The sequence below is a fragment of the Acartia tonsa genome, chromosome 1 (genome assembly GCF_053477335.1).
Source record: "Acartia tonsa isolate MP-2025a chromosome 1, ASM5347733v1, whole genome shotgun sequence".
NCBI classification, from domain to species: domain Eukaryota; kingdom Metazoa; phylum Arthropoda; class Copepoda; order Calanoida; family Acartiidae; genus Acartia; species Acartia tonsa.
Window position 1 is genome coordinate 31,987,703 of NC_137260.1, and position 229,403 is coordinate 32,217,105.

Genomic DNA, 229,403 nt, shown 5'->3' on the forward strand with positions numbered 1-229,403 from the left:
CAAGGATATTAGGTTAAGTAACAACCATCAAACAACCAACCCTTTGATTGCACGACCTTTGTCTGAGAAGTCCTAACTGTGCATGGTAGTGAATTGCGCCTGTTTATGGGCCAAGGCATTCCCCTTACTCTTACTATTAATGTCGCGCACCTGACACAGCTGCAGTAGGAAACATTTTTAACGTCTTTAATTATGACGTGGTGTCGGCCCGAGATTTGAACCTATTACCTCCCCGGCGACGAGTGGATGTGCTAAGTGTTGAGCCACGATCGCGGGTTGGCCTTATGGCGTAAGTGGTACTAAAATAAGAAAAATGTAATAAAATATTGTAAAAATTTGAAGAACATGAAAAATCCTTTTTCCAGGGGCTTGGGCGTTTTGAAAGAGGCAAAAAAGTAATTTAATGTGGCCTAAAAGTGACATAAAACTGAAACCAACTGTTGAGCCTTTATAACAACTCTTGTGTTTAATTGATTTAATACAAATTCTATTCTAAGAAAGAATAAAAATATTAAGTAGAAACTCAAGAAAGTAATAAAACAAATTCTTAATTTTTCCTATGGATGCAACGGTTCTTGTTTGATTTATAAGACATATTAGAATGCACAGAATCGAATAGTAAAAAGGGATGATAATATATCACTTCTTAAATTTGGGTCTTTTTTGCTCATAATAAATATTGCTTGGTGCATATTACAGTTTTTATTTAGGTGGGCAAATTAGGACATAAATCTGAGGTGAATTCTTAAAAAACTTTTGCCACACTTTAAGAGGCTCGCTAAATATTTAGAGGGGATAATTTTGCCTCACTATTTTAGTGGGGCAGTGAGCCAAAAAAGTTTTTTTTTAAAGTATTCACCTCTGTTTAAAGATTTGATTAAAACCCCTATAGTTTTACGTCAACAAATAGAGTTAGGTTATTATAAACTATGGGTATTTTATAAAACCGTCATCTTTGTTACTAGATAATTACTTATGTAAGCAATTGTTGTTCTCTCGTTTCCAGTGTAAAGTTGACATGTTTAAAATCTGTGTATTTTCTTAGAATGTCTTCCTTCTCTAAAAACCTTGGTGCATAATTTTGCTATATTTAGTCGGACATGAAGATTTCTAGTGGCAAAAAGTCTCAATAGAGTAACAATCCAATTTTAAGTCACAGTAGATAGAAATTCTGATATAATTTTACAATATCAAAAACTTTAGGAAAAGCCTCTTATCCTAAACCGTTCCCCTTGCTTCTATCATATATACATGAATAAAATCTCAGTCCTAAAGGGACACTACCTTAACTCTTTTAAGTCCAATTTATTTAGATAGTTGTATGACGTATTGTGCGTTCACCAAGATCTCGGAAAAAATACATACTTTTTTAAACTTGAATAAAATTTCTGCTCTAAAGGAAGAATGCTTCTGTATCTTAACTTTTTTTGTTTAACTTCAGATTGTCCCTTGCAACTCAAAATTTTTTTACTAATACTTGCTTTTAAAGAAAGAATGGTGCGTGAAACTTAAAATGAAGCAAAATTTATGGTTTAATGCTTTTATTTAAGCCAGTTGGCTACAGTCTATCATAGATTCAAACTTAAGAGTGTCCTTTTAAAGCACAGGAGCATAAATCAAGAGAAATGGTCTCTTTTCCCATTTCTAATGCAAATATAAAACTGATACTATATGTATGTACTACTTGGTTTAATTTAGAGGGTGTGTTTCTCTGTGTCTCTGTGTGTGTTTGCATGTGTGAGTATGTAAGTCAAGTACTTAAATTTAAATTTTGAGTAAAAAGAAATTCTTTCTTCACGAATAAAGACACTACCCTAAATCACAAATTCTATAATTGTAGCTTTTAATGATTATGGTTTCATATCAAATCTATTAAAATTTCAAGCAAACTAACCTAAACTAACTTAATTAGACAAAAACTTCACAGCTGTCTATCTAGAACAGCAAAAGAGAAAATCATATTTCTCCATTAAGATTTTGAGATCTAGACAATTAAACTTGTAGAGTAGCTTCACAACTAATATTAATAAGGTGCTTTGTACCTTTTGCGTGTGAAAAAAATATACGAAAAACTTCCGCCTGCCGCTTCCTTGTTTTCAGTTTCCAAAATAAGTAGGGAGTGGCAGGTGCTCAACAATACACTTTGAGGGGAAAACGCCAATAATTCTGTATCTGTCTAATATAACTATGAGTGGGCTTATTGTAAAATTCATCTAAAATAATTAAGTCTGCAGATATTGCATGTAGGTAATCATTACAATCTTACACACATCCTTACACACTCACACAGTACACACAACCCATAATACACACACTCTCACACACAAGTACACCATAAACTGTAAAACTTTTGGCCGCATTAATCACTTATATACCATGTATCTAGATTGTATATGTAATGCCTAGGAAAAAAGGTAAAATGAGATAAGGTATACAGGGGCGTCCAAGCTTTTTATTTTGGGGGGGTAAAATTTTTTTAAGGGGGGGGTAATTTGGTTTTGGGGGGGGGGGTAAAATGGCGCGCGAAGCGCGCCGCAAATTTTTTTTACCCCCCCAAAATTTTTACCCCGGGGGTAAAATTTGCTTGGGGGGGGGTAATTACCCCCCCTGAAATCTGTTGGCAGGGGTAAAATTTGTTTACCCCCCCAAAAATTTACCCCCGGGGTAAAATTTTTTGGGGGGGTAATTTAAATTTTATAAAAAATTTAGTATTAAAAATGCGCGCGAAGCGCGCAAAAATTTTTTTTGTTAGAGATTTTCTATTTTGGGGGGAGTATTTACCCCCCCAAAATGGTTTGGAGGGGTAAATACCCCCCCCAAAATCGTTGGGGGTAATTTTTTTTTGGGGGGGGGTATTGTTCACAAAATTTTGGGGGTGCCAAATGGCCCATTACCCCCCCCCCCCCCCCCCCTTGGACGCCTATGAAGGTATAACAAGGACATTAGTTAATATTTTTGACATTATTAACAGCCTGTAATGGTAAGAAAGTAGAGTCAAGATAAAAAGAAGGGGTATTATAATAAAGAAAAAGCAGAACCAAGAATTGATAAAAATTTTGGAAAAGATATAAAAGTATCCTATTATGTAAGGTTTTTAATTAATCTATTAAGATCTTATTAATAATTTAACAATTTATTTTTCCGTTTTAGGAAATAGGTTCTGGAGTGATTTGAGGATTTAATCTATTTATTTTTAATAAAGTTCTTGGAAAGTTTTGGCTATTTTTCTGAACCTAGTAATAGTGTCTAACATTTTATCTTTGTGACGTAACAAAAATCCATCTCTTTTTTAGGGGTTTCCTTTCCCACCTCCCCTCTCATCCTTCGATTTTTGTTACGCCACAAAGATGAAAAGTTAGACACTATTACTAGGTTCTATTTTTCTGCCCCTTCTCTTAAGGTAGAAAGTCCAGCACACGACTAATGGCAAGTACTGTAGTGTGAAAACAACAACTTGCAAGTAAATTGAATATATTAAGCAAATACATACAATAATTATATTCTAACTCCAACCCAGGGCTGTAGGAAAAGGTTAATACTTAGGCCCATAATAAATACTTATTTATTGCATCGTAATATTGACAGTTTTCCATGTATAGTATTTTTAAATTATATGATATATATTATTAAAAGCCTGCTGGAAAACTTTAAAAATTTCATCTACGTAAACTGTCATTTTAAAATCCCTACAATTGTTTTGTTATTGAAGCTGAAGACTAAAAATTTGGGGTATTGAGTCTACTTGTAGTAGTCTTTCATCAGTTAGAGCGGTGAATTTCTTGCAGGCTTCCTTCAAGATAAAAACGGACTGTTTTGCAAAACTGGAAAACGTTGTTTTTTTAGGAATCTGGTATGTGCATAGATGATGAAAATACTTTTTAAGACAGGTTTTCTATTCTTTTATCTAGATGTCCTGGCATTTTTTTCATGCGTTTTTTGTGCTGTACTTGTTAAAGTTGACTTTAAAAAGTCTTTCGTATTCTAACTGTGTTTTTTTACTTTGTTAAAACAAACTCCCTCCATCCGTGCAGATTTATATCTTTGTTAACTGAGATGGATCACTACGGATATTTTATGATATGTTCTTGTACAACAACTAAATAGTAAAACTTTCTTTCTTTTTTTATTTTGAAGAGGGTCATTTCTTTATATTATCTTATAGTGCTGGGACTCAATCTGTTGTGAACTGGGAAGAAAATCATATTCTCTATTCAATACTTTTTCTTATTAACATTATTTGAGCATGAATTGGATCATTTTTCTATAACTTTAGGAACAAAACTGTAGGTGTTATTTTGAAAAATGTGAAGTGATTTATTTAAAAAGTACATTTTTATAAAACATAAAAAGACATGACTCTTTAAATAAAAAACAGTATGTCAGCAACAATTATTATTTTATTATTGTCAAAAATAGACTCTTGTGTTATAATTTTTTGTTTTGTTATTGCTGATAACAATTCAAGTATTGTCTAAAAGATATCATTTTTAATTCATAAAAGTAAATATGCATTTGTTTCCTTGGTAAATTTTGCTCCATGGCTAGAAAACCATATTTTATGGCTTGAGAGAATAAGTATTGGATAGAATCTTTTCCGGATAAAAGAATCTTCAAATTGACTCAAAATACAATCTTATAGGAATGTGAATAAACAATTGATAAAGTGTAAGTTAACTAGTATTGGTATAACGATGATATAATATTTTTAGATAACATTATAATTTACAATTTGTAGCTTTCATTAATAGTTCTTTTTTTGTCATATGCAGGCTTTCATGTGTTTTTTTTTTAAATTAATTTGTGTTAAAACTAATTTGTTTATCACTGAGTCCTATTTTTCTTTATACTAAAGCAAAAGTGCTTGAAAATAAATCTTTCTAAAGTAAAGTAATTTGGTTTATTTCAGTTTAAGTGGTTGATAAGGTTAAGAAATAGAAAGGCATCTTTTATGTTTTATTTGGGTTTAAAGTAGTTTGTTTCAAAGAGCTTTTTTACACGTAAAACCTTGCATTTTAAAATATTCTATTAATTTGACTTTTAAAATGGTGAATACAAAACCAATTTACCACAATATTTTAAGCTATTTCTAAAATTGTTTGTTTAAAAATTATTTACTTTTCAATCTGATTCTTCTGTTATATTTTGTCAACTTTTAACACATAGTTTAGGAAAATTTGCTTTATATAATGAATAAAATTTGACAATTTGAAGCCTTTGTAAGAATAAGAATTGAACATCAACAAACCTCATAAAAAGAATATCACAATGAAATAAAAATTATGTTCATCACGTCAGAAACGTAACAGATAAACCAATGACAAAAATGTTCATAGAGCAGGAAAGGGTTGTAATTTTACCCATGCTTTAAGTGTGATAACCAATAAACCAAGGGATTTAAAGCAACCTCATTTTTTTTTTTTGGGGGGGGGGGGGGTAAATCTCCATTACTCCCCCCGCCCCCGCTCTTGGATGTCCCTGATACTTTAATATTTTTTTTTATTTTGCTCTTTGAAGTTATGATATCTTTTTTGATCATTGGATCATCTAATAATATGTAAAACAAAATCTCATACGGAAGTAGTTGAACACCATGAAATATTTCAATTCTGGGCCCCGGATATTCAATTTAAGTTGATTTCCGCTATTTTCAGCCCGCCACGTCTGGTAGGATGGAGTGTTAAATAGTGGCGCTATCACCAGACTAGCCTCTTGAGCACTAAGAACCCCACCCCCTTCTTATTTCAAAAATAAGAGGGGGATGAGATTTGTTTTTTAGCCTCGGAGGGTTAAACCAACGCAGGTTTAGGTAGTCATGCAGTACTACAACAACTACTACTCCATTGCCTTATTTTCAATTAAATAAAATATATCATGGGGTCTTCAGTGCTCAACGGATAATATGCGAGGAAGCACCAAAATAGTTTAGGTATTAATAAGTACTTTATAATGAAGTATTGATTTATTTAGACTTTTTACTATCATTCTGCATTCTAAAATCTAGGATAATAAAGCATACAAGAGTTTAAGTAAAATATCAAAATAAAAATAAATAAAAATTCTGAAATATATTGTTATTTTAAATATCAGAGAAATTAAAATGTATTTGCAACATTCATCCAAAGGTCTACATTTTTTCTAAAAATTAAATATTTTGACAGAAGTATTAATTAGTGCATGTTAGACTTCATAATAGCATTTGAAGATTTATTTAGCTAAATGCTAAATAGAATTTATATTTTCTTTTTAAAACTAAAAATCCTGTAACCCAAGAACGTCCAATGTGGTAGGTGGGATGAAGGAGTAAAATTCCCCAGCTTGGGGTTATTTTAACCCCCTCAAAAATTTCGACGCGGCATTTTACGGTGGGGGGGGGGGGGGGTAAATAACACTTCCCCCCTAAATCTTGATGAAACCTCAACTAGTAATTGCTTTTTATGTATGTTTATATATATAGTTAATTTGAGTAAAACCTAACTTGTTTATAAACAACATCTTACATGATTAATAATGCATGGAAAAGTAGGGTTAGAGACCTTCTTACACTTAATCTTAGAGATTTAAAGAAAAGTATGTTAATTTATGAATGTATTTTTGTGTATATATGATGTTAAATTCTAAATAAACAAGATATATTATCCCTATATCCCTGGTATAAATATAAATAATATGATGTATGTATATGTGAGTATCTATCATGTTATATCATAAATATATTATCTCTATATCCCTGGTATAAATATAAATAATATGATGTATGTATATGTGAGTATCTATCATGTTATATCATAAATATATTATCTCTATATCCCTGGTATAAATATAAATAATATGATGTATGTATATGTGAGTATCTATCATGTTATATCATAAATATATTATCTCTATATCCCTGGTATAAATATAAATAATATGATGTATGTATATGTGTGTATCTATCATGTTATATTATAAATATATTATCTCTATATCCCTGGTATAAATATAAGTAATATGATGTATGTATTGTGTGTATATATCATGTTATATTATAAATATATTATCTCTATATCCCTGGTATAAATATGAATAATATGATGTATGTATATGTGTGTATCTATCATGTTATATTATAAATATATTATCTCTATATCCCTGGTATAAATATAAGTAATATAATGTATGTATATGTGTGTATCTATCATGTTATATTATAAATATATTATCTCTATATCCCTGGTATAAATATAATATAATGTATGTATATGTGTGTATCTATCATGTTATATTATAAATATTATATCTCTATTTCCCTGGTATAAATATGAATAATATGATGTATGTATATGTGTGTATCTATCATGTTATATTATAAATATATATACTCTATATCCCTGGTATAAATATAATATGATGTATGTATATGTGTGTATCTATCATGTTATATTATAAATATATTATCTCTATATCCCTGGTATAAATATAAGTAATATGATGTATGTATATGTGTGTATCTATCATGTTATATTATAAATATATTATCTCTATATCCCTGGTATAAATATAAGTAATATAATGTATGTATATGTGTGTATCTATCATGTTATATTATAAATATATTATCTCTATATCCCTGGTATAAATATAAGTAATATAATGTATGTATATGTGTGTATCTATCATGTTATATTATAAATATATTATCTCTATATCCCTGGTATAAATATAAATAATATGATGTATGTATATGTGTGTATCTATCATGTTATATTATAAATATATTATCTCTATATCCCTGGTATAAATATAAGTAATATAATGTATGTATATGTGTGTATCTATCATGTTATATTATAAATATATTATCTCTATATCCCTGGTATAAATATAAATAATATGATGTATGTATATGTGTGTATCTATCATGTTATATTATAAATATATTATCTCTATATCCCTGGTATAAATATAAGCAATATGATGTATGTATATGTGTGTATACAGCATGACCCTCAAAAAAGTATTTTTAAGCATCTGCAGCCCTTATTTCTCAATGAATTATTAAAAAATGCATATGTCCTTGTTCTCTATAGTATTCCACGTAAGTAGATATAAAAATATTTTTTTTACCTCCATTAACACCGGAGATTTTTAGTGCTAAAGTTTTGAAAAAGTGACTGAGGAAAAAGTAACTTTTAACATGATACGACTTTTTTAGCAAAATTAAGCTAGAAATCCTTTTATTTTTGTTACTAGCAGAAACTTTATACAAAAATGAAATAAAAAATTTAGTTTTTGAGTAAAAAGCATTTTTTTACACATATTTTTTGAGTCTTTTTAGTTTAATGATATTTTGAAAAACTTACTTATTAGGCAAAATTGTTTAAGATTAAAAAACCAAATAAATCTCTATGAATATAGCAGGAAAATTGTTTTTGTTTCACAATCCTAACTTTAATAACAAACAAGTTATAAAGAAAATAAAAATAAAACATAATGATTTTTTAGTCTAAAAAGCTTAATTTACCCCTTATTAAATAATTGAGATGTCAGAAAAGTAGGCGGAGCAACTGTCATAATTAATCCTTTTCTATAAATAAGGGTTAATAAATAACCTAAAATTTGCAAATAATCAATTCATTCAGTAGTATTTTTTGCCATTAAAAATTTATATTTTTGGTGGAATAAAAAAGAAATATTTAGTTAACTTGTTTTTCTTTGTGTCTCATTATTTAATTGCCAGAAAAAAATAATATAACCATCCAAAAAATAAGAGAAACAAAAAAAAATTCTTTTTCTCAGTCACTTTTTCAAAACTTTAGCTCTAAAAATCTCCGGTGTTAATGGAGGTAAAAAAAATATTTTTATATCTACTTACGTGGAATACTATGGAGAACAAGGACATATGCATTTTTTAATAATTCATTGAGAAATAAGGGCTGCAGATGCTTAAAAATACTTTTTTGAGGGTCATGCTGTATATATCATGTTATATTATAAATATATTATCTCTATATCCCTGGTATATATATAAATAATATGATGTATGTATATGTGTGTATCTATCATGTAAAATTACAAATGAACAAGACATGTTGTAACCCTTGCCAAAAAAGTGAGGTATGAACATTGTAGTATATTAGATTAGGTGCTTGCTTTCATGGAGTAAGGATTGTTGACATGGTTTTATATTAAACTTGGATAAATTCATGGATTAAGTAGTGTTAAACGTACTGCATCATCTTGTAATTATTGACGTTAAAAGTTACAACTACTGCTGCTATGTCAGAAGTGTGACATTCAAAGCAAGAGTATACAAAATGCCTAAAAATGCCTAAAATGCCTTATTACCTTGTACAGTTAGTACTTCCATACAAATTTCGTGCAATCAAAGGGTTGGTTGTATGATGTAGTAAGGATTTGCATTAAATACAGCTTATAATGTCTCAAAAAAAGTGGACAAATGTTTCAATGTTTTTTCCAAAATATGGATGCTGTGAGTATTGGTGCAAAAAATGGGGACAAATTTTAAATTGATTTGACGGGGCTGATTATTTACGTCACAAGTGAGGGGAAAGAAAAGGGAAGGAGGAAAGAAACCCCCTAGAAAAGAGATGGGGGTATGACGTCACACGCCAAAACAATTTGAAATTTGTTCCCATTTTTTGCACCAATACTCACAGCATCTTTAAAGTATACTCCTGTGGTAAAGAAAAATTGGGATGGGGGAGGGGTGCAATTCTGAAAAGTTTGAATGGTAACCATATACTAAAACTTTATCTACCAATTAACAAGCTTTCCTAATTAATGCATCACATACATTTTTTGTATGAAATAGAAAGCATCCGATCCATACATTTTATCATTTTATGTTCAATAAGTTAATTTCAGATTTTTTAAAATGTAAGGGATTTAAAAGTAGAATAGCTACTGTATAACAAGGGTACGTCCGTTTGTTTGCCCGTCAAAGTAAGTAAGCTGCAATATTCTTGCTTATTGACGAATATAAACATTTTAATAGAATTACTTAAAACCATCAAAGGAACAGTAGATACATTTTCGGAAAAGCAAAACTTTATCAGTTTATCTTCAAGGGAGATCTGTTAAGATAAGCGGTCGAATATCGGTCCTCTTTGTGTCATAGATGTTTAGAGTGGTCCCAAAAATACCGTGCAATATTTTCTGTCCTTTTAAATAATCTTTTTACACACACCCCTCATACTTTTATTGATGTAAAAAATTCTTTTAGTCCGAAAAATTATAAGCACACGTTGTTTATTTTTTGACCTAATTAAATTTGTGCTAAAAATAAATGTAAACCTAAGAAATATATCTGTATAAAATAAAAATAAGCTAGCCCTGCGGTGTTAATTTAGGAATATGCTTTTTATATCTTTAATAACTTTCTTAATAAGTTTTGACCATTTCTTTGGGAAAAAAAGATAATTCTTTCTTTTCTTTACATTTATTATACATAGGTTATATTAACAAGTACGGTCTTATTTGAAAGTAGCAGAGCTATGGCAAAACAAAGACATATATGAATGGATGCTATACCTAAAAACTATTTGCCATTTTGTGCCTGTTTAAGCTTAAGTGTATGTTTGTACCAGTCTGTACGGAATGCGTGTGAGAACAATATAGTAAATGAGTGTTGAATAATGAATTTTCTGGATATTTCAGGCCTATCTAAGCACATGAGTCTAGTGTTTAGTATTATACCTGTCTGGGCGGGCCTGAGCATGTATATCTCATGTTAAAGCCAAAAAAATTTACATGGAGGTCGGACAGAAAAACACACACAGCTTATTGAGTAGCTGCACTAATATATACCTCCAATACATAATTTTTCTAAATAAACACGAGACAAAGTAAGTTGAAGAGTATCTTTGCTGGAACTAATAAGAAAAAGTAGAATTGGCGGACCAATATTAACTAATTAAGAAGGTAGATGATTCAGGGAGGAAAGGGTTATTGGACTGTAAATAAATTAGTACCCAGAGTTTTATAAGAACGCTAATTCGTTTATTTTGAGTACTTGGTTGGTTACCGCTCGCATTGTCCAGACTTTTCAACTAAATAGTTTTAATTTACAAAAGGGGTAATTTTGTCGATCATCATTGGGGGGGGGGGGGATGTATCAAGTTATCGACCATAGTGTGATCCCTTAAGATCCGTGTAGAAGACTAATGATATTTTCTTTTCCTTCTCTCATCTTTACCTTTTGGTAATTTGTCACAGATTTTGGAGAAATCAAATGATAGGTATACAGATGGTTGCAGAGACAGGATCTCGCGGTCATACGCGGTTGAACGCAATACGAAATGGGTAACGCAATTATTTTCTTAATTTCGCGATTTATAAGAGGAAGGAGGGACTACATTTTAGGGCTTGGGACCCTTTGCTGAATTTCATATGGGGGTTGGAAAATATATAACTAAAAATTGCATCACCCTTGTCGTATTGCGTATGACCGCGAGAGACTGGATTTTCTCTGCAACCATCAAGTATACATGAAACATAGGGGCGCATAATTGTTGTGTATAAGTAGAAGAAACTTGATTCATGTTTTTTTTTTAGGGTGGGGGGGACTGGCTCTTTCCCTAAGAATATATTAAGAAATTTGAGGTAGCGCTTTTCCAATTTCAGATTTGTTAGATCTAAGAACTGGGGAATGTTATAAAAATTCATCTCGAAAGTTATAGGCATTGATAGAAGAATAAAATATACTTTTGACTTATTTAGACTTATGTTTTGTCATAAAATATTGAAAGATTTTTGTTGGCTATAAGTTTTTGTGTTGTTTTGAAAAACTTGTCCCTGAGCTTCGCGACTTCTGAAGATACAAGTAAAATAAAATATAAAATATTTTTAAAATGTCTGAATGCTTATTACGTTGCTATTTCCTGTAAATTGATGTACAAGGAAATATGTTTAAATAAAATGTAAATAAAATTTCCTTTTGAAATATTACATATCCAAGTACCGAAGATAAGAGAGTGTTTTTCGTAAACTATAAAAATATCTTAGAAAAATAAGCGATGCTCACTATATCGTGTCTTCCTACGTAATGGATAGCTTTCATTTTGTTTTCCGCAACTTTACATCAGATTTACAAAAAATGAACTGTTCTGACATCTTACTGTTTAAAGATTTAAAACCAATCAAAAAATAATTTCGACCATAATATTTAGATTTAAAAGAGTTAACTTATTAGAATAACTATTCCTGTTACTGGTACCGGTGAGCCAAAGTTAACTTATTAGAATAACTATTCCTGTTACTGGTACCGGTGGGCCAAAGTTAACTTATTAGAATAATTATTCCTGTTACTGGTACCGGTGAGCCAAAGTTAACTTATTAGAATAATTATTCCTGTTACTGGTACCGGTGAGCCAAAGTTAACTTATTAGAATAATTATTCCTGTTACTGGTACCGGTGAGCCAAAGTTAACTTATTAGAATAACTATTCCTGTTACTAGTACTGGTGAGCCAAAGTTAACTTATTAGAATAACTATTCCTGTTACTGGTACCGGTGAGCCAAGGAATGAAATGTTGATGATTGAATAAAAGAGCTGATTTTAAATTTTCTTGTGTCGTGTATTATAAAATAAGATTTGTTGAAGTCTTGTTCACTGGATTTATAAATTTGTTTGCAATATTTGTAGGAAAAATTTGGATAAGTTCACGGTAAAATGTTGATGGAATAAATTATTTCCAAAATGCATGAATTTCAAATACTGTAAGAGGCCAAAACGACTGAACTGAAAATATATCTACACATATTAGTGAGAATCACGAACGAAGATAAGTGTTCCTAATGGTATTTTCTTATGTCAGGCTTATGTAAGCTTTTAGTTAAGTATCCCTATGAAGTTTCTAAGTTTTTGTTAAGTATTCCTAAATGTAGTAATGTTAAGTAAGACTTAGGGAAGCTTTAAGGTACCTTATGAAGTTTACTAGGGGTTCCTATTTTGTTCTTAGTTACATTAAGTTAGGTCAAGAAAAATCAGGTTTGATACACGAGTACCTTTTTGGTTATGTCTTAAAACAGCCAATTGTTTTTCTAACTAAAGATTTTTAAAAAATATTTCTATCTTTTTTAAGTTTTTGAGCACGGTTCCTTGTAAATTCTGCCACATACATCCTATCTGTGTTATACATAATAGCAATTAACCATCTAAGGCCTCTTTAAAGATATTTTTTTATTTTCATAATTATAAAGAATGGTTACTTAAAAATATTTTTTATAGGGTGATTTTTTTAGTAGAAAATATGGTAAATTAACCTCCCCAATATATATAAAAAACACAAATCATATTCAAATATTGGAAATGGGCAGACGTGCTAAACATTTGCAAATTATTTTTTTTTCGTTAAAATGAATGAACAACAAAATAGATGTAATTATTTGATTCTACATTTAAAGAGCTATAATTCATATTTCATTACAATGAGTACACTTTTAGTTATTTATAATGTTTCTTTTTTTCTATTTATGTAGACGAAAAAAACTTTACTCTAATTAAGACTTATCTTTCATATTTTTTAATTTTATTTTTTAATTATTTAATTAGCGTTACATAAAATTACTTAGGTATACTTAACATATAAAAGGTATCTTATCTAGTTAAGTCAGGTAGAAAGCAAGTACAAATTCTCATTCAATCCAGGGAGGGAGGGGTCATTGGGCTTTCTAAAATATTACATTAGTCCCCAAATTTGTATTATAACGTTTTCTTATTCAATAGCTTAATAACTTTTGGGACTTTTTTTCGAAATTTAATTGGTATGTTCATTAATCTTAATATCCAGCCATTTCAACCACTAATTGTACAGGACAAGGACGTCCATGCTTTTTTATATGGGGGGGGGGGGGGGAGATCAAAATTCAAAAATTTTGCCTAGGCATCCCAAAATTCAATTTGGGCGGGGTATCAATTTATCTACTATTGTCTTATCCCTTTAGATCCCTTATTTCATCTAATTAATCTTATTAATATGTAGATTCTCATGGTTTCTGGGAAGGTTTATGACTATTTTGGGAGAGGGTACAACCAACCTTCCAAGAGAAATGACAAAAAATCGAAATATTTAAAATATATGGGAGACTTCATTGTAACATAAAGAGAATTATCGTAAAATAAAGAAGTAATGTAGAGACTTTAACAAATAAAAACATCTGAAGTGCCACTAGAGGCCTCTAGGGGCGTAGCCGCTATTTTAGAAATAAAGTAAAAGTGAAGGTAAATACAATGGTCATAAAAAAAGAGATATAATCAAGGATGTTCAAAATATCTTGCTAGCTTCTGGAAAGAATAGGTTTCTTTTCATGGAAGCTTCTTACATGCCATTAGTTATATTTTAAAAAAAGGAAACTTATTATTGCTTTAAAAAACTTTTAAAGATACTAAAAACTGTTTTCATGCGTAGTTCTTAGTCCAGTCCTACACACACAGACAGACATACACCATATCTTTTGGCTACCACTCTAAAGATATTAGATTTATATGAATTGCTTCAAAATGTTTTGTACAGGATGATTTTTAAAAGCGAGGCTTTTCTATAATTAGGGTCGGTCCGTCCAAGATAGATAGCTTTTATTCGTTAATTTAGGCATGTTAGAATTGTCCTATTGATTTCAAACTTTGCATGATGATTCCTGTAGTAGTTAGGTACGATTTAGAAAGCATAGCAACTCTATAATCATCACCAGAATGTCCGTACGTCCATTTTAAACATGTTGATTTTTCTACTTTTTTAACAACAATTTTTTATGTGATCTAATTATCCCTTTGATCTGCTTTTTGGTATATTGATTCCTGGGACAACAAAGAACAATATTATAAGCAAAGCAACTCTATCAAGTCCTTAAAATGTAAGTATGTCTATAAACATTATTCTGTATCAAGCAGTTTTTCAACAAATTTACTTACAATTTTGCTTCGACTCGTATACATTTATATTCTGATTATTCAGTTCTGACACTATACAAGTGTTAATGTTTGTGATTTTTTAAAATTAATTTCGTTATTGGTATAAGCTGGTAATAAATAGCCCATTGTCCCCTCTTTCTCTATTAAAATAAAACATGTGATGTTTTATTAGCAATTTTCTTAGCACAGTAAAAAATGTTTTCAGTGTTCTCTTTTCCCTAAATCAACACTTCATAATAGATAGGCGAAGCATTGCCGTAAAAAAATGTAATCAAAAATAAGTCATTTAAAGCTGTCATTCAAGATTTGAAGAAATAAAGGAACACCAATAAAGAAATTAGATAACCTCCGAATGAGTTGCCGAATGTGTACGCAGTTTCCTGTGTGTTTCCTCATCCTAGCTCAATATTTACTACTAGCTAAAAATTTTCAAACTTCCCTCAAAAAATCTAAATTTGAATGTATAAACGATTTATACATTATAAATTTGGATTTTTCAAATTTTGATATTTTTTTTAAAGTTTGAAGCTTTTTTAGCTAGTAGTAAATATTGAGCTAGGATGGGGAAACACTCAGGAAACTGCGTACACATTCGGCAACTAATTCGGAGGTCATCAGAAATTAGATGAACTGAATTTAGTTTCCGAAAGTGTGCGTAGCTTCCGCGTCCTATCTCAATATTTGCTACTAGCTAAAAAAGCTTCAAACTTCAAAAAAAATCTAAATTTGAAAAATTAAAATTTTTGAATGTATAATGTATAAATCGTTTATACATTAAATCGCTTTTCCATTTGACCGGAGTCGCTGAAAATAGGGTCTGCAATAATTGGGTTATCTGCTGTACACTTTAGGAAACTAGGGCTCGAATAGGAAATTTATTTCAGCTGACCAGAAATTATCAAGTAAGAATTATTAAAAGGTATAATCTAGATACATACTCCCAAATTCAGCCAATAGGAATACAGGGGAGGATCAATCTACCATATATTGGTTAGAAAGTAAACAAAATTTGGTTAGAAAGAGCAATTATCCTTTGATATCATTCGCAAAATAAATCATCTATAAATAGTCTTTCATAGGATAAGCCTTTGCTTTGGTTAATCATATGGTTAAAAAATTTCTTCCCTCGCATGATTTAAAGCATATGACATACCATATATATAAGAAGTCATCTTTAAATAGTTAACTTTCTTGGGATAAAGTTACCTCTTTGGATATTCCTTATTAAGTTTCACAACTTATTGGGCCCAATTTACCATCTAGATCTACTATATATATTGGTTCATTATACTATACTTTTGTACTTTCTTGGTAGAATATTTTTTTAAAGGTTATTATTTAAAATAGCTAACTGTTCTTTTAGCTTAAAAATCATAAAAATTATATAGCTTTCATTAGTTTTTAAGTAGTTTCTATTCAAGTCCTGTCTTTGTTATACTTAATAGCTAAAACCCCTCTAAGCTTTAAAGTTGTTAGATTTATAAAGAAAGGTTAAAAACACGTTTTGTAGAGAGTGATTTCTTAGCTTGGTAAAGGCACCATGTAATATATAGGTAAAACACATGACATATAATCAAATATTAGAAATAGGGAAGTGTTGAACCTAAGATACTTTTTTGTTAAAATGTATGAACATCTATATAGATGTTAAAATTAAAATCTACAAAGAGTCACATGTTAACAAATTTTATATGTTTATTACAAAGAGTAGCTTTTAGTTCTATATGATCTATCCTTATAGTTTGTTTTTCTATTATAGTAAAATTAAAAATAATCCACTCAAAGTTTTGTTGAAAAAACATCAAATTGTCATCATAAGAAAGAATTTTATTTCTTATTATTTTTAAAATTAGTTAAGGTACCTTTTTTTGATAAGATAGCCTAGGATTTTTGATAAGATACCCTTGGAGAAGTGGATCAAAAGGTATGATTCATAAGGTAGGGGCATCGAAAATAGGGAGGGGATTAAGCTACCTTTACATAAATAGTTAGGGATTCCTAAACCTTTCTTTGCAAAGAAAGCAGGTAGAAATTAATAGGGAAGGGTGGTGGGGGGGGGGGGGGGGGGTTGATAAAGGTTACTTTCAAATTTATGTAAGCTTTTTTAGTACAACTTTAAGGTAGGCTTACATTAAAGTTAGCGATGCCTAAGGGTTCTTAATTCAAAAGAAAGCTGGTAGAGGTGGGAAGAGCTTTGACATCCAATGAATAGATATATAAGATCTAGATGGTCTATCTGGCACCAAATTCTGTCATACATATAGAGGTGTAAGACAAACCCTTATGTTTATTTGTAACTGTATAAGTTTCATTTTGATAATTTCAGCAACAAAATGTTTAGATGATATAAATTTCTGAAATGCTTTTGATTATTTAGACGTATTTGTTTAAATTCAATAATTTGGGTAACAAAATTTTTAGATGATATATTTTTTCCTGATTCTTTAGCTTTAAATACTCTAGGAAGTAGTCCTATAGCCAAAAACCTGCTAAAAAGCACTCCTATTACCATGGATGTTTCCCTTAGAGCAATAAGAAATTAACCCTTACAGATTAGGGGGGGGGGGCTAAATTAGCCCCCCCCCCCCTCTAGTTTTTTCAATGTCACTTGCCTTCATTACATCATGACTTTTTAAGTTTAGTAATTATACATCGGATAGAGTTGATTTTTTATAAGGCTATCTGGTCTGTGTCAGTCGTGGTGTCCGGTCAAAGTTGGATAGGTGGCATCAAAATTAGATAAAATTCTAAATAAATCTTTATTTCTACATTATGACTTTTGTGTATAAGGTAGAGACCTAAATTTTTTTTGGTGAATACTTAGATATCAATGAACATCTGAGAAAAGTGGTGTAATGACCGTTTTACCATTTTATCGCTCCGTGATGGATTTTATGACTGATTTTTTTTTCTGGCTTACTATGGACATGTATCATGAATATCAATCCTTGAGCAATAATAAACTTCCTTGAATACTAAGGTCATGATAGTTTGACCACTTCTTGGCCGATTTTTGACCAATTTTCTATTTCCTACCTGTAATTTTGTCTTTTATTGTGATAAGAAACAGATAAACATATTTATTGGCACCGCCAACTCTCATTTTACCGCTGTAACTGCCAAAAATTGCGGTTTCCATTATTTGCTGTTTTTTCATGTCATAAAAAGTATTTTTTTTTATATAAAAAAAAATTTCCACCTAAAATTTGGTGATCCTAGCTTAAAAATTGGCAGCCTTACAGCTGTTTTAATATTTAGCAGCTGGCTGCTTAAAAGTGGCTAAGAAGCGGTCTGGCGGCTATGACTAGAAAAAGTTTTCTCTAAAAATGCACATGAACCACCAGAAGAAATTTTTAAGTCTTTATCTGTAATAGGAGCCGAGATAGAGGGGAGGGCTATATTAGCCCCCTAATCTATTAAGTTGGGAATTAGGGCCTGATCTGTAAGGGTTAAATTTTGATATAATTATATACAAAAAATTTTAAAATCGGACCAAAAATACCAAAGATATGGGGGAAAATGTGAAAAATTTTAAAACCTGCTAAAAAGCAGTCCAACTGCATTGGATGTTTAACCCTTACAGATTGGGCCTTAATAGATTGGGGGGGGGGGGGTCATATTGACCCCCCCCCTTTCTATCTCGGCTCCTGTTACAGTTAGAGACATAAAATTTTTTTCTGGTGGTTCATGTGTATTTTTAGAGAAAATTACTTTTTCTAGTCATAGCAGTCAGACCGCTTTTTAGCAGCCAGCCACTAATTATTAAAACAGCTGTAGAGCGGCCGATTTTGCAGCTAGGATGACCAAATTTTAGGACGAACTTTTATTTTTCATAACCAAAAAATTACTTTTTCCTATAATTGCCGAAAAACAGCAAATAACAGAAACCGCCATTTTCGGCGGTAAAACAGCAGTTGGCATCGTCAATTTATGTTTTTATCTGTTTATTGTTGCTCAAGGATTTACCAAAAAAATTATAGGTCTCTAGCTGTAATAGAAGCCACGATATTCATGATATATGTCTGTAGTAAAAGCTGGACAAAAATTGGTCATAAAGTTGGTCAGGGAGCGGTCAAACGGTCATAACACCACTTTTCTCAGAAGGTCATTGATATCTAAGTATTCGCCAAAAAAATTTTAGGTTTCTACCATCTACACAAAAGTCATAATGTAGAAATTAAGATTAATTTAGAATTTTTTCTAAAGGTGTATTAACTTTTATTTTTATAGCTAGCCGGTGCATTTAGTAAGTAGTAATTGTAGAATTTTTCATAGAATTCAGATATGCAATTTTTAAAATAATTAAGTTTTTTTTTTTAAATTAAGTCGATCTTAAGGTACCAAAACGCAACCAAAAAAAGGAAGAAAATGGGCATTATGAACAAAAATAGTAAGATCTTTAATTTGACACCTTACTTTTTGAATTTTGTCAGGTAATTATTGAAAAAATAGATTTTTTTAAACCCACGAGAATAAAAACTTTGAACTTAATTTTATCATTACACAGGTATAAAAAATATGGGTTCATATATACCTTTAGAATCAGAAAAATATTACGAATCCATTATAAGCAAAATTGAAGAAAAGTAAAATAATAAAAAATAAAAAATGGTTTAATATATTATTTTGTACAAGCAACACTTTCTTCATCCCCTCTTTACCCCCTCTTTATCCCCTTCCCATTTTTATTCTCAAAATAAGAAATAAGATGGTTGCCTGTATAATATAATATAATATAATATTTTCATATAATTTCTTTTATTGTAGTTTATATACTATAGTGTAAACTTTTTATTTCAATTTTGCTTAGAATGGATTTGTAATATTTTTCTCATTCTAACAGTATATATAACGCCTATTTCTTATGCCTGGGTAATGATAAAATTAAGTTCAAAGTTTTTATTCTTGTGGGTTTAAAAAAATCGATTTTTTCAATAATTATCTGACAGAATTTAAAAAGTAAGGTGTCAAATTAAAGATTTTACCATTTTTGTTCATAATGGCCATTTTCTTTCTTTTTTTGTTGCATTTTAGTACCTTAAAATCGACTTAATTTAAAAAAAAAAAAACTTACATTACTTTAAAAATAAGAGGTCTACAAAAAAACTGATTGCATATCTGAATTCTATGAAAAAAATTTACATCGGCACCGGCTAGCTATAAAAATAAAAGTAAATACATCTTCTTTGGTGCCACCTAACCAACTTTGACCGGACGCCATGACCGACACAGACTAGATATCCTTATAAGATCAACTCTTGCCGACATTTAATTACTAAACATAAAAAGTCATGAAGTCACAACTCTCTATCTTACCTACAAAAAAATTACATTGAAAAAAATAGAGGGGGGGGGGGTCAATATGACCCCCCCCCTGATCTGTAAGGGTTAATAGATAATTATACTTCTTAATATGAGAGTGTTGACAAAAAGTTACTGCTGTATATCTTGAATAGGAGATGAGATAATCATATTCTCTACATTTTTGTCTTTGAAGGACAAACTGACCAATAGACAAACATTTGGATCTAAAGAGTAGCTTCACTACTAAAAATTATTTACCTTTTCATCAAATGTTGGTAAAGATTTTATTGTGAGGGTAATAAAAAAAAAAATTTTTTCAAAGCATTTTTAGGAAGATAAACAACCATCCCTCCCCCCCCCCCCCTTCCCCACATATTTTGACGTCCTCACTTTTGTACAAAAATCTGCACGATTTTTAACCAATAATATGGCCGAATTATTGCTACATTGTTTTCCTATTGGCTGCATTAGAAAATGTGTATCTAATGTCCTATATCTATTCAATTAAGGCAGGTTCCTAAAACCTAAAATTCTAAAAATAACAATACTAATAAAATTGGGAACATAAATGTAATTACATAACAAATTTAATTGAGAGAATGCAACTTTGTACTCCTCTTTTTAAAAGCGAAGCTTTTCTATAATAAGGGTAAGTCCGTCCATCTGTATCTGATAGCTCATATTATTAATTTAGGCATATAAGAATTATCCTATCAATTTCAAATAATTATTCCTGTAATTGTTAGATACAATTTAGCAACTCTATAATCGTTATCCAACTGCCCACATGTTCATTTTAAACATACTGATTTTTAAAACTTTTTTTATAAAAACTTTAATTATTTAGTTATACTATTCATCTTGATCTTATATTTGAAATAATGATTCCTAAAAAATGTGTGTATGTCATTATCCTGCATTTAATCAATTTTACATTATAATTGTTTACAAATTTAGAGCTTCGCTTTTATTGATGTTGTCATTCTTGTTTAGCAACTCTCTAATAAGAAAGGAAAAATGCAAAGAGTACATCCAATAGACAAATTCATGCAAATAGATGGTTAATTTTTTTTCTGTTGTAGTAAAGTTAAATTTAATCTACAATATGTTTTGTTAAAAAATTGTATCATATTGTCTAGCTAAGAAAGAATTTCATTCATTATTATTTAAATAAAATAAGGAAAGCCTTATTTTTTCTTAGGGTATCCTATCTTTTACAGAAAAGATAGGAAGAGTTTTTATAAATCAGCTAAACAAATGTTATCTTTAAAGTATTAAAAACAAGATTAAGGGAGAAAAGAAATAAAATGCTATCTTTAAAGTAGCAAAAACTAGATTAAGATTAATGGGAAAAAAGGAAAAAAACGTAAGATACAAATGTACAGCCTCATTCATGATAACTTTTAAACCCAAAATGAAGAACACTAAGGGGGGGGAGGATTGGCCTAGTGAGTGTTAACACAAAATTAAGGTACACTTATTGGGGGGAATCGGTTGAAAAGGGTAGATGTAAACAATTGGGGGGGAAAGAGAAGCAGTAAGTAAAGTAAAAGAGAGAGGGGAAAAATACATTGGTGGTGCAGCCTTATAATGTCACGAGGAAAACTAATAAGAGTTAAGACAACATCTTTTCCAATATCATTTTTAGGCATATTTTCATTTAATGTTGAAATTAAAATGAAGATAAAAGATAAAATAAATTGTTTTCAAATCAATCAGAACCTTTTCTATTAAAAGCAATTGAACCAAAATGGCTTTCTCAAATATTAAATTTCCCCTAAATGTTTCAGATGGACAGACATAAATTCATATTATATAGTAACTTTGCTAATAAAAATCTTTTAAATCCACGGTATTAGTAGAAAAAAGTTTAAAATATTTTTTTAACAATTTAATATCAAAATTTTATAACAAAAGTTAATTAATCTTCTTTAAATTCTTTTAGTTTGGAAAGAGGTGCAACAACAATATGATTTAGCACAGCAAAAATGGCCAGGCCTACTGATTTTGTCCATTCTTAAATTCCCTTGATTCCCCTCTTTTACTTTTTTCTCTTTGCCTTTATGAACTTTTAATCATACAAAGAGTTCATTTTTACAATTCCATTCTTACAAATAATGCAAAGAGAACTGTAATTTATTTATGAAATACTTTTTTTTAAATCCACGTTATTTTACATAAACAAATACATAAAGGATAAGTTAAGAAAGATTTTAAAATATTCCTATTTTTTATTGCAAGTTGATGTAATAAGGAAGGTTTAGTACAGGCTTATGTACACTTGTTTATGAGAGGTTTATGTAAGGCTAAAGTATGCCTATCAAAATCTTTACTTAAGCTTGACATTACTAAATTTAAGGGTAGCCTATCTCCCCCAAACTAAAGTAAAGCTTAAGATAACCTTATTTTTAAAGGGTCCCTAATAAACCGTTTGTGATTAGCTCTAATATGATTAAAAATTTCCTACTGAAGAAAATCAGACCTACAAACAATCTGGAATAGTTATTACCCAATAAGGCACAGTTGTAACAACAACAAAAAGACTTTAAAGTTCTTGGAATTTTGGAGATAATCAATCTCTGGAACATTATATCATAAAATGCTCCAAATCGAAATTTATATTTTTAGTAGCGAAGCTACTCTATAATTCACTTTGTTAGTAGTGAAGCTACTCTATAATTCAATTTGTCCGTCCATCAGTCCGTCCGTCCGTCCGTCAGTCAGTCCATAATGCTATGGGGGAAATGGGATTTACTCAGCTCCTATAAAAGATAGAATGCTGAACTTTTTGACAACATTCCCATCAATAAGGAGCACAATTAAGTATAAAACATCGATGGCGGTAGGACCGCTTTTTAGCAGGTTTTAGGCTATTTTTGTATTTTTCACATTTTTCTCAATATCTTCTGTGTTTATGGTGCGATTTTCAAATTTTTTTCAGTTATAGATATCTAAATCAAATTTTCAGTCCTTTAAAGAAACCAACTTTGACGGTCAGACTGCCTTTAAGCAGGTTTTAGGCTATTTTTGTATTTTTCACATTTTTCTCCATATCTTTGGTGTTTATGGTCCGATTTCTAAAATTTTTTTAGTTATAGATATCAAAATTAAATTTCCTGTCCTTTTAAGAAAACAACTATGGCGGTCAGACTGTCTTTCAGCAGGTTTTAGGCTATTTTTTTTATTTTTCTCCTTATCTTTGGTGTTTATGATACGATTTCCAAATTTTTTTCAGTTATACATATCAAAATTAAATTTCCTGTTGTTTAAAGGAAACAACCATGACGGTCGGGCTTCCTTTTTGCAGGTTTTTGGCTATTTTTAAATTTTTCCATATCTTTGATGTATATAGTCCAATATTCCAAATTTATTTAAGTTAAGGATTTAAAAATTAAATTTCCTGTAGTTTTAAGAAAAAAAGCATGGTGGTCAGACTGCTTTTTAGCAGGTTTTTGCTATTTACATATTTCCTCGTATCTTTGGTGTTTTTGGTCCAATTTTAAAACTTTTTTGGGATATCAGTATCAAAATAATTTTTCCCATTGTTATAAGCATCTTTTATGTTATTTACTTTGATTGTCATCATTATACATCATCTATGATTTTATTTTTTGTGCTTCGCTACTTATGGATGTTGTCATCCTTGTTTACTCCACCAAATATAAAAATAACTCTTTTTGGCATTTTTTTATGAAGTCTAAAAAATCGACTTTAACTGTTGAAATTGTATAAAAACACATAATGTAAATAATTTTAAATTGTTTTTAATTGTGCACTTTTTAGTTGCACAAATATTCAAGATTAAATTTGAAGGTCTTTTAGTTAAACAGATGGCTACGAGAGACAGAAAGAGAGAGAGAGGGAGAGTGCGTAGGTAGGGGGAAGAATAGAATAGAATAATATATTAGAGTAAATAGAGTAAGAATTGAAGTTACATTGTTTTTATTTTAAAAAGTAATTGGTAATTAAACTAACAATGTCCAAAATCCTTAACCAATAATTCTAATCTGTAATTTTGCCTCTCACCAATTTATTGTCTTAATTTTTATTAGTACCTAAGTCTCTATGGAATATCAATATGAATACATTATTTGTTAGTGGCACAAAATGTCAAAACTCAAGAGAAAATACCAAATAAACGCCAATATCACCTTATAAACTACGCTTTCTAAGCCCGTCTTTCAGTTTTGTTTGTGGATGTAACCAATATCAAACAAAAAATAGATCTTCTTATCAACAAAGTACTGAAATATTATTATTTTAAGGAAAATCTGTTTTTGATTACTCTATTACCTCTATAAGAATAGAATATATCTAGAAAGGGAATTGTTGAATTTCACATTATGTAAAAGGAGATGGCATAAATGGACGTAATGGTTCAACTCTGCCCCAATTTTTTCTTACCCATCAAAAGCACTTACAAATTTTTAAAAGCGAAGCTTTTCTATAATTAGGGTCGGTCCGAGACGGATAGCTTTTTTCGTTAATTTGGGCATGTTAGAATTGTCCTATGGATTTCAAACTCTGCATGGTGATTCCTGTAGTAGTTAGGTAAGATTTATAAAACGTAGCATCTCTATAAACATTACCAGAATGTCCGTACGTCTATTTTAAAAAAGTTTATTTTTCTACTTTTTTTATTTGATCTAATTGATCTGATTTTTGGTATATTGATTCCTCAGACAGCAAAGTATAATATTATAAGCGAAGCAACTCTGTAATAAAGTCCTAAAAATGTAAGTATGTCCATTAGGATATATAAGTTGGAAGGAATTTTAATCCTAGGGGGAGATTTGAAATCTGCATAAAATTTTAAGGATCTTTTATAAAATTCGTTTTTTGTATAATTCTTTATCTAAAAGCGGAAATACAATTTAAGTTAATTAATTTTGACCAATAGGATAGGTGGAATAAAAACTACCTGCACTCTAATTGGGTGAATGATGTACGACACTTAAGCTTCTCCAATCAGAGCGCAGATAATTTTCAATCCACCAATCACAGATGTCAAAATTAATTAACTTAAATTGTATTTCCGCTTTTAGATAAAGAATTATACAAAAAACGAATTTTATAAAAAATCCTTAAAATTTGATGCAGTTTTCAATCTCCCCTTAACATTAAAATTCCTTCCAACTTATATATCCTAATGTCCATAAACGTACACATTATTCTGTATCAAGAGGTTTAAAAAAATGCTTACAATTTTACTTCGACTCTCATACATTTATATTCTAATTATTCGTTCTGACACTATACAAGTGTTAATGTCCGTTTGTCCTACCGTTTCAGTGCTTCGCTTTTATGGATGTTGTCATTCTTGTTTTCTATATAAAACTTTGCTTAAAGATATCAAAGGTGAAAAAGAATAAATCTTTTATGAACATGCTTTACGTTTTTAAGTAGATATTATATGCCTAGTTCAATTAACAAATAATTATGCTTTTAAAAAACTATATAATTCAACTTTAAATCCAGTTTATTACAAGTTACATAGGACACAAAGCCTGGTTAGGTTTGGTTAGACGTAATCTAATTGAAATATAATGAAATAAAACAAATTTAATTAAAAGTTATTCATTAATTTAATAATACACAAAAACAAAAGTTTGAGATACTTGATAAAAGAAATATAATAAATATCAAAAATCTTTAACATTTTTCCGATTATTATTACATTCTTTCCCATTTATTGGAATTATATGAAGAAAATAATTACTAAAATACAAATTCAAAGTACATTAAAATCCCTAATATTAACAAGTAAGATTAAGGATAAACATAGATGATAACACTCATCAAAGCGAAGTTGCTCAATTAATAACGCAGCCGTAACAAAATATAAGTGCCCACCCTACTTAATTTGAAGGGGGATGTAAAACAAATGTGCGTGCTTCACATGTTAAAATACCAATGTAAGGACGCATGTTGGACTATTGTATAAGTTGATTATGAAGCGGGGTTGTAACTATTACTCCACCTCCCTTAATTTGGGTTAAGGGGGATGTCTAAAATCCTTCAGGAGTTTTCAAAAATTTTGGGTGCGCTTTATCAATTTAGAAATCTAGAAGCTGACATTAAATCTAAAATATGCTCAAATTTTAACTATATGTTTTAGACCCTGAATGAACTTTTAAAGAAACAAGGATGACAACATCCATAAGTAGCGAAGCACAAAAATTAAGTATAAGAATTTAAAGATTAGTTGTTAAAAACATGAATATTGGGGGAAAATCACGAAACCTTTTCAACATTTGTTTTTAATTTTTTTAAATACTTGTATATTAGTACTATGACTAACAGACTGACAGTCAAAGTAAATTACATACTGGATGCTCATCAAAACAACGGAAAATTTAATTTTTGATATTTCTAACTAAAAAACTTTGAAATCGGACCATAACACCAAAGATATAAGGAAAAATGTGAAAAATATAAAAATAGCCAAAAACCTGCAAAAAGGCAGTCTGACCGCCATTAATGTTTTCTTGAAAAGACAGGAAATTTAATTTTGATATATATTACGTAAAAATTTTGGAAATCGAACCAATAAACACCAAGGGTATGGATAAAAATGTAAAAAATACAAAAATAGCCTAAAACCTGCTTAAAGGCAGTTTGACTGTCATAGTTGATTTCTTGAAATGACAGGAAATTTTATTTTGATATCTAAAACTGAAAAATTTTGGAAATTGGACCATAAACACTAAAGATATGGAGAAAAATATGAAAAAAAAAACAAAAATAGCCTAAAACCTGCTAAAAAGCAGTCCGATCGCCATTGATGTTTTATAGTTAATTGGGCTCCTTAATAATGGGAATGTTGTCAAAAAATTTCAGCCTTTTATCTTTTATAGGAGCCGAGAAAATCACGTTTCCCCCAAACTAAGACATACGGACAGACGGACATTTCAAATTATAGAGTAGCTTCGCTACTAAAAAATTATAATGATGCTAAAGTTTATAACAACCAGGCATGATTAGTACCCCGTTGAAATATTGGCTGGGGAAGGTTAGAGTCCCTCTCCTCCCCCATAAGCTAGAATTATGTGTTTATTGTTCTCAAAAATAGAAATACAAGCGAAATTCAGTGGTTCAAAAAGAGGTTTATGATAAAGTACCCAGAATAAGATATGAAGTGTTGAATACAAAGTCATAGTAGGCAGAAATACAATTCTAGAACTAGGATTAATGTATTGACAGATACATATTTATCTAAAGATTCTGTAACAAATGTATGTTTGTATTTTTATGAATATTTAATAACCATTTGATAGCATAACAACAGCAAGATTCAGTAACATAGACAAAATATTGGAGATAAGTATAATTAGAGTAAGTATCTAAGATAGCAACTTTATATCTTTATTCTGGATTGTGAAAGTCAATAGCAAGATTTTGTTCCATGGAGTAAACATTTAAGGTATTTCAGAATTATTATTGTTCTACTCTTATACTATCTACTCTAAGCCAGGCCAATAAAATTGGCCATATTTGAGTAGTGCTAAAGGAACTATTCTACTCTTTTACTACCTACTCTAAGCCAGGCCAATATATCTGACCATATTTGCGTAGTGCAAGGGAAACTATTCTACTCTTATACTACCTACTCTAAGCCAGGCCAATATATCTGACCATATTTGAGTAGTGCTAAGAGAACTATTCTACTCTTATACTACCTACTCTAGGCCATGCCAATATATCTGACCATATTTGAGTAGTGCTAAGGGAACTATTCTACTCTTATACTACCTACTCTAAGCCATGCCAATATATCTGACCATATTTGAGTAGTGCTAAGGGAACTGTGGTTCTTTGCCCTAGAGAATTTACACCTACACGAACACACACACACACACACACACAAACACAAACAATCACACACAATCACACCACTCACAAAAAACTATCGTACCAGCAAACAAAAATACTCAAAATCAAAAACATAATATTTTTTGAAAATCTGTCTATTATGAATACAAAAGTCTTCAAGGAAAAATGCTAATTTTTGTGCTTTTTAGTATTGTTCATATTTTTTTAAAATAAAAAATCAAATAACATTAAAAGCTTGGACGTCCTTGAATATAAAAAAAAACTTAACAAAAAAAAGACATGGAACTGTTAAAACAAAAGATCAAGTTAATAGCAAGAATCTTAAGGAATAAGACTCCAAAAGTTATGGTAAATAAAATAATATACCTACTACCATAACTAGTATCATACTTCTTCAGATAATGATTAGTGGTGAAAAAGTTTGGACGTTGCTAGTTTGAATTTTATTAAGGCCTCCAAAGTTTTAAGCCAGGTAATGAGAAAATATGTTTATAAAATATTAAGGGACCTGTAGTATACAAATTTTATAATAATGTCTCATTTCTCTCTGAAGAAGAGAGATTGAGAAATAGAAGAAAGAGCAAAATAGATAAAAGAGAGAAAGAAGGAGAGAGAGAGAGAGTTAGAGAGCAATTGAGTTTGTTCCTAGCCAGGGAAACAGGAATAGGATAATTAAATTTTATTGATTTTCCTACTCTTATTTCTAATCTATTCAAATTGCTTTTAAATTTGTATATGGATAGATAATCTTTCATTGGCCTATCTCTGTTTTCCCTGATTTGTTCATAGTGCACTTCAACTCTGATTAAACTTTGTACAAAATATTGATGTTGACATAAATATCAGGAATAAAGATACAATCAATATAAAAATATACATAAGCATCCAATAGTATAGTATTAATGGAATCAAGATAAAAAATCTTTCCAGTATGACTCTGAAACCGATTGATATCTGCTGGATTAGAACCGGTCTAAGTCATACAATTAAAATCATGTATAGCATGGAATTACAGACAATTTTCTACGAATATTAAATAAAAAATCTTAGATTTTGTTAGCGGAATGCTGCCTATAATACGATGCGATATATAACTATTAACAAATTTATTTACCCTTTTTCCCTGCCGATGTTGTGAAAATTTGTCGTGGAGATTTGCCGAATTATTTGTTGAAAATTAAGATAACAAATAGAAACAAGATTGAACAACTCCTCTTGTGTACCTGAAATTTCTGGTAACCTGGAGTGACCTGCACCTGAGCTGGATCTTTAAATCATTTAGTTATGCCACTGACGATGCTACTGCCAGTGATGCCAATAAAAGATGAATCTTTTAAAGATTTTATTACCGAGCTATGCCGGCTCGCTCACGTAGAAATTTACAACACTGCTACCAGACTATTACTTCACTATAACTATAGAAATATGTTGGGTTACTAAAATATTCATATTCCAATCTTGTCAATGATATTACAGTAATCCCAAAACAATATATCTTAAGTATATTCATAGTTTTATCATTTCAATTCCCTTAAAATTGTCCCCTTTATGTTACGCTAGCAACGTCCAAGGCAGCGGTAGGGTATATTATTCAACACGTGACAGTTGACATAACAAACATTGTACAAACTTAGATGTGAGCTGGTGAGTGTTTCCAAAGTGTTTCCTGGCTTGCCACTGCCATTTTGATTTAAAGATTGATATTAGGTAAGTTACTTTCAAAATTGGCACACTAGAGGCATCAGCATTGGCATCTCTGTGATTTAAAGATCCAGCTCCTGAGTGACATGGACCTGGAGTGACCTGGAGCTGGAGTGACCTGTACCTGGAGAACCTGGACCTGGACCTGGAGTGATCGAGACGTGGAGTGACTTTGGCCTGGTTTTTATAATTTCTTTTTCATTATCTAAGAAAACTTGACTTTAATATGATGCTATACATGATTTTCAGTATAGCTTAGAACCGGTTCTAATCCAGCGGATATCAATCGGTTTCTAGCAAATACTTTTAAAAAGAAATAGAAGTAAAAATGTATTGTTTTGTAAGTTTTTCTGCCAGTGTGTTTGTGTATGTGGAAAGTGTTAACAAAAGTTTAAACAGAGATGTTATTTTTCTGTTTTTCCTTCATGAAATGCACTAAAAATGTTGCAACATGTTAAACTATTGAAAATTTCTAATGTATTTAGTTTTGCCTTAAAAAATACCATCTTGCTTAGAAATTGGAAAGTTGTGTCGTTATTGGTATGTAGTTATTTGATTGTCGATATCATTTCAGACAAAACAATTTTTTTAAAGAAATACAGACGTCGTAAACATTGTATAAAAATATGTTATCCATGACAACTTTTTATTACAGATATATGATGATGGCAGGAGACGAAGTGATGCTTTGGGTTGCAAGTCCTCTCCACGTCACCTTTGAACATACTCAGCATTTTGAATTGCAATCGAATCAACACCCATCAGACAATCAACCCTTTGATTGCTGTACCTTTGTCTGAGAAGTCCTAATTTTGCATGATAATGAATTACGAATTTTTAAGCCAAGGAATTATACTCGACATGAATTGAAATAGCTCATGTGAAATTGGATTTTGACATAAATCTAGCAATAAACTAAAGTGATAAAAGCTTTGTAACGATATTTTAATGACAATATTATTATATAACTAAATAATAATAACTAAAAAAATGAAATGACTTTCAGTTTGAGGGGAAATGCAGATAGTTTTATTGTTAGAATGATAGAAATTTGTGAACAAAAGAATAAACTGATAAAAATATTGTAGTGCCATTTTCCGCTATTTGATACCAGTCAAACTTAAACAAAAAGGAAAAATTTTTTTTTGGATCAACTGCAGTTCACGGTAAAATATTCCTGGTGCAGATATGTGATATGCCCGCACACTGTTTTAAGCGGCATAAGAAGGCCTACAAATAATCTGAATAGCAATAAATCAATAATGTATAAAAATCTCACAGTGCAGAGAAATGCACGGAAAAGACCTATTTTATGCGTTTTTTCTTCAGTGAAGCTTTCCCTGTGCATCATTGGATCTTGGCTATTCCAGATAATTTGTAGGCTTTCTTATGCTGCTTAATATGGTGTGCGGGTATGATCTGTACGCTCAGTCGTTTGGCAGCTAGCAGCCTTTAAATTTCATAGATTTTTGGAAATATTCGTTACCAGGAATATTTTACCGTGAACCAAATTTTTTTTGAAACAAGCTTAGAATTTTTGTTCGTTTATTTATTGATTTAGTAAAAAATGAGGACATGGTCTCGTTTTGTCTGACCTTCGTTGAAAATATTTCTATAGAGGAAATACGATTTAATCAGCTTTGGGAAGTTAGACTACTGTACAGTAGATCATTTCATGAAAATACCTTTTCTCGAATTTCATTCTTCTGCTAACCTAAAAAGTTACTTTAGGGGCCTAGATATACATGTACAAAATTTCAGCTCTTTATCTCTACTGGCGACCTAGCGCCAGGCATGTAAAATATCAACAGATAACGGTAGCACGGCGGTTTTAACAATATCTCAGTAATGTGCAGGTTTTAAGCTCTTCTGCATATTTCAATTTAAACACACAAGGCCAAAGATATTATATCCAAAAAATCTTTTGTCAAAGTCTACTCTACACCTAGCGCCAGTCAGTTTTCTAAAATCATGTATTTTATACCTGTGAAAAATGAAATCGCCAGTGCTAGGTGTAGAGTAGACTTTGACAAAAGATTTTTGGGATACCATATCTTAGGCCTTATGTGTTTAAGTTGAAATATGCAGAACACCTAAATTCACCTTCCAAGCCATTCTCTAAGCATATTAAATTTTTTTATAAAATAACGGGATTTCAAAACTGCCTTTTGAAAAGGCCTAAAAATATCTTTTTTTGTCCCTTTTTTCACTGTTTATAGTTACAACTTATTAAGATATTATTCTCAGTTAAAAAAAATTGGCGCTTCCAGCACCAAAACCGGCAAAAACAGGCAGTTAAACTTCTGTACCCCTACTTAACCCCCTAACAGACCCCCCCCCCTCTATCTCAGCTCCTGTTACAGATAGAGACGTAAAACTTTTTTCTGGTTGTTCATGTGTATTTTTAGAGAAAATTACTTTTTCTCGTTATAGCGGTCAGACCGCTCCTTATCCGCGTTTAAGCGGCCAGCTACTAAATATTAAAACTGCTGTAGAGCAGCCAATTTTAAAGCTAAAAAAACCAAATTTTACAACGAACTATTATTTTTTATAACAAAAAAATGCCTTTTCTGACCATTGCCGAAAAACGACAAATAACGGAAACTGCCAATTTTGGCAGTAAAACGGCGGTTGGCAGCGCTAATTAATATTTTTATCTGTTTATGATCACAATAAAAGACTTCATACAAAAATTGGCTGATTAAGGTCATAAACAGATAAAACTAGCGCCGCCAACCGTTTTACCACCGAAATTGGCTGTTTCCGTTATTTGTTGTTTTTTGGCGATGGTCAGAAAAAGTAATTTTTTTTTGTTATGAAAAATAATAGCTCGTCATAAAATTTGGTTTTCCTAGCTTTAAAATTGGCTGCATTACAGCTTTTTTAATATTTAGCGGCTGGCTGCTAAAAAGAGTATAAGGAGCAGTCTGACCAGTTATGACTAGAAAAAGTAATTTTCTCTAAAAATACACATGAACCAGCAGAAAAAAGTTTTACGTCTCTATCTGTAACATGAGCCAAGATAGAGGAGGTCTGTTAGGGGGTTAAGTAGGGGTACAAAAGTTTAACTGCCTGGTTTTGCCGGTTTTGGTGCTGGAGGCATAAATTTTTTTTTAACTGAGAATAATATCTTAAAAAGTTGTAACTATAAACAGATAAAAATCGCGTTTTACCACCAATTTTGGCGGTTTCCATTATTTGTCCTTTTTCGGCAATGGTTAGAAAAGGTATTTTTTTGATATAAAAATAATAGATCGTCATAAAATTTGGTTTTCTTAGCTTTAAAATTGGCTGCTCTACAGCTTTTTTAATATTTAGCGGCTGGCCGCTTAAACGCGGATAAGGAGCGGTCTGACCGCTATAACTAGAAAAAGTAATTTTCTCTAAAAATACACATGAACAACCAGAAAAAAGTTTTACGTCTCTATCTGTAACAGGAGCTGAGATAGAGAGGCCGCTAAAAAGCAGATAAGGAGTGGTCTGACTGCTATGACTAGAAAAAGTAATTTTCTCTTAAAATTTGGTTTTCTTAGCTTTAAAATTGGCTGCTCTACAGCAGTTTTAATATTTAGCGGCTGGCCGCTAAAAAGCGGATAAGGAGCGGTCTGACCGCTATGACTAGAAAAAGTTTTTTCTCTAAAAATACACATGTACCACCAGAAAAAAGTTTTACGTCTCTATATGTAACAGGAGCCGAGATAGAGGGGGGGGTCTGTTAGGGGGTTAAGTAGGGGTACAGAAGTTTAACTGCCTGTTTTTGCCGGTTTTGGTGCTGGAAGCGCCAATTTTTTTTTAACTGAGAATAATATCTTAATAAGTTGTAACTATAAACAGTGAAAAAAGGGACAAAAAAAGATATTTTTTAGGCCTTTTCAAAAGGCAGTTTTGAAATCCCGTTATTTCATATAAAAATTTAATATGCTTAGAGAATGGCTTGGAAGGTGAATTTAGGTGTTCTGCATATTTCAACTTAAACACATAAGGCCTAAGATATGGTATCCCAAAAATCTTTTGTCAAAGTCTACTCTACACCTAGCGCTGGCGATTTCATTTTTCACAGGTATAAAATGCATGATTTTAGAAAACTGACTGGCGCTAGGTGTAGAGTAGACTTTGACAAAAGACATTTTGGATATAATATCTTTGGCCTTGTGTGTTTAAATTGAAATATGCAGAAGAGCTTAAAACCTGCACATTACTGAGATATTGTTAAAACCGCCGTTCTACCGTTATCTGTTGATATTTTAAATGCCTGGCGCTAGGTCACCAGTAGAGATAAAGAGCTGAAATTTTGTACATGTATTTCTAGGCCCCTAAAGTAACTTTTTAGGTTAGCAGAAGAATGAAATTCGAGAAAGGGTATTTTCATGAAAAGATCTACTGTACAGTTTTGTCACGTTCCTATCACTGTTTCGTATTTACTCTATAACCTTATAAAGGATGTATCCTATCATATAAAGTAATAGGTCCCACATAGGTCTCGTGATGGTTTTAGGCTATTTCATTTTCCGATTTAACACATGAGATGATTTTAAGCTATTTTTCAAGAACCTAGATGCCAGAGACGCAACGACTAGTTTAAATAGCATCAAATCAAAGTCTTAATTTGTTGGGCTTTGAAAAAAAAATATTTTATATTTGACATAGACGTTCGTGGGTGGATTTCAAATTAAAATTTCAAATTTACAATAATTTAAAAATTTAGCTTCTTTATTTATTTTTACTTATTAAAAATAACTTTATTATTAAGTTACCTTAAGTACATTGTCGCATTAAAAGTAAAAAAAGAATATTATCTTATCATATTATTAAATAAGAATTTAGCTGTGTAGATTAAGTCTGAGATGACAAAGGGGGCGGAGTTCATACAAATCCCATGAGATAGCTGGGGGCGGGGTAATAGGATCCCCCGGGGGGGAATATACATACAATTGACAGTGAGGGGGGAGTGGGGGAAATTATCTTACAGATCGATATATTATCAATCTATTTATATATTTGTTCTATATGAATTGAGAGCGACAAAAATTATAAAAAAAAAGTTCTAAAGATGTATTTAAAATTCTTAATAAATTGCAGATTAGAATGAAATTGATAAAATTGATTGTTTTTCTTATAAAATCGTAACAGAATGTCTATATATTTGTATAACTGTTTGTTTGCACCAAAGGATCTCGTTACCCACTAAACAAACCGATATGAATCTCCTATACAGCAAAGGTCAAGGAAGGGTTTATGAATATTTTGGGGAAGGGTACCTCCAGCCTCCTTTGTATACCTATGATTAGGTTTCGTCCTTACGTCACTCCGTGCGTTTTATTGTTTTAGCAGCATTCTTTCATTAATTCCACTTATATTCGATTATTGTTAGTCTATCTCTAAAACTTGGTTTTTGCTGTTCTACGTAAAGACAAAAATGTCCTTGTTTAATCCTTTTTATCGTTCTATATCGGGTCTTGACATATTAATAACCATCTCTATCCTTGAGTATACGATATACATATATTAAATAATATTATGTAACTAAGTGATACCTATCTTGGTAAATATCATAGACAAGTTAAGAACATTAGCATCAATGAGTTTTTACATTTAGAAAATATGTTTATACATTTGTGTTAATTTAGGCATACCGATCTTTACATAGGTGTACCCTTAGATATGGTACAAAGTTTTTTGCTTTTTAAATGGCTTTAGAGATTTTTACAAATATTATTATTGTATTTTTGTATAGAAGGTGGAAGGAGGTTTATTGAGGTGATTTCTCTTACGGATAGGAAGGTTATGGATGCCTTCCTTCCTAATTTTCATGACCTAAAAGGAGCTTTAATGTAAAGTTCCAGCAATTAGCGACATATTTCGGTATAACTAGATAGACATACAATTCCTGCTCCATTTATACCCTAGGAAACATTTTATTTATCTTTAATAAATACCATTAAGACTTTATTTAATTAAAGTCCTGACAGGATTGACCTAAAACAGACAGAGTAAAATAAAGTACCTGTCCGTTCTTCTATATTATCTTAAGAAAATGTATATTATTTTTTTCATTTATTATTGATATAATCATGCAATAATATGTGCAGTAATAGATATACATTATCTTTTTCATCTTACAAAAAAAGTTGCTTTCTTATACATTTATTGGTTTAATATTAGATACAAAATTTAATTCCTTATTAAAAAAATATATATTAATACTCAATATTTTTACTTACTTAAAAGAGATAGAGAACATTAAAAAAAGTTGATGCTAATCAAAACTTAGTTAACATAAAAAAATTTAAGCGAACCTTTAATCTCAGCTCTCTTCATTTGAAAACCATTTTTGATTTATTTGACCTAAAGTTTGGCATTATCAAATGTCCTTACCATCTTTAACGGTAAATGAATAGAAATTCTTTATTATGAATTTTGAGCATTTTTACCATTTTTGGTTGATATATCTTTTAGTTTCTGAGAAAGCGTTGTGGATATAGAATACGTCGTCAATTTAGGTTGCTAATATGGACCTTATTTATTAGGCAGCTTGTTCATTTGGTGGGAGGGGAAGGGATGGTGTAAAGGGGTTGGATAGGGTGTATCGTTATTGTGGCCAGATGCAAGTGCATGAAAATCTGGTGCTACATCCATTAACAATATATCGATTTGGTTAACATAATAGGGGACAGAAACACTGTCTTATTATGTACCTTATAGCTTGTGGGTATAAAATGTCCTCTGTTGTACATTATTTAAATATGTTATATATCTGCTGCATATCTGTATTCCCTTGTGGATCTTACAAAAAAAAGAATTTCTACAATTGGAGTCGGACGTCATATTCTGGTAAGCCGAGCGTTCTCGGCCCACGGGGTAACGAGTTCGGATTCAACGAGCCCTAGCCTTTAAGTATTCTACCAAACAAACAAGCAGGATTCAATCATACAGAAATTATATATTTAAACTGAATAATATTTACAAGTTATGTTTACTATATATATACAACAAAATATAACAATGGTTAGGTTTGAAGGGGGTGTGGGGCGCTAGGGCTTAGCGCCCGACGGTAGACAGGCTGTGGGGGCAACGGTGGTAAAAGGGGAGGCAGTGCCTCCCGATTATATAAGCGCATGAAGGACTCGTGATAGTTGCATGTTCAAGTCCCCTCCCCACATTTAGGCAGGCTAGTTTGACCGCTGGGTGCGGGGTTAACAGCGGTCATGAGATGGATAGTGATATAATAGGATTAGTGCGGGGGGTTTGTTATCATAAGTCACAGCGAAGCAACTCTGTAAACGGCCTGTCCGTCTGGGTGTCGTATTACCACAACCTCCCCTTCAAGGGTTGCGTGGCTCCTGAGTCACCAGGCCTTGAACCTGGGGATACGACAGCCGGCTCATGCGCCGGACAGGCAGTTCTTGGGGCACAGCTCGATGGAGGACAGCTCGGGCTACACAGGCTCCCTGGGACACTCGTTGCTCGGTCTGACTGTGGTTGGTGATCAGCATTGTCAGCTCCTGGTTGGCTTCTAGGCGTGGGTTGGCAACGGCCAGGCCTCGCCGCTGGAAATTTTGCCTCGTCTGCAGGATCAGTTCTGTCGCGGCTGGTAGCTGGACACGGAGGCCTAGGCAGACTCTGGTGGTTCCTAAGGGTGGAATGGTGATGGCAAAGGGCGCATAGAATTCCATGGGGGCGCCTGCTTGATTCAGGTTGCTTGGCCTCCTAGCTCCTACCCGGATGGGGATGGCTGTCATCAGCAGGGGGCACATGGCTTCTTCTTCTTCTTCTGGGGCGGCCTCTTCCATCGCAGTGGCTGGCTCTTCTCCTACAGGCTCGCTGCTGGCTGGCAGGTTCTCCATGTCTGCGTCAGGGTTCCAGATGGCATCTCTGAGTGGCTCTGGAGCGGGCGGCGGCGGCGGTGGTTCGTTGGGCTGCTCCTGCAGGTTTTCCTCCACTGGGTCACGATCTTGGCCGCTAGGCTGTGGGGCGGCTGCGGCTGGCTGGTGCACTGGGAACTCTCCTGGGTTGCTAGCTGCGGGCGCCGCCGCTCCAACTGGCAGCTCGGTGGCATCCTCGTCGCCGTCCACGTCAACTTGGATGTCTTCTGGGATCTGGTGGGCAGTCACATCTCCAGTGTATTTGCGCAGTCGGCCTACATGCGCGGTAACTTCTGAGATCCTGGCTACTGGAGAGGCAGGTTTAATGACATAATGGACTTCTGTAGCTTTCCTCACTACTTTCCAGGGGCCAGTCCATCTCTTGGTAATCTTGGCTGCCTTCCCTGGCACCAGGCGGGGGGCCAGGTACCAGACCAAGTCTCCAACCTCATACTTGGCCGTGCCTTCGTAAGCTGCCGCGCTCCTCCTGATGGCTCCCTCCTCCTTCTGCTGGATGGCATCATAAACTGCATAGTAGCGCTGCAACAGAGCTTGGACGTTGGCTGGAACTGAAGCATATTCGGTCTCTGGCAGCCGTAGCACCATGTCCACCGGAAGTTTGGCCTCTCTCCCAAAGAAGGCCAGGAACGGGGTCACACCAGTGGATCTGCAGGCCTTGGTGTTGTAGGCAAAGGCGATGGCAGGCAGGTGTGGCTCCCAGTTGTTATCGTCTCTGTCTAGGAACAGGCGCATGCCTGTGTTGAGCGTCCTATGAAACCTCTCCACTCGGTTGGACTGCGGGTTGTAGGGTGGTGGATGTGTCAGGCCAATCTCGAGCCGGGAGGCCAGTTCCTGGAATACCTGGCCGGTAAATTCCATTCCATTGTCGGAATGGATCTTCAGGGGGCATCCGAACGTGGCCAGGTGGCGGTGCAACAGGGCTTCAGCCACCGTGAGGGTGCGCTTGTTGGGGATGGCGTAGAGGCTGACAAACCGGCTGAATCCATCTTGGCAGGTGAGGATGTAGCGGTTCCCAGCTGGGGTCTCTGGCAGTGGCCCCACCAGGTCGATGAATAGGACTTGCTGTGGGTACCCCTGGCGGGAGGGCACGTGGATCCCCTGCTTCAGCCTCTCCTTGGTAACTTTCTGGACACACTCAGGGCAGGTTTGTACCATCAGGCGGACGTCACGGGCCAGGTTGGGCCACCAGAAGTGCATGGCAACGCGGGCGATAGTTGCGTCCATCCCAAAGTGCCCAGCCATGGGGGTCCCATGGGCTAGAAAGAACGCGTCCTGCTGGAGGGCCGAAGGCAGCAGGTATCTTGTCCTCTCTCCTGTCAGAGTCTGGTCAGTGGTGGTGAGGCAGCCGTGCTCGTCAAGCCCCAGGGCTGGGAAGCGGCTGGCGTACTGCTGCTCGTCTCGTTCCTTGCCACGCAGCTCAGCCTTGGTTGGGGCCTTGCCATCAGCCACCCATTGGCGGACACGGAGCAGGAGGGGGTCCTGTGTCTGGGCTTCCAATACTCTAGCTGAATCCAGTCGGGCGGCAGGAGGCCGGCTAGCTGCGGCCTCCCCTAGCTGGCCAAGGTTGTGGATATACTCAGCCTGCTCTGCTAATTCTTCGGCGCTAGCCGTTGGCATGTTGGCATCTTCCCGGCGGCTGAGGGTGTCGGCGTTGGTATTCTGGGTGCCAGGCCTGTGGCAGACGGTAAAGTCTAAGGCCGCTAGCTCCTCCTGCCAGCGGGCCACCATCCCTGTGGATGTGTTCAGTGATTTCATCTGTAGCAGGGCAGAGGAATCAGTGTTGATCTGGAAGCTGCGGTAGGACAAGATGCCGTGGAATTTTCGGATCCAATAGATAATGGCGGCCATCTCTCCCTTCCAGGACGGGTAGCGCGTCTCAGGGTCGGTTGTCTTGCGCCCCACGGCGGCAATCAGCCTCTCCTTGCCCTCCTGGCATTGACTCAGTATGGCAGAGATGGCGCGGCTGCTGAAATCTGTGGTGAGCTGGAACACTGCTGGTAAATCAAACCTGGGCGGCGCTCGGATGGGGGCCTGGCGGAACTTGTCCTTGAGTTGCAGCAGCTGGGCTTCCATCTCAGGCGTCCAGGTTAGGGCCTTGGCCGTCTTCTGCCGATTCATCTCGTAGGTGAGGTCTGCATACTCTGGGATGAACAGGCGGTAGTATCCAAAGAAGCCCAGCAACGCCAGCAAATCCTTGGGGGTGCTAGGGGCTGGCCAGTCCAAGATGCGGTCAATATAGTCCTCTTGCATGGCTATCCCCTCACGGCTGAGGGTGTGTCCCAGATAATCCACCTTGGATCGGAACAACTTGGTCTTGGCTGGCTTGAGGCGGATCCCTCCCCTACGGTGGGCTTCCAAGACCTCTCGGAGCCGGGCCAGGTGGGCCCAGGTATCCTGATGGAAGGTCAGGACGTCGTCAAGGTATGACTGGAGGTTGGCTGTGCCTAGTGGATTTAGGACCCCTGCAATAAACCTGGAATAGACAGACGGTGCCGTCGCCAGGCCAAAGGGCATCCTTTTCCATTGATACAGGCCCCTGGGGGTGGTGAAGGCGGTGCAGGGCCGGCTATCCTCAGACACACGGATGGTGTAGTATGCGGCCACCGCGTCTAAAGCACTGTAGACACGGTGCCCGCCCGCTCGTTCCACCAACTGCTGGATCCTAGGCAGGGGGTAGCTGTCCAGCTCCAGACACTTGTTGAGGGCTCTGTAGTCGACGGCCCAGCGGGTGCTCCCGTCCTTCTTCTTGATGGGCACCAGGGGGCTGCTCCAGGCGGAGTCCGACGGTTCTATAACTCCTTCCTGTAGCCAGGTGTCCAGTTGTTTCTCCAGTTCAGCCTCTTGCCGCGGGTTCAGATCCCTAAATCTCTGGCGGATCGGCTGGGTCCCTGGCTTGAGGCGCAGCTGCAACTCAACCACATCTGTGCAGCCGGGGGTAGAATTGGAGAAGACGTCCCTGTACTCTGACAACGTAGTCCAGACCTCCTTCTTGAGCAAGGGGTCCTTGCGTAGGAACTCATTGTCTTCCATCTCCAGGGCCTCCCACAACTCCTGCATGTCTATAGGCTCAGCAGGTTCTTGGAACGAGTGGAGACGTGGGGGAGGCGTATCAGAGACCTCTAAAATGTCAGGTTTGACCAGCTCCCCTGCCACTGGGAGGCCAGCATCCAGCAAGAGGGGCACCTCCCCCTCATTGACCACCAATACTCTAAACACAGTGGCAGAGCCAGGCCTGTGGGCATACAGGCCCTCTGGAATAACAAGGTCCTCCCCAAACCTCTGTTCTGGGGCAGCTAGTTGAATGGCATCCTTGGTGCGATGGCCTACTAGCTCAACAGGGACCGCCATAACCCCGCGGCCAGGCAGGACCACCCGCTTGGCTGTGCGGAGCTGGGGTGGTTGACCGTCAGTTGGAGTGACAGCGCTTAGCCTATACGTGGCTGGTGCGGGGTCAGCCTTGGCTCCGGGACCCACCGGCCGCGACTTGACGGGCTCGGCTTCTGGAGGGGCTGACGTGTCGGAGCCAGGCGTGGCTCCGGGGGCGTCCGGCCACGATTTGACGGGCTCGGCGCTGGGAGAGGCAAAAGTGCTGGGTCCAGCTTTGGCTCCGTGGGCGTCCGGCCGCGACTTGACGGGCACGGCGCCGGGAGAGGCTGGGGCCTGAGAGTTGAGTGTGGCTCCGGGTACATCAGACCGCGACTTGACGGGTCTGGACTCGGGCTTGGCTGGTGGACTGGCTGGAGGTCCCAGGTAGAGGGGGCCAGGTGGACACGGCTGGCCGTTGATAAAAATGTCGGCGGAGAAGATTGGTTCTGGAGGGCTGGCAATCTCAGGAAACGTTGTTGGCAGGCTCTCCCTTGGCACCTTGGGCACTGGGGGCAACCCCATGGCTAGCAGGTTAGCTCCCTTGTGTGCGTTGAGCTCAGCGTCCACCCAGTGTGTGCCTTTCTCAACCACACGCGGCTGCTCAGGCAGGGGGCCTGGCAGAGGCCCCTCATAGCTTAGCTCTCTCTCGGCTGTCTCCCGGTCAATGGGGACGCCACGGAGTGGGATAAACTCCCCACGCACCCACAAGCAAGGTGGTTGCATGTCGAAACAGAGCCTAGTTCCGAACTCCTTGAGAAAATACCCTCCTAGGTTCAGAGGGTGTGAGAGATTCCGGACCACAGTCACGTGGTATAGATGGAGTATAAGAGTGTGTGAAACTGCCATATATAACTCTTTTAATTTTCCGATTACCTGGAGGGGCTGGCCTTCCTCATTAGCAGTCAGGATCTGGGTGTTGTCCGGAATCAACATGCGTTGCACGCCCATCGCGTGCATGAGATGCTCAGAAATTACAGCAGACCCTGGTACACGGTTGCCAGAATCAATCATGGCATCAACCTGTACATGCTGGGCAGGGTCAGGAGTAGGAAACCTCACCCTGACATGGCAGGGGAAGTGGAGGTCCTGCCCTTGAGACAAGGGGGCCTCTCGTTCGGCTGGGGTTGGCAGAAACTTTGGTGGTGGCCGCACCGCAGCTATGGTGGTATCGCTTACCATGGTGGCTTAGACTGTAGCTTCGAATCACTAGAGCTTATTAATTATCACTTGGTCAACAATTTTATATTTATTTTTATCACTTGGTTGACATTTATACACACTGATGTGTTGTTATCACTAGGGGCTCTAGGTGTGATTCTGGAAGCACTGGCAGCAGGGAATGTCCGTCCTGCAAGGTTCAGAGGGGTGACGGCGGTAGGGAATGACCCGTCCTACAGCGCCGCTGGTTCGAATCCCGACAAATGGCGGCAGGGAATGGCCCGTCCTGCAGCGCCTCGGGTTCGAATCCTGGGAGGCAGCAGCAGGGAATGTCCCGTCCTGCCGTGCCTGTGGCTCAAAATCTGCTATCCGTCGCAGTGGTAGGGCTTACTTGTGTGCTGAAGCTTCGCAGCTACACATTGCCTTCTTAGGGAGACCAGCACACAGCTGTCTGTCTCGTAGGTTTGGCCTGGGTGTCCTGGGGCTTGTCCCAGCTACACTTGCCAATTTAGACTCAGTTCTGTAGCCGTCTGAGCTAAATTATCCGATTGCTGTGGCTGCGCACCTAGTGCTACTCCTACACGACACGGAAAAAGCGTCTTAACTGGCGCTTTTAGCAGGCTAAATCTGCTTGCTGTAGGCCAGAGGCCCACATATTGCGTTCAAAATGATGGAAATTCGACCTAAAAAGGCCGTCTCACGGGTCAGTTGGCGGCTGATTGTCCCCTTACTTGCCAAAGGGTCCAATCAGAGGTAGAATAGGCTAGTTTCTGTAAGGCTCGATTGAAACACGCTGACACCAAGTTCTGGTAAGCCGAGCGTTCTCGGCCCACGGGGTAACGAGTTCGGATTCAACGAGCCCTAGCCTTTAAGTATTCTACCAAACAAACAAGCAGGATTCAATCATACAGAAATTATATATTTAAACTGAATAATATTTACAAGTTATGTTTACTATATATATACAACAAAATATAACAATGGTTAGGTTTGAAGGGGGTGTGGGGCGCTAGGGCTTAGCGCCCGACGGTAGACAGGCTGTGGGGGCAACGGTGGTAAAAGGGGAGGCAGTGCCTCCCGATTATATAAGCGCATGAAGGACTCGTGATAGTTGCATGTTCAAGTCCCCTCCCCACATTTAGGCAGGCTAGTTTGACCGCTGGGTGCGGGGTTAACAGCGGTCATGAGATGGATAGTGATATAATAGGATTAGTGCGGGGGGTTTGTTATCATAAGTCACAGCGAAGCAACTCTGTAAACGGCCTGTCCGTCTGGGTGTCGTATTACCACAATATCATTTGTTAATCAGTTCTCAGCCATAAAGATGAATCATGCATAGCAAGGTTTCCAGACAATTTCCCATAAATATCAAAGCTGTCTATAATACGATGCGATAATAGTTATATCGTTTTTTAAGCCCCAAGATGCCGAAAGCACTGGCTAAAAAACTGGTTTTAATGATTGCATATTGTAGAAAACTGGATATACTACGATGCTATACGTAAATTTCACTATCACTGAGAACCAGTTCCAATCCACCGGATATTGTGCGGTTTTGAAGCGATACTGGAAATAACTATTCGTAATTTTCTTCTTATGACTATCTAAGGGAAACCTTTCAATATATTCTAACTTGTCGACAATTAAATAAAAGTGGTCATGGCCTATATATTATCGAAATGGCATTCAGTGACGTTCAAAACTATTTTCCAGTTATACTTGGAAAAGCAGTTCTTTACAAATTCCTCACATAGAGGTTTTTTTGTTAATACTACCCTTGACCCTATTCCGCACACCCTTTGTCTGTCCATTAGTCAGTCAGTCAATCAATCCACTATGAAAAAATATGATTTTCTCAGATGCTATTTAATATAGCGGCTAAAATTTTCAGTGAAGATTCCTTTGGCAGTGCGCATCTAGTCTATAAATTGTATTGTCCGTAGGTCTGTCATTCATGATTTTGTGTATTCAACTTATACAGCTCAGACACTCTACAAGTGTTAATGTTCGTTTGTATTATCGTTTCGCTTTTATGGATGTTGTCTCCCCTGTTATTCCTGTAATCTCTCTACAAAATAGAACAATTTTAATATTTATTATAGCTACGGGGATAGGTAACTGGAAGATAATTAATATGTCAAAAAAAAAGATAATCATACCTAACAAACATTTTAAAAAATCAATATAGAAACATGACTCGTATCTTACTTGAAAAGCATTAAGGTCGAACTACATGACAGCTGGGTAACAAATCCTCTAAAACAGTACGGACTGGCATACAGACGGGTTGCATATGGAATCAATTTATCAAAGAGTAGCTTTTTTACAAATAAAATACTGATGAAATGATCTTCTAATGGAAATTTTTTTAAAATCACTTATAAAACAAAGGGACATTACATTTTTTATTACCCTATCCCCGTCTCCCGAGAATTTCATTTAAATCCCAAGATAATCTGAAATTCAATTAAATTCTTTTGCTTATAAGTCGTTTTCTGAATTAATCTTTTATTATCCCAGGATATCATTTTCTTTTTATGTAAAAATATTTATAAAAAAAATCTACTCAATATACTTTTTATTTTTGTTACTATTTCTTACTACTAAAAATAATCATTATTGACACAAATTTATTGTTATTTGCATTACTTTTAAGCAAGTACCAGTTTTTAATTTTGATGATACAATTTGACTAGTGCTGTGAAAACGTATATACGTAGAAAATATCTTTTTAGTAGCTTCACTTCTTAAATACTATATTTTGTTTATAGAAATATATATTGTTAATGAAAGTTTGTATGAAAATAGGATTTATTTTTCCTTTGTTTACCTTTGATTGGATTCTAGATTCCAAAAAGGATGGGCACAATGGATCTAATATCAATGGAAAGAATACTAAACTATTTATTTATCTTTACAATATTTGAAAGTATTTGAAAAAAGATAAAAAACCAATAAAAATAATATATGTCGATTTTATATTTTCCCTTCTATTTTTCAGAAAGAATAAAACCAAGCTGAAAAAATCGTTCGGACCCTCAGGTAAATATCCGCGGAAGGATTACTGTAATACGATGCGATAAATAACTTTTATTAATTAGAATATTTATTTCTTGAACACCTACTGGATTTGATATAAACCCGTAACTCTTAGGGACTCTGTAGTCGAAGGGACAAGGAATAGCGTGAAACCATCCCAAGACTTAAATCTAAATATAAAATAACTTAAAAATATCACAGGATCTATGTGAAGCTTATCTAAAATAGAGAACACATTGGTTAAATAGTTATTGAGATCTTGAGCTTCAGGCAAAAAAACTACTATCTAACAATCATTACAAAAACTTCGCTACAATTACCTTTTATTTATTGATCTATATTGGATATAAAAAATTAAATCTAAAAATGAAATAGTGTATCCATAGTTTTATCATCAATTATAAAGTCCACAATCTCTATCATTCCCCTTCGCTCTAATTAACCAAAGTATTTAAAATGGAAAGTAGTTTTAAAATATCTCGGAAAAGGTTGAGGAAGGCTCATTTATTTCTTTGAATTGGTTTTGGCTATTTTCTTGACCTCTATAGTAAAACTAATTAGCAAAATTGACATTAATGCTTATCATGCTTTTGATCTAGAGCTGATGATCAAAGACAGAATGCTTTTTGACAAGTTTTTTTAAAATCAGTATCTTTGAATAGGAGATGAGAAACATTTTCACATAGCGCTATACGGAGTGACGGATGGACGGACTGGCGGATAACCATAATTCATTGAGTAGCTTCGCTACTAAAAAGTAAATAAATTTTTGTACCTGTGTAAAAAACTACCATCTTAATTAACCTTGGTTCGAAAGATCAACAATAACACTTTCACATCTATCCATCTCTCTCTCTCTCTCTCTCTCTCTCTCTCTCTCTCACTCTCTCTCTCTCTCTCTCTCTCTCTCTCTCTCTCTCTCCCTCTCTTTACCTCTCTCTCCCTCTCTCTTTTTAAAATGCAAATAGAGGATATTTAATATTGACTTTAGAGCTATTTTGCCAATTTGCGAGTGCACATAATTGGTTTAAACCCATTCCAACCAAACCTAGCCCATTTGGGTAGTGTAGCCACTCTATCAGAATATTTGGGTAGTGTAGCCACTCTATCAGAATATTTGTCCTTCTGTCAAAATATGTTCAAAAAAAAGGTAATTTTTTGTTAAATATAATTAATATTTAGTATATAAATGCTATAAATAATCTATTGTTATGTCACACATAACCACATTATTTAATATTATTAATATAGTCGATATAAACCATTTGAATTGTTGACATTTTTAATTTCATATAATCGAAATGAACTTATTTTTGCATGATCATGTTCTTGTTATTCATTCCCTAAAGTAAAACTACGCAGGTTCGAAGTGTAATTGAAATGAACTACTTTTTTGAACTTGCATTAAAAATTAGGATTATATAATCATTCCTCCATAGATTTGAAATTACATAGAAACATTGTTGAGTAGCGATGCTACTTTTCATGTTACTTTGCTGTATCTCTCTCTCAAATTTTCTCTATCTCTCTCTTTCTCCTCTCTGAATGTTGGTTAGCTTATTATTACAAAAAGCTTTGCTACCATTGGACGCAATTGTTCATGTTATCTTTACAAATGGAAGGCACATTTATTTAAATTTTTGGTTTCTGAAATGTAAGATTTATTGAAAATTTTGTCAGAGGTAACACTTATACACATTCAGCCACACGCACACATACACACTCACACACACATACACACACACGCCCACACAGACACACACGCCCACACACACACTCACACACACACACACGCACACTCATATGCACACCCGCAAACACACACCCACACACACACACCCACACAGGGAAGACAAATTATCCCCCTCTCTAAATTCTTCTGTGAAATGGAAAATTTGTAGTGAATAGGATTTTTAGATGGAAATTTATAGATATCACTTGGCTACCATTCACTACTTAAATTTATCAAGTTCGGCCAATTTGTCACAAAAAGGAATTTTATAATAAAGTGGTTTTAGGTATAATTTACATAGAAAATAACTTATAGTAGTTTGTCAAATAATAAGAAAGTTTTAGGCTATTTTAATTTTTAAGTCTTGGGATTGTTTGTCAAAAAGTAATGGATTCTATGGTAGATTAAAAGCATGTAGAAATTTCGGGTATAGTCCTTTTCACGACATCCCTCCATAAGGAGCGATTCTTCGTATTTTTCACAGAAGCTTTTCTCCTATTTCTAGCCCCTGCGGGGGGCTCTAACCCTGCGGGGCCAATTACCTAACCCTGTGGGGCAATCACCTAACACAATATAACCTAACCTAACCTAAAATAACCTATAAAAAGCCATTTTAAAAATACGAAGAATCGCTCCTTATGGAGGGATGTCGTGGAAAGGACTATACCCGAAATTTCATTCTTTTAAGATAAGGGTTAGGTAAGGTTAATATTTTAAAAATTTTAAATGGCACAAATATGCAACTTTTGCATAAAAAAAAACATTAAAAATTCGTTTGTTTTCCATATGCGATATGAGGACACGGCCAAAAGTTTAGATTAATTTAATTCAATAATAATAATGACTTCGAAACCGATTGATATCCGCCGGAATAGAACACTGAAAAATCATTTATAACATATTATTACATACAATTTTCCACGAATATTGATATAAAAATCATAAAATAAAAACCAGTCATGTTAGGTTGGGCCTTGGGCTATTTGGGGATAACAAAACTGGTTTACATATTAAAATTTTCAGTTTAATATCAGCGGAAAGCTGTCTATGATACGATGCGATAAAAATTTCTTAATATTAAACAGAAACGTGAAACAATCATTCTACCAGTTTATTCTTTTAAGAAAGAAAAAAACTGAAATGAAAGTGTAGAACGCTTTGTGTGTAAACCAATATAAAAATGAAAAACTCTGTCTTTTATTGATCATAAACCCAGAGAAGATATTACAATATCGCATCACAACAACACACTGTTTTGCTGGGCTAAATAAGTTGGAGATTATAACAAAGAATACGCAAAAAGTTAAAAAGGGCATACAGTGAAAGAAGAGGAAAATAGAAAAATTAATAAAAAATATATAAAAAGAGAGGAAATGACACTTCTCATAAAAATCGGGCTAGGCTATCAATACAGATTGACCGACCGATTTACATGAACCATTCTAGAGAAGGTTTGATACTAATTAATTATAATGTGTAAAAATTGTATTTACTAAGTGGGTTAACCTACTCCCTAGGAACCTATGTAAAGCTTTCCAGAAATTGAGATTTTAATAGGTTTTGGTTATACGGATCTTAACGAACAAACAATAAAAACCTTACTACTCAATATAATAGATATCTTTTATAAAACTATTTTGCTGAAATATATTCCGTTGTTCTTGACAAAAGCATAAATAAACATATGTGTACATTGTATGTATATTGTACACCAAAGTGCACAAAAATTATCTTAGTTTCTTCAAAATAAATATTAACAGCAAGAAAAAAAAATTATTCATTGTTTGTTAAATTTATCCCTCAAATATTTAACGGGTTTAGAAATTAAGTCAGCTGATGTATTTTTTCAATGAATTTTCAACGATGTCCAAGCCTTTTTCTGGATCTGCTTCTTTTTGGGGAGAGAGGGGAAGGATGAAACCCACAAAATTTTTGGGAGGGTGAAATATTTTTTTACCAACCCCTCGGAAGTCCCTGCTCTTTATTTATTCTTTAAGCTTTGAATTCGATTATTTACAAACAGATTCTGAACCTTGAATTCCAAAAAAAAACGTAGAAATGACAATTTTAATCCATCATTGCTGCCCCTTAATCTATTATCTTTACGTATACCTTCAGCAATATGTATTACTCTGCCAATATTGAAAGTAATAATCATTTAGCAAAGAATATCATTATAAATGATTTCTAGAATTAGGCGTAATGTGTACAAAGTAATTCTTACGCCAGAAAATTAGGCAATAGACAGACAAGCATATTCACATCCAAAAGTGGCTAAACACAAAATTATGGAATGGAGAAACGGACAAGCCGAGTTATTGAGCAACTGTTCAGTTGTCATAACAAATAAGATAAAAGAAAGAGTGAATATGCAAGAACTCAGAGAAAATCATGACCGACAGAATGACAGACAAGACAATCCATATAGAATAGATGCACATATGTCACAGGAATCTTCACTAAAAATTTCAGCTATCTATCTTTAACAGCTACCGAGAACAGACTGTCTGTCGGTGAGACAATGTGAACTATGGAGTGGCTTCGATATTAAAAGGTAATTTCTTGTTACTATCAATAAATTCGTCTTAAAGCCTTATTATGATGCACGGTGAAAAGATAATCTTATTAAAAAAAACAATGTTTCCTTCTTCACGGCCTTTGATCCACTTCTTCTCCAGCGTAATTAAGCTTAACCGGTTCATAGAAATTGTCAACAAAAAAATACTTGGTCCAGACCCTTTCATTTATGTATCCATACAAATATTTATATAATAAAATTAATTTGTAATTTATTTTTTCTTCCATGCATATATCCCTGTATTCCTTGGTTATTATGTAATTTGTATGGATATTTTGGCAAAAGTTATGGAATATATTAGATCATGTCAATAACGGTTCTGTAATACATTTCTTTAAGTGCCACTGTGAGGAGTTTTATGCTGATATTTTATCAACATATGACTCTAGACAAAATGTTATTGTAATGTTGTAATATCGTAAATAACCTTTTTTATTAATTACCATTTAGTCGATTTATATAAAAATTCATGTATCATATAGAATTATATACAATTTTCGACAAATAATAAAAAAAATCATAAAACAATATCACTTTTGTTGGCCAGGTCTTCAGCCCCTAGAGGCCAACAAAAATGTAATTGATTTTATAATTTTTCACTTTAATATCCTCGGAAGGCTGTCTATAATAACTATTAGATCTTATGTTTCTTACTAAAACTTTATATGTATGAAAGGGGGGGGGGAGGAGGATAAATAAAAAGGAATCGCAGGAATAATCTCCATGAGTTTAGACTAAAGTCTGAAATTTGAACCGTTGTTTTGTACACTAATTAACTTGCTCTTTTTTTGTCGTCAGCCCAAATAAACCCCAAGGGTAGCCCATCGGAGACTAGAAGATTTAGGTCTACAGTAAACTGGCATAATAATTTTTATCCGTTGTTTTATATGTGCACTATTAACTTGCTCTTTATTGTCGTCAGCCCCAGATAAACCCACTTAAACACATCAAAAACAAAAACAAATATTAACACACACAATTTTATTAAAACAACAAAGTTTGGAAATACCAGGGTTCGTCAGTCTGATGGTATTTGCAATTTTTTATCTTGGTTACAAGAAATATTTCATTTGGAACAGCATAAGTAAAAGACAAAAATAGTGAAAATATAGCCACTCAAATGCGCAGTTGCGGTTTCTGTTATATAAAGCAGTATCTTAAGAGTTCCTTAACTATCTGATTAAGTTTGATATAGGTCCCGGTAATGTTTGGGCCTATTTTCTTAAATAACTATTTCATTTAGTCAACTAACGATCCCTTTAAAATAGTACACATGTCTCTAGAATTTAAAATTCAAACCTAACACTTTCCAATACAATAACAATATAATAAAATCTTCCAATTTCAATCTTTGTAATTTTAAGCAGTTTGACATTAGCAAAGCGTTTGATAGCAAAGTAAAAAATATCTTTTAGTACCAGAGTATTAAATGAGAGTAAAATTTATTTTTTTATTAATAATATTCAATGTTCTCTCTGATTTATTAAGCTTCTCATGGGTCCAAGGATAATATTATTACTTTTAGATTTCAGTCATGAGATAGTTTACGGCTATTTTTCTGCCATCTCCTTTCACATGCAAACAAAATCCCATCCGCTAGTGTTGTAAATATTGTGACCAACTAAAAATTATATACGCTTGCTTTGCTACTAATTTCATTTAAACTTGTACTTTAAGTGTAAATCATGAATTCTTTTAATCTTTAGGATAAATCAGAAAAGTTTTCAACGAACCTAGTATTAGTGTCTAACTTTTTTTCTTAGTGACGTAACAAAAATCCATCTCTTTTTTAGGGGTTTCCTTTCCCACCTCCCCTCTCATCCTTCGATTTTTGTTACGTCACTAAGATAAAAAGTTAGACACTACTACTAGGTTCTTTTCAACAATATAAAGAAGTCTGAAATATTTTGAGAAAATTAAACAGAATTAAGATAAGAATTGTTTTCTTCCTCTCTAACTTTGGATCAAAGGAAATGAAAATCTGAATAAAGTTTTCATCAAAGTTGAGTCAATTTGAAAAGATCAAAGTTCGTTTCTGATGTGGCTTTCAATATATATTTATATACATTATACATATATAAATATACACAAATCAAAATCATGTGTATATGTATTATTTGTAGTGGAGCTACTCCATAATTCCCTTATCTGTCTTTATAATTTTCAATTGTAAATTAATAGATCGTTTTTTTAGGATAGATAGGCGAAATTTATCCTACCAATGAGTATCCAGAACATAAATTTAATTATAATCTTTTTAAAATTTTTATTTGATATTTAGAAGCGAATCTCTTGAAGAAAACCATTTGTCAATCTATTCTCTGGCCATTCATAAAATCTCTGGATAATAGATAAGAATTTTGTTTTTAAAATTATCGTAGGATTAAGTATAGATTATTAAAATCAAGTATCGCAGTAATCTCTTTCAACTGATATCTTCGTTTTATTTTCTATCTTAAATAATTTTGGTTTTTAAAACTAAAATTGCCCCAATAATAAATTTCACAATGGCAATCTTGTGAGAGCCAGATCAGACATATATCTAGAAGGAAGAAAAGCCACGCTTCTTTTAATAGTATAAGAAATAAATTCATCTTAAATTTTATTCTATCTATCTAACAATTTCTCCTTGTAACTTTTCAATAATTTATGTATTGATGACCAACAAATTTTAGGGAATATGTTTTAAAATCATTTATGATAAATTCAATGATTATCTTGTATTTATTATTACGGTTTTTATGCTGCTTTGTCAAGCACATTACATCAATAGAAAGAAAGAATTCTTTGCCCATTAACAGTCGAAGACATCTAGATAAAGGTCGTGCAATCAAATAATAGGTTATCTGCTAGACAATAGAATTATTTTCCCATGTTTTGGGGTTGGTAAAAAATTTGAAAATATTAATGAAGGTGCACTCAAAATTTACCCCATTAACCTCATTACCCTCCATGGAGTCCTTTGGTCCAACCAAGGTAAACAATTATCTATAAAAGTAAAAGAATAGAGGGGGTACGAGCTAAAAGTATGTAACTCTACTTACGGAGTGGGGAACCTGTGCCGACTTTTAATGGGGTCTTTAAATATCAGTCAATGCCGTCGGAAATATAAACACAGCCAAGTCGCTACAAAAGAGCAGATAGGAACTTGCTCGGCGAAGAAAAGGCTCCCCACGACTTGGTCCAGGTAGCTATTTGAGTTATACATTTATTCTATAAACACCGCCCTTTTGGGATATTTACAAGGTATATAAAATTTACTACCTATTCATTTATCTGAAATCCATATCTATATTCCTCTCTCCAGTCCACAGTTATGATTGGTAAGAATATAATCAATCTCTTTTTGTTTATTATTTCTATATATTACCCATGTTCCTATTTCCCTAGAGGAATATACATACATACATTCACAAAGTGTTCTTTAATAATCGCAATAAAATTTTTTTGTTAACAATCTGGTATGATTAATCATGTATTACAATTGTGATTCTTTCATAACACATTTTTCTAGGGATCTTTATGTACTTCCTCAATGATACTAACAAAGTTACCCCTTCTCCAGATTATAATTATTTGTTGAAAAGTTTGTACCCTGCAATATTGTTATTTTAATGCTAGTTGTGGATGTTGTCCTTTTCCTATTGAGTAGCAGGTATTTTCTTTGTTTGTTTGTTAAGTTAACGTAATTCTCTAATTTGTTTAGGCAATTTAATATTTAAAATAATATTACTTGAATAGAGAGCATCAGGAGCTGCTAGTTAATTTATGATCAGTTAGGACTATTTTGACGAAAACGAATGGACACCTTTCCTAACTAGATAATCTTCACTATTATTCATATTTTTTTTATATATTATTATGCATATTTATTAAGGTAAACATTTTCTCCCTTGTTATAAATAATAAGGATGACAACATCCATAAGGCAAGTTAGTCAAACGGACAAACTAAATTAAACAAATATACGGTAACACCGATTAGATTCTAAGGAAAAGAAAATATAATGAAATAGATGTGATTGCAATCATTATAGCTGTATAATCCAGACAACTACCAGTCCCAAGTGGCGGAGACCCGTTTTGTCTGCTTGCAATTTACTTTTTGTTCTTTTGTAGGGACTTGATTGGCTGTGTTTATATTTCCGACGCTATTATCTGATTTCAAAGACCCTATACAAAATCAGGACAGGGTCCCTGCCCGTGCCTGTAGGGAAGAGTTTCATATAGCTCATGCCCAATCTTTTTTTACTTTTATCTTGTAACAAAAAAAAATTTTAAAGGAAATTTAATTTTTTTTACAATTATATTATTATATAAAATTTGAGAAAGCTAATTAAGATTCCAAAAGATTTGATGACAAACTGAAAGTTTTAATTAATCCCAGAGCAAAATTTAAGGAACTCTGAATGAAATAAAAACATATTAGAATCAAGAGTTCAATAAAAATTATGAATTCTTCCTATTTATTAATTTCATTATTATATATATATATATAAACACAGGATATTTCTTTAACTTTTTATTGATGGAAGACAATTGTTTCACTGTTAAATGGATCATCAGTTCCAATTAAGATGTATAAAATAAGAGTTTTAAAAATATATGTTCTTGCATTTTTAATCCTTTTATTAATGTCTTGAGAACTAATATAGTTGACTATATCAAAATTGTTCAAAGATGACGAATTATCGACATGCTATTGAAAAGGCTGATTTTAGAACTTTCAAGAAAAATATATCAAGATAGGGAGGAGAAATTGGACTATAAATTAAACTTGCTACCAAATTTTAAGATGATCTCTCATCGTTAGCTTTAAAACTTAAAGTACTTTTATAGAATCAAGATTCGATTGTTAAAACTAGCAGAATCTAATTTTTACAACAATCAATTTTAATCTTTAAAATGGGTAATATTGTTTATTATCATTTAGAGTGTACATCAAACTATAGCCTTTTGTCTTACCTATTAACAATCATGTTACCATAAAACCTTAAAGAGTAAAATATCATTCATCAGATGGGCCGAAGGCTCGTACTTACAAGACAGGTTGTTTTATTATCTTTTATTTTATATTCGTGGTAAATTGTGTGTTATTACGATGATATAATGATTTTTCAGAATGGCTGAGAACCGGTTCTATTAATATATATTAATCGGTTTCGAAAAGATTTTCTAGTACGCTATACAAAAACAAGGATGGCATCATCAATGAAAGCGAAGCTGAACAATTCAGAAAGTCATTTAAACGAATATTAACAAATATAAATTAACAATGTATTTAATATTTATTATATTTTAGAAGTCTCAAAGAAAATTCCATATAATTCAATTCCTAAATCACCGACTGGCTCTCAATGTAGAAACGCTTCGCTTTTCTTAAGAAAGAAAATAGCTACGTAATATCCTAGCTACGTTTTTGCCAATATTGTTTAGAATCCAATATCACGGAATATCTAAAATAAAAATGCATTTTTTCTGCAAAATTCCTTTTAACTTTTTAAGTAGAATTATATAAAAATGATTTTAAGATTGTTTTAGAAGAATTTATGGAAAAAGTCGCGTAAACGAGTGAATACAGCTTATACCAATAACGAAATTATTTCGGAAAAAAATAACGAAACCTATACGTGTTTTTCAGCTGTCGTTGGAAAATTGACGACCTCTCCATTTGCCCAAAAAATATTATTTCAGATTAATTTCACTTGTTGGTTATATCATATACCTGGACTCGAGTGAATATAATAATTTGCAATTCATTTTAATTACAAAATTGCACGTGTTTTTTTTTAAGTATACTGATAATTTTTAAATAGAACGTTTGTAGACTTCTAAGAAAATATATCAGAATGAAATAAACTGTAAATAAAATTTTTTAAAAAATTAAGTGTTTTTTTTGTTGATGAATTGACATTCTGACTAAAGTGCGGAAATATCCAAGTTACAAAGTAGCTACGCTTCTAATAAAGCAGAGACTAATGCAAAATTAAAAGAAAAGTCCGTTATTTGTTTTAAAATCTTTGCTTGAACTTTACTTAATATTTACCTGAAAGTCCATTTAAAAACATATTGGATTATTTGCTACTTTGACTCCTGCATTTTATATATGATTTTCCTATCATCTTCATTTTTTATGATGATTTCAAAGAGTAATAGGCACAATGCTCAATAAGCGATGCACCCTTATAATCAAGTCTTCAAATCTAAGTATGTCCTATGTTTTTAGAATTTAGAATGCTGGTCTTTCAAGTGCTAATGATCTGTAAGTGTAGTGTTATTGTTTGCTTGCTTGCTTGCTTGATAGTGAGATCTTTATGGATGTTGTAATCCTTGTCTCTACATAATTATATACGTCTTCAAATATAAAACATTTTATCGTAAGAATAAATATGAATCAATCACTGTATGCCAAGAGAAATAATGTATTTTAGATATATCAAATATATTTTGTTATATTTATAATGTAGGACAAACAAGGATGACAACATCTATAAGTAGCGAAGCTCAAAAATAATGGATTTACATTTTTAACTATAGAGTGTCATAAAAGATAAACATTAAGATAAAAAAAAATCAACAAACCGTTTAAAATTTATAACGTGAAAATATGGGAAACTATCTAGCTCCCCAACCAACAAGCAAATCTTAATGAGTGGAAATATGTAAAATATAAACTTATCTAATCCCTAAAAATTTCAGCCGTCTATCTTGATTAGGAGTCGAGAATATCATGAAAACTAAAAAACCTAGGAATCGATCCAGCACCCTAATTAATTGACAAATCGTAGTGAAACTTAGTGGAAAATATGAATCCCTGAAAATTTCAGGCGTCTTCTTAAAAAGGAGCCGAGAAAATTACGTTTCTCCAAAAACGTTTCTGACATACATACATACAGGCGACATTTCAAATTATAGAGTAGCTTCACTTCTAAATTTGAATATTAACACACAGATAACAAGTATCAGAGCAAATAAATTTCAATAATGTAAAATTTATTGGAAATAAATAATCATTAATCAACAATAAAACAAAAAAATGTACAATAGACATAATAAATATCTAAAATATGATAAATATTATTTTAATAAGCTACACTTAACAATCAACACTTATAATTTGACACAAAAGAATACTAAAAAATATCTACACTAAAAGTTTTATTCCCAGTTATTTTAATGGTTTTTTTTATTATGATTACCTACGGGAAATATGTCTTATAGTGTATCTATCTAATAAACAATTTAATTTTAAAAATACATAAAAATGTTCTTCTATCTTCTAAGAAAAAAACACATTATTTTTTACAATTGTATTACTAAAAAATGAGATCAATTCTAAAATGCATTATAAAATCACAGAAAAAAAATATTTTTTTCTCAAAATTAAATTTTGAAAAAATATAGAAATAAGAGTATTTATTTTTAAGTACTAAATTATTGTTTTTTTACATTTTAGTTAAAAAATAAGCTCAATTGGCACAAATTTAAAATAATCTTCTCAGAAAGTTTTTAAAAAGTAAATTAAATAATAAATTATTATACGTTGTTTAGTTTATATTTATATATGGGGTTATAGGTGCGCTTGTTTTTTCATCTTGCATTTGTAATGAAAATTTTATTTTTCATCTAAATCCTAGAAAATACTTTTTGCAAATGACTAGAAATTTGAAAGCCTAATATTAATACTTCTAAGATACAAGGTGTCTACTTATTTTATGTCTTTTTAATCATCTTTAAAATATATTTTTTGAATCTAAAACTTGAAATTAAAAATGCCTAATATAGCCAAATACTATTTTTTGTCTGATAATATTCAATTTCTAATATATGTAATTCAATTTGAATAGTAGGCGTTTTCCCTCAAAGTGCCTTGTTAAGCAAAGAAGCCCCTCCCCCCCATTATTTTAGATAAAATTGGTAAAGTGGGGGGGGGGGGGGGGGAGTTTTATGCTTTGTTTATTATTTTAGGTATGGGTTAGGTTAAGTTATGTTGGATAATGGGTTGGATCACCACAGGTACAGACCCTCAAGGTTAATGCCCCTTGCAGTGGTTAGGCAAAGGGAAGAGAAAAACTACCTTCCCTCCCACCCCCTCCCCAATATTTTTAATTCTTAAAATATGGAGGGGGGTCCTTTGCTCGACCATCACCTTGTGGGAAATCGCCGAATAGCATTATAACAATAACATTTTAGGTATAAATCCTCTAAAAGATTCGTCAAAACATTTTTTTATTTCTAAATATCTTTCTAAAAGATATTCATGCAATGCACAACATTTACAGATTTTGTAAGGGTTGATTGTTGGTTAAGTAGAAGGTACTAACACTAATCAGATGTATTTTTTAAAAAAAGGAGTCATGTATTTAAAACTGACTTGAATTGAGTTACTTTTTACTTAAATCTTTGTTTGCTCTCTCCTCAAAAATATTTCGCATCAAAAAATATTTATAATTACATGACATCAACAAAATGCCAGCACTCAATATTATTAATCTGGAAGTCTTCTTTGCCTGGCAATGGTTTATTATTGAAAGTTGTCACACTCATTGACCTCCCCTGGTTGAAGTTCTCGTCCAGCCACAACCCAAAGTGACCTTATCATATTACATGGATAACTTTAGAATACTAGCGACACACAAATTTTACATTCCATTTTAGAAACCTTAGCTATTATTAATATGTAATTTTTAATTGGAGGAAGATTTACAATGACATCTTGATACTTTTCTTAATCCTATGTGATGTCCCCTATGTCTAAAGTTATCAATTCCTTGTGATGAACCAATGACCAGAGCAGATTGACCGCCACGCACAATATAATTATTTTCTCCGCTCCATTCATAAATCTGAAAGAATTAATGTGGTAGATTTCAGGGATATTCTACAGGGATAAGAAAATAGGCGAAAAATTTAAGTTCACCCCCAATGATGTTAAAAAAATTACACCTTCTGTAGATTAAAATTATTTAGTTAAAAAGTTTGGACACTTCTAGATTGTACAAACCAATCAAGATTAGTACCCAAAAATGTATAGCCAACGAATGAGAGAATAAAAACTTTGAGTACCAGTTTGATTCACAGTCCAACATCCCCCTTCTCTATCTCTCTTGGTAGATTTACATTATTCTTGTCTCATTTTAACATAAGTTCTATTTTTAACTTGTCAAATACTTTGACAAAGTCTAACATACACAAATTCAGTCCAAATTAAACATGTTATTTGATAACTTTTCAATGATCTCGAAATTGGTTTAACATTTTTTTATTATCTTGTAGTGTTAGTTATTTTTAATCCATTTAATGGTACCTTGCTCAATTGTGATAAAATTCGAAACTGGGCAAAATCACAGGACTCGTTGTGCAATAAAAAAGTTGTTTGTCTGATACAGTGAAGAAGTAAATTATGTACATAGGCTACCTTAAAGCTTGGAAAGAAAGTAAAGAGCCAAGATTCTCCAGTTCCGAGAAAAGATTCTGACATGACTGGTGGACACGTGATCAAAGCTCCGAACACTGCATGGTCCGTGTCCTGGGTATACAAAAAAAAATTAAACTCTAATTATCAACTTTACAGGTAGCAGGTGTCCGCCATCATCTAGTTTCCCTTATAAACTTGACACAAGTGTTATTCCACTTGGTTCCACTCAATACTAATAATATCATTAATTGTAACTGGACTACTAACTTATATCAGTCATACTACCAAAGGGGGGTGTTAACAATCCCCTTCCTCACGCCACTGGGAAAATTCCTAAGTGTTCAGTTTCTCAACAATTCTAAATGATCTTCACTGCTCTACTAACCCATTCCTGCTATACCCACCCCCCTTCCGCACGCAACTGAGTAAGTTCCCAGCAATACAAATTTTATTTAAATTCATGCTTTGCAATTTTAAATAATCATAACTGCTAACCATTACCTGTATTACTATTAGGACTGGAGAATCAACAAGGGCAGCTTTTCTGTACAAACTATGAAGTGAGTATCCATCTTTGGCGGTGGAAAACAGAAGGCTCCATTTGTTTCCCTAAAAAGGCATTGATTTTGAACATGTTAGAATAGTCATATTGTTTCAAAAACTGATCGTTGACTCATAAAACATGCATTGATAATCTTGAAAGCAAATCAATTTTATAATAATTAACATTATATATCATTTTTTTAATCTAAGAAAGATACTATTAGCTTGGATTTTTGTGAGAAAACCTCCCTTGACTTTAAAGGGGTAGTTGCACGAAATGCATTAAAACTTGAATTTAGTGAACTACATATTTTTTCCTATAATACAATGGTTTAAACTACATCTACAGGGTAAGCGAGACCCTGAGATACAGGCAGTAGACACATAACCTGTTACTTTAGTTTAAGGATAATGTTCATTTGTCTAGTTACACTATTTATTGAGATTGGTTTTTATGTATGTTCCCATTCTTGTTATAAACAAATATTTTGCACAAGTTTGTCAAAAATATATACTTGGCAAGAAAATTGTGTAGAAAAGATTTGAATGTCGCTCATGAAGATTGAATATGTATTCTCTGAATATTTAAAAAGATGAATCCCCTTGCTTTACTATGTACTTAGATTTAGCATTTGTTACAAGATCCCTTTACTAAAATTTGCAAAATTGCAGTTAAAAGTTAATTGTGACAGTAATCATCATAGATTTTACGTTAATTAATGACATTTTCTCTAAAAGTGCCTTATCGAGCAAGAAACGTACCTGTTCCATTACTTCCGTCAGGGAGGGGGTAGATTTTAGTTGGTTGTTTAATACTGTAGACCTGGTTAGGTAAAGTTATATTGAATATTAAGAAGCCACACAGTGCGGTGTTAGGGCTCCATGCATGGGTTCAGAATAAGAAAAAATAACACCCTCTTACCCCTCATTATGCACGTTATACATTAATTATTAAATTAATATTTTTTTCGAAAACATTTTCTCTACAGTTTTTGAATTGCTATGCTGTAATATGTATAAGGAAAGACATGTCATCAATTTTAATAAATTTCTAAGAGCACAAAATACCTTCACTTTACTTTTAAAAAGTACTCACTACCTCATATAAATACCAGGGATAGAGAGATAGATTTATTACTTTTTATTAATAAAATTTACTACGGGAAGGGACAGGAAATTGAACTGTAAATTTTACTGTTACCTAAAGTTTTTATTTATCTCATTTAGGTACTTATATTTGATTATAATTGGTTGGGTAAAACCAAAATTAACAAAATCTACAGAATTAATTTTGTTTATCATCATTGTAATGTGTTTGTGAATAGATTTATTTATATTATCTTATCTCTTAAGGTCCTTGAATTCAGCTAGCCCTCAACATCTAGAGGCGTTGTATTCTAGGGTAAAAAGAGTCAGATTCTAATCTAAAACAGTTCTAAGACTATAACTTTGAAATGAAAGATCCTTAAACCACATTATTTAAAGATCAGACAAAAAAACTTATTAAATTATATAATAAGATTGTCAAGTTCAAAGGGGAGTAGGCGATGAGACACTTTTCTACCGCCGTTTCTTTACAGTTTTAAATTGTACATCATTAAACTAATTAACTATGTCAAATTTCAGTGCTGTAACTTTATATATTTGATGCATTCCTTTGTGTTTTAGGTTTGGTTTCAAGAAGTGTTTCATCCGCCTGCCTCCTTTCATAACTCATAGGAGGCATAATATGTTTATCTTTATTATACCCCAAAATTCCAACGTATTTGAATAAATTTCAATTATATAAACATATCCATTTATCCCTTATAATTCCCCCATATTTCCTATTCATCATTTTCGCTGGTTTTCTATTACTTTTCCCCTCATCTCCCCGTAATCTCGTGTCAAAATTTTACTTCCTTTTCTAACTCTCTATCTATCTATCTCTCTATATCCAGGGATCTTACCTATGGGATAAGACAATGGACTAAAAATTTATAAAAATCACCAATGACGATATAAAAATTGTTGGATGAAAAGTTTGTACACTAATAGTCTAGAATTAACCCCAAAAAAGTTAAATTACAGTATTCAAGGTTTTTGAGCTAAAGAATGAGCTAATGTGGTTTCAAAACGTTGGGTACCAGTGTAAAAAAAACAGGACTATGTACCCTTCTTGCTGATAAAGATATTGACAGATGAACAGAAATGAAAATGAAAGGTTTACGTTCCTATTTTGCTCTACACAAAAAAAAACTGTATAACCCATATACAACATCTTATTGCTATTTATAGTTTGGACATCTAGGGAAGGGTCGTGTAATCAAAAACCAAGTACCAATGTCACATAGAGAGCATTTGGTAATAGACTATTTTAACTGTACAATACCCAAAGTTTCGAATATGCATCGTATAACATATAAATGTTTTTTGTACACTTATCCCCCATTTTTCTCTTCAATCTTTCGTCAATTGAACATTTTATATTATTCATACATTTTAAATAGACTAATAATGTCAACCCTTCTATAAAATTTAAGATTATACAAATATTAGAAAATATTAAAATGTCCGTTTCATAGATTACTTTTGATTAAATCCAAGCATGTTGAACAAACTAGAAAAGTCTAGAAATTAAAAAAAATAAGAAACTGGAAACATTTTGTTATTCTGTTATAAAAACAAACAAGTTATAAACCCCCTCTTGCCACGCCTACCCCCCTCCCCCATTCATCCCACCAATTTCAAGTTTGCAAAAGTCATGGATAAGACACTAAGAAACTTATTAAGAAAAATTATCTTTTTTAGAAGGGGGTTATTGTTTATTGTTGGTGAAAGGGGTGGGGGATATTGCAATCACCCCTTCCACCAACAATTTGTCTAAAAACCTTCCTTAGACCATTAAAAATCTGAAAATTGTGTAAAGATTGTCCAGCCGTTTAATAGAAATTTTTGGACATACACACACACAAGCACCTAACTAATAAGTTTAATAGAAAGGATCTTAGAATTTATTCCAAACCAAAGGCGGGTAGAAGGGATTCATACAAAGTGAATAAGACTTGAAATATGTGCTTTAATTTGTATAAATTCAATTGAAATTATTGGAAATCTATCCCTTGTCACTGAGTAGAGTTAACTTTTGTATAAAAGTTGAATATATTTCACATAACTGTATAAAAGTGTCTAAAACATAAAATGATCAAGATTTTATTTTTTAGTAAAACTGTATAAAAAAAGTTACTAAAACTTTTATATTCCAAAAACGGAGATCATTTAAATCTTAGGGATTTCAATATTTTTTGTGATTTTCAAAAAATCAACACTTGAAAATCAGACTCTTCAATTAATTTTTTTGTCACATTAGCATAAAGTCAATTTTAGTGGTACCTAATTATGTGGTATGCAAAAGGTTTGTGATATTCTTGCTTCTTATGTATGTTTATTGTTGATAAAATAACAACTAGTCACAAATAATACACTTTGCACTCTTATACATAAACAACAAGGTAAAAATTTTATTTCATCTTCTTCATTAGAACTACTTAATCTTAAGTAATATTTGATAATTGAAGAATCATTGTTCTATGTAGAAACTCCTTAGATTTACTGTACAAAGCACAAACTATTATGTCATACTCTCAAAATTTAAAAACGTAAAGACAAAATAGTTATTGATAAATATTTCTTAAAAGTGATGCTTTTCTACATTTATGATCGATCCGTACGAAGGTTCTTCCGTACGTAACTCTATAACGGATAGCCCTTATTGTTAAGTCAGGCATATTATAATTGTCCTTTTGATATGAACTTGACATGAAGATTACTGAACAGTCAGTCAGTCAGTCAGTCAATTAAGCAAGTGAAGCAACCATATAATACTACTATAGAAACCTCTCTAAATTATCTCTATTATTCCAACTAAATGTATATAATACATCTAACCATCTCTAAATTATCTCTAATATTCCAACTAAAAGTATATAATAAGTTTAAAGTAGTGTGGAACTGACATCACTGAAAATACAGAATATCAAGGGGATATTGGACAGGGATAGTTACTCAGTGAAAAAAATTGAATATTGGTTATTGAAGTAGTCACTCCATTTACACTACTTCCCTAAAACTTTATAAAATAAGAAATTATTGATTTATTTCTGCTTTGTTAACCTCGAGAAAACGAAGGCCTGGGTCAACAAAACAAGGATTGATTCTTTGATTTTTATTTTATTTTGGTGGATAGATTTCAGAAGAAAAAGGAAAACATAATATAAGGCATCTGAGTTAATAATAAAAGACGTTTTTCTATTATATATCCAAAAACCTCGCCCCAGGCAATATTTAGTCAATGCACTATTTCAACTTATTTAATTCCTTTCTTAAGCGTCAGCAATGTTCAACATATACTTAAATTACATATCCATATATATTAAATTAAGATACATAAGGTTTATCAGAACTCTTTTCATAGTCTTTAATTTTAATCTATGTATATTGCTTCTTTTGTAATAAACCCCTTTTAGCATATGATTAACCATAATATACAATCTAAATCCATTCATCTACAACATTTTATGAATAGATTGATTAATCTTAGAGTACCTTATCACACCTAAAAAAAATATATAATTCCATTTATCTTAGGTTAAATTTTTTAGCAAAGGAGTACATTAAATTTTAAAATTTTTTAAAAAATATCTTCGATATCTGAGTAAAAACTTATTAGCTAATGAGAAAACAGACTCTTAACAAAATCTAATACACTATAGAAGAACTAATTTAGGAAAAGTGAGGAAACAACAGTATTTTTTGTTAGAGTCTAAGAATTTTTTTTATCAAACTTTATTATGTTTAAGTAAAAGGTACGTGGGGAGGGGGCCGGGTTGAGAATAATATTAATTCCTGAACCAGAGTAAAGCGATTAGCATAGAAACTTCAGGATTTTGCTTTTATAGGCCTATGGGAATAAGCCCTAGTCTATAATATTTTTACTTTAAAGAGCAAATTATACAGCAGCTTATAGTTAACAGCACTCCGAGTTAAGTATTTGTGGAGAAACTTTCTGTGGTCATCAAATAGCAGTTACCTGAACTCTAGGAGGTAAGTATCTATAGAGGAAATTTCTCTGGTCATCAGATAACAGTTACCTGAACTCTTGGAGGTAAGTATCTATAGAGGAACTTTCTCTGGTTATCAGATAACAGTTACCTGAACTCTAGGAGGTAAATATCTGTAGAGGAACTTTCTCTGGTCATCAGATAACAGTTACCTGAACTCTAGGAGGTAAGTATCTGTAGAGGAACTTTCTCTGGTCATCAGATAACAGTTACCTGAACTCTTGGAGGTAAGTATTTGTAGAGGAACTTTCTTTGTTCATCAGATAACAGTTACCTGAACTCTTGGAGGTAAGTATCTGTAGAGGAACTTTCTTTGTTCATCAGATAACAGTTACCTGAACTCTTGGAGGTAAGTATCTGTAGAGGAACTTTCTTTGGTCATCAAATAACAGTTACCTGAACTCTTGGAGGTAAGTATCTGTTAAGGAACTTTCTCTGGTCATCAGATATCAGTTACCTGAACTCTTGGAGGTAAGTATTTATAGAGGAACTTTCTCTGGTCATCAGATAACAGTTACCTGAACTCTAGGAGGTAAATATCTGTAGAGGAACTTTCTCTGGTCATCTGATAACAGCTCTGATTCAGTCTCCATTTCTGGCATTAGCACATCCAAATCTGTTCAAAATTTACTTGAAACTATTATTAATTAGGTAGTTACTTATTAATTTTAGTTTAAATTTATATGCCTAAATATGAAAGATTCCAAATCAGTCAAAATACAGTTTTTTCATATTTGATTATGAATCTTTCTGACAAAGAAAAATGTTTGATTTAAAAATGTTCTGTTTAGCAAAAAAAATGAAGGAAAGAATACATATGTTGATTACTCCTTTGTGTCTTAATATGAGCACACACAAATAATTCAACAGGGATATAAGGATAAATTACTTCACAATAGCGGATTGTAGTAAACCTAATTGCAAAAGGATTGTAAGTGTAATATCCCCTTCCTTACTGCATTTGGTTACAGTTGATTGTTATGGTAAAATATGTTCCCCCATCTTAGTACATGTATAATAAAATCATTCTATTAATTATAAACTACCAAAGGCATAATTCCGCATTTATGTAGGTTCAGATGAAGAATAATTTATCAAAAAAAAGTTTAATGTATTTCCTAAACCTATATTATTTTCTTATATCTAAATATTAAAATTTTTTTAGATTTAATTTCGTTAACTAAAATAGAAGCAAATTCCATAAAATTTTCTGTTTAAGCTTCCTTTTCTTCCTGACATTTCTCACACAAACCTAATATAGGGGATGGTGCACGGCCCTTAAGGGATTTATATCCCCAATAATTACAATCAATATAACCCCTTTTGTATAGTAGAAATATTGGTTGAAAAGATTGGACACTCAACAAACGCAAACAAATTCTACTAAATGTACTCAAAGTTGTTAATCCAATGAATGAGAGATCGAATTATAAAACTTTTGTTACCAGTATAATTTACAATCCAATGTCCCCTCCCTCCCTGGGATGGTGGAAACAAGATTAAAGGCAGAGAAACCCACACACACAAATCAGCAAACTTAATTTATCAAAGATACTTTTCACTCTCATCCATCTTTTAGCATCACTCCCTTTCCAACCCCTTCTTCCTTAAAGTTCTTTTATCCCCTCGACACATGTATAATTTACTTTTGTTATAGTAAGATGTTATACACCCCTCCCTTACCTCCATCACTAAGAGAAAAAATCTTCTAAAAATGAAGGAAAAACATAAATGCTGGAAGAAAGTACATTATTACTAATGAAAGGTCGGTAAGACTGATTTACTTTTCTTTGTCCATATGCAATGAACATAAATTAAAGTAACATACACAAAGCAACAAACACTTTAATTGCAAAACAAATTTGTCACATGGGTGTGCGATGTTGTACCTTTTGTTTAAAGCCAAGATACACATAAATAATGATAAAACTCATGACAAAGCAGAAATTGGAAATATTTTATGACAAAATCCAATTTTAGCTTTAATCTTTTTTATCTACTGTGACCCTCCTTATTAACCAAGTAGATACTGGCACTTTCCTAAAGTCAAACTAAACTTTGTCTTAGACTCAATCAGGTTCATTTACCTTGCAATACTCTGCTACCCCCACCCCATGGACCTATCCTCATTCAAACCTTGACAAGATCAATTAACTTCCGCCTGCTACTTGCATCTGGTAGCAAGGGACAGAAAATGATACAATATTTTTATCTCATTTGAATAATGTTATAATGGTCACTTTTTTTCCATGAAAGTTAAATAAGTATTAGGAACTTACAACTAAATTTACATTCAAACATTAAATGATTCAATAACATGAGTATTGCTGAATTCCTTTCCCTGTTACAGCTTTTAAAGAGGATGTTATTATTAGAAAATAAATCAACTGCATAATAGTCATTTATTATGAAGCATTATTAATTTTGTTCTTTATTTTTCATTTTTTTCGTTTTTACATATTTTATACAAATAAACTTATAACATTTTCATTTTAAAAAAGCCATAGGAACAACAGACAATTTTGTTTATTTCATAAAAAAAAATATATATATTTAACAGGCGAAGGAAGGGAGGATGAATTGTGTTATTTTCTTTTTGTTAAAGAATAAAAAATATCATTATTTCCAACTTCCTAACATAAGGTTCTACGGAAGTGTAATATGTGAGTCTATTTTTGAAATTGTGCAACTACACACATGTTTGATAAGACACAATAACTTTACATCTTATCCTGTATGCTGACGTGGCTTGATGTAAGAGTGTTTTGGTTTCAAAGATTACAAAACAAAGGACCCTAATCTAAATTTCTTATGAGGCTTCATATTAGTTCTAGGAATTTGGTTGTTTAGCATGGAAAGGGGACAAATCTCCATCTCCTCTGAAAAGTAGTAGAAAATATACTTTTCACTCGTGAGAGGAAAAAAAAACAACCATATTATTTTTACTTTTCAAGTAAAAAAAGAAATGGAAACAAATGGAAAGTGAATTCGTATAGAAACAAACATCCACAATGAATTGTAATATCTGTGAGTTGAGGCCTGGATTATTATCTCAGTATCTGTTTCTATTATCTGGATAATATAGACCGGCAGTGTGAGACTCTGGATGAAGGTTGGAAGGTAATAAATTGACTTCTCTTTCCAGATCATACAAAACTAATACTCTTTATAGTTACAGATATATATTTTACATTTTACACTTTCTTCTGTTTCACCCAGACTTTCAAACTTTTAAACTTTAATATGAATTTGAAATAAGATGCAATAGAAAATCATTGTCAAAGTTGATAGTTATATCATTTTCATAATTCGATTTAGTTATGCTTAATTTGTGATAAAAATTTACTAATAAATAAAAGAAAAATTATCTTGATCAATTATAGAAAAAAATACAAAATTCTCATCATTATTGTTATTTGAAAATTTTATATGCTAAAATATTTTCATTTTATTTTTGAATGTTCTTAAATGAGAACTAACTTTCATATTTTTTTTTATGATTAACAAATCTTCATGTTGAACCTTTCCCATTATGTGAAAGGAAGTATTTGACAAATTATCTAATTTCCTGTTATATCAACACAGATCTCTCAATACCTCTCACTAGATGGACACAACAATTTATTCAATACAAAGAAGACACTGGATAATCTGAGAGAAGTTCATAAAGAATGGTATCATATCAATTCACATATAGGAAATTTTATAGGAAAGGTTAATTAAGGTTCAGGATATCTTGCAGGGTTATTGCATTGCATGTTGCATGCATAATCTGATAGGTGAATAGTATTTTCTTAAATGAAAGGAGGATGTTCTAAACAGGTGAAAAATGTTATAATACCCCAAAATTTGGGTCATGATATGAGCCTAATTTATTTCATTATGATTTGAATTCCAAAAATATCCCACTGTGAGGAAGAAAAAACTTGGTCCAATACTTTATCAATATTTGAAAATAGAACATACTTGTAATTTATCATTGGTTCTTATATTCTGCTGAAATTGATCGATAGACATCACAATATTATACTTTTATAAGAAGATAACTTTGAATTATTGAAAATTAGTAAAATTTAAAAAGCTGATTTTAAATAGTGAAATATTTGCAATGTCTTTAAAAGGGCTATAACAGAAAGAAGATTTATATGATAAATACATATGATTTATAGTACTTAGATAGACAAGACAGACAACCTTATACTAATTAAATTTGTTTTCCAGATGTTTCTGGTTTATGAATATAGGTAAACAAAACAGGTAATTTGTACATAGTTGTTATATATTTTCAATAATAATATTCCTACACTTTATCCTAATAACATATAATAATTTTACCTTCGTAATAATTTCATTTTAGGAAAATTTTATACAAAACTGTTTAATGAGAGTTCATTATAATTGCGTAAATGATCAAGATAAAATCTAGCTTCTCTGTTTAAATTTTGCTTTATAGGTATGAATTAGACCAATTGTATCTGTGGCCCAGAATTGAAGTTTAAAACATGTTGGTACAAACTTGCTAAATTATCATATTTACTACTTGTGAATGCTAACAGGGAAGCAACCTGGCTGAAGAGTATTGCTCTCTCTCTCTCTCCCTCTCTCCAGAGGATAAATCAAAAGACTATCAAAACCACATTTGGTTAATATAAATATGCCACAATATTAATATTAATTCCAGATATAGAATATTATATTTGATGTAATATACACACTTATGTTTTTTTTTGAGGATTATTAATCATATCATTACTCCATGTTTTTAGTGCTATGGGTAACTACTAATCCTGAGTTATTACACTCTTAAAAATAGTAAAAAAAAACAATTATGCTTGTTTTAGTATTTTCTAAAGTTGACATATGTATGTGAATATGATAAGATACAACTATTGTTTTTTTTAGGTATTAGTTCAATATCCTGAAACCAGAAGGATAAATCTAAAACAGCACTTATCCCCTCCCCCCCCCCCCCCCCTCAACGTTCTTGAACCAAGGGATGGGTAATCAATTATTAAAATATAGTTCCCATCGATTTAAGCTACGAATCATGCTATCTCTTTACTTTGTGTCATTGAATAATCAAATTATTAGGTAAGGTTTTTTAGATTATAAATCTAATTTTAATTTAAGTTTCAAAGTAAATTCCTATGCTGTTAAGAGTCATTGTCTTGTGTATGATTCTAGCCGCTGAATTGATTGATTGGTTGCTCTCAGTTCTGTTTAGATCTGGCTCGGGGATGAGTTCGAATCCCATTTCATGAACCTCCTTAAAATAATATCCGTATAAAAACTATAGGCCCAACTGTTAGCTGAAAAATTAAATCCAAATCAATAAATCATTAATGAGAGTGGGCGGAAGTGACACTTTTTGAAACCAAAACTAAAAGTCAAAGGAACTCAACTAAATTAAGAGTTACAGCTCTGAGATTTGACATGGCAGTTGCTTTAAACAGGCGACTGTTCCGACGCCGTTTCTTCAGTTTCATATTGCACCTCTTTAAAGCAACTGACATGTCAAATCTCAGAGCTGTAACTCTTTGTTTAGTTGAGTTCCTTTGACATTTTGTTTTGGTTTCAAAAAGTGTCACTTCCGCCTCCTCTCTTCCAAATATACACATTTCAAGTTTTTCATTTTAACTTAAAATCCGCCAATTAAGAAGAGAGGTGTGGTCATTTTACATAACATACATTTAACGTTCATACGTTCATATGAAAATATTGTAGTCACAGATCTTATTTTTTCTTAATTATAGTAAGAGGTTGCGTGATAAAACCAAAATAATTGGAGTATCCTGAATATAAATTCTTATAAGGATGACAACATCCATAGGTAGCGAAGCTCAAAAATTCTGGATGGACATCTGGAATTACTAAACTAAAATAAATCACGAAACCTTTATAATTTTATATTGTGAAAATGTAGGAATCGATCTAGTACCCCAACCATCAAGCAAATCTTAATGAAAATTTGTGGGAATATGTAAAATGTGAATTTATTTAATCCCTGAAATTTCCGCCGTCTATCGTTGAATAGGAGTTGAGAAAATCATGAAAACTCATAAATCTAGGAATCGATATAGCACCCCAATTAATTGACGAATTTTAGGTGTCTATATTGAACCGGAACCGAGAAAATCACATTTTCCAAAAAACGTTCGAGACGGACAGGCGGACGGTCATTTCAAATTATAGAGTAGCTTTGCTACTAAAAAGTAAAATAATACCTCTAGATCAAATGGTACGTAGATTTCAGGAAACCATGTCATAAAAAACCTGAATATTACAATGTTATTAAGCTTCAAATTTTTTAATTTAAAAGTTTGGATCTAGTGCAGTTCACGGTAAAATGCACTAGATCCAAAATCGCACAAAACTTTACCCGATAAAGGAAGGCCTTCAAATAATCAGGAATAGTCATTATTCAATAACATACAGTTATCTCGAATTGAACTAAATGCGCGAAAAAGACTTTATTTACAGAATTGCAATCCCTATAAAACTATTAGTGGTAAGCAAATCAAAATATCCAAGACCAAAAAAAAATTTTTAAATCGCTGAAAATATCAAATTTTAACGACTTGAATAATGCATACAGAGATCAACTATTTAGAGACCTTCCGCTTTACTAAATTTTCTCGCCACTATACTTTTAATAAACTAGAGTGCAGAAAGCAAATTTAAATAAGAAAAATAAAGCGATGTACAATAGGGTGGGTTCATATCGGAATTAGACAAAGCGGGGATATGCAACAGATAAAATTAACCTTAAAAACATTTCTGACCGAAAAAGAATTTTAAAAAATTGAGTTTTAGAACACGACCACTTAAAAATATAATTCATTTCATATTAGTATGCAAAGACGACATTCAAAAAAATTTGAATCAGAACTATGGCTTCATGGTGCTCCCTGGAAAGGCCTTGAGAAGCTGAATCAGGAACTTTTGTCCGTTTCAAAATATCTCGTTCCTAGCCTTAGAAATCACTAAAAAAACAAAAAAAATTAAGGTTTATTGAGAATTGTCCAATTTGTAGAGGTTTTTTAGATTTTCTCAGGCTAGGAACGAGATTTTTTGAAACGGACAAAAGTTCCTGATACAGCTCCTCAAGGCATTTCCAGGGAGCACCATGAAGCCATAGTTCTGATTCAATAAATTTTTGACTCCCATTTACAAATAGCTATACAATTGAATGTCTGGTCGTCAGCGGTTTTAAGACTTAGGATAAATTTTTAATCATCCAGAGGTGTATTATATCTATATAAATTGAGTGCAGATCCCCGCTTTGGCCTCAGAAAAAAAAAGTCCAAAATCGACCCACCCTAATGTACAACCATCTTGGAGGTCAAAAAGGAATGAAGAAGCAAACATCTAAAGAATCATAGACAAATAGCGGGAATAGATACAATTTTGTTAGCCAATAATTGCATACGATAAATAATGGTTTTAGTTTAGATTATATTTCCAAATGATATTTTTCCATAGAAAATTATTTTCCAGTAATTGTACAATTTTTTATCCGAGGAAAGCTGTCTTTAATACGATGCGAAAAATTATTTTACCTGTAAAGATTAAAGACTTGTTTGGAAGGAACTATAAACCAATATTCTGGCATCATTGTTTGTAACCCATACGCCATTGTCGGAGTTGATTTACTTACCTACAATATTAATTAACTATTAGTTAAATGTCTCATAATATTTATATGAATTGGTTATAAATTGAAACTTAGCATAAGGAAGTCCAAAGGAAAGGTCTATTTAGGAATTGTATTAAACTAAAATACCTTGGCTGGATAAAATTAAAATTACATATTTCATAAAAAGTGGAGAATAATCTTATTTCAAAAATATTCCCCACTTTTATGTTGGGCATCATCAGGGATACAGGGATAGGCCAATGAAAAATAAATTAATTTTCAGACATTTTTTTTTAAATGTACACTTCTTGGTGGACCCATAACTGTGGCGTAACACATAGCGCAACACGTAAAGCATCTGCTCATTGTCGGGAAGGTGATCTCGCGTCAAAACTATGATGTTACTATGGTCAGGTGAACGACATAAAATAGTTTTATAATGGGGAATGCATTGGCCCAAAAATTTCGCAATTTATTGCAAAGCACAGTTTGGACTTCCAGACAAAAGTCATGCAATCAAAGAATTGGTTGTCTGAAGGACGTTTGACTATATAACCATGGAAGCAAGGTTTGGTTCATAGATACACTAAAAATAAGATCTCTCTGTATATCCCGTCCTCAAAGGATATTTGTGCAATACTTCTTGGGGTACATACATAAACTGTTGTAGAATAATTTGTCACCAATGTACATATCCCTGTATTCCTGAGCAGCAACCCTTTGAAAACATGAAAAGAGAGAATTTTCAACTATTATTGTAAAAATACCTTTGTTCTGTCCTCAACCTTTCATTCAATTTTACAAATTTCAAAATAATATTACATTTGTCAGATAAAAAATGAAATAGTTCCAGACAATTTTATGATTAAACCAACCAGTAAGTTTTTTTTAGAGAATGTTAATCATATGTAAAAAAAATTACTTTTAGCTTTTAAAATAATATAGTAGAAAAAATAAGGAATTGGGGTGCACAGTGCGATCTTTTGCCAAAAAACGGGACATTTAGAGTAGACAAAAGTAAACTTCAATAAATAAGCTTGTATTTGAAGAAATGGTGTAATTTCTTTTGTTTTAACTCGGAAATAACTTAAATTTTGCCTCTGTTAACTTCTAATGTGCATTTGGTAAGTACGTCTTGCTGTTTTGGAGGAGCGAAGCTACCCTATTTTTAAAAATCTATAAAACTTCATAACTTTAGTTAGGATAGGAATATTTTAACAAAATCAACGTCTATGTAAATATTTCTTCAATGCAAACAATGTTTGTGAACAAGAATATAGCATCAGGTGCACCCATTTCGAGTCCCGGCATTTTTAGGTAGGTCCAGTATAAGTAAAATAGGACACTTATAAGGCATGTTTTCAAATATTTTTTTTACAGATATAAACAACAATAACATAATTTTCAAAACACTTTTAATTTTGTGTTAATACCTTTATTCTAGGTCTAGCTATCTTCATTTAAAGTTTGTATAAGAATATAAGCATAATTACTTAAATTATATTCTCTCTCAAACGTATATTTCTCTCTCTCTCTCTCTGATGCGTATATAATGTTTTTGCAATATTATAATTAATCTCCAAATTTGAATTTCTGCTGGACCAAAACCAGTTAGAACTACAAATTTTTTTAGAACACATGCAATTTAGCAAATTTAATTGCTAAAATAAAAGTATTTTTAAGTCATCTTTATTTAACGACTCCTTTATCCCTTAAATGTCCATTAAAACCGCGAGAACGGCGAAAATCGTTAAAAATCACGCCAACGGCGGCAAATAACGGCGAAACGGTTCGCCAGAGGCAAATGATGCATAAGTCAAGAAAGATCCGCCTTAAATAGTTTGAAAATATTGCAGAGATGACTTTGGGCTCTAAAATGACTCCTTCCCCCTCTAACGGGGGAAAATTTGAAATTAACAAGAACGAAATTGTTCAAACCATGCAATGTAAAATGCTCAATTACTCAAAAACGGACAAGAGGCCCCAGGTTGTGAAAACTGTTTTATACACAATACATGTTGTATATTGATATTATTATTGCAAAACCCGGGGCCTCCTGTCCGTTTTTGGGTAAAATGGAGAAAACTGATTTTTTGGGGTTAAAAATCTTAATATTTTTGGTGAAATTTTCTCACAAAATGTCAATTTACACCACCAAAAAAATATTTTTGAAATGTTTTCTTTAATTAGACATTGGTACAGGTATCTGAAAAGTACCTCAATAAATTTTTTTTTTCATAAGATGAACATAAATGTATTTTTTGTTGCTTTGAAAAAATTGTGTAAAAAAATCTGGAAAATCATCAAAACTGAAAAGAAATTTTTCACTACCTTTTTTAAAAATGGCATAAACCCGCCAAAAATTAATATTTTTTAAAAATTTCTTCTCTAGCTGTCTACTTACAGCCATTATTAGGTCCTAGGATAGATAAAAGTCGATTTTAGATTTTTTGGATGTCCCGATTTTTTTCAAAAGATCCCACTGTGGGGTGTATGTTCGGTTGTCTATAGAAAATTTTGTGTATATTGGTAATTCAAAATCGGCTATTAAATCTTCCGTCAAAAGCATTCGCAAATAATTTTCATTCTTTATGCAAAATCTTGATGCATATCTAACAAAGTAGTAGGATGTTTGTATGTGTTAGTTTAAATAAAATTTTATTTTTTATACTTTTCTTTTTTTCAACTTTAAGTGTCAGATAATAAAATCTAAGTGTTTAAATAAAATATTGAAAATTCCCAACATTGATTGAAAAAAAAACAAATTTTCTAAAATTCCATTACTTATACAACACGTAAAAGCAGATTATATGAGAAATTCCATGTACAAATGGCAGAAAAAATGTAAGATAACACGTAAAAATTTTGCAACAGCATTCCTATCTGAAATTTTGCGCAAAATAAAAAAAACAAATATGTCAAACACGACTATTCAAAGGAAACTACTTATCACTTCATTAATAATTAATGATGATGGTTAAACTTGATTTATTCAAGAAAAAGCGCAAACAAACGCACATATGATAGGAACATGGAGATAAATCCCAACTCCCCTCCCCCCCCCCCTAGTAAAGATTTTTTTGTAACTAATATTTTTTTTGAGGGGGGGCTTCCATCCTGAATAGGAGCAAAAGCATTTTTGGCTGATAAGGCTGCATGTTATTCCCCAAACGCCTTCCTCCCTTGCAAGATGTTGAGCCTTACTAAAAAAGTTTGAAAGGTAGAGTAGCTACGCTGTAAAAAAGGTTAAGTAATATTATTTGTGAAAAAGTCTGGGTAAAAACTCCTGAGAATGAAAGAAATTTTGGTTTTGTTGGAATTTTTATTTTGGTAGCAATAAACAAATTCCTTTGTCTTCTTCACTACATGAGGCGTGCACATGAATTATAAAGTGTACAAAAAGTGGGAAATATCAGTACGATTGTGACCAAGGTTATTCAAAGACTCTAAAACACCAACAAATTCATTAAGATAAATGAAAATATAAGTTTATTTGGTTTGAGAAGGGAGGCTAGGGAGGTTAGTATACTAGTAACCAAAGCTTTATAGACATGATCTCTAATTTGTTAGCTTAAAACTATTGTACAAAAATATAGTATCCAAACTTTCCTTTTAAAAGTTTTTAACGAGGGGATAACTTTGTACATCGTAAATTTGGGTTTTAATGAATCTTATCTTATTTCTTCATAACCCTGGGTTTAAGTAAGTTGACAGTGCTCTTAAAAATATTTTACCTCTCTGCCAACAGGTCGACCCATTGTTAAGCGTAGATAGTAAGGCTCACTTCTAAAACAAAAAGACAATATAAAGATAGGCCATACAACATATTCATGGACTTTCTGTTTTTGTTGCATAACTTTAAACAAACGCTACAAATTTTTTAGATTAATTTCCATCTTAAGCAAAATATAATGATTTCAAATTTTTTCTAGAGGCAAAAAATCTGTATGCTCATATATCAGTGTACCTACTGCTGCTATGAGAGGCGAGGAACGATATTAAAAGAAAGTTTGTGATAAAGGCATTAACCTAATTACCATGTACATAGAGGTCTTCAAGACCAAGGTAGTGCAATCAATGAGTTTTTTTTCTCCCGTAATAGCATGGCTAGATAATGCCAAGTTGCCTACTACAAAGGTCTACTTTACACTTTCATCAACCATTGCCCCAAGCATTAATCACATATTAGCTTCTGAGACAAATAATATAGTTTTTTAAGAAGTTTCCCCTAGCAAAAATATTACAATTATCTTTACCTGACAATAACTTGATCAGCTGTCTTCTTGTGAATATCTGACAATTCAAGTTTTTTATCACCACTCTTGTCTCCTTCATCTTTGGTCTCGGATACTTCGTTGGAGTCAGTCTTACTTTCATTCTCCTGAGTTTCACATATTAATCTTATTTACTTAAAGAATATTGACTGACTTTATACCTACCTTTCAATAAATAGCTTAAGCTGGCCCTGGTGGCTATACAAAAGTGTCTCAACATACTCCAGGAGTCTTAGGTCCAAACCCTAAGAAACTATGGCTAATCAAACAACAAACAAATAAATAGCATTTAAGGTTAAAACTTCAATTTGAAAATGTACTATGGAAACAAGGATTTCAATAACATTTCAGTTATGTATTTAATGGTAAGTCAATATCAAATGCTTTGCACATATGAAATAGTATAGATTTTAATTATTTTTTTAAAGATTTAAGATCAGTGGCGTGCATTCGGGGGGTGTAGAAGGGGGGGGGGGATTCAACACCCCTCTTTAAAAATTGTGAGGTCTTGCCCTTTCCTGCTTTCATTCACTAATGGTTTCACATCCTCTGTTAAATCATTTTGCACGCCACCGATTAATATACTTAAAAAGTCCACGTTTTATAAATAAAGAAATATCCCTTTGGTTCTTCACTTGGTTGCTCTGAAGATTTTTGATTGTTTTTGTTCATTGTTTGTTGCATATTAGTTTCAATGCTAAGGCTGTAGCAGGAACCACTCATGGAATCTTCAGTCTTGGATAACCTGTCATGTTTGGGTTCTTCTATTCTGAATCAGAAATAAGATCTATTATAGCATCTCTGAATTATTAAAAGTTGCTTGACAAAAAGATAATTTTTATTGTATTTCAAGTTTAAGTTTATATTATACTAGCGGCTACACCCCTGACAAATACGGCTCTGTATTCAAAGGGTTAAGAAGAATGTAGAAAGTAGCATAAAACCATCCCTAAGCCTATGCAAATCTTCCATTAAAACGAGAACTCTATTAGTAGTTATTGAAATCTTAAGATACAGACAAAAAATCTTAGTACTAAATACAATAGGATTGTTATCCATATTGATTGTAAAAAAACGACACCTTAAAGTCAACAAAGCATTTGATAATCTCAAAACTAAACTTTATCTTAATTTTTTTTAATTTTGTCAAAATTGAATTTATTTTGTTTATTGGTCTATATTTCACAGAAACCTGTATTGTTCTAAAATCACTTGTTTTCAATATACTTCATAATTACTGAAATGTCCGTTTGATAGTTACCTAAAAATTTGTGATGGCGGATGTTCTCTTCCTGTGACGTTGCTTGTGTTCCCAATGGGGAAGAAATCAAGAAAAATTGCGGCATTCACAACAAACTCCATAGGAGCGATAATCTTCAACAATTGAAAACTTTGAAACTTGATAATTCTATAGGATAATAAATTTTTATCACTCTTTGTGAAGAATTTTGTTATAAAGTTGGATATAATGTTTTAATCAGTTATTAAACTGTAAGAGAAATATTTTGATAAAATAATATGTTAATTTATTTTGTTAAAACTTTAAAAAATACCCACTTTTCTTTTTATTAAATTATATATTCTAAGGTAGTAAATAGTATGTGAACATTAAGATCTCATAAATGACTGATTTCTCAACATAACAACCCAAAAAAAGAGGAGGTTTGCCTTAAGGCTAGTGGAGAAGCTATAAAATAAGGATAAAAAGAGATGAACTTTGAAATAAAAGTTAAATGAATGACTTTATCAAAATCTCATTTCTTCTTGAACTTATAGAATCGTGTTTTGCGACAAGAGCAAGATATCAGCAAATGATTATTATAAGCATTATAGCGGCTTCGTCCCTGATATTTAAGGGTCGGACAATTAGGTCAATAGACAGTCTCATAGCATTTATGAAGCTCCTTAAAACCAAGATCAAATAGGTCTATCAGATATTTAGCTTTAAAAGAAAATTAACTTTACTTCATTTCTTTATAATGTAAAATTATGTAATTTTGAAATTCCATTGATTTTAAAAAGTTTCCAAGTTCCTGAAAAGCTTCTGGCTCAAGTTCTTCCACAAGAGGATCTTTAGGATCAGGATCAAAAATAACTGCATTGGGTGTAAAGAGGATGCTGCCACCAACAACACCCCGTCCAGAGGTTATGTGTCGTACCTGAACAAAAACAAATAGAAAAAAAAAGATACCTTACCTTTTAAAAAATTATAACTTATTAGTTTAGAATTATTAATTTTCTTGTCAAATGCTTTACAAAGGTCTAATTTTGTCTTGATTCTTTTAATTAGTGGCTTGCAGATGATTTTGACTGAAATCGAGGGGGGTGTATTACAGACAACAAGAGTGTGTAAGAAGGGTAGTTGTAGTCCAGCCACTCACTAAAGTAAAAGTGTCTTTGAATTGATAAAAAAAAATTCTCACCCTTTTCATTATAGGGGAATTCAGGCTTTTTACCTTAACACACACCTTGACTGTATTAGGGAAGTGTATCATGGGGTGTAGACCCTTATCAAGGGAGTGTAAAGGTGTGGAAATAACTCCATCATGCACGCCTCTGATTTTAAAGATATCCGTGTATATTATAGAACTGAAATAAAAACTCCATACCACGTCATTTCTCAAATAGAATTTACTTTTTGGTTCCTTGGTTTTAAAAAAATAACATCCCTCCCCTCTTTGTCATTTTGTATGACTAAATTTATTTCTCTTTTTAAGTTTTGTTACTATTTATTTTAATTTAATTCATAATGATCAAATGATACTTTCAAAACATATTTAAAAAAACAAAAATTGGAAATGTACGCTGTTATCTTTTGGAAATTGTTCATTTACAATACTATAAAACATCCATAATCTTTAAATAATAATTAAATTCATTACAAATAATTAATATTTTTAATTCAACAATTAAATTAAAAGAAACCCCTGACAACTTTATATACATTTGATAAATATTTGTTTTTAAATTGTGTATTGATCAGAGAAGAAAATTAAAAATCGTTCTGCCATTTTTCAGCTTAAAAATCTTTGAGGTTTATGATCAGATCATGATTGGATTGTACAAAAAAAACTTTTCCACCAACATCTTATCTTAGGAAGGGATACTTCTCTTTTAATTAAAGTGAAGATTAAATTAACATTAACCTATTCTTATATTCATGATAATTTATAAAATTAAGAGATTTCATAAGTTTATGACATCATAAGGAAACATAATGTAAAATGAAAGGATGAAGTTTCAATAATTTTGTTCTTATATTCAAGGTATTGGTGCACTGTAAATTAAACTAGAACCTAAAGTTTTATTAAAACTGTCAGTTCTTAAGTGTTTTTAAAAGTTTTGGGTATTTTTTACAAAATCTTGACTGGTTAGTTTAAACTTTTTAACCAATAATCTAAATAAGGAACACTTTTGTTTTCTTCATTTAAGAATGAGATTGTCATCTACTAATCATCCATTGTCTTATCCCATAAAATCCTTGCAAGATATTGTAAAGCGTTGCTTTTTAATAAAAACGATTAATTACCTTTAATTTAATGAATTGATATTCAATAACCTCCATATCTTCTTTGGGCGGGGGCGTTTCTGGTTTCGGCGGAGGAGGCGGAGCGGGAGGCGGTACTTTTAGTATCTGCCCAGGAAAAATCATCCGACCCATGCCAAGTTTGTTATACTGCGCTAGCTCTGAAGGTGTGACGTCATATTTAGCCGCTACGCGCGCCAGAGTCTCTCCATCAAGCACATAGTGTTGGGTTGGACGGTCAGAGTCTGGGGAGGGAATAATCATTTTTTCTAATGGTCTAATGCTAAATAAAATTTATGAAATAGGGTGAGGTGGAGGATTTCAGTGCTCAACAGGCACTTTGAGGGAAAGAACGTAAAACCCTGACTGACCATTAATAAAAAAGGGATTATGCCTGAGGTAGTTGTCAGCTCCTCCTCTGAACCTTCCCCTTCTGTGGCACTGGATTCTTTGTCTCCTTCCCTTTCCTTACCTCCTGTATCTAGTAGATTAAAAAAATATTTTTCTACGGGCAGACCAAATTAGTTAGAATCAACAAACAATAAGACGTCTATATTAATTAGAAGCTGAAGAAATTCAAATTTCCCCAAAGACGCTTCTGATGGACAAAAATTTCGAATTATGGAGTAGTTAGCTTCGCTACTTATAATGTACCTCATATGAAAAATCAGACGTCAATGTTGAAAGACGGCTTAAAAATATACGATTCCCTATAGCTTTACGGAGGGGGACAGTCAGGCAAAGTGAGTTAAATTGAGCTGATTGTGCATGACTTAGATCCTTTTTCTTTCAAACCATTCTTTGTTTTGCAATTTTGACTAAGTATTACCTTCTAGTTTACTAAAGTATTGAAGCATTACTATTTGACCGACCAAAACTTATGTCTTAAATAAATATCCTGTGATGTAAGAACAGTGGCGTAACAGATTTGTTCCAGAGGGTTGTATTTCTTGAAGGGGTGAAAAGGGGAAGACAGGACTTTCCAATTTCATTTTTAAAAGGGGTGTTGACACCCCTCTTCTGCACGCTTATGAAAATGACCATTAAACCAGCCAATTAACGCACTGCTGTCATATTTCTAATGATGTGTAATGAGTATTCAAGTTACATCTTTCCTTACTATTAAATTACAAATGTATTTATCCTTTTATTATTTACTAGCGGCTACGCCCCTAGAGGCCTCTAGGGGCACTTGAGGAGGAGAGAGTCGAATTTGATAATTCAATTTCTTATTTTAGATTTTAAAAGAAAAAGTTTGATGTTTATTTTTCGTTGAACTCTCTTTCTAAAAATGGTAAATTTTTAAAAAATTCAATTTCTCTAGGGAGGGTGTTGGTACCCTCCCCCAAAATAGTTATAAACCTTCCCGGGACATATGAGAATCTACCCTGTTAAGGAGAACCCAATCGGTTCAGCGGTTAGCGAGATCCTTCGGTACACACAGACAGACACACAGACAGACAGACACACAGACATCCTGTTACTTTAGTATAAGGATAAAAGATCTCTTTAAATTGTTTATTTTTACAGGTACGTATACATTTAAGTAAGGATGTATTGTTCATCTAATTTATACAGTACCTAGCCAAGCTGCTTAATTGATGCCAAATATTTTTATTTCCTGCAACAATATCATTCTTTGCATCTGCATGACTGGCAGCAGCCGCTACTAAGTCAACTAGATCAACTGTTGTAGACTTGACTGAAGACACTAGCGGCTTCCGAGATACTTCCATGATTTGTTTTACTATAGAGAATGTTCCATGAGTGTGGTTTTATCAAAATAAGATGAAAATAGTTATTTATCTCATCGTATTAGAGACAGCTTTTTCGTGGATATAAAAATTAAAAATTATAGATTCAAACCAATTTTGTTAGCCCCCAGGGACCGAAGGCCAGTGCTAACAAAACTAGCATTAACTTTATGATTTTCATTTCAATATTCGAAGAAAATTGTCTGTTATATGATGCCATACATGTTTGTCAGTATGACTGAGAACCGGTTCTTATCCAGCGGATATTAATCGGTCATAATAAAAAAGAAATTATTTTGTACTATGAAGTTTAAAAAACATGACGAAATTAAAACTAAACACTAAATTCTTGTGATATACGCAATTAAAACCCATTTTTTATTAAATGTTTGCGTAATTTAATCCATATAATTTTCTCTTTTTGAATTTAGTTTTTTTTTTTACAAGTAAATTTTCATCCTCTTTATCATATACTTTTAAACTATTAAAACTGCAAACAGCACAGTCATACTCATGGAACCATCCCTTTGACTATAAAATTAAGAAAATATTGATTATAACAAGGGACATAACATGCACTTAATCACTGTATTAATTGTCACAAGACTAGGTGGAAAAATTTCTGTGGTTTCACTTTTGCATTCTATGCCTAACTATATGTATAAAATATTAAAAATACACAAAGTTGCTATGATACACTTTAACTTGAATTTAACTGCATTTGAACGCAAATTATTATCACTTTGTTTAACTTTTAATACTAAAATTTTTAAAAAGATAGCAGCGAGCTTCGTGTGTTTTGTTGTGTTTTCTCTAGTGTGTCTGTCTATGTTATGTATACAGAAAATCAGCTGATGTAAGAAATATCGACCTCGTATCTATTCTCCGTTTCTTTCCTTCCTCCTTCTTGCCTTTATAACTCCTCCCTCTCTCTCTCTCTCTCTCTTTAAATTCTTTCTTCAGTGAGTGTGTATGTTGTTATTATATTCTGTATCCAACCGCCCCCACTCCCCACGAACATATTTTCTATATATCCCACTCCCTTTGGCTTCTTCATGGCATAAACCCATTTCCTTAGTAGTGGAAGATTTTGTGTATCATTTTAGCAGCGAATCTCCACTATAACTAAGTTGATACGTCAGTCCGTATCATGATTTTCTCGGCTGCTATTTAAGCTTCTTGCAAAGATTCTTATTATAACTTTCATGGTTCGTCGGTAATAGGACGGAATTTACTTGGACTTTTTTTTATAGATAGAACGTTGAAATTTTAAGAGAAGATACTAATGTTTTCAAGAACTTTAAATAACCCAACAAACAAAAGAGATAATTCATGAACATTTCATATGATTATGAAAGTGCTGAATTATGTGCATCTTTTCTTTAACCTATTGTAACGGTCTGATAGGCTCTTTTTGATGTTTTAATAATGGTTATTTTATATTCTCTGCTTTGCTACCTACGAATGTTGTCATGCTTTTTTCTTTAGCGACTTATCTTCAACTAGCATGATATCTAAAAGTATACCAATAATGCCAACTAACTTAGATTTCTTATAATCAAACAAGAATATATATAACCAATGGAGAAGTAATAAATAAGGGGGGGGGGGAGTTTTGACACATTTGCGTAAACCTGGTGTATAGGCTTTATCTTTGGACTGAGAGGATAGGTTATTAAAGATAAAATCATTTTTATATGATGAATTTCCCCCAGATTTAACATTTTTTGGATAGGCCTCCAGATGGTCTCTGGACAGTAAGAATTTAAAAAAAAAAAATTTAAGAGTTAGAGGTCAGCTTATGAAACAAAATATGCATGTTTATTCTTCAAATATGTGAATAACATTCAAAAAGATACATTTTTTGTTCTATGAGTTGACCTCTAACTCTTCAAAAAAAATTATTTTTTTATTTTTACCTGTACAGAGGCCACGGCCTGGAGCTCCGGAACCTGGAGGCCTATCCAAAAAATCTTAAAAATTCATCATATAAGAATAATTTTATCTTTAATAACCTATCCTCCCAGTCCAAAGATAAAGCCTATACACCAGGTTTACGCAAATGTGTCACCCCCCCCCCCCCTTTGATTGTATGTAAAGTATAATTCTAATGTACCTATTGACTTTTGTGTATTCTTCCATAGTTTAAATGGATACAAAATTGATCGAGTCTAAACAAAACACAAAAAATACAAATGTAATAAAATTACTCTTTATATTTTATGAGAAGCTTTTCTTACAAATTTTCTTTCTAATTAAATATTGGCATTTAATCAAATAATTAGCTTAGTCATTTGTCAAAAACTCAAGGATGAAATAGAACATGGGACAGTAAATTATTCTTCCTCCTGTATTTTTGAAATTTTGCTTTAGCATTTTTTAGGAGAAGAGAGGATAAAAAGAATTTTGTCCCTACACTCCCTGGCAAAAGCTGGAGGTATTTCTTTGCATTTAAAAAAATCTAAGCAATATTCATAATATTACATTCTATACTAAAATCTTAACTTATTGTTGTTAGGACTTAAATAAAGTGTTTGGTTTGATCACTAGCCTCTTTTTCCTCGAGATTTTATGACAATAATCTATAGGTGGACTTACTTTCATTGCTTTTTCTTTGTATCACAGTGATAAAAAGGTCCATGATTTAAATATTTCTTCAGTAATATTCTAAATTCTGAAAAAAATAAGTTTAAATATTAATATCATATTCTCTGAAAAAACCACTATATTTTCAGCAAAAAGTAGTACGATGTCTATCTGTTCATTTGAAGCTTAAGATCTCAATAACAGCTCCCTCCTCTCCACCTCAAGAGACATTGCCCTTCGCGGCTTGGGATGAAGCCAACTTGGTATACCTACTTTTATAACCATTCTCTAAGATCTCCCTTGCATTTTCAATTCAGGGCGTATGAGACCGGTAAATTTAAAACATTTAATTTTTGTTTTAAAATTAAAATCCTCAGTATTTTGTTCGAAAACTAACAAATCCTTTAAAATTTAGAACTAAATGGACAATAGAAAATAAAGCCTTTTAAATAAAAATGTAAGGTTATTTTTGTCAAAAAGTATTTTTTAGGGTTTACAGCCCTTATTTCTCAATGTATCATCAAAAGTAGCATATATCCTTGTTCTCTATACATTTCCACACAAGCATATATAAAAAATTTAATTTTCCTCCATTAACACCAGCAATTTTTAGAGCTAAAGTTTTGAAAAAGTGACTGAGAAAAAAAAATTTTTTTGTTTCTCCTAATTTTTGGATGGTTATATTATGTCTTTTTGATAACTGAAGAATAAACAAAGAAAAACAAGTTAACTAATTATTTCTTTTTTATTCCACCAAAAAATATCAATTTTTAATGGCAAAAAATACGACTGAAAGATAGATTATTTGCAAATTTCAGACTATTTACTTACCCTTATTTATGAAAAGGATTAATTATGACAGTTGCTCCGCCCCCTTTTCTGACATCTCAATCACTTAATAGGGGGTTAATTAAGCTTTTTAGACTAAAAAATCATTATGTTGTAATTTCATTTTCTTCATAACTTTTTTATTATTGAAGTTAGGATAATAAAACATAAACAACTTTCCTGCTATATTCATAAAGATTTATTTGGTTTTTTAATCTAAAACAATTTTGCCTGATAAGTAAGTTTTTCAAAATATCATTAAACTAAAACGACTCAAAAAATATGTGTAAAAACATGCTTTTAACTTAAAATCTAAATTTTTTATTTCATTTTTGAATAAAGTTTCTGCTAGTAACAAAAATAATAGGATTTCTATCTTATTTTGCTGAAAAAAGTAATTTTATGTAAAAAGTTACTTATGGCTCAGTCACTTTTTCAAAACTTTAGCTCTAAAAATCTCTGGTGTTAATGGAGGTAAAATTAAATTTTTTATATATGCTTGTGTGGAAATGTACAGAGAACACAAATATACAGTATGACCCTCGAAAAAGTATTTTTAAGCATTTGCAGCCCTTATTTCTCAATGAATCATTAAAAAATGTATATGTCCTTGTTCTCTATAGATTTCCACATAAGTAGATATACAAATTTTAATTTTACCTCCATTAACACTGGAGATTTTTAGAGCTAAAGTTTTGAAAAAGTGACTGAGAAAAAGACTTTTTTTTGTTTCTTATAATTATTGGATGGTTATATTATGTTTTTCTGGCAACTGAATAATGATACACAAAGAAAAACAAGTTAACTAATTATTTCTTTTTTATTACACCAAAAAATATCAATTTTTAATGGCAAAAATACTACTAAATGAATTGATTATTTGCAAATTTTAGGTTATTTATTTACCTTTATTTAGGAAAAGGATTAATTATGACAGTTGCTCCGCCCCCTTTTCTGACATCTCAATCATTTAATAGGGGGTTGATTAAGCTTTTTATACTAAAAAATCATTATGTTGAAATTTTATTTTCTTTATAACTTTTTTGTTATTAAAGTTAGGATTATGAAACAAAAACAATTTTCCTGCTATATTTATAAAGATTTGTTTGGTTTTTTAATCTAAAACAATTTTGCCTAATAAGTAAGTTTTTCAAAATATCATTAAACTAAAAAGACTCAAAAAATATGTGTAAAAAAATGCTTTTTTCTCAAAACCTAAATTTTTTATTTCATTTTTGTATAAAGTTTCTGCTAGTAACAAAAATAAAAGGATTTCTACCTTAATTTTGCTAAAAAAGTCGTTTCATGTTAAAAGTTACTTTTTCTTCAGTCAATTTTTCTAAACTTTAGCTCTAAAAATCTTCGGTGTTAATGGAGGTAAAAAAATATATTTATATCTACTTATGTGGAAATCTATAGAGAACAAGGACATATACATTTTTTGATGATTCATTGAGAAATAAGGACTGCAGATGCTAAAAAATACTTTTTTGAGGGTCATACTGTATGCTATTTTTGATGATACATTGAGAAATAAGGGCTGTAAACCCTAAAAGATACTTTTCATGGGTCATACTGTAGAATAAATAAAACTTATCCCTGTCCAAAATTTCAAAGCTTTTTAACAATTCTTTTCTCCCTGACTCTACATATTGAAACTAACTCCATTCCTCACTTTTATGGAAAAACTTTCCAACTTTGCTGAATGGAAACCTTGTAAAAATTAGATTTATGGTTGTATTCTTTCTTCCCTTCTTTTTCAAGGATAATTTACATAAAGGTTAAGTTTTGAAAATTAATAAAATAAATTTGTTTAATGTTGATTAAAAGTAACAACAGTTCCACTTTGACAAAAAATTTAAATGTTCCATCTCTACTTTGCCGGATGGAATATAAGCAAAGAGAGAGGGAACAATAGACTTTAAGTGAATCGTATCCACCCCCCCACCAATCCCCTTAACTCTATAAAGTGCAACAACTTAAAGTTCTTGAAGGGAATGGTTGGATCAGTAAAATGAAGCACATTATTCATACTTATATCTTCTAAAATTTGTAGGTATTCTATTAATTTTATTTATCATAATTGGTGGGGGAGATTAATTTACTGCACATTATCCTATCACTACATCCATATGTTTTCTTCTCATAATTATTTTTAATGATCATGTCAGTTTTGTGTTTAAATTTCAATTTTCCAGACTTTAAAACTAAACTTTGTTCTTTTCCTGCCATAGATTCATATTTTCTCTTCTCAGCCTTTTATCTGATTACTTTAGCAAAATATTAAAAACAAAATGTACACGTTCAGTTTCAAAGAAAAAATTTGAGTTTTTTTTCAGACATGGCATCCATAAGTAGCGCAGCATTTGAGATCTGTTATAGAATAATCACAAAAAATTGCAATTTTAATGTTTAGAAGATAATTAGTTATCCATTATGAAAAAAGCAAAAATTCTTGTTACTGCTACGCTACTGAATAAAAATAACCCACTTTGCAATTTACTTTTACCTCTTATCTTTGGACATTTTCTCGGGTAGGTTGTTATCCCATCCCATCCCAATAAGGAAGCCCTAATAGTCGAGCGGTGTGCGAGATATTTCGGTATAGACAAATATCCTGCTTCTTTATAGAAGAACTAGCGGCTTCGCCCCTAGCCTCTAGGGGCTTTGCCCCAAGAGGTAATTAAAAATAAAATTAAAAGAAAATAAACAAATTAAAAATAAGATTAAGTACTACTGGTGCTGTTTAATGTGTTTACTAACTTCCCCATAGGCCAAAAAAATGGGGGTGGGTATTTTTTTTGCCTTTGGGAAGTTGTGGGTGTTCCCCCCTCCCCCCCAAGAAAACAGCCTAAAACCACCACAGGACCAGTAGAAATATTCCCTGAAGAACAGAATCCAATCGGTTCAGTGGTTACCGAGATCTTAAGGGACGGAGAGACAGACATCAAGCTACTTTTTTATTATAGATAGATTGCAACAATTTTCAAGTAACATTACTTCATACTGCAATGTTTTAAATTTTCTAAATACTGGCCCCTGTTTTAACATCAAAGGTTTGTAAAGATGAATATTTAATGTTTTCATGAAATGTATGATATAATCCTTATTTATGTGTCTATAAAAGTATTAAAAATAGTACATCCTATTTTTTTTACACATAGAAAGTAAATTTGTACATATATATAACTTTAATACTTTAAAAGCATCATTGTTAAAAATAATGAAAATAAAGAAAACAAAACTCTCATGAATGAAGTTTGGCTGGTTAGAGCATTGCCTCTCTTAAACAACTTTGTAAAAAGTGTTAGAAACCCTTATTAAAGTCCAAATTGGCGGTGGTGTAAATACTCTTCAATTATGTAAGAAAGGATGATATGTCCAACACCTTTGATAAAAGTTTGATTTTTTTGGATTTGTTTAAATTTTTTTGTCAACCGCGACATTATTATGTCTGCTTGCTAGAAAGGAATTGGGTTCAAGTCCGAGCCACACCACGTCATACTAGAGTTGTTTTAATGGTACCTATTGCTGCAATGTAAGGCAGTTGTTACTATTGGTAAGATTATGAGGAAATGCCTTGGCCCAACAGGCTCTTCTAATTTCTTTACACAGTTAGGGCTAGCAATGGACCTGCAATTAAAGGGTTGGTTGTCTGTTTAATGATACTTTACTTGGATGTTAAAAGAACGTCGCTCCTTGGACCTCGGTTTACTGAGTCAAAGACGACAGCCTCGCCCAAATGAGACAATTTTTATTACATCCCTTGATCTACATCAGATTTATATCAAAACTAAAGCTTTCTTGTGGATTAACTTATTCTTCGGAATAATTCATCCTTGTTAAAACAATGTTTAGATAAATGTATGCAAGTTTTCTCTACCTAGCTACCAACCTAATGTAATTCAACTACAGTTAAAATTTCAACAAACTTTTCAAATTAAATCTGTAACAGAATAAAACTTGAATTACAGAACTCTCAGGGGTATTATGGATAGGACATCTGAAGAAAAAAAACAATAAAACATAAAACTTAGTGAATCACTGTTGAGAGGCCAGAAAAAAAGTTTATTTTAGTGTTAGGCAAAAATGACTTTAAAGTTTTGAACAAGTTTGCTTTTATAAAGTTCTTCATATAACCACTCCTGAAGGAAGTTAATTAATGGCCATTTTTACAAATATCTTTGCTAAGGTCATGGAAATTCAGCCTTAAATAAATCATATATAGAGTGGTTTTATGAAAGACTTCATAAAAGCAAAGTTGTAAAGAATTGAAAAGTATGAATATTTATTTTTTTTATCACGGAAGAGTTTAAGCTCTTAGGGGATGAAATTTGAACTTGAAATTTTCAAACTTAAATTTTTCTAAAATTAGATTTAGATGGATTTAAAATTAGCAAAGGGTGTTATTAGACCCTTCTTACTGTTACAATTGCAAAGTAATTTTTGCCTAACACTAAAATAAACTTTTTTCATCTGGCCTCCCAACAGTGGAATAATAGAAATTAGAAAAAGGAATAAGTGATCTTTTTCTTTGGATAGAATCTTCCAATTTTGTGATTGGTTTAATAGATTAATTTGTAGATAGCAGACAAAAGTTTTTTATTTAAATGCAATATCCCTTATAATTATGGCCACTCTCTATAAAACTATAGAAATACTAGCAGACTAAAGAAAAAATTCTAATTAACAAAATAAAAGTTTTAATCTTGAAAGTTTGAGGTGTTTAGAGAAGTTTTTGTGAAGGATGTGTGAGCAAATTTTTATAGCTGATGAGTAAAGATTTTTAAAATTGATTGTTAGTGTTCTTTTATTAGATTATATAGAAAAAAAATATTTATTACTCATTTAGTCATGCGGGTGAAAGTGGGATCAACTTTTAGGCTACAGATTCATGGTTGAAAAGTTGCTTACCATTGAAATCAACACCACCGCCAATCACAGCTAGTGTACACAAGGACACAAACAAGCTTTTTATTTAGTCGGGAGGGGGTGGAAGAAACAACATCCTTACCCATGTTGTAAATTTTACTTGTGGAGGCAATTTTTATTACCCCCTTTAATATTTTTGCTAATGGTTAAAGCCAATATATTTTTTGGTATAGGAAATGTCAAAAATTAATTTGTTTTGTAGATCAAATATTTGAGAAGACCATTAACCCTTTATCCCCTCCCACCCTTTGTAAATTCTTTAGTAGCCCCCCCCCCCTTTTTTGTTGTTGATAATATGAAATATATTGGGACCACAGTTTTTTATTAAATTTTTTGGCCATTCTGTAGATTGTGTAATCCACTTAGATGATTTCTATTATATTCCAGCTACAAAGTTGGAGAGAATTGTAAAGGTGATAAAATTTTCAATAATATTGAAACATTTATCAATACAGTTTGAAACTTATCTTGATATTTTGATAAATAGTTTGATATAATATGTTGTGTATCTGAAAGAAAACAACTTTTAAACTATGTTTCAGATCATATTATTCTTCATAAAAAAATTTTTCAAACTCAATAAAAAGATGGATAAATGACAATTTCTAAGATGAATTTGATATAAAAACTAGGGTTGGCAATCCGTCAAACTTTTGGACCGGATTCGGATTCTTACAGGAATCCGTCCAAAAATGATTCTAGCAATATTTTTAAAGGCTTTTTAAAATTTAAGTTCTACATATGTCCTAAAAATTAATGTTCTTGGTGTTCTCTATAATTCACTTCCGAGAATCGAACCCGATTTTAAAAGAATTTATATATAATGATGATAATCTTTGCCTTCACTCCCCGTTGAAAGAAAAAACTCAAGACGTTAATTTTAGCCTACCAATTAAGAATCCGAATCCGCTATTAAAAAACGGATTCCTGATTCGGATTCCAAAATTGACCAAAAATTGGGCAGATATCGGATTCTGATTGCCAACCCTAATAAAAACACTCAAAAAAATCAAAAGAAACGTTTGAGTTGAATGAATATTTTGAAATCTATATTGATATGGTAAAAAAGTCCGAATAAATTTATGACCGAACAAGGGCCACACAAATGCTTTTTTTCTATTTATTAGATAGTATCTATTCTTATTCTCATTATTAAACTGTATAGTAATAAACTGTAGTCTTTTTACAATCTTGCGACAAGATTTCAGCGATTCGAAGCACCCCAATTCGATCACTCAGTTTAGTGTTCCAATTTTATATTATACATATTTATTTAACATATAATACTAATCTTTTACCCAGCTGAAATTATGCTTTGCGCTTGCTCTAATTCAAATATTAGGTTTAAAGGATATGAATAATGAAAGATATTTCTGAATTATTAAATTTTCTTCAAAAAAATTATCAAACGCTTTAATAAAGTCTAGAACACAAAATATATTAAAAGATTATATGCATATGCATAAGTTTATGTACAAGCTTCTAACTTTTCACAAATAACATTTTTATATTAGGAATTACCACAACTTAGCAGCTTGACTATCCCTAATCCTAACTTTAAATGCAGTGCACTTGCAAGCATAATACAAAGTTTCCAGTTTAAACAATCCTTACTTACAGTAACCTTACAATGGGGAACCATGTATCCATAAAAATAGCAAATATCTTTATAAAAAAAGAATAACCAAATAGCTTACATATGAAATATATTGGTTATATAAACATTAAACAAGGGAACTGCGGTTATTGTAAGCTGCAGCAGGCAACCTCACAATTGACAGCATTTTATACCCAGCTATCTAAGACTTTGTTTTACCGCAACCATCTTAGTTAGTAATAACCCATCTCCCTAACTGCTGAGCCATTAATTTATTTGTACTGCAATTCATCTTTAGCTGTTACAAAAACAAGTTATTTTACTATTTTGTGTTGACATATTTTAGTTAGAATTTGACTAATGAAGACGGGCAAGTATGTTGTGTTTAGTATGTCTTAGTTAGGTTCTCATATATCAGAAAAGCAGGTGCTTACTTATAAACAACTGTTTTATCTTCTTGCAAATATTCTTTGATAAAAGGTATTTTCAAAAAAAAACTTGATCCATTAAAATAACATTTATTCTTATTAAACAATAAACAATGTAACAAATTCAGATTATAACTGGTTCATGAGTTGTATAAATTTTGTAGTAGAGGGTGTACCAGGATAAGATAAATCCAGCGCCAGGTTGAAATGATCCAGATTAGGCATGACAGTCAGGCTTGTTAGACATCCTTTGCCTTCAAGAATTTTCCTGGAAAAACAAATATCTTTAATATAATATTCATAACATTTGCTTATAAAGGAAGTTAAGAATTACCAAAACTTGCAAAAATTATTAAACATTTTACTGAAGTCTAGAATACATTAAATGAAACAGTTTTTTTTATTTAAACTCTTACCAAGTAATTATCCATTGTTACATTATTAAAAGAGAATTTCTTTTGATTTAGAATACATGTTTATAAAGTTATTTATATTGAAAAAAGCCGTCTACGCATCATTACGAAAGCCTCTCTTGTGCTCAAAATCTTGGAAATATTTTATTTTAATTTGAAAGCCAATCATCACCTGTAATCTTGAGCTTGTTGATGAAATGCAGGACTATCAAATTCTCCAACCATTTGATTGTGAACTATATGTTTATATGAACTTATCCTAAACAAAAAGTATAAGAAATTTGAAGAATCCTTATAAAGTGGCAGGATAGCTGTGTGTTTGTCTGTCCTTCTGTTTATATCAAAAGATATCGATAAATGCTGGACCATAATGCTTCTCTTTTTTCAGTGAAGTTTATCATAGACCTCGGATAGGATTTATGTATTTTAAGGATCTACCCATCAAAAAAAATCTCAAATATAAGGTTGTAGGAAGAAAACCCTGCCTTTCATAGTGTCCCTACAATTTTAAATCATTTTTAGTTTGCTCACTTTGTAAACTTATGTTAACTTAACAGATTTGTTAAAGTTATAAAAACAAAAAAGAGGCTTTACAATGAATATTATATTATGCCTTTTACAAGAAATCTATTCATTTCATTTGAAATACAGTTCAGAGATGACTAGACAATAATAAAGCCCTTCCATTTAATATTGAAAATTATGTGTAAATTGTATGTATTTCCAGCCACAGAAGTTCTTTAGCAAGGATTTTCTCTTCTACAGCAGGATATTGTTACAATACAACAAAAATAGAGGTCTCATTTCCTGCGGGATGCCCTAAGCCTGCGGGGCTACCCAGTACCCGATAAAACCCAACTTAACCTAACCTAATTTATGAAGAATGAAAATAAAATACGACCCACCCTATCTAGTAAACTAATTCATAACCCAAACTATGGACTGAATAGGGTAAACTCAGGTAAGTAATTCAGGGAAAAAGTTTCAAATAGAAAACTTTTTATCAAATATTTATTTTGCTGGATTTTAAACACACCTAAGCCAGCCAGAATATTTTGTGCGCATGTAATGCGTCCGCTTGAGTGCATACACAGAGAAATATAGAAAAGAAGCAACTATTCATAATATCACTGGGGAAACAATCGAGGAAATAATTTGAATATCCAAAAACCTAAATTATGCTTCATTTACAAGGATATGTTTTGCTAATTCAAACAACCATATTTCATTTTTATGTTAAAGTGAGTCTATCTGTAGCCCAATCTGACAACGAATTAGCTACCTGTCTTTAGATCTACAGTTATCTAAGCTATGTTTCTCAAAGAAATAATTTTGCAAGTCAGCCTTTCAAGGCCTTGTCTTATTTTCTTTTTTAACATGACAGCCTAGAATCCAACAAGAGGAAAGCAAAATTTGATTTAAAATTTTATTCTTTAATAAATATATTTTTTACACTACCTTGATATTTTTCTTTCTAGGAAAGAAGTAATTTTAGTCTGTCCTAATATGGCATTAATTTTAAAATTCTTACAAATGATATTAAGAAAAGGATATAAAAAGCATACCTACCTGTTTATGTTTTCAGTTGACAAGGGGCTATATTTCTTTGCCTCTTCTAAAATGTAAGTTTAAATTAATGCCTATGTTTAAAAAAGAAAATTATCTAAAAAAAACTAAATTCAATTTAATTTTGAAAATTGTACAATACCAAACCTTCTGTAAGTTTGAGATCTCGTTGCACTGAAGTCTTAAGAATTGGTTCAAGATCAAACACGCCTGAAACATATTTAGGATTATCGGAATATGGAGCTTAGGTTTTGAAATAAAAAAAAAGAATTTGGCAATTATTTCCTATTGCTTTAAGAAATTAATTTTTTTACGTGCAACTGAAATCGGATATTTTACAGACTGACAAAAAGACATTCTACTTCTTTGACATTTCGGTCAATGTCATAAAAGTAAAGTAAAATGAATCCTCTAGGTTATAAAAAATATATCACTCGATTAAATCTGAAATGAAACAAAAATATCCATGATAATTTTTAGATGTTAATCCTCTGATATTGTCTTAAATTATTGACTTTGTAAACATTTTATCCTAATTTTGATAATATTTCTATATCCTTGTGAGCGCTTTTATATACGAAAGCACTAAGATATTTTACCAGAAAGATGATTAACAGACTGTTGTTCCTGAGTTGACAATAAGGATAACAGTCAGGTACTATACCTGAAAGATGAATAACTCCAGCAACAGACTCTTGTTCCTGAATGTACAATACAGAAACCTGTAAGGTTCTATACATGAAAGATAAATAGCTCCAGCAACATACTCTTGTTCCTGAGTGTACAATACAGAAACCTGTAAGGTTCTATACATGAAAGATAAATAGCTCCAGCAACATACTCTTGTTCCTGAGTGTACAATACAGAAACCTGTAAGGTTCTATACATGAAAGATAAATAGCTCCAGCAACATACTCTTGTTCCTGAATGTACAATACAGAAACCTGTAAGGTTCTATACATGAAAGATGAATAAATCCAGAAACAGATTGCTAATCCTGAGTGGACAATACAGAAAACAATAAGGTATTATACCTGAAATATGAATAATGCCAGCAACAAACTGCTGTTCTTGACTGGACAAAACAGAAACCTACAAGGTACTGTACCTGAAAGATGAATAACTCCAGCAAATGTCTGTTGTTCCTAAGTGGCAAATACAGACAACAGTAAGGTACTATACCTGAAAGATGAATAACTCCAGCAACTGTCTGTTGTTCCTGGGTTGACAGTACAGAAAACCAGAATGAGGAAAGTGCCATTGCACACAATTGACTTCCAGCACTGTGTCCTAAGATTTAGTTATTTTAGATAAATATAAGAATTAATATTAGGTTTTACTGCAGTCACGGGAAAATGTTGCTGAATTCGAACCTTTCAAAAATTTAAACTGCTAATTCTTATGCTGTTATCCTAGCTTTTTCTAAATTATGTATAGCTAAATGAACTAAATAAAAGGAAAAAATTGATATAGTCCCATCAATTTATGTTTAAATGAGTTTTTTTTTGCAAGATAAAAATAACCTGAAAGCCAGACTTTCTTATTTTTCCTGATAGCAAACTTTATGATCCAATCCAAGCCAAATTCAACCTTAATACAATAGAGCATTCAATTTAGAGCTCAAGTTTATTTACTTAAAGGATTTGTCTTACTTTCTCTTTTTTAAACCTTATAATTCCCATTTATTGCTAACTTTATTACAAATGAGGGATAAAGGTTGCTGAGTTTAAAGATAAAATATTTATCTATAAAAGGCCATGAAAATTTGCTTTACAAGAATTTCTATAATTTTGTTATTATATTTTGACTAAAGACTCAATAAATTTAAGAATAAATCACTTTAATATAATGATGTTGTATTGTGAAGGGTATACCAATGGGCCATTAAAGTATTGCTGGAGTTAGAGAGAAAAAAGAAAAGTACCAAACGTTTACATCTATTGTTAACATCCCAGCCAGACAAATAAATCAATTATATACTGAGATGCTCTGTCGACTAGAACATTTACACTTTTATTACATTATAAGAATGCTTTTATTGTAATGTAGAGAAGATATTTGTTAATATGCAGCTTTTAATAATAATTTATGTATGATATTTTAATCAATGAATAATTTATAATAGGGTAGAAATTATCCACCCTCATTTCAACTTAGAGAAGGGTTTTTGTTTAGCAAAATTGAAGATGTACATCACTTTATCGGCTATTGTCGTATTCTGAAAGATTACTGCAAGTAGCCTAACCTAATCTAAAATTAATTTAACGAAATCCATATTTTTTCTTTAAAAAGTTCGTTTGTGGTCCATAGACGACATGTGGGAAACTGCCTAGCTGTTCTTCAATCCTAAGCCGCCAGTCGACTAACACTAAAATGTACGACGGACGTCACCTGTTTGACTATACTTGTCATTGAAGCTTTTGGAGCTCTGTCATAGTGTATAACTGCCACAGTATGACCTTCCTCAAGCAGAGGTATAACTGTCCAGGCTGATTCTGAGCCACACCCAAACTAAATATGTTTAAAGCTAGCTTGTTTTGAGCAACATCTTGTTTAACAAACAGTTAGAAAGAAGAACATTTATCTATAAAAAGAATCGTTATCAACTACACATGTTGCATAAATTTTCGAGTAAGGGAACTAAATAATTGTTGAGATATTATTGCGAGATTAAGGACACAGAGTAAAACAAACACCATTTAATTCCTTTTAAATGCACTAGGTATTGTTTAGATTAAAAGTGGGACATTGTGTGGTTATTTAAGTTTTGATAATTTTAAAAGCATGTTGGCCTCTTTTAAGTGCAATGTGTTTTATTAATAGTTTAAAGTATAAGTACATTGCTCTTTATAGACACTTAACCAAACCTAACCTATTTAAAAACATCTTTTTGTATATTCATATCTTAACCGTACCTAACTGGTGTAGAAATGCTTGATTAACTTAATATTTTAGGCACTTCTGCGTTTATCCTGGAACCTAAAACGTATCATGTCTGTCAGTCGGTAACGCTACTTCTTCTAGCTGTTTATCTATTTGCGTTGCTATCTGAATATATATACCGCATTCTTCGCTATTATCTCCCTTCAATGCTACTTAGATATGACTATTTGCAATGTATCCATTAAATTTAGTTTATCATGTTAAATGTTTCGCTGTTAATTAAGGTAATCGGCATTGTAAGTATTTTCATTGTCTGACAATCTAACAATGCATTATTTTGCTACAACTGTAAGTGTAAACGTACGTTTTAGTTGAGTTTAAATAGAAGTTTTTAATAGGTTTAAAATTTGTTGTCTTACCACCCAGTATCCTCCAGATATAAAGACAACCAACTTCCCAGAACCTCCATCCTCGTTGAATATATCCACCGTCGTATTACCTAAATATTTAGCAACAATTTAGTTATTAATCGCGCATAGTAATATAAACAGTTATCCAAGGAGAGTAAAAACGAAAATTTAAAGATATTTCCAGTTTTGTTGAAAACTTCAAAAATATTTTTTTTTCTATGGGTGATTTTTTGGGGTAGTTGGTGGTACCCTCCCCTAAAATAGTTATAAACTTTCCCAGGACCTATGATAAGCTGCATTATGAAGGAGAATTATATCGGTTCAGCGGTTAGTGAGATCCTTCGGTACTCACAGACACAGATCATGTTACTTTTATACATGGATTGTCATGTTTATCCATGTTTTAAAAATCACCCAAAACAACAAATATACCTTGTACCTGTATGAATATTCAGCCTGGCAGAGGGTAATGCTCTGGCCTTGTCACTTTCTTCTCTGGTCCACCTAGCATATTCTGCCAAAGATTCGTCTCCTGACATCCGTTTTACCCATCTAAGTTTATTCAGTGTAAATTGTTTAGTTAAAAACCCCTGAAATTTACCAGCTACCGACGGCAAAAGATTTTTGTGGGGGAAAAATAAGAATCTGTCATTGCTCCTTACTTCAACCGGCCCTGGTTCTAAACGTTAATACTATTTTCATATTGGGCGGGTATACTAGATTTATTTTGGTATAGAAAAAAATTGAGTAACTAGAAATACTTTTTCTAACAAGGATGAAAATCTATAAAAACAAATCTCTAAAATCAGACATCAAACGAACATTAAAACTTTTAGAGTATAAGAACTTAAAAAGCAGAATATAAACGGATTTGACAAAACAAAATATTTAAAACTGCTGTAATACGTGATACAGTTAAGGATACTAGGTATTTATTTAAAATTACAAAAATACTTCGATTATAATATAGACCTTGTTGTCCTAGAAATCATTAATCAAAAAATCATATTTATATTATAATTATTAATTATCATACACAATATTGTTATTATATAAGTAAAAATCAGCATGTTTTAAATTGACGTACAGTCTTACTGGTTACACTTTATGAGTTGTTTTTCTTTCTAAATCGTACCAAACTGTTACAGGAATCATCAAGCAATTTTTAAAATGGATAGGACAATTCTAACATGAGTAATTTTTATATGATTAGAGATATCCAGTACGGTCGTAGTTATAGAAAAACTTGGCTTCTAAAAAACAACACAAATAGAAACAGTCATTTGCTTTCAAATGCACTGTTTTTTCTTATATTATTAAAGATAAATTTTTACACTTTAAACGTTTAAAGATTATAATAACAAATTTTAAAATATCAATAACCTGCTAGGCATATAAAGATCTTCCATATCTTCACTGTATTCAAAATCCATTTTAATATTTTATCTTCACTCAAAATATTTAAAATCAAATTATTAATACGTGTTGGTAGTATGAAACTAGTGCTTATACTAGAGGTTCCAGTTTAAAACTGGTTTCAAGTTCTTACGCCAAATTTTACTGATTGCATCACAATTAAATTTTTAATTAATGAAGAAACTCAAACCCTGTTTACACAAGTAGACGACCCATGGCGTGGCCATAATTCAGCTAGTGTTTTATTTAAGATTATAAACAAGAACAAGTTGTAATAGAAGGGGTGAGGTTATGGCTTTAATATATCAGCAAAATTGTGTATTTTTTGTGCGATTTGCGCCATTCTTGTAAGTCCATAGTTTTTACAAATCAAGTTACCCTTCCCCAAGTTGATTATCCTCTATTAAGTCCCCCCCAATCCCCACAATTAAATTAAACGTCTTTGTCCTTGCTGTAACTGTTATCAATAAAGTAATAATATTATAGTTTTTAAGATTAATTTATTTATTTATTATGGTTCATCTATAAATATTGCATTTGTTTAAATTGATACCTAGATAAAAAATATGATATAAGAAAGTAAAATTTTTAATGATAAAATTAATACAAAATTATAACAAATAAAATATAACAAAAGGCAGTTTAAACAAACATCTAAACTTTGGTTTGGTAAAAAAATCTTATAAATTTAACAAAAATACTGAACATAAAAAAATAAGATGACTTCTTACGTAAAAAAATGGGAAGGCGTATGAGAAAACACAAAGAAACTCAACAAAAAAAAGTTAAAGCACTGAAATTTGGCATGGAAGTTGCTTCCATAAGGAACAATGTGGAACTGCTTAAAGAAACGGCGGCAGAAACGAATCTGACTCCAAAAAATGCCTAAATATTATAACTTTTTTGGTTGAGTTCCTTTCTGTATTAGAATTGGTTAGAAAAAATATCACAACCGCCTTCCCCTTTTTGATAAATATATAGTATTTAGATTTGGTTCTTACGTTTTGTTCAAAATTAGAAGTTCTCAAATAATTATCATTCATATAGAAAATAATTTTTTAAAAAAAGAAAGATTAATTTAATTATTATATTATACTACATTTCTACAATTAAAGCACCATTTTTATTGCACGACTAAGGTAAAGTATTTTAAATAACATTTTTTTGGTTATAGTGAATAATTGGATCAGACATTCGGCATTTAAATTCTAATTGATTGTATGTGTAAATTAAACTTTACATAGGAACTAAACAAATAAAATCACTGTCCCTAACATTCATATATGCTGATTTGGTACATGGAATAGTATTATTTTTTCATTCTGAGCATCTAAAGGCAATTTCAATTTTATGAGTACATTGAATTTAATAGCTTAACTATTTTTATACGAACATATAACACTTCTAGATCTCATTTAGATATCTTTTTTTTATTGCGTTTGAACTAATATAAAATGGTATTTTCCTTAATAAATTGAAAAAAATTAACTACTCCTAAATCTTTGTTGAAATATGATTCTATTTTTTAAAATTATTTTGAAATTATTTTGATAATACTAAATAGCTAGATTAAAGTATTTATTTAAAATTTAAATCTATCCATAGACCATTAATAGTAATCTAATTGTCATTTTACTGGAATTCCTACAAATGTACCAAAAACCAGAGCTGCATAAATACAACAACAAACTTCACTTTACTACTTTTTACTTTATAAATATATGAGTATATAGATAACTAGAGTTGGCTCGATATAATTATCTCCCTATTAGCTAGTTTTCTATATGCATATCTATTTCTCAATAAATCTATTTTCCTCACCCGGCATTACTATCTAAAAGAAAGTAAATATTTAATAATTTAAATGATTTAAAAAAGATTTTTTAAATTATATTTTTTTCTTTACATTACCATCACTAAAGGGTTAATGATGCTGATTACAATTTTAGTTTAATATTTGACCACACAAAATGTCGCCACAATCGAATTCTTTTAAAACAGAGTTTTCTTAAATTTATTATATTATAAATTTAAATTTTCTCTTTTATGATTAGAAATTAAATACATCAATATAAGGTAAATAGCTACATGAAATAAAAAAAAGGAATTTATTTTTAATAAAGTAAAATAATGAGTCTTATCGTTCTGGGCAATGAGAGTTTATTATGGATTATTGGAGCACTATGAGTTTTAGTCATATATTCCTTGGAAAACTTGAGCTCGTTTATAGACATTTATTTCCTATATAGATCTGACATGGATCTTGAAGCAAGTAAGCAGGCCGTTTTGTACATGTTAAAAATTGGAAGATTTCATTAAATAAAAGTAATCGCAAATATACTTAGTAAATAATTATGATTGCAGGATAAAAACTTGATGAAGTGAATTTTTTATTAGAATAGATTACTGTTGTAATAAATTGCAGTTCTGGTTTCAGATTTCGAAACAATTTAATTAATATTTAATATCTATTTAAATTTGTTAAGCTACAAAAATGTTTACTTAAATTAGCTTGCTATTAAGATGTTATGCAACTGTAATATAAAGACTTGAGAAGCCCCCTGGCTTTAGAAATCTCTATCTAGGCAGTCATTAACATGTCTGGTGAGGAGCGTGGTGTTCCGGAATTCTCGCCCACATTTTGGACAATTCAGATCAGGCGGTGGTTCATTCATCAACCCTCCTCCTCCATTCCTAAAATCATTAAATAGTTTTAAAAATGAAACAGTTATTTCTCGAGTCGTATTTTTATAATCTTTCCGTGGATATAAAATGTACAATCGTAAGATAAAAACCAGTTTTTAACCCCAAGATGACAAATGCAAGAGCTAAAAAAACTGGTTTTAATCTTAAGTCTGTACATTTTTATAATCGTAGAACACTGGATATAATACGATGCTAACATAATTTTTCTGTATGGCTGAGAACCGGCTCTAATCCACCCGATATTAATCTATTTCGAAGCGATGCAATGTGGGAAATGAATTGATTACGTTAAAAAAGACATATTTATAAGATTTTGTTTATCATTTACATAAATGTATATAATTTCATTTTCAACTAATCTGGTAACTAATTTTTAAAAAGACTAAATGGAGAAAAGATAATTTTTATATCCTATATTATTTGTATAACTTGTTTTGCTAGTTATAAGCGAGATTGAAATGCTTCTTTACCTTATTTAGGTATACATTTTAAAATTTGCCCCTAAAAAGTTTAAAAGTACCGACCTTGTTGTGTTATGCTGATTGACGGTCAACGGGATCTGGGCCATCATATGATCCTCCCCCCTGTCATCAAAATGGTTGATCCTCTCCCGCAGCACATCTCTACCCCCATCCCCTCTGCTCGTATCCCTCCTCCTGCCCTCCCCACCACCGCCTCCCATATTAATTGACCCCTGTCGGCCGCGAGGCCCTGCGTCATAACCATTGTTGCGATGGTAATCAAAATTATTGTGATCATTGTTGTGATTATTGTATTGTGCTTGTCTTGGCTGTTGATATTGATTGTGTTGTTGTGGTGGTGGCGGTTGGTGGTTGCGCGGCTGGTGCGAGTGCATAGAGTTATTTCTGGTAGCTGGCATAGAACCTGACATCCCACCTAAAGGAAAATTTACAGTTAGTGCTTAAAATTTCTATGCTAAAAATTAAAATTGATTGATTTTAAAATAGCGTTCCTATTCCGAAGACAAAAAACTAATTGATATTTCTTTCTGTTTGTCTAATGATGAAGATACATCTTCCCGGACTAATTTTGGTATTAAGAAATAGAAACTTGATCAAAATCTACAATGTTTACATCTATGGATGCAATAAAATTAATAGTTGAAGATAAAAAGATCAAGTAGTTTTAAACAAGCCTAAGCAGAATCTAAACTAAGACAAAACCAATATATTTCTATGATATTTAGCATTGATTAAACCTGCCTACAACTTTATTTTTCTAAACCCCTTTAAAATTAAACAATACATTTTCTCGTATTCATTCGAATCCGGTGGATAGGAACCGGTTCTCATCCATACGAAAAAACTATGTCTAGCATCGTATTATATCCAGTTTTCTACGAATATAGAAATGTACAATCATAAAATTAAAACCAGTTTTTTAGCCGGTGCCTCCGGCACCTCAGGGCTAAAAAAACTAGTTTTAATCTTATAATTGTACATTCTATATCCGCGGAAAGCCGTTTATAATACGATACGAGAAATAACTATTCTCGAATTCATTCGAATCCGGTGGATAGGAACCGGTTCTCATCCATACGAAAAAACTATGTCTAGCATCGTATTATATCCAGCTTTCTACGAATATGAAAATGTACAATCATAAGATTAATACCAGTTTTTTTAGCCCCGAGGTGCCGAAGGCGCGGAAAGCTGTTTATAATACGATGAGAGAATCTATTATTATAATGGGTTTAAAATTTGTATCAAATTGAAATAAGGGGGGGGGGGGGTTAATGCAACCATCTCGTAATCAATGTATAAATGGCACTTAGATTTCGAATTTCGATCTTAAATTTTGCATGAGTAATCCTTGGTAGGTGTATTTTCCCTAAATCGAACAAAAAGTTGGAAAAGTAACGGCTCAGCCGTTTAGCCGTTTTTTTTTGCTATTTTTAGGGCAAATCTGTCATAAATTACGTAGAAATCAACTTATTAAAACATATTTTTGCTTTAAATCATGTGATACAAAAACATTTTTTTAGATTTCTAGTACCAGCAACTACCAACTAGAATCATTTGAAAACGTTTTGGAGCAGCAAAGAGTATTGTGTAAAGATAGGTTTCGTGATGGATTTGAATTGAAAATACTCCAAAAATGGCTAAACGGCTGAGCCGCCAGCCGTTAGCCGTTACCTTTCCAACTTTTTGCTGGATTTAGGGAAAATAGACCTACCAAGGATTACTCATGCAAAATTTCAAATCGAAATTCGAATTCTAAGTGCCATTTATACATTGATTACAAGATGGTTGCATTACCCCCCCCCCTTAATTAAACCTTAAACATATTTGTGCCTTAAAACTGATATAAGATGCTTTTAAAGGGAATACGTTCCATAGTATAAATACTATTGCAATTGAAATTGCATCTTCCTTTATTACTGGACAAATTGGTTTATTTTTATATTTGTGGTAATGTTACCTATTCCCTTATTTGTGTTATTTTGTGACCTATTTAGAGATGGAACATCTTGCATCAGATTGCAATAATTTTCAGGGATATAGGGGATGGGATAATGGATCTAATATTCATTCTTTTGATTGTCTTAGACTAAACTTAATGCAGTTTTTAAAAGCGAAGCTTTTCTATAATTAGGGTCGGTCCGTCCGTCCGTCCGTCACACACGGATAGCTTTTTTCGTTAATTTAGAAGTATTAGAATTAGCCTATCGATTTCAAACTTTGCATGGTGATTCCTTTACTAGTTAGGTACGATTTAGAAAGCGTAGCAACTCTATAATCATTACAAAAATGTCCGTACGTCCATTTTAAACATGTTGTTTTTTTATTTTTTTTTAACAACAAATTATGTGATCTAATCATCCGATTGATCTGATTTTTGGTATGTTGATTCCTGGGACAACAAACTATAATGTTATAAGCGAAGCAGATCTATAATCAAGTCCTAAAAATGTAAGTATGTCCAAAAACATTATCTTGTATCAAGCAGTTTTTCAACAAATTTACTTACAATTTTGCTTCGACCCTTTTACATTTATATTCTGATTATTCAGTTCTGACACTATACAAGTGTTAATGTCCGTTTGTCCTTCCGTTTCAGTGCTTTGCTTTAATGGATGTTGTCATCCTTGTTAACATAAATGTAAGATAGTAACGCTACAGTAATACATCTGTTATTAACCATTCCAAGAAGCTGCATTGTTCTACCCCTATTGACTTTTAAGATTATTTGACTGGAACTCTAAAATTGAATTATATTCTCATTGTCCCATCCCAATATCCCTGAATAATTCCATATGTGACCTTTTATAGGCGTAGTTTCTCTTTTAGAATGACAAAATCTAGTTTTTATTGGAATAAATGTTTTATTCTTGTAGCTAATAGTTTATCATAATTTAATTAATTAAATATCTAAAATAATCTCCCGCACAACTTACTAGATTATATTCTATATTTTAAGATAAAATTAATTAAAAACTGAACCCTAACCTTTCTAATTTATGTTTCTTTATCTTGTTTAATTCTTTTATCTTTTGTGGAATAAATCAAGATTTGTAGAAAAAAGTTCCATTTATCACTTTTAAGGCAACAATTTATTCTTTATAATAGGAAAACCTAAACATTAATGTATGCACAGGGAGGAAGGGGACATAGGATTGTAAATTATTCTGGTACCCAAAGTTTTATAACGACATTTCTTATTCGTTGGCTCAAAAACTTTGAGTACTTTTATTGAATTTTAATTAGTCCAAAAGTTTTAGAATCCGAATTTTTTCACCAATAATTTTAATCTACAGAAGGAGTAACTTTTTTCATCCTCATTTGGGATGCAATGTAAGTATATTAATATCCATTGACTTATCCCCTAAGATCCCTGTATGTATATACATGGACAAAAAGATACTTCACTGGCAGATAAATAAATCTTTTTAAAAACAATTTAAATATTGTCTTGTCCAGATTTAGAGAAAGTTATTTTGCAATCTATATTTTTTTCCATTTGCCTATTCCTGTAGACCTGATTTAGACCAAGTTTTTGATATTCCTACAAAAGATAAATAGTTTTTGTTTTGTTCAATGTAAACTCAACACAAGCTGTGCAATAAATAAATATTTTACACAGATGTATATGTAAATTAGGAATGATCAAACATTTTCAGCAAAACTTTTAGTCTCGAGCTTGATTTAGATTATCCTTTTTGATAGGGGCCATTTAATGTAAGTTTAAACGCATTATTCTTTTTCTTGAGCTAATTTTAATTAGACTAGTTATTACAACAACAAAATTAATAGCCAATTTTAAAAATGTTATCTTAACTTCTGGGTTATAACAATAAAACTTTATGCTTAATGCTAATATAATTTACTTAACATTAAATCCTCTTCATAAGTTTATTTAAATGAAGATTTCTTTGTCTGTTTGAATATTATTTATATGTAGGTGTAACGGCCTAATTATTTTGCAGCAAAAAGAACCATATTCCGTGAAAAAGTGAAAAATGATGGAATTATTGAAATTTGCAGGCAATATTTGAGTGACACGATGACGTAAATCCTCTTACAATATAAATCTTATCCTTAAACAACCGCTTTCCCATTGAGCACTGATAATCATACTCCCCATATTTTGAAATTAATTAAAAATAGTTTGGAGGAGGGGGTTATTTTTATTTTGTTTGTTATTATTTTAGGTCAGGTTAGGAAAAGTTATATTGGGTTAGGGTAGCGCATGGGTTAGTTATAGAAAGAAAAAATACTCCCTCCGTTTTATCTTCAATCTATATTTTAAAATAGAGTTTGGGTTATCTGAACTCAACTGGCACCTCGTGGAATTACCTGTCGGTTTCCTAAATTTAGCTAGCTCCTCAGCTAAATCCGCCTTTTCACCGGCAATACGTTCTCTAGCTTCTCTCTCTGCATTGAAATCTGACCGGTACACCTCAACCTTAAAAAGCACAGAATATTAAAAATAAAATATTGTATTAATGGCAAAAATAATTTCTATTTCTAACGCCAAAAGAAAAAATCAAAGAAAACCATATAGCATAAAACGTAACACATTCGCTTTATGTCGAGAAGGTGACGAGTTCGAATCTTTGCCTAAATCGAATACCCAAAGTATAAAGAAAATATCTACAACTTTTTCAACATTTTTAAAAACAGTTAGTAGTAACAGACAAATGTAATGCAATCAAAGGATTGGCTATCTGCACTAATTAGAATAATATAATAATTTACAACTAAGAAATATTAATCTGATAATATGGAATTTAACTTTATATTTCAATGCTAAATAAATTCGGCAGATAAAATAAGCCAAAACAAATAACGGTCCTACCCCAAACGTAAGAGTCCCAAACGTCAGAGTGGACAAACGCAAGAGTCCCAAACGCAAGAGTCCCAAACGTCAGAGTGGACAAACGTCAGAGTGGGACATAAAACAGTTAATAAAACAATTAATCTCTGTTGAAAGCTTCGTTTCAGCAAACATTCAAGTTGGGTTAAGTTAGGCACAAATATTTATATTATCTACCACAAAAAATCATTAGATGTATAAGCAATAGATTTAATAGGATATAACTCCTAAATTCATGAAAGAGAAATAGCTCAGACTTCTAAGCTTATAAAAAATATCTATTATATTTATGCTTTTAAAATTAAGCTTTAAGACACCCGAGTACATAACATTGATAAAAAATTTCAACTAAATAAATACTTTTGATTATTAGACTTCACAACAGTGTTTGATATTATCTATTGAGTTTTTATCACAATGGACAAAAAGTTTGATGTACAGCCTATATGATGTAAACAAAATTACCCTATCCCAAGGATACTGCTAGTTTGAAACAACTGCAACCACGATTTAATGAAAGTACTGAAAGTTTTTTGAACCACTGAATGAGAGATTTTTTTTATAAAAACCTTGTGTACCTGTATAATGTACAGTTCCCTCCCTATTAAATCAAGTCTTTTACATTTGAATATTTGAATTTCACTTTTGAAAAAGATATCATGTAAAAAATATGTTTGCTCTATCTTCTAAAATCTATTTTGAGACGATATAATAAACAAGTAAACAGCACCATTTATCTGGGTATCATGTCATTAATCATTTTTCACTTTTCCCTTTCCTCCAAGGAATCAAGGCATAAATTGAAAGAAATAATATAAGCGTCATTAGCGTTAATAGAAGCCTTAACTCAAAAACAGGCAGATGTCAGGACTTCCGTACAACGGTCGTGAAATTAAAGGGTTGGTTGTCTGTTAAATATTTCTTTAGCCCTTATTTCCATAATTTGTTTTTGTCAATTTTCGGATCTGGCGCAGTTCCTGGGATCGATTTTGGAGATAATCGTTCCCTGAAACATTTTACTTTAAACTGCACTAGATCCCAATTTTCTTTTTGAATATTTTTTATCCTTCCTATGAAGAACCTATCTAAATATTTGTTTGAATGAAAGTAATTTTCCAACAAAATATGATATGAAGTCATAAAAAGTAAAGTAAATCTAGATATCTCTTTTAATACTATTGTAAAACCTTAGAATGTAATAAAATAAAACGTCCGACATAAAAAAGTTCACATTAAGCACAACTTATTTTGATTAGGAAAATCTTGATGAAGAAATATCTATTGGAAAAGTATAATATTGTTAAATAAAATCTCTGATATAATTTAACCGACTCCTTAAATGGTTTTCCACAATCCAATAGTAAACCATGTAAAATGTAAATATATCGTAATCACTAGAGGATGTAAAGGGTAATATAAGTAAGGTAAAATGCCTTTGTTTAAAAACAGGTGCAACTTATTATTACACACAGCTAGAACTTCCAAACAAAAGTTGTGCAATCATGGATTGTTGAATTAACGAGTACGCAAAGGTATTAATAACCATTGCCCGAGTTATTAATCAGATTTGATTACATTCCAATTTCCTAGAGGCTTGGTGGGTTGCCTTAACAAACAAAATATTAAATTCTGTAACAATGTACTTTCTCAGAGAGAATGTTGTAAATATGTTAGTGAAAATATAGTTGTTTGTTTTTAGTAGCGAAGCAACTGTAGTGTACATATTATGCTTAAATATTTCAAATGTATCTTGTTATGCAAAAAGAAATGAACAAAACAATAGAAAACAAGTGCAACAGGTTTAATTTCATTTTTATTTGGATCCAGTAATTTTATTGTTGATTGTCCTTGTTATATTTAATATTTTTCCAAGAAACCTATGTATGGTCTGATCAGAATATATGTTTCAATTTGTGTTCAGACTTCACACGAATAATAGGGAAGTTATGTTAGAAAAATTGTAGAAACTTTTGTTTATGGAGGAGGGCTCTGCGCGGTAAATAGAAAATTTTGAAAGGGGGGGGGAGACAAAGGAGCATTTTTCAAAATTTAGGAAGGTCGTTTCAGGTGTTTTTGAGGGGGGGGGGGGCGGGCATTGTCTCAAATGCCTTCTTTTGTTTACAAGCCACTGAAATTGGTTTATGTTGGTGGAAATATTGATTATGCAAGGTAACACTATTTTAGAAAGAGGATTTATTGACTATCCTTTAATTCAAGTAACTAATATATTTATTATCACCTAAGATATTTAAAGATTCCTATAAGTATGTATTAAATTTAAGACGCCCTGAGAGAGCAAAATATTTTATTTATCAATCATCTTTTAGAGATTATTTTTAAATTCTTAGGATTTCTATCAAAACGTTGTGGGATCAAAAGTAAATTGCCAATCTTTTCAAGACTGATAACCTATACCTGAGCCCCTTGAAATCCAGCTAGCTTAACAAATAAACACACGCAGATAAACACACACACACACACACATTACAATACTCTCTCAAGGATAAATATCAAATAACAGCGGATCTGATTTTATGATACAACTAACTCAAGCTTCTAGTAAACCCAGTTTACAACTTTCTTCTCTGTTTATAAAATGACTGGTAATTTCACACAGGAGGAAGATTAGGTAACATTTTTATATCTTTAAGTGGTTTATTCATCTTTGAAAACAGCCAAAAACCTGCCCATAGACAATAGAAAAATCTCTAATACGACACTTAGATATGCAGCTTTTCTAGATTACGACTATGCATAATTATCTTTAGGATTCTTGAACATTTCTATCAAGATAATTGTTTTATTTCATTCGATTGCTTTGAAAAATTCCTCCTTGTTCCGCCATAACAACATGAAGAAAATAATCCTCAGACATAAGCCAATACAACAGAGAAAGAAGTATATATTCAAGAACAAAATAAACTTTAAACCTTTCCAACATTTTTTTCTCGCGACTTTAATTATTAAAACACAAATGTAGTGCATGTCATAAGTTATATCCCTTATCTTAGGAGCTATCAGTAGTTTATGTCAAATATGTATTAAATTTTTTATCAGAATATTTGTCAAAACCTGTGCCAATATATAAGTTTGGGCCCATGTGATAAAATGATTTTTACAATTCTACCAACAAATAATAAACAGATAAGATATCTTATTTTCAGGGCAATACTACTCTGTAATTTTGTTTGTCTGTATGAATTTTAATTGAAAATGTAACTTTAAATTCAAACATGAAAGTAATACGATGTCTGTTTGTATGTAGCGAGGTATCTCGCAAACTGCTCAACCTATATAAACGTTCCCCTTTACATTGATCTTCTAACAGGTTTAGTTACCTGAGAGTAAAAAGTACAATGATCTTTAAAGAATAGTTAATATTATGAATGGACTAAAAAATATTTTCCTTAAACTTTTATATCTAACAACTGAATTTATTTTGTTTTGTTATTAATTTTCCTTTAAATGTGAACAAAATTAATATGATTTCATTACACGACAATTTTCCTTATTCTGAATTGTATAATTTTCTATGGGTTATTCATCCCTAATGTCATCAAAGAGAATACATGTGTGTGTGTGTGTGTGTGTGTGTGTGTGCATTGTATGGGTAATTACACCGAGACACTGACTAACAGACACACACACACACTAAAAAGTTGCAAAAATTCAGGAATGTGAGAGAGGTTAAATTTTGTAGAAAACTGTAGAAAAAATAAGATTCCTAATTGACTAATCCTTATAGACAGCTTTCAGCTATAAATCAAAATGAAAAACTAGAGGCCGAAGGCTAGAGCCCACAAAACTGATAAGTATTACTTATATGATTTTTATTCTATTATTCTTAAAAATTTATCTATAAAATTAGATACTTGATTTTTCATTATGGCTCACAACTGGTTCTAATCCAGTGGATAATGATTTTTTAAGTTCATATACTTGCAGCAATTGGTAAGACTAAAACATGTCGTTTTATCCTTTAAAATTCTGTGAACAAGATTCTATACAAACTTCTTGAACAAAGTTTCAATGGAAGATAAATTGTTTTGCTTTTTATACTTTTTTTGTAAGAAAAGGTTGAAAACCATAATAGAAAAGAATGGGCTTGTTGGTTAGTTTAAGAGACAATTCATAACAAATTGTAAAAGACAAACAAATGTACTTTCATTGGATTTTAAAACTATCATACATTTGTGTTGTAGCATTAAGGTTAAAACTGATTTTTGTTTGGACATCATTACTGTTAAAAATAATAATAAGTTATTAACTATTGATGCCCATAGTACCTACTCTTTCAGAAGTTCAGAAACATCAATCGACGCATTACAGAAATTTAAAGAAGGAAGCTCATTAGTGGCGAAAAAAATATAGTAATCTATCTAAAATAGCAGCTCAGCTCTAAAAATGTTTGCCCCTTGGCCTTACAGTTTCTAACAAATTCGATTATATGGTAGCCTCGCTACTAAAATTGATCTTACCTGGGCTTCTAGAATTGGAATGGCTTCTAACTGATTCTCACTTTGACGTAAACGGTCCTATACAAAAACAATGATGACAACTTCTATAAGTAACGAAGCACAAATAAGATGGAAATACGGACAAAAATTATTGTCCAAATCAAGAATAATTTTATTGGAAAAAATCACAAAACCTTTCACATATATTTTTATCATTTATATTTTATATCATAACTGACAGGTACTTACACACTAGATGCTCAATTATAGGGAATTTTAACAAGAACATTAGCATATTGCAGCAGATAAAATAGCCTTTTCACCCATATTGTTACGGATTGAACGTGCTGACATACAGTGTAAATTATAGAGTAGTTTTGCTAATAAAATATTATTACAAAGAAAGAAACCAAAAAAATTATCTTAAGAAATATGGTTTTATGTATTTGATCTTTTTTCAAAAAAACATTTATTGTTCTATTTATTTATATTGGTGGCTTCGTTATTAGGAAGGTGTCTTGTCCAAAACAATATTTAGACTCTATTTATACCGCTTCAAATGAGAAGCTTGGTAAAAACAAAAATTAGACGTAGAAAGAAATATGAATTCTCTTGCTATTTTGATAATATGAATAGACAAGTATAAAGTATACATATAGATAGATAATAACACCTGCAGTTCTTCATTTTTCAATCTCTCCCTGTTCAGGGCATCTTCTGTATTCATCAACCTTCATCAAAAAAAATTTCAAAAGATTCAAAAATAGAAATATAAGAATAATAATTTGAAATAAAAATGATTAAAAACATATTTTAAATTCTTTTAACCTTTGTGACAACTTAATCTTCCGAATACGTTTTGGAAATTGTGTACTTTGGACTTTATTAAAGCGTTTGAGTTTTAATTAAATTCAATGCTAAAATCTGGTTAAGTTTTTAAAATCTGAAAAATTAGAAACGATAACCAGTAACATTCTAGCGTCTTGGAGGATAACCGGCGGTTTTACTCATAAAACATAAAGACCAAATACTAATTTTAAAAGTTATGAAAAAAAACGAAGGGAGAATACTCCGAAAAAAAATTTAAAAAAGAGTTTTGTGTGCTTTAGTGTTTCAAACTTAGGTCTGAGGGAAAGCACCGTAAAAGGGTATAGTCCCTTTCGTGGTAACGCCTCCTCAGGGGCGTTTCATCGTATGTTAACAGTAGCTTTTCTCCTATTTCTAACCGCTGCGGGGGGCTCTGACCCTGCGGGGCCAATTGCATAACCCTGACGGACAGTATAAAAATACGAAGAATCGCCCCTTAAGAGGCGTTGCCACGAAAGGGAATATACCCGAAATGTTTCAACTTTCTTATCTAAACTCCTACCTGGCAGTAAGACTGTCCATATTATCTCTGAGATTTGATTCTTTTATGTTTTCCATCACAGAATTGTTTAACTGTTGATGCTAAAAATATAAATTATTGTTTAGTAATAGATTTAATTAATTTGACAAACATTATAATTACTAGGTATATAATTATGTTATGATGAGATAAAAATTCTGGGCCCTTGCAAGGCTGTTCAGATTTAAGACTGATTTAAAAAATCCCTTTTTATAATCTTTTAATGACAACATACATAAGAAGCAAAGAATAAAAAAATCATGTATGGACAAATGCTGAAATCTAGAGTATATGTTTATTGGTAATAAAAAAGAAAGAGTAAGAGGTTAATTACAAATAAAACGAAACCTTTAAAACAGACCGTCGGATCAAGAAAATCATTTGCTGTATGTTCTCAGAAATATAACAATTCTAAACGAGAAAAAACATTACCCCAAAAGCGTGTCAGACGGACATACAAATTGAATTATGTAGTAACTTCCCTACTAAAAATAATCAATCATTCAAATGCTATTTGCAGTGAGCAATTAGAAAAATTGAAACTTATTTTACCTTAGATTTTTTCTCGTGATGTGATTGTTTGATAGTCTCCAGGGCAGATGCATATTCTTGATAAACCTAAAATGAGTGTATGTTATATAAATGGTTCAATGGAAGATAAAATTAGGAGCAAGAGTACGCATTCCACCCTCGAATTACACACCATATTACTTAGCCAATTTCTATCCTACAATCTAAAAAATCTAATGCCTAAATTAGAATCCAACCTGAGGGGTCTATAATAAGTACAGGGTAATAAATCTGCGAGCCTACCCAGTACCAAATATAACCTAACCTAAAGTTTTAGATAACAATCCACCCCCTTTATTTCTAAAATGAGGGGGGAGGTCGGTGTTCAAAAAGGCACTTTAAGGGACGCAAAATTATTTTTTTTGTGGTTTATGAATCATATTGTATTTTACAATCTGTTCTTTAGATGGTTAGGACCAATATGACGAGTCCTTGAAAGAATAAGCCTAATATAATAATTTATCCATAAAACGTTCTTCCACTTTCCAGTTTACAAAAGAATAAAATTATTTCCAATCAAATAAGTAAATTGTTCTAAAATGGCCATAAAAACAGTGATTTAGATAAAGATGATTGATAGATCATTTTACATCTTTTCTAAAGCAGTTAAATAAAGGTTAGTGACATTGATAGAGAGAAAGATAAAATAGTTTCATTATTTTTTATTAGTTCTAATAAAAACAAATTGGACACAGAATTGTTTGACATTCTTATTCTCCAGGGAGAATGATTACCTACTTTTTAAACAATTTTATTTAAGATAGGTGATATTTAATCAAAATTTTTTCAAATTAAAAATAGTTCTGTCTGTCTGTCAGTCCATTAAGCTACAGAGAAATTATATTTTCTCAGCTGCTATTTAAGATAGATGGATGAATTCTTTTTCTGAAGATTCTCTATACCAATGAGAATCAATGTTTATTTTACTTGTTCCGTAAGTCTTGCTACAAAATATAAAAAGTAAAAAAAAGGGTATATCTCAAAGGTTTCGTGATTTAACATTTAATAAACCTAACCATATAATTAAAAAGGTGATGCCTTCATTTGACTCAACTCAATTATCTGTCAATCTATCCACTTATTTATCTATCTAATATTAACCTGTTCAAAAAGATGATGAACCTCTCTCAATTTTTCTGCCTCCATGTGACAGCTTCTCTTTTCCTCAGCCAATAGTTTGCGAAGTTTTGTTATCTCAAGGCTAAGCTCTGCACAAAATATACATCAATTTTTTACCATATTTCTTGCATGTGGCGATTAGGTATGATTTTTTTATCAATATAATATTAGTCCCTGGATTTACTATAGCGTGTACTAAAGTAAATATTAGTACAGCAAGATCCCGAAAATTATTGAATCGGTAGGTTGTAAACTATATTTCGGATAGTAAGTCAAACCCTTAAAAATACGTTTAAAGTAATCTTCCAACTTATTTTCTGGAGATTATTTTCATGGTTATAATGTGTTTAAATGTACCTGGTTGCTGCCAGGTATCTCTTTCCAGCTGCTGCTGGCATCCTGATATTCTGGAACCAAGGTTTTCACAACGTTGTCTAAATAAAATTACAACTAAGAAGGTATTAATTATAAAAAATAACTTTGTACAATATAAATAATTGAGAGAATTACTCTTTGATAGCACAACCTTTGCCTGATAATCCCAATTGGACATGTTCAAGGCATTCTTATATAGGCCCTTACTTTTACTATTCATGTCAAACATCTAACATATCAGTAATAGGCAAAATGTTAACAAAAAATAAAAACTACAATTTTAACACAAGACTCGAGCCTATCAACTTTTCATGACCAATACCTGTATAGATCCATGCTTGCCATTAGCCTGCCCTCACTCTCTCTAACTTCTTCAGGGATAAGGGAAGACCTCCGACGGGAACCATCTTTCTTTCCACCTGCTCCCTGAGAAATAAGATATGAGTATCAATAATAGAAGTTTGTGCTAAAAAAAAAAGTTAAAATTATCGAAACAATGAAGCAAAAATATAAACACTTTAAAATATAAAACAGAAAAGGCCTTTTTAAAAGATTGTAATACAAAAAAATATACCTTTGATTTTTGTTCTAGACTTTCTAGTTTTCTTCTTTCGAGTTCTAGACTTGTGCTTAACCTTGCTGTTACTTCTCTTTCCTCCTTTAGTTGTGCTACAAATAATATATTTCTTATTAGTAATTTCATTTGAAATCTAGATAAACGATTGCAAATTATCTGCACTTGTTTTGACATTAACAGATCTATAGCTTATTACCATTGAACTGGACATTTATTAGAATATAAGGCTACATATTTTATCAAGTATAGTCAGCACCTATTACAAAAAAAAATATAAAGCAAATGTTGAAGGGCATAATTATTTAACTAACCAAGCTTTTTTGTTAGATTAAAGTTCAATTAAGGGGGGGGGAAGTTCTGCCACTTTCGCGTAAACAGTGTGCAGTGGACTAGGTATTGATTTTAGATTTTAGGTGCTGCAGGCCTCCAGGTACACTCTGGACAGGTAAAAATTAAGTTTTCTTATTTGAAGAGTTAGAGGTACACTTATTTAACCAAATATGCATCTTTATGGATGTTATCATCATATTTGCAGAAAAATTTAAAATCGGCCTCCAGGTTCAGGTGCTGCAGGCCTCCAGGTACACTCTGGACAGGTAAAAATTAAAATTTCTTATTTGAAGAGTTTGATGTACACTTATTTAACCAAATATGCATCTTTTTGGATGTTATTACCATATTTGAAGAAAAAATGACAATCGGCCTCCAGGTTCAGGTGCTGCAGGTCTCCAGGTACACTCTGGACAGGTAAAAATCAAAATTTCTTATTTGAAGAGTTAGAGGTACACTTATAAAACAAAATATGCATCTTTTTGGATGTTATTACCATATTTGAAGGTAAATTGACAATCGGCCTCCAGGTTTAGGTGCTGCAGGCCTCCAGGTACATTCTGGACAGGTAAAAATTTTTAAAAAAATATTTAAAAGAGTTAGAGGTAAACTTATTAAACCAAATATGCGTATTTTTGGATGTTATTATCATATTTGAAGGTAAATTGATATTCGGCCTCCAGGTACAGGTGCTGCAGACCAACAGACCAAGAAAATGCTTATTGGCATAGGGAATTTCCAACTAAAAAAAAGTAAGCATATTATCTTGAGTACCTAGTTGCCAAGAAATTTACATTTATTCCATAATATTTCTTACATATGCACAGACAAACAGTCGGCCATTTAGAATATCAGAGGAACTTTTAACAAATATAGAATATAAAAATAAATACAATTTTTGCCAGAAAGTGTCAGGAATTCCTGCCTTTTTCTTTAGACGTGGATTGAATATACAATCTAAGAATTTCTTTATATTTTACTAACCTGGATGGAGAATCTGTAGCTCTGAATGACATCTGGATAAAATTAACCTCTCTCAGTAGTAATTTTAAAATTATTTCACTAGCATCTATACTTTATAATCTGAATCCTATTGAAATTGCATTCCCCATTCTAAATAAAAAAGTATCAAAAAATATTATAACTGCCTGTCCAGAGTGTACCTGGAGGCCTGCAGCACCTGAACCTGGAGGCCGATTGTCAATTTACCTTCAAATATGGTAATAACATCCAATAAGTTGCATATTTGGTTTAATAAGTGTATCTCTAACTCTTTAAATAAGAAATTTAAATTTTTACCTGTCCAGGGTGTACCTGGAGGCCTGCAGCACCTAAACCTGGAGGCCGATTGTCAATTTACCTTCAAATATGGTAATAACATCCAAAAAGATGCATATTTTGTTTTATAAGTGTACCTCTAACTCTTCAAATACGAAATTTTAATTTCTACCTGTCCAGAGTGTACCTGGAGGCCTGCAGCACCTGAACCTGGAGGCTGATTGTCATTTTTTCTTCAAATATGGTAATAACATCCAAAAAGATGCATATTTGGTTAAATAAGTGTACCTCTAACTCTTCAAATAAATGTTTTTAATTTTTACCTGTCCAGAGTGTACCTGGAGGCCTGCAGCACCTGAACCTGGAGGCCTGCAGCACCTGAACCTGGAGGCCGATTGTCATTTTTTCTTCAAATATGGTAATAACATCCAAAAAGATGCATATTTGGTTAAATAAGTGTACATCAAACTCTTCAAATAAGAAATTTTAATTTTTACCTGTCCAGAGTGTACCTGGAGGCCTGCAGCACCTGAACCTGGAGGCCGATTTTAAATTTTTCTGCAAATATGATGATAACATCCATAAAGATGCATATTTGGTTAAATAAGTGTACCTCTAACTCTTCAAATAAGAAAACTTAATTTTTACCTGTCCAGAGTGTACCTGGAGGCCTGCAGCACCTGAACCTGGAGGCCGATTGTCATTTTTTCTTCTAATATGGTAATAACATTCAAAAAGATGCATATTTGGTTTAATAAGTGTACCTCTAACTCTTCAAATAATTTTTTTAAATTTTTACCTGTCCAGAGTGTACCTGGAGGCCTGCAGCACCTGAACCTGGAGGCCGAATTTAATTTTTTCTGCAGATATGTTAATAACATTAAAAAAGAAGCATATTTTGTTTTATAAGTTGCTCTCTAACTCTTCAAACAAATTTTTTTTTATTTTTTTACCTGTCCAGAAACGACCTTCCAGCCTGCAGCACCTGAACCTGGAGACCTATTCAAAAAATGATTAAATATACGTGAACTAATACCCAAAAGTAAACTTTTATCCTAAATAACCTATAATCTAAAATCAATACCTAGTCAACTGCACACTGTTTACGCGAAAGTGGCAGAACTTCCCCCCCCCCCCCTTGCATTTTCCTAAAAGTTAAGTAAATTTTATTTTCTCACCTAATAATTTGCCGACTTCTTCCTGAAGACGTGATTCATTACCTTCTGCCTAACAAAGAAAAAAATCATGTATTCTCAGGGAAAGGGGGGACAATCTCACATTATTCTAGTTTATATTTCATTTATATACACATTCTCTCATTCGTTGGCTTCGAAACATTGGGAACTTTAACTATATTTTTATTGGGTTGTACAAGTTGTATTTTCACGAACAATATTAATCATTCATTATATATTCTATGGGAAATTTGAACGGGTAAAAAATCTTATCATGCAGAAAATCTTTAGATAAAATTCATAAACGTAATCAATTTAATCTATGTATAATTATAACTACATCTACAAGCCAATTTCAAGCAAATGGATAAAATTATTCCTTCTTTAAATTCATCATCAAAACAAAATGCAGTCAATGAACACATATTTGATTAGAGTAGCTGCGATACAAACATATGATAAGAAAAAATAAGGAAAATAAAATAAATAAAGTTTAGTACCCAATAAAAAACAATGAAAAAAATGCAGCTAATTAAAAAGAAAAACTTTAAAGTACAAAAAAAAACTTTTATGAAAATATTCACAAACCCAAATATTCTTAAATGCGGTAAACTTTTTTCACTTTTACACATGATAACAAAGTCTAATTTAGCGGAAAATGGCGAAAACCTAATGATGTTAAATGTCAGTAGCTTTTCTTGTGATTAGCGATAGTTTAATATATCTATTAACAAAGACATAAAAATTAACTATAAGCTTATCATTATTGAATTTTTCAAACCGTTATTTGAATATGGGGCTCAATAGTACTTAAATATCCACGAATAGTATTTAAAATCAACAAATTTTTCCAATGGTAGTTGTATATCCAAAAATGACCCCAAAAGTAGCTGAATATCCATGTGGATATTCAGCTACTATTGAGCCGAATACAGTTTCGTCACTGTAATCATATTTTGGTTCGGATGAGGCCATCTCTGTCTGTCCCTTTGATAATATTAATATAAACCAAATTTTGGGAATTGAATGAATAGTTGGACTTTACTCAACAAGAATAACAACTTCCACAAATATCAAACTATAATAATACCTTACAAATGGTATATATTTGAATTTTGCATCTAAAAACAATCAATTCCATAGGTAGTACAACAATAAAAGGCTAACAACCTTTTGTGCTAAGTCCTTTTCAGCTCTGCTCATTTTACATTAAAAAATGAAAGTTACATAAAGTTTGCTTCAGATTGACAAAAAACGCATGGTCATGAGTACAGTTACAAAGTAGATGCGCAACTACACAATATCGACAACAAATTGAAATAAATTCATAACTGAATTACTAAAATCAACTGACTATAAACGTCAATGATAAAAGACAAAAGTTCACATTTAACAAATAAAAACAGATATAGGTTGAAGTAAATTGAAGGATAGGTGTGCTTTAACAAACAAGGGAAAATAGATAGTAATAATCCCTCAGCTCTCCTCTCCAAAACTGTGTAAATTTTAGATATTAATTAGAATTTAAGGGGGGGGGAAGTTCTGCCACTTTCGCGTAAACAGTGTGCAGTGGACTAGGTATTGATTTTAGATTATAGGTTATTTAGGATAAAAGTTTACTTTTGGGTATTAGTTCACGTATATTTAATCATTTTTTGAATAGGTCTCCAGGTTCAGGTGCTGCAGGCTGGAAGGTCGTTTCTGGACAGGTAAAATAATTAAAAATTTTTTGTTTGAAGAGTTAGAGAGCAACTTATAAAACAAAATATGCTTCTTTTTGAATGTTATTAACATATCTGCAGAAAAAATTAAATTCGGCCTCCAGGTTCAGGTGCTGCAGGCCTCCAGGTACACTCTGGACAGGTAAAAATTAAAAAAAATTATTTGAAGAGTTAGAGGTACACTTATTAAACCAAATATGCATCTTTTTGAATGTTATTACCATATTAGAAGAAAAAATGACAATCGGCCTCCAGGTTCAGGTGCTGCAGGCCTCCAGGTACACTCTGGACAGGTAAAAATTAAGTTTTCTTATTTGAAGAGTTAGAGGTACACTTATTTAACCAAATATGCATCTTTATGGATGTTATCATCATATTTGCAGAAAAATTTAAAATCGGCCTCCAGGTTCAGGTGCTGCAGGCCTCCAGGTACACTCTGGACAGGTAAAGATTAAGTTTTCTTATTTGAAGAGTTTGATGTACACTTATTTAACCAAATATGCATCATTTTGGATGTTATTACCATATTTGAAGAAAAAATGACAATCGGCCTCCAGGTTCAGGTGCTGCAGGCCTCCAGGTACACTCTGGACAGGTAAAAATTAAAAACATTTATTTGAAGAGTTAGAGGTACACTTATTTAACCAAATATGCATCTTTTTGGATATTATTACCATATTTGAAGAAAAAATGACAATCGGCCTCCAGGTTCAGGTGCTGCAGGCCTCCAGGAACACTCTGTACAGGTCGAAATTAAAATTTCGTATTTGAAGAGTTAGAGGTACACTTATAAAACAAAATATGCATCTTTTTGGATGTTATTACCATATTTGAAGGTAAATTGACAATCGGCCTCCAGGTACACTCTGGACAGGTAAAAATTTAAATTTCTTATTTAAAGAGTTAGAGATACACTTATTAAATTAAATATGCAACTTATTGGATGTTATTACCATATTTGAAGGTAAATTGACAATCGGCCTCCAGGTTCAGGTGCTGCAGGCCTCCAGGTACACTCTGGACAGGCAGTTATAATATTTTTTGATACTTTTTGATTTGGACACCTTACCTGGATCCTGGTGACCACTGGTGACTGCTTGTGGCCGCTGGCAAGGTAAATTCCAATAAAGGTAATATTTGATATTAGAGGAAAGGTTTCTAAATAGAAAATTATTAAAATATAATAATATGACAAAATTTATTAAGTAAGTCTTCTATTTTTGTTCCAGGCAGGCTCTAGGTAGCCTCCAGGAGCCTGCTGGACAGGTTTAAAAAATCAATTTTATAATTTGTTTTATTTAGATGAAAGGTTTGAGTTGTGCTCCAGATAGGGTCAAGGTGGCCTCCAGGAGCCAGCTAGATAGATCTGTATTTATTACTTTTTGTTTATGTATGGTTTTCCACACATATGCAAAATATAATTCTGTCTAAGATATAATATTACAGATACTCAGAATGGGGAATACAATTTCAATAGGATTCAGATTATAAAGTATAGATGCTAGTGAAATAATTTTAAAATTACTACTGAGAGAGGTTAATTTTATCCAGATGTCATTCAGAGCTACAGATTCTCCATCCAGGTTAGTAAAATATAAAGAAATTCTTAGATTGTATATTCAATCCACGTCTAAAGAAAAAGGCAGGAATTCCTGACACTTTCTGGCAAAAATTGTATTTATTTTTATATTCTATATTTGTTAAAAGTTCCTCTGATATTCTAAATGGCCGACTGTTTGTCTGTGCATATGTAAGAAACTCTTCAAATAAATGTTTTTAATTTTTAACTGTCCAGAGTGTACCTGGAGGCTGATTGTCAATTTATCTTCAAATATGATAATAACATCCAAAAACACGCATATTTGGATTAATAAGTGTACCTCTAACTCTTCAAATAAGAAATTTTAATTTTTACCTGTCCAGAGTGTACCTGGAGGCATGCAGCACCTGAAACTAGAGTCCAATTTGAATTTTTTCTGTAAATATGATAATAACATCCAAAACGATGCTTATTTGGTTTTAGAAGTGTACCTGTAACCCTCTAAATATTTTTTTTTAATTTTTACCTGTCTAGAATGGATCTGGAGGCCTGCAGCACCTGTACCTGGAGGCCGAATATCAATTTACCTTCAAATATGATAATAACATCCAAAAATACGCATATTTGGTTTAATAAGTTTACCTCTAACTCTTTAAATAATTTTTTTAAAATTTTTACCTGTCCAGAATGTACCTGGAGGCCTGCAGCACCTGAACCTAGAGGCCGATTGTCAATTTACCTTCAATTATGGTAATAACATCCAAAAAGATGCATATTTTGTTTTATAAGTGTACCTCTAACTCTTCAAATAAGAAATTTTGATTTTTACCTGTCCAGAGTGTACCTGGAGGCCTGCAGCACCTGGACCTGGAGGCCGATTGTCATTTTTTCTTCAAATATGGTAATAACATCCAAAAAGATGCATATTTGGTTAAATAAGTGTACATCAAACTCTTCAAATAAGAAATTTTAATTTTTACCTGTCCAGAGTGTACCTGGAGGCCTGCAGCACCTGAACCTGGAGGCCGATTTTAAATTTTTCTGCAAATATGATGATAACATCCATAAAGATGCATATTTGGTTAAATAAGTGTACCTCTAACTCTTCAAATAAGAAAACTTAATCTTTACCTGTCCAGAGTGTACCTGGAGGCCTGCAGCACCTGAACCTGGAGGCCGATTGTCATTTTTTCTTCTAATATGGTAATAACATTCAAAAAGATGCATATTTGGTTTAATAAGTGTACCTCTAACTCTTCAAATAATTTTTTTTAATTTTTACCTGTCCAGAGTGTACCTGGAGGCCTGCAGCACCTGAACCTGGAGGCCGAATTCAATTTTTTCTGCAGATATGTTAATAACATTCAAAAAGAAGCATATTTTGTTTTATAAGTTGCTCTCTAACTCTTCAAACAAAAATTTTTTAATTTTTTTACCTGTCCAGAAACGACCTTCCAGCCTGCAGCACCTGAACCTGGAGACCTATTCAAAAAATGATTAAATATACGTGAACTAATACCCAAAAGTAAACTTTTATCCTAAATAACCTATAATCTAAAATCAATACCTAGTCCACTGCACACTGTTTACGCGAAAGTGGCAGAACTTCCCCCCCCCTTATTTCAGGATTAAAGGGAAATACACAAATTACCAGGGATGTAGGGACCTCTAAAATTCAATTTTAAGTTGCAAATCTAGATATTATTTTTAACACTAGCGGCTACTTCTCTAGCATCTTTGGGAGGGAGAGTAGTAAAATAGCCAAAAACCATCCCAACGCTTAGATTTGATATAGCCTAAAATCATTACCAAAAACTATAAAAAAAAGCCTTATTAAAATGGAGAACTCTATTAGTTCAGTTCAGCAATACCTTGAAGGAATGGTAATAATTTAAAATTATTTAAATGCATTTTTTTAGACTTTTCACTCATGGTTTCATCCTTGCAATTTGCAGCATTAGAGTTTATTCCAAATTATATGTTTGACTGAATTGTTGAAATAAGTTTAGTTTAGATGGTATTCACATATTCAAACTTGTATTTATAACCAGAGAAATAAAACCCTGTATGTATTAAAACAAAACTTTGTTTGATTAATTTAACAAGTTAGTGGACATTTAATGAAGGTGGAATTATATGCAAATTTAGAACATTGTCATTTAGATTAATTCTTAGGTTTGAATCCTATTATTTCAAAGATAATTTTTTGTTTGTCCACTATGATCTTGCTAACCACTGAACCGTTCGAGATCTCCCTTTTTGAGAATCAAATAGGCCATTTGATGTTTAAAGCTTTATATTTTAAAAATATATTTGTAAGTCTATTTTTCTGAAGTGTTCACTGGCGTAAGGGTTTGTGACATAAAATTTGTGGTTCATAAAAAGCCGCCAAAAAGTCGAAAGTCTGATCAAATTTTTTTAGAAGTGCTAAATACTGATAAATTCAACCCTAATTCTTTTTTCATGAATGTACCCAAGAAAAATTAGAGGATCATTATGAATAAAAGTAATGATTTTCTTCATAAAAAAAAAACTTGGAAAGATTAATGGAGTATCCTTATTTTTAAGGGGTGATTCATTGATTTGTTGGTTAGAACATTCAAAGAGATCAAGAACAAGTATAATTCTCAGAAGCACAGCGAAATGAAGATAATATATTCAATTGTCGACTTACTGAAAGAAGTTAGATAATTTTTTGAAGAGATAAGGCAATAAAGAAAAAAAATTATATTTGTTTTTTAGCTAATGACAGTTAAATGACGATTGATTAAAGCTCAGATTAGCAGAACTTTCAATAAATAACCAGATTCGCGAGTAAAAGGAAAGAAGAAGTATGAAATGATAATAGATTTAACAATCTAACATCTAATGTACACAATACAAGGGTAATAATACTATTGACCTATAAGAACAGTAGGTACAATACAAGAATTTTAAGACAAACATGAACTTTATAAGCAAATTATCTAGAAATTGTAAAACATTCGTAATACTTTTTTTGTTGATGTTTATATCATATTTGGAAAAAATAACTTGTTTTAAATAAACAGCTTTGATTTAAAACTATAACATCTGTTCAGTCAACTATTTATACATTATCCCTTTTCTTATTCCTTTTTTAAACTAGTTATCTATTGTATAATCACTAATATATTAGTATTCTAATAAAGTTAGTCCGTCCAAATGCATTTTCTATAGAATGAGAACCTTTTTATTACATCCATAGCTCAGCCTTTGTAATCTAGTGCACGCAAGAAATAGAGCTCAATCCTTTCCAAAACATTTTAGGGAGGTTTATTCTTGAAAACAAATAGACATGGATGGACGAATGAAAAGGACTTAAAATTTGCCAAAGGGATATTATTATTACAATTCATGGAAACTTAGACCTGCTATTTATTAATATTATAATAATCTTACCTAAAAAGCAAGTTCATGGCTTAAGTCTTTCATTACACTATACCACCAATGTTTTTTTTAAATTTTTACTAATGGTGCAAATGCATAAATCAGATATATGATTAATTTTACTCATTTTGCATATTTTCTGCGAATATTTATCCCCATTTCTTTTTTACTAGGAAGCAAATTTGGTCACTTGCAATAAATGTAGTAATAGTACTATAATATGTGTAAACTGTATTTTAGCAAAGTGCATGGAGTTTGACAGAAGTCATAATATCAAGATTGAAACCTTTTTAAGACTGAATCAAATTTTGAGAGGTGCATATAGGAAATGGCCTGAGATCTTAAGGGATAAGATAATGGATGAAAAATCTAAATAAAACCCAATTATGAAAAACCAAATTACCCTTTCTGTATAAAATTATTGATTGAAAAGTTTGAACAAAACAATCAAAGTTTAATAAAAGTACCCATAATTTTGAGCCGACAAATAAGAACACATGGTTATAAAACTTTGGGTACCAGTTTAATATATAGTCCGATGTGACCACAAACCCTGGAAATTGGCATATTTGCAAACGACTGTAAAGACCCTGTATTAGGGACAAGGTACCAGTGCAAATATTTCTTATAAATATTTCCCTGTGTGACACGACAAAAGACAAAGAAAGTGTGTTGTAAGATGTTGCCAAAATAAAATAAGATTGATTATTTATACCAGACAACACGGGTGCAAACTATGAGAGATCTTTAGGGTAAGACAATGGACGATAAATTGACGTACACCCCAGATTACAATAAGTGAAATTAGTATTTAACAGATTTAAATTGATGACAGAAAAGTTTAAACACAGCAAGTTTGTATTTACAAATACAATATTAATCAAAGTATCCAAAGTTTTTAAGCCAACAAATGAGACATTGTGTTTTTAACTTTGGGGCTCAGTATAATTTACATGCAGTCCAAATTTCTCCTCTTTTCTAGTAAACATTAAATCATCATGGATATTTTTCTATGTTTTCAATTATGTACCTGACAATAATATTTATTTGGTTACTTATAAAAGTCAAAAATAAAAATTAATGTCCAACTGATTATATGTTAACAAAATGTCCGCTTTTTGCAGAAATATTAACAAATAAAAAAAAATATTTAAAAGTTTAAATATTTTTTAGGCATATTAAATATTACCTGCATATGAGCCAAAGCAACCGTTTGTTGTAATCTTTGTTGAAGGTCTTGGTTCACTCGGCTTAGCTCCCACTTATCTTTCTCCAAATGTTCCAACTAAATAGTACACTAATTCAATCCTTATTAAAAAGTAACAGGATGTTAATGTCTCTATCTGTCTGTGTGTTGCGAAGGATCTCGGTAATCCTTGAACCGATATGTTTCTCCTTTACAGTGAAGCTTCTTATAGGTCCAGGAAAGGCTTATGACCATTTTGGGGTAGAGTATCTACAAATTCCCTCGAGATATCAACCCCAGAAAAAAAAAAATTTTCTTTTAAAATTAAAATTGAAAGTGTCGACTTCTCCCGAGTGCCCTAAGAGGCCACTAGTTTGTAATGACAAGAAATACAATTCATGGATACAGTGGTAGTGCAATGCTCATTATTCCAATGGTAGATGATAATATTTCAGGGGGGGGGGGGAGAAAGAAAAAAAATGTAAATGCCCCTCCCTTCCATGCTTAAAGTTATATAAAGTATCTACGAATTGCATTAACTTATTCATAATTTGTCAAATCATTTACATACTTTTAACAGGCTTTATTACACTGACTTAACTCTTATGAAAATTCCATATCTTACCTTACTTATTGCATCTACTCCTTCAAGCCTTCTTTCTTCTAATTGCATTTGAAGAGTGGATACTCTGTTAATTAACTCCATTTTTTCGCTGGTTACCCTTTGAAGATCCTAGAAAAGTAGTAATTATAAACAAATGTTGGCATTATAACACTTTTAAACACTGATAATACCTACCCCTCCCCCTCTTATTTTAGAAAAAATATAAAGTAAGGGGGGAGGGGGAAGGTGTTTCGTTTATTTATTACTTTAGGTCATGTTAGGTTAGGTTATATTAAGTACTGACAGGGTTAAGGCACCGCAGGCATAGGCTCTACAAGGTTAGGGCCGTCCGCCCCGCAGGAGTTAGGCATAGAAAAATGCCCCACCCCCACGTAATATTGTCTTTTCTTTCAGGAAGTACAAGAAAGTACAATTAAGAAGGAGGGATGGACAAAATAAGTTTTTAGTATAACTTCTGTCATTTTTGAAGACCAAACATTCAAGATGCGTGGTTAATGAATTAGTGTTTGAGCACATTTTATTAAACAGTTGCATCTATTCAACATTTCACAATATAAACTTGTGTTTGTTTGTAATTGTAATTTTGCATGCTTTCAACCTCTCATATTTTCATCTAATATTCATCAAAAAAAGAAATATAATCTTAGAACACAAACTTTTTATTTTATGAGATCTTATAATATGAACTGGTTTTGTTACATTCTCGGCAGCCGTGAAGAGAACAAACATTCAAAAAGTAAAAAAAAGCTGCTTAAAAGCCGTCCGCTACTACAATTGCGCAAATAAGAAGCTAAATTCGAAGAATAGGCCGCAATTTACAAGTTAGTTGAGGGTAGTGTATAAGTATTGCAAAATATGCTTTAGTTCTGGCTTATAAGAGATATCATATTGATATCAATGTACACAATATTATTTGCTATGTAAATTGTTAATTTATGCATTGAAAAAAACTATATCCAGGATTTTGCAATCTACAAAAGTTTTATTGATGAGATATAGAGAAGTGCACTATAGCAATATCATATTATTGTGCATGATATTTGTATATTCTTTATATTAGAACCAGGGAAACATGGATAATATCATATTATTGTGCATGATATTTGTATATTCTTTATATTAGAACCAGGGAAACATGGATAATATCATATTATTGTGCATGATATTTGTATATTCTTTATATTAGAACCAGGGAAACATGGATAATATCATATTATTATTGTGCATGATATTTGTATATTCTTTATATTAGAACCAGGGAAACATGGATAATATCATATTATTGTGCATGATATTTGTATGTTCTTTATAATAGAACCAGGGAAACATGGATAATATCATATTATTGTGCATGATATTTGTATATTCTTTATATTAGAACCAGGGAAACATGGATAATATCATATTATTATTGTGCATGATATTTGTATATTCTTTATATTAGAACCAGGGAAACATGGATAATATCATATTATTGTGCATGATATTTGTATATTCTTTATAATAGAACCAGGGAATATATTATATTATTGTGCATGATATTTGTATATTCTTTACTATATACCTAGTCAAGAAATAATTTACTTGTAGCATACAACATAGTATAAAGGGATAATATTTTGACAATTATCAAATGAGAAAGGTCTACTTATTATTTCAATAAAATTACCAATCCATATTCCATGAATTCTTAAAGATACAATACAGAGAAAATGCACATTTCTTTACTATTGTGCAACTACTTAATAAAAAGATAAAACAATATGCCTCCTACAAGATATGACAAATATATGAAATACGTGAAGGTACTAGGACATTTAATCATAATAATGAAGAAGGCCAGGTCATACATATCCTCATATTAAAGTAACAGGATGTGTCCGTCTGTTTGTATGTGTGCATTTAGCAATGAATTTATGAAGAACTGCTGATCCAATATAATTCTACTTTACAGTAAAGCTTCTCTTAGATCCAGAAAAAGTTTTTAACTATTTAGAGGGAGTGTACCACAACCCTACCAAGAGCAATTACCCCTAGATAAAATAATCCCCCTCTGAATTACTTTTTTCTTATTTCTTCTTAAAATTAAAAGTTGAGCGTAGCAGCTAGTATTCAATCTAAAACATTCTTAATTTGTTTAGGTATTTAAGCATTAGTTTTTGATCTATTTTTCTCTTCCAAATCTCTGCGTTCTTATATACCTACTTAAATTATATTAGACTTTCAAACTCATCCTAAATTATGCGCTAAACCCTAAACAACTTTATTATGCAATCTACATTTTCCTGGATATTTTGTCTATGGTAGTCCATAAGTATACAGCCTTACAGTACATTTGTGCAGCTTTACCAAATAGAAACAATATACTGTAAAGCTGTATACTTATGGACTACAATAGACAAAATATCCAGGAAAATGTAGATTGCATAATAAAGTTGTTCAGTGTTTAGAATACATTTCCCTTACATTTGTAATTTCATAACATGTTGTTAGAACTTAGTAATTGACTTAGACAACTGCGGAGAAGGTTTTAACTACCAATCAAATTATATTTTGTAACTACACTGAGACAAGGTACAAAAACACAATTTAAGCATATTATACCATTACCCATAAGTCTTAATTCTAGATACTAAAAATGAATTGAAATCGTACTTTTGTGGTGTATTAACTTTAGTATATTGTTTACAAATTTCTACTAAATCAGAATGGCAGTCCTAATAAATAATGTTAACTCATTATGTGTTGTTTATTGAAATAAGAAATGATTTTTATAGTTCTCAAATTTCAACAAATGTATCCAAATGTGGTAAAAAATCTTTAGGTTTCAGTTTAATTTACATTCCAATGTTTTAGTTGTTTTTCAAAGATATAGGTTACTTCTGTTATCATGCAAAAATCTTTTGTTAAAAAAAAACTGAACTTATTCTCTTTGTCTTTAGCTTCAGTTTTCATTAATTCATAAACTTTGAAAATAAATCAAAGTTTACAATTATTCATAAAAATTGTTAAATTAACAATTTTGCTATTTAAACATTCTAAATTTAGTATGTGTGGTTTGCTAGTGGCATATTTCGGATGATTTTAGAATATTCCATAAGTCATTCAACAAAGGAGTTTTTACAGTAGGGGCATAAGCTAATAATATTGTATTTTCAACTGTGATTTTTTTATTTAAATACTTTGAGACTTGGCTTCTGTGTATGTGAGGTAGTGAATTTGTTAAATAATTGGAAAAGGAATAATATGTAAGTCAGATATTAATGATAATCTTTAGAAAAAATATTTAGAATATGAGATAACTTAGCAACATAAATCTATTTTAATCATGTTATGTGTATCTTATAAAACTATTCACTTTATTGCTGGCTGTGTTCTGTACCTCGCTTTTTTGGATAATACATATTACATAAAAAAACTCTTTGAGTTATCAAAAAAATGTATTTTATTTCTAATAGCTTAGTTGCCTATTGCTAAAACCATTGTTATCGGATTGAAATGTCAGAAAATTCAGTTGAAACGAATGCTTAAATTGAATTTAAATTCAGAATTGTTCAGAGAAATAACTGACTTATCTCTGAGAGAGAAGTATATTCTACCCAAAAATAATGGAACCTAAGGAACAAGATAATGGGCGATAAATATTTGTACAGCACGTATCGCGATAAACAAAATTACCCCTTTTGTATACTAAAATCGTTGATGGATTAGTTTAGACAATGAAGGTTTGTGCAAACTAATTAAGATTTAAGACTAAAAGTTTTGAAGTCTACGAATAAAAGATTAAGCTTTGGGAACCATTATAATTTTTACTTCATTATTTCTCCCCCTAGAGAAACAATAAGCTGTAAGCTTTAACTGTATGAATCAATAAAATATTAAACACCATGTTTAAGTCAAACTACCATTTTTTCCAAGAAAAAGTATTTTTTTTCTTTGGCAGCTTTTCTGACAAGTCTAAGAAATATCAGATCAACAATCAATAAATTTAAATTAAACATAATACCTGAGAAAGTTGTGCTTGTGATTGTTCCGCCACATCCAATTGCGTGGAGAGATTGTGAAGCTGCAGCGCTGTCTCTTCAAACCCACCTCCTCCTCCAGCCCCATTTTGACCTTCGCCACCTCCGTCTGTCCCACCGCTGTCAAAAGTACCAGTCTGACCGCCATTTTCTTTGCTGGATTTTTCTTTGTTTTTCTCCGCCTGAAAACAAAAGTAATTATATTCAATCATATAGAATATAAGGAGAAAACTTAATAACAAAAAAAATCAACAAATGATTCAAATCGAAAAAATCTATAAAATAACTATAATTTTCAATATTCTTACAGATTAAAGTAGCATAATTTGTAAATAAAAATTTAATTAGTAAAAATGAACAGCTTTTCCTCTCTTTAATATTACTTAATTCAACTTTAAAAAACAAAATTAGCTATTTTTCTGTACTTTAAATTATCGTTGCAGGAAAACAAATTAGACCTCATTAATTTTAAGTAAATGTTAAACGTTTTCAAGGGTGAAATATTATAAACATTAACTAGCTGCATTTCAAAATAGTTTACCCAAAACAGGCATGAAATTTCTAAACAAATTTAACTTCAACTAAAACATTTTTCTGACTAATAGCACTTTATGTTTAGTTGAACTTTATGCAAAGTGTAAATTCAAATACAATTTTTCTTGCAAAATCCTGACCCCTAAAGTATTTTTTCAAAATCTTTAAAATGAGCAAAGAAAAGTGTATGTATAAGATGAAAGTTTTTCAATATTAGCGCTCAATTTAATTTACATCCTTAACTTGACAATTTTCCAATATCTAAAAGTTTTTAAAGAGGAAAAAATTAACTCTAAAATTAAATCAACTATTATTGGCTAATATTTTTTGTCTGTAGCAAAAAATCTGACTAACAACTGAACCGATATGGTTCTCCTTTAAAGGGTAGCTTTTTATAGATCCTGGGAAGTATTATAACTCCGGGGTGGGATGGTACCACCACCCCCCCCCAAGAAAAAAAAAAAGGTTTTAAACTATTTTGGAGGAGGGTAACACCCACCTTATCGATAAAGAGTGATCTCCCCGCCTATTTTTTTCTTTTAAAATGAAAATTACATTAGGGGAAGTCAACATCTCCCTCCACCTTAAGTGCCCTTGTAATCTTTTAGTGGCGTAGCCGCTAGTAGAATATAAACTAACTATACTCCAATCTAACGCTACTGCATGTTTAACTTGTTTTTATAAAAATGCGATTTATGTGTGTTATACCTTTGTAAAACTTATTGTAACAAATATAAAATTTTCTTAATTCGGGAAATAAACCATACCATTAGACGTCAGTCTGTCTGTACCCATTTACAGGAAAGCTTATCATAGGTCCTGGAAAGGATAAAAAATATTTTAGTAGAGAGTACAGCCACCCTACCAAGAGAAATCACAAAAAAAAACATAACCAACCCAATTGGTGAACAGCTGATCTTAACGTAAATTTGAATTAAAACATTTTACGTTCCGCTAAACCTTTAGGGGGCGTAGCCGCTAGTTATAATTAACACTATTATTATTTTATATTCTCACTTCCTGTTTCAAATTATCCTGTTACAGTTATTTGTTATCACTTGAAAATAGATCAAATTAAACTTTATCAACCGAGTTGAAGTGCATTAGTATCTTTAATCCTACATAGGGTTGGCAATCTGTCAAATTTTCAGTCCTGATTCAGATTCTTACAAGAATCTGTCTGAAAATAAAACGGATTCTACGCAGATTCCGGATTCTTATTTTTTGACAAATTCCGGATTCTAGCAATATTTTTAAAGGCTTTTTAAAAAATAAATTAAGGGATTAAATCATACCGGGAAGAATCTAAAGATGCGTTATTTCATATTTGATCTCTCCACTTGGTGGTGTAAGTGGGGGGATGGAAATCTTTGCCTTCAAAGAGGGGGGGGGGGGTGAAAGAAAAAACGCAAGACGCTAATTTTAGCAAATAGAATTAGGAGAGAAGAAGTATAGTGTGAACCCCTTTTACGTAAATCTGACAAAGGAACTCCTCCAGCTGACAAAAAACTTTAAAATTTTTCGAGTATATAATTTCTAGAAAGCTAACTTTATATTAAGGAATAAAACAATTCATAGCTAACTTATTAAAGGATTTGTAATATGCTTTACACTATACTAGAAAATAAATTTTAACACGATATAATTTACGTGAAAAAAGCTTTATCTTAAGAAATGCAACTATTTACAGCTGACTCTTTATATGAACAAAATGAAAAAAATATGCCCTTTCCTCTTACCCATATGTGTACAGTGTGTACACAGTACAACGCTAGGTCCTGTTGAAAACGTAACGAACGTACTGTTGTATTGCTATTTGTTGTTATTTTATTTTTATATAATTTATTTCGAGGTAAACATGAAACAAACTATGAATTTATGTATTTTAAATGTTTATAATAGATACGAAGATTATAAATCATGTACATTTGAAGTCCGAGATATTATTTTTTTTGTTTTAATAGAAACTCAAGAAAAAAATATAATTTTATTAACTTAAATTCATAAAGGGATTTTTATTATTTTACAATGATTGCAATAGATGAAGCATATTTATTATTAATGCACAGATAAAATATAGATGTGAAACAACAATATGGAGGCAGTACTTCATGTGATGGACTTGATTCGAGTAAAAGATGAAAGAACAGCTCTAATTAACTCTAATGAAAAAACTAGAAAACTTCAGTTTAATTCAACCAATGAGATTTCATGTATGCTCCGATGCGATTCATTTATTGGCTCAATCAGACATTACCTCTCTTTCTTAGTACCTTTATTTTTTAGCATAACAATTAAGAATCCGAATTTGCTATAAAAAAACGGATTCCAGATTCGGATTCTGGATTCCAAAATTGGGCGGATTCCAGATTCTGATTGCCAACCCTAATCCTATAAGTATATACTATAGTAACTGGATGTCTGTTTTATCCTTGTGGACAAAATGCTGTCCGTCCAATGATCTGCTTAAAATTTACAAATAGAAAAATTTGCAAACATTGCACAGTATTTGTCAACTAGGTATCAGGATAAAGAACAAAGAACAGGTAAAATAGGAAAATAAAAATTATCCTTATTTTGAGCCCTTGGTACCGTATGACCCACATAAACGGAATTGATCCTATAATTTCAAATTTTGCTATTTGAAGATGACTATTTAAATAGCAGGCAATAATATTTTTAATACAATCTAATCAGGGACCTTTCCATTATAACATGTCATACTATTATTAACTATGCATAACTAGGTAACTTAATTCAATTCTAACTTTCATCAATGTATGTATTCCTGAATCAATAAAAAAATTAAAAACCGTATCCTTGTATCTGTGGACAGGCAGGCATGTTTGCAATATTCAAATTCGCCAACAATAAAGTTAGTTTACAAGAGCCATTTCAACAAATTCAATCTTTTCAAGTAGAACTTTATTCAATATCAGGAAAGAGATTAATAATCATGAAACAATCACAATTTTTTTATATTTAATGGCAAACAATTTAGTTTCATAATACCGAGTTATTTATCGCAGCGAATTATATTATTATTATTATTTGATTCTTTATTTGTCTTTATCATTTACTTACAAAGATTACATTAAAAGTATAACAATATTAATTATAGATAGCTTTCCGCGAAGGCCCAGGCTAACAAAACTGGTATTATTTTTTATATTTTTATTTTAATATTCATGAAATATATAATACATTAATAATATATAATATATTAATATACGATGCTTTATATGATTTTTCAGTTTGGCCAATAACCGGTTCTAATCCAACGGATATTAATCGGCTTCGAAGCCATACTGGAAAAAATATACAAGAATAATATAGAAATTTAATAAAATTTTTTTATAATATTGACATAAAATTTGTTTTGAGGAGAAACAAGAGTTGTAACAGAAACAAAAAGAGAAAACACTGTAAGTGACAAAATGTCAAATGTTTATTCATTTGTGGAATATAATACACTGGTTCTGTAAATAACAAAACGATTTAACTCTCACAAATCTTTTGGGTGCATTTAACCAGCCAGATTTAATTTTTACAGCACCCAATAATAGAGCAGGAGGGACATTATTAGGGTATAGTTTTAATGATACGTTAGCAATAAAATTATACGTTATATATTTGTTAATAGTATAAAAAGAACAAGGGCGAACAAAATTATTCAAACAGTAACTTTGGACTTAGACTAGGGAATCTTCACATAAAAATGTATTGGCCTATCATAAAAAAATTGCCGAGCAATACATATTTTCCCCATAATATTAAGGACAGCCAAGCAGATTGTTTAAGTTTTAGAGTATATTTTCTGATATATTTAGCAAATAAAAAAATTTTAACATTATACCTCTTAATTCTTGTTTTAAGTTCATTTTGTATTTTTTAACTAATAGGTGCTTTTTCTTCTTAAAAAATGAGACAGAGGTGTCTGAAATCTAAATTTTGCATTACATTTCTATTCAAAGAACCGGCCGACGGCCAATTGCACTTTTTTTGTGTGTTCAAATCATAGATATTTTAAGAACATGTTACATTCATACCTTTTTATCCTTTTTATTTTCTTTATTATTATTTTTCACGTCACTAGTGTTGTTTTCTTTTCCTTTCTCCTCCTTCTTGCCCTGTCCTTTTTCACCTTTATTTTTGCCTCTAAACGGCCACATATTTGCCTGCACTGCAACTAGCTATGTACATAAGCTGCAGGTCTGTATAAGTAACCCTCACACACTATAGGAGATCAACCCTTAACTACTCTCTAAGTCCTTAAACAAAATTGGCCGGCCGCCAAAAATACTTGTTCTATTCTTTTTATTCCTGGCTATTCTAATTTAATTCAATATATATCCCCCCCGAGCCAAAGTATTGTTAGCAAAACAATTCAAATTTCTTTCAAAACTACAATTATAAATTTTCAGACAAAGGGTTTTTATGCTCTTTTATCTTTTTCTTTCATTTCATAGAAGTATGTACTATACTCCATAAGTATATTAAACTAAATGAATTTTCTTTAAAAATTAAGCTAACTAATTTGGAACTTTTCTATACGTAACATTCTAAAGAGGATGACAAAAATAAAAGAAATAATGTATAAAATAAATTGGATTGTTACCTCTTGTTTTTTTTTTAAATAAATATCTTTAGACTGGCAAGTAATTTAGTAAATCATATATTTTAAGCATTTGTTTTTAAGTAACAACTTTAAAGTGCTCACAACCCCTTAAAAACTAAAAATCTAAATATGCCAGCTTGTAAAAATGAATGAAAGAGAAAGTAAAGAGACAAGTGTGAAAAGTAAATTTGTTGTGCAGCTGGCAGGAGTGAGAAGGGGGGGGGGAATTATAACAATGACCTAGGTTGACCCTCATCATTTATCCCCAATATTGCAAGTAAAATTGTTTATAGAATTTCTCAAAATTTGAAATGAAATTATGTTTAATATCCTATTTTAATGTTAATTTAATTGTTCGTCCGTTAGGATCTTAAAAATAAAACTATCTATTAAACTTTCAAGTTTTTTTTTGAAAACCCCTTATAGCTCCCAGTATGGTTTAAGAATGTTATTTCTTAATTTAAGCTTTTGGAACGGTTTTATGCTATTCTATCTGCCCACTTTCTTCCCTTTGATATTATACAGAGCTACGGGAGGAGCCAAAATTGTTTATTTAACAAAATCATTAAGATTAAATAAACAACATTATATGGTTTTATACTTTTTTGTTGATCATATACCTAATAAAGTTGAAATTAAAATCTTATCTGAAACAGGAATTAACGGGTAATTGGACAAGATCTAAATACAAAGATTAAAAGATATCTTAATTTTGCATTCATCCCCTTTTAGATAACATAAGATAATATAGAGTAAGCAATATAGACCAAACAATATCATTTTTAATATGTTTCTAATTCAACTTCTTACAGAAATGGAATGAATTTTTATGATTTTAGTCTTATTATCCAAAAAAAGATTGTTAAACATAGCTTCTTTAAAAATCAACAATTTCTGCATTTAGGTTCTAAGTAAATTCTAATATTTGACAATAGTTGAGATAAGCTTTAATTATCATCCCTAAATCTCCCTCCTCCCCAACCTGCCCTGACCCCCCCCCCCCTCTTAATTTAGATCCCAATTCAAAAACTGTCCATTACATGATAGAAGGGGACAAATAGAAGCATTGTTAATTCAGGTAAAGTATGATTTAAGTAAGTATAAATCAGAAAAGTATGATTTAAAAAGAAGGAAGGTGACATTGGACTACACATTCTCTCATTAGTACTTGAATAATTGGAACAAACAAACAGTGTCCAAACTTTTCCACAAATGATTTCAATTTGTAGAAATGGTAATTTTGTTTAACATAATTAGGGATGTACTGTACATCGATAAATCAAATATTGTTTTGTCCCTTGAGATCCCTGTTTCAGGATAGTACTTAAATACACAAATTAGTGATTATCAATCTCTATCCCTGGCTACCCTCCCTCCCTTTGTCACAGATAGGGTTGATTCTATGCTAAATGTAGGTTAAAACAACATTAGAGCTAAATAGATTAACCACTTTCATTTATACAAAAAATGTGTATAAAAGAAAATTTAAAAGTTTAAAAGGCACGTGTTACCTCAAAGCTGTATTATAAGTCAATATTAATATGTCTATAAGCAACACTGACTTGTCACATAAAAGCTAACACTCACACACACTGCTACCCCTAAAATATATTTAAATACACCAGAGTTTCGTTATTAAGAGGGCTAGACAGGTATTTTAAAGTTCCCCACTTACTAATAAAATCCTACAGATTATTTCATTCTAAGTTTTGTAATTTTAGAGAAGCTTCATATAGGTCTCGGGATGGAAGGGTATTTAGGTTCTCCCTTCCCTAAATGCTATAGGCACAACAGCTTATTAATATTTAAAAGGAATGAATTTGTACAGAAACATTTTACTATGTTTTCTTCTACATTCTGTGGATAAAATCTAATAAACTCAGTTTCACTTAGACATGTCTAAATCAGTTATGGGTGGGCTAATTGGAGTTTAAAAGATTTTGTAAAATATTTTAATACTTGCTTAAAAATAAAGGGTTGTATAATTGTTTCCATTTTCTACCGAGGTTTTTAGATTGTTATTATTACCATGTAGTTTATTCTTTATACATAGCTATCAAACATCAGACTTAGGTCAACCCTACATTTCAACATTTCAAATTCCATTAGATTTTTTTGTTTATTGAAAATTGTTAGTTTTTCAAAGGGTAATATTAGGTATGTAAAATATTCTTAGAAATTCAGATACAGATTAACTTATTGAAAAGAAAAAAGATTAGAATTTTAATCGACATTGCATTGTGTTTATGTGCTTATAGTGATAAATTAAATTGACCAAAAGAATGTAACTTATTTAAATTTTAAACTAGAATAAAGGCTTCTTTGTTTTACTGGAAGGGTGGATGTAAAATGTACATGGAGAAAAAAAGAGTGAAACGAAAGAGGAGGAGAGTTAGTCAGGGAGGAAGGGGACTGTAAATCAAACTAGTACCCAAAATTTTGGGAGCACGTTTTCTATTTCATTTGCTAAAAAACTTTGAATACTTCTATAGGCTGATTATTAACCATTAGTGTCCATACTTTTCAACTAAAAATTTCAATCATAATTAGGGGTTAATATCAGTTTATTATCCATTGTTTTATCCTTTAAGATCCCTGGAGTTAGTAAAATTAAAAATTTCTTGAACAAATAGAATAATACAATACATCTTAAATAAGTAAGGGAAATATTTCATTTCAATAGGGGTGAGGCGTTTCATTTATACAAAATTTTTTAAGGATAGATTGGCAGGTAGCTAATATAACAATGGATTTGATATATATTATTACTTGGATATTACACCAGATTATCATATACTCTAATATTCTTTTACCCTATATCCAATACCTGACCAATAAATGATGTCCATTGTAGCAACCTAAATTGAAGAAAATTTTTCCCCTGTCGTAATATCTACATACATTCTAAATAAATCCATTAATATAACACTAAGTTAAATAAATACGACTTCAAATAAGAATGAAGTAAAATATAACAAGAATTAAAAACTAACTTAGTAACTGTGATATTAAAAAAAAAGTTTTTTTTTTATTTGTCCGTTAAAATATCTCTTATCATTGAAACGATTGAGTTCTCCATACAGGTCCCAGAATGGTTTGCTATTTTTCTGCCATCTTTCTTCGTTTTCAGAGTCACTAAGTTTTAAGGGCGCAACTGTAAACGATAGTATTCTTAATCTGTACATTTTCTATGCATTTCCCTAATAAGGAGAAATACATATAAGGGAAAGTTAGTTCAACCTTGTAAAGTTCTTAAATGAAATTAAATATAATAATTTTTGTAACGCAGCTACTCTGTTGTAAACTAGCCTGTCTGTGTCTGCATTTCTATCTGTCTGTAATGGTATTCATCTCTCTCTCTCTTCTCTTTATTTCCGGATTTTTTTTTTTAATAAAGCATTTGTACGGAACGTTTGTTTAAACGATTATTCTAATAAAAATCTTAAAAGGTGTTTAAACAAACTTTCTTAATTCTATCTGCAATTACAATGTCCTACTCTAGCTGAATAAGTATATTGCAGTGCGTCAAGAAAGATCTCGCTTAAGACTGGTGGGTTGGTCTGTCCATATCTTAAAGAAGAAATGGGTATAGGTACTGGGCACACTTAAGGCTATAAAAGTTGAGAACTGGGTCATTATTGTATCTCTATATTGTATTGTCTCTTCGTGAGAACTAAAGTGTTCTAATCCAATATTATTGTATCTCTATATTGTATTGTCTCTTGGTGAGAATTAGAGTGTTCTAATCTAATATCATTCTATCTCTATATTGTATTGTCTCTTGGTGAGAACTAGAGTGTTCTAATCTAATATTATTGTATCTCTATATTGTATTGTCTCTTGGTGAGAACTAGAGTGTTCTAATCTAATATTATTGTATCTCTATATTGTATTGTCTATTGGTGAGAACTAGAGTGTTCTAATCTAATATTATTGTATCTCTATGTTGTATTGTCTCTTGGTGAGAACTAGAGTGTTCTAATCTAATATCATTCTATCTCTATATTGTATTGTCTATTGGTGAGAACTAGAGTGTTCTAATCTAATATTATTGTATCTCTATATTGTATTGTCTATTGGTGAGAACTAGAGTGTTCTAATCTAATATTATTGTATCTCTATGTTGTATTGTCTCTTGGTGAGAACTAGAGTGTTCTAATCTAATATCATTCTATCTCTATATTGTATTGTCTCTTGGTGAGAACTAGAGTGTTCTAATCTAATATCATTCTATCTCTATATTGTATTGTCTCTTGGTGAGAACTAGAGTGTTCTAATCTAATATTACTATATCTCTATATTGTATTGTCTCTTGGTGAGAACTAGAGTGTTCTAATCTAATATCATTCTATCTCTATATTGTATTGTCTCTTGGTGAGAACTAGAGTGTTCTAATCTAATATTACTATATCTCTATATTGTATTGTCTCTTGGTGAGAACTAGAGTGTTCTAATCTAATATTATTGTATCTCTATATTGTATTGTCTCTTGGTGAGAACTAGAGTGTTCTAATCTAATATCATTCTATCTCTATATTGTATTGTCTCTTGGTGAGAACTAGAGTGTTCTAATCTAATATTATTGTATCTCTATATTGTATTGTCTATTGGTGAGAACTAGAGTGTTCTAATCTAATATTATTGTATCTCTATGTTGTATTGTCTCTTGGTGAGAACTGGAGTGTTCTAATCTAATATCATTCTATCTCTATATTGTATTGTCTCTTGGTGAGAACTAGAGTGTTCTAATCTAATATCATTCTATCTCTATATTGTATTGTCTCTTGGTGAGAACTAGAGTGTTCTAATCTAATATTACTATATCTCTATATTGTATTGTCTCTTGGTGAGAACTAGAGTGTTCTAATCTAATATTATTGTATCTCTATATTGTATTGTCTCTTGGTGAGAACTAGAGTGTTCTAATCTAATATTAATGATAGTGAGTGCGAACATTGTGTGCATCGTCCTTGAATGTGCAAGTTGACCCTAAGGTACAGCCCTCTCTTTATATTCACTTAATATATTTACAAGGAAATAAAATCCATTGTAAGATTAGGGAGAATGCCCTTTCTCAAAACAGGCGCAATTTATTTAACATGCACAGTTAGGACTTTCAGACAAATGTCGAGTAAACAAAAGTTTATTATCTGACGAGTGTTACTGTTGGTGTTTGCAAAGAATACACATATTACATGGAAAGATGACTAAGAGGCTAAGTTGTGATAAATGAGAGCCCCGCAGGCAAGGGCGTCCCAGATTTTTACTTGGGGGGGGGGGGATTTGGGGGTGCCTACCTTCCGGTTCATTTGGGGGGGGGGTATCTTTATATTATAGAGGAAAAGACGTCCAAGCTTTTTTTGTGGGGGGGGGGGTATAATAACAATAAAATATTTGGGGGGGGGGGAAGTAATCACCCTTTTACACCTACCCCACTTGGACGTCCCTGACTGCAGGGTAGAACAAGGGGTTGTATACAGAATAACTAAGAAAACAGTTATAAGTAATCCAGACCTTTGCAACGGACATGTATTAAGAAGGGTCAAATATTAAGTCAGCTGCATTTCTGATTCTATTTTGTTTTCCTCTGTGAGATGGAGGAATTGGGGGGGTTACAGAAGGGTCCAGTTGGAAAGTTTAGGAAATTTTCTCTTTGTGTCATACTTAGCCAAAACTTTGTTATTACATGTGTTGACAAATATATTTCCTATCTAATTGACTTTATTTCATTTATTTATTTAAAGGAGGCAATAATAATAGAATATTTACCTATATACAATATACATTAGGTACCCCTTTTATTACTTTTTGCTTGTCCATATAAGAGAAAATTCACTAAGGTCCCATGTTGGTTTAAGGCTATTCTAATAATGAATCATGTAATTCTTTTTTCCATTCATATCTCGCTAACTACTGAACTAAACCATTTTTTAGGATAGCTTCACATAACTTCCAGGATGGTTTTATGCTTTTTTTACTGTCATTTTATGCTAATGGTGCAGCAGCTAGTACATACATATTACATATATATAAAATTGATAACACGAAAACAATATAAATATTAAATATCTTACCCGGGGAAAGTTTCTTGACATCAATATGTCCAACTCTTTCATTTGATATTTCAAATATCTGTTATTCTCCTCTATTGCTGCTTTTAATATTGTATTTTCATCCACCAGTCTCCTTTTTTTTTCTTTGTTTTACTTTATAGACAAGGAGGGAGGGGGGAGGGGAAGGGAGTTTGGCACATTTGCTTTAATAATGAGCAGAGCCTAGTCTTTATCATTAGATTTAGGGGAAAGATTGATGATCTTTAATAAATTATAGGCATCCAGGTTCAGATCCTGCAGGCCTCCAAAAAGACTCTGGACATGTAAAAAATGAGGTCTTAAAAGTTCAAAAATTCTTATTTTAAACTGTCAATATTTCTAATCTTTAAACTCTAAATATATAATGAAAGGGAGTAGGTAAAACATTCCTTATCAAAGATTTCAAATTGACTTGGTTGATGCTGTGCAGCCTGTCTAGAATTTCTTCAGAATCTAACATTTCCCCTAAAAAATAAGCAGGTATTTTTCAATATTAAAAAACTATTAACCTCGAATTTTTTTTTGTACTTTGAATGATGGAAATTAGTAATTTAAGACTTTTGACGTATGATATACTACTAGATTAATTAAAGAAAAAATACATATAAAAAACTAGAAGCTCCGACCGTAGATGGTGCAAATGTTACTTCACCGCAATTAATTGTTTTGTTTTTTTTTTGGGGGGGGGGAGAATTGGCATCCCCCTTTCCAGATTGCCTAAATTTTTTTCTGATCCAATATTAAACTTTCCACAACAATTGAATCGGTTAAACGTTTCATAGATCTCAGCAGACATACTTACAGACAGAAATACTTCTTATTACTTTAGTAAATAAGGACTGCAAACCTACCTTTCTCTTTAGGAAACATGACTGCACCAACCGCAGGAGTGACAAACAGGGAAGCAAGATCAGGAAGTGTTTCTACTGTAACAGTGTTGTCAATTACATCATCAATAGGGTTGTCAATACAATCTTCAGTAATGTTTTCATCGGATTCACATTTGTTGCCTAGTGCATTTTCAGCAGAATCATCTAAAAGTACATAAAATCATAAGTTCTTTCAAAGAAAAAAAATCTCTGTAAATAACGACTTCTTGTAGAAGTGAATCAAGCAATATTAGCTTGGTCGTTTTAACTTATCGAGATTTTTTTTTCATTCTACTGCCTTATACTATTGCTTCTCTCATAGACTCATGTAAAACCCCACACTACTATGAATGGAAAAAAATACAACATCTCGAAAAACTATCCTTTTGGGGTTTTGATAATTGGCCTTAAACCTTCGTAGGACCTGAAAGCAGGGCCAAATAGGTACGGCGGTTAGCGAGATCCGAAAAATGGACGGTCAGACACTATTCTACTTTGTAATATAGATAAAATTTCAAAAACTTTCGCCCTTTTTCACAACCTATTGACAACTAGAACTTTTAGAATGTTAGGAAAATCATTTTCTCGTATTCATTCGAATCCGGTGGACAGGAACCGGTTCTCATCCATACGAAAAAACTATGTCTAGCATCGCATTATATCCAGTTTTCTACAAATATAGAAATGTACAATCATAAGATTAAAACCAGTTTTTTTAGCCGGTGCCTCCGGCACCTCGGGGCTAAAAAAACTAGTTTTAATCTTATAATTGTACATTCTATATCCGCGGAAAGCCGTTTATAATACGATACGAGAAATAACTATTAAAATTTTTGTGAAAATCAATTAAAATGTACCTAAGTTTTTAAATAATGTAAATCTTTAATTAATTTAAAGTGCATTTTCAATCACATAACAAATTATTCCATAATTCCTCATAAATTCCAGTAGAAACATTTTATAAAAGTAAACGTGCAAAAGGGATAGACAGACGGACAAAATAAATTATAGAATAGATGCCATTGCTCATTAGTCAGAAACATATCTCATATAGCAGATGAGTAAATTACATTAGCAAAGGTAATGTAACAGACATATAAAAGTCTAGGTGAGTAAGATTACAAAACTAAAAATACAGACAAACCTTTTTTTTACAGATCAATAGTCACTTTTTAGTAGCGAAGCTACTCTATAATTCACAATGTCCGTCCGTCTGTCCGTCCGTCCGTCTGTCCGTCCGTAATTAATGAATTGGGGGAAACGTGATTTTCTCAGCTCCTATAAAAGATAGAGAGCTGAAATTTTTTGACAACATTCCCATCATTAAGGAGCACAATTAACTATAAAACATCAATTACGGTCGGACTGCTTTTTAGCAGGTTTTAGGCTATTTTTTATATTTTCCAAATTTTCCCCATATCTTTGGTGTTTATGGTCCGATTTTCAAAATTTTTTCAGTTAAAGATATCAAAATTAAATTTCCCGTCATTTGAAGAAACAACAATGACGGTCAGACATCCTTTTTGCAGGTTTTTGGCTATTTTTATATTTTTTACATTTTTCCCCATATCTTTGGTGTTTATGGTCCGATTTTCGAAATTTTTTAAGTTATAGATATCAAAACTAAATTTCCTGTCGTTTGAAGAAAACAACAATGACAGTCAGACTTCCTTTTTGCAGGTTTTTGGCTATTTTTATATTTTTCACACTTTTCTCCATATCTTTGGTGTTTATGGTCCGATTTTCAAAATTTTTTCAGTTAAAGATATCAAAATTAAATTTCCTGTAGTTTGAAGAAAACAACAATGACAGTCAGACTGCCTTTTTGCAGGTTTTTGGCTACTTTTATATTTTTCACATTTTTACACGTATCTTTGGTGTTTATGGTCAAATTTTCAAAAAATTTTCAGTTAAAGATATTAAAATTAAATTTCTGGCGTTTTAAGAAAAGAAACAATGGCGGCCAAACTGCCTTTTAGCAGGTTTTGGGCTATTTTTAAATGTTTGACATATTTCTCCATATCTTTGGTATTTTTGGTCTTATTTTAAAACTTTTTGCATTAACAGTTTTAAAATATTTTTTCCCATTGTTATGTGCATCTAGTATGTAATTTACTTTAACCGTCTTCATCATACAAAATAAAACAAGGTTTTGTGTTTATTTTCTCCAATAAATCTATTCTTGATATAAATAAATACACTTTAAATCTACTTCTACGTATTACCATCCACAATTTTTTGTGCTTCGCTACTTATGGATGTTGTCATCCTTGTTCATAATACAACCTAATCCTCTAATTTAGTAAAAATACACAATGCATGCTGCAATAAATTTATACTACTAATGTTCACTACTACTACAACTACTAGGAAATTATGTTAAAATAACAATTGTATGGTTTCTAATACACTTACACATATCCTAGATTTTTCCCGTCCTAATATAGACATGATTTACAATGGTGGCCACAAAAATGTAATAAAAATTGTTGTAATGTAAGTAAATTTTTCTCAGTTAACCCTTACAGATCGGGCCCCTATTCCCACCTTAATAGATCGGGGGGGGGGGGGGGAGTCATATTGACCCCCCCCCTCTATCTCGGCTTCTGTTACAGATAAAGACGTAAATTTTTTTTCTGGTGGTTCATGTGTATTTTTAGAGAAAATTACTTTTTCTAGTCATAGCGGTCAGACCGCTCCTTAGCCGCTTTTTAGCGGCCAGCCGCTAAATTTTAAAACAGCTGTAGAGCGGCCAATTTTGCAGCTAGGATGACCAAATTTTAGGACGAACTTTTATTTTTCATAACAAAAAAATTACTTTTTCTGATCATCGCCAAAATACGGCAAATAACGGAAACCGCCATTTTTGGCGGTTACGGCGGTAAAACGGCGGTTGGCGGCGCCAATTAATATTTTTATCTGTTTATTATTGCTCAAGGATTTACCAAAAAAAATTATAGGTCTCTAGCTGTAATAGAAGACACGATATTCATGATATATGTCTGTAGTAAAAGCCGGACAAAAATCGGTCATAAAGTCGGTCAGGGTGCGGTCAAACGGTCATAACACCACTTTTCTCATAAGGTCATTGATATCTCAGTATTCACCAAAAAAATTTTAGGCTTCTACCTTATATACAAAGTCATAATGTAGAAATTAAGATTTATTTAGAATTTTTTTTTGATTTTGGTGCTACCCAACCGACTTTGACCGGACACCACGACCGACACAGACCAGATATCCTAATAAAATCAACTCTTGCCGACGTATAATTACTAAACTTAAAAAGTCATGAAGTCAAAACTCTCTATCTTACCTACAAAAAAATGACATTGAAAAAATAGAGGGGGGGGGGGTCAATATGACCCCCCCCCCCCCGATCTGTAAGGGTTAAAAGAGAGGAGGGAGAAGACATTGGACTGTAAATTATACCATGGTACCCAAAGTTTTAAAACATTATCATATTCGTTGGATTCATAATTGAATAAATCTTGCATATAACTTCAAGGAGACAAACCATTTATACATTACTTTTAATCTACCAAAGAATTAATTTTGTTTATCATCATTGGAGATATACATTAGTTTAGCATTAATTGTCTTATCACCTAAGATACCTAGTTAAAAGTTTAACTGAGTATTATTAGAAAAAGGTTTTAAACTCTCAAAAATCATTGATTGAGACATTTCAATTTTTTTTGTTTTTTTGAGACACTCTTTAATATTTGGAAAAGATATGTCTTGTGTGTTGTCTGCCAGTCAGAAATAAACACAATCAAGGATATGGAATCAAAGAAGTTCTACAGAGTTAAAAAAATTAAAAAATGACAGGTTTAAGCATTCAATCCCCTTAAAAAACCTCTAGGGCTATAGCCATTGCCAAAGCAATGTTATGTCTTTTAAATTGTTTTTCATGACTGTAGCAAAAGCGGATTGTGAAAAAACAATTTCAGGTGGTACATCCTTATTCCTGACTTGGGAAACATATATACTAACTTTGTAAACAAGACAAACATTAAGTTTCTTATAATATAAACTATATTGGTTCAATAAAAAACATTACTTTGTTTGCCACAAGTTACATTACAACTAAAACATTTTTGTGGAAAATGAATGAAAATTATTCCAAAAAAAACTTTTTAGTTTGCATTGTTCTTTTTCACTTTCTAATGAAAGGAATATAATTATTAGTTCATGAGGAAAATTATAAATTAACATGGGTGAGCAAAACTGTTTTTTTCTGTCTGTCAAAAATGACTGTAATACAATTGTGAAATGTTTGTATTCGAAAAGATTTAAATCTGTAATGGTTAAGTGTTGACTAAACTGAAATATTTTAGAATGAGAGAAGTTTTACTCATGACAATATCCTCTTGCTGATCTAGCATATTCAAATCTATATTAAGTTAACAGGGCTAAACATGTTTGACAGATGTACTTATCTATATATTTTACTAGCGGTTACGCCCCTACAGGCCTCTATGGGGACTTGTGAATTGAGGGGATTGGGGTACGTCTACCATCTACATACTTTTAATTATATTTTTAAAAAGTTTTTAAGTAAAAAATATGTTAGGAAGGGAATTTTTTCCAAGGGTCATTAGTTTTGAGAGGGTTGGGGTAACCCCCATCCCCCACAATATTTATAAATCTTCCCTTAGCCTAAAAGACTCTTTTGCATACAAAACAAAACTCTGTGTGATTATATAAAGAGGAAATTTAATTTAGATACCTGGTCGTGAATACACATTAGGTTCCTGTGTGTCCTCTTCCCTTGACAGCAGGACAGTCATGTCAGGAATAAAACCATTCTCAGCAGTCTCAATATCTATTCCAATATCAGCTCCTAAGAATTTAAGTATTTTTTAGAATTAAGTTTTAACTTTTTTTAATGATCAAAGTTCTAAACAATGGAGTTTGTTAATATATTTGTATTTGATAGGTAATTAAACTGTCTCAAAAACAGCAAAACATTAAGCTAACACTATTCTTAATTCAAATCTGAGCTGGATCTTTAAATGTGTAGCCGTTGCCGTAGCCATAGCCGTAGCCGTGGCCGTAGTCGCAACCATAGCTGTAGCCGTCGCCACTGCCAGTGCTGCCAATAAAACATGGATTTTAAATGTTTGGAGTTTTTACGTAATATTATTTTATTTACATTTTTACTGAAAATTCAAAAAGTGGTTGTAATTTAAAGATCGCATATAGCCGTGGTCACGCGTAGCCAATTTGATTTAAAGATCGCTATTAGGTTAGTGGCTGTACCTCTGGCCACGGCTACGGCAACGGCTACACATTTAAAGATCCAGCTCTGAATTAATTATTTTTTCTCTCCAATCTTTAGTTCTATTACCATTAAATTAGTAGGTAAATAAAGAAAATCTCGTTAGATAACAGCAAAACAATTAAACTCATAACATTACACATATTCACACTTTATATTTATATGAAAGAAACCATAGGTATAAATATTTTTAGTTTTTAGACATTCTCTGATGATACCAAATGAAAACACACACAAGCATCCAGAAACACCAGGGAGGGAATGCACATTGAACTGAAAATGATTTTGCCCCCTAAAGTTTACAATTTTAATCTATAAAAGGGATAATTTTGTGTGCTTTAATTCGAGATTTATCAGATTAATGTTCATTGTTCCATTCCTTAAGATCTCTGAGAAACACCGACGTTATTAAAAACTGAGAGCATATCCTCATCAAAGGGAAGACAACATCATTTATCCTTCCATTTCTCTAATGAACAGGAGGCAATAAGTTACATAGCAGCAAAATCAATTTAAAAAGAAAACAAATTTTGACATACACCAAAAAAATTTATGATAAAATAATTTAATATAAAAGTATGTATGTTTTTTTGCCACATTAGTGTTTGATCAGGTTAAATGTTATCAGTAAAGTACTACATAAAATACATCAAAGTTTTTGAAAATTCTTGACTAGGGAAATATGAACAAAATGTATTTCTTATTTTTGTACAGTTTTGAAGATTATGTTCTTCAACAGACAAAATTTTTTTTGCTAAGTTTATCCCATAGTGGTAGCAGTTCAACTTAATGAAGGGGAGAAGCAATGATTTGAAATAGAAAGTATTGTTGAAACTGGAAGGAAAGAGGGAAAATGCACCATTATGCAAACATATGTTAGTGGGAGGGAGTAATATAAACATTAGGAAAGAGTGAGAACGACTGGAATATTGGGCAAGAAACGGCCCCAGGGGAAGGCTAAAGTTCGGGTTTCCATAATTAATCAACACATCTCTGTTAATAGAATTCAAACAGAGGTGAAAACTATACCAGGAACAGTTTAAAATAGGGAGGGTGGGGTTGGGGTGGAATATTTGATATTTAGATAAGAGAGGCATTAGCCACAATTTGTTAAACATAACATGGAATATCACCTTGTGATGTGGTTGCATCCATCTCCAAATTCTGGCAGGATCTGCCTGGTACTGAATCCAGGTATAATGGTTTCTTTGATATATTTGCGGCTAACATTCCATCAGGATTTATTGGACTATTTTCAGTATTATGAAATTGATCCCTTTTTGATTGGTATAGAGAACTGGTGGCAGAAGGCATATCCTGATCACTATAAGATGATCCCTCTGGAGCTGTAGATAATACTGCGGGTAGTAATTGTGATGGATTTAAAGAACTTGAAGAGGTTTTAGAGTTTAACTGAAGCCTTTGGGAGCTAACTAAAGCTGGAGATTCTGTATGTCCTTGCTCATGACCAGAGGAAATTCCTGGTGCGTCAGGTTCATTTTCTTCATCCTTAGTTGTTAATGTGGTGCTTAAAGTTTGTGCTGTGTTTCTGGAAGAGGTAGAAGGTTGTGGTGTACCCTGCTCAATACTTTGTGGTTGTCCAATATTTCTAAAAAAAATACAAAGATAGGTGATTTATATTTTTTTAAAAGAAATGAAAGTTAAAACTTACCTTTCATACTGAAATTGTTGATACACTTCAGGTGTTGTTAAAACTCGAACCATTTCTGGTTAATTTAGACTATTATGGATAAGATATTAATTGTTATTTTTAATAACTTCATTTTTTGAAAACTGGAAGCTGAACTAATCAAAAAAAAAAGAAAAAAAGTTTAATTTGTGAAAATATCAAATCCATTCCTAAATATATTGTTAAAAGAATCACAGTTTTTTTAAATGCATAGTTCCATTACATAATTAACAGGCTTTAGTTTACATTTTTCTGAAAGTACAAAATTACAAAGTTTAAGTTTGTGTATGCTTTGTGTATGAAAACATGTAAATAAAAAAATACATAAAGTTATGAGCAAGGCAGTAATGGTAGGAAATAAATACTTCTTTTAAGTTATAATTTTAATTACAGATAATGTATTTTAAATGACTAATTTTATATCAGCTTTCATAGTCCAAATCTAAAGTATCTCCATTTAGAATTTGTTCAGATTCCAGCAAGGTATTTAAAAGTGTATCCAGAGGACAGCCAAGAATATCTCCATTTCTAAGCAAACAAATCCACTAATTTCAAAGAACTTTAAGATATATTTGGAAAATATTCAATTTTTGTGTGCTAAAAAGTTGCAGTCAAATGCAAAACAATAAAATATACAGTTATCATATGCACTGTTTCATCAGTGTGAAATACAAATTTTATTTAAAAATTAAAATAAATACTTCATCATCTATATTCATCCAATGCCCATGAAAACTCCTTAAAACTTTATTCAAAACTCTAAACTAGTTTTATATTGTCAGATAAAAAATAAATCCAATATTAAACAAAGTCAACATTCATAACTATAAACTTCATTAAAACAAATTACATTTTTATGCATTTATAAACAGCGGTGAAATACCATAAAAAATGCATTAGATATATGGAGAATATATAAAAAGATATGGCAGAAACCTATTTCTGATTAGAAATGTTTAGGATTTTATAACTCAAATATAAACTTTACTATGATATAAAAATGCAGAATCCTATTCTGTATCTGAATATATGGATAACAAACTTTCAAAACTATTGAGTTGAGAATGAGGTAGGGAGGGGAGGATTGAGGGGAAGTTAAAAGCAACACAAAACTATTTGTGACTCACCATCCTTCCTTCCATCCATTGGACCCATCAATAGATTGGTTAATAGATAATTCTCTGGATTAGAGCAAACTTTGCATCAAAATATATCTATACTTCACATAGCAATAAAGAGATTGGCAGTTTTCTTGAAAGTTCAAAACACTAAATACAGACTAAGTAATTTTGCCAATATAAATCAAATAATACTTATCCAAATAATGTTTCAAAAGCAAAAAAAAATACAGGAGAAAATACAGTTTAAAGAAATTCTTTGGTGGAATATGAAAATGAAAAATAAAAATGTAGTATTATTTTATTAAATCCCAGCACCAACTAGACCACATACAAACCCTACATGTCTATTTAAACATTACTCAACTAAGCTATCCTTCGTGCCTGACACAAGCTCACCAATCCACTTCCCATGCTTCTCTCTCTTGCTATGGCAAAGTTTGCACAAAAATAGCCTCATTAAACCATTTTAAGTAAAGTTTTAAGCAGGGCATGTGAGAGAGAAGATACCATTTATAAACTAAACATACGTTGTGATCATTAAAATTTGTTTTTCTTTTTTTATCATATTTTTTCTAGGGATATGTAACAGCAGGTAAAAAGTTGTTTAGTTTTCCTTTCAATAGTCTAAAAATTTTATTGCTTGCTTAAGATAAAAAAATCGTTCAACTTCAAAAACTGAAATAAAAAATTAGCAAAATAAACTTTGCTTCATAATCTTATTTATTTTCTATAAGGGGGAATAATATATATATAAAATGTTAAAGATTTATAATTCAAGGATCACCCTGAAATTCATACAAAACTTGTATGTGTCTTACTTAGGAAATAAACGGGAAGAGAATTGAAGAGGGGGAAAATTTTCTTTTCTAACAACTTAATTTGAAAATTAACAAGTTTGAAAATGAAGAGGGGATGAAAAAGCATTTAAAGTGATACTTTAGGGTCGTTAGCCTGACTTATATTATGACAAGAACTTAACATCATATTTATCAAACATTATAGTCAGAAATTAGGTTAAATCTATTTTTTACTCAAATATGACACAGTATCTATTTCTAAACTAGTCGGCCTGAGAGTATTTGCTTTCAAGCGATACTATAAATCAAATAAAACAAGGGGAGTGCGAGAAGTCAGATTTTTAAAACCTTTTTAAGGAAACTTAGTCTAAAAATGAGATACATCACTGTTACATAGCATGGCAGTTGCCTAAATGTCGTACTGTGGTATTCAGCAACCCTGGGCCATGCTTCATGGCAACCCTGACCCCGACTCGTAGGAGGTCCGAGGGACCTCCCTTGAGTAAAGGAGGGATGGGTACACCTGACCCCTCCCCCATGCTTTAAAAGTATTTATAGTTTTGACAACCCCATTATGGTTAATCTGATTTGCTTGGTTCCCCACCCCTTTCCAGGGATGGGGGATAAATGTTGCCCATTCTGTTTATTGTATGTATATCTATATTTAACCTTTGATTTAGTATTAATTATTCCAATCTGTGTATTGATTATTTGTTGTATTATAAATCAGTAACCTTTAGACTCTGAATAAAGTAACACCCAATTGAATTCTGTTTGTTATTTGGTGATACATAGAGAAGCCCAGCTTCTCTATAATTATACTTGTCCACGTCTGTTCACACTGCCGTAATACCTGAACTTGGGAAGCGGCTGATAAACCGCGGCCGCTACCACAGTACAATGTGAAACTGTGACGTAATTGTCGTTTCTGCCGCCGAAAACCATAATCTCCCGGTAAAAATTATCATGAAATTATGGCAGAAACGGAGTTTTTCGACGGTTCTGCCGTCATTTCCTCCATTTTTCTCAATGTACTACATAAATCAAAGTACTGCTGAGTTATTTTCTTTTGGTTTTTTAAAGGTGACACTTGCACCTATTCCTTTAGCTTTCTCCTGGTGGCTTTTAGAACATTTATTTTTGTGATTTATACAGCATGTTATGTTGACTATTGTCTTCAGTTCTCTATGAAGATTCTTAGAAAATTTGGAAACTTTATTTCATGTCTATTCTCAATGTGAGTAGTTCAATTTTATTTTGTTAACTAGATTATTTCATAGAAGAGAGGAAAATTGTGAAGATACTATTATACAACTATTTCTAGTAGCAAAGCAACTATATAACTAACTTCGTCTATCCTTTTGTCCGTCAGAATAGAAAGTGTGACATTCTCGACTGCTATTCGAGATACACTACCTACTGAATTTTTTAAAAAATTCTAAGCCAATAAGTATCTTCTCTACAACTTACTTGGCTCGTCTGTCTGTCTATGATGCCATAAAGATGTCTATATTTTATAGGAGAAAGGTGCTTTTATTGTTGAGTTCAAAGTTTGTGGATTTATTTTCCTAAAAATTCTTAGTTTTCTAGCAGAGGAGACATTGTTCTCATTCACAGTCTTCGTTGAATCAGCTAAATAAAAACAAATAATTAAATTGAAAATATAGATGCTTAAATAGACTCGTTTTTTATATTGCAAAAAGAATTAGAAAATCTTGATGTTCTAATCGTTTTTCTTCCAAGTAATTTCTGAAAGTCTTGCTAACAATAACGATTTAAAAATATGTAGATATGTCCTCTTACTCCAGGAGAGTCATGCCATAGTACTTTAGGCAGGTTTTATACTACTTTAAGGAATTTTAAATTTAAGATATATTTTTTCCACCTGTTTCTGAGTATAAAGACTCCTAGTATTCTAAATATTACAAGACCTAGAAATAAACTTTACTAGACAATACAAATTTTTAACAACATAAAGTAACAAACTAGATGATAAAAAATAAAATACCTATTGAGTCAATAATTTTTCCAATGCTCCAATTCTTGCTCACAAAGCAACCCTGTGCTGCTTTACCAGTTTCCTAAATTATAAAAAATAAATTAAAAGAAATTTCATCAAGAAATCCTATATAATAAGAATTAAGGATATATTTAATGAATGATATAAAAAAAATGTGTACACTTTCTGACCAATGTTGTGATGTAATTTTTTCTGGTCTATTGGTACAATTAAGGGATTCATCAACTTGTTATTAATTCCAAAGACCTGACAGCAGCAGTAGAAGATACTAATTGTAGCGTCTCTAGTATGACGTTGTTTATAATGAAATTTAAACGAAAACACTTGCATACGTGTTATAAATAACAGAAATTAATGTTTCATTATACAATTTCCTTTCTCATATTTCTCTTGTATAATACAGAACATTAAGAATTTGCCAAAATATTATTTCTCTGTAATAATTGAAGGGATAAAGCAATAGGGAATCATCTTTTGTTACAAGGTGCAGAGTTTAAATTTTCTATTTACTTAATTCATAGTAAAAGAATCCATTATCCTTTGGTCCAAGATTAGATTAAGGCTATGTGAAAAGAGGTCATCAACCTTACTTGGGAGATATAAAAAAAATAACACCCAAAAAATGTAGTGTTACCCATAGAGTTGGCAATCCGCCCAATTTTTTGGCCGGATTCGGATTCTTACAAAAATCCGCCCCTAATAATGCGGATTAATCCGTGGATTGCGGATTCTCGCATATTTTTAAAGGTCTTTCTACAAATGAAAGAATTCTAGCACATACAGTGGCCATGTTTAACCCTCACTTAACCTAACCTAAAATAAGCACGAAAAGCTACTGTGAAAAGAAAAAAACTTTGGATGCTACGCACAATATTACTTGCAGTTAAGAAATATATCTACCCAATACTTTTTTGGTTTTTGCCTGTTACATTTTAAATACAATTTTTTTAAGTGCTACAAAAGTCATAAAAATTAACAATCCGAATCCGCAGTTTGAATTGCGGATTCGGATTTTGGGTCCAAAAATTATCAAAAATTTGGGCAGTTTGCTTATTTCGGACCCCTAGTTACCCACAACTCCCAGGACCCTTTACAAATACCTTTATCCCTGAAACAAGAGAGAGCTCGAAGGCTTTTAATTGCATTACAGCATTAGCACTGTGCGCTATTATTAGGAATTGATGGTATTAAAGGATACAACCATTAAAGCCTGAATTACATAATTGCTACAATAATGCAATTCATAGACTAATATGGAATACAAATGAAATCTGAAAATTCTTTATGAATAAAAGTTTAAGCTAGATTCAAAGAACAATTTATAAAATTTTGTCTTTATGAATTTAAGAGTTAATAGCTAACTCTAACCAAAATAAAATTACAGAAATATAATAAAGGGTAATTTCTTTGAGTTAAACTTAACCTTTGGTAGCTTATAATAGATAGTGGGGGAAAAAGTTGTAATTTAAGCGCCTTTGCCAAAACCACTCTTTTATTTTGCACATTTACTTTAATCAACATCTAATCATCTAACATTGGCCTTATTGCGCAATGTAAAATACCTTATTTTCATTCTTTTCTAATCTATGGTTATATTATTCTGTTTCTATTAGATAGATTAACATATTCTAAAGTGTTAAACATCAATTTGAGATAACACATTAACATAACATCAAAATTAATTAAAATCATAATTTTAATTTGAACGGAATTATATTATACTAGCGGCTTCGCCCCTAGCCTCTAGGGGCTATGCCCAAAGAGGTATAATTATATCTTCTTTTACTTACCCAGCAGAACGGATCACAGATTTTCGCACCTACCCAGCAGGAAAACATTTTCTCGTTTAAATAACGAATTCACAAAATTCGTAATAAAAATAGTCTAATGTGTTCTCAAGAAAATTACTACTGGTGCTGCTCATAGTCTAATGTGTTCTCAAGAAATTTTTTTTTTTTTTTGGGGGGGGGGTTAAATTTTCATTTTTTTGGGGGGGGGTTGGGGGTGTCCCACCCCCCAAGAAAATAGCTTAAAACCACCACAGGACCGATAGGTATATACCCTGAAGAGTAGAATCCAATCAGTTCAGTGGTTACCAAGATCTTAAGCTTCAGACGGACGGACAGACAGACGGACGGACGGACGGACAGACATCAAGCTACTTTGTATTATAGATTTCCTATGATAAAAGATAAAATATGTCTAGGTACTTTTCTCTCCAAATTTTGGAAAGAATAAATTTTTTAAGGAGATACTTTATTTGGTACTTTATTTGTTACCGTTCTTACTCTGTAAATTAAACCAAATGGATTGAAACTTTAGACATCGCTACTTGAATCCAACCAATCAATATTCAAACAGGGTGAAAAGAACCCGAAATAAGCAAACGAATGAGAGCAAGTTTTAAATTTTTGAATAATAATGATTTACAGTCCAATGTCCCCTATACTAACCCCCTAGAGAACACCTTACCTGAGGTGGATGGACAAGAAAATAAATCCTCTCGCCCTCTGGTAAACTCGACTGACCTACAGATTTCATTTTCAGTTTCATCAGCTGAACTTTGGCAGCGGTCTTCTGTGCGGCTAAACTCAGCTTTTTCCGCGGTTTTCGCGCAGGAACCTTAAGAATTGATATACTTTTATTACTTAGATAAAATGAGAGAAAGGTTAAAATAAATCTGGTTATTTAAGTTGTATTTAGTCAATATATATTTGGGTTAAGTTTGTGAAAATTTTTCTGGAGTTGTGCTAATTATTATTTACATAAGATTTATCACTGTAAAACGATTGTTTCATTGTCTAAAACAACAACGAATCATTTGTTGCATAACTTAGTTAAAGAACAGAGGAAGATTCTTAAAAAAAATTGTGCCCCACTATTTTAGTGAGGCAGTGAGCCAAAAGTTTTTTTAAGAATTCACCTCACAGCTTAACTTTATAATCTTTTTAGTAAAGTATTTTTTTATCTATTTAAAGGCAGCGTACCTTATTTTCTTTGATAATATTTGCAACATGTTGCTTTGTTGCAGGCATGATCTGCTGTTTGGCTCCAAGTTTCTCACAAGCATGACTGTCTTGATGTCTGTGAGATAAACAAACCTAAACAGATTATTTTAATCAAAAGATATATTTTATGTTTTTGTTAAGGTTCTACGAATGGCCTTATCGAAGAAAGTGATAAGCTCAGTTTTTGTTAGTTAAGAAATTAATTTCAGTACTCTAGACTAAAGCAAAGTATTTGATGGACCAACTGAAGCAATATTATTTTGTTTTGTACACTACTTTTCTAGGTGCTCAAAATATAGACAATGGAAGATTAATTAATATAATCCCCAAAAAATGATTAATTTTATTATTCCTTCTCCTCTGTAGATTAAGATTATGGGTTGAAAATATTGGACTCCAAGTGTTTGGAATAATTTCAAGTTTATGAGCCAACCAATAAGACCAATAATGTGGTTATACAAATTTAGGTACTAGTGTAATTTACAATCCAATGTACCCTCCCTCCCTGATTCTTTTGAAATTCATGATCCGACCTATTTAATACAAGTATAAACTTCTTTTGATTCACTAATTAAAATCTTGAAAAAAAGTTATTTTTAATGCTAGCAATAATACAGGACATTAAATATTATTTATATTATAATGCAAGGACAAAATAGGCCTAAAATCCATTTTAGTTTGAGACAAATAAATAAATATTTGTGTCTGTGTAATGTTTTCAGTAGAAAATATTACAAGGATAACAACATTCTAAAAAGAAAGGCTATTGCAATGAATACCTACTTATTTTGTACTATGAATTTTAGGAGTATTTTCGGATGTTTTATAAAACAAAAGAATCAGCTGTAATCTAATTCTACAATTGATTTTATTCAAAAAAATTTATCCGTTTTTTTCGTGATTATGGGGGGCAACGCATTAAAGGCGACCTTTTTATCTGCCCTCAAATTATTATCATAGATTTATTTCGCTTGTTGGTTATACCTTATTCCTGATCATAAATACTGCAGCAGCATCAAATTATACTTGAGAATATACGAGTTTTAGCATTCTAATGAAGTTCAAATTCAAGTACAGGCATTGATTATATAAAAACTTCGCTTTTATAAATATAATAATACTTTAGTGCTGTGTAGGAATGATTAATACCCGGCATTATTATGCACATTTGTTTTTACACAACAATATTTCCATACACAATTCTATTTCATTTTCATAATAAAAAGAAGAATTTAGCAGATTTTACTTTTATTCTTTTTCTATTTTTTATCCGTTTTTTTAAATGCACTTCTTCATTTTATTTTTAGAGTTCTAAGTATAAAACTTTTTACAGTTATAAATCTATTCAAACCATAAAATTTAAAATTTAGTAACTACTGCTGCTTCAAAACGAAATATATTTCAAAGAAACAAAATCTTCATTATCAATCGCATCTCTTGTAGAAGTGAATCAAACAATAAAGCTTGGTCATTTTAGAAGTATCTAAAAAACTACTTTGGACAATTTTTAATGTTACTATTTTCAATTATATTAGAAAATAAAATATTTTCTTTTTTATTATAAAATTATTCTTTGAAGCGTAAAAAGGCTGACCAAACCAAATTTAAATCGAGGATAAGACGAATTATTCGAAATTATATGTATATAAATAAAATAGAAAGCAATAGTTTTGCTAGGTAGTTATAAAATCGCTAAAGATATGCATAATATTTCTTCTTTTTTTTTTTGAAGAATATTGTTTTTCCCTTTTTCGTTTTTATTTGGGCAAATATCAAAGATTAAAGCTTAAATTATCACATTTTGACCAGTAGTAGACTATAATCGATTCAGTGGTTAGGGCGAAAGAACAAACACAGTTAGAATTTGTATTATGGATATCTTTTACCCCTTCCTAATGTAAAATACAATTTATCCAATTAATTAAATTTTCCCTCCTGTAATACAATTCTGCAAAATAATCTGATAAACAAAGATTATAAAAAAAATATATTGGCTTGTGTTTTTTTGTTTAATACACGAGCAGTCTTGCCTCCAAGAAATAGTTATCAGTCACTTTACCGATTGAGTTCTCCTTTTTATTGGGTCTACTTGTGGTTGTGGCAGTCTTTCAGCCATTAGAGCCGTGTATTTCCTGCAGGCTACTTTTAAGTTTTTGGGTGGTTTGTAGGCAATTTTTACACACCTTTCTCTAAAGCAGATTTTATACAAAAGTAGTAGATTATGTTTGTGTTTATCATAAAAAGACCTCATAAATGACTGGACCGATTATTTCACAATAAAAGCAGAATTAATATCCAACCTGTTTCTGGCAGAAGGGGCACAGGACAGGAGCTAATTCCCACTTGGAACAACTCTCAAGGTGACAGTTGTATCGAACTTCAGTTTTATTCAAGTTTTCTGAACAGAGAGATACACATATCATGTTTTATATCTTATTGGGACACAGGGATAAAAATGATAAGGTAAGTTACGTTATTTTTATAGATATTTTTGTTCTTTAAGAGGAAGTAGTTTCAATTCACATCATATTTTGCACAATTATTTTATTTTACTATCCCCTGGAACATTTTAAATTATGAAAGTTATATTTCAGGTAATTAAAACTTTTGTTTCTTTATTTAATTATTTAGTTTTTATTGAAACCTCTTAGATAGGTTATATAATAACAAGGATGACAACATTCATAAGTAACAGAAACATCTTGGATGGACAAACAGACCAAATGAGTTATAGAGTTGCTTGACTGAATAACAAACGGACCGTGCAAGAATGTTTTATACTGGAAGAAAAGTCTTTAATAAGGGGAAGCGTTAAAAACTGACAGACAAAGTAAGTTAAAGAGTAGCTAAGCTACTGAATAACAAAGGCTACGAAAACATAGGCCCAACATCACTTAGTTTTTACCTGCCTTAACATCTTGTAGTTTTTCGCAAGCATGATCTGTAGGTAGAAAGTGGAGTTTGCAAAAATTCTGTTTGCAAAATTGGCAAACTATTGGCAAGAAATCAAGATCTTTGCATTCTTTCCTAAATAATATAAATAAGCTGAGAGCTTGAATATTACATTGCATAGCAGAGATGAAAGTAACTAAAAACTAACAAGGACGATTGAGACAAATGAAAGCGAAGCAGTCTTAAAATAATTCAGAAACTGGACAACCTAAAAACCTAATTTTGCTGCTTATATAAGGTTACATAAAATAAGGGAAAAAAGAACCCCGTTTTATTAAATTTCATGTAGCTAAGTTTCGCTTATTGATACTGTAGGCATTTATTTAATACCAAACTTCCAACAGAGCAACCAACCAAATTGCCATATAACTGTAGAGAAGCTACGCAACCAACAAAAAAGCAACCAATAAATATTACATATTTGTTTTCTAATATTGATCGGATAAGTATCATTCAAAATTACCAAGAAAATATAAATATAATTTAGTTAAGGAAAGGCAAATTACAAAAATAATTTCGGGAAATAGAAACATTACAAAAGGGGGGGGGGGCGTTATAAGGGAATATACATACTGGTTCTGTGGCGATTTTAGGCTATTTTCTTAGGGGGTGGGACACCCCCAACCCCCCAAAAAAACAAAAAATTCAGAATTTCGATCTAAACTTTTGCATGAGTAATCCTTGGTAGGTCTATTTTACCTAAATCGAACAAAAAGTGGGAAAAGTACCGGCTGGCGGCTCAGCCGTTTTTTGCCTATTTCAGGGTAAATTCATCATCAATTACGTAGGAATCAACTTTTTAAAACATATTTTTGGTTTAATTTATGTTGAATGATAGCAATAACCATTTTTAAAACTTCTAGTACCAACAGCTACCGCCTAAAACCGTTTGATAGCGTTTTGGAGTGGAAAAGAGTATTATGTGGAGCTAGGTTTCGTGACGTATTTGCAATATAGATAACCAAAAAATGGCAAAACGGCTGAGCCGCCAGCCGTTAGCCGTTACTTTTCCAACTGTTTGATTTAGGGAAAATAGACCTACCAAGGATTACTCATGCAAAAGTTCAGATCGAAATTCGAATTCTAAGTGCCATTTAATCACTGATTACGAGATGGTTGCATTACCCCCCCCCCCCCTTTATACGATTTTGTAGGTTGTATTCTCATAGTTTGTACTTTGTAGTAATTGTAAAGTGGTTTATAAGAGGTTTCGCGAATTTTTTACATGACCCTATTAATAAAATATAGGTGTTAATTTGAATACTTTATAAGATTTTATTAAAAAAAGATGCATACAAGTGGTAAAAAATTATTCTCTTAGTGCTATCTAAATGAGCTTATCAATTTCTTTAATATGACGCTGGCTGGATCCAAATTAGAACCTGTCTCCTAAGAGACAATAAAATAAAACTATGACGTACCATTGACAATTTTCCCCAAGTGTAGGTAATTCCGCCATTTTATCTTGGTCTACAAATATAAACAAAACTAAATAACTGAAAAGAAAAAAAAACAGGAAAAATGAAAAAAAATATATTAAAGAAAAAACAAAAAAATCAATTTTACAAAGATGGAAAAAAATAACTTGATAAGAAATGTGAATATGGCAAGATTTTAGGTAAAAATTAAAATTAGTATTTCAAAAGGTTTAGAAATGTTGAAAATATAAATTTTGAGACGAAAAATTACTTAACTTAAAAAACTGGGCAAATTTTAAAATAAAAGGTAAAGTTTAGTATGTTAACAGTAATATATTAATCACAGCATTAAGACTTTAATATCATTATTTACATAGTATGTCATTCTTTCATACAAATATTCTAACAAAAATGGTTTAAGCTTTTTTTATAATCTATGGGCAGAAATTGGATCTTTATTTTTACCCCTTTGGATATTCTCTTGTACCCAAACAATCGATGCTATTTTAAAGGGATAGTTTTTTGTAGCAGTTTTAACACAACAGGATACTTTATCTTTTCTGATTTCACTATAGTTTTAATCTTATAGATAATGACAGAAGATAAAAATTGCTTAGTATTTATGAACCTTTTTTAGTGATGGCAATCCGACGAATTTTTGGGCCGGATTCTGATTCCGGATTCTTAAAGAATCCGTCAAAAAAGAGGGGGATTCCTTGCGGATTCCGGATTCTTATTTTTGGCGGATTCCGGATTCTAGCAATATTTTAAAATGATTTTTTAATTTTTTTTTTAAATTAAGTGCTACATATGTCCTAAAAATCAATGTTCTTGGTGTTCTCTATAATTCACTTCCGAGAATCGAACCAGATTTTAAAAGATATTATATATAATGATGAAAATCTTTGCCTTCAAAGAGGAGGAGTTGAAAAAAAAAAATCAAGACGCTAATTTTAGCCTACCAAATAAGAATCCGGAATCCGCTATTAAAAAACGGATTCCGGATCCGGATTCCAAAAGTGGCCAAAAAATGGGCGGATTTCAGATCCGGATTCCGGATCCGGATTGCCAACCCTACTTTTTTTAATTGTAAGAATCACCAAGTAGGTTTAGTTGTGGTCAAAATTGTTTACATTTATAAACCTTTATTTTATGTATAAAATTTTTTTTTATACAATTTCACAAATTTTAAACTTTAAGTCCATACAATATGCCAAATGGGGGTGTAAATTGGATATCCTTTTCTCTTTACATAGTTAGACATCTACAACCCCTAAATAAAATCCCATGTATGTTACAATTACTGCAATCGCCAAATTGTGCATCTTTTTAAAAACGCTTAAAAACCATTTTTGATTTTTTTTACAAATACACATTTTTACATAAATAAATTATACGACTTATTACAGGTATTGCACACTGGTTTTCTATCAACAGTAATGCCAATCAAATTTAGAACAAAAAAAAACAAAATAGGTATAAATTATGAATTTACTTTACACTTAAATTGATATATTTTCATCTTTGTTTTGGGGGGAAGGCACTTAAAGAAATTACATAACATTTCAAAATCAAATATTTTTGTGAACTTTTGATTTTTATTATCCTTTTAAATATCTACAGATAAAGAATAACATTAGATGGAAATTTAATGGTAGTTTTTTGGAAAAAGATTTTCAGAAGTGAAGGAAAATTATTATTAAAAATTAAATATTTCAATTATTTTTAATAAGATGAAAAAAAGATGATTGTATCTGTAGAATTGAAAAAAAAATATTAGATAATAAAAACTTACATTAACAAAATTGCTTTTTTAAAAACAACAAATCTAATAAAAATTTACAATAACAAAAAAATTACTTTTTCTTTCTAAAGCAAATATTTAGAAGCTCTCTTTTACTTATCACTTACTCATTCAGAGTTCAAAATTAAACGAATTAAAACATTTTTTTGGTATAAAAATATTTGGCATATTTTTATTTTGTAAAATAACTAGGTACTTGGTTTAGAAATAGGGCTAAAGAATCTTAAAAATGAATTACTGGAACTTAAAATTGAATGGTTAATCAAAAGCATCCATAACCTGCAACTTAAGAGTTATTATGCTCCAATTTCAAAATGAGCGTTAATACAACAAAATGTCAACATTTTTCTCAAAATACAGCATTTCATGATCATTGATCATTATTCTTGATAAAAAAATATTTTTTTAGATTTTAAGAAAGGACAAACATTAGGTATGAAATTAATTAAAAATCCTAAAAACTGAATAGTCTTATAAATAAAAACTTTTTTTTATAAGATTATACTTACTAATCATTTTCTTTTTAAAAACTAAAGCTAATATACATTTATTTATTCAAAACCATAATTAGGTAATATAGTATATATGATAATATACAATATATAAAGATAGATAATATAAGAATATTATGAAGCATCAGCTAAAGCTTTCCTAACATACTTTGATAACTCTCTTGTAAAACTTAAAAATGTGTGAGAGCGGAAAATGTGTTACAAATCAGGAATAAGAGATGATCAATTAGGAACTAAAATTCCAATAGATGAAAATAAGATTAATTGATAATAAAATAAGTCCATGTGTAGATTTCAATAATTGGTGGAAAAGTTTAGAAAATGATAGTTTGCACAATAGAATCAAGATTTGTAAACCTTGTTTGTAAACAGTTTATTTTTCAGTTCTATGTCCCCTACCTCGCTGATTCAAACACATTTTGCAAAGATGAAAATTGTATAAAATTGTTGTCTAGACTTGAGCCATCTGTGTCATAGATAGTTAACCCTATATTTATACAATTTTTCTTCATCAATTATTTCAGTTCAGGGTTTTTGATTCAAAAAGGAGACTGTTTAAGAAATTGATTGAACAGTTGAACAACTGAACAGAGTAATTGAAAGAAAATCTTTATAATAAAAGTTAAAATTGTGGAAAATAGTTAAAGTTTGTAAAAAAAAATATTTTTCCAAATACCTAATCAAAAATGGATAGGTACCATTTTTCAAACTTAAAAACAAAATAATAATAATCTACATTGAGACTTTTAGGCAAGCACCGGGATTTTCAAACACTAATTATCTTTCAAATTTACTTTAGAGATTATGTAATGAATATTATGTTTTTTACAGATTAGCATTAGAAATAGAAGCGTTATCTGTTATTTTAGTTGAATTCAGTTATGTTTAATATAAATGTAGTTTCTTTGACAATTCACTTAAATTAACGTGAATGACTAGAATTTTAATAAAATTTCTTCAGACAAAATTAAAATAAATAAAATCTAATTCTAATGATAAATACTTTACTCTCTGGGTCTTATTTACAAAGTCATATATAATATTTGATTTAATCTTGCAGCTACTCTAGTGAACAGTGTTTTATTTGTCTATTTGTATGTAAGAAGTTAAAATATATGCTAATGAAGAACATTAATATCAATACAAGTGGCCTCGACCCCAGCATATAGGGACTCTGTATCCCAATATCGAGGGTGGGTTCTTAAACTTTCCGAAGACTTCAATTTAAAAAAAAAACAGCCTAAAATTTCCATGAGGTACGTGAAGCTTTCCTGTGTACAACAAGATATTAACCGCGAGAAAAAATCTTACTACTTTGTACGACAGTATCAAAGTGTGAATTCTAGGCCCAATTTAATACTTTTCCTAAGCTTGTAAAAAGATTGAAAAGTTTTCAAGTACATGTTTTAGCTGCGCTTCTTATGAACAAAAATCATCCTTTGTTATACCTACAGTACATATTACTTCTATTGATGAAGAGAAAATAAAGGATATTGAAACCCTTTTTCAATTATCAGAAACAAAGACTCTGACTATTTTATGGAAATTGAGTTAGAACTTGCCCTGTCTTTTATTTTTGAATTTTATATGTAAGGCAAGAATACTTTAAAAATACTTTTCTTAGTTAAGATTACTTATTTAAAAAACTTTTGATGATATTTTTATAGCTTATTTTTCGTATAGTAGATATTTACAATTTTCTTTATCGTTACCTTATTCTAATTTTGGATTTATTTAATGATATCTTGTCTGAAATGTAGTAGAATTATACTAATATAATATTATTTATAAATATTTTAATTTTCTTTCTGTGACTTTTATCAATCATACCGTAAAATCACACGAGGGCAAAGAAAAAAAGTCTCTCATTTTCTTGCTTCAACCTTCTTATTTTTCAGGGGAACTTTTGTCCGAATCATCTCCAGAGCGTGAGGGTGGAGGAGTCTCCTCTTTGGCCCCACCTCCTTGCTCTCCAGCCGTTGGAGCCTGTGTGGCCTCCCAGAGACCTGCCCCGGGAGCCTTGCCGTCCACGTGGTTGGTGCCCAGACCATAAAGGTGTCCCAGATACTTGGTGTCGTCAATAGAGTCCTCGAAATACATCTCGGTCATCTTGAAGAATGTTTTTCCTAAAATTTAAAGGATTGTGTAATATCGTCTTTAACTTTATAAAACAGACTTACGAGGGGTAACAAACTAACAAATATTTAACGAATAACATATTGATTACGCAATTTTTATCAGACTTCCCTCACAGTTTTACCACTACTTATGTGGGCCCATTTAAAAACTTTTCATGACGTACCACAGAACCGAGCGGGTAACTTTCCCGACAGCTTAGCAGATGTGTTATCAAAATCAAAATTGAGAAAGCAAACTACCTAACAAATATTGAACGAATAATATTTTGATTACACAACTTTTATCAGACGTCCCTTACAGTTACGCCTACTTATGTGTAAAGGCATTCCCCCTAATGTAATGTTATTAACGTCAAACGTTTGCTAAATCTTCAGAGAACATTTGTAACCAGGGATAAGGGATAGGAAACCTGGCCGTTAATTAGGTCCCGGCCTAGATTCTAAAGGGATATTGCAACTATTACAAATTCCTATCAAACTGGCGAACGCTCCCAAGTAGCTATCGCTCTAACCAATAAGAATTGGCCTGTTTTGTATCAACCAATCACCAATTGGCGGAAATTTTAGAAGCAGACAATTTTAGAAAAAATAATGATTTGTCTGCTAAGAAAAAATAAATATAAATGGTGTTAGATCACATTAGTTTAATTATTAAATCTGCTTAGAGTTAAACATTAAAAAAGGGCCATATAGAAAAAATAAAAATAACGGGATTATTTTCTTTTAAAGAAGGTAGTCACGAATTTTCATTTGGTAGTTTATAAATTAGATGTTGTATTTTGAATTTTAAAAATTTAATACGGAATTGATACAACACCTTAACCCTAATATTTGTACAAAACAACACAGTACAGATCTATCATTACATAATAGTATCCAAAGAACTTGATAGAATGTTACCCAAGTGCATATTTATTTATTTATTTTAAATTTTAATTAGCAATGAAATTTTCAAATAAAATTTTTACTCATTAATAAAAATGCAAATAATACAAACTAAAATCTGTCTGAGGCAAACCCAACGATAGCTTTCTGACAGTTCAAATTACCAAAGTAAAAGATAAAAAAATTTTGGGAGAGAAAAAACTTCATTTTAACAAAAGCCATTAATATATAGGTTTATAAAAAGTTATGTTTTTTACTTTAAACTAGCTACCTGAATTTGATTCTATACTTTATCTACACACACACACACACAGCTTTTTCATTAGCGTTTAGGACGAACCACTGCGCCATCCCAAAACTGGTTTATTAGGCCTAGGCTTGAAATAGGCCTGAAATAATATTTTTCTACGTTTCCCATCCCTTATCCCTGATTTGTAACACTTTAAAAACATAACACTGAATATGTCAACAGCTTACCGGATGTGTTACCAAAATGAAAATTGAGGAAGCAAATACCTGTTAGGAGAGAATCAGATCCTGCCTGATGTTGTGGTCCAACTCTGTCCACCTCCAGAAGCTCAGCAACCTCCTGAACATTTATTTTGGTTCATTCAAAATAACATTTTAACAGAAGTCAAAGATTTCAAAATATGAATATGGGAATTTAAGCAACTTTTAAAGTTATGTTAAAATTTTGTGCATGAAGATTTAAATAATAATATGATTTACTTTTATTGGTTTCAATTAAGCTTACTTTTAAACTCCACAACCTACCTCCCTACTCCCCCACCCCACAATTAGTTTTTATTTTAAATTTATCTTTTTCATGTTCTAAACCTAACCTAACCTAAAAGAAACTACAAAAATCATTTTTTATGCAAATTTTTTTTTTTTTAAATGTTAAGAATATTATTTGATAATATTGCTAAATCCTGTTTGTATATTTTACTAAATCTAGTTAATGTTAATACCTGTAAACCTCCTTTGAGACTTTTGCATGACTTCATCAGATACTTGACATCGTATATGCAGGGGAAGAAAAGATACAACAGTGAAAAGAAATCCTTCTCCTCCTAAATCAAAATTGTTGTTCAGAAAAATGGAATAATGACTTTTATGATAAATATATAATCCTTTACTATAAAGTAGTAAGTTGTGTGTACGTCTCGAAAGATCTCGTAAACGGCTGGACCGATGGTTGATTGTTACTTGTTAGAAATGCTCATTATTATCCCAAGGAAAGTTCTGGGGAGGGGAGGGGGGAGCGAGGATGTAACACCCCCCTAACTAGGTAGAAATCAGGGAGATGATACCTAGATGTTCTAACATGTATAAATAAAATTCCTTTTGAACATCCTTTAAATTTTAGAATAATTGATGTCATTTGATTAAAAGAAAAATGAAATAGATGATTATAATCCTGATTATGTAGATATGTAAAATGTTGATAATATTCTTTATATATGGCGGAGATAAAAGTTTCCTTGGCTAGAAAAAAAGTGATACAAACTTTATTAACACAGACCAGTCTATTAAAACTTTTTATTGGGCACGAAAATCTATACTTTTTTTATACCATCTAATTTCAAAATGTCTGAATATTATAACAAACACAGACATATAATGAAGTTTAACAAAATAATGAAATATTTGAATGAAATTTACAGTTTACAGTTTACAATGCTTTATATTAGAAAAATTTTATTAATGCGATTCAAATCACTTTAAATGTTTACTTCTTTATTTAGTCCAGTAAAATTATCGATTCTACTACCATTTATACTCAAAATAGTACTAATCAGGGTTGTCATTTTGGGCGGGCGCTTTTGGGCGGGCAGTTTTGGGCGGGCGGTTTTGGGCCGCCCAATATAAGGTCCTTTTGGGCAGTTTTGGGCACCCCCCTTTTTAGGGGAGAGAAAAAGGGGAGGGGGTTAAAAAAGAGGGGGGGGCGGGCCTATTTTTTGGGTGATATCCTTATACTAAAGTAACAGGATGTGTGTCTGTTTGTTTGTTTGTCTGTGTGTTTGTACCGAAGGATCTCGCTAACCGCTGAACCAATCGGGTTCTCCTTAACAGGGTAGCTTCTCATAAGTTCTGGGAAGGTTTATATCTATTTTGGGGGAGGGTACCACCACCCTCCTAAGAGAAATCACCCGTAGAAAAAAATTACAATCCCCAAAAAACTTTTTAAAATTTTTTTTTAAACTAAAAATAAAAATGGGGGGGGGAACCTACCACCCCGCTCAAAAAAAATTATTCCCCCCCCCCCAAATTTTTTTTACTTTTTCTTTTTAAATCTAATTTAATAATTGGGATTATCAAATTTGACTCTCCTCTCCTCAAGTGCCCCTAGAGGCCTCTAGAGCCGTAGCCGCTAGTTAACTATATAAATTAGTAAGCTTTTTTGTATCTAGAGAAGGATTTCGCTAACTGCTAAACCGATATGGTTCTCCTCTCAGTGGAGCTTTTATAGGTCCTGAGATGGTTTTAGGCTATTCTATATCCTTTTTATATGCTTTTTACGACATTTGCCCAAAAAGGGTACCCAAAACCACTTTTGGGCGCCAAAAACCCGCCTAAAACCCTTTTGGGCAATTGGGCCGCCCAATATCAAAAAAAGTGCCCAATTCGACAACCCTGGTACTAATCCTGCAATTTTTCATTGTCTTTAGGTAGTACCCACAGTATAGTAGTTTTGAAATATTTTCCAAACAAATTTACATCCAACACAGGATTAAGTTAATAGAAGTGATTTTTGTTGAAGTTTGAAGCAAAGTTTGTGTAAATGGAACATCTGCTATTCATTGGAAAATTTCATACCAGGGATGAAAGAATAATCCCCTCGCATAAAAAAACTATTCTATATGAATAATAGGAATGATGTGCAGTGGACATTGGAATTGATTCATTTTTATTTTTATGTTAACATTTTACAACCCATATCATCTTTGTAAAAATAATAGCACCTTATTTTATTCCTTTTTATAACAGTTAAAATTTAATTTAATTATAAAGTTAAAATAACTTCCATCCCTGCAACTAAAGATTTTACACAACAGAACTCCCCCGCCCCCATGCTACTTTTTTCCCGGGGGGTTACATAATTTTAACATTAGTTTACCCTCCCCATATACTAAGAATCTAAGAGGAACCAAAGAAAAAGAGAATAAAAACATAAGTTTGTTTCTTAATAGGATCTTAGTTTCCTTTAAAAAAGTTATTTTCACTTGAATCTTTGTTAAAAAGTAGAAAGGTTTCTGATAGAAATATAAGGTATCGGATCTCAGTGCTCAACAAGCACTGTGTGGGAAAACAGCTTGTTATCAAAATACAGTGCCCTGCTTTGGAACATAATATTTAACAGTTAATATGTATGCATTGCAAAAATTCAACTTTGACAATTTTAAGCAAAGCTTTTCTGTATCCCGAGTATTTTAGTATGTCATTGCTTATCAGAAAAGGAATAACCCTTTCATAAATTCATAATAAATTTTTTTTGTCATAATTTGTATTATTTAGCACAGCAACTCTATAAACATGATTTGAACGTTGGAAATTTGAAGTAAAGGCGCATAGTCTTTTTTAAAAAGATCACTTGAGACTTCAAACCAATATTTTCAAAATTTGGTTTATACAGCTATTATTATAGGAATATTAACTCATTTCATTCTTGTTTTGATGAAGATATGTTTAGTAAACTAAATGCGTGCATCTTAAAGTGCTACTTTACAAGTTTGCATGTAAAGTTTATGAGTAAAGAAACTGTTTGCATTTACTAAATAAAACTTATTTTATATATATTATATTCAATGTATATGTGCAGAGGTGAAGATACACTAGTAGTCAGTGTTGTTTCCAATAAGATTTTAGAAACAGCTAAATCTTGGATTCTATGGTTTTCCGTAGCTTTTAAATGTTACTTCCAATTGTTAAAATTATTTTCCGAAGCCATATTAACGCATGAAGCGTCCTAAGCTTTAGTTCTCAAAAAATAAATTCTTTCTGGAATTTTATTTACATGGGATTCCACCCAAACCAGCATTCAAGCCCCTTAACACTAACATTTGTGATATTCATATCCAATTCTTCCTTTCCGAATTCTATTAGAAGGGAAAAACTACTCATGTCCATCACAATTTTTATATAAAAATAATAGAGAATGTTTTTGGTTATTCTATACCAGATCTCGCTAAAAACTGGATCGATTATTTTCTGCTTTGAGGAAATCTTCAGGTTTTACCTAGGCATGTATTTTATATTTTATTACAAGAAGATAAAAAAACGGATCTTTAGCACTGAATAATATACAAGTTTTAGCAGAAATGCAGAATATTTATATTCCCAGCGATTTCTTATGATTAAAAGTTTATGTATGTATAAAATATTACCTACCAAGTGTGCATAAACACACACATCAAACATAATCAAGAATAATTAAGGTCATTTAACTTTAAAAGTATGTTAGGACTAATAATATGCTTAAAACAAAATGGTTGCAAAAACGTGTTCGTGGGAAGCGTGCAAATTATAAAATAGTCATCTTTTTATTTTTGAGACTAAAATTAATCTTAAAAATTTGAACATAACGAGTTGTGAATATTGTAGAGATCCTGTAGCGCAAGTTATCACAAAAAGGAAATTTTTTATATAGCCTTCTTTAAGCAGGTATAACAGGACACTGCTAAATTACACTTGTCCGATATGATCGCAAATGATAATGTTTTACAACACTGAATATTTAATAGGGAGTAGGGATTATTACAGATATCTTGTAATAAAGGTGTCTAAAATGCAGAGATGGGAAAAAAAACAGGTTTTTTTTGTTTTTTTTTAATAATTTTTTTTTTTTTTAACCCTTTACAGTCGGGCCCCTTGCCGCACCTTAATCGGTCGGGGGGGGGGGGGGGGGGGCGTTCAACGCCCCCCCTTATTATCTCAGTTTCTATTAGAGCTAGAGGGCTAAATTTTTTTGTGCAAGTCCCCTGTTTGATAATGAATTTCCGACCTTTTATAAGTCTAAGTCAATTTTCGCTTCCTTCACCCTTTTATTTAACAACCTTCGTTTTTAGGTCTTTTTTACTTAAAAATTTCAAACGGCTGTAATTTTCTTATTTTTGAAGCTAGAAGAAAATTTTTTTTCCAGAAAATGTTTATCTTTATGTAAATTGTACATTAGAAATATCAAAATATAAATTTCAGCGGCCGCAGCTGTACTTGGCAGCTGCCAGCCGCCGCAGTCGGCGGTCGGCAGGAAAACAGCGGCGGATCTTCATGAAATTTTTATACGTTATGTAGACATGTAAGAAAAGCTTAAGTTTAAAATTTGAAGTCTCTAAGTCAAAAATTGCGGCCACAGGAGCCTTTCAAAGATTTCTGGAGACCTGGAGGATCAGGACCTGGAGGATCAGGACCTGCAGGATCATACCTGGAACCAGAAAGTGACTTGAACACCTGTATTTCATATAAGGATGTACTACTAGAGGATTTTTTAGTATTTTGGTATAATAAAATGCTTTGTTTTAGTCAAAAAAATATTTTTGCTCTTTACCTGGATGACCCTGCCAGGTTTGCTGGCATCCTGTGCCCGCCAGGATGGAGATATTCAAAAAATTCCAACTCTCAGTTATGTGTCATACCCATACTTAAAAAGTCAAGCAGTTTGGGCTCTTTATCTTTCACACACAGAAAATGAGATAGAAAAAACCGGAAGGGGGGGCGTTCAACGCCCCCCCCCCCCCGACCGTTAAGGGTTAATAATATCCAAATTAAAGTATTCTAATTTAGTATAAAGGGGTAGTTTCACGAAATGCATTTGAACTTAATTTAGTGAACCACATATTTTATCCTGGTTAAATGGTTAAACTACATTTATATGGCATATATTTGAAAAAATTTAAATTGTCTACCACATAGTTTTTGAAATATCAAGACTTGAAAATCGTCTTTTTAAATTGCATAATATCACAAAAAGACAATTTTCAGGTCTTGATATTTTAAAAACTACGTGGTAGAAAATTGAATTTATTTCAAATATATGCTATTTAAATGTAGTTTACCCCATTAACTAAGAAAAAATATGCGGTTCACTAAATTAAGTTCAAATGCATTTCGTGAAACTACCCCTTTAGTATAAAGATTTAAACTATTAAAAGAATTTTGAATTAGGTATTTATGTTTTTGACTGTATTTTTTACATTATAAAAAGACTAGCGGCTAGGCCCCTAAAGGCCTCTAGGGGCACTTGAGGAGGAGAGAGTCGAATTTAATAATTGAATTTTTTATTTTATACTTACCTATTTTGTAAGAAAAAGAAGAAAAAAATTTTTTTTGGGGGGCGAACATTTTTAAATTTAGTTAAAAAAGTTTTTTTTAAAAATTTTTCGGAGGGGGGGTTGGGGGTGTCCCACCCCCAAACAAAATAGTTATAAACCTTCCCGGGACCTATGAGAAGCTACCCTGTTAAAGAGAACCCAATCGGTTCAGCGGTTAGCGAGATCCTTTGGTACAAACATACAAACACACATACAAACATCCTGTTACTTTATTATAAGGATATAACTGGAAAGATAGGCCTTTGTATTAAAAAACATTTAAACCATCCCACCTTGGTTTTTTGGGTTTTTTTAGCTTTTTTTTTGGTTTAAACCACTTGATTAAAACCACGTGGTTTTTATTTTGCCATCCCTGCTAAAATGTCAAATATTTTTTTTTTGTGTATAACTATGTTTCTGTTAAACATATGTAGTTAATTGAAAGAAAAAACTCAAGTTTTCTAACTTTGTCTCAGAAGTGTCAAATGTTTTGTTGAGTTCAATGTGTAAGAACTCACGGGAGTACATTAATATCAATGTTTAGATAACTACCAAAATTTCCACCCCTTTTGCTAAATATATGAAATTCATTTAAATTTTGCCTAGATATACATTTTTCTAGGTACCACGATAAGTTTATGTTTTTGTTATTAAGTGTCCTTAATACTTCGATTTAGAAAACACTACCTTAATTATTAGCGCAGCTACTTGCTGCATTAAGTTGGGGGGGGGGGGGGGGGGAAGTTTTGACACATTTACGTAAACAGTGAGTATAGGCTTTATCTTTGGACTGAGAGGATTGGTTATTAGGGATAAAATCATTCTTATATGATAAATTTTCCCAAGTTTTAAGATTTTTTGGATAGGCTTCCAGGTTTAGGAGCTGCAGGCCTCCAAGTTAAGGAGCAGCAGGCCTCCAGTTGCTCTAGACCGGTAAAAATCAAAACCAAAAATAAAAAATAAATTTTTTTTTGAAGAGTTAGAAGACATTTTAAATAACAAAATATGCATATTTTTAAATATTATTTACATATTGAAGAAAAAATATGCATATTTTGTTTAATAAGTTGACCTCTATCTCTTCAAAAAAAAAAAATTTTTATTTTTACCGGTCCAGAGACCACCTGGAGGTCTGCAGCTCCTGAACCTGGAGGCCTAACCAAAAAATCTTAAAACTTGGAAAATCATCATATAAGAATGATTTTTTCTTTCATAACCTATCTTTCAGTCCAAAGATAAAACCTATACTCACTGTTTACGCAAATGTGTAAAAATGTGCAAAAAACTCCCCCCCCCCCCCCTCTTAACAATAAATCTTTAAAGTCAAACTGATTTACCTGTGGTAGTTTTGAGCAAGTTAATATCTTGAGAAGATATCCAAAATCATAGCCAGAATGGAATGAAACCCATCTCACGTTCTCCATCAAAACAACGCCTAAAATGTACAAATTTTCTTACCTGATCAAAATTTGTTATGGTTGATTAAACAAAAATATTAGGTAGATGCTTTCATTATTAGAGCTTATCATGCACTAACCCCTCCCCCTCCTTATTTTTTAAATGAATTGAAAATTAGGTTTCTTCCTATTTATTCCTAACCAATGCCGGGGGTCCTAATTATGCGGGCCTGAACCTAAATTGCCCAAACCCTGCGGGGCAACAAAGAATTCAAAATAACCTAGCATAACCTAACCTAAAGTAACAACCAAACAAATAATTGTCCATCCCTTAATATGAAATTATTTCAAAATAAAAAAGGGGGTCTGTGTTCGACTAGGCTGCTTGAGGCATACCGCCAAAATCAGAGTTAGCATTTTTAATACAAAAATGGTTTTAAATACAAGAAATTATCCTACCCGATGTGTAAAGCATTTCAGCAAACTGATCAGGGTCTATTCCATCAGCTTTTTGCTTATCAAACCTAAACAAACATTTTAAATCAATAAGAAGTTGTAAACAAGATATTTTAGTGACTAATTTTCATTAAAATCTATATAATGGTTAAACTATTACAGGGGTAAATATTCTTTAAGGTGGGGGGAATAAATGAAAATATGTGGGGGGAATTAAATAATGAACTATAACTTACTTGATGCCAGAATGTGTAAGAAGTGAGACACTATCCTCTGCGTACATGTCTGAGTCCAGATCAAACTTGAAATTGAACTGCCAGGTAGTAATGCCAGGTGGTAAATCTCCAGCCTACAAACAGAATAAAGAGTTTATTCCTATTGTCTCTTATGAAACAAGCATTTGGTTAAGTAGTTATAATAGTCATCCCAACTATTAACTAAAACATCAAGATTAGATTTACTTTGTCCATTAAGAGAATCTTAGCTACCCTTATAAATCAAACTAAATTTTTAAATAACGTTTACCTCATTCATGAAGGTCAATCCTAGCTGGATGATCTTCAGCATGTCCACGTTCAACTTTAACAGCTGGTATTGGTACTCGGTGCTGGATTTGAAATCACCCAATGGCCTAAAATAAATATGAAAATGAAAGAAAGAAGTTAGGTATCTTTCTCTCAAAGATTAACTTGGAAGAAAAATACTATTCATTCCAACTTTTCATCGATCTATATAATCATTGCATTATTGAGACAAAATGTATAACTAATCAACAACTTAATGTATCATTGTATGCAGTACACATTCTAATCAAAATGAGCATATATAAAAACACAAAACAGTGCTTTTATAGGTTTTTTTCTTCCTTATTTAATAAGTCAAACTTTTAAAGGGTAAGCCTAAAAAAAGGGAAACATTGTTGAATGCTTCTATTGCCTCCTATCAACCATAAACCTTTTGTGCATTACCTGGCAACAACTCCTGGAAACTCTGTATCCATGGCAACATATGGATACTGTTCTACAATCCTAAAAAAGATTCAATTATAAAAAAAAATTTATAATAAAATATGTAAAATTAAGATATCTTATGATATTGTTAGTTAAGGCATTTAATACAGAAACTCCTGTTATTAAAATTTAGAAACGGGGACCTTGCACGAACGAGAGCAAGTTACTAAGCACCTTGAGTAAGGTAGTCTAGCTTTTTTGCTTTGTGAAATTAAGAAAACAAAGGGGGGGGGGGGTAATGCAACCATCTCGTAATCAGTGAGCAAATGGCACTTAGAATTCGAATTTCCATCTAAAATTTTGCATGAGTAATCCTTGGTAGGTCTATTTTCCCTAAATCGAACAAAAAGTTGGAAAAGTAATGGCTAACCGCTGGCGGCTCAGCAGTTTTGCCATTTTTTGGATATCTATAGTACAAATTATTCACGAAACCTATCTCCACCTTATTCTCGTTGCCACTCCAAAATGCTATCAAACGGTTCTAGACGGTAGCTGTTGGTACTAGAAGTTTCAAAAATGGTTATTGCTATTATTTAACATGAATTAAACCAAAAATATGTTTTAAATAGTTGATTCCTACGTAATTGATGATGAATTTACCCTGAAAATAGGCAAAAAACGGCTAAAGAATTTAATGATTAATGGCTTATTTTCTTCGTTTTTTAATGCAATTAATAGAACATTAAAAAAAATTACAGTTTTTGTTTAAAAAGTACAGTAAAATGTAAAATTCAAAACTTAGGTGTCAATATCTAAAAATGGTTTTAGCGCATTTTTCTTATGTTCAAATCTTCTACCTTTTGCAAGAATGGCTGCAAAACGCTTCAAAGTTGAGATCTAGAGCTAAAAATTGATACAGATACTATTGGGGACATGTACTAGAATATATCAAAGTTGCAGGTCATATCTCAATCAGGGAGGGAGTACTGGCCCCCCAAAGTCGACTACTGAAAATCCAATTTTTTTCTTGCAAAGGGTCCAAGATTAGAGCATAAGAAAAATGCGCTAAAACTATTTTGATGTTGTCACCTCAGTTTTGAATTTTAGATTTTACTGTACTTTTTAATTAAAAACTAAAATATTTGTTTAATGTTCTATTAATTGCATTAAAAAACGAAGAAAATAAGCCATTATTCATTAAATTCTGATAACTATAGGTGGGGTAAAATTGCTTTCAAAAAAGTTCTCATAAAAAAACACTGTAGACCTACCAAGGATTACTCATGCAAAAGTTTAGATCAAAATTCGAATTCTAAGTTCCATTTGCTCACTGATTACGGGATGGTTGCATTACCCCCCCCCCCCCTTAGGTGAAATATTTATGTGTTTACAAATTACCTTCCCCTTTAATAAATACCTATACCTAATACAACATTATGTAATGGAATCGACAATTACTTTACTTTTTAATTCTAATCTTTTTACCTACAAATGCTCTGAAACTCTTCTTGCAAGTTTGATGCCCAGACATCTCTGATGCCACACTTCTCGTTATCCACATCAATATAGTTGTCGTTCTTGTCCACACTATTATCATTAAGTTGGGTAGGGTACATTGGACTGTTAATTATAGGGATCCCCAAAGTTTTAGAAACACATTCGTTGGCTTATAGACTTTTGGAACTTAAATTAAATATTGATTGTGTTTGACAATCTAGCAGTGTCTAAACTTTGTCTATCATAATATGGGATTTTATTTATTTATCCTCTATTGCCTTAGCACTTTCATTATGCTTAATAGGGGGTAAGGGGATTGGGAGAGATATCTAAAATTTATCCGAAGACCTAGGTTAAGTTTCCCTGATATGGAAAATCCAATTGGTCCAGTCGTTTGGGATCTTGGACAAAGTAGCCTCCGGACAAAGTAGCCTCGAGGACAAAGTAGCCTCAAGACAATTACTTAAGAAAAGTAGCCTTCTAAGGAAAGTGTTGATAAAGGTTATGGCCGCAGCGCTCGGCCCCCTGGCCTGCCTAGCCGCGGGCGCTTGGCCCCCTAGCCTATAACCTAACCTAACCATAACATTGTAAAACAATATTAAAAATTGTAAAAACAATACTTAAAATTGTAAAAATCTACCAAGTTACCAACCAATTTTTGTAAAATCCACGAAATTCTAAACCACCTATATATTTTTCCATGAAATTCTAAACCACCTATATATATTCATTAGGAGGCTACTTTGTCCGGAGGCTACTTTGTCCGAGGCTACTTTGTCCAAGTTCCGTCGTTATAAATATTTTAACAAGTAGACAAAAAACGTATTAACCTAACTAATTATAGACTCGCTGCTGCGCCCCTACAGACACACTGCTTTTAAGTATATAGAAATTAATATATACATAGTTTGAAAAGTACGCAACCCACCCTATGGGAGAGGCTGATACGGAGGTGTTGCATGAAGAGGAGGGTGACGAGAGAGTGCTGGTGGTCGAGCTGTTCATTGAACTATCATCTGCATCTACAAAGATTTTATCAAAATGTTAGATGAAAGTGTAAATACATAAAATATATAGTGATCCCCTAATCTGCCATAGCTTATTATAATATTTGGTAAATTTCTAATAAAATATTTAAGGCAAAACCTTAACTAGGGTTAAACTCCAGAAACGTTTAATTTTATGGACGCTTGTAACTCTTTGACAAGATTCCTCTGACCAATGCATTGCAATGAGCATAGGGACTGTCTGAACTTGTATAAAAGACATTAAATTTCTATGGGAAAATTCCCCAGAGGTTATTTCTCCTAGTATTTTTTAGATGATTCTGCTAATGTAAATTAGTCTATTATTTCAGTAACAGGTACGAGTTCAAATGTCCCGAGATAGAAATCATTTTAGCCGAGTTTGAAACTTACACACGAGTTAAAATTTGTCGAGGTAAATTTATAAAAGTGAAATAAAACTAAGGATAAATATTTAGTAAATAAATCATCGAAAACAAACAATAGTGATAAATTTTCTTTTCCTAGTGTGTTATCCATCTCTATAGTGGAACTATTATTGTTATTACAATCCTCAGCAACCGCAGGACTCATCTAAATCTTTTCTGAATGTAATCTGAAATTAGCAAAACATTAACTGGAAAAAAATCAGAGCAATATGTTTTCCCTCAAAGCACCTGAGAAGCATTGAACCACTACCCGCAGTGCCTTACCACTGCGAAGCCCATGCCTGTTGCACCCTAATTTGCGGAACTAACCAGTACCCTATATAACCTTTCCTAACCTGACCAAGGTAATAGATGAATTGATTTACTATTTATTAAAAATATAGGGTTGGGAGAAGGAGGGAAGGTTTCTTTGCTAAACAATGCAATTATAGAAAAACTTTTTATATAATTTTGAAATTGAATATTGTATATTTTTTTTTGGTAAATTGTGGAAACACTCCTCTTTTATCTAATTTCAATATTGTTTGTGGGTTTAAGGGATTGTAAACGGGTATTTTTAAAGCATAAACCCCTATATAATAACTAAATCACATTATAAATCACAATTAAAATTCTAATCATTTAAAAATACAATTTCACATATTGTTGATAAAAGATTTCATATATTGCAATGAAATAGATTCTCAAGCTAGTTTTTAAATGCATATTGTGGTAAAGAAATAAAAGCAAAAATTACATATATTATTCGCATCTTATTATAGACAGTTGTCCGCGGATATGAAAATTTAATCATATTGTTTTGTTAACCGCAAGGGGTAAAAAACTAGGACCAACCAAATAGGTATTAATCATACGATTTATTTTGTGGAAAATTTCCATAATACGAAACATGTACTTTCAGACCATGAACCAGTTTTAAAGAATCGGATTAGGATCTATTCTGGAATAAACAACATTTTTGTTGTAATGTCTATCAGCATAAGATTAAGCATAATAATAACATGTGTATAATAACAAAGCAGGGGTAAATATTTATTAACATAATTCTCTTCCCCCCCCCCTCTCTCCGAGAAGGTGAAACTTAAAATAAGTAAATATTCCGTATTGTTACACTTTATTAATTGGGGAAAGAAATACAGCGTGTGGGGGGAAGAAATTCAAGTAGGTTGAAAAATATTCACCCCTGTACCAAAGTACAAAAATTGTAATGGAAGAATAAAAATGATATTAATAGTAAACTGGTCTTTTTTGTTTTTCTTCCGCCGCCGCAACCTCTGCTTCTGCCTGTTGTACATTTTAAGTTTTAAAAATCATTGTATTTTATTCTTCAGTTTTTTATTTGTGTAAAAGTGAGATTAGCTAAATGGAAAGTAAGTAGAATGTCAAGGAAAACCAAAAGATCTGGCAAACCATTGAAAATATTTGGTTCACATTAAAAATTCCACCGCCACCCGAAAATTCCTTCCTTCCTTTAACTTAATGTTTAAAACTAAAATTCAAGCAGGTGAAAGGTCCTCCCCCACCCTTAAATTTCAATAACTAAAATGTTCCTGAAGAAAGGCTTGGTTTAGGTTTCCAATGATTGTATTGTATTTTTCTACCAACTCAAGTGTCTGAAAAAAAAATTTAGTAATAGTAATCTTCATCGCATAAGCTTTTTCTTTACTTTGTATCTTAGATAACACATGTATAACTACTAAATGACTAAAAACATAATTAGGCATTATTTTGGTGTAACTTTGAATCAAATCTTGCTGCTGAAGTGAACAATTAGGCGGCCACAAGTCCTACAGAAGGGTAACAATTTCATTGTAATTCCTAATTGTGAAAAGTAATGAGTTGCGCCATGGCTTCAACTACAATTAGATACTTTATTCTAAAACCAATATGAAAACCTGGTGATTAATATCATCTGAATATTTTCTTTGTTCCAGCTGGATTCTTTGCAACTGTTCTAACTTGGTTGTACTTGTGTCAATATCTGACATCTTCTCTCCTGACAGCTCCGAGGTCATCTCTTTTATCTAAAGTTGAACAATTAAAATATGGAACCTAGAGAAAAATCTTGGTGTTTTAATATCAATTTTGAAACTGATTTTAACTGATTAATACTTTTATTGGTTCTATTGCCAACAAACAATTCCTTATTGGAAGCCCCCAGCTCTGTCTGGTAATGAACTACGCCTGTTTTGGGCAAAAGATTTAACCCTACTCTACTTTTAATATCTGGAAGTCCTAACTGTACATGGTAATAGATGCATCTGTTTACGGTCCATGCATTACCACTAATATAACTAATATTGTCTCTAATATTACTCGATATTGCTCAGACTTGAACTCTGACGACAGATAACTGACACGCTACCATTTACGCTTAAGCCGCGGTTTTTAAACCTATAAATACAGACATCACGTACCCTTTCCAGTGTGTCCAGATCTTGTTGTATTTGGTTTTGTTGGCTGAGCACAATGGATTGTTTGACCCTGTCAGTTTGTGATCCCGTTTCTCCAAATACAGGGTCCAGGTACATTTCCAACTCATCTAAACAGAAAATCTTGATAAAGTACAAATTGAGTAAAATATCTTCCCTGTTACAACTTGAAATGAAATTTATAACTTCGGCCTTCTACTACCTAATCACAAAAGACTTGAAAATTTAATATCCAATCTGCATGTAACTGTTTATTACACTTGTTCACAAAGTTTATGAATTTGTTCTGGTATACCTATATGGTACGTCAATGTCTCAAAATTTTAGTGGTTTATCAATAAATCTTTATTGGGCTGAACAAACTAACATTGTCCAAACAATAACTTTAATTTACAAAAGGGGTAATTCTTTTTATAATAATTGGTAAGAAACAACTCTTTTAACTAGTCTTATCTTTAAGATCCATGTTATAATAAGAATATCTATAGTGTTCGAAAGTACGTTATCTAATAATATGTCTAATTCCATCATCCTTCAACAAGCCCAATTTATCAATTAGTTACCTACCTAATCTTCTAATGATGGGTGTAATTCTGTCATGCCCAGCTAAACTGTTTCCAACATCTGTACTTAGATCAGCTATAGCCTTCACCAATGGTGTTCTGTTCGTTCTAATAAAAAATATTAACTTTTATTATAAGGGTGTTATTATTAATAAACAGTCCAGCACCTCTTTTCATGCCCAAATAATCCTACAAATCTTACTCCTATGGACCTCTGGCAAAATCCCACCCATGTAGCTGCCTTCCTCTCCTCCCATCCAAGTTTCACCAGCCTTCCTCCCCTCCAACGCCCCCCTCCAGAGCCCCCACCATAAGCCCACGCCCCCCCCCCCTCACCCCACTGATGACTACCCGGACCGGAAACTGACTATGAGCAGCCAAAACAAACAACAATTATTAATAAATAGAACAAAAGTAATGCTTAAATAACTCACTTACACCTGACAAAATGAAATCATTAATATCTTATTTTCTACATTAGCTTGGGGAGTTTTATAACATTAAATATATTTCTCCACGTTATTCAACAAATTATACATTAAAATCCCGTTTTTTACCTCTTAAAAAAACACTAAGTTTATTTGGAAACAATAAAAAAATACGCCATAGTACATCAGTCCTTTCAAGCAAATGCACATGTACGGGAGGGAATAATACGGAAGTTTTCCTTAAGAACTATATAGAACTATGTACTTTGTAAAAAGAAAGATATAGTCAATGAATTGTCATAAATTTATCTGACATTGATATAAATTGGCTGTGTTTTTACTTACAATTGTTTTGTAAATCATTGACTTAACTGTAATTATTAAGTTTGTACGGTAAACAAACCAATAAATAAATAAGCCGTTTAATGACTAAAATTCAAATTTTTAAATTATAGAAAAGCTTCGTAGAAAGATACCCTATCTATTAAACCATCCTTACCTAACTTTATTATGTCCATGTATTTTATTTTCTAATTTCTCTAGTCTACGAGAAAGGGCAGCGATTTCACCCTCCATTTTTACAATCTGAAACAATGTCAATGAAAAAAAACTTTTATTCTTACAGTTCATTTAAAAAATATTGTCACTAATACAAAATAACAATAGGTAGGTACTCATTTCATCGGTTTTTACATTTATTTCACAATACCATCTTGTATGTTTACATAATTTTTTTCAGGTAAATCACATATAATTATTTACAAAAGTAGGTATATTTTTATATGATGCAATCATATGTCAAGCAGTTTTTATTGCAATTAATGTAATATTACTAAAAGTAAGATAGATTCAATATTGACAAAAATAGGTTTCTATGTCAAAAATACAGACAAAGACTCAAAAATTCTGTTGATAAAAAAGCTTGAATGAATCTACGCAAAATCCGCCAAAGTTAGTGTTTGTATGAGTTGCACACACTAAAATCAGCTGATATTAAGCCTAGAGTAGAGCTTTGCCTACCCCCACGCCCCTTTCTCAAACATATATTATAGTTTCTGCAATATTTTCCGAACATGAAACTCGGGGCCGGGAAAAGAAAGGAAAATACAAACATATAAACAAACCTCTAAAAACTTTAAGTCCATAAAATATTTACAACAAAGAAGTTTAAAGAGTACACACCAAGGTGCATTAAAGTAACCTAAAAATGGACGCGAAAAAATGTGCAAAAAAATATAATTGATTATATGGTGCAGCAATGACGTAACAATTACTGTACTTTCTCTTCCCCTTAGCAACTGTGTAAAGCCTGCCTGCCCCCCCACCTCACTTGCCCACCCTTGAAAATAATTAAGGCAGTATTAAATGTAGTGCCTTAAAAAAAGACCCCCCTTTTACTCCCAATTTTATACCCACTTCCCTTCAGCGTCGCCGGTTCATTGCTTTCTGCTAACATTTTTTAAATGCAAATGTTTTCTCACACTCGGGTCTGTGCGTTTAATATAACGATGATTGTTTTATAAGTTTAAAATAAAAACTAATTTGAAAATGTATACGTTAAGTACAGGCGTCAACTTTGACAGTGGATAAAAAATTATTGCCAAAAATACAGCTAAAAACTAAATTGACAAAAACAAAGTGGCTGTATTTTTGCTAGTGGTAAAAGTGTCAGCACCCGTCAACTATTGGTACATAATCTTATTAAACGACAACATACTTTTGTGTGTTTCCCTTTTATGGATACCATCTTTGTTAAATTATATGTATATAATATGTTGTATAGTTGTAAAAACAAGTGTACAAAATAATCTTTATTCAATAGCCCACTTTATTCATTTCTAGTTGCACATTTTATGTAGGTTGCCAAAAACAATCTTTATCAAATAAAATCTTATTCTTTGTACAAAATTCTTCAAGAAATACAATAAAGGGGTAGTTTCACGAAATGCATTTAAACCTAATTTAGTGAACCGCATAATTTTTGCTAGTTAATGGGTTAAACTATATTTATATGGCATATATTTAAAAGAATTTCAATTTTCTACCACGTAGTTTGAAAATATCAAGACTTGAAAATCGTCTTTCTGTGATATATGCAATTCAAAATGACGATTTTCAAGTCTTGATATTTAAAAAAAAAATACGTGGTAGAAAATTGAAATTCTTTCAATTATATGCCATATAAATGCAGTTTAACCCATTAACTAGCAAAAAATATGCGGTTCACTAAATTAAGTTCAAATACATTTCGTGAAACTACCCCTTTAGCATTTAACAAGAGCATTCTATTTAATCACTTAAAAAAAGAATTTATACAAATATTATAAATTTATTACATTTAGAAAGACAATTTATTGATAATAAATATTACATGTACATGAGTTTCTACAATTTCTGGATAGGGGATAAATAATATGGAAAAACAAAGCAATAAAAGAGGATATCTTTTAAAGCCTTGATGAGCACAAATAACGCCCCCACACCCGTATCCTTAACACCCCGCAGTAATTAGGCAAAGGACAAAAACAAACACCTCACCCTTATTTTTAATTCATTTTAGCGTGCACGCATCTTAATAAATATTAAATATTTGAACAGTCCCCTCTGTCTGTATGATTTCTTTCCCTTTTTATCTTAAATAAGATTTTTACTAGGTATTTTTCCCCTATCCCTGATTTTTAACAACAACGTTATGGTCTAAATTCTAAGAGTGAGATGATAATTACTTGCAAGATAGAACACGATCTCCATAAGAGTTTTGTGGAAGATTAATTTATCGTCCGTGTCCTATCCCTGCATCCCTGGTCAAGATTCCTCTTCCTCATCATCAAATGATAATAAACTCTTTTCTGGCTTCTTATCCTTCTTCTTTTTCTTTTTAACAACTGCGCCATTGTCATCTTCACTTTTTTCGTCCGCTTCGCGCTTTTTAGTGGGTTTTTTGAACAATATTCTTCCGTCTGCTGGCGCTGTTTCTTCCTCTTCTATAAATACATAGATTAATACGTATATAGATTAGATATTTCTGCACTATTTAGCTTTAATTTTAATGTATAATAGGTAAACACTCTGTGTCATTTCATTTCTACAACTATTAATACTGACTAATAAAAATAAATGACGAAATCGTTGACAAAAAAAGCAGAAATATTCAGCTAGTTTCATAGCGTAATCTTAGTGCACTTTTGAGTTTTCAAAATCTTGTGATATGCCTTATTATCGAATCAACCATTTTTTAAAGGGGAATAGTTTAAAGTTACAAGATATAAGATGTAAAGTTTGACTTATAACAGCAGGAACTAACATAACAAGATTAAAATACAAGTAACAGGATGTTTGAATGTTTGTATTCAAGGATCTCGAAAAACCCTGAATCGTTCTCATCCTCCTCTTCCTTGTCATAGGTCCTGGGAAGGTTTTTTATAACTATTCTGAGGAGGGTACTACCATCATCCCAAGAGAAATCGCCAATGGAGACGCTGGTATTATATCTAAAAGACTAAAAGTCACAAGTATTTAGTATTATACCTTTCTTAGTTTGTTCCATCAATTTATCCGCTTCTTCTTGAGTTAAATCTCCGTCTTTTAGCACCACAACAGTTGGCTTCTCAGAATCTAAATAAGAACAAATACATCGTAGTAAAGTTTAAGAAACACATGAAGAGAGGGGATAATTGACGGTATATTAAACTGGGATCCAAAGTTTTATAACCATGTTTTCATATTCGTTGGATTAAACATTAAATCACGATTGATTGGTTCAAAACTAGTGGCGTACGAACTTTTCTTCTTATAATTTTAATCTACAGAAGAAGTAGGTAATTGTGTTTGTCATCAATGGGAATTATATTAATCAATCGTTAACTGTCTTATCTCTTAAGACCAATCAATAAGAATTTGTTTATTGGTTTAAGGATTTTCTGGCAGTTTATAAAGAGTTAAGAAAGCCCCACTAAACTTTATACGTTTAAAATTAAAGTGGATGGCGGTTTCAGTTATCCACTCATCGGTTTAGGAATTATACCGAAAAATCATATTTATAGAGAAGAAACACTACGGAAAAGATAGGTATTTTTACCTGGGTCATCATCGTCGTCAACGCCACCATCATGAAGAAGTTTATCTTCTAGTGAAGGACCAGACTAGCAACAAGGAGAGGTCAACTTAAGGGTTTCTTCTATAAAGAAAGGGTAAGAAAGTATCTCATTGGATGTAATGTTACTGTTAGTACGAAGATAGGAGTACGAGTTGTCCCAAATTATTCAAGCAATGCATTTACTCCACGTATCTGAGCTGCTTTTCAGGGATATTCCAATTTAATGCAAGATGAACACTTCCACCCCTTGCCTCCTAAAAGGGTATTCAATGTGAAGGATTAACCCTAAGTAACGAATTATGATAACAAAGTGAGAAAAGATATTTAAATTCACATTTGTATAAGGATATAGCTGATTGTTAATAGCAAGTGTCTAGTTATGTTGTACGATAGATCAACTTAAAGAATGCTATTTCGCATAGAAAAATAAATTCAGCAAGCCTTTGGTTCTGTAAGATTTCAGATAATGACTTTAAGTGATATAACTGTTGGAAGATTAATATTAGCTTGACCTTTCCTTATATCCATGCATCTCTTTCAACCGTCTAATAAAGGCTGGATCCGCAGGTTTAGCAAAACCCACCCCACCCTTGCCCCCGCCACCAGCTTTACCACCACGCCCACCACCTCGCGGCATTGTCAGGTACTATGTGTATCTTATCTCAAAAAAAATACTATTGAAATCTGAAAGATGTAAAAAAAAGGCAACATTTGAAGATTTTAAGTTTATTTTTATTTATTTGTATCAAACATACAACATACACACGTGAATAAAGGTACTAAACAATCAACATAATATTAAGGTAAATTCTGTACAACAAACCGTACATCAAACGTAATGCACAAATCTTATTGTGAAATTGAAAACAAAGATATAATGACAAAGTTTTACATATTTTTGTTTTCTTAAGTTACAAGAAATGATCGAGTTATCAGGGATAAATGTGTGAAAAAGAAGTAGATTGATTTAGATAAATTATCCTTTTTACCCTGAATTTTTTTAATACAAAAAATATCAAGCACACTTGAGATGATTGAAAGGAAAGATATTTTATACAAATGCATCCTAACTCAGTCTCCCTACTTCTTGGACTTCTTAGTCTTCCTGGGTCCCTTGACAAATGCCCAGTCAACTGAGATGCTTTGTCCAAGGATTTCTCCTTTGTTTAGCTCCTCCTTGGCGTTCAGTGCTTCCTTGTATGTCTCATACTCTACCAGAGCATAACCCTTAAAAATAAATAGATAAATATTTTAATTCCATTAATAGTCATTGAATTTAAAAACTCTTATTAATACCTATTTTTTTAATTTCAAATTTTGATAGAAAATTGAGAGTTTAAATATTTAATAAGTAGCAACGCACCTTCAGAAAACCGGTTCTGCGATCCAGATTGAGGTGAATGTTCTTGATTTCTCCGTATTCAGAGAACTTGTCGTGGATGTCGTCCTCTTGTGCCTCCTCGTGGATACCTACAAGAAAGTCAAAATTAAGAAATACATTTAAAGCTTTTGTGTTGAGTTTTTACATGTATAGGGATGAGAATCAATCATAGATTAGGAAGGAATAATAATTTAGGCAAGTAAGAACTACACGTCCTCCTAAAATGGCAGATCCATTGCTTAAATTGTGTGAAATTGATCCCATGTTTACAATTAAAACATCTGATTTTATTAACTAAATATTGACCTGTAACAAACAGGATCCATCCTTCAATACTGCGCTGAGGTCCAGGTTCACCGGCCTCGCCGCTGTCTCCGATGGTATCATAGTCTCCGTCGTCACGACCAGTTGTGCTGTCATCGAAACCTCTACCCTTCCTCCTTCTGGCCTTGTCCTAAGAATACAAACCTCAAGTAGAAAAGAATAAGATATTAAACTTGCCTTTTATAAAAAAAAAGATTTTCCTTTCATCCTCATACAAACCCAATAGAACATCTGGAAATTAATTTCTGATACTTAAGAAAAAAACAGAATTTTTTTAAAAAGAAAATGGCAAAGATTTGCAAATTTTCCTGAAGACAGAAACACATAGGTACATCTTACTACTTAGGAATATCATGTTGTTTACCTTGAGCCTGCTGATGGTCTCCTCCTCCATCTCTCCATCAAAGACCTCAGCGTTGTCAACCTCCAGAAATTCAGCCATTTTTAACTTTGGTGTTTCTTAAAGAATAGATCTGGAATAATACAATATTTTTAGTTTAAATAGTTATGATTAAATGCTACATGATAAAATTGTTCATAAAAAGCAGAGAAATATGATGAAATAAAGTTGTATTTATTGAATGTTAGTTGGATAATCTATTAGGTAATTTTTGTTAAGTTTTATCCTCTAAAGCCTAAATTAAATGTTATAATATTGTTTGTTTAATTTTTCTTCATATTTCTATATATCTCTTTTCATTTCAATACTACTAATTATTACAATTGGTCAATGGATATTCAATTCACCCTTAATTAAAAAAAGACATAATCATGTTTAACAAAATTTAAATTTGAGCTATAACATTAATTTAAATATCACTTTCGAGTTAAAATTTTATAATGCAAATGAGATTTTTTCATAAAAGTTAATTTTCAAGAAATATCCTTATAAAAACAAATTTTACATTTTTAAAGATATGTACTTAGTCAATATAGAACTAATAATTTTGAGAAAAATTTAACTCAACTATAGTTATATGAGAAAAAAAAATTAAATTGTAAAACAAGTTCCTTTTAACTCTGTCCCAATTAAAAAATAGTACTAAAACGTACAGAACATAACTAATGTATATTTAATAAAATATATTAATGTAGATAAATTGTACTATAAAGTACAATCTTTGATAAATTCTACCACATCTCCTAATTCTCTCAACTTTGCCTGTTCGGATGCCCATCTGAAATAAATAAATCATTAATTAAAAATAATTTCATTTAGCAGAATTATTTTAAGTTAAAGCAACTAAAGTGTTGATGACTTGAAACTGTTAAAACTGTTATGCTGTTTAACATTTTTGTTGAATGTGTATGTACTAAGATCTCATAAACGTAAGGATGGATTTTTATACAATGTATAAAAACATACCTAGCTTCAGCTAGTTGCGGTGTAACTTTCCATTTTTCGTGATATATTCTAACTCCACAGTCTGGACAACTCTTTCCGTTCTGGAATATTTTTTAAAATTAAAATCAATAATGAAAATTAAGGACAGGGTCAATATTTAAAATGATATAACGCCAAGAAACTGATGCCTGTTCTTTTATTATTATCATAGGTGCAGCACCTACTCAGTCTTTCATTTTTGTTTTTGTCGTACATAAAAGGGGGGGGGGGGGGGGGGGGGCGAAAGTGACACTTTTTGTAACCAAAACTAAAAGTCAACAAAGGAACTCAACTAAAAAAAGAGTTACAGGTCTGAGATTTTGCATGGCAGTTGCTTTTTAGGGGTACAATATGGAACTGTGAAGAAACGGCGGCGCAACCGCCGAAAACCGCCGTTTCCCGCCGAATTTTTTTTGCCTTTTCTCGGCGGTTTTCATGCAAAATGTCAGACCTGTAACTCTTTTTTTAGTTGAGTTCCTTTGACTTTTAGTTTTGGTTTCAAAAAGTGTCACTTTCGCCCCCCCCCCCCCCTTATTACATTATCTTGTGTAGAAATATTAATTTTATCACGCACCTGAAATGGAGGTGTTTTCATGTAAAGAATAAGGCAATCATGATGGTAACTATGGCCACAGTAAACACGTTCAACATGGGCAGCTGCTTTTTCATCATGGATAGCCTTGGCTGGGTCTGCTGGAAACAGTATCTAAGGTGCAATTTAATGTCAACTTAATTGAATATCTGTCATGTACGCTAATGTATGTACACTTTCAGGCCACCAAATTTGGAGAAGAACAGAGGCTGCCTGCGGCTCACTGCGGCAGACATCATAATTTCGCGGTTGCAAATAGCAAATTATAGATTTTCATTTTTCAGACCGCTTAATTATAATGTCTGCCGGCTCTTTGGAAAACTAAGCTGTCCAGAATTAACATCCAGGTACAGCTTAGTTCTTCAAATCATTAACCTTTCCACCTTCCCTATTAACAAATAATGTAATTGGGGGGAGGATAGGACAATAGCTTAGGCCGGGTGAAGTTTAGGTTTCCACCAAATTTCCCAAAATATAACTCTATTTGTTTAGGCCTAAACATCAACACTTCCACAAATTACAGACCATCCATAAATGCACCAAGGCCCACCTGGAGATCCCAACAGTCCCTCCCGTCTGGCCCCGCGCATCCCCTGGATACCTCTGGATTCTGTGGTAACTTGATCATTCCCTGCATTGCAGTCACAGGTAGAACATTTTGCTAAAGCTGCTCTATAACTATCCTGTCTGTAAGTCTTAAGCCTCAAGGGGGATATAGCATCCTTCCCGCACAATATCTTACTCTCCTCGGCACTGATGCAATTATGACGAGAAGTTAAGTGTCCTAAGACTTGAAAACAGGATGAAAGTGCTAAAATTAACGGCTTAAACAGGGTAAAATTAAAATTGTTCAGTGTTGAATCATTAAAGATAAACTTATTATTTTTTTTGCAGAAAAATATTGCCAACATTTTCACTTGACAAATAGGACAAAACATTAAGAACAAAAGGTGTCATTTTAATATACGACATTAAATTCCTGTTTACAAATCTGACACCGTTCATCCGGATACCGTTGAACACTTTCTATTAAAAATTTGGCGGCGGGAAGTAGGCTTGGTTTTACTACAAACCTAAAACAATAAAAAGAAACATTTAAATAAAAATAAATCCAAGTAGGATAGAAATCTAGATGAATGTGTTTATTTTTATGAAGGTTTGGGTCATTGGAATGTAAATTTAACTTGAAGCCCAAGTTTTATAAACACGTTACCTATCGTATTACTTGTCTATTTTTTTAGTACTTTTATCTTTATATTGATTGCTTAGTTTAATTTTTTCACCAATAATTGTAATCTACAGAAGGGTAAATTTGTTTATTATGAAAGCACATTATATTATCGTCATTTCTCAATCAAAATTTTAAAAATAAAACTAACATACTAATTTGCTAAAGATAACACAACGTAATAACATTTACTCAACAGCGTCATAGCCCATTTTCCCACAAAGCATAACGGACGAAGAGACCTTGTGAATGAATCAAAAATTCAAAAACAATGAAAAGATTTCAAGCAAAATACTTACTTTGGAGCATTAGGTTTAGGTTTCTTGGGTGCCTCAACACACCTTCTGGCAAGCTCTTTGGAATTCTCAACAAACCAAGCTCTAAAAACACGCGGGAAATTACAATCAGCTGATTGTATATCCACCCGTGTCTGCGGATAGTCTTCTGGTATGGTTATTTTGGCTTTTAAAAAATATTGATTCTTCTTTATGGTTACATTTATAGTGCTACTCTTTTGAGATAACTTCAATGTGTCCTGAAATAGAAAGATAGCTCTGAATTTTGAAAAGGGGGGGGGGGGGGGCGAAAGTGACACTTTTTGAAACCAAAACTAAAAGTCAACAAAGGAACTCAACTAAAAAAAAGAGTTACAGGTCTGAGATTTTGCATGGCAGTTGCTTTATAGGGGTACAATATGTGTCTTAACCTCTTTTCGAGGAAGCTTTGTGTTTATCAAGTTCGAAATTAATTCCTTATCATTATCCTAAAACTAAGCGCAAATGTCGTCTTTTTATGGCTTTCCTTTCATAATGTGGCGCGGCATGGATTGTTTTGTTTATTATGATGCGCACGTTCGTTACTTTTGAATGAGATATGAGAGTGTGAAGATTTCGGAGAACAAAATTGGGCCTATCATTGGTCTCATAGTGTGTGAACGACCCTAGTATATCAGGGATTTGAAACCATAAGAACTTCAGGTAGAATTTGTTAATTTTATAAGGAAGAATGGTGTATAGGACGATTATATGTAGTTTTAAAAAGGCTTTAGCCAGCTAAGCATGAAACTTAATTATGATTAATATATGTTTTAGTAATTTTTATGTGCCTTTATTTTGCATTTAACAATGATTTATTAAACCAAATAATTTTCCTTTAAAGCCAAAGTTTCCAAAGATTCTTAACCGTAGAGAAAAATGTTTTTAAAAAGCAAATAAGATTACGTGGTTATAAATAACTGGAATTATGAACTAATTGATATTGTAATTTCAGGTCTTTGAAATAATTTCATCAATAAATCTATATTCAAACCTGCTGTTGAAACTTGATGGTTCCTGGTATTGGGGGTTTGTATGTTCGCCAACTGATCTCGTGAACTTCCCGCTAATTCGGAAGTCAAGCTCAACCAAAGTGTCATGGTTGAGACAATATGGAACTGTGAAGAAGCGGCGGTGCAATCGCCGAAAACCGCCGTTTCTTCACAGTTCCATATTGTACCCATATAAAGCAAATGCCATGCAAAATGTCAGACCTGTAACTCTTTTTTTAGTTGAGTTCCTTTGACTTTTAGTTTTGGTTTCAAAAAGTGTCACTTTCGCCCCCCCCCCCCCCCCTTTTATATTAATTCGTTATTAAAGAAGCGAAGCACAAACAATGAAAGAGCAGAAGTTCAGAATCAATATATAGAAAATCACAGAGCCTTTTTGTAGCATGCCTACCAATTAACCAAGTAATACTGGATACTCATTGTTATAGGGAATCTTCACAACAAATTTCAACATTCTATCTAACAACGAGACCCTTAAATGTTACAGAGACATAGACACACATTTCTGGTTATAAATCAGCTTCACTACTAATATTTGCTTAAATAATAGTGACAAACGTACAAGCTTCATTTATACAGCAGCTGAGATAAAAAAAACCTAACCTCTGGTCCCAACATTGAGCGCAGTTTGGAAATTTCTTCTGAGCAGGCGCTCAACGGATTGTCTTCGATGAACTTGCTAACTAATTTAAGAACAATGAAAATTTGTGGTTTTCCTAAATGCTTTCTGGCTTCGTCTTCGCATACCTGTACAGATAAAGCAAACTCTTTATCATATCTCAAATTAATTTGCGGTTTACTCCGAACACTCACTATAGATTTTTTTGTGCATTAAAGTAAACTCGATATAACCAAATTTAATAAAATAACACTAAAGTAACTTTTAATTCAGTTTTAAAAAAGAGGGGGGGGGGGGGTTCTGTTCTCAACAAGTCACTGAAAGGGAAAACACTATTTTTGGATAAAAATGCACTATTTTTTAATGAAGAACACTAAATTTTTGTTGCAAAATATTTTACAGCTATAAAGCCAATAGTTGAGTTATTTTTTCTTTGCATTCCTAAAATTTACATAAAACGTGAAAATTTTTCCTACCTCTGTTAATCCAGATAACAATTTATCAGATAAAGATTTGCTTTTTAATTCTATTAAAATATGTTGCTTGGGATAATCAGATGGAAACATAAAGCAGCAAACTATTTTCTTATGTGCTGTTTTCTCTAGTTCTATTCGCACCATTGCAGGAACGGCTGCTATTACCTAAAAATGAGATATGTGAAAATTAAAGTATAGAAACATTTGTGTAAAAGAGACATGAAAAGTTTGTCTGGATGTTTATTTAGCACAACATACATATTTCATAACTAGAATTAGACAAACTACGTCTAAAACATATAGATCGAACTTTACAAAGATGGACTGGACTGTTAAAATATTTTACCTTGCTATAAGGAACTTGATTTTCACAGCATCGTTTTAATTCGTCTAATTCGTCTTCTATTAATGGCATTTTGTTGTCTGAAGAAAAAATTCTGTATAATAAATTAAAGTCAAATATAACTTAGTCTGGTATCACATTATTTGTATCACAAAAATACACGGGTTGTTGAAAGTGAGTAAGGCATTTATCACCATTTTTGTCAAAATTTATGATGCAAAAAATGCTAATTTAACTGAAAGGTTGTTTTTATTAAAAAAAATACATACATATAAACTGATTTTATGAGTTTTATTTCAAGAATTGTTTCGTTCATTTTGTCAAAATCGGTGATAATTGCCAACCCATTACGAAATCGAAGATTTCTAAATATTTTAACGGATTTATAAAAAACTTAGTACCAAGGTACAAAGAATTATGTAAAAATAAAGTTATTTAGAGGCAGTTATCTTTTTATATTAAAGTTTTTACAGGTACATAATATTAATTATTCTGAAGTTTTTGGTTTCTTTTCGGGTGAAGCGTCTCCATTACTCGCTTCGCCATGGATAAAATAATCTTTAAGCTTATTTAAAGCTTTTCCTCTATGTGAGATTGAGTTTTTGATAGCAGAGTCAAGCTCAGCGTAGGTTTGTGTGTAGCCATCAGGTTGAAATATCGGGTCCCAACCAAAGTTTCTGGGTCCTCTGGGTGGGCTGACTATGGTACCTTCTGTTCTGCCTTCGAATACTTTTACTTCTTTGCCATTACCCTGTTGGTTGAAAATAGATGTAAAAATTATAACTGTATAGAAATAATAGAAATTAATAATCGTTAAGTGCATGTCTTAAAATAGAATTATGGTAGGAACTTAATGTTTGGCTGTGCCTAACACATACATAAAGATTATGCATTTCAAGGAAAGAGATAGGCTAAAATCATCTGAAACCACTAAAGAGAACGATCTTAAAACTTTAAAAATTACGAATGGATAGCTTATTATATAAAAAAATCCTGCATAATTTTCGTTTAATTTGTACTTGAGATAATAAAATACCTCTGAATATCCGAACATACAAAGAGCAGCACCAGACTTGTCGTCCCAGTCAGCAATCAGGCGAGGTAATCCATCTGGTCCCAAATTCTTCAGAAACCACTAAAATAAAAGGTGATAAAAACATTAAAATATTTTTTTTATTGAAGTATTTATTAAATAAAATATACAGGAGGTTTAACTTGATGACGTGAATGAAGATGTCTACCTTGATATAAGGCCCAGGAAGGCCACCCAGGGCATTGAAACAGAGACAGGTATCTTCAACAATTACAGGTCCCTGGATTCTACGTGCAGCCTCAGCGCATTTCTCTCGTACAACCTCCTCTGGGGTGCCTTGGTATTCGGGCAGGTCTACGTCTTTGGAAATAACCTAAAAATAACAGGTTTTCATAAAATATAAATCCATCCTGAGTATCTTACCCTCTAAGGAGAAGAGACATTATAAAATATATTAATGCACATCCAGATTATGATCAACATTATCACCCCTTCTAAATAAGAAAATTATGGGTGCCTGTTTAATACCAGTAATCACGATTAACTTCAAGTTATCACAATATTTTTGTTGCAATGGTTTGCTTAATATAGCTTCAGATATCAAAAAGTAAGAAACCTAATGAAGTTATTTTTCTTTAAAAAATCTTAGCGTAAATATCAATGGTACCTACCTTGTGAGGAAAATTATTTCCAAGAATAGCTACAAACTCTTCCAATTTCTTGGCGTTTCCAGTCACAAATGTAATAGTCTTCGACATTATAAAGCTCTGCAAGTTCATTTAGATTTAGTATGTAGAAAAATATCCCGTTAAACGGATCAGATCAAGCTAACAATATCATTAAAAAATTATCAACAATTCAGATCATTAAAAAATATTAGTGCAAGTCTGACCTCCAAGCTCATAATTGCATGGATTGAGAAAAAAATTTAGGTAGAAAAAAGGTAAAAAATAAAAACATACAAAGGATTAGTAAAAAACCCAGGTAGCATATTTCTTTAAATTATGTATCTATTCTAATCTAAAATCTGTGATAGTAACAATCCATATGTAAAGATCAACTTCTACAGTTAGGCGGCAAACTCCATCTTTTCAGGGAAAGTGCAACCAGACCGCTTGATGATGACAGTTGCAGCCCAGATACCACATTCAACGCACTTTGCCATGGGCTTCTTCTGGACGAATTGAGCAAGGAATCCGCCGACGAAAGCGTCACCAGCGCCGTTTGTATCCACAATTTCTTCGGCTTTAAGAGGAGCAACTGGATACTCAGTAACAACGCCTTCTTGGACAACTACAACTGGCTCAGAACCTTGGGTGATGACAACAACGCGGCTACGGCTACCATTTTCCTTGGGAAGCATGGCAATTTTCTTGGCAATTTCCTTGACGTCAGTTGTACCAAGGGCTTGAGTCTCGGCGTAAGCAGCAGCTTCGCTTTCGTTACCAAAAACAATGTCAGTAAATGGGAGGACCGACATCATTTGATCCTTAAAGAATTGGCACAAGAATGGGGCGGATAAATTCATGCAGTAGGTGCGGTTGTTGACAGCGCAGTACTTGGCAACCTTCAGCATGGATTCAACTGAAACGGTCAGGAAAAAGCCGGCAGAATAGACCACCTGAGCAGCCTCTACAAGCTTCCAGTTAGCGGCGTCTTCCAGGTGAGAGACTGTGAAATGGTTGGCAGCATCTAGCTTAGTCACCAGAGATCTGTCATGACCTGTAATCAAGACAGCACACCTGCCAGTAGGATGTTCAGAGATCTGATACTTGACGTTCACACCGGCCTCTTCGGCTTTCTCGACAAGCTTCTTCATGGTTTCGTCGTTGCCGACACAGCCGAAGTAGGAGGAGGCCTTGGGCTTTCCGCAGATCCACTGGGCCACACGGATTGAGTTCTGGGTGGCGCCTCCAGCAATATATTCAACCTCGTAGTCACTCAGCATTTCCTTGAAGATAGCTTCATCTTCGGTCAGAATTGCATCATTGGCCTAAAAAACAACAAATATAAATGAACAATATATTTATCGGTGACAGATAAAAAGATGTAAATAAGGACATTTGCGTTTAGACTTGTACAGGGGTGTATATTCTGCACAAGATTTTTTTTTCCCCTGCTACATTTTTTTTTTATTTTTCATCCCCCCCCCCCCCCCCCTAGTTTTTTCTCTCCAAGTAGGGGGGAAATGGAAAAATGTTTTCAGTTTTGTTAATTTTTACATTTTTTTTCCCTCCAACCACTTATTTTTTATTTTTTTCCCCCCTCCTGAGCAGGGGATACCATGTAGAATATACACCCCTGGACTTGTAATTATTTAAGGTTGAATTGTAACTTAAAACTTTGTAAGTCATGCAACGAAATTAATGAACGTGTATTATTTTTAGCTTCAAAATACACCTGTGATTGATCTTTAATAAGTAGAAATAGTAAATAAATAATTTTGGAAACCTTTTATTAAAATATTTACCAGAAAGAGTATTCAAGTACCTTAAGGTTGTATTTGGTGAGCATTTCTGGTTTGACAGTGGCAGAAATATCAAGCAGAGGGTTTCCCATGCCAAGCAGAACTCCTTCTTGCAATAGCTCACCCATTTTCAGATCTGGAATTCACATTTGATGTTTATTTTCAATTGTAGGCCAATAACTGTGTAAATTGATATGTTATCCTCTTAAGACTGGAAAGATTTAGGCGATTATATAGTCTTAACTCTTAATCTTATAAAATCAATTAAGATATATTTTACCAGGGCTCGGCAGTCGCGACTAAGTCTTATATTTAAACCCATTTGGATGATTTAAATTTTTTTATGAAAAGAAGGATTGGCATATTTGGTTCAGGTTAATACTTTAAGCTAATTTTTTAAAATTGTAGAAGATTAATTTCCTTCAGGCTTACATGCGAGCCATGGATTTAACTTCCTCTAGGAAAACGACTTAATCTTAAATTTCAAATATGATTTGATGAAATAAAAAAAAAGAATATTAAAGTTAAAAAAAAATGAAAAACTAACTAATTTCTACAAATGTTCAGGTACAAAAGTTAACTTAAGATACATAATACAATGAATACATGAAATACATTTAATATCACATAAGACAACAGATTTTCATTTGATAACAATTTTCAATTAATTAAAGAATAAAATAAAATGAAAAAATGAATTTCATGAGATGAGATTTCACAGTTTTAGGGGTCCTAAGGACCATGGAGTAAAATTGGAACTAAAGAAATAGTTTTTTTTTTATAAAGGATTATTTTTTAACTTGGAAAGCTGAAAAATCACGACAACAGAATACGTTTTCATACAAAATATTTTAACTATTTTAGTTATTTGATTAGAAAGCTCTGAACTTGATAATTTTATTTATTTCTTCATTGTTTGCACAGCATAGTTATTTATCCTAAATAAAAATCATATTCATATTGGAAAAAGTTACAAAAAATATCTTGCAACAATTTAAATTATTAAGAGAAGACAAATAGCTAAATACATAAAGTTTGTATTTTTTCCATTTGATAAATCCTATTATATAGAAGTAATGTTTTTCTTGTATTTGTATCATTCTAGGTATAACTAACCACTTCAAAGAATGAGTTCTTCATTTAAGGGAAGCCTTTCCTAGGTCCGAGGTCATGGGCAATTTGTTGTTTACATTATATATGTTAATCTTGGGATGGATTAATGCTTTTTTCTCTGCGCCACCCCTTTAACTTCAAAGTCCCTTGATTCCAGTGGCGTAGCCGCTAATTAAATGAATCATTTTACCTCTTTTCGATGGAGTTGTCCTCATTAATAATAAATTCAACTTGCCACTTTCTGTTTTGACGACATTCAAATCCACATTTTGTACTTTTGCACCTAAATTAATTTTACTTTAATCTTCCATCTAAAATATTGAAGTCTTCCAATCTAACGATATATTGAACTAAGAGACTATAGGTAAAATAAAACAGGACTGCAGATCGAAAGAAGAGAAAAAAAAACATATTATATAATATATTTATAACTTATTTGAAAGGGGGTTTGAGGTGAGACTAATTCATCAATTCTACTCTTAAAATCATATTAAAATGAATGGTATTTTTCTAATTTCCAAGAATACGAAATACGGATCTTAAATGTCTTGAAAATTTCACAATGTTGTATATATTCTGCACAAGATAAATTTTTTTCTCCCTGCTACAAAATTTTTTATTTCAACTCTCCCCCTCCCCCCTTCCCCCCCAAGTTTTTTTCTACCAAGGACCCCCTCCTGTAAAAATGGTAAAGTATTTTAAGAACTCTATAAGGAGGAGGGGGGTTTAATGCAACCGTCTCTTAATCAATGAGTAAATGGCACTTGGAATTCGAATTTCCATTTGAAATTTTGCATGAGTAATCCTTGGTAGGTTTTTTTCCCTAAATCGAACAAAAAGTTAAAAAAAACGGCTAACAGCTCAGCCGTTTTGCAATTTTTTGGCTATCTTCAGTGCAAATTAGTCACGGAACCTATCTCCACATAATACTCTTTTCCGCACCAAAACGTTATCAAACGGTAGCTATTGGTACTAGAAATTTTAAAAAATGGTTATTGCTCTCACTTAACTTGAATTAAACCAAAAATATGTTTTAAAAAGTTGATTCCTACGTTATTAATGATGAATTTGCCCCCTGAAAAATGGGCAAAAAACGGCTAAACAGCTGAGCCGCCAGCCGTTACTTTTGTTCGATTTAGGGGAAAAAAAGACCTGCCAAGGATTTTTCATGCAAAATTTCAGAAATTTGAATTCTAAGTGCCATTTACTCATTGATTACGAGATGGTTGCATTACCCCCCCCCCCCCTTATTCATGTTATCCTCCCTCTCACAAGTTTGGGAAAAGGGGGAAAATAGAAAAAATGTTTCCAGTTCTCTTAATTCTTACATTTTTCTTCCCCCAACCACATATTTTTTATCCCCCCTCCCCTTTACCAGGGTCAATTTTGCAGAATATACACCCCTGAAATTTTAATTATCAAATAATCATTAAGATAACATTATTTTCAGAATATTTAGCAATACTTACATGCATATTAAAGGATTTAAAGCTCTATAAACATGCTATGTGTGATAAAATATAAAAATTGATAATAAATTAAACTTACTTTGGACAAGGAAAATGACAACCAGGACACTCAGACACAAGACAGTCACAGAAATCTGTTCCAGATATTCGATGGACACCCTGTATAAATATACAATGCAAATCAATGTTTTTTATACTACCCATGGATAAAAAAAAATATTTGAAATACCCTTTACCCCCCTTAAATTTTGAAGCCTCGAAAAACACGTCTTTGTACCCCAATTATTTATGGTAAATGTTAACTTTTACTATCTCAAATTATGTAAGACATTTTTTGACGTAACTCCAAAACTGGGGGTAAAAGTTGATAATTCTTTTAATACTCTATTTAATTTCTAACCTATATTTATCATATTCTACATATTGTATATATAGAAAGGACCATGTCCATTACTTTAAGTATCTAAACTAGTTAAAGGCACTTGTAGAACTACCCCATTAAAACTTTTAAGCATGTTGTAATCATTGTTTTTTATGAATATTTACCTTATCATTGTAAAATGAGGATTGTTTTTTATTTCTATTATTTTTTGTTGCTTCGCTGTAATCCACTTTCCTATTATTTCTAGTTTTCTCTCGTCTAAAATAAAATAACATCATGTGAAAACATATTGGAAGTGATAATATTTTTATAGAAAAATTAAATTAATTCATTCATCACAAATATATACAATTTAAGAGACATATTCACTGCAGTAACACTCATTATTAATCAAATGTGTTTTTCAACCTGTAAATATTTTTTTTATTCTTTTTATTCTTTGATTAATTTAAGTTGCTTTGCCCCCCATACCTAATTTTAAAAAAAACTCATTTACAGCATAGAATACTTCTTGGGATGGGGGTCCGGTGAGACATTTTTTTATAGCTTTAAATCATGGCATGACCAGTAGATATAAATAAAAATCAGAGCCCAATCGATCCAGAAATTACCCAGATCATAAGCTTAATCGCGCCAGAGAGAGTAATAATATTACCTGGGTTTACTTGGATCAAAATCCACCATAAAATTGCTTGTAAGATCTTCTTTGGTGTGGATTAATCTCAGCTCTCTCTCTAGACTCATCTTTTTCTTATTGTGCTAAGAAAAATCATTTTAAAAGGTAACACTTTAGATCAGGCATCTTACGCGATGCAACAATGAACAATAAATTTACCTAAAGTATTGAAACAAAAACAAAAATTTCCCCTAACCCGTTATTTAAATTTATTTTTAAATTAAGGGAGAAAGAGTTCTTGTGTTCTACGAGGCACTTTGAGGGAAAACACTGCCTTGTCACTCAACAAATAAAGCAGATAAAACTGTTACCCTTGGTGGTTCTGAAGACATATTTAAATTGGAATGAGAATGACTGGCGGAAGCTGTGGATTTTCTAGCGGTGGATTTTGTTGCTTTTTGCACTGGCACTGTAACTTGGGTGGACTGTGTAGACATATTTGAACTACTGTCTAGGCTCATCTCCTGAAGTAAGTTTAGTAAGAGTGTTAAATTGCCTTTTGAAAGATTTTAGGGACAAATTTTCTACAATAACTGTCTAGTAAGATACAATGACTCCCTAGAAATGATACTGTCTTTAGGTGACTGACCATCTGTAGGACAGACGTTATATATTAGAGTAGATACGCTACCAACAAATAGGATAGTTAAAGGAAATGTGACTTATTTGGTTGCTTTTTTTAATGGAAAGTTTTTTTTGTTTTTTTTATTGAAAATAATACAACACGGACTTGTTCTCATACAGTCTCATTCTTGATGTTATACATTGTATTTTTAAATTTTCAAATTTTACCCGAACATGTGAGGATAACGGAGAGTTTGACCGACTATTGTCCGACACATCCGCATATTCGTCAGACATTTTTTTACACTGAAAGAATAAAAAAAAATCTTGTATATCACATTTTTGGTTGACTTTAAGATGAGGATGGAAATTATTATACGGAGAGAATGGCTCTCTGTAATGCTTTCTCTTTTCGTTTCTTTTTCTTATTTTTCTCCCTGACTCGTAGGGTGGCATCTGCAAATAATTCTATGTCTTCCTTTTCTTTTTGCCTGAAAAAAGAAAAAATATTTTCCATGTAGAATGATTTTTCCAGTATGGATCCGAATCATAATTAAAAACCAGTTTTCATTTCACTGAGAGAATAAGTTTTGGGGAATAAAATCGTATCATCAGAATTTATTACTAAAATTATATTTCTTATCATTCAACTTATTTCATAATAGTATGCTGTAATTGCATTTGACCAAAAATATATCTAACGAGATTAGGTATATTTAATGTAAGTAAATTTTGACTAGCGGAGGAGTTATTAAGTAGATTTTTACCTGGCTGCTATATATCTTAGTCCCGCCAGATTAGTGCCTGTAATATCTCTAACTCTGGAAACCTCCTTATCTAGGAGAGGTCCCAGCTCATTAACAATAGGCTGGAAGGATGGATTTGCCAAGATTGGTCCATGGTGTATTTCAAGCAAGAAAAGGAGACATCGTGTCACTACTTCAACATCAATCTAAAATGTTTCAAAATATCAGTAGATTGATAAAAAAAGTTTTTCTCAAAAAATACAAAAATATGGATTGGAAAAGCAATGGTAAAACAATATCTATCAAACTTTTACCTTTTCTTTTAGGAGATTTAACAGAATTTTCAACAATTTTTCCACATAATCCAATGGTAGAACAAGTAAAGTCTCTTCCAACTGAGCAGGTTTAATCCTACTTATGGATCCACCCATAAATCCGATAGGTGATTCAGCACCATATGCCAACATCAGAGGTGGTAGCTGTAAGGTCTATAAACAGAATAAAGTTTTCAACAAGATTGAAATTTAAAAAAATGAATATCAGCAAAATTATGCAAACTTAAAAAAATGGTAGGTAACACACTTGAGGTTAAATAATTTTTTGTGTTTTCCAAGAAAGGAAATTAAGTGATCATTTATTTGTTATGCAAAAATACAATTCCTTAAACCTACCTTTGACTCTACGGTTTCAAAATACAGATTGATTTCCTCCATAAGATTTTCAGCACCTTTTTCTGTTTCTGCATTGCGCTTGCTTGGTAAACTTGTCTCCTTGTTCTAAAAGAGAGGAAAATACAATTTAAAACTTGGGATGTAATATAACTCTAGGGCAGAAAATAGAAACTTCATTGTAGTTTGAAGAACTTTCAAAATCTTAAGTATTTGAATTAATAATTATCTTAAGTATCTTATAATCTAAAAACAAGAATATATAATTTTAAATTGTCTAATTCTATCATATAATATTACTGACTTTATCCCCATTTTCAACTTGAAGTCCAATAACAAACAAAAATACCTGTTCACCGGGAACCGGCGCCGACTCTCCAACCTCATTTTCGGCTTCCTCCTCCCTTTCCGTCTCTCTCTCATCACTGAGTACAACAATTTCTGAAGTTTTATCCCAAATGCGCATAGCTCTGTCCTTTCCAGAACTGACAACGTGTTTTCCGTTGGGACATACAGCCATTGTCCATACTTCTCCAAGATGACCTAAAGTAAGAATATACCTACTAAAATAAGATTACAAAAAAAAGAGCCTCATTTTAAAAATCTGTTCCTTTAAATTAGAACTTTCTGATACAAAGGCTTGCAGTCATAGATAGAATAACGTATATAACCATTAGGGTGGGTCGATTTTGGACATCTTTTTTCAGAGGCCAAAGCGGGGATCTGCAAATGATTTGTATGAGTATAATACACCTCTGGATGATTTAAAATTTATCCTAAGTCTTAAAACCGCTGACGACCAGACATTCAATTGTATAGCTATTTGTAAATAGGAGTCAAAAATGTATTGAATCAGAACTATGGCTTCATGGTGCTCCCAGGAAAGGCATTGAGGAGTAGAATCAGGAACTTTTGACCGTTCCAAAAAATCTCGTTCCTAGCCTGAGAAAATCTAAAAAACCTCTACAAATTGGACAATTCTCAATAAACCTTTAAAAAATGTGTTTTTTTTAGTGATTTCTCAGGCTAGGAACGAGATATTTTGAAACGGACAAAAGTTCTTGATTCAGCTCCTCAAGGCCTTTCCAGGGAGCACCATGAAGCCATAGTTCTGATTTTAAAAATATTGAATGTCGTCTTTGCATATTAATAAGTAATCAAATATATTTTTTAGTTGTCGCGTTCTAAAACTCAATTTTTTTTAATTCTTTTTCGGTCAGAAATGTTTTAAAGGTTAATTTTATCTGTTGCATATCCCCTCTTTGTCTAATTCCGATATGAACCCGCCCTAATAACCATAATCATACGTTACTACAGAAGATGTAAAAAAGAAAAAAAATCACCTTTCAATGTAACTATTCTCTCAAAGATATCGGTATCCCAATGCTTCAGAACTCCATCTTTTCCACATGTGAATACTTGATGGGTGTAAGGAAGGAATTTTAACCCGGTCACTGTGTCGTCATGGGCAAATATTGATTTGTGACAGTCTCCAAAATCAAGACCCCAAATTTTCATATTCCTAACATGGAAATAACACTTAAACAAAAAAAATACATACCACAAGTAAAGAACTCTAGAACAACGCAAACATTGATTCAGATAAATTTAAAATTAGATTTTAAGAAAACTATATACTAATTCGTGTTGTGTAAAGCAAAACAAATGGGTCTCAACAACTTAAAAGAACCAAAATAAAGTTAATGTACTAGGATATGCTTAGCTATTGCTTAAATGCTGTACATTATGTAAAAATAAAAAAGTATTGCTAATACCTACAAAAATAAATAAAAAAAACATTCACCTATCAGCACTACCAGTTGCCAAAACAGTTGAATCACTTGAAATGTCCATGCAAACAACAGGCAACTTATGACCATACAGAGACAAGAAAAACTTCAAACTGTCCATAAAGAAAACTTTAACCGTAGAATCCAGGAGGGCCACGGCAATAAGTCTTGAATCTGGTGTCAAGCAAACACAAGTTACTCCTTCATCTAGTTCCAACGAACGTTTGTGGAGAATACTTAAAATTTTTCGTTCATGCTTCTCTGATTCTATCAATTCAAAGTCCCAAAATTTAACAGTTTTATCGCCACTTCCTGATACAACCGATCTTTGATCTGGGGTTAAGTTTAAACTCCAAATCTCGCCATTGTGTGCTTGTATTTCTTCAGTCATTTCACCAGAACCAATGTCAAATATTTGAATCACACCAGATTTTGTTCCAATCAAAACATGTCGATCTCCTGGAGCAAATATACAGGACAAGGCATTGCCACAAGGTATTGATCTTACACAAGCAAAGCTATCTCTGTTCCATAATTTTAAACCTTCAGAACTTGCTGTCAGAATAGCCGTATTATCATGGCTAAATGCAAGAGTTCTCACATGAGATTTGTGACCAAGATTATCAATAGTTATTGCTATTTCAGCATCTGAACCTATTGTGGCAGAATCAATTTTTACAACTTCCATCTGATTATTCGCAAGGACCATTAATATTTTCGCAACATCTTTTAGCATACCTTTAGTGTCAACAACACTAAGAGATTTAATTTTTCCGGAAGCTTTGATTGGTTTGACTCTTTTAAATTGTTCTTGAACTGTAACTTTAATAGACTCGGGATCAATTTCCTCTCCTGTTCTCTTCTTCTCTTTCTTTGCTTTTTTAGCCAAGCGCTTTTTAATTTCTTCTTGTGTACAAATAATGAATAGTTCCAGCATATTGTCAGTTCCATGTAGAGCGAGAACTCTGCCAGATTTGTCGTAACTCATATTTTGGAGTCTACCCTCGCCACTACGCAGAATAGAGCCTATTCTTTTAATGCTTAATATGCTGTTGTCGTCATCGTTTTCTTCGGGATTATTTTCCTCGCCATCCGGTGCTTCTTCAGTCTTTATCTTTTTTATTTCTTTTTGAACAAATGCTTTGTTTTCACCATCTAAAATAATACCTATTAAATTAATTTAGTATAAAAATTCTAATAATACCTAGATATGCATTTGCTGAAAAAATTAAATTGATTGAGGAAAATCTAAACACGACCGTGTTTGTGGTTAATGGTAAAAGTAACTTCGCTCATTCTAGATACATCACACCAAACAACTCTTTCGAGAGAAATCCACCAACTAATATTTGGGGGGCAAATGGAGATGTGTTGCCCCCAACGACAGCTAAAAAAACACGTATAGGTTTTGTGATTTTTTCCTGAATTAATTTCGTTTTTGGTATAAGCTGAGTTTTTGCCGTTTGAACATGAGGGTTAAACCCCCCCCCCCCCCCTTCATCAAATTACTTTATCAATTAAAATCCTACCTTCAGTTTGGGCAAATTCTAGTTTCCAAACCCTGAGTTCTGCATCTGAGCCACCAGTGACCAGCAATGTATCTTCTTCTAGCAGTGCTATGTCCCAAATCTCGGTCACATGACCGGTCAGCGTCTTAAAACAATGTTGAGTGGTCATGTCCCAAAATTTAATATATGTATCCTTGGCTGATGACACCACAATATTACGTTCTGTTCTCATAAATTTAACAGCTGTAACAGAGCCTTTGTGTCCGTGTAATTTGTACAAACCAGATTCTGCTACAATATCCCATACAATGATTGTTGTGTCTTTAGATCCACTAACAAGCTTCATGCCCTCTTCATCGAAACACATGCTTGTAACATCATTTTTATGTCCTGAAAATGTTACTTCGCTCTCTCCCGAGGCAGTATCGAACAATTTTATGCATCCATTTGTATATCCAACAGCAACTAGAGATCCTGAGTTGTTAGAGGCCACGCATGTAACATCATAGTTAAACTTCTCACCTCCTGACAAAACTCTTATACGTTCTTTTTTCCTGAGATCCCAAATAACAACGTCTTGAGCAGCGGCTACGGCCGCTAGCTCGGTAATCCCTCTGTTGCCCAGATATACACATCCTCCACGTCCAGAACTGACTAGGTTGAAATAGCCGCCAGGACAGTAACGTAGATACTGCTGAGTTTTACCCTTATTCATTTTATGAATATACAGATATAACACAATATAAATTATACTGACATTATTCTAAAAAAAATAAAAAAAATTCATAGGTGTATCTATATGAACAATAAATATATATATTAAACATGTGTATTTGTAATATATATATGTACGTATTTGAAGCTAGACATTGAGACAAAATAAATTAAGGAGATAATCTTGCATAAAATTTTGAACACGAAATATATTATTAATATACATATTAATCAAATTAAATAAAGTTAATTTCAAAATTCTCAACTTTTGATATTCGGTAGCTATGCGCAGCGCACCTATATTCGGCGCACGTACCTAGATATTAGATTTCTATCTTTAAATAAAAATGGAATGGGCGAACCAGCGCGCCCAGTGACGCGGTACTGGCGCCACACCGGGGTGAACTGGATCGCCCTGATTTAGCGCACCACTAAACGATTTAAAGATCCAGCTTTTGGTTGTATCATAAGATCTTGTATATACCAACAATCGGACATATTTGAGTCAAAATTTTATGCAAGGTTATCATGCATTTAGGTGCAAGAACATTATAGAGCTCCAATTAACTAGGGGCCGCTAACTGATCCAATGATTATATACGTTTTACTTTTAAATTAAATATATATATATATAGACCGGTATTTTGTCCATTAAAAAAAACTACTAAAATTTTATAATACATTTGATTTACATGTTAAATATCACGATAATTGAGTATTACAAAAAAACATTAAAAATATCGCCATCTCGCCGTTTCAACCAATAAAATATCTTAGTAAAATGTAAAATAATAAAAATGCTCAAACACACGCCGAAAATATAGACTTGCTCAAATGCCGCATAATATTTCAAGTGTAGGAGTTGCCATGTTTAAAATAATTTATTTAAAAAATAATGTTTAATTTCTGTGAGGAAGGGAATGTACAGTGTACACTGGACTGTAAATTATGTTGATAACAAAAGTTTTATGAAAAAACATTCTATTATTTTGGTTGCATAAAAATCTTAGTTTTAAATTTTATTGGTTGATCAAACTTTCAACACAAAATATATACTGCATGCTCTTTGGTAAAAGTTAACTTCACAAAAATATAAGCAATCTACATATCTTCAATGTTCGCGAGAAACTCACATTTGCTTACATTGTTACGGACTGACAGATATACAATATACATAGTGTTAATTGTAGAGCATTGCTACTAAAAAATTTATTGAAGTTGGCAACTATATGAAGAATTCTAGTGTTGCCAGATATTTGATTATACATATTCTACATCAAAAAAAAATTTTATATGTTCTAATTGGACCAACTTTCAAGGCAGCATCCTAGTTTAGGAGTGGAGATACCCGGTATCATGAAAATTAAACCCCCCCCCCGGGGGTATGCATCTATTTTGACACCCGGTATGCATCAATTTTGACCCGGTATATATTAATTTGGTCACCCCAATTTTTTTTGCTTAAAACAGACAAATTGGTAATGAACAATACATAGTGGGTCAAAAATAAAGCATACAGGGTACAAAATTAAAGATAGGGGGTAAAAAGATAAAGGGTCAAACATATACCCCCCCCCCCCCCCCGGTATGCATCAATTTTGACCCGGTATATATTAATTTGGTCACCTCAACTTTTTTGCTTAAAACAGATAAATGGGTAATGAACAATGGATAGTGGGTCAAAATTAAAGCATACAGGGTATAAAATAAAAGATACGGGGTAAAAAGATAAAGGGTCAAACATATAGCCCCCCCCCCCCCCCGGTACGCAACAATTTGGTCACCCGGTGAGTGTCAAAATAGATACCCCCCCCCCCCCCCCTTCTAATCCTAGTGTCCATTGAGGTCGTTCCGCGCGCGAATTTCCTCTGGACTGAGATTCATCTTTAACCCCAATTTTATTTCAAAGAGGGGAAAGGGTTGACTGATAAGGTGATATTCTATTAATAAGGAGGTATATAGTTAGACAACTGCCACTATCCATATGTTGTTTTGTATTAAACTGACTTTATTGTATAATAAAATTGTTTTCTAATATGTGTGTGGTGTAGAATATGTCATTTTTTTTACCTAACATTGATGAAAGTTTGTAGGTTTGTGCCTTGTTTTATTTAAAAATTGAGACTCCTAGTGGGAGATTTTGTTACTAATATATAGGGCCTGAAATTTGGCCTGGAATAGCTGAGGCTTCATCCTCAATGGAGTTATGAGATGATTAGACTGCTCAATAAAATGGACCATCTCCTTCCCTTGTCATGTGATGGACACAAAAGAGGCAAGCTATTTGCAATAAAGCAAAAAAATTGGGGTGACCAAATTGATACATACCGGGTCCAAATTGATGCATACGGGGTGTCCAAATTGATGCATACAGGGTGTCAAAATAGATGCATACCGGGGGGGGGGGGGGGTAAATGTTTGACCATCTATCTTAATTTTGTTGGTGTCATAGGAAAATGTTATTATAAAACTTTGGGGACTAGTGTAATAAACAGCCAATTGTCCCTCTCTCTCTATTTCTACTGGTGCAATTAATTCTTATATTAAAGTAACAGGATGTCTAACTGTCTTTCTTTTTCTCAGAGAGAGATGAGACAACGGATTTTTTATTACATTTGTCCCCAAAGTTTTTTTTAATAATGTTTATAAGAATTTTGGGGACCTGAGAGAATTTTGTTTGGTTGGTTTATATTAAGTTGAGTTTTCAAAGTTTAAACCACTAATCGTAATCTAAAGAAGGGTTAATTTTGTGAATCATGTACATTAATTTATTTTACATTGTCTTATCCCTTTATATACCTACTTTTTTTCTATGCAAGGATCAGCGGACCAATTTGGTTTCTTTAATTCATTGAAGCTTTGGGTTGGTTTTGAGTATTTTTAAAAGCGAAGCTTTTCTATAATTAGGGTCGGTCCGTCCGTCGGTCCGTCTGTCCATCCGTCCGTCACGGATAGCTTTTTTCGTTAATTTAGACATGTTAGAATTGTCCTATTGATTTCAAATTTTGCATGGTGATTCCTTGAGTAGTTAGGTATGATTTAGAAAGCGTAGCAACTCTATAATCATTACCAAAATGTCCGTGCATCCATTTTAAACATGTTGATTTTTCTTACTTTTTAAAATATCTTTTTCCGTTAATTTAGGCATGTTAGAATTGTCCTATTGATTTCAAATTTTGCATGGTGATTCCTGTAATAGTTAGGTACTAGTTAGAAAGCGTAGCAACTCTATAATCATTACCAGAATGTCCGTACGTCCAATTTTTTTACATTTTTAACAACAAATTTGTATGTGACCTAATTATCCGATTGGTCTGATTTTTGGTATACTGATTCCTGGAACAACAAAGTACAATATTATAAGCGAAGCAACTCTATAATCAAGTCCTAAAAATGTAAGTATGTCCATAATCATTATCCTGTATCAAGCAGTTTTTCAACAAATTTACTAACAATTTTGCTTTGACTCTTATACATTCGCATTCTGATTATTCAGTTCTGACATTATACAAGTGTTAATGTCCGTTTGTCCTACCGTTTCAGAGCTTCGCTTTTATGGATGTTGTCATCCTTGTTTAAAAACAATTTCTATAAAAGTACCAAAAGTTTTTGAATACAAAAATAAGGGAGTATGTATTTAAAACTTTGGGCACTAGTATAATTAACAGTCCAATATCCCCTCCCTCCCTGTTTATAATACTGATAACCAGTGGACCTATAAGGTTTTTTATTCAATAAAGATTTTTCTCGTATTCATTCGAATCCGGTGGATATGAACCGGTTCTCATCAATACGAAAAAACTATGTCTAGCATCGTATTATATCCAGTTTTCTACGAATATAGAAATGTACAATCATAAGATTAAAACTAGTTTTTTTAGTTAAAACCAGTTTTTTTTAGCCGGTGCCTTCGGCACCACGGGGCTGAAAAAACTAGTTTTAATCTTATAATTGTACATTCTATATCCGCAGAAAGCCATTTATAATACGATACGAGAAATAACTATGAACAGTATTTAAGTAACATAATCAGTGTATATCTGTCTTTGTGTACCGAAGGATCTTGATAACCGCTGAACCGATATCCTTCTCCTTTACAGTGTAGCTTCTCATAGGTCCTGGGAAGGTTCATAACAAAACATAACATAATAACATAATAAAAAAATACACATATCCTCCCCCCCTCCAAAAAAAGATTTTACTTTATCTTTTTAATTTATAATAAACTAGCGACTTTGCCTCTAAGGGCACTTGAGATGGATAGGGAATTGACCCTCCCCCCGATTTGAATTTTAGTTTTAAAAAGATGAATTTGGAAAATAAAATGTTTTTTTTTAAGAGTGGTGCGTGGTACCCTTACACAAAATAGTTGTAAACCTTCCCAGGACCTATGAGAAGCTACACTGTAAATGAGAACTATAACGGTTCAGTGGTTAGCAAGATCCTTCGGTACACCTAGACATAAACAAATCCTTACTTTTTATATAAATAAGAAATGATTATCTAAATTCTTTAATTTAAAAAACAAATTGGTCCACCGGTTATCATGATTTTGTATATCCGTATCATAAACAGGGAGGGAGGGGACATTGGACTGTAAATTAAACTGGTGCCCAAAGTTTTAGATACATACTCCTTTATTTATGTGCTCAAAAAACTTTTATTAGACAAAGCCCAATCTTTCCTACTTTCGATTCCTATGACGTCATAAAAATGAGGGAGATGAGAGGAAAAGTAGGAAAGAAAACCCTTAAAAAGAGGTGGATAATCTCTCATTTTTATGACGTCACAGGAATCAAAAGTAGGACAGATTGGGCTTTGTCCTTTTTATTATATTCTAATTGGTTGGTTAGCAGTAATGAAACACATATTTCAACCAAAAGGGATCATTTTGTTTATTATTATAAGGGATGTACATCAATTTTTCTTATACTAGCGGGCACGCCCCTAGAGGCCTCTCCCCCAAAATAGTTAAAAACCTTCCCGGGACCTATGAGTAGCGGCCCTGTTAAGGAGAACCCGATCGGTTCAGCAAGATCCTTTGGTACAGACAGACAAACAAACAAACAGACAAACAAACAAACAGACATCCTCTTTATGATAAGGTTTATCTAATCCCTTTAAATAAAAGTAAAATAATTTTATTTCAATAGGACTATTCAATCATCAAATATCGGGACTTTGGTACCCAAAATTATATAACAAGGTTAGTAAAAAACTTTGGGTACTCTTGTTAAATTTTTAAGTATCTGATATTAGTGTCTAAACTAACCAACCAATAATTTACATCTACAGAAGATATTATTTTTGTCTATCATCAATGGGTACGTACATCAATTTACTGTCCAAAGTTTTAAATCCCGGACTTTGGACTCTAAATTATACTGGTACCCAAAATTATATAACAACAAAAAACTTTGAGTACTCTTAAATTATTAATGGTTATCCAAATTTTTCACCCAATAATTTTCATCTACACAAGGGGTAATTTTGTCTTTCATCAATGGGTACGAACATCAATTTAACAGCCATTGTCTTATCCCTTTAGATCCATTAGTAAATCTTTATCATATACACACATACATAGACACACACACACACGCACACTCACACACACAAACACACACACACACACAAACACACACACACAAACAATCTTTATCAAATATCTTTATTGGATAAACAAAATTAAAAACAAGGATGATAACATCCATAAGTAGCGAAGCACAAAAATCTTTTTTTTGACGGGTGGTGATGTAAAAAATCAGGATAGGGAGGGGGGGATACCGGGTATGTCCACTCCTAAACTAGGATTATCCCTTTCTTTTTTTTACAAGTTTAAATACAATTCTTTTAACTTTTTTATAGGAAACTTCTATATATTTCTTTAAAATCCAGTATTTAGAGTAAGTCCTTTATGAGACTAGGTGTAAAGATATCAGTTATAAATCTTTGGGTACCAGGTGTAGTTTACAGTGAAATGTTTACTAATAGTTATAAAACTTTGGGTACCAAGTGTAATATACAGTCCAATGTTTACAAATTGTTATAATACTTTGGGTACCCAATGTAATTTAAAGTTCAATGTTTACTAATGGTTATAAAACTTTGGGTACCAAATATAACTTACAGTCCAATGGTTACTAATGGTTATAAAAGTTTGGGTACCAATTAGTCCTGTTAATATAATTAGCCTTATTCATTACAGGTTTATTAATTGAGAGAAAATTGTCTGTAATATGATGCATTTCAGTATGGCTTAGAACCGATTCTAATCTAGCGGATATTTATCGGTTGCAAAGCCATTTTTAACGTTAACTTTTCTTGCAAAAAAAAAAAAAACTTAAAATAAAGATAGGAGTCTGAAAATTTTTGTGTAGATTCCTTAAACAAATTAGAATCGCCGCTCTTTTATGCTTTGTGCTCGATTTTTAACTTTAAAACCCTTTAATTATGCGATGTTTGTCCGTAGGTTATTTACGTTTAAATTTCGTATCAATTAAATTTCAACAAAATTAATATTAACTTTTTTTGCAAAAAAAAACAATTAAAATAAAGATAGGAGTCTGAAAATTTTTGTGTAGATTCCTCAAACAAATGAAAATCGCCGCTATGTTATGCTTTGTGCTCGATTTTTAACTTTAAAATCCTTTAATTATGCGATGTTTGTCCGTAGGTACTAAATGACACTAAAAATATCTCCTCAAATCACAATCCCTCTTTGAATTGCCCTAACTCGGTAGTTTTTCATCGTAAATCAATGAAATTTTAAACATAGTTAGTTTAAAGGGACTGTGAACGTAAATTTTTCTCATCTTAATATCAAATCTTAACATTATCTCATTCATAATATCTCACATATAGAGCAAAACGCGCTTTTGTTTGCTTAAAAAACGGCTTTTTCCGACGATTTTTATAAGGTACGGGGAAAGGAAGAAATTTTCCTTATTATATAAAATGTGCATTAAATTGCTTTTTTCTCCCATTATAGCTAAAATTAAACTTTTTCACATAGTTCTAGATTTTTCCTAACAGTTAAGCTGGCTTTTAACATAATCCTTGCTTTAATCCAATGTATAGTTACTTAGAAATTGATAAAATAAGCAATATTTTTTTATTGAAAACCAAATACAATAACAAAGCCAGAAACAGGTTTTTTATTAGTATCCAATTAACTTTAAATGGCCCATCTCTCGCCCACCTTTAATTACAAATTTGTAAATAATAAAGACGCAATATTTCTTTATAAACAGTCTGATAAAAGTGTAAACTAATTCTCCAAAGTGGGTTATTTATTGTTCAACACAATAAAAAAGGATATTATTATTTTATATAACCTATGAGATTCAACCCTTTGTAGACAGTGAGGTATTTTTTTTGTCAATAATACGAATTTAAGATATGTCTTTATTACCTAATTACTACGTTATAAAAAAACGAATTGGCAATTTTATAGCATAAAATAAATCCCTAACAGTAAGTAAATTGTTTCAACTATATATGACAAGTTAAATATCCCTACAAACATTATAAGAAACAAAAACGTTCAGATTTTCCCTGTTTTTTCCTTTTTCCCTCTCAAAATACCATAAAATCAAGGCATTATTTCTGGATATTTTTGTGAATAGGACATTTTTGGTTGATCAGTGTAGTGAAATGTGCTTAGTAAATGTTAAGATTTGATAATCAGATGAGAAATTTTTACGTTCACACTCCCTTTAAGTAGTTTCTAGTACACACAAAAAATTTTATTAATATCGAAGCAATACGAAAAAAGTTATCGCTTTCGTAAAAAAGGCACTAAAAACTATAAGAAAACAGCATTATAAACTCTCTCAAAACTGGTTTTTATCTGTACCTATTAAATTAGCTTAAAAATAGCATTAAATTTGACGATTTTAACGTTAAAACAACGTTGAAAACAGCAAAAAAGGCCGTTATTCTATAGCCATTACATTACTTTAAAAGTATAGTCAAAAAAATGTTAAAAATCACGTTTTTTTATTCACCTATTGGTCTGTATTAATTCTCTATCTAGGGACTTACATCTATTGGGAGTAAAATCAAGAAAAAGTTAAAATATTTGTTTAGTTTAAAAATTCACACATAGATGTCTCCAAGTTTTAAGGAAACTTAGACTTGCCAAATTACAATATGACCATACAGGCATTAAAAACACATAACAAACACTTATAAACAAAGGTTAAACTATTTTATCCTCTTCTTTTATCATTTTAATCATCTTTTATATGTGATCAGAGCCTCCTGCTACTTCTATCTAGTTCTTAACAAGGTATTAACCACTCATAACCTACCCTTTCCCCTCTTTGAAATAGAATTGGGGTCAAAGATGAATAATAGTCTAGAGGAAATTCGCGCGAGGAATGACCTCAATAGACTTGAACCCCCCCCCCCCCCCCCCTGTATGTGTCAGTTTTGACACCCGGTATATGTCTAAACGGACACCCCCCTACATATTGATATATAGGGGGGTGTCCATTTTGACCTTTACCGGGGGTCAAAAATGACGCATACGGGGGGGTATCCATTTTGATATACACCGGGTGTCAAAATAGATGCATACCCCCGGGGGGGGGTTTAATTTTCATGATACCGGGTATATCCACTCCTAAACTAGGATTATCCCAACTTTCAATTGATTGTTTTTAAAAAATTTTATTTTCAAAATATTTAGTCATATAAATTTTTTCTGGCAACATATACCATAATACAATTGAGCCCAAAAAAGCAGACGGAATAAAATTAAATTAAAATAGAGACATTTTTAAAATAAACAAAGGAGACACATTAAATTAAGCTTGTTTTTAATACTAAGATTATTTGACAAAGTATCTTATTCATTTATCAAATTATTTCTATCGTTTTTTATTAATTTTTGATTATTTGAATAAATATTATATTTTTGTTTGTATTTTTATAAGATAACATAATTTATTTATTTCAAAATTGATTTAACATTTTTTGCCAATTATTTTCCATAGCTTTTGACATTCCATATAGGTAAATAAGGTTATATACTTTTTATATACCTATATTTTATATATATCCATCCATATATACGTACATACAGGTGGGGAAAAAGAGGGGAAATTTTATTTGGGGGGGGGGGGGGTCAATGTATGAGTGGGAGTTTGTCATGCTAAAGTTAAAAATGAGTTGGGGGGAGGGGGGTGCACACTGACATACTACACGTAATATATTGTATAATGGGGCAGGCCATGCGGAAGTCAACCTTCCTCCCAACCCCCATTCTGGTAAGACACACACGTACACACACTGTTACATACTTTAATGTTAATATCCCCTCTCCCTATTTTTACTCCCACTTGCTAGTTTTGCTTTATTATGGCGAAACCCTTCACTGACTGACTTCCTAATTTTCCCCTTAATTCATTAATAGATTATAGTTTACATATGCTTTTATTCTCAAGCCTGTTTAATATTAAAGCATATTTTGTAAAAATAAAAAAAATCTACCATGAAAGTTTTTTAGTTTTTCGTCTGTAATGAGTTTAAGTACCCGTGGTTGAAATACATGTATGTGTGTAAGAGGGAGGACTTTGTTGTAGGAAAATGTATAGATTAGAAATTTTTATATAGTATGCAATTTTTATATAAGTTTTGTTTTTGTTGTATTTTATGTGCAAATGTTGGCAAGTTCCCAGTTGAGGAGTGAGATTCTACCCCATCTGAAAAAATAAACCCCCCCCCCCCCGCCATCTATCAAATTAAACCCCCCCCCCCCCCGGCATCATGAAATTTTTACCCCATCTTATTATTTTGTCCCCATCATGTTAATTTATCCCCATCTTCATATTTTGTACCTCTCCAAGAGAAACAAAATAATGTCAGAGAAGGGATAAATTATTGAACAGGGGACAAAAATGAAGGATGGGGTCTAAAAAGGAACATGGGGCCAGGATTGGAAGGTGGGGTCTGATTTGACAGATGGGGGAATGATTGGCAGAAGGGGAAATAAAATCTGGGTAGGGGGGGGGGGAGGGGAGAGTCTGGAGGGGTTTGCGAGTGAGCCTCGCGCGAAAGAATTTATATTAGGGTAGCATAAGCTACCATACTCCACTGTAGTGAAGCTATGCCTTTCACTCTTCTATATTTTCCTATATTTTGAATAAAATTTGAAAATGCCTCTATTTATTTTTTTTATTTCTTTTTTAAGACTTTTTTTATACTAAATCACCAACATATTCTAATACTTTACTTTACCTAATATTTTAAGATAAAAATTTGGCTCCATTGAAGAAAAAATACAATAGTTTGTTTGAAATAGGAACATCTAGTGGCAGATTATTGAACTACATAATATACATTTTTCTGGATGTCAACAAACATGATGATTGGTTGAAAAACACAGATGGGGTAGCAAACAATGCTATGATATTAAAATTGAAGCAAGGGGTTAAAACTCACACATGGTGGTCAAAAAATTAATATGGGGTCATTTTTTCATGATGGGGGTAGTTTCAAGTGCTTATATCTGGAGAACCGTAAGAGATAGAGGCCTAGTTGCTTGACTGTGGTAACTCAGATTTACATAAGGAAGCCATTTATGCACATGGGGGACCAAAATATGATATGGGGTATTTTTTTCATGATGGGGGTAGTTTCAAGTGCTTATATCTGGAGAACCGTAAGAGATAGAGGCCTAGTTGCTTGACTGTGGTAACTCAGATTTACATAAGGAAGCCATTTATGCACATGGGGGACCAAAATATGATATGGGGTATTTTTTTCATGATGGGGGTAGTTTCAAGTGCTTATATCTGGAGAACCGTAAGAGATAGAGGCCTAGTTGCTTGACTGTGGTAACTCAGATTTACATAAGGAAGCCATTTATGCACATGGGGGACCAAAATATGATATGGGGTATTTTTTTCATGATGGGGGTAGTTTCAAGTGCTTATATCTGGAGAACCGTAAGAGATAGAGGCCTAGTTGCTTGACTGTGGTAACTCAGATTTACATAAGGAAGCCATTTATGCACATGGGGGACCAAAATATGATATGGGGTATTTTTTTCATGATGGGGGTAGTTTCAAGTGCTTATATCTGGAGAACCGTAAGAGATAGAGGCCTAGTTGCTTGACTGTGGTAACTCAGATTTACATAAGGAAGCCATTTATGCACATGGGGGACCAAAATATGATATGGGGTATTTTTTTCATGATGGGGGTAGTTTCAAGTGCTTATATCTGGAGAACCGTAAGAGATAGAGGCCTAGTTGCTTGACTGTGGTAACTCAGATTTACATAAGGAAGCCATTTATGTACATGGGGGACCAAAATTTGATATGGGGTATTTTTTCATGATGGGTGTAGTTTCAAGTGCTTATATCTGGAGAACGGTAAGAGATAGAGGCCTAGTTTCTTGACTGTGGTAACTCAGATTTACATAAGGAAGCCATTAATGAACATAGGGTACTAAAATTTGTTGGGGGTTTCTTTTTTCATGATGGTGGGTAAAAATTGAAAATAGGGGCCATTTGTTATGGTGGAGATGGAATTAGGTTAAGTTAGGTTAAGGGGCCCTAACCTTGCAGGGCTCCTCAATATTACCTAACCTGTGCAGGAGACCCTAACTCTGCAAGGCTACTCAATATTTCCTAATCCCTTCATGAACATAGGGTACAAAAATTTGATGGGGTTGTTTTTTTTCATGATGGTGGGTAAAAATTGAATATAGGGGCCATTTGTTATGGTGGAGAGGGAATTAGGTTAAGTTAGGTTAGGTAATATTGAGGAGCCCTGCAAGGTTAGGCCCCCTGTGCAGGAGACCCTAACTCTGCAGGGCTACTCAATCTTAAACTAACCTAACTTAACCTAACCTAACCTAACCAATTTTAAACTAACATGAACCAACTAAACCTAATCTAACCCATTTTAATCTAACCTAACCCATCTTAACCTAACCTAACCCATATTAACATAACCTAACCCATCTTAACCTAACCTAACCCATATTAACCTAACCTAACCCATTTTAACCTAACCTAACCTAACTTCACCTAACCTAACCTAATTTCAACCCCCAACCCCATCATAAAAAATTGGCCCCTAATAAAATTAACCTAACCTAACCTAACTAAGGCTTCACCACCCTTTTCTCGCACAGAAGCACACTTGCACACCAAGGTAGGTAAGAATAACGTGCGGGCTAAGTGTGCAGAACAGGGTAGGTTTCAACTTAGTCTTTTTTTATTGGAGTATCAAGGGGGTTCAATATTTTGTGGCATAACTTCCTTATTTATTGACCGATTTTAACCATCCAGACCTCTATGGAAACGGGGGAAGCTAACCAATACAGCCAGGGTGTTTTAAAAGGGGAGGGGGGTGGGGGGAGGGGAGAAAAAGGGAAGGAAGCTAACCAAAGTTAACTTTTTATCATATATTGTCTGTTTTTAGTGATGAAGTATCCATGGATAGGTGAACTTTGGGGGATTTTTCAAGGGCGAGGGGGGGGGGGGGAGGGAGAGGGGAAGGAATCTAACCTAACCATCATAACTTCCTTATTTATTGTCCGATTTTAACCATCCAGGCCTCTATGGAAATGGGGGAAACTGCCCAATACAGCCAGGGTGTTTTTAAAGGGGTGGGGGGTGGGAAGAGGGGAGAAAAAGGGAAGGAAGCTAACCAAAGTTAACTTTTTATCATATATTGTATGTTTTTAGTGATGAAGTTATCCATGGATAGGTGAACTTTGGGGGATTTTTCAAGGGCAAGGGGGGGGGGAAGGGATTTAACCTAACCATCATAACTTCCTTATTTATTGTCCGATTTTAACCATCCAGACCTCTATGGAAATGGGGGAAGCTAACCAATACAGCCAGGGCAGTGGGGGGGGGGGGTGACCTAACCTAACATTGTTGATTTTTCTAAAATTGTTCAGGGGTGTGGGGGGACCTAAACAAACATTTTTAAGGGGGGGGGGGTGACCTAACCTAATATTGTAAATTTTTCTGAAATTGTTCAGGGGTGTGGGGGGACCTAAACAAACATTTTTAAGGGGGGGGGATGACCTAACCTAACATTGTAAATTTTTCTAAAACTGTTCAGGGGGGTGGGGGGACCTAAAAAACATTTTTCAGGAGGGGGGGGTGACCTAACCTAACATTGTAAATTTTTCTAAAAATGTTCAGGGGGGTGGGGGGACCTAAAAAAACATTTTTCAGGGGGGGGGGTGACCTAACCTAACATTATAAATTTTTCTAAAAATGTTCAGAGGGGTAGGGGGACCTAAACAAATATTTTTCAGGGGGAGTTGGTGACCTAACCTAACATTGTTAATTTTTCTAAAAATGTTCATGGGCGTGGGGAAAGACCCCCCCACCCCCCCCAAAATTTTTTTTTTTTTAATTTTTTTATTTTTTTTTTCAGGGACATGGGGGTGACCCCCTCGAAATTTTTTTTTAAAATTTTTTTTGTCAGGGACATAGGGGTGACCAAACCCCCCCAAAAACCTAACTTCTTTGTTTATGGACCGATTTTAAAAATTCTTTCAACATCCCTTAGGGTTAGAGGTGGGGGAGTCTCGGCGGGGGGGAGGTACCCCCCTACCCCCCCCCCAAAAAAAATTTTTTTTTTTAAATTTTTTTTTAATTTTTTTTGTCAGGGACATTGGGAAGACCCCCTCAAAATTTTAAAAAAAAAATTTTTTTTGTCAGGGACATGGGGGTGACCACACCCCCCCAAAAACGATAACACGATAAACAGAGTAATATTCAAAGCAGATTCATAGGATGGTTAAGGGAATGGGTTCGATCCCTACTTGTTTTAACACAATAAACAAAGTAATATTCCATGCAGATTCATAGGGTGGTTTAAGGAATGGGTTCAATCCGGGAATGGGTTCGATCCGGGAATGGGTTCGATCCCCACTTGTTTTAACACAATAATGGTTAAGGGAATGGGTTCGATCCCCACTTGTTTTAACACAACAATGGTCTAAAAATGTTCAGGGGGGGGATGTTTGGTTAGGTCATCCCCCCCCCAAAACATTTTAAAGAAAAATCAACAATATTTGGTTAGGTCACCCCCACCCCCTGAACATTTTTTTAAAAATCAAATTTTTTGAAACTTTAAACGAGTGTAGCGCACGAACCCCTTTAGCTAGAGTCCAGCAGTTAATTTCATTCAAAAGCTCTCAAAACGTACATGCAATTTGCCGTCTTTAAAAGCCAAATCGTTCCAGGAATCGCCCTGTACGATTAAAAATCAGATTTTGCTTAAAATCGCCCTAGTCTAACCTAAAGTTTCGAATTTTGCGCTTTTTTTTACCTGCGCTGATAAATATTAACTGCCCCTTGCCTATGGTGAAAACTAGAACCCTGTAGGTTGAGTGAATCACGCAACCTTTCCAAAATTAGAAAAAACCTAACCTAATTTTCAAACCGTTACTTCTCGGTAACCACTGAACCGATTTAGACAAGACCAACGTGGTTGAACGCGTCTTGACAAGACAATTATTTTGAGTACTTACACGTCATTGTAGCTCAAAAATTGACTGTTTGACAGATGTATTTTTAACATTTTTAAAAAAAAGTTCGATCCCCACTTGTTTTAACACAACAATGGTCTAAAAATGTTCAGGGGGGGGATGTTTGGTTAGGTCATCCCCCCCCAAAACATTTTTAAGAAAAATCAACAATATTTGGTTAGGTCACCCCCAACCCCCTGAACATTTTTTTAAAAATCAAATTTTTTGAAACTTTAAACGAGTGTAGCGCGCGAACCCCTTTAGCTAGAGTCCAGCAGTTAATTTCATTCAAAAGCTCTCAAAACGTACATGCGATTTGCCATCTTTAAAAGCCAAATCGTTCCAGGAATCGCCCTGTACGATTAAAAATCTGATTTTGCTTAAAATCGCCCTAGTCTAACCTAAAGTTTCAAATTTTGCACTTTTTTTTACATGCGCTGATAAATATTAACTGCCCCGTGCCTATGATGAAAACTAGAACCCTCTAGGTTGAGTGAATCACGCAACCTTTCCAAAAATAGAAAAAACCTAACCTAATTTTCAAATCGTTATTTCTCGGTAACCACTGAACCGAATTGGACAAGACCAACGTGGTTGAACGCGTCTTGACAAGACAATTATTTTGAGTACTTACACGTCATTGTAGCTCAAAAATTGACTGTTTGACAGATGTATTTTTAACATTTTTTAAAAAAAATGTCAAATGATTTTTTGAAACTTTAAATGAATGTAGCGGACGAACCACTGGACCAATCGGTTCAAAATTAAAACCATTCAAAAGCTCTCAAAATGTACATGCAATTTGCCGTCTTTAAAAGCCAAATCGTTCCAGGAATCGCCCTGTACAATTAAAAATCTGATTTTGCTTAAAATCACCCTAGTCTAACCTAAATTTTCGAATTTTGCGTTTTTTTTTACATGCGCTGATAAATATTAACTGCCCCTTGCCTATGGTGAAAACTAGAACACTCTAGGTTGAGTGAATCACGCAACCTTTACAAAAATATAAAAAACATAACCTAATTTTCAAATCGTTATTACTCGGTAACCACTGAACCGAATTGGACAAGATCAACGTGGTTAAACGTGTCTAGATCAGACAATTATTTTGAGTACTTACACGTTTCTGTACCTCAAACCTAACTGATTTGAGATAAAAAAAACTAAAAAGACGTTTTTTGATCTCATTTCGGTTAGGTTAGACCTAGGAAGCTGGTTAAGTACTCTAAATACGCGTCTCAATGAGACAAACAACTTCTCTTTCCATGGTCTGGAGCTGAGACTAATTTTAAGACACGTTTTACAAGGTAAAGCGATGAGGCAAAAAATTACGTTTCATAGGTTAAGTTAGGTTACGGTGAACCACTGGACCGATTTGGACATGACCAACGTGGTTGAATTTGTCTTGAAAAGACGAATTTTTAGAGTACTTACACGTCAATATAGCTCAAAAATTGACTGATTGACGTCAATTTTAGAAAATTTTAGGATTTTGAAGAAAAAAATTACAAGTGTCTTTTTTAGTTTTTCGAGGCTGGAGGCCGCCAGAGGCCTCTGGCGAGGTCGATTACATCGGACACTTTTGAAGAGCTCGTCGCGCTGATATCCGTAGACACTTAAAATGTTAGATTCGGTCAACTAGAACCGAAGTTACGAATTTTCTTAATCTAGACAAAATTAAGGATTAATATGTAAGTTTCAAAATATGGTCTATTTTCTGGGGTATAGGTTAAAAATCGAACCTAACCAAAGAGGAGTCGATTTTTTATAAATTTTTTTTTACAGACTTCAAGGACATGCCCATGAAAGCTTAAGTTAGAAAAAGCTAGGATTTTTGTTGAAAAATAAGCGCGCTACAGGCCTCGCACACTTTTTTGGCTTTTGGCACAGTTTGCAAGTGTGCGGCACAGAGCTAGGTTTGAGGCCTAACCTAAGCTACTTTTAAGCTACTTTTTAGGTTAGCATTTTTTAGGGAAGCCCTTACTAGTCACAAACTACCTATTAACAAATTTGCTAACCTAAAAATGTTAATATTTAATAGCTAGGTTTACTGTCTTAACCTAGTTTCTGCACAAAAGGGTGGCCAAGCATAACCCATTTTAACCTAACCTAACCCATCTTAACCTAACCTAACCCATATTAACCTAACCTAACCCATTTTAACCTAACCTAACCTAACTTAGGCTAACTGAGCTAAAACTGAGGTTTTGAACTCAGAATCCTGAGTTCAACTCAGTTTAACTGAGTTAGAGTCTGAGTTCTAACCTCTTGAGTTAGGTAGGTTCAACTAACTTTCACTGAGGTTGTTAGTTGACAATACCTTCTCAACTCAGTTAGTGCTAACCTTAGGTTAACTTAAGCTAAATTTTTTTTTTGTCAGGGCCATGGGGGTGACCACACCCCCCCAAAAACCTAACTTCTTTGTTTATGGACCGATTTTAAAAATTCTTTCAACATCCCTTAGAGTTCGGGGTGAGGGAGTCTCGGCAGGGGGGGGGACCCCCCCCACCCCCCCCCAAAAAATTTTTAAAAAAATTTTTTTTTTTTTTTTTTTTTCAAGTTAGGGGTGGGGGAGTCTCGGTGGGGGGGGGGGGGTTACCCTCTCACCCCTCCCCAAAAAATTTTTTTAAAATTTTTTTTTTTTTTTTTTGTTCAAGTTAGGTTAGAAAGTTGGGTTAACTTGCAAGTTTTTTTTTGTCAGGGACATGGGGGTGACCACACCCCCCCAAAAACCTAACTTCTTTGTTTATGGACCGATTTTAAAAATTCTTTCAACATCCCTTAGAGTTCGGGGTGGGGGAGTCTCGGCGGGGGGGGGGGACCCCCCCACCCCCCCAAAAAAAATTTTTTTTAATTTTTTTTTTTTTTTTTTTTTCAAGTCTCGGGGGGGGTGGGGCCCACCCCCCCAAAAAATTTTTGTTAAATTTTTTTTTTTTTTTTTTTTTCAAGTCTTGGGGGGGGGGACCTTTAAATTTTTTTTTTTTTTTTTTTTTTCAAGTCTCGGAAGTCTCAAGAAAGAATTAACTCTAGCCTAACTTAATTACTACCATGGTTTAGGGAATGGGTTCGATCCCCGGTACCTCGACTTTGGCGCACTACCAGCGGAGAACGGGTAAAGATAATGAAACAAAACTTAGTGTGTAGGATCTTGAGGGCATTTTGAGCATCTTTTATAAAAGACAGTTTGAGATTAGACGACTCCTTCTACTGGTTTAGGTTGCCTGACTTTAGGGCACCGTAGCTTGATCTTAGAGTGCCCCAATCTCAAACTTCCTTTTATAAAAGATGCTCAAATTGGTGTCAATAATGTCCACACCAAATCTTGTTAAGCTAGCTCAAACCGTACTCTGTTGGTAGGGCGCCAAAGTTGAGTAACCGAAGCGAGCAGTCTACCATGGTTTAGGGAATGGGTTCGATCCCCGGTACCTCAACTTTGGCGCACTACCAGCGGAGAACGGGTACAGATACTGAAACTAAACTTGGTGAGTATGATCTTGAGGGCATTTTGAGCATCTTTTATTAAAGACAGTTTGAGATTAGACGACTCCTTCTACCGGTTTAGGTTGCCTGACTTTAGGGCACCGTAGCTTGATCTTAGAGTGCCCCAATCTCAAACTTCCTTTAATAAAAGATGCTCATAATGGTGTCAATAATGTTCACACCAAATCTTGTTAAGCTAGCTCAAACCGTACTCCGTTGGTAGGGCGCCAAAGTTGAGTAACCGGAGCGAGCAGTCTACCATGGTTTAGGGAATGGGTTCGATCCGGGAATGGGTTCGATCCCTACTTGTTTTAACACAATAAACAAAGTAATATTCCATGCAGATTCATAAGATGGTTAAGGGAATGGGTTCAATCCGGGAATGGGTTCGATCCCCACTTGTTTTAACACAATAATGGTTTAGGGAATGGGTTCGATCCCCACTTGTTTTAACACAACATTGTTTTAGGGAATGGGTTCGATCCCCACTTGTTTTAACACAACAATGGTTTTGGGAATGGGTTCGATCCCCACTTGTTTTAACACAATAAACAAAGTAATATTCCATGCAGATTCAAAGGATGGTTTAGGGAATGGGTTCGATCTTGGAATGGGTTCGATCCCCACTTGTTTTAACACAATAAACAAAGGAATATTCCATGCAGATTCATAGATGGATATGTAAATGGATAAATAGATGGATAGATATATGGTTAGACAGATGGATAGATAGATGGATAGACAGATGGATAGATAGATGGATACATAGATGGATGGTTTTGGGAATGGGTTCGATCCTGACTTGTTTTAACACAATAAACAAAGTAATGTTCAATGCAGATTCAAATGGGCAACAGATTTGGAAATATTGGAGTGTGTAGATATGATTAGCCACAAAAAACATGCATTTAGGTTAATAAATCACTGAATAACAAGGAAGGATTCGAACCCGCGGCTATAATAGGTGATTTATGGCCGCGGTTTACGGGCACTTAGAGTGCTCCTAGAGGCCAGTTTACATCAAGATGATTTGTTCTAAATTGCCTCAAGACACTCTCCACAAAGATTTGTTTGGCTAACTTAACTGTAGATTCCCTGGTAGAGGGACAAAGTAGACGGATTCGAACCCGCGGCCATAATAGGTTATACATTTATTATTAAGTAACCAAGTAATATTCAATGCAGATTCAAATGGGCAAAAGATTTGGAAATATTGGAGTGTGTAGATATGATTAGCCACAAAAAACATGCATTTATGTCAATAAATCACATAATATGACTTTTAAAATTTAAAAAAAAAACGTAATTTTCAATCAATTATTACTCGGTAACCACTTGACTGATTGGGTTCAAATCTTCTGCATAGTCAAGGGGCAGTCCATATTCATCAGGGCATGTAAAAAAAACCTCAAAATTCAAAACTTTTTATAGAAAGCAAAATCCATTTAAAGCCAAAATAAATATTTTTTTAAAAATTGGTTCAAAATTGGGTCCAGTGGTTAGATCTTTTTATGAATCGAAAGATAATTATAAGACAATGATTTTAGAAAAAAAAAATATTAAATTTGCTTAATTTTTGATTGATTAATAATAAAAATGAATTTTAAAAATTTTCAAAAACATTAACCACTGACTTTATTTTCAAATTACACGATAACCACTGGACTAAATTGAGATTGGTCAACAGATTCAACTTTACCACGTTCCGCTGATATTTTTAGACACCTTGGAAATCCAAATTGGACAAGGAATCACCATTTTATGATGAATTTTTACCTAACTTGACCGACAACCAAATAACGACCGAAATCCGGCTTTTTCGGCCGAATTTTGGCCGGCCGATAACAGGAATGGCTTTGTCTCGACGAGTACATATTCTTAGCCACCTTGGAAGTCCAAATCGGACAAGGAATCACCATTTTATGATGGAATTTTACCTAACCTAAAATAAAGATTTTTAATCGGCCAAAATCGGCCTTTTATCGGCGAAAATCGGTCAGCCGATAACACCATCGGCTTCCCCTTGATGAGTAGATGCTTCTAGAATCTTAAAACGTTAAAATCCGTTGAAAACTAAAGATTTTAGAAAGAAATAACTCTAGCCTAAGTTAACCTAAGACCTCTTAATCGGCCAAAATCGGCCTTTAATCGGCGAAAATCGGTCAGCCGATGAAAGAATTAGCTCCCCCTTGAAGAGTAGATGTATTTAGACATTTAAAAAGTTAAAATCCGTTTACAAATAGAGAATTGACAAGATTTTTAAACTTAAGTACAATTTTTGTCAACTTTTCTAACTTTCAATCGGCTAAAATCGGCCTCTAATCGGCGAAAATCGGTCAGCCGATAACACCATCGGCTTCTCCTTGATGAGTAGATGCTTCTAGATACTTAAAACGTTAAAATCCGTTGAAAACTAAAGATTTTAGAACAAAACTTAACCTCATACCAAAACATACTTACATATGAACTTTATATGTTCACTCCATTTTTTTGAGACAAAGTTAGGTTTTTAGGGTTTCGTCAAAACATGCCTCTAGAGGCATCTGATCAAAATCTCTCAGAGTAACGACCCCCCCTAAAATGGCCGATTTTGGGGGGGTCGTTACTCTGACGGAAGTCAAAAAAACGACTCCTTCACCCTTAAATTAGGTGAGTTGGGTTCTGAGTTGGAACTGAGTTGACCATCCTGAGTTGAGTTGGGAAATTTTCGGTGAGGTTACTAACAGGGTTAACAACAACTTTTTTGAGATTTTCTTTTAGATTCCGAACCGTTGGGCTCTGAACTAACAACTAACTTGATTAGAATCCCCAAAAAAGGCTTATTTCTCGTACCTAACCTTACGGATTTTTGGCACTTAGGTGGGTTAGCATAACCTAACTTCACCTAACCTAACCTAATTTCAACCCCCAACCCCATCATAAAAAATTGGCCCCTATTTTCTATTTTTGCCCACCATCATAGAAAAATGACCCCCATATTAATTTATGTACCCCCATGTGCATAAATGGCTTCCTTACTTTAATCTGAGTTACCACAGTCAAGCAACTAGGCCTCTATCTCTTACGGTTCTCCAGATATAAGCACTTGTAAGTACCCCTATCATGAAAAAAATACCCCATATCAAATTTTGGTCACCCATGTGCATAAATGGCTTACGGTTCTCTAGATATAAGCACTTGAAACTACCCCCATCATGAAAAAAATACCCCATATCATATTTTGGTCCCCCATGTGCATAAATGGCTTCCTTATGTAAATCTGAGTTACCACAGTCAAGCAACTAGGCCTCTATCTCTTACGGTTCTCTAGATATAAGCACTTAAAACTACCCCCATCATGAAAAAAATACCCCATATCATGTTTTGGTCCCCCATGTGCACAAATGGCTTCCTTATGTAAATCTGAGTTACCACAGTCAAGCAACTAGGCCTCTATCTCTTATGGTTCTCAAGATATAAGCACTTGAAACTACCCCCATCATGAAAAAAATACCCCATATCATGTTTTGGTCCCCCATGTGCATAAATGGCTTCCTTGTGTAAATCTGAGTTACCACAGTCAAGCAACTAGGCCTCTATCTCTTATGGTTCTCAAGATATAAGCACTTAAAACTACCCCCATCATGAAAAAAATACCCCATATCATATTTTGGTCCCCCATGTGCATAAATGGCTTCCTTATTTAAATCTGAGTTACCACAGTCAAGCAACTAGGCCTCTATCTCTTACGGTTCTCAAGATATAAGCACTTGAAACTACCCCCATCATGAAAAAAATACCCCATATCATATTTTGGTCCCCCATGTGCATAAATGGCTTCCTTATTTAAATCTGAGTTACCACAGTCAAGCAACTAGGCCTCTATCTCTTACGGTTCACCAGATATAAGCACTCAAACCTACCCCATCATGAAAAAAATACCCCATATCAAATTTTGACACCCCATCATGAAAAAAATACCCCATCTCAAATTTTGACACCCCATGTGCATAAATGGCTTTCTTATGTAAATCTGAGTTACCACAGTCAAGCAACTAGGCCTCTATCTCTTACGGTTATCCAGATATAAGCACTTGAAGCTACCCCATCATGAAAAAATGACCCCATATTAATTTTTGGACCTCCATGTGTGATTTTTGTTCCCCATATTTTAAAACTTACCCCTTATGTAATATTTTACCCCTATAACTCATAGTTTATTACCACCAAGCTTTGTTTTATACATTGAAAATTACAGGGACCATAATTTAAGATGGGGTACAAATAACATGATGCCGGGGGGGGGGGGGTTTATTTTGACAGATGGCGGGGGGGGGGGGGGTTTATTTTTTCACATGGGGTAGAATCTCACTCCTCAACTGGGATGGTGCCGCAAATGTTTGTAACTAACGTATCTATCTTTATTTTAGGAATTGGACGAATGTATTTCTGATCTATGGCGTTTTTACTGCCAGGGTGGGTGTCACTGTCCAAGCCATGGGGAAACTCAGTGCAAACGCCCGGACCGGCCGGAATTCCCGAGGGTTGAATGCTTACCGTGTCCGTGGCTTGGTGGAGTACCATGGCATGCTGATTTCTTTGCACCTCAGTCACCCACTCTCATGCTAGCCTATGTATGTATGTACTAATATAGTATGTGGGAAACATTATAGGAGAG

The 229,403-nt window shown here is 32.4% G+C and overlaps 13 protein-coding genes and 3 long non-coding RNA genes across 24 annotated transcripts; 2 read left to right on the forward strand and 14 right to left on the reverse strand.

The window, feature by feature from the left end:
- Window positions 1–57,450: 57,450 nt before the first annotated feature.
- Window positions 57,451–80,553, reverse strand: LOC145317333 (nuclear receptor coactivator 7-like). Its single transcript, XM_080158377.1, has 15 exons — window positions 80,398–80,553; window positions 80,007–80,248; window positions 78,511–78,636; window positions 77,739–77,851; window positions 77,098–77,246; window positions 76,460–76,583; window positions 75,938–75,989; window positions 72,127–72,224; window positions 70,792–70,840; window positions 69,713–69,833; window positions 65,086–65,183; window positions 59,427–59,534; window positions 58,926–59,036; window positions 58,277–58,353; window positions 57,451–58,100 (listed from the first exon to the last, which is right to left on the reverse strand). The coding sequence occupies exons 2-15, from the start codon at window positions 80,136–80,138 to the stop codon at window positions 57,959–57,961; spliced, it is 1,500 nt and encodes a 499-aa protein (XP_080014503.1). The 5' UTR covers window positions 80,139–80,248; window positions 80,398–80,553; the 3' UTR covers window positions 57,451–57,958.
- An 11,649-nt stretch (window positions 80,554–92,202) lies between these two features.
- KFase (kynurenine formamidase) lies at window positions 92,203–99,009 on the reverse strand. 2 transcript variants are annotated; one of them, XM_080174521.1, is made up of 10 exons: window positions 98,784–99,009; window positions 97,840–97,952; window positions 97,410–97,489; window positions 96,499–96,618; window positions 95,631–95,697; window positions 95,290–95,397; window positions 94,255–94,317; window positions 94,111–94,156; window positions 92,714–92,800; window positions 92,203–92,396 (listed from the first exon to the last, which is right to left on the reverse strand). In XM_080174521.1, the coding sequence occupies exons 1-10, from the start codon at window positions 98,831–98,833 to the stop codon at window positions 92,258–92,260; spliced, it is 873 nt and encodes a 290-aa protein (XP_080030647.1). In that variant the 5' UTR covers window positions 98,834–99,009; the 3' UTR covers window positions 92,203–92,257. The 2 variants fall into 2 exon arrangements, with proteins under 2 accessions (XP_080030647.1, XP_080030655.1); XM_080174529.1 differs by lacking the exon at window positions 96,499–96,618.
- Window positions 99,010–99,302: 293 nt separating this feature from the next.
- LOC145330031 (uncharacterized) lies at window positions 99,303–100,468 on the reverse strand. Its single transcript, XR_013883213.1, has 2 exons — window positions 99,770–100,468; window positions 99,303–99,542 (listed from the first exon to the last, which is right to left on the reverse strand). It is a non-coding gene; the product is annotated as an uncharacterized LOC145330031 (long non-coding RNA).
- A 640-nt stretch (window positions 100,469–101,108) lies between these two features.
- On the reverse strand, window positions 101,109–149,974 carry LOC145329963 (uncharacterized). 2 transcript variants are annotated; one of them, XM_080174464.1, is made up of 22 exons: window positions 149,887–149,974; window positions 149,699–149,767; window positions 149,160–149,635; window positions 147,475–147,588; window positions 142,725–142,907; window positions 142,261–142,338; window positions 141,856–141,965; window positions 130,614–130,811; window positions 126,608–126,715; window positions 125,986–126,081; window positions 118,131–118,179; window positions 115,342–115,436; window positions 115,090–115,193; window positions 114,750–114,826; window positions 114,375–114,481; window positions 113,256–113,321; window positions 112,686–112,765; window positions 111,990–112,047; window positions 111,338–111,394; window positions 106,340–106,448; window positions 102,047–102,419; window positions 101,109–101,510 (listed from the first exon to the last, which is right to left on the reverse strand). In XM_080174464.1, the coding sequence occupies exons 2-22, from the start codon at window positions 149,749–149,751 to the stop codon at window positions 101,384–101,386; spliced, it is 2,718 nt and encodes a 905-aa protein (XP_080030590.1). In that variant the 5' UTR covers window positions 149,752–149,767; window positions 149,887–149,974; the 3' UTR covers window positions 101,109–101,383. The 2 variants fall into 2 exon arrangements, with proteins under 2 accessions (XP_080030590.1, XP_080030599.1); XM_080174473.1 differs by having other exon boundaries at window positions 149,699–149,753; window positions 149,887–149,970.
- On the reverse strand, window positions 149,970–161,131 carry LOC145330016 (AN1-type zinc finger protein 1-like). Its single transcript, XM_080174551.1, has 8 exons — window positions 161,036–161,131; window positions 159,568–159,689; window positions 158,963–159,060; window positions 156,642–156,755; window positions 156,127–156,276; window positions 153,643–153,715; window positions 153,203–153,266; window positions 149,970–150,244 (listed from the first exon to the last, which is right to left on the reverse strand). The coding sequence occupies exons 1-8, from the start codon at window positions 161,071–161,073 to the stop codon at window positions 150,139–150,141; spliced, it is 765 nt and encodes a 254-aa protein (XP_080030677.1). The 5' UTR covers window positions 161,074–161,131; the 3' UTR covers window positions 149,970–150,138.
- A 2-nt stretch (window positions 161,132–161,133) lies between these two features.
- Window positions 161,134–178,652, reverse strand: LOC145329979 (CCR4-NOT transcription complex subunit 7-like). 4 transcript variants are annotated; one of them, XM_080174489.1, is made up of 13 exons: window positions 178,511–178,652; window positions 177,911–178,004; window positions 176,971–177,072; window positions 175,504–175,563; window positions 175,061–175,166; window positions 174,772–174,884; window positions 174,539–174,603; window positions 174,020–174,117; window positions 167,343–167,444; window positions 166,888–166,960; window positions 165,061–165,474; window positions 162,380–162,620; window positions 161,134–161,434 (listed from the first exon to the last, which is right to left on the reverse strand). In XM_080174489.1, exons 1-11 carry the CDS (start codon window positions 178,578–178,580, stop codon window positions 165,236–165,238), a joined length of 1,122 nt encoding a protein of 373 aa, XP_080030615.1. In that variant the 5' UTR covers window positions 178,581–178,652; the 3' UTR covers window positions 161,134–161,434; window positions 162,380–162,620; window positions 165,061–165,235. The 4 variants fall into 4 exon arrangements, with proteins under 4 accessions (XP_080030615.1, XP_080030622.1, XP_080030608.1 ...); XM_080174496.1 differs by lacking the exon at window positions 162,380–162,620; XM_080174482.1 differs by having other exon boundaries at window positions 161,134–161,660; window positions 162,111–165,474.
- A 665-nt stretch (window positions 178,653–179,317) lies between these two features.
- On the forward strand, window positions 179,318–179,722 carry LOC145330024 (uncharacterized). Its single transcript, XR_013883211.1, has 2 exons — window positions 179,318–179,459; window positions 179,630–179,722. It is a non-coding gene; the product is annotated as an uncharacterized LOC145330024 (long non-coding RNA).
- Window positions 179,540–183,108, reverse strand: DCTN3-p24 (Dynactin 3, p24 subunit). Its single transcript, XM_080174542.1, has 6 exons — window positions 182,358–183,108; window positions 181,435–181,538; window positions 180,853–180,977; window positions 180,331–180,459; window positions 179,985–180,048; window positions 179,540–179,718 (listed from the first exon to the last, which is right to left on the reverse strand). Exons 1-6 carry the CDS (start codon window positions 182,486–182,488, stop codon window positions 179,663–179,665), a joined length of 609 nt encoding a protein of 202 aa, XP_080030668.1. The 5' UTR covers window positions 182,489–183,108; the 3' UTR covers window positions 179,540–179,662.
- A 1,394-nt stretch (window positions 183,109–184,502) lies between these two features.
- LOC145330079 (uncharacterized) lies at window positions 184,503–186,637 on the reverse strand. Of its 2 annotated transcripts, none has more exons than XM_080174655.1 (4): window positions 186,472–186,637; window positions 185,937–186,000; window positions 185,387–185,473; window positions 184,503–184,839 (listed from the first exon to the last, which is right to left on the reverse strand). In XM_080174655.1, exons 1-4 carry the CDS (start codon window positions 186,589–186,591, stop codon window positions 184,664–184,666), a joined length of 447 nt encoding a protein of 148 aa, XP_080030781.1. In that variant the 5' UTR covers window positions 186,592–186,637; the 3' UTR covers window positions 184,503–184,663. The 2 variants fall into 2 exon arrangements, with proteins under 2 accessions (XP_080030781.1, XP_080030770.1); XM_080174644.1 differs by having other exon boundaries at window positions 184,503–184,842; window positions 186,472–186,611.
- On the reverse strand, window positions 186,620–188,181 carry tsu (40S ribosomal protein S12 homolog tsunagi). The gene is made up of 4 exons (XM_080174633.1): window positions 188,024–188,181; window positions 187,642–187,789; window positions 187,318–187,424; window positions 186,620–187,181 (listed from the first exon to the last, which is right to left on the reverse strand). Exons 1-4 carry the CDS (start codon window positions 188,099–188,101, stop codon window positions 187,035–187,037), a joined length of 480 nt encoding a protein of 159 aa, XP_080030759.1. The 5' UTR covers window positions 188,102–188,181; the 3' UTR covers window positions 186,620–187,034.
- Window positions 188,132–193,821, reverse strand: LOC145330052 (uncharacterized). The gene is made up of 8 exons (XM_080174591.1): window positions 193,629–193,821; window positions 193,283–193,447; window positions 192,791–192,934; window positions 191,163–191,398; window positions 190,615–190,708; window positions 189,618–189,749; window positions 189,026–189,105; window positions 188,132–188,837 (listed from the first exon to the last, which is right to left on the reverse strand). The coding sequence occupies exons 1-8, from the start codon at window positions 193,695–193,697 to the stop codon at window positions 188,765–188,767; spliced, it is 993 nt and encodes a 330-aa protein (XP_080030717.1). The 5' UTR covers window positions 193,698–193,821; the 3' UTR covers window positions 188,132–188,764.
- On the forward strand, window positions 189,857–190,157 carry LOC145330085 (uncharacterized). The gene is made up of 2 exons (XR_013883259.1): window positions 189,857–189,982; window positions 190,128–190,157. It is a non-coding gene; the product is annotated as an uncharacterized LOC145330085 (long non-coding RNA).
- Window positions 193,822–194,083: 262 nt separating the features above from the next.
- On the reverse strand, window positions 194,084–195,462 carry LOC145330057 (inosine triphosphate pyrophosphatase). Its single transcript, XM_080174599.1, has 4 exons — window positions 195,330–195,462; window positions 194,867–195,031; window positions 194,662–194,760; window positions 194,084–194,376 (listed from the first exon to the last, which is right to left on the reverse strand). Exons 1-4 carry the CDS (start codon window positions 195,435–195,437, stop codon window positions 194,113–194,115), a joined length of 636 nt encoding a protein of 211 aa, XP_080030725.1. The 5' UTR covers window positions 195,438–195,462; the 3' UTR covers window positions 194,084–194,112.
- Window positions 195,425–197,291, reverse strand: LOC145330045 (uncharacterized). The gene is made up of 2 exons (XM_080174585.1): window positions 197,149–197,291; window positions 195,425–196,651 (listed from the first exon to the last, which is right to left on the reverse strand). The coding sequence occupies exons 1-2, from the start codon at window positions 197,251–197,253 to the stop codon at window positions 195,728–195,730; spliced, it is 1,029 nt and encodes a 342-aa protein (XP_080030711.1). The 5' UTR covers window positions 197,254–197,291; the 3' UTR covers window positions 195,425–195,727.
- LOC145330064 (uncharacterized) lies at window positions 197,261–201,693 on the reverse strand. Of its 3 annotated transcripts, none has more exons than XR_013883248.1 (8): window positions 201,558–201,693; window positions 201,077–201,229; window positions 200,745–200,848; window positions 200,254–200,347; window positions 199,787–199,866; window positions 198,429–198,521; window positions 197,683–198,063; window positions 197,261–197,513 (listed from the first exon to the last, which is right to left on the reverse strand). XR_013883248.1 is itself a non-coding variant. In XM_080174611.1 (7 exons), the coding sequence occupies exons 1-7, from the start codon at window positions 201,624–201,626 to the stop codon at window positions 198,027–198,029; spliced, it is 630 nt and encodes a 209-aa protein (XP_080030737.1). In that variant the 5' UTR covers window positions 201,627–201,693; the 3' UTR covers window positions 197,261–198,026. The 3 variants fall into 3 exon arrangements, 1 of the variants encoding a protein (XP_080030737.1); XR_013883247.1 differs by having other exon boundaries at window positions 197,673–198,063; XM_080174611.1 differs by having other exon boundaries at window positions 197,261–198,063.
- LOC145330037 (WD repeat-containing protein 3) lies at window positions 201,680–207,736 on the reverse strand. Its single transcript, XM_080174574.1, has 8 exons — window positions 206,063–207,736; window positions 204,548–205,688; window positions 204,087–204,265; window positions 203,093–203,286; window positions 202,747–202,851; window positions 202,390–202,563; window positions 202,097–202,281; window positions 201,680–201,820 (listed from the first exon to the last, which is right to left on the reverse strand). The coding sequence occupies exons 1-8, from the start codon at window positions 206,754–206,756 to the stop codon at window positions 201,703–201,705; spliced, it is 2,790 nt and encodes a 929-aa protein (XP_080030700.1). The 5' UTR covers window positions 206,757–207,736; the 3' UTR covers window positions 201,680–201,702.
- Between the last annotated feature and the right edge of the window lie 21,667 nt (window positions 207,737–229,403).

Excerpts from the sequence above, each read along its gene's own strand:
- LOC145317333 (XM_080158377.1), bottom strand. The coding sequence starts at position 80,138 with ATGGGTCGGATGATTTTTCCTGGGCAGATACTAAAAGTACCGCCTCCC. Across the intron at positions 75,990-76,459 it reads GCTGATCAAGTTATTGTCAG|AAGTGAGCCTTACTATCTAC; the intron begins GTAAAGATAATT and ends TTTTTGTTTTAG. Across the intron at positions 70,841-72,126 it reads CAAGTCTTTAATCTTTACAG|GTTTTTTATGACATGGTTTC; the intron begins GTAAAATAATTT and ends TGTAATATTCAG.
- KFase (XM_080174521.1), bottom strand. The coding sequence starts at position 98,833 with ATGGATTTTGAATACAGTGAAGATATGGAAGATCTTTATATGCCTAGC. Across the intron at positions 97,953-98,783 it reads GATCTTTATATGCCTAGCAG|ATGGGTAAAACGGATGTCAG; the intron begins GTTATTGATATT and ends GAATAAACTTAG. Across the intron at positions 94,318-95,289 it reads TGGAGTTATTCATCTTTCAG|GCGTGTTTGATCTTGAACCA; the intron begins GTATAGTACCTT and ends AATATGTTTCAG.
- LOC145329963 (XM_080174464.1), bottom strand. The coding sequence starts at position 149,751 with ATGGTTCGAGTTTTAACAACACCTGAAGTGTATCAACAATTTCAGTAT. Across the intron at positions 142,908-147,474 it reads TAATGTGTATTCACGACCAG|ATGATTCTGCTGAAAATGCA; the intron begins GTATCTAAATTA and ends ATGTACTTTTAG. Across the intron at positions 112,766-113,255 it reads ATCACGAGAAAAAATCTAAG|CATCAACAGTTAAACAATTC; the intron begins GTAAAATAAGTT and ends TTATATTTTTAG.
- LOC145330016 (XM_080174551.1), bottom strand. The coding sequence starts at position 161,073 with ATGGCGGAATTACCTACACTTGGGGAAAATTGTCAATG. Across the intron at positions 159,061-159,567 it reads ACTACAAGATGTTAAGGCAG|AAAACTTGAATAAAACTGAA; the intron begins GTAAAAACTAAG and ends CTCTCTGTTCAG. Across the intron at positions 153,716-156,126 it reads TTCTTGTCCATCCACCTCAG|GAAACTGGTAAAGCAGCACA; the intron begins GTAAGGTGTTCT and ends TTTATAATTTAG.
- LOC145329979 (XM_080174496.1), bottom strand. The coding sequence starts at position 178,580 with ATGAGTCCTGCGGTTGCTGAGGATTGTAATAACAATAATAGTTCCACT. Across the intron at positions 167,445-174,019 it reads CTTGCTCAAAACTACCACAG|GAGGAGAAGGATTTCTTTTC; the intron begins GTAAATCAGTTT and ends ATTTTGATTTAG. Across the intron at positions 166,961-167,342 it reads GTCTCAAAGGAGGTTTACAG|GAGGTTGCTGAGCTTCTGGA; the intron begins GTATTAACATTA and ends ATAAATGTTCAG.
- DCTN3-p24 (XM_080174542.1), bottom strand. The coding sequence starts at position 182,488 with ATGAACTGTAAGAATAAAAGTTTTTTTTCATTGACATTGTTTCAGATT. Across the intron at positions 180,978-181,434 it reads ACCCATCATTAGAAGATTAG|ATGAGTTGGAAATGTACCTG; the intron begins GTAGGTAACTAA and ends TTTTCTGTTTAG. Across the intron at positions 179,719-179,984 it reads AAACCAAGCCTTTCTTCAGG|CAGAAGCAGAGGTTGCGGCG; the intron begins AACATTTTAGTT and ends ATGTACAACAGG.
- LOC145330079 (XM_080174644.1), bottom strand. The coding sequence starts at position 186,591 with ATGCCGCGAGGTGGTGGGCGTGGTGGTAAAGCTGGTGGCGGGGGCAAG. Across the intron at positions 185,474-185,936 it reads TGACGACGATGATGACCCAG|ATTCTGAGAAGCCAACTGTT; the intron begins GTAAAAATACCT and ends GTTCTTATTTAG. Across the intron at positions 184,843-185,386 it reads GATGGAACAAACTAAGAAAG|AAGAGGAAGAAACAGCGCCA; the intron begins GTATAATACTAA and ends ATGTATTTATAG.
- tsu (XM_080174633.1), bottom strand. The coding sequence starts at position 188,101 with ATGGCTGAATTTCTGGAGGTTGACAACGCTGAGGTCTTTGATGGAGAG. Across the intron at positions 187,790-188,023 it reads AGACCATCAGCAGGCTCAAG|GACAAGGCCAGAAGGAGGAA; the intron begins GTAAACAACATG and ends TTGTATTCTTAG. Across the intron at positions 187,182-187,317 it reads GCAGAACCGGTTTTCTGAAG|GGTTATGCTCTGGTAGAGTA; the intron begins GTGCGTTGCTAC and ends TTTATTTTTAAG.
- LOC145330052 (XM_080174591.1), bottom strand. The coding sequence starts at position 193,697 with ATGCCATTAATAGAAGACGAATTAGACGAATTAAAACGATGCTGTGAA. Across the intron at positions 190,709-191,162 it reads CCTAAACCTAATGCTCCAAA|GTTTGTAGTAAAACCAAGCC; the intron begins GTAAGTATTTTG and ends TTATTGTTTTAG. Across the intron at positions 189,106-189,617 it reads TGAAAACACCTCCATTTCAG|AACGGAAAGAGTTGTCCAGA; the intron begins GTGCGTGATAAA and ends AAAATATTCCAG.
- LOC145330057 (XM_080174599.1), bottom strand. The coding sequence starts at position 195,437 with ATGAACTTGCAGAGCTTTATAATGTCGAAGACTATTACATTTGTGACT. Across the intron at positions 195,032-195,329 it reads GAAATAATTTTCCTCACAAG|GTTATTTCCAAAGACGTAGA; the intron begins GTAGGTACCATT and ends TGTTATTTTTAG. Across the intron at positions 194,377-194,661 it reads GTATGTTCGGATATTCAGAG|GGTAATGGCAAAGAAGTAAA; the intron begins GTATTTTATTAT and ends TTCAACCAACAG.
- LOC145330045 (XM_080174585.1), bottom strand. The coding sequence starts at position 197,253 with ATGGGTGAGCTATTGCAAGAAGGAGTTCTGCTTGGCATGGGAAACCCT. Across the intron at positions 196,652-197,148 it reads TCACCAAATACAACCTTAAG|GCCAATGATGCAATTCTGAC; the intron begins GTACTTGAATAC and ends GTTGTTTTTTAG.
- LOC145330064 (XM_080174611.1), bottom strand. The coding sequence starts at position 201,626 with ATGTCTGACGAATATGCGGATGTGTCGGACAATAGTCGGTCAAACTCT. Across the intron at positions 200,849-201,076 it reads TGTCTTCAGAACCACCAAGG|CACAATAAGAAAAAGATGAG; the intron begins GTAACAGTTTTA and ends GATTTTTCTTAG. Across the intron at positions 199,867-200,253 it reads CCTCATTTTACAATGATAAG|GGTGTCCATCGAATATCTGG; the intron begins GTAAATATTCAT and ends ATATTTATACAG.
- LOC145330037 (XM_080174574.1), bottom strand. The coding sequence starts at position 206,756 with ATGAATAAGGGTAAAACTCAGCAGTATCTACGTTACTGTCCTGGCGGC. Across the intron at positions 204,266-204,547 it reads GCAACTGGTAGTGCTGATAG|GAATATGAAAATTTGGGGTC; the intron begins GTGAATGTTTTT and ends TTTCCATGTTAG. Across the intron at positions 203,287-204,086 it reads GAGAATAGTTACATTGAAAG|GTCATCTTGGAGAAGTATGG; the intron begins GTGATTTTTTTT and ends TTCTTACTTTAG.